The sequence below is a fragment of the Leishmania martiniquensis genome, chromosome 17 (genome assembly GCF_017916325.1).
Source record: "Leishmania martiniquensis isolate LSCM1 chromosome 17, whole genome shotgun sequence".
Classification (NCBI taxonomy): domain Eukaryota; phylum Euglenozoa; class Kinetoplastea; order Trypanosomatida; family Trypanosomatidae; genus Leishmania; species Leishmania martiniquensis.
Window position 1 is genome coordinate 336,073 of NC_090152.1, and position 270,092 is coordinate 606,164.

Below are 270,092 nucleotides of genomic sequence, written 5' to 3' on the forward strand. Positions count from 1 at the left end.
AATTTTAGCTCATCTCCTGTGCCTCGAGGTGTGGGAAGAATTCCTTTCTTGCTCGGCGTCCTCAAGGATAGCAAAACGGGGACGGCTTCGCAGACCGTTCAGCGGTAGCTGCTGAACCCACCTATGCAGCACCCAAGGTCGAAATTCAATGACTGTTTTGACGTTAGTCACCGCCCGACAGAATTTTTGCAGCAAGCCCAGGGAAAACCCTAAGTGCCGCTAAAAAGCCGAGCCGCTAGTACGCTTCACAAAACCTTTTCCCTTAAGTCCATCCAACGAGGCGCGCCCTGGCCACCACCACCATGACCATTTCTTCCCCCCGGAGGCCCTTTGCCTGACCAAGAGGCCTCATACCAACTCTCTGGCCGCAAGTCACTTGTCACCTTTTCAGTCTGTCCACCCACGGTGGCAAGCGTTCCTACTTTACCAAACACACGCACACACCAGACCAACCACAGTCCGGCAGCTTTGCGGGTGTCACACGGCGCTGTGGCCCGTCATCCGATGGCACCAAATAGTATAACGCCGCATCCTACTACCACTTGCACATTGACCTTGTCAGCGTGTCTTTCCTGTACGAATGCCGAGAGCCGATGAGAGGGCGGCGCTTCCCAGGGCGCTACCTGGCACAGAAAAAGTGCCGGCACTATCTGTGTAAGGCGCGGCGTTTCAACACGGCTCCAAGCCCCCAAGCCCCCCCCGCCGGCTTCTTTTGAGCCGTTGTAAGTCTCCCAGGTGGAGATGCACACCCTCTTCGCAAGCACAAACAAAGCATCTGCCTGTCGGCTTGGGAAACTCGCTAAAGCACAAAGTAACAGACGGAAGGCCTTTGCATATGTACAGAGGAACCTGGGGGGTAGTTATCTTTTGGAAACCGCTGGTTTGCATATTGGCGAGGGACGGGAGAAAACAAAAGGAGCAAAACCAACACAATGAACTTCAGGAATTGCCCGCGCCCTCATTTTCCTCACCGAGTCGGTAAAAATCAGCATGGCTTCTGGTTTGCTGACGTTGTTCTGCATAAAGGTCCAATGCACCAAGCCTCGCGGCAATTCCGTAGCCATGCCTCCCCCCTCATGAAATCAACGCCCCCGCCCTAAATAGCCAATGGGCTAAAGGAATTGAGGGCCGTTCTCTCCTCTTCTTTCTTCGAGATGGAGTAGCCACCGTCTTTTTTTTCGACACCGCATCCCGCAAGCGCATATCCACAGCTTCTTCCTGGAAACCCACTTTAAAGGCCCTGCAATCACATCGAAATGGGCTCAGCAATTGCCAGGGTGAATTTTCCACGGCGCCAAAGATGCGCCAAGATATAACCCGGCACCCCGCCCCCCATTTCAAAAGCATAACCAAACCCTTTCCAGGGCACTAAGCCATATCAAAGGAGCAAAAACGCTTAACAGGTTGGCGAAAGAGATTTTACAGGCTGTTTACCTGTAATTGAAAATATTTGTAACACGCTTACTGGTGTTTGAAGGCGAAAGAAGCCCCCCACTTCCTTTTTGGCATGCGGCGCACTGTGCCGGGAGATCCGTCGCAAAGCTAGTAAACCCAAAGCCTTCCAAAGCAATTTTTCGCGGTCGAGCCAAGCACTTATGGTAAAAAGAACCCCATTACCAGTGCACATAAAGCATGCCTCTTTCACTGTGAATTCTTTTTCCAAAATATTTACCCTCAACCACCGCGTTCTTTTCCACGGGTTTGTGGCTGCCGTTCTCCCGCGGGGCTTTTCGCACCTGAGCGTGGGTACGGGTGTTTGCGGTAACGCACTATTATTTAAAAGCACAGTTTTGCACCCACAGCCCGGCATACTATAAACATTCTGGGTTTGTTATCAGGTTTTTTCTGGGGGGCGTTTTTATACGGCGGCGGTGAAAGAAACCAGGTGGCAGCGCAGCTCGGCATGGAAAACTGGAAAGCGGGGAAATTTTAGTCCAACCACAAAGAACGCAACCGGCTCACAAAACAGGTGGAGCTACGGGAAGGAGGCTAGCTCACTGAGGGGATTCCCTCTAAGAATATTCGTATCCCCTACATTTCGGATGATCCGTCTGTTTTCTTCGGCGATAGCCTGCGGCGGATCCCGCACCCGGCCCGGCATAAAAAGCGCGCTTGGCGCGAAAGCCCAACGGCTTTATCAGAGCAATTGGGGGCTAGCAACAAGAACGGTGGGCCAAAGGCCTTCCGCACCAATTCAATGATTTAAGAGAACCCGAAAAAAGTTTCTTTAGCTCCTAAAAATGCCGATATCAGCCACATTTAAAGACGGCTGCGGAGGCGGGGGGTCCCCCCTGCGTATGTAAGTAAGGCTTTTACAAAAATCGAAAATAATGTTTCTTGGAAACAATTCCTCTGAAAAAATTGAAAGCGCATCGGCGGTTTAGTGGAAGAAACCAAAAAGACCCGGGCGCTTTTATTTGCCCGTAAAAGTGTTTTCCCTTCTTACGTAAGCAAACCAAATGGGTGCCCGAAGCCGCCACCGTATGGAAAGCGATTTTTCACCTCCCGCCTTAAGGTGGCTATAGGCCGGCCCCTAAACTTAGCTGGGCGTCACAAAAGCATGGGTTTCGCACACAGGGGCCCCAGCACTGATACTGGTGAACGCTGGCAAACTAGAAGGTTTTGGTGTAAAGCATTTTTTCGCGACCATGCGCGCATAGAAGGGGTTTGGCGCCAGCCGAGTTCCCCCCCTGCCTCACATATGTGCTGCTGCCAAATAATTCCCTTTGGAACTACTCAGGTTCTGCCGTTTCCGCCCCATCGGCTGGACAGCTGGAGAAGCCCATTGAAAAGATAGGCCGCCTTCGTGTGCTTTTCACGTTCCGCCATGGTTGCGGCGGCGGCTTTGCGGCCAAGGGGGGCTGTGGCCGCTTCTTCTTCGTCGGGGCTGCTGGGGGCCTGGGGGGCCAAAAGCGCACGGCCCCCCAGGCCGGCGGCACCTTTAAGGAAGCAGCCCGCCCGCGAGCCCCTGGAGTGAAATAAAAAAAAGATCTTTTCCTTAAAATTTTATAGGGCGGCCTGCGCAGAACGTTTGGGGAATGTGGGGCAAATTGGGGGTGTTTGGGGGCGGCCGCGCTTTCTCGCGGCGGAGGCCCCGCCGGTCTGTTTGTTCTGGCCGCGGGTCCCCAAATGCGCCGGGGGCCGGGGGCGGGGCGCGCCCTTGGCGCGGGCGGTGCGGCGCGGTCTTTTTTGGCCCGCGCAGGGCGCGCCCCCCCCCAGCCGCCCCTTCCCGGCAGAAGAAAGTTTGGAGAAACCCAAAAAGGGGAAAGGCAAGGGGCGCAAGGCCAACACCAGCATCAACGGAGGCGCGCCCAGAGTCGTTTGGTGAGACGGGGTGATATTAGTGGTGGCCGCTTTTTTGGTCACTATACTCTTTTTGGCGATGGCTAGGGGCATGGTTTTGGCGGCGCTTTGGAAATGGCTGGTGGTGGCTGGCGTGGGGGGCCTCGCTTCCTTTTGTGGCCCCCATCCACGCTATCCAGACGTATGGGCAGCATCCACCCTGGCTATCAATGGGGGCTTTGTCGGTATACTTACGGGCCTGCGAAAAAAGGTGACGGGGCGCGGGACGCCTTGAGACAGCTGAAAACACGACTGAAAAGCTTTGCTTTCAACAGCGGACGAAAGAAGTGTTTTTGTGATGCGCGTGGGCTTTTTTCCAGCATCCTCTCTGGTGTCCCGCAGCACTTGGGGTGCTTGGTGCCTGTAAAAAGTGCGCCGCGGGCGGTTTTGTGTGGTTTGTGGCGGTAAAATGTCGCCCTGCTAGTAACGAGGTGTGGGGGTGCGCGTCTTTTTGGTAACGCCGAGTGGCGGCTGGCTCCCACCAAAAAGGGGCCGTGTATACCCCTTGCGAAAGCAGTGTCTTCCCTTTTTATTTTTTTCCATTGTAGTGGCGCACCACGACGCTTTGTATGGATGGAATTTAAAGAAAGAGTGCGCTGTGAAATTTCGCACGGGGTGCTTGTTTGCCCGGCTTTCTGCTCGGGGCCATTCTCCTGCTCGGTAAATATATGGGGTTCTGGTGGGAAAGTAATTTTCAAAGTGTATATGTTTGTATGTGTGTGTGCGGACAGGAAGCGTGAAGCTGAAACCTCTTCGTCCTTGAAGACAAAAAGAAACGGTAAACGCCTTCAACTTGCGAGGGGCACCGTCTTCTGCAGATCGTTTTGTCGGATGTTTCCGTGGACGGCGGAGAAAATCTCACGTCTCTTTTCCCTCTTTAGTCGCTGATGCCCTGTCAGAACGTGATCCTCCGTCGAAGCACCATTCATCCGTTGGCTCTACTTCACGAGACGGCTGAAAAGAGGCAGAGAGGCGAAGGTGGGAGAAAGGAACCTGCTCTCGAGTGCCCCTGGAAAGGGGGGGCTTGCATCCATGCGGCGCTGGCTGGCGGGCGTTGGGGTGTGAGAAAAAGCTTCCCGGCCGGGAATTGAACCCGGGTCACCCGCGTGACAGGCGGGTATACTAACCACTATACTACCGAGAACTCGATAGGTAGAAGACAGGGATTGCCATATACATGATGAGGTAAATGCTCGTTCACACATGAGCTGCTTCTCCAGCAAGCAAATGTGGCCGAGTGGTTAAGGCGCCTGCCTGCTAAGCAGGTGTGATCTCACGCGAAGGTTCGAACCCTTCCGTTTGCGACCTTTTCAGAGGTACACACGCTGAGCCCTCATTAGCGTATTAACGGCGAGGAGCGCGGGGATGTAGCTCAGATGGTAGAGCGACCGCTTAGCATGCGGTAGGTATTGGGATCGATACCCAACTTCTCCACTTTTTACTAGCGGAGTCAATCGCCTACGGAGAAGCGTGAGGGGGGTGAAGAGTGTCAGCCAAGTGAGAGCAGGGATATTGCACTCTGGTGCATGTGGACGAGAATTCATGTCTGCGGTTCCCCCTCGCCGGCATGCTCGCGCACGCCCACTTGCAGGGGTGTGCTGTCCTTTCCTCTTTCCCCACGTGCGTTCGCGTCATTGCGTAGGCGGTGCGGTAGATTCTCTGAGCGCGTATCCAAACAGAAGTCAGCTCGTAATGACATCCTTTTTTTTCGTCCATCTACGCGCTCACACTCTGCAAATAAAAGCATCACACACGAGATGTGCGCGCCACTCGGCGCAGGCCCCGTCCACGTGCGCGTCGCCTGGCGCGACGCAGCCGTAGACACGCGGTCCCGCCGTGTGCCGGACGCGGCCATCGAAGCACAACCGCTGTCTCGAGCGATACCCATCCACCCTCGCTTTGGAGGTCGCCCTCATCACGCCCATGCCGCAACGTGGCGCATCCTTCGAGGTCGCCTGGGCTCCCCTGCGCAGAGTGGTGAATGGGCCCCCGGAGATGGCACGTACGGGGGTGCCCCCCCGTCATTAGGGGTCTAAAGCAATCTATAAAAGAAGCGGCGAGGAGGGCGTGGGTAATGCAGCCACTCGCAAAACACACGAGCACGCGAGTGTTGTCGTACTCTACAGGCAATGGTCGCGGATGACTTGGTACAGCACGCTCTTTGTGCTGCGCAGTCGCTCTGCTGCCTCCTCCCACTCCGTTGCCACCGTGCTCAGTGGCAGCGTGCGGCGGCGGCCCGACGGTGTTGTGTAGGTGACCACGCGCCACTCCGAGCTGAGGATGATCTCAGCGCCGTCCTCGAAGCACACCTGTACTGTCTTGTTCGACAGACGGAACACAAGCGCGCCGTCCACGCGCAGCCAGCGCTTCACGTACACAAAGTCGCTGGAAGCGTGCGGGTCGGTGGAGCGTGGCGGTGCCGCCGGCAGGAATGGCGAGCACGCCACCACCGCTACCCTATCCGGAGAGCTCTGCACGCGGCCGAGGTACGTCTTGAAGTACTTGGTCAGCGTCACCTTCTTCTCCAGCTCCGGTGGGTAGTTGTGCATGCTGAACACCTGCCGCTCGTCTTTCGCGAAGAGTCCAGTGCCGCCGTCGCGCGCCGGCATTTCGATCTTGACGCGCGCGTAATACTCCACACGATCCGTGATAGGCTCCCACACGATCTTAGTGGAGTCGTTGAAGTGGGCGCCGGTCTGGCCGGTGCTGAGGCGGTACGCCATGCCGTACTTCGACGAGAAGTCGGCGCACTGCGTCACCCACACCGGCGGCGGCGGCGCCTCGCTGTCAGCGACCTCGTTGCCGGCCGCGTCCCCGCACAGGGTCTGGTGCAGGCGGTCGTGCAGCGCCGTCAGCTGCTGCTTCTCCTCCTCGTCTGCGTTGGCGTCCTCGCGGCGCCGCTGCGGCGATGGCGCTGGGCAGCGCCCCGAGGCCGGTACCACTGCCGCCGCAGGTGCACAGCGTGGCGTCTCGCTGCGCGCGTGCGCGCCGACGCCGGGGAGCATCGCCGCCTGCATCCCCTGTTGCTGCTTGAGGTTCGCGAGGTGGCGCGGCGACGTCGGTGAGCCATGCGGCGGCGGCACGTTGGCGTTGATGGGCCGCAGCACCTCCCGCTGTGCGGGGGCACCCAACAGGTCCTTGCCGTACGGTGCCGGTAGCGCGTGGTGCATGTCCACCGCCAACCCGCGGCGCGCGCTGCGCGTGGCGGTGGCTGCTGCGGCCGTTGTCGGCACGGGCGCCACCGCGCCCGGGACCGGCAGGCCAAAGGATGCAAAGGACACTGGCGGCGTCAGCGGCGGCGGCGGCGATGATGAGAAGAAAGAGTGTTGGCGGATGTCCATTAGGGTGGGGCGGTGAGCCGGGCTGCTCTGCAGGATCTGTGTGATGAGGTCGCGCGCATTGTCTGGCACGCTAGCAGGGAAATCGTAGCGGCACTGGCGGATGCGCTTGTACGTGGACTCCACGTCTTCCATCTGGAACGGCGGCTGGCCCACCAGTAGCGTGTACAGGATGACTCCGAGCGACCACGTGTCCACCTCGTAGCTGTGGCCGTGGCTTTTGTGGTCGATGATCTCAGGGGCGATGTAGTTTGGTGTGCCGCAGATGGTGCGTTTGCGCTCACCGTCGTATTGCAGCTCTGCGGCGAGACCGAAGTCGCCGATCTTGACATTGAGCTCTCTGTCCAGCATGATGTTGCCAGGCTTCAGGTCGCGGTGGATGACGCACTCGCTGTGCATGTACTGCATCGCCGAGAGGCACTGCAGCATCACATACTGTGTCTCCGCCACGCTGAAGCGGCGCACCTTGAGCAGGTCCATCAGGGTGCCGTGGTCACACTTCTCCAACAGCATGTACACATAGTAGCGGTCGCGGAACGTGCGCAGGAACTCGACGATGTGCTTGTGCTTCATGCGGCGGTGGATACTGATCTCGCTGTGCAGCTTCTGCAGTGTCTTGGGCTTCTCCAGCGACGCCCGGTTGACGGCCTTGAGGGCGTAGGTGCCGGTCTCGTCTGTCACCTCGTAGCACTTGGCGAAGCCGCCGCGGCCGAGCACGCGGCCACACTGGAAGCGGTGCAGCCGGCCGCTAGCGTCGATCTCGTAGATGCTGCTGCCGGGCTGGAATGTTGGTTTTGGAAGCTCCGACGTGGAAGCGGGTGCATCGATGGCCAGGGTGGGGCCGGTGCGGGCACCAACACGCTGCAGGCGTTCCATGGCGGCGACGTGCGGATGCGTTTGGGGGGGGTATGGGATGCAGGTGAGAAGCGGTGGAGTCTAGAGGGGGAGGGTATGTGTGTCTGCGTGCGCCGGTCTATAAGTGGCAGTTGCGGTGTGCAAGTGCGCTTCTGTTCAGGGGTGGATGGGTGAGAGAGGGACTCTGTGCAGGCGCGCGGGGGTCTTCGTCGTAACACGCGCGGAGGGTTGCGCTTGTCAGATGATCACAGGCTGAATAAGGAAGAGGGGACCAGAGCGCGCGCGCGCGCGACAGACGGGTATATGCGTATGAGCCTCGCGCACGGAGAATGGAGGGGCGGAGGAGGAGGTGTGTGTGTGTGGGGGGCGGGGGACGGGGAGCCTGATACAGTCAGTGTGGTGTAAACGGGAGTGCTCGTCTGCCTCCCTGTATGCTTCTGAATCTAGGTTGTCTGCAGCTCGTGCCTTTGGCGGGTGAGAGGGAGGGAGGGTGGGTTGTGTGCGGTCTATGGGGTGCAAGCGAAACGTGTGTGAAGGGGGGAAAGCGAAGATGTGGGGGGGGGCAGAGAGGGAGAGAGAGAGACCAAAAAGGGGGCGGCGGTATCCAACAGAAGCGAAGACGACACTGCATATATGAGCCTTTGTCACGGCGGAGGTGCTCATGTGGACGGCAGGAGGGAGAGAGGGATCGTGGTGGTGGTGGAGGGGAGGGGAGGGAAGAGCAGAGAGGGGGAGGGGGGCGACGGTGAAGGAGGTACATGATGTCAGGGCGGAGAAGCGCACGCCGGCAGAGAGCGAGGCAGAAGGGCCGAGGGAGGGGGGGTGAAGAGGCCCTATGTGACAGCGAAGGAGAACACCGGTGTGTGCGTGCGTGCGTGTGGTGGGAAAGGCAAAGAAGGTGCACTCGCGCTGCTACTTGACACCACACAGGCACACATACTCGAAGACGCGCGTGGCGTCACATCGATTTCTCGCCCGCTGCTGCCGCCCACTCTCGTTCTTCTTCGATAGACGGAAGCGCTGACATACGGTAGCGCCCTCGATCACACACACACACTCACGCAGATCTCCTTTCTTTACCCATCGAGAGGGGGGGGGAGGGAGAGGACGAGCGCGCCGAACTCCAAAGCCATGCGCGAGTAAGCGTCTTCGCCTCCGTCGATCTGCCCTCTGATGCGTCTGTGTGCGTGCGCGATGGCGCTGCTTACGCCGAGGCCGTGCCGGCAGGAATAAACTGTACCCTTCCTGCAAGGGCGTAGATACGTCTATATTCTGTGGTTGCGCACTGACGAGAGGGCGGCGCCGCATGACCACCCTCCCACCTTACTGCCTCGACGGCTGGGGGCACGAAGGGGGGAGGGGAGGCCCGGGAGGAGGCGAGGCTAATTCTGAAGGCGCGGACAGTGGCTATGACGAGAGAGTAGGGACCATAAGGTCGTTGGGATCCTCTCTCACAGACTCGATCGACCCCCCGACCGCGTCGCGCCGTTCATGTCCCGCGGCGACGCGTGCAACGCGAGAGACGGGTACGCGGGGGGGGGGAGGGAGAGCGGGGGCGCTCATCATCGGCATTCTCTTTGTCTATGGCACGGCCTCGACATGGTGCACCCGTGAACCGCTTTGGTGTACGTGTCCGTGGAGGGGAACAGATGCGAGCCTCGAGCGAGGGCAGCACAGTGCAGCGCGAGAGAGAAAGAGGGGGTGGGGGAGGTAGGGAGGGGAGGCCAATCCTTTCTGCGTACGTGCATTCAAGTACAGTGCCGCAGTCGCCTCCAACCCTACTTGGCACCCCACGTCCACGTCCTGCTCACCTCCCTCTTCGCTTCATGCACGGGTACGACTCCGACGCCATTTCCAGTAAGGAAGCCAACGTTCGAGGCACGGTTCGCAGAGGTCGATAGCACGGTCTGCCCCACCCTCACGGCGGAGTTCACCACCGCGCGCCCGCTCTGCTGTGACGACACGATGGCGCGTAGCGACCACGTCAGGAGATAGTCTGCGCAGCTGGCGGTCACGCACAGCTCCTTGGTGCCGGGAAAGCGATCGAACTTCGCGCTTTGGAAGCGCACGGCGCTTGCCCCACCCATGCGCAGTGTCTGCTCCGGTGACGGCTGCAGGATGACTGGCTGCGGCTTTTTCTCGCCCATCCGACTCTGAAACCCCGTCGACTCCTTGTCGTGGCTGTCCACAAACTTCGTCTCAATGAACAGCAGAAAGGAGGCGGTGGCCGCGACGATGTACTGGCCGTCGGCTGTGACGTCGAGGTCGAGGATCGGGACCTTGGTATCCAGCAGCGTCTTGGCAGTTTTCGGGAAGTACCCACCAGATGGCCTGCGCGCACCGGGTGGGCCGGTGTAGAGCCGGATGTTCCCACACCCGTCACCAATGACGAGGTAGCCGTTCTGCGAGGTAGCATGGCATGTGAAGTCCTTCCGGAGCGACGACAAGGCGTAGTCTGTCGGCTGCTTCCCATCTTCCACGACGACGCAGCTGCGGGGGTCCATGCGGACGTCGATATTGAAGGCGACGTTTCGACCGAGGCACGTGTAGACGGGACCCGAGCTCGCTGCTGTGTGATTGGCGTAGGCCACACTCTGCACCGGCATGTCTGCCGGTTTGTATTCCTGCACAACGGTGCCGCGCGCGAGGTCCACCTGCTGCACGGCAGCGTTGCGCCCGCCAAAGAGCAGCATAGTGACATCGCCCTTTTCGAGAAGACTTCCGGTGGAGGTTCCATCGACGCCGCGCACGACGAGCTTCTCCATGGCGTCCCGGTCAAAGCCTCGCTCCGTCTGCGGAAGCGCCTGCATCTCCAGACTGGCCTCCTCGTTGCACTTCTTGAGGACGAGGACGCGGTTGAACTGCAGCGACTCTGCGGAGCAAATATTGCCAGCACCGGTACTCGCCTTTGTTAAATGACCTGCGTCGAACTCGAACACTGGCTCGCTGGCGTCTTCGTTAACGACCTCGCACGTGGTGGCGCCGCCAAGGTACTGGTACCACTCGTCCTCCGGGTCCACCTCGTCGTAGCCGGTGAGGAGGCTGTAGGTGCAGCGGTTGTATAGCTCCACAAACTGCTGCATACGCATCGGCGCCGTCACCTGCGCAGCGCGCCCCGCTGGAGCGGCGAAGCGAAAGGCAACAGTCTCCAGCTCTTCATCGATGATCGCTGGCCAGTGCACTGACGCCGCTGGTGCGGAGTAGGAGAGCTGAAGGTCCACTCCGATGGGTTGCTCGAAGACCTTCTCCTCGCCCTCGGCCACGGCGATGATGTACTCCACACCGCTGTCGTTATTGCTGGCGGCGACTGACGTCTTCTTGCGCTTCAGGAGAGAGATGGTGAAACTGTCGACGTCGCCGAGAGGCTCGTAGTAGGGGCGCTCGCCCTCCTTCCCAGCGTACTGATAGAGGGTGCCCTGGCTGGTGAACAGCTCCATGGTGGACGCCGACATTGCTACCTACCCACCTACTTACCGAGAGGGAGAGACTGATGGGAGGGGGAGGAGAGCGGCTTATCGGTAGGAAGGAATCGTAGAGCGATGGCAATGAGGCAGAGGGCGATGGCGTGCAAAGGCCAGGTAGAATATAAGGGAAACAGCAGTGAAGGGATGAAGCTGAATAAGATGCGACAGCCGGGCGCGGTGGACACTTAGCACCTGTGCATGCGTGCGTATGGGAAAGTGGATGGGATGAGGGGGGAGGGAAGGCGGACAGGCTGTCGGGTGTCGCCACCATCGCCGCCGCCGCCGCCGTCGCCCGCCCGCGCGCAGAGGAAACGGGGGCGTAGAGAGCGAGTGAAGGAGAGGGAGGGACAAGGGTGTGCCTGATGCGGTGAAAAGCTGAGTCGAAGCATGACGGCAAAGGTGGACCGCCGAGATGCAGAGAGGCGTTTGCGTGTGTACGTGTCTGCGCGTGTGTGGGAGGGGCAGCGAATCGACAAAGCGGCGGCCGCACGTGACGACGCACGCGGCCATCGCATTTTTGGTGCGCTTCACACGCCCTCCCTTTTCGGTTGCTTTATCCTCCCCTCCCCTCCTTAGGGAGGGCTTAAGAAGGGACACTCCACACATGCGGCACCTACGCACACGTACCAGAAGACAAGAGATGAGCTGCCACACACGCAGACGACGGCCTGTCCACAACCTCACACATTTGCAGCTCAAGACGGACCGGAGACGTGCACACACACACACACACACAGGCAGGCAGGCAGGCAGAGAGAGAGACGGGGCGATTCCGCCGCCCTCGCCTTCTGCCCCTCTCCCCCCGCTAGCGCATGTCTCTGTTGGGCTCACATCCTGTCACCACTGCTCCGTATGAGTGTCACGTCTGTCATGCGGACTGGCGTTGCCGTGACGCAGCTTAGTGCCATCTCTTTCACGATTGCTTGCAGCGTGCCCCACGGCCCTTCGCTGTCGAGCTGCGATGATGACGCACTGCTTTGGCGCTGCGTACCGCTCACACTACCTCTTGCGGTCTGGAGGTGACGCCAGAGAACTACTGCTTGCCGCAGGGTTCTAGGCAGCGCCTCAACGTGGTCAAGTCGGCGACCAGTCGCACCGGCACTGCGCAGTATCTGGCCGTGTTTTTGCTTGTGTTGCCGCTGTAGTGGCGATGACGGGTGTGCAGACACATCAACGCTCCCGTCTGCGCCAACTGTGGCAACGAGGAGTCTCCATATTTCCTCCAGCTCGGCGCGCGACGTCTCCTCGCTCGACACGGGTGGCCACTCACCGCGCTGTTCGAGCCTGTCCGCGGAAGTTGACGCGTGACCCTCTCTAATGCACGCGGGTGAAGCGAGAGTGATGGGGAGCCACAGGTGCGTGAGGTGGTCTATCGGCGCCACCACCTCCGCCTCTGAGATGACGGCGAACAGCACCGGACCAGAGGCAGCGGTAGGGCAACTGTCGCCGTTTCGGACCCTCGTCGCACTATTTGCTGCCACCCACGCAGCCGCTGCCTTGCCACACGCGATCACCACGTCAGCCTCGTCCTGCAAGGCACCCAACTGGGTGGTCGCCTCGTCGCAAAAGAGGAGGAGAAGACCGCCACGCTGATGCCACAGAACCGGTGCCGGGCAGCTGACGGCCGCAGAAGAGGCCGGGGAGGTGATCTCGTGCACCGCCCACGGCGAAAAGAAGGCGCGGAGCGTTCGTAGGTACTGCTCTGTGCCGAGGTTGGGGTGGTGGGTTGGGTTCCCGCGTGGGAGCACTAGCGCAATGCGGGGAAGGGAGCCGAAGAGCGTGCCAACACAGCAGCAGGGAGCTTTGCGGGGGGTGGGCGTTGCCGGTGGGCGCCCATGCGCTGCCGCCGGCCCCGTCGCCTCGGCGTCTTGTTCGGGTGGCGGGGTAGATTCCAGTGGCCCGGTTGCGAGTTGCTGCGGCCCATCGTCTCGAATGCCGGCGCCCCGCCCTCTACTGCTGCGCGCCCTGCCGGCTCGGAAGCGACCCGCACTGGCGAAGACGTCCGCCACCAGTGCGTACACCGCCGCAAACACCGGGAACGCCTCGCCAAACCGCGATGGGTCGACGCACCACTTTACGTAAAGGTCTTCGATGCTGCTCAGCACCTCTGCGGCGCCCCATCGATCGCCGCTGCCGCGGTGCGCATCGCCCACTGTGGTGGGCACATCTGCCAGGGGGGTGTCAGGCGCCTTCACAACAACCGCCGTGGCGTCCGCAAAGATGTCGAAAAGCGTCGCTGCCGCAGCGTCTGTGAAGCTGCCAAGGGCGATCCGCTCAAGCAGAGCTGGGGTCAGCGCTTGCGTTCTTGCGGCAGCCGTTTCGGATGCGGTGCCGGCCGTCTCCGCCACTCGCGGACGCTTTCGGGCAGCCTTCGTGGCGGGGGAGCTGTTGCGCGTCGCCGCCGCTTCACCGTCTCGCTGAGCGACGACGCCGTCGCCCGTCCCCTTGCAGAGTGGTGGAGGGGTGCTCGCCCACACGGTAGACAATAGGGTTAATTGCTCAGGGCTGCACGGGACGAGAACCTTGTTGTCGCCAAAGACGGCACCGGACACCTTGACAACAGTCGTTGCGGCTGCCGTGGGTGCCGTGGATGGCTGCTGCTGCTGCTGCTTTGTCCCTGTGGAGGAGACATCCAGGGTGCCAGCAGCCGACGTTGGCCGTGGTGGCGACGGTGCTGGGACGTCCTGCAACAGGCACACTAGGCGGTCTTCCACGAGGTGCGGCATGAGGCGCTGGAGCACTGCTTCTGCTGTGATGTGCTGATGCGGTACGACCAACTCATGGTGCTCCGCTACTTGCTGCTGCTGCTGCTGCTGCGTGACGTGCTCCTTGAAGCTGACTAGCGAGTCCACCGGTGGGGCGGCTGCGAGCAAACGGCGCAGCTGTGCTTCCATGAAGGCCACTACCTCCGCGCTCGCCTCCTCACCGCCGGCCCTTGTCATTGAGGCACCATTCCCCCTCTTGGCCTCTTCCTCTGCACATTCTTCTCCAGTGTCGTCACGCAGCATGCAAAGCCAGACCTTGCACTGTGCCCCGAAGGCGTGCGAGGTTGACGGCGACGGCAGAGCGCGGCCTACGTGGGTGCCGTCGAGCAGCTGCACGACGTGGCCACGCAGCGTCATGAAGGCGTGAAAGCGACGCAGCGTGGCGTAGCTGTCGAAGATGACAAGGACAAGCGGTGGCACGGACGCTGCGTGGGCGGCAAGGACGCTTCCACGAAGTTGCCGAGCAGGAGGGGAGGGCTCCGCCGCGGGGTCGGTGAGCGAGCGGCGGCGGCGGCTGCAGCGCTGCTCCATGTACGCGTTGACCTGCTGGAAGATGCCAGAGAAAAAAACGTGTACACTCGTCGGGGCAACGTAGCGGGCCAGCATGGTGGGGAGTGACGTAGCAAGAGCCGTCACCCCAGCGCTGCTGGCCGGAAAAGCTGCCTTGTCAGCCGTAGTGGCCGAAGGAGATCGCCGGGCCGCCGGGGAGGGGGTGGCAGTCGTGGCGGTGGGATTCAGCGCGGCAGGTATCGCCGCCGTGTCTTGTTCTGATGCCCCTTGTGCCACACCTTTGCAGTTGCGCGCCATCTTCGCGTGCGTCGGCTCGTCGTCGTCATCGCTGAGGCAGTAGAGTCGACGGAGTCGTGCCACGCAACGCTCCTGCTGCCGCTGCCGCTGCGCCGACAACGGTGATGACTCCGGTGCGAAGGCAAGCGTGGAGGGGGCCGCGTGGAGAGCGCGGTAGACGTCATTCACCGGGAGTGGCCCGTCCTGCGGGGTGACCTGCAACACACGCTCCAGCAAAGAGCAGCGGGGTGGAGCAACACTGTTCTCCTCGCGTAGCCACCGTGAGAGACACGCTGGTGGGCATGGCACGCATTCGTACATCGACACGGCCTCGTCATCGATGCCTGGATCCGTGAAGAGGAAAGACACTGTGACTGTACCAGCCATCACCTGAATACCGGTCACCTCGGCGAGCGCGTAATGCAAGTGATAGGTAGGAGGCGGCGGCGACATTGGCTGGGGCGTCACCGCGGCGGTCGAAGATCCAGTGGAAATGCCGCCGCTTGCACACGCCGACGGGCCACCGCGCACTTGACGCTCCGCGCGGACGCGATAGGGCGCAAAGACGACCGAGCCGATGGATAGGGCGCCGAGAGGCTGGTCGGAGTCGTGAGTCGGCACAGCCTGTGCGGACAGTGGTGAAGCAGAGGAAGGCGACTGTGCCCCTTCTGCTTCCTCTGCTTGTTTGACGTTTGTGAGCGCGACAGCGTGTCGAGACGACGGCACCGCGGAAGGCCGCCACAGTGCGAGAAGGCCCAACGCGGACACCGAAGAAATGACGTCTTGGCGACGAGATGCCTTCTGCAGATGCTGACCGCGTTCGTCTTCCGTGCATGGCTCAGCTTTCAACGCATCGCCGAGCCGCGAGCACACGCATCCGTCAGCTGCAGACGCGGTACTCATCTCTGCGCGCGTGTGTGTATGTGTATGTGTGTGGGGGTGGGTGGGCTGGTGAAGGAGGAGGGCTGGACACTGCTCACCGATCCAACAGACCAGGCGTGAGAGTGGTGCAGCTGTGTTGGCCTGGAAGCGATCCCCAAGACGATTCAGATCACGTGAAGAGAGGGGGCCTGTGTGTATGTGTGTGCGTGTATCTGCGCATTCTATGAAAGAACCGATGACACGCAGGAGGGAGAGAGGGGTCTATGCTGAAGAAGCTGTTTCGCACCACGTCTATGTGGCGGTGTGTACGTATGCGGACACGTTACACGTCCCCGCCGTGTCTTTCCCCCCTCCCTCTCACGCTTACGCTTTTCTGCTCGTATGCGTGTGCGCGTGCCATCTCGTGGAGTGCGCCGCAAAAGAAAAGACCGGCCATGTATAGAGAGAGGACATAGAGAGGGAGACGAGTACGTGGGCATGGGGCGTGGGTGGCGCCGAGTAACCGTCGACCCCTGAAATCACTCGAATTGGACACGTGCATGTCCGGCATTGAGCTGCAACGCCATGCACATCCACCACTACCGCCGCCCGTCCCCATCTATCGTCTTCGTGCCCGAATCGATCTCTGTTTCAGGACCCCCCGTCGCAAGGGGAGGTGAGGAGGTGACGTGGGCAGAAGGGGTGGGGGCGACGGTGAAGCAGTTCTGGCGCGCTGATTCGACGGCCCTTTTTTCCGTTTCGCTGAGGTGCTAGCGCTTTGGCTGACGGAGCAGACATGAGAGCAGAGGTGGCAGTCCGACAGACAGAGAGAGAGAAGGGCGCGCGGGGGAGCTCGGCGTTCGCCTCCCTTGCTATTTTGCGGGGGTGAGGTGGGTGAAGGAGGGGCGGCCGTGCGAGCACACGTAGTACTGTTCGACGCAGTCTAGCGCGGCCACCATAGAGCGCGCTGAGGCGGGGCGAAGAAGGTCGCCAAACATGACGGCTCCACGACACGAGCGCGAGATGAGGAAGTCGAGGAACACGGAGGGGACGGGCAGCGAAGACGGCGCCGAGGAGCGCGGTGCCTGCGATGGTCCAGGGCAGCGGCGACACGAAGAGGCGGGGTCAGTGCCAGTGGTCTGCAGTGGCATGAAAGCGACGTCGAGCCCCACTTTCGCTGCGGCACTCACCGCCTCGAGCTCCTCCACCGTTTGCTGCAGGGCCTGCGTGGAGGTGACGTGGCACACGACCCCCTCCACCTCCAAACGCGGCCATGCAACAACAGCCGTGGCTAGTGAGTGTCGAGCGCGCAAACGTGTAGACTGGTCGGCACGTACGTCGTCGGCCCACGCAGCCGCACTGCCACTCAGCATTTCTCCTTGCTGTACGCCTGCCACACCCTCGTGACGGAACCGCCATCCCCACTGACGCAGATGTGCCTCCACGGCTGTCACACGCAGGCGCCACTCAGCAGGCAGGAACAGAGGAAATGACGCCGCCGCCAACGACGCACTCGGCGAAGACGCGTGAGCTGTGCCTGCGAGAGAACACATCAGCTGTGCAACGCGATGGCGGCGCGCCAGTGCTGTACGTGCGTGGGGGCTAAGCGACAAGGAGGCAAGCAGAGCGGATTGCGGGAGAGCACCAGACCCTGCGAGTATGCACTCACTCGCGGCACACTCCGACAAGGGGGGCAGCTCAGGATGACACACGTAGGTGTCCGCGAAGCAGAGAAAGAACTCCAGCCGCAGCCGCTCGTGAACCGCGTGCTGATCGGCGACCCACCACTGCAGTGCGTGTGGCTTAGGGTGGCATACTGGACCCGGGGGGAGAGCTGCTTCTGGGCCGCAGGTCGACCTGAATGCATGCTGCGGGGTGGTGGGGGAGGTGATGATCAGAAACTTGCGCGCCCACTGGAGAACCGACACATCCGCTGAGAAGATGGTGGTGATTGGTGGCGTGCCCTCGGCCGAGACCGCTGGTGTGGCGCCGTCGGCGGCATCAGTGCCGCTGTTTTCGAAGCCTGTGCCGGCTCCCCTCTGTGGGAGCCATCGACATGGCGCCGCAAAGGCGCGGGGCAATCGGCGTAGGGCACTCCCTCGCCCCGTATCCAGCAGGTGCCGCATTCGCGTCAGCCCTTCCTCTGTGTTTAAGGCCTGCCGAGGAAGTGGGGACTGCGTAGTGCCGTGCAACTCGAGACAGGGGCGCGCTGCTGCCAAAGGGGGGCGCGTATGCCGTGCTGCTTGCTCCCCTTTTTCTTCTCTGATGACACGGTGCAGGCTGAGATTGAGGGTGACGGGGGTGCGACGCGGAGCAGCTGCCGAGGAGCTCACTTCGCGTCCAGTGGCGCTCGACCACAGCAGCGAGGCGGGGCGGAGTCGAACGTGATGCAGAGTGCCTGTACGACCAGCAGCATCCTCTAAACTCGCAGTCAAGCAGCTGCGCCTCGTGGGGGGCGGCGCCGGCACGTATGACTGCGTCCCGGTTACCGCGGCGGCTTCCAGCACTCGCTGGCAGAGGTACCGCACGCGTAACTGCACTTCCGCAGCGTTCTGCTCTACAGGCACGTGGTGCGGGCTGAGAGAGGGCCGCTGCTGATTTGTCGTGGCCGCGTGCAGAGGGGTTCTCTGGGCCGGCAGAACGCTCTTGTCCCGCTTAAGAGGGCTACCGTCACTATCACACCCTCGCCAGCCGCCGGTGAGGTGCTGCAGCGCTTCGCCGTAGAGTTGTGCAAAAGTCTGCTGTGCGGAATCTCCGTGTCGGGCTCGCTGCCGAGCCTCAGAGATAGAAGCGGGGACATACACACTCTTGACGAACACAAATACCGGGACTCCTGCTGTTGCTGCCACGGAGCCTGACACCCCAGAGAGCGGGGGTGCGCCGTGGCGACGCCGACGTGCGCTGGTGGCCACAATGTCGTAGGCCCAGTGCGTAGGCTCCAGCACACGGCAATGGGTCGGTCGCCACGCCGGTGGTGGAGCTGTTTGACTGCGAACGCCATCGCCGTCTTGAGGGTGCGCTCGATCATCTCGCACGAGTATCATGGGGAAGGTCACATGACGCTCAGTGAAGGTGGCAGCGCCCGAGGTAGGATGGGTGGTGAAGAGGACCGCGAAGTGACCAGGCCGCACCACCACCTCTGTGAACGCACCCTTTGCCGCCATCTCCTCCGGGGACCATACACCGTCTTCTCGACTGGGGGCGGCCACAGTTGGTGACGATCGTCCTGCACGCAGCTCTGCAAGGATGGCGGCCGATGATGGGGCAGGTGAAGGCCCCGGCAGCAAGATGCCGAACGCGTCACACAGAAGGCGTGCCGTCGCCTCGCCGCGTGCGCTTCGGCACCCCGTCCCTCCGCCAACGTCTGCCCCTCGTGATGCCTGACACACCCAGAGGGCGCCGCTGTATAGGCCGTGGCGGTCTACGCGCAGTCCCGCTGCCGCCATGGAGTCAGGGTGCATGCCACCGCCACGACGACCTGTGCGCGGGGCAGAGGTGCAGCGAAGCGGTGTGGAGAGCGCGAGAGGGCGCAGAGGGCGTGTTTCAGGTGGCGCACGCCGGCCAGCACTCACATCACCGTAGCAGTCGTACTGCGTGATCATCGTGGCGGAGAACACAGAGGCGCATTGAGCCCGCAAAGAGTCCTGGGCGAGCGACACGTCTCGCATTCCACTCGCACCGAGAGGTGTGTCGGTCAGATAGAGCGGCGCCAACAGCGTGCACACCGCCGTCTGGAACACGACCGCCACGAGGCGCTGCTGCTCCTCCCGCCGTGCACGCATGGCAGAAGCCGACTTGGAGGCCCACCGGGCGCGGTGGAGAAGCAGCTCCTCACGATCGCCCTCACTTAGAGTCGTGTTAGCACCGGCAGAAACAGCACTGCTGCCGCTGAGAGCACCGTAGCCGCAGGGGCCGAGAAGTGCTACAAAAGGTGCCTGGCGCACTGGCAGGTTGTAGAATAGCCCGCGCACTCGGCACACGGTGATGAGGCGCACTGACACGCTGCATCGTTGTCTCGCTTTACCACAAACGTCTTGGGGACGGCCGTGGGGAGAAGCGCCACCGACACCATCATGGCATGAAAGGTTGAGGGTAGCCTGTCGATTTCTGCGCACGTGCTTGTCGGCGAGGGGCAGCTGTTGGCCGCAGTGCCACCGCGTTTCCGGGAGAAGAGGGCGCACAACAAGGCAGGATGGCGACGGGTGCGATAGGCGCGCTGCTACACCATCGGCTTTCCCACCATCAACAGCTTCCCTGCTGCTGGCGAACTCCTCAGCTGGGCAAGCATCCCCGTCTGCCTCGGCGCTCTCCACTACCTCCAGCCAGACACTTACGGACACATCAATGCAAATGGCTGCCAGGCGTCCCAATAGCTCAAGTCCACTAGCTTGTGCCTCCGCTTGTCCTTGTTGATCTGTATATGCCACTGCTCTTGAGCGCAAGACATCACTGCCTGCCGCTACCGGCGCTCTTCTTCGCAGCTCGACCGTCTTTGGCAGAACGTGCGTTCGTGTGATATCCCATGCAAGCGCTGGGAGGCAGAGTGACACTGCCACGTCGTGCGCGGCGGCGCCACCATTGCCCGAAAGCAGTGTCTCGCCGACTTGCGCCTCGAGCTCTGGCAATGCAGCCTGTGCGACGCGCGCCAACGCGTCCGTGAAGGTTGGAAACTCGCAGCCGGCACGCAGTACCGCGGCATCGTCTGAGCTGAGTCGCTGGATGTGCGCTCGATGCATGATGGTGTCTCTCTCTCTCTCTCTGTGTGTGTGTGTAAGTGTTTGTGTGTGTGCGATACAACGCCACAGACGCTGAGTCAACAAAAGCCAAACATGGCGAGGGTGCGGTAGCGGTCACAGCGTGTGCCCTATCGGGGGTGAGGATGGCCGACGGGTATTGGAGGTGGAGCGCATGGCAGACGGAAGAGAGGGAATAGTTTGGGGTGGGGGGGGCACGGCCGCACAGAATACTCGACGGCGGGGGCGTCTAGAAGAGAGGCGAGAGCGCAACAGCTACGCAGGAGTGCTACACACATTTGCCGCTCCTCTTTCCCTCTCCTGAGCCTCTCCGAGTGCTGTACATGAAGAGGGAAAGGAAGCAAACACTGGAAGATGGTGTGCGTGTGCGCGCGTGTGTGGGCAGGGAGACCGACAGACACACTCACAAACCATGACCAAAGAGAAATGCTGAGCGACAGGGGAAGGGGCTGAGGCGGCAGTCACCGATGCACGCCCTCCCGCCTACCAGCTCCGCATTACCCGTCGTATGGTGTCGTTGCTTGGGAACGTTGTGGCGGTGCGCTTGTGGGCTTTGTGTGCATGCCGAAAGGGAAAAGGTAATGGGGGAGGCAGAGAGCCCGGCACCTATCCACCCCCCTCAAGCCGACAGCGACGGCGACATGTCACGTGACCGTTTTGAAACCGAGCAAACATCATCGGCAAACAACGAAGATGGCGTGCGAGCGAAGTCCACACGTACAACAGAGACGACGACGACGTTCATCGCACACTCCGCACGTACATCACACCATCTTCTTTCAGGCACATTGCTCGCATACAATGACGATGACGATGACCAGTCGAACGTATACAGAGACCACCCAGAGGGTGTGCCTGAAGGGGGAGGGAGGGGGAGGGAGGTGAGAGAGGGATGCAACAATGACACGCGCCTTCGTGCTGAATATCGTACATGAGGCTTCCAACATATTAGACACACACATATATATATATATGTATATATCTGTGTCTGTGTGCGTGGACGGGAGGGACAGCGAACGAGAGGCGGCCCCCCTCTTTGGTCGGCGCTGTTTCGGTCGTGAGGGCCCGTCTCAGCTTAGAGGCAACACCATCACTTCTGACGGATGAACGTCACTGCGTGGCTTGTGCGTGCTCCCGGTGTTTGCGCGCACAGATGACTCGGTTGAGACTACGACGGCGCTCTCCGTGCCGTGGTCGCTTTCGGAAAAGACGACGTGGAACGGGTAGCTCTCCGCGTCGTCGAAGGAGTTCCGGGGGTAGTGGCTATGGTGACGCGGCGATCGAGTCCGTCGCTCGGCCGGGGTCTGTAACATGGAGTGGATGTCGGGGGCCGAGTCATAGCAGAGCGACAGCTGCTGGGAATGAATGGCCTTCTGTTCTTGCTGCTGAAAGGGATGCTGATGCTCCTCCCACAGGCGCGCCGACGGCGCCGTGCGGTTGCTAGAGGGGAGCTCGAACGGTACAATGGCGGAGGGGCTCATCAGAAGCGGCTTCAAGAGCAATGCGGCATCTTCGCTGGCGGTGGAGCAGTTGCTGTTCGGACTGCCGGGCCGACTGGTTGTCCCTGCGGCTAACTGGAGAAGACGAGACGTCAGAGGGTGGCGACGGAGGTAATAGAGGCCCGAGCAGTGCGTGGAGCGTATGACAGAGGCCGCTGCCCTTCCCGGACGCCTGTCACTAGAGTCGGCAGGGGGGCCGGAGGCGCTCGCCGCTGCGTCACCAACGGCGGCGATTCGCTCCATCGTCGCTGCTTTGCCGGTGATCTTGGCGGCGACGGGGGCTGCGACTGTCAGATCAGGAGCAAAGTTGATCGCGAGATACGGGTGGGTCTGCGCCTCCGTCGCCGTGAGCCGCTCCCCGGCGTTCCAGTAGAGGCACCCCAGCAGGAAGTCTACCCATGCGTACTGGTGCCAGTCGCACTCACTAGGCAAAGAGAAGCACTGCTCGAACTCGTGGACTTTTCCGCTGGGAAACATTACCTGCAACAGCGCCAGCTGCTCTGCCGTTTCCCACGTCGTCGTGCCGCTGCCGCCGTTTGTAAGGGGCGAGCGTGACCCCCTCGGACTTTGCGGGAAGCTTGCCATGACTGGTGAGGTGGCCAATGGTTCTTGGGATTTGAGACGTCGTTCGTGCTCTCGCTGGCGCTCCGCGGCATTGTTCAGCACATGAATGAACTCGCGCCAGCACCGCTCCACAATGATGGACTCTTCGTCTTGCTCTGTGTTCTCACCGTCTACGGCTGCACGAGGCTCTTGCGGTCGAGGCTGACACAAGGGCAGCTGCAGCCTTTGTGGGCTAGTGTCGTGTGAGGCCGCATCGCCCTGCGCGCGCGCGGATGCCTCGGGTGTGCTCGCTTTTTGCTGCTTGTACTTCCTCCAGCAGACTTTCACAGTAGTGAGAAAGGCTGCGTCTGGCATACCAAGTGTCTGCACCGCCGACTGCAGCATCGTGGCATCGTCGCAAGCGTCGGGGAACAGGGCGCGGCCCGTGTGAAGCTCATAGAGGACGCAGCCGACCGACCACATGTCGATGGCGGTGGTGTATGGCAGCCGAAGAGCCATCTCAGGGCAGCGGTAGGACGGCGACTGAAGAGGGAAGGTGGTGCCAGTGGTGCCGGGAAGGATGGGCTGGGCGTGACCAAGGTCGATGAGAGCAATCCGAGACGAGGTTCCTGTAGCTGTTGATGCAGCCATTGCATGCAGCAAAGCGTAAGGCAGCCGAGGATATGCCGAGGATGTCACAATGCTGCTTGCCTCATCGCCACCGCGACTGTCATGGCCTGAGCCGCGTGCGAATCTAGCACTCGCAGCTTGGCTGCTGCCGCTGCTGCGGTTCGGTGGCTCGCCGAGGCTGAGGCCCATGCCCGCTGCCCCCCCCCTCCCCCCCTCCCCAAGGAATCCTAGCCCCGTTGACGTGGAGAGCGGGGAGGAGGTTAGGACACCAGTGCGGCTGTCTGTCATATCGACCGACCGGCTTGCTAAGGAAACTGGTGGGCCGCTGGTGATACACTGATGCACATCTGCGCCGGAGGCATGCCACGGGGCGCTGCTCGCCCCTTCGCCATCAAGCTGCTGTAGGCTGTGACTGCGGCTCATCGTCGCGACGCCCCTGTCAGGACCACCGGCGACTTCGGTGGCCCGTGGAGGCGGGTGCGGGGCTGTCAGCCACGCCAGAGATGAAGAGCATGCTGACATGCTGCTGCTGACACTTTCGTGCTGGTCGACTTCCGCGTGGGGGCGCCTCTCCACGTACTCCGTCGTAAGGGGGCGCCGGGGCACTGGGCCACTGTGTGTGAGGGGAGGCGGGGGCGCCGCCGTGCTCAAAAGCGACGACGACGGGAAACCGAAGCTCAGCTTACGGAAGGGGTGGATGCTGGGCGGAGAGGAGAGGGCACCTGAATCACCGCTGCGCGGGAGAGGCGCCTGAAGCAACTGGTGCTGCTGCTGCTGCTGCTGCGAAGGCAGGCTCGGCGGGGGCTGTAGACTTGCAGAGCTGCCCGGAACAAGATGGCTGCTGACGCTCCTCTTGGCCTCGCTCGCAGAGCGATCCACAAATACAATGTTCTCTGGCTTGACGTCTCCGTGGAGGATGTGCGCGCCGTGGTGCAGGAAGCAAAGGGCACGCACGAGCTGCGCAAGAACACTCTTGACCACCTCGGTTGGTAAAGTCGCCGCCGCTGGGCCGTCGGCCTGCGCGAGCGGCTCGTCAGCGGGCAGCGGGGAAGAGGACGCGCTAGCGGCGTGGCTGGCCTTCGCTTCTTGTGACTCGCGCTGCAGTTCCACGACGTCGCGCACGCTGAAGCCAAGAAGAGGGAGGGCGATGACGTGGTAGCCACGGTATTCGAAGCGGCTGCGTGGGGTGAGCACCGAGGCAAGGCGCAGCGTGCACTGGTCTACTGTGGACAGCCACATCGACGCTGATTGAAACGACGCAGAGGGCTTGCAGTGATGCCCAGACACCTTGGAGCGATGGCCGGTGGTGGCCCTGGCCGCATCCTCCCCAAACCTGCTTTCACTCCACGGACGCATGGACGCGCAGCACTCCTTCAGTTTCTCGCAGACGGCCCACTCCGACTGTGCCGCCTTCTGGTAGAGCGACTCGCGACGAATCAGCTTCAGCGCACAATGCCGCTCAGGCGAGAGAGGTGAGGCTGCGTGATCAACGGCATGCACGACGATGCTGAACGTGCCGAACCCCAGCACCTCCAGCACCTCATACCGAAAGCGTATGTGCATGCCAAGGGTGATTGGGAAGTACGAGGAGGAGGGGTCCGTTGGGGAGGCCATTTCCTCCCCACTTTTTGGAAGGTTGCCGATGCTTCCAGTCTCCCCCGCCATGTGGTGTGTAAGGGGCGGAGGTGCCGTGCGATTCGCTACGCCGAGCGTCGTGTGCAGCTGCACAGGAGGCCCGTAGTAGTATACCGCGTCGCACGACAGCATGTCCTCTTTTTCCTGCGGCGTGAGTTGATTACCAATCCAGTGCAGCGCATCTTCAGTCGACCACGGCAGCGGTGGTGGTACCGTGCGTGCGTTCAACGATGTGGTCGAATCGACATTGGTGCGCGCGGGCGCCGGTGGCGCCGAGCAGTAGCTGCACCGCCTGCTCCCGTTCCGGCTGCCACTGACGGCGAAGATGGAGCTTTTGGCTACCGACCTGCAGCGCCGACTGCGGAGGTTGACTTCGTGGCCGATGGGGCCTCGCTCCGGCGTACTAGCGGTTCTGCGTTTCGTCCGGTGGCCCGTCAAAAGCGCTCGTTGCCGTTGCTGCTGCTGCTGCTCCCAAATGAGGAGCGAAGGGGTGCAGCAGCGAGAGTCAGCCAGCATATCTGCACTTTCGCGCCGTACCGGCAGTGTGAGAGAAGAGCATGCCACGTGGTCATCCATGCCGCTTGCTGTGAGGGATCGGGCCCGCAGCGGCATGGAGGCGGTGAGCGAAGGACGCGATGGCTGGGACTGCTGACGTGACCGAAGAAGGTCGGGGAGACTCTGCAAACTCTCGTCACCTAAGCGGCGAACCACCTCATCACATGGCATTATTCCCATCACGCCTGGGGGCGGCATAGAGAAGGCTGACCAGCCGCCCTGGTCTGCCGTGTAGCCGCTGTTGCTACGGCTCACACCCCGGGGGGCTGTGCTCACCAGGGAGTGACTGCCGAAACGCTTGCCTGTCGTGTCGGAGGACCAGAGCTGCAGTAGCCCGTGAAGGGGCTGCAGTGGACGCCGCTGATCTGCTGACGCGGTCGAGGGGTCGCGGGTGGGATTAACATCATACACGGGGCTTGGGCTGACACTGTAACGGTGGTGGCTGCACCGCTCCGACGTCCGCATGAAGTGCGCCGACGATACGGCGGCTTCACTGGCGGCACGGACGGTGTCCTGATCGAGGGTCAACAGCTCCTGGCGCACTGACGCGCTCTCCGCAGAGCTGGTGAAGTGACGCGTGCCACTTGGCTCAAGAGACGTTGGGCTGCGGCCAGCGCAGAGCGGCACGCTCCTCCTCTTTGGCAACCATAGTTTAACAGGGGAGGTGGTGTGCCTGTGAGGCCAGCCCTCCGAACTACTGGGTAAAGCTCTCGGCACCGGTGAGGAGAGCTCGCCGAAGTTTCGAAGAGGCGTGGCGGTGCCCGACACGGGCGGGGGGTGCACCACGGCGCGTGTGCGGCCGTTGCGATAGCAGCTGGTGGGTCTACTGACGGCGCGGCCAGAGGCGACCCCAGTGGAATCTCCTGGAGAGGTGGCACCCTGGTGCTGCATTGGAGCCGGGGAGAGGGATGCGATGGGGATCGAGTAAGGGCCACCGGGGTGCAGCTGCCAGTGGGAAGGGATGAGGCGATTGGTGGTGGGTGACGGCATCCCGTCATCCTGACGCCTGTGCACATTCCACGCTTGCTTCTCGTTGGCCACGCTCGACGGCTTCACCGGGTTGAAGGCGCGTGGAGGCGGTGAGGTATGCGGGGCTGGCGGCGTCCACGAATCGTGGGGCTCCTTTAGCGCGCACACCTGCAGACGGCGCGCCACGGGCGTAGGGGACGAAGATAATGGGGTTGAGGCCTCCGGGACAACTGCGGGAGAGCTCTCGCTACACCGCGTCCTTGTTCCGAGAAGCATCGAAAGGTTTGGATAGACGGCATGAGCCCGATTACTTCTGTCCAACATCGAAAGCTGAGCGGTGGCCCCCTCTTCCACCTCGACAAAGCGAGCTCCCTTCTTGCGCTGAGCGCGGAAAGGGAGCTCGCGCGCTGGGAACTGACTCCAGAGTCGCCGCGACAATGGGGGAAGGGCTGGGCTCAGCTGCTGCTCCGGCGACAATGAGGGAGTGGTTCGACGCGGCAGACGCTGCGTTGCCGATGTGTTTGGGGTAAGCAAAGGAGAAACAGCACCTGGCGACGGAGGGCGCTGCGCACGGGAGGCCTCTGATTCGCCCCAGTACGCCTCTTTGCTGCCAACGCTGCAGCTGAGCGAGCTTGGCGACGCCGCACCCTCGTGCATTGAGGGGGCAATGGGAGTAGGAGCGTATGATCTGCGGAACACCACTCCCGCGGTGCGTGGGAGAGATGGAATCAGGCCCGATGGGGCTGCTGTGTGCAATGTGGGTCTCCGTCAGCGATCTTTGTGCGTGCGGCAAGTCAGCCGAGGGCGGGGCGCAATCGAATACGCACGAGGGCGGAAGACACACCGGCGGCCACAGAAAGCAGAAGAGCTCAGCAAGCGCTGTGAAAATACGCACACCCAGCGAGAAAGAGAGAGAGAAAGGCGAAGTACGATGACGAGATAGAGGGCAAAGGGACGGAGGGGCAACTTGGCGCGCGCGCGTGCGTGTGTGTGTGTGTGCGCCAGCGACTGGCCCTTGAGAGCACCGGGGTGGGTGGGTGGGTGGGGGATGTCAGTGACACGAGCCCACTTGCTTACAAACACGCGTACGCACGAACAGACGCAATTTAACACGACAAACCAACATGAGAAGCGAAAACGGGAAAACTGAGTGGGGAGGCTTCGCTGTGTATGCTGCGAGGCGATGCCTCTCGCCGCTCGTGTGTCTCTGAGAGCGCGAAAAAGTTCAGCCGACTCGAGACACCGGCTGACCCAGCAATCACGCAACTCAAAGAGAGATGAAGAGAGAGAAGAGGGGGGCGGGAGGGGAAGTAATCGGCAGGGAAGATAAAACGTCCACAAGGGTGAGAGGTAGTTGCGCTTGCGTGGTAACGGCAGCGGCAACGGCCGGGCCGGGCGTTGGGGTGGGTGGTGGTGGTGGTGGCGGCGATATAAGAAGTAATTTTGGGGTGAGGGAAAGACGACGGTAGCCATAGGCCGCCGGGAAGGAATACGGGGAAGGGGGAGGGGGAGGGAGGGAGACGCATCCAAAGAGGTGCTGACACACAAGCATACACATACTTAGATACATACGCACCTGGCACACTTACACTGACTCACTCGCTCGAACAAAAAAAGGGCGCGTTCGTCTTTGGTGTGATTCTGCCGTTTGCCTTCGTCACGCATGCACACCCGCAGGCATACGCTCACAAGTTACAGAGGTTTGTATATATAACTATATCGCGGGGCGCGTACGCCTTCCTCGTTGTCAAGACAGAGGACGAAAGAAGCTGAAGAAGTGCGGGAGGAAGGATGGGGGGGTAAAATCGGGTAAGGATATGGAGCGAGCAGAACGCGCACACAAGCGGGAGACGTCTGAGCTGATGACTGTCCTTTGGTGTCCTTTCGCTTTCAGCTCGCGATCCCCCTCGCCAGCGGAGAAAAACTCTTTATATATATATGTGTGTGTATGCCACTTACCCACGACGCTGCCAGAGGCACAGGCACAGGGACACGCACACACACAGCAGTCGAGTGCACCACTGTATGCTATTGTGCCCAACATCTAAGCCTAATGATGTGCCCCCACCAAAGAATCAGTTCAGAGAGGCGCGCCACAGCCCATGCGGTGTGGGTCAGTGTGTGTGCGTGTGTGTGTGTGTGCAAAGAAGTGACCGTCGCCGAAAGGATGAAGGAAAGAGAGGAGAGGGAGAGTGAGGTGTGTTTGTGTGTGGTGGCGGTGTTGTCGGCCCCCTTTTTTTTACGACGCTGCCGTCCATGTCGCGCAAAAGGCTGCATGTGCTGCACGCTGCAGCCGATGTGCCGCAACGAAAGAGAGGGCAGACGAACGCGGCTTGCGGGCGCAGCGTCAGTGCGATCTGTCAGCTGCCTCCCTCCCCTCCCTCCCCCTCTACGCTTCAAAGGGCAGAGAAACACGCACGCGGCACGGCCAAAGAAGGGCCTCCATGAGGTTTCTAAGATGTCTATCTATAGCTGCCCCTCTTCCCTCTCTCTGTGTGCATGTGTGTGTGTGTGTGCCTAAACGTGTGGCGGACCGGGCAGAAGGCGGCTCACAGCCGAGTCGAGACGAAGGCAGCAGAAAATAACCCTATCGGCACTCCCTCTTTCCCCCTTCCAAGAAGCGCACGCACTCCTCTCTGACGTTCGCTTCCCCACATCATCGAAACAAGCAGGCCGAAGTAACCATCGGTCGGCACTGCAGCGCTAATGACGCTGCTTCCACGCGGCCTCACGTGCTGCTTGGCGGGCTTGCCGGTCTCGTAGTTCCTCCAACTGCACGCGCTCCACCTGCTCCAATGCCTTCTCGACAGAGGAGGCGCTGCTGTCCTCATCCACCTCCTCGGCTTCTCCACTGTTTCCTCGCATCGCGTGACGGCGCATGGCGGCTTGGGTCATGGCAGGCGCATCCTTGTTCGCCACGGTGCAGGCGAGATGCCGCTGACGCGCAACTGCGCGTTTGTGCTTGAGCTTGTTAGCCTCATACTCAAGCTCGTCGACATCACTGAAGAGCCCCATCCACTTTAGAAATCGATGTAGACGGACATCGCACTCGTAATCAAGAATGCGCTTCTGTGTCCGCCACACGCTGCGTGTTTCCTCCACGTCCACACCTGTAAAGGCGAGCCGGTACTCGTGCCCCGCTGCCGTGCTCTCTCCGCCGTATGTGCCGTGCTGTGGTGGGTACGAGGGGAGTCGGAACATGGCCTGGCCAGGTGCAGTGCCGTTGACGAGAAACGTTTTCACTGCGGTAAAGGCGCTCATGCCGAGCCACACAGGCGCAAGGTACGGGGGAAAGAAGTGAAAGGTAGGCAGCGCTAGCGCATATGCGAGCGGGTCAGTCAGTACCGAGCTCGCCGCGACGAGACCGAGGCTAAGACACACCGCCTGCTTCGTGTTCTTGATCCACCCATCAAGACGGTCGTTGAAGCCGACTCGCTGGTTGAGGTGCCGAAGTATATTGAAGCAGGTCAGTTCTGCCGCTAAGGCAAGGGTTGGATCGACGGTGAAGAGGGCGGCGGCGGTCGCGTCGGCGCTCGCCAAGCTGAGCTGTCCGTCTTCCATCCACGACACCGCAAGGGGGCTCACGAGTGCCATGCCGGCATCTTGAAAGAGCCCGCCAATCTGCTGCGCCGGCACACAGAGGCAGTACAACGACAGCGCCGAGCCGACCACATAGGGCGCCGTCATCTTCACGTTATTGGTGCGAAAAATGCGAAAGATCCTATCACGGTCGTTCTTCAGCTTCTGCGCCGCGACACGCTTCTCCCACACGATAGCGCGCGGGTGTTCGACGATCTCGAGGTACTCCTTGTGCGCATCCTGCAGCTCTGGGAGGGCACAGGCTACCCGGTGCAGGCACTGGTCACCGTAAATCGTAAAGGGCATTGTGAGACAGCGGAAGATGCAGCCGGAGAGGATTAAGACCCCCGCAGAGGTCTGCATGGAGGCGAAGTGCGCTACATAGAGAGCGCTGTTCGCAATGAAGGTGGAGAGGACGCCGGCGCGATGCACAGTTGTCCGCGACAACATGGTTACGTGGCACGCTTTCCCTATCGCCCCTGGGCAGGCCAGCAAGAGGAGGGTAGTTCACTTCCCCCCTCCCCCCCACACACACCTTCGCCCCCGCTTAATCACACTCACTGAACACTTTGACCACAGGTCTTACCCAGCGGCGCACTGATAGGACGTGGAGAGTCCCACCGAAAAGGAGGAGGGTGGCAGGAGGAGGCAGAGAGAGAAAGAGAGAGGGAGAGGGAGGGATGGGCAGCCGGAAGCGAGCGAAGAGGGTGCATGAAGAGAACGGAGTATGAGGGGTGGGGAAAGAGGGGGAGAAAATTCGCTCACAGCACTGCCAGCGGGGCCAGAACACTTCCCCTCCTTCTTACACCAGCGAAGCGGAAGAATAAGTGGGGGCATTCGGCGAGATCTCGAAGGTCGAGAGGGAGTGGGAGGGTGAGCGGTCCATGTGGAGCTCCTCTTCCGATGCGTGTGTGCGCGTGCTGGGAAAGGGGGGATGCAAGTGGTTGCTCTATTCCGCAGAGTACAGCCAAAACCAACGAAATCGAAGAGGAGCCGTGATAGCGCCCGCCGAGCGCGAATACTCACCCACACGCGGACGGTGTGGTGGTGGGTGCGTGGAGTGCGGAGAGAGATCGAGGCGCCGTGGTGCCGTCCGCCTACTTCACCTCTATCGACTCTCCCAACTCCGCTGGTAGGCTGGTATACTGCTGCATACGGCGCTAGAAGCGGGCCTTCCGGCGTCATCAGTGGCTTCCACACTGCCGCGCGCTCTTGATGGCGGTGTCGAGGACGCGGTGGTGACGTTCTGCAGGAGCTGATTAAGGGACTCCTTCATCTCCTGCTCTCGGAGGTGCAGAGACTGCCGCCACACGCGTCGCTGAGCCTCCTCAGCTGCATCGAGCGCTGTTTCTGTCTCAGCAGAGGTGACCGGCGCCGTTACTTCGGCACGTCTCGGCACCGGTGAGGACTCTTGCTGCCGGCCCCTCGCCGACAGGGTAGCGTAGGCTGCTGTCGCGATGCCGGCGCGGTCAGTGATCCTCTCTGACATGTGCGCCGAGCTCTGCTGGGCACCAGTGGCAGCAGCGTCGCTGCTGCTGTTGCTTTTCGTGAAGTCTTGCATGCTGCGCAGCGGCGTCGCATCTGGCAGCGGTGGGAGACCCGAGATGGTGATGCCGGTGTCCGTTGCTTCACGGCCGAACGCGTGGTGGCTTGTCGGCGGTGAGCGTGAAGAGGAGGAGGAAGATAGAGACGCTGCCGCGGCGTGCAGTAGCCGCTGCCGCAGGGCACCGTTGATGTTGTGTAGCGCATGCTGCAGAAGCACCACCTCGGCGTCGGGGAGATGGAGTGGGTCACAGGCCGCCGCGGACGCGTCAGCCTCTAGGGATGGGGGAAGGGATGCATTCTGCTGTAGTTGCCCTAGGGACGCATCCGGCGCGGATGTGCACGGCGCATTGCGTGCCGCAGCCTTGGAGGCATGCCAAAGCTCCGAGGAGCAGCTACGCGATGGAGGCGGCGGCTCATGCGTAGGCGTTTGTATGATCCCTGCGGCAGCTGCGCCCGGTGCTGCCGTAGACGGTGCCGCACGTTGAGCGTCATCTTTCTTCCCCCCGATGCTGTCTGCGGCATAGCTGAGGCTACCGCTCGCGTTGCTGCCCCACGGCACCTCGCTTAGTAGGCGATGCCATGCCTCCAATCGCTGCACCGACGCGAACTCTTCCTCTTGTAGCTGCGCGAGTTGCATCTGCAGCACTTGGCAAACTTGACTGAGTTCCTTCTGGGCCAAGTGCGGCTTCTGCGACCATGGCGTGCGCGATGTCGTCGCACCTTGCGATCTCTCGCCATCCACGTTCGCTGTACCATCACCCACTGGAGAAGGGGATGCCGGCGCTAAGCAGGCGGACAGCGCCGTGGCTCCGCGGTGCAGCTTCTCCATCTTGCGGTGCAATCCGCGAAGTTGGTGCCGCCAGTTAGCCACGTCGAGCGCCTTGGCCTCCGTGACGCGCAGGAGCCGGTCATCCACTTGCCGGAGCTCCGCGAGAATCTGCGCCACCGCGGCCACCTTGCTGCGGCGCAGCTCGAGCAAGTGAAGGAGGGTGCCCTCGCGCTGCTGATCTTGCACTCTCCACGGCTTGGTGAAGTTCTCCTCTGCTTCTTGCACAACCTCTCTCGCCTCCCGCAGCAGGGCAGCGGGCAGATACAGCAGTGCGTCAGAGAGAGGCAGGTAGTCGTGGCTTGTGTGCGACCCCACCAACAGCGCCAGTCCACTGCACCGCACGTTGCAGCAGAGACAGAAATACGCTTCTGACTCGGTGGCGAAGAGGTCGCAGGGACTCGGTGTGGAGGGCAGAGGGGCGCCTGCTGAGGCCGCAGGAGTGGCGGCCGCCATGTCGGTGAAGACCGCTCCCCCTTCCGCCTCTGCACGACGCGCTGTTGGGAGACAGGGCAGCGGCACGAGAAATACGCGGCGGGAGGCAGCGCTCTACCGCACTCTCTTGCCGCGGACTCGATAGTACTTCTGCGTATGTATCACTGCGCACACGCGTCTATTTATGTGACATGAGAGGAGAGGTAAGCGGGGAGACGACGTTGGGCTTGCGCATGCTTGTATGGATGCGTCTTAGGCTCCAGCAGGCCCCCCTCCCGCGATGAGAGCGAGGGGCGCTGCAGCGGCTGCGCTTCCGAAGGATGGCGGGGGGCGAATGGCGTGAGCCTCGCGCACCTGCGTATACGTTTAGGAAAGGTGAGCTGGTTAAGCAGCAGCTAAGCCACACAATCACAGCCACGGGTCTCGAGCCGCACGCATATGGGGAATGGGCGGGGGCAGGAGATTAAGAGTGCCACTTAAGGAAGGGGGAGGGGGAAGCGGCTGCTACGCGCGGGAGGCAGGATGGAGGTGGTGGTAGTGTTGATGGGTGTAGGAGGAGCGTGCGCCGACGCAATACAATACCGGCACCTTCACGAGGGTACACGGGCAAGTAGATGGCGGAAGGGGTGAGGGGAAGCCGCCACCACTGCGCGCGTGCACCGCCTGGTGCTTCGCAGGCTTCTCCGTCACTGTGGGCGTCCACCAAGACGAGGAAAGAGGGGACGGGGCTGGTGTGGCAGCGGCCGACGGTGTGCGCATGAGGATTATGGTGGTGACCTGCATTGCCTGCAGGAGCACGCGCCCACAGAGAGACAGGGACGTGCACGGCCCATGGGCAGAGCGCTCTGCACCATCGCAGAGAGCCGTGCAGGATCGGCGGTGGTGGTGAGATGGATAGGGGTGATCATGCGTTGTGTAAGCCGAGCCCATCCTTTTTCGGCTCCAGGGATGCAATGGGCAGAGGGACAGACACATACAGAAAGGGAACCGCCGCCGCCGCTGCCACAGTCGCACGTCAGGCAGATGAGTCAGGCCGCGTCAAATCAGCGCTTATGGGCGCTGCCTTCGGAACGATTTCTTTTCCTGTTGTCGGCAGCAGGGGCAGAGTTGTCTTCCTCCATGTCATGATCGCGAGGTTGACGGCGTGGTCGTTCGGGCACGCCGAACTTGGAAATCGACGCTGTCACGCGGTGGCCGATGCCACCCTTGTGGCGCGGCGCCGCCTCTTCTCCTTCAACGACCCTCGCACGCGTCCATCGAATGCGCGTGACACGTATGACCATGTTCAGCTCGCTCTGAGAGTCTTGCAGCACCTTCGTCGTGTATGCCCACCGGTACGCACCGCGGCGTTGTACGCGGGCGTAGCACAGCAGCGAGCTCGCTGCCGCCTCACGCTGCTTGTACTGGCCCGCTTCTGACGTCGGCGGCGATTCCGAGCACCGGGTGGCGCTGTCAACGACGTTAGTCCACAAGGCATCGCCATCACGCTGTCTGCTTTCCATCGACACGAATGTTTGCGCATTTTCTGCGTCCAACAGCGACAGAAAAGTCCCCTCCACGTCATCCACGCGCTGCTCGCAGAAGTTTATGACCTCGCACTCGTCTGGGTTCGTCGCGATCAGCTCCGTCAACGTGTAGAGCAACGCTGGCCAATCCTTTGGGTTCCCGTAGAGCGCATCGCAGAGTATGACGTAGTGCAACGGTGTCTTCAGCGACGCGGCGGTGGGTGACGACCCCGCTGCGAGTGATCGTAGTGCTCCCTTGCACTCTGTCAGGCACGCCGATGGTGCCAAGAGCGACGACACCATGGAGGACACGACGCGATGCACAACGTTAGAGAACTCAGAGGACGTCGATGACGCGGTATTGTCGCATGGCGAGCGCTGCTGATGCCGCTCGTCTGCCGCACGAGACACCTTCAGCTTCTCTCTCTGCAGCTGTTTGTGCACCGCGGTGCTAACAGTGGGGCCCCACTTCCATTGGAGAGCCACGCAGAGGCCGACGCCGCCGCTGCGAGTCTGCACTCGCTTCTCGTTCAGGCGCACATTGTACTCCATCAGCGGTAGCAGCTCCTTCAAGTCGGTGATGACAACGCGTGCGCCTCCCATGGCAAGGGCGATGCCGAGGCAGCCCACACCGGCACCGAGCTCCACGATGTTCTTTCCGGCTAGCGGAGCTGCTGGGGACGCCTGAGGAGCGGGCGACAAGGATGTTAGGGGCAGCTTGAAGATGTGTTCGTGAAGGTGGCGCAGGGCCGCGGTGTTGCTGTTCCATAGAACAGCCCCGAGCTGGTCCTCTGCACTCTCCAGTTCCACCTTCAAAGCGGTGGAGTTGAGCCCATCAAGGTCGGCGCCGTCGTCCGCGTCAGGCACAGCCCAGTGCAGCGTTGCGACGTCACCATAAGGGCTCTCCACCTCCTTCACAAGCCAGGCAAGCATAGCTCGTCTGTCACCAAGGGTGCAGCGACGCTGAGCGTGCGCGAATCGCTTTGCGGAGCTCTCCTCTTCCGTGTAAAGATCAAGCACATCCGCAGAGCTCAGGCCGGGGGAAGGGGGCGATAGTGTGTGTACGTGCGTGGGTGGGTGGGTGGGGGGAGAGAAGGTAGTAGAGCGAGCAAGAGAGAGGGAGGAGGCCGCATAACCACATATTCGCACATGTCTACGCACACCATACGGTGAATCGCACGGGGGTGCGCTGAGGCCGGAGCGCAACAACGAGGATAGGAGAAGAAGCAGACCACTACGGGAGCAGATGTGATAGGCGGCAGCAGGAGAGGGGCGTTTCATGGCTTCACATCGAAGATGCCTCCCCTCCCTCTCCCTCCCTATTCTGCGTAGCTTGACCAGAGGGGATGGGAGGGGTGGGTGGGGAGGTGCGTAGGATACGACTCATGCCGACTTCAATGAGGGGCAGAGAAGAAGCAACGCCTCCCATCCTTTGACGACTTCAATCTTCTCTAAGCGCGCTGGGCGCACGGTAGAGGGGAAGGCGGCGGCTGTGTGTGTGTGTGTGAGGTGGGGAGTGCTTAGTGGAGGTAAAGGCGTGCGCACGCAGAGAGGACATTGGAAAAAGAAAGTGCCGCACCTCGAAGCGCCTCTCACTTGCTTGACAAGGCCCGCGCCCCGCCCGCTATCACGGCTGCTGCGCACGCTTGTGACGGTACATGTCCTGCAGTGTACGTTCGCGAGCCTGCAGCTGCTGCAGGTTGTACTCCACCTCATCCAGGTCGCGGCGCATCTTCAAGACCTCGCGCTCCCGCAATTCCTTAGTGAAGCGCGACGCTAGCCGCGCACGCTGCAACTGACCGACGATGCGCTCGCATACGTAAGCGGCGACGGAAGGTGGGGCCAGACCTTCCGACTCGAGATCCTCTGCACCGTCACCCACAGCCAGCGAGCCCTTCAACTGTCCGTCGTCACGGATATAACCGTAAAATGTGTGCGTGTCCTGCGGGCTGAGCATCGCCGTTGCCATCACCTTCTCCCATTCCTGCCTAAGTGGCCGCAGGATCGCATTGGCCTTCCCCACTTGCGCAGCCACTCGTTGACTCAGCTGGTGCAGCGCGTGCTGCACGTTCACTTGAGCACCATACCCCTGAGGACCGTCGACGGACGTATAGGCACGCACGGCTGCTGCTATCGGTGACGAGAGCTGGAGCGGTGTTGGCTTTTTCGCGTCTCCTCCGTTGGCCATGCTAGCACCATCACATGATGTGTGACCAGCCAAGGACAGCTCCCCCTCGACAAGGCGCTGAGCGGCGCGGATCTCAGCCGGAGTGGGCTGCTCCTCCTCAGGCGTCGCATGTGTCGCCGCGGCGGCTGTGGCTCGTTCGCACTCGATGGCCACCCACCGACGCGCATCTTGGATGGACAAGTCAGCCTCGTCCTTTGTGAAGGCGATCCCGCACGGCGCGTCGGGAGTGCTGGAGCTGGCGGGCACGACATCTGAGGAGGCTGCATCTGCATGGATGTGCGCACGGGTCTCGTCGCTTAGGGTTGCCTCGTCACTGCTTTCAGCTGCTGCGGTCGCCGCGATGTCCTTCTTATGTGCCTTCTGAGGTGCGGGGAGGTCCAGCGTCTTGAAAAGGTCTGCCGATATGCTGTTATCACTGCCCTTCGCTTCAACGCCGCCGCTGGCTGCGTACCGAGAAAGCAACTCAGGCACTCGCCGCTGCGCGATACCGCTAGGGTAGTTGGCGTCTCCGTCTTCGCCATTCGCCGGCACTGGCATCAAGGCCTCACGAGGACGCTTCAGCGGTGGCAGGGGCAGCGGTGACGGCATGTCCGCGCTGGGAGTCGTCGAGACGGGCTGGGGTGCCGTCCTGGCAGCAGGGGGTAGTGTGGCAAAGAGGCTGGCCAGGGAGCTCTTTAGTTCTTCCTTCGCCTCCGCTGCTGCAGCCGCAGCGATCGAGTTGGCGCCGGTTAAAGGTGTGCGAGCCGTGCTGATGGAGGGAGTACCGGGCACTTTACGTTCCAGGAGCGCTGGTGATGCCGCTGTCGGCGCCGATGTGAGTTGCTTCAGCAGATCTTGGTTCACTCCTGTCAGTGCCGCACGGGCGCGGCTTCGATCGCTGGAAGATGCTGTCATTTCCTCGTCGCGGTCCCCGTCGGTGGCGCTGGCCAGGTGCCGCTGCTGGATGAGTCGTTGCTGCTCCGTCAGATCCTTCATGAGCACCCGCTGTTTCTTCACGAGGCCGGCCTGCTGCTGGTCCTCGTACATGTCGATCGCCTCGAATGGCTCGTCGCCTTCGCCAGAGCCGCGCGCCTCGTCGCTCGCGTCGTCACCGTCGCCTGCCTCTTCGATCTCGTCAACAAGGCCCGATGTCTGCCGGTCCTCATCCAAAGCCTTCTTCATCTTGCGAGCTTGACGCAGCGACAGAGTGCCGGACTCGATGCCCTCGCGGTTGCTTTCCAGCTTGGCGAGGAAGGCGGCCTCTGCCAGCTGCTGCTGACGCTCCTTGCGGAGTCCTTTCTTCTGGTCCTGATTTGCCAGGCGGCTTGTGGCCATGTCGATCATCTCTCTCTCGCAGCGCTCTCCGCTGACCGTGTCAGCCCTTGAGGCACGCTCCTCGTGCGTCTTGCGCGCGATGCGCCGTCGCCGCCGCTCCGCCATGAAGGACTCTAAGCTCTGCTTTTCCCCAGCGGCGCCACCAGGCACGTCTTTCAGCAGCTGCTGCTGCTCCTTCTGGTAGTACTCCTGTTCGTCCTTGAGCTCCAGGTAGCGCTGCTCGCACAGCCACGCTGGCCGGATGTAGTGGTTCGGCGTTCGCCGCGTCAGCTGCTCCGCGATGAGACGCCACTTGTGTGGGAAGAGCGCCTGAAACTCCACCAGCTTCTCCTCCTCCTCGAGGCTCCACGCCTCGTGAATGTTCAACCGTGGGTCCAGATAGTTTTCCCACCGCTCCCGGCATTGCGTGGCGGTCTTCTTGGTCAGCATAGAGGCCACCCGCTCCCAGTCCCTAAGGCCGTACTGAGCCAGCGCTGCTTTCATCACCTCATCCTCGGCGTTCGTCCAGGCACCGCCTTTGAAATGCAGCCGAGACATCGCTGGAGAAAGAGAGAGAAGTGTGCGTGTGATTGTGTTGGTGTGCGTGAGGCGAGGAGCACGCGACGAGCTCCGCAAGAGGCGGCCGGCCGCGGATGGCACAGAGTGTATGAAGGCGAAAACAAAGCGTCTGGTGTACGGCGTGCTCGCGTCCTGTGAGCATCTCTGCGGTAATGGGGCAGCGAGCAAGCGAGCCGCCATCGCCATGGGCCCGGTGGCACGACGGATCCAGTGGGAGAGAGAAAGTATGGGGTGGTGGGTGAAGGTGAAGCAGCAGAGTGGAGCAAAGAGGGGGAGGGAGGGAGGGAGGGGGGGCTGGCGGCGGCACGTCTGAAGCAAGCGTCAATTCACGTGTGTGCGGGGGGCTGCTTCAGTGCTAATTGCGTTCGCAGCACGAGGTCTTGTATACGCCCTCGCCCCCCCTTCCCTCCATCGCTTCTCTCGCGTCGTTGCACACAAAGAAGTGTATGAAGTCGTCTACGAGAACACACGTACTTAATGATGCCGCCAGACACGCACACACACAGATATATAAATATATACGTGTGCGGGTGTGTGTGCACCTCTCAAGATGCAGCTGGCGAGGTGGGCGGAGATGCCGACGGGCGAGGGAAAGACAGCAGACATGCTCGTCCCTGCTATGTGAGCGGCAACAACGATGATGTCCGATGGAGGAAGGGGCGGGGGACTACAGTCAGCTCTCATCGCTTGTTTCATCACGTCAGATCGCTCCAGCAACGGCTTCTACTAGAGAGACCATGTCGGAAGGCAACTGCAGGCTTCGGTCCCGCACGAGGCCTACCATGCGCTGCACATCTTCCTCAGCCAAGCCTGACGGGACTGCTACGTGAGCGAGATCGGACGCTCCGCGAGTCTGCCGCTGCTGCCGGCGGCGGTGCAGTTCACGACGCCACTCGTGCAGGATGCGCTCGTGGTAGTGATACAGCACCGCCTGCTGCCCAACCCCAAGACGCATGCACAGCTCGTACAGCTCGTAGTCTACTGGCGGCAGCTCCGGCATATGGGAGTGCGTGCGGGGGTAGCGGGCAAGCTTGTCAGCGCTCAGTACGATAGAGCTACTCTGCAGGGCGGGCGCCTCGTGGCGGCCCACAAACGATGGAGCGAGATACGAAGGACGACCCTCTTCCTCATCGCGCAGGATGGGCGACTGCAGACTGATGCTGCGAGCCGCACGAACCGCATTCGGCTGAGCTGGCTGTGCCTTCACCGCGCGCGCGGCAGCGAGAGACGCGCCGGCGTTTGCTCGAGGCTCGACCGACGCGGAAAGGGCGGGCTGCGTCGCCTCCGCAACTGCGCCAACAACCGCGACGCCCCCATCTTCCACTGGCGACGTCGCAGATGCCTCTTCCCCAGATTCCGGAAAGGCACCCTCTTGGTCTGCGCGCGCCTGTTGCTCTTTCACCGAGCCAGCCCCAGACATCTTCTCCAGCTCCCCTGGCGACATCCAACGGAACTCATGCTCAGAGAGCCACACCTTCTTACTCCTCCCACGCCCAGCGCCGGCATCAGTGTGATGAGAGGACCCTTCGTCCAGAGGCACCTCTGCAGAGGCCGCAGTACCCGTGCTGAGCGTGCGCGCATAGTGGGCAATGGCCTCCTCCAGCAAAGAGACGTACTCCACGCAGAGCTGCGCCTTGGCGAAGAGGTCGGCGCGCAGCTGCTCCGACAGGTTCACGACAAGATCGATGGTGACGTCGTCGGACGCCTCTTCACTCGGTTGGGTGACCTCCCCGCCCCGACTGTGGGCCGCCCTCGCGGCTTTGCCAAGAGAAGCGCCTCGAGCAACGCAGGCGCGCAAGTGCTCGCGATGAGCGCTGCGGCTCTCCTCCAGTGCCGCCGCAACCGCCGGTCGCAGCGTGTGGCGCGGCACCTCAAAGACGTACCGTGGTGCTTCCTCTGGAGTGTTGTACGGCGCGTCCGGTGACACGGTGAAGGAAAGACCACGGTATACCTCCTGCTGATCGTCGACGCCGAGTCTGGATGGGTGGAGGGACAGGGGCAATGGGTCCAAGTGCCCAAAGGAGTGAACGCGGAAGGTGACAGGTGAGGCAGACGTCGTAGTCGATGACGATGGGGATCGTATTTCTTGCAGCGGGAAGAAGCGATGGAGCACACCGCTGGAAATCTTGTTGTCCATCACCTGCGCCAAGCCGTCCTGCTGGCGAAGCTGCCGGAACGACGCGGAATCGCCGCCAATTGAGCTGGGCAGCGTTGGCCCGACAAAGAGGACGTCGATGGCTTGGCGGATCGCCCCACTCCAGAAGCCGATCCCGTAGGCTCTGGTAGAGCGCATGTCAGAGAGGAACAACATTGCAGGCGCGGGTGGTGTGATAGATATGGAGGAAGCCACTGCTGCTGCTGCTGCTGCTGCATTCGCTGTGGCGGCAGGACCAAGCGAAGTGCGAGTCAACGTCGCCGTCGCCGCCGCCGCACCCGCGCTGTTTCCCTCGGGGGAGGTGATAGATGGAGCGACCACCCCGTAGGGATCCTCTTCCTCCGTATCCCCGACTCCCTCTTGCTGCCTCTGCTGCGGCGGTCGTATTGGTCGGCCGGATGGTGTGGTTGCACCTGACTCGATGCCACACGACGACGAGACGCTCGGGGGCAGCCGCAGATCGCTGAAGGACAGCCCACGCTGCATCTCCCAGGGTAGCACCGCCGTCCAGACATGGAGAGGCACCACCTTGCGGTACACGTAGGGGGGGATTGCTGGCGCCGTGGACCAAGTAGCGCCGGCCGGCTTCTCATCGGAGGCAGAGCTGTGAGCGCCATTGTGACTCTCGCAGCTACCCCACAAAGCCCGCCAACGGCCTGCTCTTCGTGCTGCACGCGTCTTGCCGGCCGCGGCACGGCTGCTCTCAGTTTCACCTGGCGCTACGTTTCTCAGAGATGCGGGGGGCATGCGGGTAATAGTGATGACCAGCTCCGCTGCGAAGGTGGGCTTCTTCTCCAGCGGTGTGCCGGTGGTGTACGCGAGCCAATCGCGCAGCACACGCTTCAGGGCATTGTAGTCGCGGTTGATGGGGAGCTGTATGTGTGACTTTACGATATCGTAGACAGTGCGCGGTGTGGGCGCCAGCGGTGGCATACTTGCGCTTGTGGGCACCGTCTACTGCTGTGCTAAAGTCGCAGCGCAGTGCACTGCAGAGGAACAGTGGCTGATGAAAAGACGGTGGGAGAGGTGGCGATGGTGGAGAGAGGGCGGGAGAGGCGACAGGCGAGGTGCCGTGGCAGTGCGTGCACTCGTACACACACATATATATATGCGTGTGTGTGTGCCTTCAATAGCATTACATGTGCGTTGGTAAGACTGTGCGCGTGAAGAGCACAGAGAGAGGGAGAGAGGCCGTAGGAGGAGTTCGGGTGGGGGTCAAAGAAGCGGGGAGGCAGGCAGCAGCTTGCAAGACGCCTTTGCGGCAAGCCTGCCCAGCCGCGTGACCTGCATGCACACCAGAGAGAGAGGAAACACGCTACTGCATATATACCCCTCCCCCCGTATGCCCCATACCCGCAGACACGCAAGGTTTAGCGGCAGGTCGTCGCTCTTCTCCCTCTCTCGCCTCCTCTCTCGTCCTCCTAACAGTCCCCTCTAACGCCCTCTCCTCATTGACATCTTTTCCCTGTTTATGCGTATCACAGCCTCTGAGGCTTATCGATTTTCAGCTGTCGTGAGGCGACACATATATATATAAATGATGATCCTTGAGGAAGGGAAAAAGGAGACGAGGAGTGGCACTGTAGTGCGTCAACTGCAGGTGGCGCATTCCTCACACGCCCTTCCGCTCCCGCCCACATCCGATGGACGAGAGGGGAGTAGCCGATGGCAGAGCACGCCGTTGCTTGCTTACTGCGTTTAAGCGTCTGTCTCTGCCTTGAGACGTCTTAAATTTTTGAGATGTCGTGACTGCCGCTCTCGCGCAAACCGGCGCCGGACATGCGCACAAACCTCGCGCGCTGCTGCATCTCCGGAATGCTGTGCGAGCCGCAGTAGGATATGCCCGAGCGCAGTCCACCAACAAGCTGCTTTAGAATCGGCGCGAGAGGGCCTTTGCACGGCACGCTACCCTCCACACCTTCCGGCACGAGGTCGTTGAAGACGTCCTCGTCAAGGCGCTTCTCGCGTTCGGCCTTGCTGATGTTCGCACCAAAGCCGGCCATGCCCCGAATGATCTTCACCTTCTTCCCATCCTTCACCAGCACACGGCCTGGCGCTTCATCTGTGCCCGCCAGCATGTTGCCCAGCATTACCGTGTCAGCGCCCGCAGCGATCGCCTTGCAGATGTCTCCGGCTGTCTTCACACCGCCGTCGGCGATGCAGGGCACACCGTGCTTCTTTGCCACGCGAACACAGTCCATCACTGCAGACAGCTGCGGCACGCCAGAGCCGGCCACAAGGCGCGTAATGCATATACTGCCCGGCCCCACACCAATCTTCAAGCCATCCGCGCCCGCGTCGATTAGGTCTTGCGCGGCTTCCGCTGTGGCGATGTTGCCAGCGATAATGTCCACCTTGTTGGTGCGTGGGTTCCTCTTGAGCGCCTTCAGCATGTCGATGCAGAGGTCGCTGTGCCCGTGCGCGACATCCACGACGAGCACGTCCACACCCGCATCCACGAGAGCGGCGGCGCGGCCGTGATCTTCCTCCTTCACGCCAATGGCGGCGCCGACAATGAGGCGGCCGCGTGAGTCAAGGGTGGCGTTGGGGTTGCCCGTCAGCTTCAAAATATCTGACTGAGTGATGAGATAGAGCAGCTCGCCTTTGGGGCCCAGCAACGGAATGTTGCTGGTCCGCTTCACACGCATCTCTTCGCGCGCCTCCTCCAGTGTGATGGCGGTGTTCGTCGAGACAACCATGCGGCTCACCGGCGTCATGAGGGCTTCGACGAGGGCAGAGTCGCTGGCAAAGACAAGGTCGCTCTTGCCGAGCACACCACGGAGGCGACGGCTAGTGAAGTCGTCCACCACCATAAGGCAGCTGACGCCGCCTTTGCGCCCAGACCAGTTCAGCTCCTCGAGAGCCTCCGCCTTTGTTGCCGACGGGAGGATCATGCGTGGGTCTTCAATCAGGAAAGACTGCGCGCGCTTCACTTTTCGCACCATCGCGCACTGCTCCTCAACGGTGCAAAAGCGGTGCAAGATACCGATCCCGCCCTCGCGCGCCATCGCCACGGCCGTCTTGTCCTCGCACACGGTGTCCATGTTACTGGCGACGATCGGGATCTTCAGCTCGATGCTGCGGCTGAGGCGGGTGCTTGTGTTGACGGCCTTGCGAGAACGCACAGGACTGCGCTGCGGAATGAGCAGGACGTCATCGTACGTTAGACCCTGAGGGAGGATGGGCAGACTGCCGTGGGCTGCCATGACTGGCCGACAGGGGAGTGAGTAGAGGGGGAGGAGCTGGCGGGGGGGAGGAGGAGGAGGAGGAAATGGTGAGGAGGGCAGGGCAGTGGAGGCTTGACGTGGAGGAGTCGCTAATGTATATATGCATGTATGTGTATGTATGCAGAGAGAGGGAGAGAGGGGGAGAGAGACGTCGTTGGGGAGAGACACGGCGGCGGCCCTTTTCAGTCTTATTTTCGCGTTTTCCTTTTTAGGCGGCGGCCGGCAGCGCCTTTCGCGTGCCAACGGACGCACGCAGACGGACAGACAGACGGGCACTTAGGTTATACGCGCGTGCACACACCTCTTTTACACCCCTTAGCCATGAAGAGGCGACCACCACCAACAGGCGCGCATAGGCGAATGAGAGGGTTGCCCCCCACTCGAGGCGTGATCCAGAGCAGCTCGACACGCTGCTTTCGGCCCGCCCTCCGCTCGCCTCATCCTTTAGCAACGCAACTTCTGATCCCTTTCCCATTGGCTCCGCACGATGACGGCGCCCTCTGACAAGCGGTTGCCGGCGCCTTCCTCGGCAACTTACGGCCTGCTGGTCCAGGTCAGGGTGAAGGCAGGGCTCGGCGGAGGTACAAAAGACCGGAGCGCCTCCATAACCTCAACCGCCGACGGCTTTATCACCACGAAGTCGAAGACGCACTCCTCCAGGAAGCCTTCCGCGATGAGGTGCCTCAGCAGCGCGATGAACGGCTCGAAGAATCCGCAGACATTCACGATACCGATCTTGGGCCGATAGGCGTTCAGCTGGAACAGCGTAATGACCTCCAGCAGCTCATCAAAGGTGCCGACACCGCCTGGCAACGCAACCACCGTGTTGGCATGGGCGAACATGATGCTCTTCCGCTCCGACATGGTGGCTGTCATGTAGAGGCGGTCGCCGATCATCGATCCCGATATCTCGCGCTCCGACAGGGAGCTGGGGATGACGGAGATGACCCTGCCATGCAGCGCGTGCGCCTCCTTCGCCAACTCGCCCATCACACCAACCGTGCCGCCTCCGTAGACGAGCGGCTGCTTTGCCTCTTCGACGATGTACCTGGCAAGCGCCTTGGCCTCCTGCGTGTAGGCGGGCTTTCTGCCGCTACGCGCACCAGCGAAAACCAACACACCCTTTCGCAAGAGCGGGTCGGCACTGTCCGCGTCAGAGCACTCCGGGGGCCTGCTGAGCATTACCCGCTGCACGCCGGCGCTGCTGCCCACTGTCAACTTCTGTTCCTCCACAGCGATGCCCTCCACGACTTGGAAGAGGTTCTGCAGGTGTGCGCTCTTTAGGTGAACCTCTTCAAAGTCGTGAAGGCTGCTGTAGCGCTCCATGACGAGGTACTGGTGAGACACCGGCCGGCCGTTCTCGAACACCTGATGAAGTTCATAGGTCAGGGCGCCGGGCTCATTACGCACGACATGCTGCAGCAGCGGGGCGAAGGCGTTGAGGAACTGCTGCTCTGCCTCGTCGTCGCGAAGCTTCACAGTAAAGACAGCCGCCACGACCATTTTCCTTTGCACGTTTGCACGCCGAAATGTGCTGTCGGGGGACAGCAGACCTGAGGGGCGGGGAGGCGCGCTTCCGTTAAGGTCGGCTAGGATAGGTAATGCACCAGCTGAGTATGAGGAGAGCTTCGACGTGGAGGGGAAAGGGGCGGGCAGAGATGGGGGGGGAGGCGGCGTTGGAGTTGCCCAATACACACGCAGACACATACAATCAGGTGGAGGGGAAGGGGGGGCGAAAGACCCACCCCCCTTTCCTTGAGCGACAAGTTGTAAGCGCTGCCCTTTTTCATCACCAACAGTGAGCGTACAACGAAGGGTGAAAACGAAGTGCTGACGGAGGGGCAGAAAAAGAGCACAAGGGCGAGCTCGTGCTAAGGTCAGGGGCGCCATCAGCCGTTTTTGGATGTAGAGAGAGTCCATCAGCGACGTACCTTGTGCTGGCTCACCAACTGCCTCTCTGCACAGCTCCGACGCCATCGCGTCCCCTGCGAGACCGCGAGCACGGCCGCACTAGCCGTGTCATCCAACCATGCCTTCATATCCGGGTGGACGCGTTCCGTGCCGCTTCGCCTCCCTTTTGTTTTCGGCAAAGCTGCCGCGATACGCCACTTCATGACGCATTTGAAGAACAGACACACGCACAGGCAGACAGGCAGACAGAGAGAGGCGTATACACAGAGACAACAATGGGAGCGCATAGGTGTACCCATCGAGTTGGCATCACCTGGCAAGGAAGGAGGGGGAGATGACGAGAGTAGACAGCAACGCAAAGGAATTCAAGAACAGGAAAAGCAGTCGATGCACATCGGAGGCGTAAAGGCGGCGGCCAGTCGTGGTGCGACGAGAACCCGACACTCGTCTTCCCCCTTTCCTTCCCTCTCCACGCACCTCCACCGCTGTTTCTGCAGAAGAAAGGAGGGGGAGGAGGGGTGGTGGTGGTGGGGACAACGAAAACTATCGCAGATAGATCGCAGCAGCAACGGCAGCGGAGCACCAAATGAAATAGTGGCTTACATGTACATCCATCAATGAATAGAGGTATGTCTCACCGTGGGAAGAGCCACCGGCATGAGCAGGAGGAGGAGGGGGGCAACAGCCACACAATAGAAACGAAAACGCCACTGACATCGAGTTCCAAACGCAAGCGCACAAATCCCTATATATATATATATGCATGCGTAGGCGAGCAACGGTGAGGAAGAGAGGGAGAGCAATGCCATGTAGAAGTGAAAGACACATCCGCTCAGTGAAGAAGAGAAAAAAAAGCTGACCTCTCTCAACGGCAACACATAGGTGCCGAAGCCGTTGCACGACGGAGAAAGGGGAGGGGGGAGGGGGTGACGCATATAAATATAAATATAATCTGTAAGTATCTGGAGGAAGAAAGTGCAGAGATGGGGAGAGGAATAGATGAGGAACAGCGACGGCGAGGGTGCCCTGCGCAGCCTATTCGCATCATCCGCGGAAGGCAGATCCCGTGCTTGCCCCCCCCTCCTCCCTTCTCCGCTCCGCAGACTTGACCGTATCCTCCCCCCACCCCCTTCCGCAGAAATTTTTGTTACCCCCCTCCCCTTTTTGTTTCCCTCCCGGTGTCGGCAAACGAGCAAAAGGCGACACTGACGGTGCCAAACAGAGAGGGAGAGAAGTCCGCAACTCAGCCTGCGCGGCGGTACTCCGACCCCCCCTCTGTGATCTCACTTGTTTACATCGTTCACACCCTTTCCTCTTTGCACTTCCTTTACCCCCCCCCCCCGAAAGGCTACGCACATCCTTGAGATGGTGATTGAGGAGGGGAGGGAAGAGGGGGAGGGGCAGAGCCCTCTCTCTGAAGAGAACACATGAAGGGGAGCGACACGGTATAAAAGGGGCGTACGGGAGGAGGCAGAAGACGGGGCAGGAGGATTGACTATGACGTTTACGTATATATGTATTTATGTTTACTCACACAAACACACGCATACAAGCGAAAAAAAAACTAACGAGAAGCACGGGGTAGACGTGCCTTCCTTCGACAAAAAAAATGCCCATCGTCAAGAGGGCGAAGACGATGAAAGGGGGAAAGCCCACCCCTCCTCCCCTCTTCTTCAGACGAGAAGTGCAACGCAACAGAGAAAGTATATATATATATATGTATGTATATGTTGAAAAACTAACGACGACAACACCTTTGAGAGGGCGGAGATGAGAAGCAATGAGGAGGGAGGGGGCGGGAGGTGCGTGTGCGTGCGATGGAGGAGGCAGCAGAAAGACGTCCCGGCACAAAAAAGGGTGAGGGAGAAAGAGCAAAGGGGCCCCTCCGGTAGAGATACACCCGTCCTACACACATGGGCAGCTAATGGGGCGAGGCGAGAGACAGCGCCAAGGAAACACACGAAGCGACGGTCCATAGCGTAACACAGAGCACAGCGCAATAGAGCAATAAGAAGAGGGAAGGAGGAAGAAGGAGAGGGATCATAAAGCCGCGTGGCCGCTTCTCAGCCTCACACATTCACAGACAGACTTTAGCACGGGCCAGAAGTCGAGCACCACCGACGATGGTCGAGACACACACACACACATTTACACACACAGAGAGAAAGAGCGACACAAAGAAATAGAAGATGAAATGTCGGGAGGGGTAGGGGTAGGGGTGTGGTGTGGTGTGCGCATGTACGTTCCAGTCGTACAACCACTTCCCCCCTCCCCCATTCCCCTTCAATGGCAGTTCCATCTGCTGAAGAGGAGAGTCAAATGGACATCGACCAGCAAAGACGAGTTCCACCGAACGAGTGAGGGAAGAGGTAAAGGAGAGGTTCACTGTATATGTTTCGCTGCGTACAGATTCGCGTGGCGCGCTCACCTCGAGGTAGCTCAAGCCGTCCACACTGGTGTGGGCAGCGTGAGACGCATCGGGGTCGCACTGATACGTTCCACATCACATGCATGGTACCAACGTGTGAGCTGTCGCAGCTGACCATGACGCGGCGCCATGCACACCGACGTATTCCTCTGACCTCTCCACACTGCAGAAGCCTGACGCTGCGAGGTGACCACGAGAGACGGCGCAGCATGGGCAAGGGAAGGAGAGAGCACTGGACATACCCGCACGCAGACCGGAGTACTGGACCTCTGAGATGCTGCGCGCACTGAGAGGTGTGTGTGTGTGCCCCCGGCATGAGGGGATCAAAGGAAGCGTTAGCACAACAAAGAGGAACAAGATAGCGTCACGGGGGAGTACGGCAGCGAGAGGGACACCGCATAGCGTCACTTTTTCTTTCGGTAAGGGTGTACACGGCCTGAGGTGGGAGAGGAGGGTGGTGGACGTGAAGAAAGAGAGAGAGGGAGAGAGATGAAAAGGTAACACAAAGACGTAAAGCGAAGAAGAGGCTGAGCAGTAGAGAGGGAGGAGGGCTGGGGGGAGTCAGTTGAAGCGGAAGGGCCAAAGAACACACACACACACACTTATACACACACACCAATGGTCAGCACCATTTCAAGAGAAGGAAGGCGACGGCGGCGTATGAGTCTGCACATCACTTCTCTTACTACGAGTGCTCGGAGTCGTCTGAGGGATCTGCCGCGCCACGCCTCGCCACCGTCTTGGCGCTGCGCACCTCACCCATAGCGAAGAGGTCGTCCTTGCGACGCCGCTCCTGCTTTGCGCGCTCGAGGGCGTTTTGGATTTGCTCCTTCTGCTCCACTGCCTCCGCCTCGTCATCGGAGAGCTCCATGCGGCGCAGCATACGCAGCTGCTCCATCTTCTTCTCTTCCAACGCGTTGCGCAGGTCTTCGCACTCGCACACCTTCATGTCAAACCGTGCCTCCCAACCGTTCAGTTCCTCCTGCAGCCTGTGCATCTTCTTCTTCAGTTTCTTTTGGCGAAGAGCCATTTCGCTGAGCTCGACATTGCGCTGCTCCGAAAATTCGGTCACACGTTTGTTGATGAGCTGCTGCATCTGCGCATCTTTGCACTCTAGCTGTTCGCGAAACTGCTGCTCCAGCGCCACGAGGGCCTCGGTCTTGTCTCGCAGCGAGGTTTGGAAGTACTCCGCCTTCTCGTTGTTCTTGACGATGATTGCCTTCTGCTTCTCCAGCAAGGTGCGCAGCTGATCCAACTGGTCGGAGCGCTCGCGCAGGCGGGTCTCCAGCCGCGTCACATCGTCCTCATAACGGGAGGCGTCCGCCAGCTTCGCCTCGTACTCATGCTGCAGCTTGGCGAGCTGTCGGTCGTGCTGCGCCATGGTAGACTCCGCCTTGGCCAGCTCCGTGCGTTGGGCCTCCAGTTCCGCGTAAAGTGCCTCGCGAGAGGCAGTCACGTTCACCACCTTGGCCTTCGCTTCTTCAAGCTCCGCCTGCAGCCTGCTAATGGCGGCGGCGCTCTGGGCCGCCACGCTGGCGGACGGCTGCAGCTCCAGCGCCACGGCGGGGTCGGCCGCTGCCTTCGTCATGGGGGCGGAGTCCGAGTGCTGCCGGGGTGCAGCCACCGCGGCGGTCGAGCCCGACCCCGTGGACGCCACCGCCATCAGCTGACGCCGCAAATTCTCATTTTCCTCACGCAGAAGTTTCATCGCCGCTGCGCCGCTGTCGTCGATCTTCAGGGCCGCCAGCAGCTTCTCCTGTTGCTGCCTCAGGGCCGCCGCTACTGGAGCGTCGTCGCCACTACCGCCAAGCGCTTGTGAGGTGCCCTTCCACTCGGCCAGCTCTTCCTTCACTTCCGCCAGGTGCCGCTCCAGCTGCGCCTTACTGGACTTGAGCTCCTTCTTGGTTGCCTTGTGCTCCGCCTGCGACGCTTTGAGGTCCGCCGTCAGAGACTGGATCTTCTCGAGCAAGGCTGCCTCACCGCCCTCTTCGACCTTTTTCTTGACGCTTCGAAGCACCTCCTCGAGTGACTTCGTCGCCTGCAGCTGCTCCAGCGTCTGCGCCGCCTTCTCCTTTGGTGTCAGGAGGCAGTTGTAGCACTGCGACCAGACGTCCTTCAGCGCCGACTGCATTGCCGCCCCACTGCTTTCAGAGATCTGCAGCTGATTCTGCAGCTGGCTAATCTCGTCTTCCATGGAAAGGAGGCGGGCGCTAAAGGACTGCCGCTCTCCTGCGAGGGTGGCCTTCACTGTTTCGTAGTCGACCATATCGGCTTCGCGGCTCTTTGTGGCGTTGTCCAGTTGTACCTCCAGGTCGCCAACCCTCTCCTGAAGGTGCTCCACCTCCTTCTCCAGCCCGGCCGTGCCCTCGTTCTCGTACTTGGCCAGTTTATCGCGCAGCTCCTTCACCATTTCCGTCAACTCGGCAATCTTCTGATCCTTCGAGTCCATGTTCACGACCGGCTTGTTCTTGATCTGCTTGGCGCGATCGGCGAAGCGCAGTGTCGACACCGTCTCCGACATGTTGCGCTCGCTGGGATTGATGTTGGCAAACATGACGGTCTTGCTGTTTCCTCCAAGCGAGTCCTTCAGCAGCATCGTCAGAGGGCTGCTGCGGAACGGGACGTGGGCGCCGCCCTTGACGATGGTGTCGATGACGGTGCCGAGCGCGCTCAGCGAGAGGTTGATGTTGCACCCTTCCTTTAGGGTGTCACCCGAGGCGCCGGTCTTGCCCTGGCGCTCCGAGCCAGCCAGATCGACCAGGTTCAGCTTACTCGCCACGGCGCGGGTGCTACCGTCCTCAAGCGTCTCGGTGCACTCCAAGATGAGTGAGAAAACAGAGTGCGAGCGGCTGCTGTCCGCGTTCAGCTCCGTGGACCCGACGCGGCGACGGTCCGTGCCCTCCTCCAGGTGCCGGATGACATCTTCCGGGAACTTGACCTGCGCCACGACAGCGCCCTGGACAAAAAAGGTATGATCCTTATTCTCGCGGATATCGAGCGGCACCTGCTGCTTGGCCAGCAGGTCACGCACCTTGCCATTGTACAGCTCCATGAAGGAGACGTACATGCTGACGGTTGTACCGGGCACCTCCTGTTTCTTTTTCTTTGCCGAGTTGAAAATGTACTTGACGCAGCGGGGGATGACCCCCTCAAGCGCGTCGTCGCCCATCACTCCCGTCATGGTGTGTGTCTTTCCGGAGCCGGACTGGCCGTAGGCGAATACTGTCGCATTGAAGCCGCTGAGCACGGACTCCGTCAGAGGCATAATGAACTGTGTGAATATGTCCTGCTGGGAGAAGCTGTTGCTGATCACCGCGTCAAATGTCCAGCGGTCGGGCTCGCCGATGATGCTCTTCACCGCCACGGTGTTCTGCACCATGTCAAGGTCGACGCAGCTCTTGTGGCCCGCCGCCTTCTCCTTTTCGCTCAGGGGACGACATCGCACGAGCACCTTTATGTTCTCCGCCCCAGCGGCGTGATCCTTCTTGCCCATCGACGATGGCGCGGCGGGAGGAGGAGGAGAAGTTTTGCACGACACCGCCACGCGCTAGACCTGTAGGAGCGCGCCTGTACGCGTACAGGGGCAAGAAGAGAGAGAGGGAGATCTAGAGGACGTGGTGGTGAATGTATCTGTGTATGGGGTGGGAGGCAGAGAGGTGGGTTGGGGGCTCCTGCGATGAAGGGTGAAGGGGCGTTAGGGATGACGGAGTTCCCTCCGCTTTGCAAGACGCTAAGCGCAAATGTGCTTTTAATGTGTGCGTGTGTGCGTGTCTGCCGATACATCCACTGCTGCTTTCCTTCTTCCCGAATGGCTAAGGAGTGTTTGAGTCCATTGGCAACAGCGCACAGTCGATGAGTGTGCGCGTACGCGCATGATTCGTGTGGGGTGGTCGTGGGAACGACGGCCGTAAGGAAAAGGAAGGTGCGAATGGGGGCCGAGAGAGCAGAAAATGACTGAGAGGAGTGTGGAGGGGTGCTGGATCTGCTACCGCCCCCCCCCCCCGTGCACAGTTACACTGCTCTGCTTCCCTTCTTGCTCTCTTTCACACCGAGGCACGTACAAACGCCCGCGGGCACGCAAGGCGGCAGCTTTCACCTCTGATGTGCGCTTTCAGTCATGCGAGAACTCGGAGGAAGTCGTGTGTCGGGGCGGACGAGGGGGAGGAGGAGATGGGAGAGGGTGGGTGAGCAGGGGGAGCGCGACGATGGAGGGCATCGCACATCCGCACACACGCGCCGCTACCGCTGTGCTTCACAGGAAGCATTAGGCAACCGCCCAAACCAATCGAACAAACGAGATAAATGCGACGCAGCTGATTAAATGACCCCGCGAGGCTATCCTTCACTATCACTTGTTGGCCCCGGCCCGCGTACCATCGCCTCCGCAGGCGGCACGGAAGAGAAGGGAAGAGAGGGCAGTGCGTGTGTGTGTGTGGGGGGCTCTTCTTAGACTATGTAACGTTCTGCGTCGCGGCGGCGGCTTCGTCTTCCCATGCCTTCAGCGCCGCCAGTATATCCGCCGACACTACCGGCTCAACGACCAGGGGTAGAGGTCTTTCACGTGCTGTCGGACGCAGCTGCATCCCGTTCAGCACCTTCAAAGCCCGCACCGCGGTGGATGTCGAGGTGAACACGACCTCAACCGTCTTCGTGTTTGGGTGGATCACGGCCACCGCGTCACCGCGAGGAAGATTACCCATCTCGGTGACGTCTGCGGAGGCAAGGGGCGCCCAGGAGAGCTTGGATGTCGCCTCTTTCGACAAGTACCGAGTTGGCGCGGCTGCCGGCGAGGGTGCGCCTTGTCGCAGTGGGCGACGTTCATGGCCAGCCGCTGCCGTTGCCGCGGCGGCAGCAGGCATGTTGCCAGAGCTGCGGCGCACCATACAGCTCACCAGCTCATTGGCGTCCTTTCCCTTGCAGACGTGCTGAACGCACAGCTCTCGCACTTCCATGGCGCCCATGTTCAGAGGCACGTTGTGTACCCGAACGACGTGGCTCGAAAGGCGGGTCACACCCGCTGCATCGATGAAGGTGCTGAGCGCGCATCGACGCTGCAGGTGCTGCAGCAGACTCGCACGGCTCAATGGGTTTCCCGGAGAAAGAACGCTTCCTTCGACGCTCTCCATGTCGACTCCAGACGCCGCCATGCGATCGACGACGGCGCTAAGGCGATCCGCGGCGAAAATGTTGATGGCGAGCTGATCTAGCCGAGCTTCCAGCGTGGCTACCTGCTGCGCTAGCTGCGCGCTTGAGGGCGAAGTGGCGGGTGCGACTGTCGTGACCGTTTGTGGCGCAGGCATAGGGGAGACACCGCCGTTACAGCTTGCCGAGGGCGGGGCGCGTGCATCGAAGCGGGGCTCCGGCAGTGATGGAGCGTCCTCCTCCTCCTTACCGCTGCCCGTTGCTACTTGTCCCCCTGAAGAGTCGGCAAGCTGCCGTCGTTCCATTTGCTGCACGAGCAGGTCAGTGTTTCGCTGGCCTAAGACCACTTCTCCGATGGTGCGATGCACCTCGTTGAGCTTCCCCTGCAGGCTATCCGCAGTACTCTCTATCTGCGCCACGCGCCGCGTAAGGAGCAGGAGCTCTTGCTGTATCAACCGAACTGTTTCTTCCTGTGCGCACAGCGTGTGTTGGGTCCGACGTGTGAGCTCGCGTAGCTGATCGACAGCGCGCGTGAGGGCCGAGAGTGCTGATGAAGGTCCCGGAGAATCCGTTGCCGGAGAGGCAGACGGTGCCGCGCTTGTGCGAGTGCCCTCTGATGCTGGGAGAGACGCACTTGCTGCTTCTCGCGCCACGGAGGCACTGTCACAAGCATTTAGAATTCTTTCGTGTTCCCCAGTGGGACGGGAGGTTCCGCGAAGGCAAAGCGGCGTTCTCGCCAGCGAGAGCCGGCGCACCGTTATCCTCCACATGTGCGCGTGTGTGCTGGAGGAGCACAAACAAAAAGAAGGAGCAACAGAGACGCCAGAAGCCAACGCGACGTGTGGCCGACGACGAGGGAAAGAGAGAGAGATTGTGTGTGTGTGTATCGCTGGGATGGGGAGACAAAAATGACGCGCACCTGCTGAGAACCAGCGCTACTTTTGAAGAGTGCGTGATGCTCCTATTCTCAGAGCGAGAGAGAGAGTATGCAGATATCCCCCCTTTTTTGTACATGAGGAATGGGGACGAGGGATAACGTGTGCGCGGCGTGCTGGAAGCACAACGATGAGAGAAAGAGAGGGGGCAGAGCGATGATGATGAGGGGATGAGAGCGTCGCCTCATCGCCCTCACCCCCTCATCGCGGCCTCGCTCCTTTTCCTGCTTTCTCCAGCTGTTTCTTCTCTCCGTGACAAGGGCTCGACCTGCTGCAGCGCAAGAAGAGGATGGAGGACTGGAGCGGGATGTAAATGTGCGCTAGCGCACGCCGCTGCCGGGTCACCGCTCTCTCTCTCCCTCTCGCGTGCGCGCGCTCCCCTACCTCCCCGTCCCCTCCAACACATACGAGCACAGGCGACAAGCAGAGCTTCATTAGTCGTGCTGAAAAAAAAAGCCGATGGTTACGTGATGGGGCCCGTGCGCAGCGAAAGGAAGGCGGTCGTGCATACCCCCCCTTCGCTCACCCCATGATGGGCACATGTGACTGAGCCCAGCGGCCTCGGGCGGACGCGCAGCAGAGGTAGGTGCCACTGCCCTCTCGTCATCTCGCCTAGCTGGAGTCGTGTATGCGCTTTAGCTTTCCATCAAAGAAGCGATGGCGACCAGCACGGCCGAGGCGTACTCCGCCACAGCGCTGGAAGAGCTCCTTGTCGGACATGCGGGTCACATCGCTGACATGATCGTTCTTCGATCGCTTACTATCTGTACAATCGTCACTGTCGCTGCCGCTGTTCGAGGGGGAGGAGACTGCAGCACGGCGTTGCCGCTTCACTGCCGCGCGATCCGCAACTGTCAGCTTCTCTCTTTCCGACGTTATGACCGCGCTGCTGCTGTTGCTGTTGCTGGTGGTGGAACCCATATCACTCGATGCGCCTTCATCTGCTGGGTGGCCGTGCGCCGTGCTCGACCGCTGCTGCCGCTTCGTCGTCTCTTTGCGGAGCTCGCCGTAGATGGCGTCAAGCTCGATGGCGTGGGCCGAAGCCAAGCTGCCAGCCTGCGCGGGGTCCGCGGCATGGCCGAGGCCGGTGGCGGTGTGAGGGTCGCGGCGAGTGACCTTCACGTACGACTTGATGCCAGAGCGCTCCTTTCCAAGTCCCTCGCCCTCCTTCCACCCATACTTCTCCATCATCTTCTTTGCGACGGCGGACATGGTCACGGCCCTGGATGCAGTCGTATTGCCGGATACGCTCGCCCGCTTTCGTTTCCTCTTCGTTTGCACGCGCGATGGCGATGGAGACCGATGCCGGCAGAGACGTGCGATGCTCGCTGGAGACGCTGCCGCGTACACGCTCCGGTATGGTAGGCGCGTTGGACACACACACACACACACCTACACAAAAGGGAAAGAGAAAAGTCACTGCTCCGCAGCTACGCAGATGTGGGGAAGATCTCGAAGAAGAGATATATGGCGGTGAAGCTGTGCGTTGGTGTGGTGCGGGTGCACACAGCTGCTTGCCTACATGCGAGCAGTCTCTCCATAGAAGCCGTACCGAAGGTGTTGTGAAAGAGAAAGCAGAGAATAAAGAAAGGGCAAAGAGGGGGCCAGTGGAGTACCCAGAGGCGGGGAGGATAGAGAGAAATGGGTGCGAGTGCGTAGTCACTGAAGGTGTGGAGGAGGTATGAGAAGAGGGAGGCGTGGATGTATCCGGCCCTATTGCGCATACACCCTTCGCAGTGCAGGCTGCAGAGGCATGGAGCCGAAGTGCGCCTCGACTCTTGCTTGCATGCAGGTGCTACTGCTGCTGCTGTACCCTTCTCAGCTCCTCTTTCCTTCCTCTCATTTTCCATGGTGCGCGCTTCACAACAGCGCCCTCCCCCTCCCCCCTCCTCGACGGAACGCCCACAGCTGAGAAGGGCCACCACATCGCACCATTCCTCGGACCAGGGGTGGGGTGGGGGTGGGGAAAGGGCAGGAGAGACTGTGAGACGCCACGCAAAGTGCACCAGCTGTGCCCCTCAAGGCTGCACACACACACACACACTGCAGCGCAGCGGAGGAGACATCGAGTCGAGTTGTTGCTCATCAGGAAAGAAGTGAACACAGCATCAAAGGAAAAAAAGATAGCAAAGGAGAAGGGGACCCGCACCCACAGACAGACACAAACACACACAGGCACAACGACACTCGAGTAGGCCATCCACGCGCTCAACTACACGCAAGCAAAGAGAGAGAGAGAGGGGGAAGGGGAGGGGAGGGTGAAGGCAAACGCGCAGATAGACAAGAAAAAATGGCGCCGCGGCATCCATCATACACAACGCACCAGCCCACAAACACACACACACACACAGGCACGCACATAACGTAAGCCCCCCTCCACCCCCACCGCGCAGTCGCTCGTTACGACGTCATCGTTACACAGCCGGGGTGGCGTGAGAAGGGGCGGGTGGTGGTGAGGAGTTCATAAAGAGAGTCATCGCAAAGGAGAGCAAGAAGAAAAAAGCACCCATACACCCGCATAAAGAAGGCACTTGTGACAACTTGCTCGTGAACCGAATGAGTACCGCTGCTCACTGAAGACGAGCACACACACACACACACTTACAGAGAGACAGACAGACACGCACACAGATGAAAGAGAAGTGCGCGGAAGAAGCCCTCTCCCTCTCCCCCCCACCCCCACCCACCCCCACAGAAAGAGGGGATATGGGGGTGGGGGTGGGGAGAGGGAGAGGGAAAAGGAAAACAAACGAGCGCCGGAGAGAGTAGGGAGTATACATAATGTCCTCCTCCTCTTCCTCCTCTCTCTCTCTGCGCCCATGTCGACATAGTGGTGGAAGACTGCTAGAAGGACACGCGAGGGGGAAGCCGGGAGGAGAGGTGGGGAAGGCGGTGAGCCGGAAAACAGAACAGATCACACAGATATGAGACGGCGGTGACAAACAGCAACAACAACAAAAAAGAGGCGAAGACAGAAGCAATACAAAACACACAACCGCCGACTTCCGTGTGCGTAAGGAGAGGGGCATCACCCACCATCACACCGACGCGTTTACCGGCAAAGTCAAGTTGAAGGCACACACACATACACACCAATGCGGCCCCCATAGACGCCAGCGCAGACACGCATACGTGCGGAGAACCACGAGAAAAGAGGAAAGCCACCATCGACAGCAGCAACACGAGATGAGAGAGAGAGACAGAGAGAGAGAGGGAGACGCAGGAGCCGAATGGACATCAGGAGTGAGAAAAAAAGGGGGAGAGGGGTGGGGAGGAGAAGGGAGGAATGGGCGCGTTATCTGTAAAAACAGAGACGCACATCCAAACAGACGACCAAGAGGCGAGCGCTGCAAGCAGAAACGAAGCGCACACCACCCATCGTCACACACCTACACACACACACACACACACACAGAGTCCGTGACTGAAGCTTACGCGCAGAAAGATACGAGAGCAGAATACAAACCGCGACGGAAGAGGCGGGCCTTCCCCCTCCTCCCTCTTTTTTTTCGACGCGAATGAAAAGAAATACAGATAGGCGGCGCTTCATGAGCCCAAAGTGAGGGTGCGGATACGGTGGTGGCGGTGTATGTGTGTGTGTAGGGGATTAGGCTGGAGGAGGAGGGAGAGAGGGGGGACAGGGATGAAGGAACAACGAGAGATGAAGTTGATATATATATATATATCCAACCCGGAAAAAACAGAGGCAGATAAACAAGCGAGATGCTAAGAGGCGCGAAGATCACCTCGCTCCCCACGCTCCCTTCCACCCACTCCAACGACCGTGAAGAACGAAAGGGAGCGAAATCGAAGAGAAAGCGCGCACACACACACGGACACATGGGAGGGAGGAAAGTCAACAGAGAGAGAGACGGCAGCCGAAGCGACGCGCTCCTCTTCGCCTCCTTCCGCCCTTCCTTTCGGCTCTTTCTGCTTCGTTTCCTTCGCCTCGATAAAGGACCACATAATACCACGCATGCGCCACCTCCACCTCCTCCTTTCCGCGTACGTGTGCGCATGTGCAGGTACCATTTTCTTTAGCCTTCGGTGTCTCGCTTGCCGTCCCCTACTTGCGCCTGCCTCCCTCTTCCCCCCTCCCCCTCTCTCTGCGCGGGCATGCAGCAGCTCACCTATAGGCACCTCACATTCATAGATGTAGAAACATGCTCGTGATGACATAAATGCGCGTGCACACACACATACACATACGAGTGCATATACGCCCTCCTCTGTTGTCACCCGCGCACGCTCGGAACGCGTTGGCTGAGGGGGAGAGACGAGACTCACAACAGGAGGGATCGCACAGACATGTGCTCCATAGGGAGGCAGGCAAAGGGCAAGAGAGGGGGACAGAAGGGCGTTGATAGAGAGAGAGAAAAAGGAGGGGACGGAGGAGACGTCATGGCACACAGACACAACAAGAGGACATAGAGAAGAAGGAGAGGGAGGGGAGAAGGCGGTAGTGGTGATAATTGAAAGCAAAGGAAGATGGAGAAGGGAGGGAGGAGACTGAGACCGATGAACGGCGGACACCATTTCCGGAAGCAAACAAACACAAACACACACAGAGAGAGAGACAGAGAGGTGCAAAGCTCACCAAAGATACGGTGAGGGACCGCAGATGCACACCCTATCACACAGAAGGGCGCAGTTGCGCCATCGACGAGGCGAAACAATAACCACAGTCAGCATAGCGCGATTCAAATAGAGGCCTCAGAGAGGGGGAGAAGGGAGCGAGGGTGCCCCAGTTTCAGGCTGCCTCATCTCCGGCTCACCAACTATCAGCGAAACAAAGGCGACCATGTAGGAAAGGTAAGAGGAGAACATATGAAATATACAGCACAGGGGCACATACACATACACACACACACACAGGGCCGCGCTTCTCCCCTCTTTCGATTTCTGCGCCTGATCAGCTACGTGCACACAGACATACATGCAGAGAAAGTCAGAGAAAGGAGGGGGGGAGTGGAGGTAGCGATCGCCATACATTGCGATGGTGATGTGTGCGCGGGTGCTCGGCACTGCATGACTGTCTTCTTTTCTATGAACTCGTCTTCCTTTGGCTGCTACGAGGTCGCTTGGGAGCGTGTGCTAGGGTGCTGGTGGATGGTGAGGGCTGCGATACGCCTAACAAGTTCAACTCGGTTGTCCTCCTTGTCCCCGCTGCGCTCTTTCCACACTCCCCACTCTTTTCATGCTTTACCGGCACACTTTTTCATCACCAAAACGTACTTGTACATAAGAATACACACACGCACGGGAACAGAGACGGCGTGCTCGCAAGGAAAGAAAAAGCAAAGAGGAACATGACACCGTTCCCCCCTACGCGACGCAAACCTGAAATGGGGAGAAGGAAGAGGAGGAGAGGAAGCTGAGGCCGATGTGCACTGCCGTCTCTTTACCCCCCCTCCCCTTGAGCAATGGCCTGCCCCCTCTCTTTTCCTCTTCCTCACGGCAGCCGCTCACGCGATACAGTGTGCTGCGCCACCTTTTCCGCTCTCGTATCGTTCCTTATCCATCCGACAAGTGTCTCCCCCCCTCCCCTCTCCCCGCACCCACTGTGGTGTAGTGGATGACGTCCTTCATGGCTCTCTCTTCTTATCATCGAAGGTTTCCTATCCGGCGTCGTCCCTTCTCCCCTTGCACGAAAGTTGTCACGTCCTTTCTATTGCTGTCTCCTCCCGCATGGTTTGTTTGTATAAGGCGGTAGGGGGGGGCGCAGGGTGCGGTGGGGGGGAGTAGGAGGGCGAGATGGGAAGGTGGCACGTATGCTATTCCTTTTTTTTATGCATTGGAGGAGCGGCCGTTGCCACTGCTCATGGTCATCCCGTGGTCTACCTGGATCTGGTGAAAGACGCTGCTGGACAAGGACGTGTTGGTCGTTGCGTTTGCCGAGGAGGAGAGCACGCGGTGCGCGCCAGTGAGGGTGGAGCGGCAGCTGCGCGTTTCACCGCCGGAGCATTCGGAGAAGGCAGAGTGGTTGCTCGGTGCCACGTTCTTTCCTGTGCGACTGCGCGGACCACGGATGCGGCCGCCTTCGCTACTCACTTCTGGCTTTACCGCGCGCGGGTGCTTGACGGTGGCACTGGTGCTACGTGCCGCGCTGCCACTCGGCCGACGAGAGGCCTGGCCACTAAGGTTGGCAATGGCGGCACGGTCGAGGTGACCAGGATTGCTAAAACTTTCGTGCATCAGTGTCGTCCATGCCTGCTGATGCTGCTGCAGCTGCGAGATGCTCCGAACGCCTCCCCCTGTGGCGCCCGACAACGGCGGGGCGCCTTGACAGGGGTTCATCGGTCGGACGCCGTGCTCCATCATGTAAAGGTGGTAGCTCGAGCCGCCTCCGCCACCGGGATGAGAGATGCGGCACAGTGAGTCGCTCACTTCGGTATCGATCGTGGAGCGGCCGTCGTTGATGTTGCTGGTCTGGATGCCTGCCAGGTAGCTGGACGCGAGATGCGCCGCAGGTACACCACCAGCAGGAGAGCCACGTGAATGAGAACGGGCCGCCACACCGGTGCTCGTACCGAGCAGACTTGCTGGCATGGTCGCCGTTACCGCTGCTGGTGCTGCTGCTAGGGGTTGGGTACTGCAGCCACCATTGCGCGGTGAGGCTCGTAGCATGCCGTGTGGTGGTGAGACGTAGCCACCGTTGCTACTGCTGCTGGCATGATGGCTACTGCGGTATGCGAACTGAGGCTGCCACTGCGGGTTGTGGGCCATGTTTGCCTCCAGTATGATTCCAGTGAGAAGGCTCAGCTCCTCTTCAAAGATGTGCGGATCGAGTCCAGAAACAACAGATGCCGTGGTGGTCTGTTGTGCAGCTGGCGAGCTTGTCGCTCGCGGATCTCCGCCGGGGGAAGCTACAGACGTGGTGCTACCACCACCACTGTTGCTGTGTCCGTGCAGGTGCAACTCGCCGCGGCACGCGGACGCCATCTGATGAATGAGCCGAGCACATTGGTCTCTATCTTGGGTGATGGCAGATGCTTGACACGCACCTGCCACAGAGGGTAGCCGTCTCGCGGCACCCTGGAACAGGACGCTAGGACTGCAGCGCTGATTGCTTCCTGTACCACCAGTGTAGTGGGCAGCCGAGGCGACGAGACCGCCGCTGCCGGTGCTGGCTGCGTAGCCCCCGACACCCAAGGGTGGGGTGGCCCCAGATGGCGAGTGTGTACCGGTGTTGGATGGACTGCGGTTACGGAAAGGCCCTTGCGCATTACCACTGCTAGCGGCCGCGTCCTGCTGAAGAACAATATCGAACTGATCCAGCTCCCCTTCCTCTGGCGCAATACCTGGACTTAACGCGGCATGAGCGTTGACTGAGTCATGCAGTGCAGGCTCCTCAATGGCAGTCATCACAGATGCTGCTACATGAGATGCAGGCGGCCGCGGAGACGTCATGAGTCGCGACGCGTTGGCACTAAGATTGCTGTTGCCATTCATGTTTGCTCCTCCAGTAAGGTGACGCGCGTACACGCTGTCGGCGCTGAACTCGATTGGAGAGGAGGGTTGCGCAGCACTGCTGCGGTGCAGCGCCGCATCAATGCCGTCCATGACTGACGTTTCTCCAGTTTGTTCTCTTGTGTGCGGATCAACTCTTGTCTGTACAGCTTCTTCGTGCACACAGGCACACAGACAGGTGCGAGTACACACGGAGAGAGAGAGACTGGCAAGCAATGCGAGTGTGCCTGTATGTGCGTATGTACGTGTGCTCGTGTATAGGCGGCTGTGCGTGAGAGGCTTTGGCTGTGGAACTTTTTTTGTCGCTGGAAAAGACAAAATATTTTTTTTTCTTCCGTTGAAGGGGGTGGGGGTGGGTGGAAACACCAACGTGGATGAACGTGCTTAGCGTGCGAGCGGGCTTAGAAAGGCATAGAGTGGGGGGGGGTAACGGCGACACAGGAGAGAGGGAGACGAAGAAAAAAAAAGGAGGCCGCGAGCCCAGGGAGTGGGGCGGGTGATAGTGACGCGGCCTTCTTGAGAGCAAAGGAGCGAACGAGACGACGAGCAAAGGGAGGCAAATCCAACTACAGAGAAATGGAAGAGGTGAAGCACCCACAACGAGAAGAGCGCACAGTTCAGGTAAGATGAAGGGACACACATACAGACACACGCCCACAAAGGAAAAAGAGAGCGAGAGAGCGAGAGCAAAGCGCGGTGCGAGTAAAAAAGAAAAGCGTGTACGAGAAAAAAGGATGCAGTAGTAGTGGTAGTGGTAGTAATGGCAATTGTAAAGGAAGGGGGGAAGGGGGGCAAAGGCGCTGGCACACGCCAGTACCGACATACAAAGCAAACACGCTAACACAGTAGCAAAAAAAAGAGAGAGAGAGCACACACAGAGGGTGGGGTGGGGGAGAGAGAGTACAAGGTGTATATATATATATATACGTCTGTCTCTCTTTGTGTGTGGCGCGTAGGTGTGTATGAAGGCTGTCGTTGCGAGAGAGCAAAGAAACACGGTTGCAAGAGAAACACGGCACAGAGGCGACGCGACCCGCAGCTGAAAGGGGGGGGCGGGAGGGGAGGGGGGTTGGGATGAGGAGGCGTATAGGTGTGTGGGCGCACGCTTGCGAGGAAGAAAACAGATGGGTGGGGATGGGGAAGCTCTGCGACAGAAACACAAGCCAAGGACAGAATGAGCTGCAACGAGGTTGGAAGTTGACACGCCCGCGCGCACAAAGGCACCAAGACGTGTAGGACCGTTTGTATGTGTGTGTGTGCGTGTGTGGGTGGTCGGGCGCTGTCGACTGTTCGTACGCCACACAGAACAGGAAAGAAAATGGGGCGAGGATCGGAGGCTAAGCGTGTGCTTGGGTGAGCGGGATGATGCAGTGCAGCGACACTACACGGGGACTCGTCACCGAACTACACGGCTCCAGTTGCGAACGGAGAAGAGAGTGGGTGGTGATGGTGGGGTGTGCGGGGCTGGAGGAGGTGTATGTGTGTGAGAAGGGAAAAACAACAGGGAAAGAGAAAAGCCACACAGACAAGCACAAACCTCGAAGCGAACGCTTTCGTGAGAGATCCCTCAGCAACAACAGTACAGCCGCAATCGAGAAGGAAAGGAGAGCGATGATGCCTCGTCTTTGGCCTCGCTTTCCGCTTTGTTGCTGTCACACAGCTCCCTTCTTCCTCCTCCCCCCTTCTTCTCTCCTTTTCCTTTTTGTTCTTACTTTTTCGTACTATTCGGTTCGTCGCCGTCTATTCGCTTCTCTATTCCCCTCCGCCTCCTCTCTCTTGTTTTTTTTTATGTCTCCGAGGGAGAGGAGAGGAGAGGAGAGGGTCGGTGGGGGTGGGGTGGGGTAGGGGGCAGAGAGAGAGCGTATACCACCGCTTTTTTTAAAAAATTCTCTCGTCTTCCTTTTATTTCGGTTCCTTTGCTCTCCTTACTCTGCTCGACCCCTCTTTTGGTCCTCTTATGCAAATATATATATATGTGCGTGTGTATTTTCTTGTTCTGCTTGCACACTGCTGATCATCACCACCCCAACAACGTGTGTGTGTGTGCGTATGTGTGTGGTGTCCCGCGTGTATGTAATGCATGTGTGGGTGCATGAATATATATATATATATATATAATGGCGCATGAAGCGGTACAGAAAATAGAGAAGAGTGTGTGTGCATGCAGGGGAAGAAGGAGAGAGGCTAGGTGACGGAGGTGCGCTATTGTGGAGGGGACATCACGTGGCTGCCGGTTCCGCTCGACTCACACGCGTGCCGTGTGACGTAGAGGGCTGCTTTAGGAGATGAATGGGGAGGTTGGACGAAAAAATGAGAAGCGCTCCCCATTCCTCATCCCACCCCCTACACACGTTCATACGAATACGTGACACCTCTGTAGCAGCCGTGCGCGCGACGGCCACGTGCGCCCCCCACACGCTCTCTTCTCGCGTTTCGCGAGGTTCTGTCTTCTAGTGCTCCGCTTCTGTTCATGTGTGGCTGCCCATTTCATAGCCCCGCTTTGCGCCCACTGGCTGCGCTCGGGCGGTGTGAGTAGAGAGGTTGGCCACGGCGGCAGTGTACTGTCTGCAGCGTCCCTTCCAAGCATCTATCTCGATCGGTGAGGGGGAAAGAAGAGCAAAACCAATGACGACAATAAGCACACGTGCATTGCTCTGGTGGAAGGAAAGCGAAGGGCCGAGCACAGGTCAGGGTGCACCTCGTACGCCAACAGTGGCTCATACACACACGCACTACCCCACGTGTACACACACACACACACTTCTCGCCTATCGGCCTTCATGGTTGCTGCTGCTGCTGCTTTGTATCTTCGAACCAGGTCAGCGCTGTTGCCGCTGGTGCCTGCAGAAGTGCGCCAGCGTCGCCGCGGACGCAAGCAAGCGAAGTCGAGGCATGGCAAGCTCTCATACCAGGTGCCGAGGAGGGGTCTGAGACGTTGTTTGTTGGCTCTAAATCCTCGAAGAAGCTCGGCGGGTGCTGTGCGTGCCGTGTTTCCACAGTACACCGCGTCTGGGCGCTTGACACAGGTGCCGCGGTGGAGGCGGAGGACATTCTCATCGTCTCCGTCCGCGCTCGCGGGTGCTGCGGCTGAAGTTCGCTGCCTATACCTTCGGAGCTATTTCCCTCCTGCCAAGTGGTGCCGTCACGCCGCGTTGCCAACGGGGGGGCCCTTTCATCGGGCCTTCTCGAGGGATACTCAGAAGAGTTGGCGGCAGGTGCCTCCTGCTGAAGGGGGAGTGCCGGAGAAAGTCGTAGAGCCGAAAGCAGTGTGCCCGTCGTCGGTGCGAGAAGTGCGGCAGCAGCCGGCCCCGTGGCGCACCGAAAGCTTGTGACAATTTCTTTCACGGCCTCATCCACATTGAAACCGCCGCCGCCGCCAGGTCGTGCATCGGCGGTACGATTCGCAGCAACAAACGGATGAGAGACACGAAGCACCTCTAGCCATACCGGGTCCCGCCGGATACGCGACGCACCTAGGAGCGTATCTGGACTGTGTGGCTGGCTCTCCGACGGCGATGCGGCAAGGACACTGCCTGCCGATGCTGCCGACGTACCACAGCTGCCTTGACACACGCGCGGGATATCGATAAAGGTAAGAAACCCGTGGCCCTTCGCACATTTGTCTAGGGCTACAAACTTTGTGCACGCCGCATTCGCGCTTGGATGTGCGACGGTGGCTTCGAAGTGGCAGTGAAGGTGTGCGGCAAACCAATAGGGCGCTTTCGCCTCTTGTAGAAGGCGCATGGTGTACGGGTTGCCAAGGGCGCCACGGCGGACGTCGTCCCTGAAGTACGGCTTGAAGCGTAGCAGCTGCGCCTCGTCACCATAGCCGGTGATGCCAACGGGCCAGTCATGGGATAGAAAAAGGTCGATCGCCGGCGGTGACGCTGCGAGCGACGTGGATGGGGTTCCCTTGAGTGTATCACCGCTGCTGCTGCTGCGCAGTTTCTGGGTGGAGCGCAGGTATGTGTGCAGCTTTGCGACCTCAATCCGGCGCACGTGATAGGCAGACTTTTTGGCGATTGGATTGACAGCGTACGGCCGGGGTGGATACGGGCGGTCGTAGTCTGGTTCCTTGAAGATGCCGCTGAGCCCTGCGACAGTGAGACAGCCGTCGACGGTGATAACAGATGAATGCCCTAGATAGTACACGTTCGGCGCCACAAAACCGCCGTAGCTTTCCTGCGCCAGGAGGTCAGAGTTCTCGTGGTTGCCCCCCACAAAGATGGTCAAGTACGGCGCCACTGTGTGCGCCTTGTGCCGGGTAGACGCGTCCGAGACGTCAGCGTAGTATTTGTGGAAGTCGCCGAGTACTTTGTACTTGTCTGGCACTGCCATGCTGTCTAGGTCCCCGACCGTCCGGACGGCCTGGAAGTCACCGCAGCAGAGCAGCACGTCGATTCGCTTGCCGGTCTGCCGCTCGTGCTCGCCGCAGGAAGCGTAGATTTGGTCGAGCTCTCCGTGGCAGCATCCCTGCACTGCAATATGGTAGAAGCGTTCGCTCCACGAGCCGGACGGAGGCGACGACGTGGTGGCAGCCGTGCCCGACTGGCTTGAAGTCGGCGCTGCAGGACTGGTCAAGGTGCCGTCCCCGCTCGCCTTGAGCGTCGCAAAGATTTTGTGCGCTAGCGACATACTGGCCCCCAGCCCCTCTGAAACAACAACAGAACTTATACTAATGTTAGAGCGGTGTCGCTTTATCTGCGTACGTGCACAGCAGTTCTGTTCTCCACCACTGAACGGAAAGGGGACAACACATACGTGTAGAGTGTCGGGGAGGAGGTGGGGGAGAGTTGCAGTGATATGTGACCGACCCTAGTGGCATGCTACTGTCCTTTCGAACCCTCTTAAAGCCCTTCTTGCAAGCAGAGCAAGTGGCAGAAGGCGAATTCTGCCAATGAAAGCAGAATGCTGCAAGCCAATGCCAACTGCGGCGAGGCACAAAGTCAGGGGAGGGGGCAGAAAGAGGAAGCGCGATATCAACACTGACACACCCACTAGATGTACCATATTTCATACGCTCTTGTGCGCCAACATTCTTTTTCCCTCTACGCAATATCCCGTGCTTCTTCTTTCCCACTTTAAGGGGTTAGACTGGCCATGTGAACAACTGCTTAGAGTAACACAAAGAACACATACACACACACACACACTAGCGAAAAGAAAAGGGTAAAACTGGCAGAGAGATGCAACCTACTTGGATGCCTTGAGGTACTCTGATTCCAGCTGCCGTAGAAGCGCAGGGAGCACAGCTTTCTCGTCCGCGTCGGGGAGGCCACCGCTGAGCCACCGGACGACGCCTTCATGGTCTACCAGCATCACATGTGGCAGAAGATAATTTCGCAAGCCCAGCGTAGCGTAGAACGGCTCCAATAGCTGGTTGCCAACAAACGTGGAAGAGGCAATCAGGGCATTTTTACACTCCTCCACGGAGGGCTGCTCGCCGGATTCAGAAACTGCTGCTTGGCCAAGCGATTTGGCAAAACGACTCACATACAGACGCTGCACCCAGCGGTACATGTAGACGTCAGTACTACGCAGCGAAATCACGTCTATCGGCATCGACCGCCATGAAGTGGCAAGGACCCCGCTGTCTCCCTTTGCGACACCCGGCTCTTGGGCTGGAAGGGAAATATACTGCAGGAGTTCAGGGCAGGTCGTGGCGTAGGCAAGCTGACGCCAGTCCGTGTCGGCTTGAGAACCGAACTTCTGTCCTAGTTGAGAGAAAATCACTACCGCAGGCCGGCGAAACATGGAGGGTGCTATTGTAGTGAACAGTTCATGGTCTTTCACATTGTAGGGCTTACCGCTCCTACCCCTCGCCTCTTGCAGTGCCGCAGGTGAGAAATACGAGGAGAAAGACGATGAGCTGTGGCTGCCAGATAGAAGTGTGCCCAGCTTCGCCGTAACAGTTGCACTGAATGCACTGGGGGAGCAGAACTGACGCATATGTGCGCAGCGAACGTGCGGAAATACGGAGCTGATTTGGAACTGCGGGCCATGATGAGGCACCAATACCGAGCCCCCCTGCTTTGCACGATCGCCTAGCGTAGATGTGCCGACAGAGGGCGTAGGCTTGATGAAAGATGACATTGAGGACTTTTGCCGTGACGTGCCGCGTCGTTTGCGCGACAGAAACGGTGGGCCGCGCATCAGCTTGCTGTCTTGAATGATCTTGAGCTCGTTTGTGGCATGTTCGTTGAAGTAGCGCAACATTCGCTCGAGCTCATTGTCCACAGCGAAATCAATTCCGTAGCGGAAGTACTTGAGTACCAGAAAAACATCTCGAGACAGAATGGGCTTATCGAGATCCATCCCGACATCTCGGAAGACCAACATCTTGGCGCGTTCTTCTTTGATTTTGGTTTCAACCTTTTTTCGTCGCTCCTCCGCGGCCGCGTTGTAGGTTGGAAACGATGGCAGGCGCGAATCCCACTCCATCTTGGACAGCTTCTGAAGAAAAGGATTAGAAGCCGTCCTCTCCGCATTACTTTGGGCCTCAAACCCTGCTCGACCGGACCCATCGAGTTTCGAGTGTATCTTCGCTTCTTCAAGATAGCTAGTGCTCCCTACATCATCGCGCTGCTGTTCCGCGCTGTCACGCGAAGGCTTCGAATCTTCAAAGAAGTTGGTTTTGCCTGAGCGCCGCGGTGATGCTCGCGGAGCCTCCTTTGACTCCGCAGCAGCCCTCCTCCGCATCTCTTCCTGTAGCTGTCGTAGCACTGTAGCAGGATCCTCTTCCTCCATGCGTCCCCCGCTGCTGTTTGTGCACTGAGTACTTGCTGCACGCACTCCCAGCAGAGCGCTTGTGGCGCAGCACCCTCCACTTCGCTGCAGGCTAAACAAGAGCTGGAGGCGCCGCTGCATCTTTACTGATTCCTCGGTTTTCTGACGCAACTCTGTGTGTGTGCATGTGAAAGTAAGAGGCGTAGGAAGAAGGTAAAAGGGAAACGAGCGCTACCGACAGAACGTCTTCGACGCTCAGCTTTGAACATCAGCCCGACGTCCTGGAATGGGGTGGGGGCGGGAGAGCTGCCACGCCGTAAGCTCACAGAAGGTTAACTTCCTAGTTACTGTGCAGCCAATGCACATGATGATGACCTTTGTACAGCAATCCCTTTGCTCGGCTGAGCCAACAAGCGCTCTTCTTCTCAGGAGCCTTCTCTCGGAGAGAGGACATCACTTTCATCTGAGTTTATGCTGCTTACCCGCTATCTTTGTTAGGCGCAGGAGAAAGGGCGAGCATGAAGATCAGAAGTCACGGAACGCTTTTTAGCAGCGAATTGCTTTTTGGGGTTTCTACAAAAAGAGCCACGACCGACTCCGCTGAGTAGCTAGCCACTATAGAGTAGGTGAGCAAGGCTTACATTAGCAAGCCGTTGCGTTTAAAGTGCTATTTTTTAGTCTTTCGGCTGGCTTTATCAGCATGGCGTCGGCGAGCATCTTTCACGGCACCCATAATCTGCTTGCGGAGATGCTTGAGACCTTTTTCACGCTTATTGACTACGTGTGCGAACTGAATGGAGGCAATCTCCTGGGCAAGATTCTTAGGTGCGTGCTTCTCTGGCTTCGTTAGCCCTAACGACTCCTCCAGTTGCGTCTGCTCACTATGGCTCCTGAGGAACTTCTGGCGCTTGCGTTGACGGATGCTGCGGAGGCCTTTCGGTGTTTTCTTGCCAGCATTGCCAGCCTGGGCATGCGTGACGATGGCAACACTCTTGGCACCGCGTCCAAAACCTCGACCCATCACAGAGAAAGGGGAAAGCTTACAGAGTATTCTAAAAGGTCGCATTTAAACGAGACGGCAAGGAGGTAAATGACAAGATGGAAAGAGCGAGTTCACGATTTTCGAAAGGTCGATGGAAAGCGGAAGCGTTCCAGCATTCGAGGCAGCTCTTCAAAACAGTTGCCAGTGAGCTGAGACGCGCTTGAACACAAGCGCGGTTCTTCATTGGATGGGGGCGGAAGCGACTGGTGAGAGCGTATGGTGAGAGGGTCCACCTTTGTAAGTAGTACATCAGCGTTTCTTTTTGTTCAAGCAATATACACATGTGCTTTTGTCCCAAGCAAGAGGAAGTAGACCACGCAAGAAGGAAAGAGGAAGAGAGAAAATATATTCACGACAACCACAATCAGTCAGCTTTTGATAGTTGTCCGAACACTCCTCAGCAGTCCCAAGAATGTAGTGCTTCGCACTTGCATTGAATAACGTCCCACTTCTTTCGAGTCTGATCAGCGAGGTTACAGTAGGGCGCGTACTCGATCGTATGAGCTGCAAAGAATGAGCCAATAAGCTTCGTCTATGGCGCGACAAGGAACCATCAGGACGCAGAAAGAAATACAAAGAAGAAAAGGAGGCATTCAAGAAATAGAAAAAAATGCAGCTCCAACTTCACAGCATCTGCGCAGTAGGTTTCCACAACATGAATAAAGGTGAGGAAACAAAGAAAGGGACCAGGTGAATAGACAGAAAACGAACGACGAACAAAAATGAGACAAGTGACTGCACCACCTCAAACAGGCCCCGCAGAGCACAAACTATGAAAACAAAGCGCAAGCGCGCATTCTGCGCTGGCAGTGAGTTCCAAACACAGAAGCGCACGAGAAAGCAAAACGTAAAAAGAAATGTTGCGGAAAAAGCGTGAATGCCGCGTTTTCGTGAGCGCGTGCTGCCCGCCAGTAGATATCGCTACGCCCTTGACTCGAATACCCTTGATACTGCTGCTGGTGTACCTACTGCAGGCTCTACATGTACTGTTGATCGGACGGGTACTGCTGCACGCCTCTGTAGTTTTGCGCATACTGGTGCTGCTGCGTGCCACGGTAACCTGAGTTGATGCCCTCTATGCTCTGGTCTACGGCGCCCTCGGGCGGCGCTTCGCGCCCTTGGCGGAAGGACTTGGAGTAGTTTTCATTGCCATCCGAAGCTTGGAAATCGCGTTTGCTGGCTGCTGCTCGCATGCTACCGCGAATCGAGTGTATACTCTTCGGCCGGGCGGACTTAGGATTGGGGTTGTCGTAATACTCATGGGTGACGAGACGCTGCTTTTCTTTGTTGAAGAGCTTTTCTGTCTTGGTGGTGACACTTCCCCACCACATCGAGAACTTTGTACTGAACGACATCGCACAGTAGACTGCTTTGCTATGTAGTGTGAGCGGTGAGTGATGCTATCTTCCGAGGAAGGGAAGTGTGAGCAGAAGTTTGTGTGTGGGAAATAGTGATGGAGAACGGACTAGAGAGGCGCTCTTATAACGGGAGCGAAAATAAATACACTCAGGCGGCATTATCGAATGCCGGAGAGTAACACATTGTGCCATTTTACGCGGCATGGCCCCGCCATTTCCGTGGGCCATCACCATTTCTTCAGGCAAGAAGCTTCCAATAAAGAGCTCATATTAAAGCTCTTGCAGAGGTGCGATGGCTGTGGGACGATACTTCACAAAGCCGCGCTCGTAGCTTAAGTAGTCACGCATCTTGAGACACATGCCACACACTGCAAGGAACGCTTGAGAAAAAGTAGTTAGAGGCTTGCTTGTAGTACCAGTGGCACAACGGCTATGTGCTTGTTGCACGCGTGGGCGGCTTGCCTTACTTCGTCGAAAAGCAAGGCCCTTCTCGGGAAACCATGCGCTTGCTGCATGAAGTCTGCGTATCAGTGCTTGTACTTGAGAGCTCTGGCTGTGAAGATTGGTTGGGCCTTGGGGGGGGGACGCGCTGGTGAACGGAAACCAGATAAGCTTGCTGGGGGTGAGAGAGCCAGTGAGGCTTGGGATGAGCAGCTCTGCTTATCAGGCGGCTTGAGGGAGCGCTTGTCGACAAGTGGATGGTGTGGGGGGATAGCGCAGAGACCCTCGGAATCGACTTCATGCACAACTGCTGGAGGGAGAATGCTGCGAGAAGGCTTTTTGGCGAGCTGGGGGGGATCAAACTGGCGGGTAGCGGCGACGGGGGGTAAAGACCGGTGGCGAAAGACTCGCATAGCTGCTCGATCGTATTTTCCTGCGCTTCAACATAGAATATGAGAGATTAAGTATGCAGCAAACACCTTTCGCTCTCCCACTTTACAGACGGATGCACGCACCTGCGTGCCAGCAAGAGTCTTCTGTATGGGGGGGGGGGCAGGCCAGTGGCTGTCGTTGGATTGCTTGGTCAAGGGTGTGTGTGTAAGCGTGAAGACACTTCTCCTAAGCTTACATTTTTCTGTGGAAGTAGACGCATAAGCGCCTCTGTGACGGGCGTCAATTTTTTTTTCTGCTGTGCCCTCACCCTAGCAGTTGCCCTATGCAGGTCACAAGCTCATCGTGAAAAGTTGCTACGGTGCCACGAGCCCGATGAAAAATACCAGCTCCTATGCAAACCAGAGTGCTTTTTCCTTCTTTGAGCCACGAAGACTGCGTGACGACCTGTGGTCTACCCATTCACATCGACGTCTGTCGCCTCACCGCCACTTTCTTGTCTTTCTTCCGATTGGCGACTCGTACTCTCGCGCGCGAAAGCAAACTCTTCACTTGATTTTCGACTTCTTTGAATCCACTTTTCTCTCCCTCTCACCTGCTTGCAACTCGGATTTACCCCGCGTACAAACAATTACAGCAACCCCAACTTTATGTCACAAGTGCGGCCGTTGCTCGAAAGATTAGACATAAACACCCAGCGAAAAAAAAAGACCCCAACCAGCCATGGCCATCGCTGACGATATTTGTGGCACTTATACTCTTACCCACTTCGATGGGAAGGTGGCGCCGACAAAGGCGAACCTGACCATCCACCGCTGTGGTGAAGTGATTACAGCGCATGCGACTGTTGCAAATGATTTACGCGGAAACGTGCAGTATGAAAATTACCATATTGTTGGCTCTCTGCAGTCAACTGAGAACGAGACCACTCCCACGCAGGCGTCAATCGAGCAGTCGCTGGGCAACGGGTTCGCTGACGGATTCCACGTGGTGATCGACAACAATCAGGTTCTTTTCAAAAACGCAAGCAGCTCTTTTGTTTTTGCGCGCTTTTTGAAAATTTCAGATCTCGACGGTGAGCACGCTATCATCGCGATCAACAACCAGCCGCCAAACCAGGAGATGACAATGCGCTTCATTCCAGACGGCAATGGAGGAAGCTTTGTCATTGCCAACATTGCGAACTCCCTGCGTGGCAACTGCCGAATCGATGGTGGCCTTCTGCGCGGTGAGTTGGCAACCACGCAGGTTGAGACTGATGGCGCTCTGAAGAATGTGGAGAGGCTGATCAGCGAAGGATTCCACAATGGCTTCTATATTTGCAAGGCTGAGTCGGGGATTCAGCTACAGTCTGCCGACGCTACCATTCAGCTCTGCCGGATTGTTACCCTGAATGACCTCCAAGGCGAGTATTTGCTGAAGTCGTTCAGTGATCGCATTGCTTCCACGTGCAAACAGCCGTGTGTTGTTTTTACGCCCGGGAACGGAAATGGGGTGGAAATCTCCATTGTTGTGGCAAATCGCATTCGCGGTACCGCTACTCTAAACCAGAACATCTTATCTTCTGAAGAGCCCCTCATGTCGACTCGTATGATGGGCACTGAGGAGGAGTCGCAGCTGGAGAGTGCCTTCAATGTTGGTTTTCAGTACGGCCTTGAGGCGATCTCCCATGGCCATGAGCTGACACTCAAGAACCAGGATTGTAAGTTTGTTTTGGTAAAGGCAGCGACGCCAGAGACCCAACACGGCACTCCGACCTATAAGGGAACGTACTACAGCAAATGCTTCAAGAACGAAGGCAATGGTTTGCTATTTCGTATCGTCAACGAACATGAGAAGAAGTGGGCGTTTTATAACGATACGGAGGAATTTCGAATGCACGTGCGCGCAACCTTCGGCTCTCGCTCTCATATCGATGCTCTGGACAACGCCACAATGCATCAGGATGACGACGGCCGCTACGTCGTTGAGGTCACCGTGGATCCACAGACGACAGAGATGTTTATTCAAGGTGATGTGAACGGCTTCAAATTGGTGTACGACGCCCAGCCCAATTAGGAGCTGCTCTCAGGGCAGTCTTTTCCCCGTTTTTTTTGTCACATCCTATTCCTTATCTTTATCAAAAACAAAAAATAATGCATGATTCAGCTTTGAATTATACGCACCGATCTTTCTGTGCGCCTCTACATTCGTCCTAGTTATCAGGGTGAGACGATTAGCGCTCTCGTTTCTTTGACAATTTTCTCTCACAGCGAGGCCCATCTGATTTTCTGTTACCTATTTATCCCTGTACTTTCTTCCCATTATTTGTATGAGCTATGGGAATTGGGTAGGTGATACATATATCTCACATACATTGCCCACCAATTCATGCCCTTTTTTTCGTCCTTTCCTCTGGGCTTGTGGTTCTCAGTGGTCATTGGTAGATTTTATGTACAGAGAAGCTCTGTCTTTCCGTATTTTTTGTGGGCGCAAGCTACCTCAGAAAGACAATCTATATTTCTGAACTGATATGTGTGGGACTGCGACAAGTCAAGGCCTTGCTTTTCAACGAATTCGACTCACTTTGTCATAATGAAGTGAAAAGGAAACCTGGCCTGCAGAATCTTTTCTATGAATGTCTATTTCAGTTGTTTTCCAGGAATCTTCTGAAAAAGGAAAAGAACGCTAGTGCTGCTGTGACCGAGGGGCTGTTACAGCATTCTGCTCGAGTATGCCAACCTTGCCACGCGACTCAGCTGACGTGCATTATCATCTTGGACACCTAATCCTGGTGCGCATATGGTTATAACACACTGGTGCTGTATCACAAACAGTTGCACCGAATTCCTATACTTTCTCTCGTGTCTCCTATCCCTCGTTAGGCACTCTTACGCCTGACTATTCTGCTAAACAGTTCTCGGTGCGCTAGACTCAAGCAGTGAATTCCCTATTCGAACTTCATGAACACAATCCCACCCCCTTCTGCTGCCACAAACTAAGTGGCGCGGCTTTAATTGACACAATGCAGGGGGTACTTTTAATGCTTCATCGAAACAAGAGAATCGACTAAGAAACACAGCAACAGGTCTTAGCCTCGACAAAGGCATGACAAGCGTCAATTCACTAGTGATGGGTGACGGCGTGCATCTCAACGGCTACACAAACAGCAAGTCCACACAGTACTCATACAAATAGCCGGGCGGTCGACCTTTTGGCGGCTCTGCCTTCACATCACTCGCAGTAGAATTGCTTATTCAGTACCTCTACCCCCGAGAAGGCGGGGCTGACGACAAATATAGTTTTTGTTCTTCTGGAAGAGTTGTTTTTTCTCAAGGGAGGAATGTGGCACCCTCACTTTGCACGAAGCGAAGACCCCTGATGTACCCTAGACACTGTACAGTTGCCATTGACAGTTAGCTTATGCCCCTTGCACATGCTCAAACCTGTTGGACTGCTGCTTATCCGGTGCCAGAAACTCCGTCTGCTTTCGGGCTCGTGGCGCAAAACCTTTTCGTCCATATTATGGCCATTCAACATGTCTTGCCCACCTCCCTCATGATGTGGCTGGCTACCGAAGTGTGCGGTGTCAGGGCCGAGCACACACATATGCGTTGCGTGTCTGTATGTGGGGGAGAGGGAGGCGACATGCAGCCGCGCAGTTGGCTCTCTCAAGTACGGCTAGGGATCCTTTGGTGTCAGCGGGGTAGCCTGGGCAGGGGACCGTGCTGAAGGGGCGTGCGACCATGACGCGACGCGTGCACCGACTTAGTGCGAATCGTGTCGCTAATGCAGGGCATCAAGGGTGGCCATAAGCTCTCTTTGCCCAGGCGCACGCTTGCTCAGAGGGGCCCTCCACCTGCGACGCCCACGCCTACGAGAGCCGAGCAGATCCCATGGAGGGGGTGGAGGGCCCCCCGCCCCCTGCTACTACCGACTCACGGCAGCGGCTCATCTGTTGCAGCGGATGTGCGCCAACCACCCATCCGCTGCCCTCCCTCGGTGGTATCGACACAACGGGCAGCAGAGAGGGTGCCCCCCGCTGACCGCAGCGTTGCTCTGAGCGAGGCCTCAGGTGACAAGAATGCGAGCAGTGCGCGGACGTGGGGTCAGGAGAGGCTGGCGTACGGCATCGCATCGGGGGCTCAGGGGCGCGAGGGTAATCGTCGGAAGAGGCGCGAAGAAATATCCAGCAGCCGACCCCGAGGGGGAGAGGCACGAAGGGTGCGGCGCTCGCCGCATCCGATCCGGTGGGCTAATGGGACGCATGTATGATGGGGGCATGGCGGAGACGCCTCGAACGACGCCACCGAGTCCTCCCGGCCCCAGTGTGACGGACCTCCAGGTCATACTATGGCATGCCGCGGCACGGGGTGAGTCGAGGGGACGCATGACGTACAGGCAGGGCGCGAGGGCGCGAGGTCGCAGAGGGCCCTGGCCCGAAGGTGGCGCAGCGCCTCCTCTGTGGCGCCATCCGGCATGCACGCGGACGATCCCCTGTTACCCGCAGGACAGAGACCGCCGCTTACGCTCTCGAGCAGGGCGCTGGGCGCGATCCTCTTGGATCGACGCGTGCCGTCCACCCGAGTGCGTCTGGCGCCGACGGTGCAGCACGCACCCGAAGAAGGGACCACGAAGGTGGTGAGGAGGAGCCCGCTAGGCGCATGACCCCGATTCCGCGGCAGGGGCGGCTTGTCCTAGACGGACGGCGTGTGGCTGAGGTGGTGTGCGCAGCAGAGGCGCATGAGCTGTGCTGGCGCGCGTGTATTTGTGGCCTTGTACGTGTGTCTGTAGGGGAGACGTTGAATAAAGCAATAACAGAGGGCCTTTTTCAGCCTCTTCCCCATTTTTGCGACTAGCAGGTAATACCGTAGTGCGTGGCATCTCCGGGGAGGAGGAGGGGCCCAGCTCCCCACGCTTTGAGTGGGAGGAAGCTTGGCAGCCCCACCCCGCTTCTGTTCCCCTGCTTATGCCCAACTATTGCTTGCCGTGACACAGGGGCGGGCGCCTACAACATGGGTGGGGGTCAGAGCGGTGAGCCACTGCTGATGGCGGCGGTCAGGTGTGGGCGGGCTCTGTGGCGAAGCCAGCTGCGACAGTGGACGCGTGTGCACCATCTCTATTATGAGCGACCTGCCCCTGTGAATTGCGCGTTCCTCACCTGGGTTTCACAGTTCTCACTGGTGCGGAGAGCCTGGGCCACATCTCTGAGAGAGGTGCCATCAGGTTACCTGCGTAATGAATGCGGCTTTGAGGCAAGCTCTGAGGCGTGGGCGGGTGGGTATGACTCGAGGAACAGGCTGCGCTGAGATGACCGAGTCGGTGGGCTGCTGTGCTGCATGTCGATGGCTGCTTGCCCCTAAAGAATCGTGCGTGTGGCCGGGCCAGTGCGGAATGGGGTTCGATGCAGAGTGCTCTGTAAGGCAGAGCATGAGGCACCTTCTCCCCCGACAACAAAAGGGGCCCTCATCGCACTCCTTGTACGCTCTCCGCTCTTTCTCTCTTTCCTTCCCCCCCTTCCCCTCCCCCGTATTGTTTGCCTGGCGGGGGCGCCACACGCGCGCACGCACACTGGCGTGACGGCTACCAGCTGTGCCACAAGCCAAGTGAATTCACTCGACTAGAATACCAGCGAAAAACAAGCAACAACAACGAAAAGGCCCCACCCCACCCCAAACAATAAACAAACCATAGGGAGGCAGTGCCCCGCTTTTTCTTCACAAGGAACGGCGCCCAGTGTTTCTTGTGACTATATCTACAAGGCGAGCCTTTGCATTTCCCCCTCCCTCGCCTCTGCCTCTGCCTCTCTTCCTTACGTTTTTCGGCGTCCCTCTTCCACTCCGAAAAAGAAAAATGGAGGCCAGAAGCGTGCTTGGGAAGTACGTTGCCAAGACCATGGATGGAAAACCTGTACCGCAGGGTGTGATGATGGAGTTGAGGCCCGGCGAAAGCAGCGGCGCCGTCAAGCTTCACGCGCGAGTCGCGAACATCATGAACGGCCAGCTAAAGGTTGAGAACGGCAAGCTCTTTGGGCTCCTCATCTCGACGATGATGATGGGCAGCAATGAGCAGATGAGGGTAGAGGACGCCCTCAGCCAGGGATTCTCGGAAGGCATGAAGTTCACGTTGAAAGACGGCGGCAGGCTGAGGTTGCAGTCCGGCTCACACACAATCGAGTTCGTGTCTGTGTAGGTACACGGGCGCCGTCTTCATTTTTTTTTTTCACATTGCTTCGTTTTCTTCCACTCGTCAACGAGGCTCACATCGCTACTTTGCACTTCCATGGGCACCCACCATCCACGCATCCGAAGCAGTTTGCACACACACACACACACATCGCCATTATCCTTGCAACCGTTGTGGCGTGGCGCGATGGCGCTTTTGCTTTGCTCCGGTAGGCGGAGACCGGCCCTTTTCTATGTCGTCCTTCTCCTCCTCCTCCCTCCCCCTTTTTGCTCCCGCCCTTTTGTCTTTCTTTATAGACGGAGTTTCGGTATGCACGGTTGTAGTAATGGTGTATGTTTATGCGTGTGTATGTGTGTGGCTCGCTTCCCCCTCGTGTTCCACACATCTGCGGCATATCGAGGCGAATGATGATGGCAAGTGGTGCACTGTTTAGGGAGGGGAAGGAGGAGAGGGCTCTGAGGAAGGTGTGATGATGGCAATGCCATGTAGAGGATATTGTGTTCGTCTCGCGCGTTTAGCGTACACCTCTTCCCCGTCTTTTCCCCCCACCCGGTTCGATGGCGGGAAGTCTGCCTCCGCGCCCTGCGTGTTCTTTCTTTTTTTTGCTTCTGTTCTCTCCCCACCCTTCCTCTCACGCTCACGTGTTGCTCTATTGCCGTCCTCATGCCAAGGAGGGGCAAGAGCTTTGAAGAAGTCGTGCGCGTGTGTGAGAGGAGAGACGGTTGTGTGTTTGTGCGCGCGTGTGTACAAACAAAACGTGGGGCCGTGCGAACTGGAGGGGGAACCTGAAACGCGACCAGGTGATTGGGTGGTCCTCTCTTACACGCTTAGCTCCCCCCCTTCTCCTCTGTTCGGCTTCTCCGTTTGCAACCAGTCTCCCCCTCCCCCCTTCACTCACTTCCCGCCATCTGTTTACGTTCTTTCTCTTTGTTCCATTTTCATCGCTTGAACGGTCTCTCGAGGCTTGAAGCCGTCCCTTCTCCTCTTCCGTTACTTTCTGTGGAAGTCTGTCTGCCATATATGTATATATATATATGCATATGTGCATATATGTGCCCTATTCCTGAGCGTTTCGAATTTTTCTGTCGTCCGAGGGCTCTCACCCTCTCTTAGCTTTCCCTTCTTTCCTTTCCACTGCGCATTTATCTTTCCATCTTGTCGAGGTGCAACTCCGTGGCAATGCGCTCACACTCCGCCGGAAGGGACTCGTGAGAGGAGGGGAGCGCGCAGCGGCCACGGCGGATTCCGCCAACAACAACAAGAGTGCAACAACAGCAGCAGCATAGCCGCCCTCCCGCCTGCCCGTGTGCATCTGTCGATGTGCTCCACTGTGAGGAGCAAACCCCATCACGCACCGACAAGTCCATCGAAGCTCTTCGGTTGATGCCGTGGCACGGGCGCCTGGTGGCGGCTGCAGTACCCCACGCAGATGGCTGTTTTTCTCTTTTCCTATCTGGGATTCGGTTCTGCGGGTGCATGTTTGTTACTGTAGTGGTGGTGGTGGTACATGCTTCCTCACTCCGGGTGCTGCGCATCGATGCACTCTCCTTCTCCGCTGTAGAGGGTCGACGCCGCGCTCTCCGGCGGACAGGCCCTACCGGAACCCTTCCATGCGCCATTTCCTTCCCCTCCCCTCCGGTACACGCACACACTTCTTCACACGCGGCCACCGAGAGCAGAGCGACAGCGCCCAACACACCTCTCCCTTTCCCTCTGACAGCCGCCCTTCCTCTGGCGACCGTATCGTCGCCGCAAGAAGCTAGCGGAAGCACCACAGCTGCTGACCCTTGCCGATTCGCCGTGCTGTCTCCTTCGAACATCCCCCCCATTCCATGCTGGTTGACATGAACTAACGGCGAGTACTTCAGCGAGACCGCCCAAGAGGAGGCGACGACGCCATCCATGACGAGGTGGGGCTTAGGGCCGGTAAGGAGGATACCGCTCGAATTCGTCCGACAGCCATCAAAGCCTTCAAGGGAAGTGCCGAGATGGAACATCGAGAGGCTCCCTTCGCTCCTCATATTCACCATACTGACAGGGAGGTCTTTTCGAGAGCCGATAGTTCTCCCGCGTGTGGGTCCGTTGAAGGGCATGGCGTACACCGCAAGCAACGGACGCAAAGTTGCCCCTCCAGTTGTGGTCCTTTATCACTGCCGTGGCAGTGGCCTGGGCCTGCAAGTTGCCTGGCCCACACCGTTCTTTATGCAGACACGCGACGACTCAGGGTGGATGAAGCGCTTCTTTCTATTTTTTTTTCTGCTCCGCTCCCGTTTCCCTGACTTTCCTCCTTCACCCCGACAGAAGCAGTGTCATCTCGGCAACTTCGGCGTCGGTGCCACCGCGCACACATCACGTACTCGCCTTTTTTTTTATGACTATTCCTTCCGCACCACACGATCGTTCCCCCGCCATCTTTCTCTCTGATCCATTCCTGCGAGTCTTCTGCTTTCCTTCTCGTCGTGTCGTCGTTGGTGCTCCGCTGGTCTGCACACACACACACACACACACAGGCACAGACATAGACACGGACTTACCCCCGGCTGATGGCGCTCTTCGCGTTTCAGTTGTGTGGCGCTGCGCTTTGTTGCCGTATTCTCTTTTTTTTTGGCACCGTCATGGGTGCCTCACCTCGCACACCATCCCAACGGCTGTGCAAAGAGCAGTGCGGATGCATGCGCACGCATGGCAAACACACGAAAAAAGATTTAGAGGATGAGTTGCCCAGTGGGGTGGAATGAGCTGAGGGGGAAGAGGGGGGGGGGGACGGAGGAGACGGGGGGGCAGCAGGAAGATGAGGTTCTGGAGGAGCTGCGATTTTCATGTTCATGCTCACTCACCTCACTCTTGTGCGTATCGCTGACTCTCGACGAAGCGGGCCCCTTGCGCTTCTCAAGCGGCCATCCCTCTCCATCCTATCGCTTTTCATTCGCTTCTGCCTCCCATCCCATTCTGGCCTGCTGCTGCTGCTTCCATCTTACTCCGCCTTCCTCTCGCGCACTGCTCACATGCCCCTACCCTCTCCTCCTGCACAGCATCATACGATCTCGTCGGTTTTAAGACTGAGTGGAAACAACGTCAACCTTACCCGCTGACAATCTCCAACACACACACACGCAGACACGCATAGTTGCCAAAAATGCTGAACAGCACCCTGCGCGCCAGGCGCAACATTTCCGTAGCGCAGCCGCAGCCGCAGCTGCCGGCGGAGAATGAGTTTCACCAGATTCGCATGCAGGAGCAGCAGCGCGCCCACGCCATGAGGGATTTCGGTGCCACTGAGCAGCAATTAGCACCGTCCTACTTCGTCGCCTCCCTGCAGGAGCTGTGCGCGCAGCGCTTGGCGGACAACTTTGCTGAGTGTACGGAGGTGGACGCGCTGCGAGAGGAGCAGTCGGCTCTCTACGCGATGGTGCTGGAGCGGTTGCCTACGGAGCCAGAAAAAATGCTCCCGCTGCGTATTGCTGTCCCGCGGATCGTCGATGAGAGGTACTGGCAGCGCTGCTGCAAGGCCCGCTGGCCGCTGGGCCAGCTGTCGCGCATGACGAAGGGGCAGAGGCTGCGTGAGAAAGAGTACGGGTGGAAGCGCTTGTTCCTCGAGCAGGCTCTCAGCGACTTCCTTATGGCTCTTGGCAGCGACCGCACGACGCTGAACGGCGGCGGCAGCCTGCTGCCGCCTGGCGCCATGACGGCGGTAACCGGCGGAGCCCTCACCGTCTCTCAGAAGGGCGCCCCATCGCTGGTATCCTCTGCGGTAACGTGCACTCCACATGACGTCGACATTCACTGCTTCGACTTGAGCTTTGACAGCGAGGCCGTTGCCGCGCTGCGTGAGTTGTGCGCCATCTGCCGCGACTATATCCACACAGTCGATCTGCCCTGCCAGCTGGTGCACTTTCGCCCCTATGAGCACCTCTTTGCCCACGTGCCAGGCATCCTCTCCTTCCGCCTCACCTTCGGGGTGGCGAACCGCGGCGTTCATGTCAGTGTGACGGATATGATTGGCTTCCGCGACGAGGACGCGGAGCTGATACAGCAACTGCTACGGCACTACACTGCCTTACAGTCCCTGCGTCTCCCGCTGAACCGGCTAGTAAATCGCCATGTGCAGATGATTGCGGCAGGATTGGCGAACTCGACCACGCTGCGCGTTCTTGATTTCTCGCAGAACTCACTGACGGACGCTGCCGTTGTGGAGGCGGTGTCGCTGCTTCTCTGCCGGCCCGACTTCCCTCTGGAGGAGCTCTATCTCGCCGACAACCAACTCGCAGACGCGGCGGCAGCCGCCTTGGCCGAGGCCCTGCGGTACAACAAGACATTGCGCGTCCTGCATCTGCAGCAGAACTGCATTAGCGATGCCGCGGGTGGGGCTCCGCTGGTGCGCTCCCTGGCCGTGCACCCAACGATGGCGGACATAAACCTCGGCTGCAATCGTCTCGGGACAAGCACTGCGGAGGCCCTGTCGGAGGTGCTTCCTCAACTCACACAGCTGCGCGTCCTATGCCTCTCCGGAAACTCGCAGCTTTTTGGTGCCGTGGTGTCCCAGCCAGAGTCGTGCTCGCCTCTTGTCTCTCCCGGCAGCGGCGCAGCGGCGACGACCGTGGCTGCGGCCAGCACCACCACCTCTCCCCCTTTGGTGTACTCTGCCAGCCTGCGAACGGCATCTGCCAGGGACAGCGATACCGAGGCCGCGGAGGCGGGTGTGGCAGACAACTCAGAGGCAGAGAGGGAGGTGGAGGAGGACGAGGCGGATGTGGCCCTTGCCCCTGAAGAGGCGGCGGTGGGGAAGGAATACTTAGCGACTACCACGGCGCGGCCCTCGATGTCGACGGTCGCTGGCGAGGATGTGCAGGCGCTGGCGCTTGAGGGCTCTCGTGCGCCGAGGAAGCAGAGGAAAGCACCTCAACTTCTGCCCACTGCGTCGAAGCCGCCGCAGCCCATAGTGCAGACGGTCGGCGGCATGCTAATTGCTGCCGCTGTCAGCGCAAACTCATCGCTCGTGGAGATGGACGTGCGTTTCTGCGGCCTGACACCGTCAGAGGAGCAAGCAATCATGCTCGCGGTTCAAGGGCGTGTGTACCGGCACCATATGGACACGTCTGTGGCCGTCAGCGAGGCGACGCAGCGGCGTACTGTGCAGCGCCTTGCTCAGGAGCGGGTAGCGCGCATGACCGGTAGAAGCGCCTAAGAGAGGAATAGCGCAAAGAAACGGGAGGGAGAGAGCGAGGGTGATTGGTGGGAGGTGCTCCACGCTCTACCGCAGTATTTTAGGCTTCTGGGAGGGGGGAGGGAGAGCGGGCAGGCGGGCGGGGACAGCGTGATGCGTTGTAGCCCTGGCATACTCTCTCTCCCCCCTCACCCATCCCTCCCTCTCTCTTTGTGGTGTCTCTCGGGCCACTTTCGCATGTAAAGCTCTCGTGTTGCTGCACCCTTTTCGCCTACGATGTAACCCCTTGCCCCTCCCTCTTTCCTCTTCCTCCCCACTTCCCACATAGGACCTCTTCGCTCGTCTCTCTGTATATCTTAGTATCTCCGTAGCTCTGCACCGGCATCTCAGAGCTGAAGTGCTTTTGGAGTGATGCGTGTGTCTCTCTGCTGGAGTCGGGCGAGAAGTGCCGACATTCACTGTCTTTTTTTTTTTTGCATTTTCGCGGGCCGATGCCGCGGACACTCGCGCAGTTCTTGCGTAGTGATGCGACATCCGCCCACAACTTAGTGGACTGCGGGGAGGGAGGTGAGGTTGCCAAGGCGCAGTTAGAGGAGCGTCCACCTCGGCACAGTTCTGCAGACACTCTCCCCCCTCACTCTCCCCTCAGCGAGGCATATGCGCACGCACATGAATATGTTACTCTCGTGATGAAGCGCTTTTCTGTTCCCGCCGTGACTCCGTCACCCGTCTCTGCCCTTTCTTGCTCTCCCACTTGCGGATCGTGCCACTGTACCATTGGCAACACACACACACACACACACGAACGCTTCATCACTGAATGTGTTGTCTCGCGCGTCAGCCGGCGGGTAATTCCTGCCCACTCCGCTCTCTCTCTCAATCCTCTGGCCAGCCCAGTACTGTTGTCCCGCGGTTACACCCACGCTTCTTTTTTTTCTACACTGCTTCGAGATCCTGCCAAGTCTGCCGACAACTGTTTTGGTGGCGATCGAATTCGTTCTTGCGGCTGCACCTGTCTCTTTCTCACACACACAAAGGGGGAAAACGTCGGCGATCATCACGATCGCAAGCGCGCCTGCTCGCGAGCTGTACATCATCTGCTTTACGCTTGTGTGTGTGTGTGTGCTGGAGAGAGTTGGAAAGACAGGGAAGGTGTGCCAACACATGCGCCCAGGAAGAGGGCGGCAACGAGGGAGAAAAGGAGCTCAGTGAATTTCTTTTATTTCAAGCTTTAAAAGAAAAGCGAAGGCGTGGGAGGTGATCGCTCCCCTCACTCCCCCCTCTTTTTTCCCTCCCCCTCCCCTTCCATCTTCCCCACTGCCGGCTGTGTCGCTGTCGTTCGGATAAGTGCCCCATACGCTGAAGAAGGCCGGCACCTATCTATCTATATATATGTATGTGCATGTGTGTTTTTATATGCTTATATGCAAGCACCTGCATCCGGAGGAGGGGTGAACGAGCGGCGTCGGAATAGTCTGAGCGAAGGAGCGGATCAGTTGAAGAGCAGAGACCCAAGAGAGACGGATTGAGAGCACGAAGCGAGGCAATGAGGGTGACGCTGCGCGGCGGCATCGCCATCACCGGCGGCTTGCTCTTCGCGATGGTTCGATTCGCGTACTTAGAGGCGTGGCTTGTGCTTGCTCTGTACTTGGTGAAGCTCATCTTTGGCGACGATGTGCTGATGCCACTGTACCACATCAGCAAGCTGCACCACAACCTCTTGCAGCGCGCGTACCTGTGCTGGGTGGGTGGCTTGGTGGAGAACGTATTGGGCACCCGCGTTGCCTACACGGTTGTTGATAGCGACGGCCAGGAACACCTGGAGCAGCACTACACGACGGCCGTGCGCAGCGAAGAGGGCGCGGTGGAGAGGTACGTCGACTTGGACAAGGTGCTTCGACCGCCGTCGCAGACCGGCAAGGTCAAGATCATCATCATGAACCACCACTGCCGCGTAGATTGGATTTACACGTTTCTCTACTTGGCCCGCACCCGCAGTGTGATAAACCACATCCGCTACGTCCTGAAGGCCGATTTGAAGCACCTCCCGGTGTTGGGCTGGGCGATGGAGCTCTTTCGCTACCTCTTCCTGTCGCGCAACTGGGAAAGCGACAAGCTGTACATCAAGCGTATGATCGACTTCTACAACGCCACCAGTGACACCCCGGTCATCCTCATTTACCCGGAAGGCACTGACCTCTCACCCAGCAACATTCAGCGGTCGCAGGCGTACGCCGAAAAGGCCGGTCTTCCGAAGTTTTACCACGTGCTGAACCCGCGTACCACGGGCACCGTGGCCCTCATGAACATGCTGGGTGGTGCCGATAGGGTGGAGGAGGTGGTGGACCTGACAATCGCATACACGTACCACGCCCCAGGGGAGCGCCCCTGTGAGCCGTCACTTGTCAACGGCCATCACCCGAAGAAGGTCCATCTACTAATCCACAGCTACCCTGTTGCTGGCACGGCGGCCGCGGTGGCGCAGAAGAACCCAGCGCACGTTTGCCCTACGGAGGAGGCTGCCCTCAGCGCGTGGATCCATGAGCGCTTCGCAGAGAAGGAGCTCCTGCTATCACGGTTTCTCTTGTCGAACCCAATCGGCTTCGACGCCGCTGATGTGCGGGCGGTGATGGGCGAAGACGTCGGCGTCGCCAGCTACGACGGCGACGAGGAGAGCTTGCGCCATCCCAGAAGGCCGTGGTGGAGGCGATACTACCAAGAGGTCGGCTTCTTTGGCGCCGTCATCACTCCCATCTACTGGCTCGCCTTGCCAGTCTACTTGATTCTCTTCACGCGCTGGTGGGTGACGATCCTGTGGGTGCTCGCTGTGCTTTTACTCTTCCTGATGGTCACCAAGGTGGTCGGCGGGATACAGCAGGCACTATACCTGGAGGCGGTGACGCCGGAGGCGGCGTTGATGCGCCGATTGTGCCGAATGCTGCAGAAGGCGCAAAGAGTTAAGGACAAGAAGAGCGATTGAGCGCAGGCCTCCTCCCCCCTTCCCCCATTGCTCTCCCCTCTCCGCAAGTGGCATGTCAGGCCGCAGGACTGAGGATGGTGCTGCTGCCGATGCGCTACAAGACACACCACGCTCGTTTTCTTTCCTCTTTTCGTTTGCGTTTGTATTGGCGCCTCGTGTGTGTGTGTGGCCGATCGGGCGGGCGAGATGATGTGCGACTGCTTTGGTCATCTCTCCTTTCTCTCTCTATACTTTGCGGGTGCCGTGCGTCGATATGGGCGTACCCGTCTCCTTCGTGCGTATTGGCTTCCCTTCTCTATTCTCTCTTGCCATAGGTGCTAGCGCATGCATACTGATGGGTGCCTGAAGGGGTGGCGCTGTGGCTGCACAGCAACAGGGTGAAGCTAAGAGCGTGCCGCGATGCAACTTCAATAGAGGGGGAGCGAGGCTCGGACAAACAGCACTCAGCCACCTAGCCTCCCCCCAAGCGAGGATGATGATGCGAGGCTCAGAGAAGAGGCATGATGATGTACAGAATCGTATGGGCGCCACTGAACCGGACGGGCGAGCGTACTCTCTTCACTAACGCCCCCCTCCCCCCTCTTTTGCTGGTCTAGGCGTGCGGCCGTCGCGCAGACCGTCAGAAAGCGGTCGGCGTGGCATCGCCTTTTTGCCCTTCCAAAAGCGCCATAGACCCCTCCCCTCCCCCTCCCCCCTTTTGCAGCGACATGGCACGACAGGCGGAAACGGCCGAGGGCGTCACTCCTTTGCCGAGCCGAAAAAAAAGGACAGGGCAAAAGAGAGGCTTCGGCGCGACGTCGCGGCCCCCCCCCCCATACCACCAGTCGCAACGATGACGGTGGCCTGCGCCGTTTCTCTACGGACAGCGTCCACAAGTCTGCGTCCGCATTTACCGCCGTGACAGAGGGACGGGAGGGGTACTCCGGCATCCGAGCTCGCCCGCCCACGACAACTGCACATTGGCCAAGCACCGATATCTCGAGGACGCTGAAATGTGCGTCACAAGCGTCATGCGCATGGACTGCTCGATGTTGCCGCCAAGCGTACCTGAGCAAGCTCACTGCCCCGACTTTTCGGGGAGACCACACCGCACATGGCCAGCGGGGCGACCGACCGAGAGGAATAGCCTCTGGACGCCACGCGGAGAAGCATTTTGGAAGCAGGAGCGCGCTGATCCTGTTTAGGAGCGAGCTCACACTCGTTTACGAGGCAGACAGGCAGCGGGGGGGGGGCTGCGGCAGACGTATCCGTCTCCAAGCAGCAGGTGGCACAGCTCGGTGAGGCCATGGGAAAGGTTTTCGAGCGCGTGCCACGAGAGAGTCTGTGTGGCTGCGAACCGAGGAGATGCAGAGGGCCTACAAGGAGCTCTGCCGCACCCACCCGCGCGCCGCGCTCTTCCTGAAGCTGGCGTGGCACTGCGCCGCACGAGCGGGCGACCTGGGGACACTCCTGACAAGGGATGTGCACATCTCCGCACTCTCGGAGAGCTCGCCGACGGCCTCAGTGAGTATCACGATCCGCTATGGAAAGGGTGCGAGGTTCCGCGGGCCCTATGCGATAGGGACGCGATTGCAGCGAGAGGACGCGGCCCTGCTGCTGAAGCTGGTGAGGAGCCGAGGCCCAACGCAGCGCCTGTTTGCGGACGTGACGAGCCTCCGCGATCAGGTGCGAACAGTGCTGCGCCGCGTGAACCCTGCGGCGGCCCTCCCATCCATCCGGAAGGGCGCCGCAGGCTACCTGGCGGCAAGTACCCTGAGGAAGAAACCAGCTCCTGGCTGACGATCGCGGACAGGACCGCAGCCACCTACGAGGATGGCACGTACGACGCCATCTGCTTCACGGACGCGTCGGCCGACGGGTGGGGAGCGGTGGTGCGGTACGCGAACGGCACCACCGACGCCCTGCAGCAGAGGTGGGTCACGGGCTTGCACCCGAAAGGTCGCGTCGGCGAAGGCTCGCCACGCACGCGGGTGCCGGACCCGCTGCCGAACGATGAATACTTCACCGCCAAGCACTCGGCGCACGCGGAGCCACGGGCCGCGATGCTGTGCCTGCAGTACCTGATGGCGCACGGGCTGGTCGCGAGAAGGGGCCCGATCATGCGCATGGCGGTGGTCACGGACCACTTTGCGATTGTGCGGGCGCAGCGGAAGCACAACGGCTTCGGTGGCATCGGCAGAGGGTACTGCCTGAACCGCCTGTACGCGTACACGACGGCCCTCTACTTTAACGAGCGCGTGCAGGTGGTGTTCTTTTACATCGCCGGCCAGGTGAACCCCGCGGATGAGCTATCACGCAATTTCGCCGACGGCGGTACGACACGGGGGTGACGCGGAGCGCTGCCGACGACCTGGCGGTGCCTTTTCTGCGAAGCACGTACTCCCCGTTATGCGAGCAGGCGCGCGGATCGCCGCCCACGATTCTCGCAACGGGGCGGGTGGATGGGGGCGGCATGGCCCCCCCTCCCCACCCATGTTCGCCCACAACGGGGCCCCAGCACCCCTGATGGGGAGTTCTTTCCCCGGCCAGCGTTCCCTTACCGCGGCAAGGACAGCGGCTACCGGCGCGTCCACCAGGAAGGAGCGACTGCGGGGGTTGTGACAGAGAGCTGTGACGGGGCCGTTCTTCTCCGCAGCACGCACACGCCGCACTCAGCGGAGAGAACGCGGAACGGAGTACACTCCACACGATGGACAAGCACGACTACGGGGGACGAGGGCTGGTACTGGCCAGAAGTCTGCTTACAGGAGAAATGAGACCCGCGAGCGCAGCGAAGACGCGGCAACGTTTCTCCTCGTTGGCATCTCTTTGCACCTCGAGCCCGCTGATCTTCGTGAATGTCGGGGGAGAGCTGAACACGACGAAGAAAATGCGCCGACAGCGACGCCTGCGCCTACGCGCCTTGAAGCGCTCTCCACGAGTGGAAATGGTCACAACACGCGCTCTCATCACCTCTTTCCTGTTCTTCTCGTTCGCTTCATGGCCGCGTCTAAACACGCTGACGTGCGCACACAACAGCTGGCACTCTCAGTGAGCTGTTGAACACACTTGCACCCACCGTCGCACGTACGCACAGACACACACGCACACACTTTACCGGCGGCTCCACGCGTATTCAGGAGACAGAACGCGGTGGAGGCATGTCTTTGGCGAATCGCACGGGGCGGCCCTCGTTTGCACCGCATTACGTGCCGCACTCTGACCTGACGAAGTCATACTATGAGCGTCTCTTGCTTGATGTCCGCCGCTACCTTCCGCCAGGCGTGGAGGATGACGTGGAGGAGATTGCCGACCAGGTGCTGAACATTGTATGCTCGACCGCATCGGGCCCATCCTCCTCAGCGGCGATGCTGAGCGAGCAGCAGCAAAGTCTGGAGCGGCTGCTGGACACCCGCTTAAGTCGTGAGGCTCGCGATCGTTTTTTGCAGTATGGAAAGCTGATCACCGACTACGTGGCCAGCGATGAGGCGGCGGTGGCTGTGGCCAACGGCACTAGTGGTCTTTCGGCGTCGTCCACCGGTGCTCTGGGGGTGCAGGACTTGGACTTCGCGGGCCCAAGCAGCAGCGACAGTGACAGCAGCGATGATGTGCGCGGTTACGCAGAAGAGCGACGTACTGTGGAGCTGCTGGCGGGAGGCGCGTCTGCCTCGGCGGCGGAGAGAAGAGAACGGCTCAAGAAACGAAAGGCGCTCATGAAGGCCGACCAGAATCTCATGCAGTACGCCTTCGCTGAAGAAGGCGGTATAGCTGACACAGTCGAGGAGGCAGAGGCGTGGGGGGCGTCCGCGTCGCTTGGTGGCGGTGAGGCAGCCCCGGGGGAGTTGCATGATGTGGAGGATGGGGAGGACGGTGCGCTGGCGGCGGGGGCCGCGGAAGCGCCACGGATCTCGTTTGAAGAGGTCGCTTGCAACGCGCAGTTTCTCAAAGACGCCGTGCGACGTCTCTTCCCTGCACACAGCGCCGAAACCTGCCATGGACTAGCACAGCGGGTTCTGGGCTTTCTGAGCGAGAGGGAGGAGGATGACTTCACCCTTGAGACGCAGCTCACTACATGTCTGGGAGGCTACGAGGATGAGGCTGTGATGGACTGGATCGGCGACGTGGTGCAATCGCGCTGGAGTGTCGTGTACGGGCTGCGTTACGCCCAATGCACCGCGCAGAAGGAGCGCAACGCCGTCATGGATGACATGCAGCGACACGCCCTCGACGACCCGCGGGTGGAGTACCTGTATCAGAACATCACCGGCAAGGAGGTTGATCCCTTGAATTTAGAGCAACTACAGCAACGCCGCGAGTACGCTGCTGTGGACAGCAGCGAGGAGGCTGCCACGACGCTGGCGTCGACCGCACCGCGACAGCCCCTGCTGCGACGAGTGGATCTTCAGGCCTGTGCCTTTCACGACGAGCGAGCGCCGCACCTGCACGTGCGCGCCACGGTGCCGCAAGGCACGCAGCGGCTGACCTACGAAACCCATGATGAGGTCCTCCTTCCGCCCTCCTTGTCGGCGAACACGTCGACGGCCCCACTCATCCAGGTCGCCGCGTCTTTCCCTGGCTGGGCGGTTCCAGTGTTTGCAGGGGTGACAGAGCTTAACGCCATGCAGTCGAAAGTGTACGACTGCGCCTTCCATTCGGACGAGAACGTGCTGGTGAGCGCGCCGACCGGGGCAGGTAAAACGAACGTGGCGATGATGGCGATGCTGCGCGCCATCGCAGCAGCTCGAAACCCGATGACCCGTGTGATTGATGGCCACAGCCTGAAGATGGTGTACGTGGCCCCTATGAAGGCGCTCGTGCAGGAGGTGGTGCGCACCTTCTCGAAGCGACTGGAGCCGCTCGGCCTCACGGTGGCTGAGCTGTCCGGTGACGCGGGCATGACGCAGCACCAAATGGCCACGACGCAGCTGATCGTGACGACGCCGGAGAAGTGGGACATCGTCACGCGGAAGTCTGTCGAGCTTGGCGTGGCGTCGCTGCTGAAGTTGCTCATTATCGATGAGGTGCACCTCCTCCACAACGAACGCGGCCCGGTCTTGGAGGCGATTGTGGCGCGCACGATGCTGCAGCAGCAGCTCCGCGGCGAGGGTGGCATTCGATTGGTGGGGCTCAGCGCTACCCTTCCAAACTACGCGGACGTTGCAGCCTTCTTGCAGGTCAACCGGCAGCGTGGGCTCTTCGTCTTTGACAGCAGCTACCGCCCCATCCCGCTGGAGCAGACCTACTGCGCCGTCAAGAAGATGAAGGGAGTGGCGCAGAGTGCCGTCATGAACGTTGTGACCTACGACAAGGTGCTGCAGACGGTTCAGGCTGAGGAGCAGGCGATGATTTTTGTGCACTCACGGCAGGAGACCGAGCACACGGCGCGCTACCTGCAGAGGCGCGCTGCCGAGGAGCGCCGCGGCTACTACTTTGTGCGCCCCGACAGCGACAACCACAAGGCGCTCGTAGAGGCAAGCAGCGGGGCCGGAGGTGCCGTGCTGCGCCGCAGTCTGCAGCAGCTGTTACCGGACGGCTTCGGCATCCACCACGCCGGTCTCAGTCGGGACGAGCGCAGCACGGTAGAGCAGCTCTTTGCGGACCGCCACATTAAGGTGCTCGTGTGCACGTCGACACTCGCCTGGGGTGTGAACCTACCAGCAAACCGCGTCATCATCAAGGGCACCCGCGTCTTCAACGGCGCCAAGGGGCAGTCGGAGCTGCTGAGTGCGCTGGATGTGCTGCAGATGTTTGGGCGCGCCGGTCGCGTGGGTTACGGTGCGGCCTTGGGCAGGGCCACCATCATCACGTCTCCCGACGATCTCCACTACTACCTCAGCGTGCTAAACCAGCAACTCCCAATCGAGTCACAGATGATGCGGCGGGTCGTTGATATGCTCAACGCCGAGGTCACACTGGGACACGTGGAGACGGTCGAAGAGGGCGTGCAGTGGCTCCAGCGATCTTACCTATACGTGCGGATGCGGCAGGTACCCGAGGTGTACGGCATCCGCGCCAGCGCCAGTGATCCGCTGCTGCTGCACCACCTCGCCAACATAGTCCACACAGCATTTGAGGAGCTGAAGCAAGCGAAGATGGTCGAGTACGATGCTCGAACCAGGAAGGTAGCGGGCACCGCATATGGGCGTATCGCCTCCTACTGCTACATCACAGCGACATCCATGGCCACCTACCTGAGGCTGATGAGCAACGCCATGCAGGATGTGGAGCTGTTCCGCGTCTTTGCGTCCTCTAGCGAATTTGCCAACATCGGCGTGCGGGCGGAGGAGCAGGCGCAGCTCAAGGAGCTCCTGGAGTGCGCGCCGGTGGCGGTTCGGGAGTCGCGCTACACGCCGCTAGCCAAGATCAATATCCTTCTTCAGTGCTACATCAGTCAGAAAGGCCTGGAAGGGCTGCCGCTGATGAGCGAGATGGTGTATGTGAAAGACTCTGCGCAGCGTATCCTACGAGCGCTGTATGAGATCTGCCTCGTTCGCGAGTACGGTCGCACGGCGCGGCAGTTTCTAGAGCTGTACTTAATGACGGTGCACCGCCAGTGGACTGTGCAGTCACCGCTGCGGCAGGTGCGTGGCTGCTTGCCGGCAAAGCACTTCGACGCCATCCTGCCCGCGCTGGAGCGCGTGCGCGTGCCGTGGGAGGAGATGCGGCGCTGGAGCGTAGAGGACCTCGCCGAAAAGCTCAGTGACGACCGGCGCGCTCAGTCCGCGTACGAGGCGATTCATATTGTGCCGCACTACGCCGTCGACGCAGCCGTGCGACCGTTGACGCGCGGAATGCTGTACGTGGACATCGACATCCTGCCTGACTTCGACTACGTCGAATCTCTGCATGGCCTGTCGGTGTGTGAGGTGCTGCTGATGATAGAGCACACCAATGGCCGCCTGCTGCACCACGAGTCCATTCCGATACCCTTGGCAAATGTGCAGGAGAAGTCGACCTACGCTTGCCCGCCGGTGGTGGTGCCGATGGTGGAGCCAGCGCCAACGCACCTGTTCGTGCGTGTGACTTCCCCGCACTGGCTGGCCGCCACAGCTTCTACCTCGGTGTGCTTGCTGAACACGCTGCTGCCGCCAGTGGCGGCGCCGCTGCGCGAGGTGGATCAGCGGCCGCCGTCGCAGGACGCGAACATCACGTCTGTGGCCGAGCGCCTTTCACCTTTTCAGCTCCACACCGTGGGCGAGCTGCTCTTTCCATTCCAGGACTTCACGGCGCTGCAGTCAGACCTCATCGATCCCATCTTTCTCGACCACCCGCACAACCTTCTCGTCGGTGTCCCGCCGGGTGGCGGTAAGACAGTCATCGCGGAGCTCTTTGTGCTGCAGTTTTTGCTGGAGGAGTCACTGAAGGAGACGGAGCGGACAGCCGTGGCGCAGCAGCAAGAGGGAGAGGGGGAGTCGGGCACCCGCTCGCAGCAGCAGCTGCTGCCTGGCAAGCTTCTCTACCTCACCAGCAACCCTGACGTCGTGCACCGACGTGCGCTGGATTGGCGCTACAAGTTTGATGAGGTGCTGAAGCAGCGCGTCGTGGAGCTCACTGGTCGCAGCAACCGCAACGCGAACGCGGATGCCTACTGCACTGGTGCGGTACACAGTGCAGCCGAGTTGGGCTCCGCCACCATCTTGCTCGCCACCGGCGAGGACCTTCTTCGCCTTGTGCGTCGCGGTGACCCGGTGCTCGCCGGTGTAACGCATATTATCATCGATCATCTGCACCTCCTGCGGGCCCCTGAGGGGCAGGCGATGGAGGAATGCATGGCTCGGCTGAACAGTGAGCCGTTCCTTGTGAGGCGCGGTGCAGGACGCGCGCGTGTGCTTGGGCTGACGTACCCACTCATCAGCACGGCGGAGCTTGGCCGCTGGCTGAAGGTGTCGGTGAGTCACCAGTACAACTATGGCGCCTCCTACCGGCAGCTGCGAGTGCGCATGGTCGGCATGGAGTCGCCTGGCCCCCGAAGCCGCTACGAAAGCGGTGTTATCGCAGCGCTGAAGCTACTGCGCCGGAGCTCGTACGCCGCAGTTCCAACAGTGATCTTCGTCCCAACCGGGCGCCAGTCGCGAGAGGTGGCACAGCGCATACTTTTGCGGTGCCGGGACAGCTTTATTCCTGAAGCTACCGAGCACGCTACCGATGACGCACGGCTCGCTGTCTTCCTGGCGGCTGGTGTTGCCTACATGCACCAAGGTACCAGTGAACTGGACGCGCTAGCGATACAGGAGCTCGTTGAAGCGCCAGCCGTCTGTCCCAATACGCAGGCGTTGCTGCCGTTGCGTCTTGTCTGTGCCTTTGACTCAGCCTGGCGGTTGCCGGCGGCTCTCTTCACGAACGCCATCGTGTGCTGCGGGGAGCGGCTGACCGCCTTCGAGAACGAGGATGGCGTTCGTGGCATGCGTTATCAGGACTGCTCCGCTGTGGAGCTGATGCAGATGGCCTCGCGCGCCATTAACGAGGCGGTGCTCTGCGTTCGCACGCCGCGGGTGTGGGTTTGGGGTAAGCTACTAAACGAGCCGCTGCCGCTGGAGTCGAGCCTGCGATACGCAGATGACTTCCGCGACACGGTGAATACGGCGATTGCGGAGGGGCGGGCGCGCAACCGCGTTGACGTGCTGCGTGTGCTCTCCTCGCACTACTTCCTCTACCACGTGAAGTCTAACTTACACTTCTACGGCGTGCCGACTGCGGCGGATGTGTCCCTCTACGCCTCCAGCTTCGCCTCGCACGTGGTGACCTCGCTGAAAGAGCTGAGGTGCGTCGACGAGCTGCGAGCGTGGCGGTGTGGCGCGGACGGCGACGGTGGAGGCAACGGCAGCAACGCAGAGCTTGAGGGGGAAGAGGAGGATGAGGACCCGCACGCCCCTCTGCGACCTACGCCGCGCGGCATGGCGCTCGCTTACCATTGCATCTCGGTCAGCACCGCAGAGGATCTAATCCGCGTCCTTCCGGGCTCCCTCCAGGCCGAGAAAAAAGCTGCGCTCTACGACTCCACAGCGTACCTTTGGCGGATCCTAGCCCACCATTCTGTGGAGCTCACTCCCGCGCACCTCGGCGACGCCGCCCGGGTGATGGAGGCGACGGAGTACCGGGCGCTGCACGCCATTGCGCGCGCTTTGCCAGAGCCTCTTGGCGTGCGCTACATCGACTTGGACTTCGGCGCCACAGGGACGAAGGTCTACCTGCTTGTGCTCGCGTACTGCAGTCGACTCTTCCCTGCTACCTACTTCCAAGCTAACGCCGCCGCTTTGTCGGCTGAGGAGAACGCCGCAGCGGCGGCCGCCTTCGACGCACACTTTGGCCACAGCCTCTACCACGCCGCCGTGCCGGCCGCGACGCGCGACGCGCTTTGTGACGCCGTTCCAGATGACATAGCTCAGCGCCTCGTGCAAGATGCGCGCTTCGTTCTCCCAGAAGTGCGCCGCGTCGCGAGTGCGGTAGTGGAGCTGCTGGACGGCGACACGCAGGCGTGGGCGGTGACTCGTCTGATTCGGCTAGTTGCGTGCCTGCATCAGCAGGGGTGGGACGACGAGCCTCCGGTGGCGCTGCTGCCGTGCTGGCGCGCGTCGAGATGGGCGTCTGATGCCGCCCGGAAGGCTATTCGAAGCAGTTGCACGCTGCATGACTTGCAGACGAGACCGGCGGAAGCTTTGTCAAAGCTGGAGCCCGCTCTGTACAGTGTCGTGACCACTGACGACGCTGCGCTTGTAGTGCCGCGCGTGGTTGCCTCTGCGGAGCAGGAGGCTGCGGAAGTCCCGCAGGTGCTGACGATGAGCGCAAAGGGGCGCATCGAAGAGATGGATGGCGTGCTAGCCATGGTGGTACACGTCACTGCGCAGCTCCGTTGGGGCGCGCCGAAGACGCTGAAGTTACACGGCGGCAGTGACGACGTGGATCGCACACCACAGGGGGGCATCACCGGCCTTGCAGGGGATGCCGCGCCGGCGTCGCAGTGGTGGGTGCGGTGCCTCGTCTCGCATCGGTCGTCAGCTGCTGCAGCAGCTGAGGCGTCAGCGGGCACTCGGCAGCTGGCCCTGCGTGTTAGCGCGGCAGCGAGCGTCACGGGCGCAGAGGGGACGCCTCTTTTTGAGGTTTCCACAGAACTCTTCGTCTCCCTGGCGCGGTTGGAGGCGGAAGACCTGGACGCTGTGGAGATGCTCGCGGTCCTGACGAGCATGGCCTACAGCGGAGTCGAGGCTACAGCTATGGTGCAATTCGAAGCTGGCGAAGACGAGGATGGAGGGCACGCATGACGCGTGTGCGTGTGTGTGTGTGTGTTATGGTGGCGGCGGAAATTTGAAGAGGCAGCTGAGAGAGAGTCCGCATAATGTGGAGAAGAGGTAAGCTCCCGCTGACGGGAGAGAGATGCTCTTGCGGGTAAGCTGCTTTGACAAGTTGGAGACGCCGACAATGGTGACGATGGCTGTGATACTGCAGTGATGGTGGTGGTGGGTGTCTGCGTGTGGGGTGGTGGTGATGGCGGTGACGGCATCGGCTGACGTGGGTTAGGGGCTAAGTGCCCCATTCTGCACGTCCCTTCTCCACCGCCTTTGCCCTTCCCATCGCTGCCGCTGGACGCGTTTTCACTCCTTCGCCTACGCCTGTCTTCTTGGACTGGTTAACAGGCAACAGGCAAAAGGGACGGCAATGGCGACCCACTTCGATGCGCTGTGTAAGTTGCAGGGACAGCAGCACCCAGCAGTCATAGTAAAGCGTATGTGCGCGTGTGCGTATCTCTGTATTTTGCCTTCACACCCACGGACACGCACGTGCGCGTGCGCCGATGCCGGCTCTGGCCCTCTCTGTTCTCTCTCTGTATGCGTGTGCGGGAGCCACGACGCGGTGTCTGGCGCATCGTTCAGAGGTGCTCCCGTGAACGCGTACTCCGATCATCTATGTATGTGGGTGGCTGCGCTGCTCCTGCGCCTTTCCCCCCCCTGGCGTTGCTTGTCGCGCGTGCGCATGTGGGGCCACGGCCGGTGGACGTGAGCAGAGAAACTTGCTGGCGTTGGGAGGGACCACAGGAGAGCGGCAGGGTTCTGCCGGCCACCCTCGGCGGCACCTCTCTCTCTCATGCCCTGCATACATTCTGTATCACTCCCTGCTTCCCGCTCTACCGTACGTTTCATATCCCTCCCCCCTTTTTCCCCTCGCTCTCTGGCCTCTCTTGCGGTGCCACCGCCGGCTCACTTTTTGCGCGCGCTCTCTCGTGGCTTGTTAGTTTGCCCTGCGCGTGCGTCTGAGTGGCACAGCTGTGCGTGCGTATCTCCAGCGGTCCTCCAGCGGCGCAGAGCCCATCGTCGCTGCCGCTCATCTTCCCAGGCGGACTTACACACACACACAGACATACACAGACACACTTGAGCATACCCCCGCCTCACTCCGTCCCGTCCCGCATCTTTCTCTTATTCTCTTGAACGCTGATTATTTATTATGAGAGAGGCGTACATACCCTCTTCTCCTCTTCCCTTCCGACACACTCCCTCCCCCCCACTCACGCAGCCATCGGTGCCGTATTTCCCTGTCATGCAAGCGTGTGAGGATCACCGCTCTTTTCTCGCGCTTTTCCGTTTGCCGGTGTATTCACTGCCCCCTTCCTCCTCTCCATTTTGTGGCTTCTTATTTGTATCCCGTTGGCTCTCTCGCCCGCTCGCTCGTGCGACTCGGCGTGGCGCCATCGCCGCTTCGGTGAGCACCTCCCCGACACCGGCCCTCCCCTCCCCCGCTCTCCATTCCACGCAGCCGTACATTTCATCATTGGCGCATCTCCTCTCCTCTCCTCTCCTCTTCTCATCCTTTTCTACCTCTCTCTGCCCGTCTCCTGTGCATCTCTGCCAAGCGCCCTTCCCCTCCTCTTTCCCTCCCTCCTTTCTGGGCCATCGTAGCGTATCCGTATTATTTGCTCTACGCCTTACTAAGGTACGCACTCGCAGGCACGCCACGCTGGTACACCCCTCTCTCCTCCCTCCCTCTGTTTCCTCTCTCCCCTCCTCTGTCTTTTTTCCCTTCTCCGAGTGCGCGGATCTCAAGTGCGTGCGTGCGCGTGCCTTAGAGATTCTGCGCGTCTCTCTCTCCCTCTCCCCTCTTGCCGTGCTCCATCCGTTCATTTTGTTTGGTTGTCTGTCTGCCTGCGTGTACTCTCTTCCTCCCACTCTTCCTCCTCTCTGTGTACACATGTATATAACTACACACACACGCGCGCACACACACAGACAGACATTCACACACACACACAAGCGGGTGTATACATTTACATTAGCATAAAGGCGCGCTCGTCTTTGCTCCCTCCCCTTCCCCCTGGCCGAACTTTTCGCTCGTACGAGCGCTTAAGTCGCTCATCTTCGTGTCTGCCATCCCTTCCGCTCTTTCCCCCCTTCTCTCCTGCTCGCTGATCCTCTCATAGCAGCGCTCTCTGAGCGTGTTTCCCCGTTATCTTCTCCAGCGTGTTGTGCTGTGTGTGTGTGTGTACCTCGACACTGCCTTCCTCCGTCTTTCCCCACTCCGCTAACAGGCAGGCAAGCGGGCGTGTGCTTGGGCCGATTCCGAGAAGACACGGAGGCAACAACAGCGACTGCACACATCACAGGAAAGAGGCGATATATATATATAGAGAGAGAGGAGCTGCTCACCAGCTGGAAGGCGGCCTGAGCAAGACGAGGCACCGTTTGCCTCAGACGAGGCCGCGACCGACATTGTCTCACTTCTTCTTTTGTGTCTACGGTCGACATTTGTGTTCGTTTCCTGCGTTTTCTCCTCCTTTTTTTTCCTCTCGCTGCCCCTGCGCATGTGTCCACACTATCACCTGGACCACCTCTCTTCCTCGTCCCCGGTCTCCTTCCCCGCGCTTCCGAAGTGTGTGTGTGTGTGCTCTGCATTGTGTGGTACTGCCTGCTACCTTTCTTCTCTTCTCCACCCCATCCTTATCATTGGCTCGCTCTCTTCCCCGTCTCCCGCCTTCCCTGCGCAGGCCAGCGAATACTGGTGGCTGTGCGTGCATGTGACCATCCAAGCGACTCAGTCACTCGCACAACCGGTCAGAATCTGAAGCAGCTCGAAAGAAAAGCGGAGATAAGGCGAGGCGCGCTCACGGTGATACCCACGGCAGCAACGGAGAACGGTGAATCGCCACGGCGACACCGGCGCGTGCCTGGTCAGGGAAGTCTGCCGAAAAAAGTAAGAGCTACGGTAGAGCAACGTCGGCGCGCGCAAACATGTCCTTCCGCCGCCCGCACCCAATGCGGCGTTCGAGCACGTATGTCGAGTTCGCGCAGGCCGGCGAGGACGTTACCCCGGAGAGCAACTTCACCGTACCCGATGCGATGGACTGCGACAGCGTAACGGTCGACCCGGGGGGACCCGTCATGTCGCCGAGCGCCCCGGCTCGCGTGCGCTCTCCAGATAATCCCCTGCGTATTAGCATCGTACACATTAAGGACACGCCTGTGTCGCCGCAGAGCACCTCCACCTCCACCTCCTTGCCGCAACTCCGTCGTCCCTTGGTGAGTGAGCGTCGACGGCGCGGCTCGCTGTCGGCGAGCGGCACAAACACTTCTCTTCGCCGCTTCTCGCGCCCAAACACGGTGGAGGTGTCCAAGGACTATCTGCAGTCCGTGGCAGAGGCACACGGGGTCACTGTGGAGCACGTGCGCGACGTCATGATTGCCGCCCAAGGCGACACCGATCTCATGCTGGCCATTCTGCAGAGCGAGGTTGATGTGCAGCTCGCCTCGCCCACAAACATCGATGTGCTGCATTTCGGCACACAAGAGACGGTGCGCCGGCTTCTTCTCTTCCTCGATCTTCCGCGGGAGTGGGAGGGCGAGGTGGTGCGGACGCTGAACGTGACCAACGGCGACGCACAGGAGGCGGCCGCCATCCTCGCGCAGAAATCCGGTCAGCGGTCCACGCTGCTGCCGAATGATGTCACCGCGTCACGCCAGCAAGTGCTCACAGCCACAGAGGCCGAGGAGCTACCGCTGCTGCTGCAGCGCTTGGGTCAAAGCCCCAATGGTGAGGCGCATCAGTTGCAGGCCGAGTTCCCGGACCGCACGACGTACGAGGTCCGCACCGCGCTGCAGTTGACAGACGGCAACATAGAAAACGCGCGCGTCTTCCTGCGCGAGGACCACAAGGCGTCCAAGAATAGCAACAGGGACGCCATGAACAACATCTTTGCCCGTGTCGCTGCAACAGGAGGGTCGAGACCGCGACCAGACCACCGCAAAGAGATCGAGGCTGTGTACCATAAGCTCAACGGCGCCGTCGGCGTCCGCAACAGTGTGGTGGAGGTCCTCGACGCCGCCACGGGTGAGGATGTCGTGACGACGAGTCTATCGCCGCAGGAGTTTCAGCTGTACCGTAACGGTGATGGTGCAGGCAGCAGTGGCGGCATCGCTGGTGAGGGCACCGGTGGCACAAGCCCGCAGCAGCCCGTACTGCAAGGCAACGATTCGACTACAAGCGCGCTCGCATTGAACACACTGCCTGCGAAAACTGGTCCCTCGTCGTTGGCACCGGAGGCGGGCACGTCGTGTGCGTTGGACAAGGTGCCCGACCTGCGTCACCCACAGCCACCACTGCTCTCTCCTTCGACGTCCATGACGACGCCATCCTTCTCTGACCAGGCGACGAGCGGGGCACATCACCCATCGAGTGCAGCGCACCAGAGCTTTGGGCGAGCTTCTTTGCACGAGGTGCCACCCGCGGCAACGGTCACCGCGACAATTCAACGCGCAACACCGCCTGTGCAGCGCTCGCGTCGTCCATCGCTCTCGCGAGAGGCGACGAATGTGTCGACCCGCCTGGCAAGCCGCCTTGAACTGCCGTCGCTGCAGCCAGTGCGAACCGGCGGCGGCGCCACCGCAGCTGGGTGCTCGACCGACGCCCTCAATGAGTCTACCAACACTTCCGCCGGTAACAGCAGTGCCAGCGGGCACTCAAGGGGGCGATCGCCCCCACCACCGCACTCTGCCAGGGTAGTCGCTCCTCGACGTTCGAGTGTGGCGGCGGTGAACCTGAGTAACCATCGCGGCTCATGCGCTCCTGGGGAGGTGGGGAGGGCAGATCACCTGTGGGCCGGCGCTGGCGGCAGCGCGGTAGGCAGTAGCGGCATGTACTTCGCATCCGTAGCGCCCGGGTCGGCTCTCAGTGTGTCGCAGCATCACAGCTGCCAGCCGTTGCACTCGCCGCACACTGAATGCCTCCTGAACACAGTGCTTAGTCAGCTTGGCAAGAGGATGGAGAGCCAGCAGGATAAGGGGCTGCCGCCGCCGCCGCAGTTGCGGCAGCGACAACGCCGGCTGTCTTCGGAGGCTGTAGACGCGGGCTCTGCTCCGGCACTTTTGCCCAGCGGTCTCGCTGACGGCAACAGCTCGACCGCTTCCGCCTGCGGCGTCTCGACGCCAACGCCAACGGCACCACCGCCACCTCCTGGAAGCTCTGCCACGGCATCGACTGTTGGAGGCCCTGCTCCTCCTCCCGGCCTCCCTCCACCACCGCCACCGCCAGTGTGCAAGGTAGGTGACTCCGCTACCTCTGCTCCGCCGCCACCGCCACCACCAGCCGGAGGCTGTAGCGCTCCGAGCCCCCCGGCAGGCTTGCCTCCACCACCGCCGCCTGGTATCCCACCACCGACAGGCGGGCCCAAGTTACCCCCACCCCCGCCCCCTGCCGCCAACGGCATCCCTCCGCCGCCGCCGCCGCTGCCGAGAACGGGGAAGGGGCCGCCGCCACCGGCAGGGAAGGGCGCGTGCGCTGACGCCGCCCCGATACCGAATAGCAGCACCACACGCAATGTGCCTATCAACGGCGCCGTTGGCGACTCTGATGATGCCATCTTCAAGACGGCGCGACCAATCGGACTAACGGCCGGGGCGCGGGATAAGCTGCTCGCCCTCTTCCCGAAGGCGGCGCCGAAGCATGTGGCGGAGGAGGAGGACACGGCAGCGACGCGTGCGCAGCGCATACTTGACCCAAACCGTGACCGGAACGTCGGCATTGTCCTCAAGTTCATCCGGCTGCCGATTCAGCAGATTGAGGCGAGTGTGCGAACATTCGACACGCTGACGCTGGGCGAGGAGCGTATCTCCGGCCTTCTCAAGATTATTCCGACCTCGGAAGACTTCGAGGCGATCGCGCGGGCGCAGCGGGCGCACGGTGCCCCATGGAAGCGTGCAGAGGAGCAGCAGCTTCCCCCGACGGTGCGTTTCTTCCTCATGACGCAACACATTGACCACTACGCTGAGCGCATCCACGCCTGGAGTCTGCGGTACGAGCTTCACGGGCGGCTTGAGTACTTGGAGCAGAAGTTGACCAAGGCTGACAAGGCGATTGACGCCATCTTCACCTCCCCATCGTTGCCGGACATGCTGTACTTCCTGCTTGAGGTGAGCAACTTTCTGAACGCTGGCAGCCGCTTCCAAGGCGCCAAGGGGTTCCCCATCACACAGCTGCCGCAGATCATGAACTTCAAGACAACAGACGGCAAAGGCACGCTGTTGCAGTACGTTGCTGAAATATTAGATACCGTGAATCCGCACCTGCAGGGTATCTCGAGCGAGCTGATGCCGGCCGTCGACGAGGGTCGTGACATCGATGTGGCCAGCATTGAACAGGAGCTGAAGAAACTTCGGGGCCGCCTGCAGAAGTGCAAGCGCCTGATTGAACAGCTGAAGAACGATGTGCGGTGGACGAACGTGCTGGGCAAGTTCATCTATCGCTCGTTGCCGGAGCTGGAGCGTGTCGAGAAGCTCGCGGAGTCGATCAATCGCAAGGCGGAGCGCCTGCAGGAATTCCTCTGCGAAAGGAAGGAGACGTTTTCGCTGAATGAGGTGCTGAGGGTTCTGTCCAGCTTCTGCAAGCGGTACGAGCAGGAGCGCGATAAGCAGCGACTGCGGCAGGAGCGTCAGGACCGCATGGAGGGGAACCGACAGCGGCGGCAGAGCATTGCGTCCGTTTCCGTGGCGAGCGAAGGCGACGTGTCGTCGCAGACGCAGCCGGACCCGCTACCAAGTGAGCAACGGCTGAAGCTGCAGCCACGGCCGCACTCCTCGCAGAGACCGTCTCCGGGCCTATGCACAAGCGGACATGGCGTGAGCCGTGGTAGGGCCACCCCTGACGTTGCCTCACGTCCGCAGCACTCCCCGCAAGGGTGCAACGGTGATGCCGACGCCGAGTGCAGCCGCCGCCGCCTCAGTAGCGGCGCAAGCGGACAGCCTCCTGAGCCTTCCATCGCTAGCCGTCCCGGTGGCAGCACGGGAGCTGCCGAGCGTGCGAGGTCGCGCCCATCCGACAGCAATGGAAGCGGTGTCGCCAACGGGGCTGAAGACCGCGCATCGCTACACGTGGAGGGCGCCAGCAGCAGCAGCGCCCCTGCGAAGAGCAACGCGGGCGGCACTTACCGCCGACGCCCCAGCAATGACGAAATGAAGCGACTCGGCGACGGCGCCATCACCCTTTCAGCTGCCGGACCACCGCCGAGCTCAACCGCGCGTAGCGGCACGAGCGTGGTGGGAGAGGTGTTGCCGCCTGTCGGCCAGTCCCCTGTTTTCGCAGCCGTGCGCACCTCCAACGGCGCGCGAATCTCCGTGGCAGGCGACCGACGAGACGTGCGACAAACATAAGGAGGGGTGCCGTCTTCTACGGCTCTACCCTCCCCCCTGCCTGACTCTTTCTCTCTGTGCCATCTCTCCATCTTGTCTGCCGGGGGGCGCCGCTGTCCGCAGTGATGGCGCATGCATTGCGCGTTTTCGAGTGGAGGGCGGAGGAGGCCCATGACGAGAAACAGAGGCCAAGAGCGAGTGGACGCAAGAAAGAGAGATGGAGAGGGGCAGACTGACAGACGTGATTGGTGGTGCGCAGCTTTGTTGCGCACTCGACCCACCTTTTCGTTTCCCCCCTCTCTCCGCCTCTACTCTTCTGTAATCCTGTCGGTCGCATGTGTACGCTGCGCCTGCGTTTCTGCCGCTCAAGCGCATTTTTTTTTATAGTTAGGGTGACCTCCTCTCCTCGTCTCTCCCTTCAGTGACCATTTCCGCTTCTCCAAACGTTCTTTGTGCATCTGCCGATGTGTGCTCCCTCCCTCCTCGCCCCCCCCACCCCCTTTTCTGTCACCGTTTTATATGCCAAATTTTCCTATACCTCCTCTCCCCTCCCCCTTCCGCGGATTTCAGCCGCTTCCCTTCACCCTCTCACAAGGGACAGGGCCTCATTGTTCTTACCCCCCCCCCCCCACACACACACACACAGGAAAGAGGGTGTGTGCCATTGCTGTGCTTCTCATTATTTTTTTTCTATGTTAAGCAAAAATGTGCGTGTGTATATGTATGCTCTGTGCAGTACTGCGCTTCTGTCACAATGGCGCCCCCGCCCGTCGTCCTCGGTCGCTGCCGCTTGCGCTCTCCCCCTTTGTGCATGTGTCTCTCTCTCTCTTACTGCTCCCCTTCCCCCCTTCGCTTCTGCTGCCAGGCTTCTCCCTCTCTCTCCGTCTCTGTCTGTCGCTCGCTCTCTCGCTATGAGAGACGATGACATCAGTGAGGCTGTCGAATTGGTGGGGGAGAGAGGGGGGCAGAAACGGAGGTGCAAAAGAGCAAAGCTCTGCGTGGCGAATGGACGACGGTGACGTCCATCCATCCATCCAGCACGCCCACGCACGCGCCCTCGCGCACACACAACTGACTGCAAAAACACGCCCCCCTCCCGCATGAAAGAAAGCGCTCCAACAGAGGGTGCGGGCAGTGCCCTCTGTAACATCAGCTCAGAGACGACGTTGATGGAGTCGATACAAAGTTGCACGTACACACGCTCCTTTGCTCTGCAAAGGAGCGTTCTCTTTTGTCTGGTTGCACATGGGACGTGAGCGCATGCGTGCGATCAGTTTCACACGACACCCTGGCATCGCATCCAAGCCAGCACGCGTTGACACGTGTGCAGAGAAGGGGCGGAGGGGAAGGCATACGTGTGTGTGTGTGTGCGTATGTGTGGGTGGTGGTGGCCAGGGGAGGAGACGGAGGGTGGCACGTCTCCGGCTTGTGCGCTATCCTCTCCAGCCCCACTTTTTTCCCCCGTTCTCGGCAAGTAGCAGCACGTCAGCCTTGCGGCGGTGTCGAGGTGGGGGCGCATCGGAGGTGCGAGGCGGATCAGTATTGGGGCAGGGAAGGGAGGTACCGGGGTGGGTATGCAGCGCAATGCGGCCCTGCCAGAGGCGGCCCCTTGCCCGCTGCGGTCTCCCCTTCCTCCCCAACCACGCCTTCCCCTCTCGCTTTCTGCAAGCACTGCAGCTCTCTGCTCCTCTCGTAACCATTATCAGCTTTTTTGCCCTCTTTTTTCTCTCTCTGGGCACATACACAACGGTTGCCGTTTGCGCTGCTTCACGCCCACGATGTGGACAGCCGTCACATACGACCCCCCGTTCCATTCCGCATGAATGTGCGAGCCACGCGCGATGGGGTGGCGGAGGTGTTTGAGCGGGATCGAGTGACGCGGATCATGGAGCAGGGACTGTACCAGCGGTATACCCACCCGCTGCCGTCCCCGTGCTATGGTCGCGCGCGTGGCGGTGGCTTTGTGAAGGTTGAGAGCGACAGCGCCACTACGTCCGGCCTGGCCGCCAAGTCGCCCTCCTCGCCGCCTCGCCTGACATGCCCGCTGCACTACACGCTGCGCCCGTGCTCTCGCACGGCGTACTGTCTTCATGTCTCTCCTGTCTTTCGTGGCAACTCTGCAGACTCCACGTCGGCGAGCGGTGCGTGGGGCTCTGCATCGATTTCGGCGCTCTGGCAGTCGCAGGACGACGCAGCTAGCGTGGCGAAGGCCGTGGCCGCAGAGTGTTGGCGTCACGCTGCGTTCACGGCACTCACCCAGAGAGATCTGCGCCGATTATGTGGGCTTCCCGAGGAAACCGCGGCCGGCGCCAACGTACGCCTCCACTGTCGCACACCATCATCACCCCTTCTTGCCGCGACGCCATCGGCATCTCTTCTCCACCGATCCTCTCCGCCGCTCGTTACCCACCAAGAGTTCTCTGAGATGCCTTCCCGGTGGGTAATGCAGAGCCTCGGAGAGGTGGATCGGCACACGTTTCACACCTTCGCTGAGTGGAATTGCCGGCACCGCGTCACCCCGCTCGACTTAGGGGCTACCGTCGTGAAGCAGGCGACGCATGCTGAGTCAGCCGCCCTCCTGGCTACGGACTCCGCCCCTGAGGGCGGCCAGGCTGCATCCCAGGCGTCTTCGGCGGCACCGTTGTTTTTGCCGGTGCAGACGGCAAGCGAACGGGGCGGCGGTGCACCATCGCGCGCCTCATCTCTGAGTCGCACGTCTGCACCTTCGCCGCGGGCGGGTCATGTGCTGCGCCGTCAAGAGAGCTTCCGTGTGTGCGCGACCGCAGCCATGGGGCGCGGGGCGTACTGGGTGGACATCGTGCCTCTCGCCGCGGAGGAAGAGTGCCAGCGAAGGGAGGAAAGAGCGACGACAGCCCTGACGGCTGCGGTCCCTGTCCTTGCCGACACCGTGAACCACGGCATCCCTTGTGAGCGGGTCGACCGAGATATGTTGCTGCTGCACCCTCCAGCAGCGCTTTACGTGGACCCTCTGCTGCCGTGTGACGAGCTCTACAGCGAACGCGGAGTCAATACCAGTGTCTACACCTTCTTCCTACGCGCGCTCCAACAGCAGCGGCAGCGCGAGCTCGCAGGCGGTCGCATCTCGCGCGATACCGCCGCCTCTGCCCGCGACAGTGACAGTAGTGGTTGCGGCGCTGGCAAGGAAAGAGGTATGGTCGACTTGCCTGCAGCAGCTGCTGTGCTGGCCGTACAGCTTTCTTTGTGCGCACGACAGCGGCGCCTCGAGCTGGCGGAACGCATCCATCGTTCAGGTGCCGTAACCCATAGCGCATCTGGGTTGCGGAGCACATCCTCGACAGAAGCCGCCGGACCTGCCGAGGCAGGCACAGCTCTCAGCTCTGCTGAATATTGCGGGCTTCGCGCACCAGCGGTGTCGTTACAGGTGCGCGTGGACCATGCTCGCGGGTCTGTGCAGCTTCGCGCGCTGATGATGGAGGAAGCGGTAGACAGTACCAGCGAGGTTCCAGCAAGCGAGTTGGACGCAGGAGGACCTGCTGCAGCTCGCGCCTCACCGACGCTGGCCCGACCCCACCTGCACGACAAGGCAGCCTCTGCTGCCATCTACCGCAAGCGAAGAAGAGAGGACGCGGAGGAAGTCGATGAAACACTGAGAGGGAGCCACCTTGCTTCCACCACCACAGCGACTCAGTCGCCGACGGTGGAGGTGCTGCTGCGCTCTGCTTGGAAGTTGGCTGCTCTGTATGATATGACGCGCTCCGCGGCGCTGGCTCAGCGAGAGGCGGATCGAGGCGCCAACGAGGAAAGCAATCGGGCGAGGATGCAAAGCCGCGCAGAGGCACATCGGCGCACTCCTTCGCCGCCTTCATATTCGTCGCGGCTCGCGACGTCACTCTTGGCCCGTCTTACAAGCACTCCACAAGCGGTTTCAGGTTGGACGGCGCCAGAGGTCTCTGGCGCTCAGAGTCAGGCGTCCTGCAGCTCTCCCTGGAGCACTGTGGTGGTTCAGGAAGAGAGTGTACCCCCGCCGTGCACAGAACAGGCTGCCGGCGCAGAGGCCTATTCTCCAGCCTTCTCACCTCAACCGATCGACCACCACGTCGCCGCTTCTCCTCCTTCGCCGCTGCCTGTGGGTGGCTCAGCGGCGGATGCTCCCGCGAGCAGTGCTATCCCCCGCACCACTCTTAGTACGAGCACCACCATTACGACAGCAGCAGAGTCCGCCTTTCTCGCCCGACTTTTCACGCTTCTCCTTCGGTATGGTACGCTCTTCGGGGAGCGTGGGTATAACCAAGGCCCGCAAGCTGCTGTGCCACCGCCAGTGATGGAGCATCTCGCCGCCGCCTTCGAGATCAGCGCCGAGGCCTTCGCGTCACCGCTGAACGCGCAGCTGCCTCAGTTTGGCTCTCTGTTCCCAGACACAGACAGACACTTTGGAAGCTTGGGCTCATTTTTTGACCTCCAGTTCGGCGGTGCCAGTGGCCACCTTGACACCCAAGGAGCACCAGTTTCACCTGACGGCGCTGCGGCGCCGCCGCCCGGCTGCCACGTCGAAGTCAACCCGCCCTTCGACACGACCCTTCTTCGTCACATGGGGGCGCATCTGCTGTCGTGTCTGACGCGTGCGCAGGAGTCGGCGCAAAGCCTCCTCTTCTTAGTTGTACTGCCCAGTCATGACTTGACAGAAGAAGAGAAAGCAGCGGTAGCCGCTGTGGAAGGCACGCAAACGGCAACAGCACGGAGGCCAACGCAGACGGCAGCTGCGAAGTGTCTTGGCAGTGATTGGCAGCACCGGAGCGGAGCTCCCGCTTCTGTTTCGGCGCCGCCGAGTACTGACCGTACCCTCCGTGAGTCGCCCTACTGCCTCAGCCACGTCCTTTGCGCAGCGGCGGAGTCAGCCTACGTGGACGGTCACCAGCACCTCCTACAGAGCCCCTTCTTTCGTATCGAGACCCCAACGCGACTGATTCTTCTCGGCAACGCTGCGGCAAGAGCGCGCTTCCCATGCGCGGCCGCCCAGCTAGAGTCGGTGCGTGCGACTTGGAAGGAGTTGACGGAAAGCGCGCTGCGGCCGCCGCGTTGAAAAGGGTGCGATGCGAAAGTATTCTGCGCGTGTGTACGAGCGGCAACGTGTGGCTCTTCCACTGCTTGTGCTGCCTGCGACCAGCGGCTGGTCGCCCGGAGCGTATCGTTGATGACGCCGGGGGGCGGCGGAGCTGCTCACGCATCGCACAGCTACATGTCTACACATTCCCCATGAGCACGCAGGTCAGCACGAAGGCGATCGCGGTAGAGTGCCAACGTTTTCAGCGACTGCGTGTGGACGCTAGGGAGGGTGGGCCTTATAGGAAACACCGCACCACACGCGGCAGGGACGCCCGCACAGGCTAACGAGAGACGCCAATGAGGGGCAGTGGCGGTGGCAAGTTGATTTGAGGTGCGGAGGAGGGCCTTCGGGCGGAGCACAGGACAAGCGCGTGCTCTTGCACGAGCGGTTTTGCAGTGATTCGACAGCATCGCTTGTTGCCCACCGCGCTGTCGTCGGCGAAAGGCGTGCGCGCGTGCGTTTCAACATTTCTTGCCCACCTCCCTCATGATGTGGCTGGCTACCGAAGTGTGCGGTGTCAGGGCCGAGCACACACATATGCGTTGCGTGTCTGTATGTGGGGGAGAGGGAGGCGACATGCAGCCGCGCAGTTGGCTCTCTCAAGTACGGCTAGGGATCCTTTGGTGTCAGCGGGGTAGCCTGGGCAGGGGACCGTGCTGAAGGGGCGTGCGACCATGACGCGACGCGTGCACCGACTTAGTGCGAATCGTGTCGCTAATGCAGGGCATCAAGGGTGGCCATAAGCTCTCTTTGCCCAGGCGCACGCTTGCTCAGAGGGGCCCTCCACCTGCGACGCCCACGCCTACGAGAGCCGAGCAGATCCCATGGAGGGGGTGGAGGGCCCCCCGCCCCCTGCTACTACCGACTCACGGCAGCGGCTCATCTGTTGCAGCGGATGTGCGCCAACCACCCATCCGCTGCCCTCCCTCGGTGGTATCGACACAACGGGCAGCAGAGAGGGTGCCCCCCGCTGACCGCAGCGTTGCTCTGAGCGAGGCCTCAGGTGACAAGAATGCGAGCAGTGCGCGGACGTGGGGTCAGGAGAGGCTGGCGTACGGCATCGCATCGGGGGCTCAGGGGCGCGAGGGTAATCGTCGGAAGAGGCGCGAAGAAATATCCAGCAGCCGACCCCGAGGGGAGAGGCACGAAGGGTGCGGCGCTCGCCGCATCCGATCCGGTGGGCTAATGGGACGCATGTATGATGGGGGCATGGCGGAGACGCCTCGAACGACGCCACCGAGTCCTCCCGGCCCCAGTGTGACGGACCTCCAGGTCATACTATGGCATGCCGCGGCACGGGGTGAGTCGAGGGGACGCATGACGTACAGGCAGGGCGCGAGGGCGCGAGGTCGCAGAGGGCCCTGGCCCGAAGGTGGCGCAGCGCCTCCTCTGTGGCGCCATCCGGCATGCACGCGGACGATCCCCTGTTACCCGCAGGACAGAGACCGCCGCTTACGCTCTCGAGCAGGGCGCTGGGCGCGATCCTCTTGGATCGACGCGTGCCGTCCACCCGAGTGCGTCTGGCGCCGACGGTGCAGCACGCACCCGAAGAAGGGACCACGAAGGTGGTGAGGAGGAGCCCGCTAGGCGCATGGCCCCGATTCCGCGGCAGGGGCGGCTTGTCCTAGACGGACGGCGTGTGGCTGAGGTGGTGTGCGCAGCAGAGGCGCATGAGCTGTGCTGGCGCGCGTGTATTTGTGGCCTTGTACGTGTGTCTGTAGGGGAGACGTTGAATAAAGCAATAACAGAGGGCCCTTCAGCTTCGCTCGGCGTGTGGCGCCGGCCAGCTACTCCCTCACGATCTGCTTGTCCCTCACGGCTTATGAGCGTATGTGTGGGATCGCGTCTGCCGTTGAACATTCCGGGAGGGAGCATGAGCGCCTTGCTGAACGCAATGTATCCACCTAGCCGCTGCGACGCAACCAGTGACCCTTCCATCGCTCTTCCGCCGTCTTCCCTCCTCCTCTATTTCGGACAATACGATACATTCACCCCGTGGCACAAGCCTGCACAGACGGCGCTACGCGTTCCTCAAGGAGCAGTCCCCCCCCCATTCCTACCTCCCTACATACATACATATATATATATATATGTAGATATATCTATATATGTGTGTATGTGCATGTATATGTGTATGTATAGCATCCAGCGATTGATATCGGATCGAGCGGAACGACGAAGGCGAAGCAACGGAGGGAAAACTAAACTGCGCTCCCTCGCTTCCTCCCCTCTCCTCTCATGCGTGGTGATGTGCGCATAAGTTGGCGTAGACGCTACACACACACACACACCTCTCTCGTCCGTGTACCCCTGCGGTTTCACCCCGGCGCACGCTGCTCGTGGTTGCTCCTCTCTAGCCCTCTGTGCTCCTGTGGTCTTCTTGTGGGCTCCCTGCCATCATCGGCTCTCCTTTTTTGTCTGTTTTCTCCCCGTCTGCGCGTCTCTCTCTCTGTGTGCCTGACTGCCTGTCGATGACATTCTATCTCACCTCTCCTCTCTCTCGTATTCCCCTCGCCTTGGCGGTGTTTCGGTGACTCCGCCGTCTCCGTTCTGTGCCACGCTCGCTTTCTCGTCATTCTCGTTGATCCCCTTCGTCCGGTGACCCGTCCCCCCCCCTCCCCCTCTCATCCGCCTTTTCTTCCTTTCCGCCTCTCCCGCGCTTTCGCTGGTGTACGTGTCTCGTCCACGTCACTCCTTACTGCACCCCATCCCTCCCCCATTTTCTTCTTCATTTCAAGTTTGCTGTTGTCGCTCTCCCCTCCCTGCCACCCGCCCCGCGTCTTGGCGATTTCCCCTCTCTCATTGGAATCTCCCCTCTCTCCGCTCTCATTGCTCTTCACCTACACCGCTACGACGCGTGTGAATTGCCGCGCGGCATACCCCCCCCCCCCCACACGCACACGTCTGCTCCTCCCTCCACCGAGAGAGGTAAGCTGGCTGCCGCGTGCTCACGCGCGTGCCGGTGCGGGCTCTCTCATCTTTTTTCTTTGTTCAGCTCCTCCAGCTCGTTTGGTGCGCACCTTCAATGCTGCCAACCATCTCGAAGCGCGATCGTGCACCGAGGCCATTGCACAGGGAGCCTCCGACTGCTGTACCTGAGCGTCCAGCCGGTGTGGGTGGTGAGGCGGGAGGCGTAGCCCTCGCAGTCGATGTGCGAACGCCACTTGCGGCTGAAGGGGCGAATGCAGAGCGGTCTTCACGCAGGCGAGGTCACCCGGTACATTCGAGTGCCTCTACCAGCTCGGGCTTCCACGACACCGCTGCTACCCACACCCAGACTGCCCCCGGAAAAGCCGGAGAGGTGACCCATGAGGTTGGCGACAGAGGTCAATCGCAGTGCAACCTTCTAACCACTTTTGCCAAAACATCGGCCACGGGGCCGGCGGCCGTTGGCGCACCTCCTCTGCAAGATAATTTTGCTTCTTTCGGGGAAGCGGACTCGGTGGACGGCACGCCCCAGACCAGGCGCGCCCCCACACCTGTCCAGTCGGCCTCTGCTGCTGACGCGCCGTCCGTTCAGCTTCTTCAGCAGCTGCAGCAGCTGCTTCAGAGCGGTGCACCGACGGCGATGCTGCAGCAGTGGGTGTCCCGTCAGCTGCATCAATCCACGTTGCTCGCCATCCCTGCGCGACCTGCCGCAGGTGTCATCGTCGTTCCCCCGCCATCTGCGAGTCCACTCACCCCCGCAGCCCTCTCCGCGGCGGCGCTGCGACAGCCGACAAGTCCACGTATCACCGGCGGGACTCGACCACCGCGCCGGCCCGCGTCGGCCGTGTCCTTTTCTCTATCGACCTCCCCACATCCTCACATGCATCAGCAGCAGCAGCAGCAGCTCTCACCGCAACGGGGAAGTTCTCTGGAGGGTGCCAACGCTGCCTTCGAGCCATTTCGCACCCCTTCTGCCTCGGAATCGGCTTGCACTGCAAACAGCGGCAATGCCTTCACTGCGCTGCCGCCGACGCTCGATGGAGGTGCAGGTGTGCTCGAGCCGGCGATGAGCACTGCCACGCCAGTCGTTGTTGCGGTACCCTTGGAGGCTGACATACGAGCGCCTCTCTCTGGAAACTCGCTGCCGCCTTTGACAGGGTCGGCGGTGACAGCGTCACTGGAGAGAGGCCCCTGCAGCAATGGCGCTGATCCGCTTGCCGAGAGTAGTCGCAGCAACGTCGAGTTGGGGGCTCGTCAGCGTTGCACAGGCGGTAACTTACGGAAGGCATCGCGACCGCACCTGCAGCACTCCCAGTGGCGCTCGTTTCGCTGCCATAGCAGCAACCCCAGCCGCAGCTCTCCTGTCAGGCCATCTGGCGGGGCGTGGCCAGCGGCGGCCTCCGGTGCGGGCGCGGGCCTCGCCGCCTCTGCCATCATTTTCCACTCAACGCCGTCGAGTCCTGCAGGCACCCCGGAGTGTCGCCGCATCGCCTCTGCGTTGCACTCGGCTACCAAAGCAGCGCTTTATGCGACAACGTCGCAAGTGGTGGCAGAAAATCAGCAGAATATCTCGCTGATGCTCGGGGGGCGCTTCTCGCGTCACCTCGAGAATTTCGTCCGACGCGTGGCGACACCATTGACACTCGGCAGGAGCGGCTCGCCGGGAACGCCAGCGTTGGCTGGGACAGCGAGGGGATCGGCGTACTCACAGGGAGCGTTACGCGGTGACAGCGACGCCGGCTCAGACGGTGACGAGAGCTCCATCACCAGTGCGACCTCCGCGCTAGAGCGCCTTGACGCGCCGCATGTCTCGTCGATTGCGCAACAGACGCGTTCCCTCACAGCGGCGAGCGTTCCTCTGACGGTTGCGGAGAGGAGCGCCGTGGCGGCGGCTGAGTTTCCGACTGGCCGCGTACCTGCAGCGTGTGTGCCTGCGGTTGATTCCACCTGTGGTCCGGCACGCGAATTCATTGTCAAGAGCTCGCAGCCGGCCGCGGAGCCACCGAGGTTTTCCGGGGCGGGCGCCGAGGTCTTCGGAAGCAGCAGTGCTGGGGTGTCATGGCGACCAGCTCATGGTATCGTAAGCAGCGACGGCAGCTCCTTGCCCATGGTGCCGTGTGACAGCAGCACCACGTCTGCTGCTCCACCGCCGCCCCATGCCTCTGCAGGGCCTGCGTCGGTCCACTGCTTCAGCAATAGTACCCCTCCTGAGCCATCCACCAATTCGGATGCGGAGGCGCAGCTCAAGGTGTCGCTGCGCCAGCGGGAATCCAGCAGTAGACGGTCAGCTGTGAGGGCTGCGCGCACGCCGCTAGCGGCCACCGAGGCTGGTCCTGACGATACCGCGGCGCCAGTGGCAGCTGCGGACGTGCTCGACGTCGTCTCCCTCATCGAGGTGGACATGGAGGCCATGAGCGCGTCCTGTACCCCTGCCCAGGAATCTGCCTCGCACAACACCTCTTTCCTGCTCAGCGGCGGTGACGCGCACCAGTTGCCACGCTCGTGGGGTGGCGCTGCCGCCCATGCCGGCGAGCGCAACCACCATAACCCTCAACGGGGATGCATCTCAACCGTGTCTCCAGTGAACACCTCCGCCTCTCCGCTACTGTCGGCGCATGTGTCACTGATCCCGAGCTCACCGGCGGCTGCCTTGGCGACGTCGCTCTCGCAGTTTACCTCGACATCCGCGGCGACTCAATGCGCGCGCCGGGCGTCCGTGCCGCTGCGGCGGACGACCAGCTTCGTCTCGATCACCAGCAGTCACCTCGGTTGTGGCGGTGCGATCGGGGGGTATGGCGCTTCTTCGCTTCTCCACCTCGCTGGCCGTGACTCTGCTTCTTTGCAGGATGACATACCCAGTCTTGGCAGCGGCCACACCGCTGGCATGTCCCTCGGCGACGGCATGAGCGGCAATCGCCGGCATCCTTCCTCCGTGCTTCACCTAAGTCGCTCGTCCGTGAACGGCGGCGTGGACCCCATGAACGGCGTCATGGCGAGCTTCATCCTGGATGACATCAGCGGTGCACAGCGCCGCTCCGGCCCACGCTTCCTGCGCTCGTTCTGCCGTCACACGCCTGTGCGCGTCACGGAGAGCGTGACGCACGAGGCGCTGGAGGAGCTCGGGGTACCCTTCATTGAGGGCATCGACCAGGCCTCCGTCCCAACAAACGTCTTGACGCTGATGGACGTATACGGGTTCACGGACAGCTGCTCTTTCTACGTGGCGATGTGCCTCAATGTGTTCCTGCGCTACGCGTTCGTGCAGCGCTTTGGGTGGAGTGTGCAGAAGCTGAAGAGCTTCCTCGAGGTTGCTGCAACTTACTTCCGTGGTGGCAACCCGTTCCACAACCCGGTACACGCCGTCGACGTCGTCATGGCGGCTCACCAGTGGGCCAGCGAAGGGAGTACCAGCGCCGCCCTTTCCGATGACGAGGTGATGACATTTTTGTTCACCGCCATGGTGCAGCAGCTCGCTCACACCGGCGCCGACAACAGCCTGCTAGCGCGGCTGAAACACCCGTACGCGATGCTATGCAGCTACGCATCGCCTCAGCAGGGCGCTACTGTTGCGCTGGTGATGGCGTTACTGAGTCGACCGGAGCTGCATTTTCTTCCCGTCCCCTTCCTCGCTACAACTCGTACCACTGGTGCTGGCGGTGCTGCCGACCCTGCCGTTGTGCAGGAATGGACCACTAGCCGCGAGTCGCACATGTACGACATGCTGGCTGACCTCATCATGGCGACGGACGAGCGCAACCATGCGACGCTGAAGCAGGGCATCGTGCGCATGGGGGAGGAGAACGCGCGGCGGCACGGCTGCATGTGCGCCTCCGCCCACGCCGACCGCTCCCACTCTATTCTCTCGCGCCACCTATTCCGCACCGCTTCGCAGACTGACACCTCAGCGCAGTTGCAGTACCCCTCCCCCTTGGGCAGCTTCTGTCTGAACTGCTGCGCCTACATCACTGACACGCACGTACCCACCCTGCTCAAGGCGGTGCTGCACTTCATTGACTTTGCGTACCTGTTCCGACCCTACCCGGTGTACCTCTCCGGCAACATCGCCTACATGGCAGAAGTGTATCGGCAGATGGAGAGGGAGTATCTGCTGCTGCAACGCGTGCAGAGGCAGCAGCTTCTCAAGGCCTTGACGTGGAGGGCGGGTGGGGAGAGGCTGGGCGAGGAAGCGCCGTTACAGCCATCTAGCCCCCAACGCTTCGGCACTCCCTTCTCCGCGTCAGCCGCGGGCGCGTGCACGCCGGCGGTGACGTTGGCTACGGCGCTCCTGGCGGAGCAGCAGCCTTGGCGACAAGGCGTTGCTCACGCCTCCACCATGACCTCGCTGCAGCGCAACAATGATGAGGCCGTAATAGCTACCGACACCATGCCGCCTTCGTGCAGTGAGGCGGCCGCGGCTCTGCCGAGCGAGATGACAGCGAGCCGCCGCTGCGCGTCTCGGTCGCTGCAGGGACAAGAGAAGTCGATGCAGCTGACGAGTATGCCACCGGAGGAGGACGTCACCTCCGCGAATCCACGGAGAAGTACGACCCGCGCGCAGCCCCTCAAGGGGCTTGGCCGCGATATCGTGCTTATTAGCCTCGAGGACTTGTGCCTGCCGTTCCTCGAGCAGCTGGCCCCGTACATGCCGGAGGCGTGGGTGGCCGCGAGTTACCGCAACCACCAGACTCTGATGAGGTCTTTGCCGACTCCGGAAAAGTTTGATGAGATAGTGAATCGGTTGCTGGATATGGGCGAGGAAACAGAGGCGGAGAGGCTTGAGGAGGATCGCAAGAAAGAGGGCGAGCTCGATGATGAGTCAGATCCTCTTACGTCTGAGCGTCCTTTTACGCTGCCGTGGCGGCTGCTTCGACCGGTGCGCCCTGTTGCTGCTGAGTGGACGGTAAACAAGGACGGACTGGTGCGGCGTGTGTTGATGGAGATTATGAGGGGGCCCGAAGAACTGCTGAAGGAGCACGACGGGAGCTGAGGTGTGGAGTCGTAGTGGCTGTGGGGTGGCTGTCCTCCTCTCCGAACATGGTGTGATCTCCTCTCAAAAAGTATCTGTGAGCTACCCGTCAGCCCAAGCACACCCTCACACGCGCGCGCTATCAGGCGCACTCGCACCTCCAGGGGCTGAGGCGCACCTTCTTCCACCACGGATACACAGAATACATATACATATATATATATGTATACATATATATTTATGTATGTAAACTCGGCGGGCGTGAGGAACACGCGTGTGAACAGCTTTGCGTGCTACGTTTGTTATCTCCCTTTCCCTCGCTCTACTCGCGTATGTGTGTGTGTGTGTCCTTGCTCTTTCCGTCGTCGGCATATATATATCGAATAACATTGATTGGAACTCGGTGCGCCGCGTCTCCGCCTATTCTCTCTCTCTCTTGGCCTCCCTTTCCGTCCGTTACCCTCTCCTCTCTTCTGCTCCCTGCAACCGCGCCACCACGCTGCGCTCTGCATGACTGTCTCTTCTCTCTGCAACATCTCTTCGGATGCTTGATGAAAGGGTTGGCGGCGTGTCGTTCGCTATTCGTTCGCACTGGCGCCGACGTGTGCTGACCTCTGCGCTGCTGCTCAGTCGTTTCCTCGTCCGCGTCGTCTGGCGATTGCTGACCTCCTGTGCACTCTCATCATGGCCAGCGGGGAAAAGGGCCGAGGGTGTGCGTGTGTGTGTGTGTGGAGGACAGTGTCGCGTAGAAATACGCGTGCGCACAAAGCAAGCCCAGCTCCATGCGTGCGAACACACAGACACGCACACACGCGCGCGCACAAACACCTCCATGTACATACTCGTGCACATTGACCCTCCTCCCCCTCCCCCTCCCCTCTCTCATCTGTTTCAACCCTCTTTCACTCTCTTTCCTCGTTGGGCGGCAGAAGGGGGCGCCCAACCCCTCGGCGACGGCACAGCGTCTCTCCCCCTCCCCTCCCCTCTCTCTCTCTTCTATCTCCATCTCAGTGCACAGTCATCCCAAAGGATATATATATATGAGAGAGAGAGAAGAGAGAGGGAGGGGAGGGGAGGGGGAGAGACGCATGCGCAGCAGTCCGACGACAGTGGCACTCCGCGCTGAGGGGTATGTGACAATGCTTGCTGGGTGATGTGTGCAGCAGGGAAACAGGTATTCCTTCAACAACACGCTGCGCTTAGGGCTGCTCTCTTCTCGCTCCTCCCGGCCGATGCCAGTGAGAGGGAGAGAGAGAGAGCTGCCCAGTGCCTTCGAAGGCTTGTCACACGCCAGCGCCCGCCTGTCCCTCCCCATCCCTCGCCAATGCCCTCTCCTCGCAGAAGACTTCGCGCCGCGTAGCGCACATCCCCACTTCTAAGAGAGAGAGAAAGAGAGCCTTGGGGCGCCAAAAACAAATAGCCGCATAAAGCAGAGGGCAGAGAAACGCATGGGCCGCCACACATATACCACTCCACGTAAGCTCGCGTCTGACTTTGCCCTCCCCTCTTCGTGCGTGTATGGAGAGGGGAGGCCCCCCTTCTCCCCTCCCCCCGCACGTCTGTGCGCGTGAGTACCTGCCGCTGCACTTGCGCCCCATCTCTTCCTCACCACTCATGACACCTTCTCGCCACTTCTCTACCCCCCCTCTCCTCCTTTCTCTGTGTGTGCGCGCTCAGGAGACGAGGTCGCCTTTGTCCCCGCACCTCATGTGCCGCTCAGCGCAGCCCTCACACCTCGACTCGTTTTCCTTCGCAGACGCAGCGACCGCACAGCAACCGATGCACTTCTCCGCCTTCACGCCGCCACCGTCGCAGCCCTTGACCGCTTCTCATTCTCTGCATTCGCGGGGGCACACAACGGCGGCAACAATATCGAGCACCTCCTTACCCTCCACGACCGGCTCCACTGCCCCCTACGGCATACTCGCCGACGCTCACCACAGAGCTCCAGGCAGTATTCTCGGCGGCGTTGATGACATCAGCGCCAGTCGCTCCCCTTCTGCGGCGGGGGCTGCTGCGGATGCAGGTGCTGTGCCTCTGGACTCGAGTCCTCGCGCTGCAGCTGCGTCTAGAAAGACGCCGCGGCTACTGCAGAGCCACTCGATGGTATCGATGCTTCTCGCTTCTGGCGATCTCTTGCCGTGCGAGCAGCCAGTGCATCTGGCGGCGCCATCCTCGTCTGCTGAGACGGCAATGTCGACAGCATCGGCCACCAGTAGCTCTTCCGTATCCGATGACGAGGGCCCCACAATTTTCTTCCCCATTTTGCCACCGCCATCGCCCGGGCCACAACAGCGTGGGCTGCGGAAGCCGCGGTGCATACGGCTCAGCGGTGTGCCGTACATCGAGCAGACGCAGCAGCGCTGCCGCACCGCCACGGCACTCACGCAGCACCTCGTGACGCCGTCGCGCTCACCGCGTGTTTCAGGCGCCTCGGCCTCATCGCCATTACACCATGCAGCGGTTGTGTTGAGGCAACCGCGCAACTCACTCTTGGCGTCGCTGCCACCCGCTTCTTCTCCACGTGTAAGCCACTCAGAAGATCCGGTGCGGGCGCTGGGGCAGCACTTGCCTGTCGAGCCGCTGTCCTCAGAGACGCATCAGCTGCACTGGTCCATGCGAGGGAAGGCGCCTGTAGTGAACAGTGCCGGCAGCCACGCGGATGGCCGACGAAGCCCCGGGGCTAGCGGTGCGGCACTAATCCAGAACTTCAGCGGCGGGCAGCAGGAGGCAAGCAACCGCAGCGTCTCCACACTCTGGGCCGGTTTAGGAGAACTACCGGAGCACAGCATAGAGGACTACGGCAGTACCATGGACGCTGGCGATAGTGCGCTCCATTGCGTAGCTCTGTCAACTCGGCCTCGCTCCCCGGCTGCGCTTCCCCCTTCTGTGGACAACGAAACTTCCCCGTCGCTAGTGACGAGCGCAGGAATAGGAGTGCAAGCTGACGCCGCAAGCGAGCCGGCCCACCTCACGCGCAGCTCCTTCTTCGACGTAAGACCCTCGGGCGGTCTCCGCCGTTTCCAGGCGCCTCGAAGGCGGCGTTCTGACGTCGGGTCTTTTTACTGGGCGGAGCGTGTCTTCGTGGGCCACCCGCTGTCCCGCTCGTCGGCGATGACCGCAGGAGGCGTTGGCCGCCCACCGGGCGACGGAGGTGCTCCCGCCGCCGCCACCGCTGCACAGCATGCCCAAACGAGTAACTCTCTCACCATCCGCAGCCATGAGAGTGACGTGCCGAGTCCGTCGCTGTCACCGTGGCATTCGATGCCGCAAACGCACTCATACCTGTCACCGCCTTCTTCGGCAGCTGGGACAGGGGCCGCCCCATTGCTGCGCAGTGTAACGCCAGACTCCTCTCTAACTTTGTCGCAGCAGCAGCCACATACGTCTCTGCTCGCTATTTCCTTGACCGCGCCAGGGGCTTCTTCGCCGTCGAGCCCCTCAGGCGCGACTGCCGGGATACCCGCGGCTGGCGGAGGCGGCTCTTCTACCCTACCGCTAGTGTTCACCGTGATGGAGCCGACCAACGCGGACGTGCATACCACCAGCGGCGGCGGGCAACCTTCCCAGGAAGCTCAGCCGATATCCCTGCCGCCCTCTGCATCCAGCCCGTCCTCGCATCGATCGTACAATGACCACCGCGACGATAGCCTGGAGCGTGCGCTCATCTTTCAGCAGCACCCTTTCTCCACGCCTTTGGCAACCGCACCCGCGACTGTCACGCGGCTGCCACCATCCCGCACGGCCTCACTGCACGGAAGCAGAGGCGGCTCGCATGGCCGCATAGCGCACACTGACTTCGCTGCCGCGACACTTCGAGCCGCTGCGGACATCGCTGTGGTGGGTGAGAGAATGCACCACTGCGCTCGTCGTCCTCGTGGCCGTCCACCAGAGGGGTTGGTGGAGGCAGCGATATCGCCGCCTCGCTCCTCAGGTTTTCTACATCAGCCGCCGCCTGCGCTGCTCGTGGGGACGGCAGAGGTGGAGTGCCGACCGAATGTGCAGCCACTGCTGACTTCCCTCCCGGCAGCGTCTCCTGTCTGCGAGACGCCGCCGCACCGCCAGCAGCAGCCACCTGTAGGGAGGCACTGTGCCACTGAGGATGCGCCTGCCGGGCACCCAGCGCCGGGGGTAGGCGGAACGGTGAAGGCTGCCGCAGAGGCGATGCCGTTACCATCTGCAGACTCGGCTGTGCTGCTCGTGGTGCCGGGAGGCGTGTCTTCGGTACCGGCTGCTGCGATCGCTGCCATAACCAGCTTCGCTGCGAGCGCTCCAAGTTGGGGCAGTGGTGCCCCTGCCGATGCCGCCTTAGCCCTCATCGACGACGTCATAGAGGGGGGTCCTTGCGAGGAAGGGCGACTGGTGGCGACTGGCCGGCGGTTGAGCGGTGGTGGCGGCGGCTCAGGATCAGCCAAGTACGCCACCAAGAAGGTGATTACGTACTTCCCTGTCCATAAGGCAATCTTAGCGCAGCGCAGCGCCTACTTTGCTGCTCTTCTCGACCAAGGTGGCGGATGCGGCCCATATGTGCGCAGCACGCCGGACGAGTACGTGGATCTGGCAGAGCTGCCGGCATTGGCGTCAGCAGGTGCATCATCGCAGACGGACCTGCGCAGGTCTGGCGGCGTAGGCGCGTCATGCCCCATGACGACAAAGCCTCTCCACATATCTCGTTGTCTAGCTCACCTGAGCGGAGCCTCAGCCGCCGTCAGTGACACCTTCAACGCACTAAACGATACCGAGGGTATCCATTCCGCGACGACGAGTGGCGTCCAGCGCGTTCCTGTGTACAGCATTCCTACCCCGGCAACGGTGGGGCGCTTTGACGACGAGAGTGGCTGTGCCCGCCTTGGGGGCGATGAGGTGTACTCGCGCACCCGCGCTGGTGACTCTGCAGCGGCTGTTCCTCTGCCGACCTTCTCGCAAGCTTGTGTGAGTCAGCTGATTCACTACTTATACACTGGCGTGCTCCCAATCTTCTATCAGCTGCCGGAGAGGACAGAATTCAGAGGGCGGGAGCTGACTGAGGCGGCCGGCATCACTCCGCAGTCCGGCCCCCTGCGCGATCACGTCGCCAACGAATACGCGGCGCTGCTCTGGATGGGATTCTATACCGGCCTCTCCTCCCTCACCTCGTCGATGCTGAAGCTGCTCTGGCATCTGCTGGCTCTGTCGCGCAACGTATGGCCGTACTGGATGGCGGCAGTGCATTGGCACGTGCCGGAGATGCAGTTCATCTGTGAGGCGTGGATAGGGCAGCATCTGTGCACGATGCTGCGAGCACCCTCGACGCAGGGTCTGTGGCAAGGACTGCGCCTCGATCAGGTGCAGCTGTTAGTGCGACTTCGCAAGGAAGCACTCGAGACGGAGGGGCGGGCGGCGCAGACGAGCCCGACTGCAAGGGGGGCGCCACCGCGCTACTTGTCCGGGCGCACGACCACCAGCCGTGAAGCAGCAGCGGAATCCTCGGCGACGAGCCCTATCGCCACGATGCTGTCGCGTCTGTGGAAGCAGATAAGCAGCAGCGACACCGCCACCAGCGCCGGCGGCCACGGGGCGGCAAACGAGGGGCCGACGGAGCAGCTAGATGAGGGGCTGCCGCTGAGGCCATCAGCGCCTGCAGTGGCCACCATGCGGTGGCCAGCCGTGGTGCTGGGGTGCCAGCAGCTGCACCCTCTTCGCCTCCGCGGCGGCAGTAGCGGCAGCTGCGTTGGGGCTCACCGTGTTTCCTCTTCAGGCTCTAGTGCCGCTTACGCCTCTGCCGCGGACAATCATCGTGTGTCACCGGTCAGCGAGGGGACTGCCAATCTTAACCGAGCCGCTGCAGGATCTCTTCCTCCTCCTCTGGTGCCACAGCCCGCGCTCGCCTTTTCGACGCCTCCGCCGGCCCTCGACAGCGTCCCATTCCCGGCTGACACGCCTGCCCGTGCTAAAGCGGCGGCGCTGCGCACTGAACTGCGCCAATCCCAACTGACCACACGCGACCTCCACTACTTTTCTAGCGAGGTGCGCGCTGAGCCGCGCAGTCTGTCGCGGGGGCTGTACGCCATGCACTCGGCCAACGCATCCTCCACCACTACACTACACCGGCTGGTGACACAGCCCACGCTGCAGCTACTCGAAGACGGAGCATGGGAGGTTGGCGGCTGCGGCCGGCTTTATACAGCCGAGACACGCGAAGAGTTAGAGCAGCTGCAGGCCTACTGGTACAAGGCTGAGTGGGTGCAGCAGCAGCAGCAGCACTCGTCGGCGGTGCTCTTGACGGGGACTGAGGTTGTGGAGCGTCTCTGGACGTGGTGGAGGGCTCGCGCTGCAGACTCGCCGAATCAGCTGCCGGAGGCGGAGGTGCAGGTGGTGGCTGAGATGATGCGGGATGCTCTTCTCAGTAGTGCTTAAGGGGCGCTGCCATGCCCGTCCGCCCCCGATGACGCAGTGCGCCGCGGCGTCGAAGTGCTCTTGGACAAGGAGCGATATTTCTTTCACGCACGCGATGTGGGTCTGCGTGAGGCAACATGTGCTACGGTTTCATCCCCGCTCTAGGGGTGGGGGGTTGCGCCCCCGCCCCCGCTCCCGCTCACGAGCACAAGTCGCGCGTTTCCCTCCAAGGCCTGTCTGTCCAACATTGCCATCCGTCTCTATGGCTCGGCTCCAAAAGGGGCTTCACTGTGCGTCTATGCGTGTGCATCCCTCTCACCCTCTCATTACACAGATGTGTATGTGCTCGCTGCCAACACGCGCGATCGCTTCATCGCCCTCTTCCGGCATTTCCCTAAGCGCATCCTCTGCGGGCCTCTCTCTTGCTCGCTGATGTGGCCTTGAGGCCCACCGTATGGGGGACTGTGCCTTCATCCTCTCCACCCCCCACCTGTCACGCCTCTCCTACCCCACCCCTCTTCCGCACAAGCTGAGGCGCCGTGCAGCTCGCATTACGGAAGAACGACAAAAAAAGAGTGCCGCAGCGCCATCACCTCAGGCACACAAAGTAAGTTAATAGCGTACACAACCGCGTGGCAGTGTGAAGCCCTTATACGCCTGTCCTTTTCTTCTCCCCTCCCCTCCTCCTCACTCGTCCTTCTCCAGTGGGTCGCCATGCTACCCCCGCCGCTGCGCAGCCTCAATGACACGTGGGAGGATGTCCTGACAGCCTTCAAGGACTGCCTGAAGGGGGAGTCGAGGTGGAGCTGCCACTGCCTCGATGGCGTCGACAAGGAGGTCATCCTCTCCGCACCAGAGATTATGGATCCCAAGACGGATTCCGGCTTTGGCTGCGAGACGATCTACTCCCTCTCCCACCTTCTCAAGACGCAAGAGGTGCCCTCGGCGGCAACGGTGTCCACGGAAGCGGCGCTGCTGGATGTATTGGACTACATCCACGTCAAAGAGCTAACGTACCTGCAGGGGTATTCCCTCACGCAGAGCTACCTGGACTTCCCCTACTTCCTGCGTATGGACCTGCTCAAGGAGCAGCACTCCACCCTGCACGCCTACTGCCGTGGGGTGCTGCGCACCCTCGACTGCGTTCTGCGCGCCGTCTTCTCCACGACCAACCGCAGCGAGGAGGAGTTCATGCTGATTCCCCCGGAACTAGACCGTCAGCCCGACTGCAGCGTGGGCGAGATCCTGGCGGAGCTGGAGATGGCCGCGGCGAAGTCTTCAAGCCCCGCTGTAGCTGCCCGGCTGCGTTTCCGCAAGCACATCCTCGCGGCCTTTTCGATGCTGCTCGAGTCAAAGAAGCGGTCGGATGTCGAGGCGGCGTGCGACAGCTGCCAGGAGGCCCTCGCTTTACTGGAGAGCGACGTCTACACACGCTCCAGCGAGCCGGCACCGGACGCGAGGCTGCTGCGCACCAAGGAGATCGCCTTCTGGGTCAGCGTCATTACGCCGACCAAAGCGCTGACCGCGACACCCTTCGCCGATGCCATGTCCGCTTACAAGAGCCTGCTGCAGCAGCTGATGTCCTTCAAGACGCTTGTGAGGATCGAGTCACTTGACTGCATTTCGGACTTCATCGTGAACTTTGGCGCGCTGCAGCCACTCCTGCCGGTGCGCTCGCTGTGCGCCGTCGTCTTGTTCAGCCGTGACCCCAACGAATCGTTCCTCTACGGGGCCCCGCTGCACCGCCGCATGCTGGAGACGCTGACGAAGAAGTTCGGCGCCCCGCTGTATCAGAGGATCTTCGAGGGCGATGAGGTCATGATCGACGGTGTCGTTGAGTACCGCGTGAAGTGCACGATGAACCGCGTGAGGGTGACCCCCGAGCAGCGGGTGTTCCTGCGCCAGCAGACGGTGGACTCGGTGCGGCGCTGGACGACGGAGGCGTGCAAGCTGTATCTGATCTTCCTGGAGACGATGCTGTGCAACCGCGGGCTGGCGCACCGGCGCATGATGAATACGATGGCGGACCTCATCCGCTTCCAGGAGATGTCGTACACGACAGACCTTACCGTATTCCTCGCCAACATGCCGGGCGTGCCGAAGGAGCTGGAGACGGAGTGCATCCAGTGCAGCACGGTGCTGACGCTCATCTCCAACGACTACGTGCTGCGCGCGATGGAGATGATTATGGGCTTCGAGGTGGAACTGGACCTGCTCACGCAAGGGGAGCTGGTGCCGGCCATGTGGTACATCAACTTCGCTCAGCGTGCCCTGAAGGAGAACATGTCCGCCTTGTGCCTGCAGAGCACACACTTTATCCCAGCGACGCTGATCAACAAGCGCACCCACATCCCAGTGCACAACCTTGCCCTCACCACGCGCACCGCGGGACAGATGGACCTCGCCCGTGACGGTGTGCTTGATGCGTGCTGCTCCCTTTCCGATGCCACCTTCCTCTCCGCATGCCTTATGGAGAAGAAGAAACTCATCGACCTCGTCAGTGCACCGAAGGCCGCCCTCGTCAGTGTCGAGAACACCTTCAACCACCGCCTGCTCCTTTGCTACGGCCAGCTGCGCAACCCGCCTCTGCGGTCGTATGATGTGTGCATGAGCGCGAAGCTGCCCTTGGACGAGGTTAGCAGGATCCCGACCTACGCCAAGAAGGCGGCCGACGTGGCCAGCAGCGCCGCCGAGAAGCTGAAGGCCGTCATGTCGAGCAGCAGCATCGACGACGTGCGCAAGGCCGCCATTCGGCGGAATGCGGAGGGACTGGAGAAGACGGCGCACATCGTGGCTGCCTCCCTCCGTGCCTTCTCGGCTGTTTGTGGGAACGATGAGGAACTGAAGGACTACTGCGCCACGGTGGAGCGGCCCGGCCTCCCAAGCGCGCTCACCTTCACATTCCGCAAGAGGAAGGAGACCGCCACAGCGTAGCGGCGACGCGGAACGTTTCAGAATGCGTGCGTGCTTCAGTGCCTGCATGCCCGCGTTGTGGGGCGTCAAGCTCCCCCGGCCTCTCCTTTTCCTCCCTCTGTCCGCCTTTTGGAATCGCACTCTGCGCTGACGGGCGTGTGTGCGTGTGCGGCTGTCTGTGTCTGTGTGTGTGTGTGTGCATTTTTTCCTCGATAATTCATCACATCCATTTATATATATAAGGTCTCTGTTTCGCTGTGTGTATGTGTGTCAGTGTGTGTGTGTCCAAAGATGCCGTATGCTGCGATTAGCGCTATGCTGGGTGGAGCGGATGTTGGTTGTTCATCGCGCCGCATCAACCGTAACGAGAGGAACCGAATCTTCGTTGCTCTTTCGTGATGCGAGCGACCGTAAAAGCGTGAGTGCGTGAGAGGGTGCACACTCCTCGCCCATGCCATCCGTGGCTACGCCGACAAAGGCCTCCTTTTTATATATTATCTGTGCTCTCTCGGTCTCAACATTGGCGCTCAACAAAGGTGTGTGTGTGTGCCTGTGTGATGGCTCTCTGCCCCTCCCCCCTCCTCCACACACACTTGTTGAGCGCAGCGTTTAGTGGGAGGCCTTCGAAAACGCAGCATGCAGAGGCGCAGGCAAGTGAAACCATTAACTGCATGGGACACGCGCACAGGAAGGGGGTGAGAGAGGAGATGTGACACACCTGCGTGGGTGCGCGGAGGCGGGCAGGCAGGGTAGAAGAAGAAATAGTAGGTAAGGTGATGCTTTACGCATCCTTCTACACGCTGACGTGCGATCCCATTGGATCGAGTGACAGACGTGCATGTGTGCCCAGCCAGGCGTACATCGTCCTCTCAAGTAACCCCTCCACCCCTCCAAACACATTTTCACGCGCTCTCTCCGCATCCTCGCGTGAGGACTAAATGGCTGCGTGATGGCGACGGTGGAAAAGACACGTACCCGTGGCGAAGACACGCGTAATCGAGGAATGACCACGCATGCGTAGGCGCGCGCCTCTGATGTGTAGGCCGGTGCAACCCTCCGCCGCGCTTCTCCTCCCCTTCCTCTACCTCCTCCCTCCCTTTCCCTTCTCCAGTCGGCTGCCGTGACCAAAGAGCACAGCGGGCACACAGTGTCACGAGTGGGCGCGCTGCCATCTGCCGCAACTGGCGCAAGGATACCCAAGTGCATCACCGATCGTATGCGAACGGACGCGTATCCACAGACAAGGACAGGGCGCAAGCGCGCGGCAACATCTCTTTAGGGCGAGCCAGCAGAAAGTATGAGTGGTGCCCGAGTAGCTGCCTTTAGCAAGTACTTTGCCATCGGTGGGCTGTGCGCGGCGCTGGCATGTGCGCGGCACAGCGCCTTCCTCATCGCTGACGACTCGGTGCGGTTCCAGCAGGTCTGCGCGAGCGTGGCGCGCTACGCGAGTGAGGTGGCTGCGCTGGAGGAGTATTTGGGGCCAAAGGGCCTCCCCGTCGCCCAAATCCAGTCGAGCGCGAACCTTCCGTGGCCACCGACGGTCCAGTGAGGAGCGCTTCAGAGGGCGAGAGGGAAGGGAAAGGGGCATTGCTAGTCCAGCAGGTGTGGTTTTTAGGTGCCTCTTTCAACTCGAGCAGGCCGCCCCCGCTCCTTCTTTTCACCTTCCGCGCCGCCTTCATTGCACAATCACGCACGCACGAGGGAACGCATCCGCTGAACGCGGCGTCGCGCGCTCTCTCCCTCTCTCCCTCTCTCTATATAAATACGGTGTGTGCGTGCGCGTACGCGGGTGTGTGGCGGTGCGAAACAGCGAAGAAGGAAGCGGTCCCCCTGGGCGGAAGCTGGGCGCCTCTTATTGACTAAGTCGATGGCCGTCACACTTTGAAGAGCCTAGCAACACGGCCAATACTGAAGCGGCGGTGACTGCACCCCTTTCCCGCTCTTCTCCATTGCCCTCCCCATCCCCCTGACACATTGCTTCGGCGTATCATGGCGCTCCTCACTCCTGAGAGGGATTGCGGGACAAACAGAAAGAGGGAGGCCTTAATGGGATCGGAGGAGCTGAGCGCGGCTCTGCTGAAAAAAGGATGTGCGACGGCTGCTACTGCGATTGCCGCTCCTGTGCAAGCTTGCACGACCGCCATCCCTCGTCTTTCTTCCACCTCTGCTCCATTCTGGGCACAACGTTCCCCTAACGCGCACCCCCGGGGATCATCATGGCCCGCTTCACGCTGATGCGCGCGTGGCGAAGGCGCTCATTGCCTACACCATTTCCTTTTGTTCTCAGCAGCACCCCTCCCTCCGCTCGCCCCCTTTTCTCCCGCTTCGCCTCTCGTCGCATTGCAGTGTTTCGCCTTATCATCACGATCAGCATTGCTTTCTCTCGTCCCTTCCTCTACAGGCGTGGGTGGCCTAGAAGTGCTCGTGAGCGTCTTCGCCGGAGTCGGGCCGCTTTCATAGGGTCGCGCGCGCTCGTTCATGGAGGCAAAGAGAGGCGGAAGTATGCACTCGCGCCGCACCTACTAACCTCCTACAGCTTCCAAGAGGAATACTTCTCGAAGTTCGCCCACTGCACGCGCATCGCACGAAGCACACCCGTATCGAGAGATTGTCGTATGACCTTTACTGCTGCTGTGAGCCCTCCTTCTCTTCGTCCCCGACCGATTCCGCCTTACCGGTGCCGCTTGCGGCCAGCTGCCAGCCGCAGCTTCCGGTGCGTCTCGCGCGCACTCTCTCTCTCTTCGCTATCCTCTGTTGGCGCGGTGATTCTTCCTCCCCATTCACTTTCGCGTTTCGATTTCGCAGGTCTTTCCGCCTCTTCCGGCGGTGCGCCGCCGCACTCACGGGGGGGACCTCACAGCGCGCCCGCTTGTCGTGTGCGTACGGCGCTGCTTGGCCGTGGGTCGAACTTCGCTCTCTTTGTGTTCCCTTTTGTGCGCCATTTTCCCTTTTCGCGCGCTCCCATTTGGGCTAAGTGGCGGTCCCCTCTGATCCGTCGAAAACCTTAGTTATCCCGTCCTCCTCTCTGCCCTCGCGGTGACGGTGGACAACAAGCGTGGGCAACCTCTTCGCTCAGCCCCACGGATCTCTCAGGAGTCGCAGCACGACGCTGTCCTCAGCAGTGCTTTCGGCCAACTTGTCACCATCATGCCGTTGCGCCTTGCGCACATTACGACCCACTTCTTCAGCCTCCCATCCGTGCCGGATGACTCATACGCCGCTACGCGACCAGCGCAGGAGCTGACGAGCTCCACCGCGCTTGCCACGTGGGCCGCACCCGGCCTTCGCAGCACTGGAGGCCCACTGGACGGGTCCAGGCTGATGGTGGCGACGCGTCGCGGCGTTGGGGCTGGCGGAGGCAGTCACCTCCACGCTGTGGCTGCACCGGGGCGGCCCTCCTCTTCAGGCTCCTCCATCGTCCTGACTCCGCTTCTGCCGCCTGCCTCGCCTGGGTCACCGATGGCTTCGCGTTGGTCCGCCTTTTCAGTCTCGCCTAGCAGCAGCAGCGGTGGGCCGCGAGGTTTGGCTGCCTTTGCCAGGGCCAGGCGGGCTCAGGAAGACGGCAGCCTTGGGTCCCCGTCCTCACCGGTGCTGCCGGGTGGGGGGATCGGTGCAGATGCCTTTGGCACCGAGGCGACATTGCCGTCGCTGCCTACGTGGAGTGCCGAGGCACGCCCCTGGCTTGTGAGCGCGGCGGCTGGTGCGGCTGGGAGGGAGGCGGTAGCCGGGGGAGCGGCCATGGCCGGATCGCGTCACGCTTCCCCGCGTGCCAGAGCCGCTGGCCACCGCGGATCCCTGGCCTGCGCAGCTGGGCCTATGTCACCGACAGCGAGGCCCTCATCTTCCGCCCGCGGGCGCCCCGCTGGTAGTACTGTGGGCCACGATCACGGCAGCGACGGCATTTCACCTGTGGTGAGCGGGCGGGAGGGCAATGACATCGGCGGACGAGGAGGCTCGCACACTAGCTTTGCCGAACCCGTCACCACGCTGGTAACGGAGGCAGACACTGACCTTCTCGTGCCGCCGTTGATGCACTTCGTTGAGGATGAGGAGGCGCTGCGCTATGTTGCTGGTCTTCTGGACCGCTGCCGCCTTGACGAAGTGGCCTCCGCTGTGGAAGCCATCGCGCAGCCTTCGGCAGAGGACCCCTCGCTCCCCCCCAAGGGCCTGAGCCACGCGGTTGTTCTCCACCGCGACTACGTGCTCAGCGCTCAGCAAAGCAAGCTCCTCCGCCTACTTGTGAGGCCGACCAGCGGCGCGCGGAGGGCGACGGCCCACCACCGCGCACACGCTTCCACGTCTCTGTCTGCTGACCATGCAACGGGGGGCGCGATGGCTGGCGCGGCGGCCAGCGACGATGCTAGAGTGTCTGGAGAGGCCTGTGACCACTGCTGTGCCCCTCTTCGTGTTTTCCGTTCCCGTGCCAACGGCGGCAAGGAAGCGGCGGCAGCACCGATGAAGTCGGCGAACACGGGCAGCGCCGAGACAGGCTTGCCTACGCCCCCAACAGCTGCACCGGCTTCGTCGCTGTATCTGACGGCGCTGACGAGACCGCTGTGCGATGCCGGCGATGACGAAGTATACTTGAACTGCGCTGGCAGCGGCGATGCAGGGATGAGCCACCAGTCCACTGCACAGCAGCGTAACGACACATCGCGCAGGCGTCTTTCATCAAGGGGGCCAGGCGACGTTGCCTCGGCAGCAACTGCGACGTCGGCCGCTACTGCATTGTCGCAAGGGGCAGAGAGTGAACCAGGGGGGCGCACGGCAGCCGATGCTGCGATGTCATCCGCGCCGCCGCCGGTTGACGTGGAGGGGTTCCGTCTCGCCGTGCGTCATAACGTGTTCGCTAACTACCGCACACTGCCCTTGCAATGTGCGCAGCGGTCTTACGAGCAGCTGCCGGTGCGGTATCGTGCCGGGCTTGAGGCGATTTCGGCCGAGGTGCTTCAGCAGCAACAGCGCGACCGGCAGCAGGGCAGCACCGACGCGATCAGCACCGGCGATGGGACTACCAATGACACGGCGGCAACGTGTGTCTGCAGCGGGGGCACCACGAACATTTGTTCCACTTGCTGCCGCTGTGCGGAGGGGCCTTCGGCAGGTATGTCCGCCTCCGCGACAGGGGCTGCAGGGTACGTCGCAGAGACCTATCACGACCCCGCCAACTTCATCGGCACCGGAGGTGGCGGCGGTGGCTCATGGCCTGCCAACGTAAGCCTTCCTGGAGGCATCGCCGCAACATCCACGGCGGCAGCGACGGCTGCAAGCCCCAGCTGGCTGAGCCATGGCGGAAGCATGCGCCTCGGCACGCCGGTATTTCCTTCGCTTTCCTTGCGCGCCATGGAGGAACGATCGGCGGCGGCGATGCCGTTGCCTGCGTCAGCCGCCACCACCCCAACCACACGAGGCCCCGCTGAGGCTGCGTCTAGGCCGCCAGCCTCCCCAGTCCTGCCATCGGCACCAGCGTCTGCGATGCCCACCGCGCCGGCGACGATGTACGACCCAGCGGCAGGGACAGGGGTTTTCTCTCGGGGGACGCTGCTGCATCATGTCCAGCACACCGTCCAAGCCTTCATCGCGCGCGGCGAGCGGGAGGTCGCGCTGCACTTCATCATGGCCACCGCCCCCTATCGGTTCTCCGGCACGACAGACAGCGACCGCGTACTGTCCTTTTTCAATCAAATTCGCTTCTTCCTGCCCTCCCCGCGCTTCGGCATCGTCCTGCTGGCGATGGAGGCGTGGCGCTCCCTATATAGGCCCAGCGTCGGGGCCGGGGCGGCGGACTGCGCGCACATGACACAGGAGCTGCTAGCGCTCATAGAGACGTACCTGTGCCATGGGCGCACGTACGCCGAGTACGTATCAGGGCTGCTCATGCTGCGCGCAGTGTTGGCGCTCACTATGGAGAATAGCACTCTGTGCAGCCGCACGGCGGCGGTGCTGCTGCAGCACCGATCTCTTCTGCGTGGCCGCCTGCCCACCTTCCTGCTCGCAGTTTGGTTGATACTGATGGAGCTGTACACCATTGACGATACCGCGCTGCCTCCACGGCGAGTGTTGCGCGACCTCGCCGCCAACGCCATGCAGGACCTATTCACGGTTGCTCTGGAGCTGCACATGATTCTGCCGGTGCAGAATGTCGTGGCCAACGCCGTGAATGTCTTCTTCGCAGGCCCGCAGCCGCAGCCGCAACTCAGCCTCTCTCCACCCATCCCTGCCGCATCCATTGGTGCTGCAGTTTCGGCAGAGGCGGACCACCGTGGTGATGCCGGTGGGAGCAGTAGCAGCCTTCTGAATACGAGCACCACCGCGGCGGCAGCCGCAGCCACGCATTCTCCGCCCTCGAACTCTGCCAGCAATGCTGTTAAGAGTGTTAGCTGTGACCTGATGGCGTGTCCTTTCCGCGCTCTGGAGGTGCCTACTGGTGTTGCTGCTGCTGCTGTCGGTGTCAACGCGCAGGAGGATGGAGCACCAGCCGCAGGAGGCGCTCAAAGCCCGTCTAATCGGCCTCCGCGCAACGTCGGAAAGTCAGCTGTGACCGAGACGGCAAACAACGCGGCGCCGCCGCATCGCGCGCCTCGAGTCGCTGCGGCCTCCTCTGCGACGGAGCCTTTTTCTTCGGTCGACCCCACGGACAACAGCCCGTCCGCGTTGCGAGCAGCAGCTGCCACATCCGCTCCACCGGCGCCGCAAGCGCCAACGCGTTCCTACCGCGCTATTGCAAAGTCTATGTGGGTCTCGGTGAAGCGCGCTGCGCGGCGCTTCGTCCATTCAGCACCTGTACCGTCGCAGCCACAACCGCTAGCCACCGCTTCCATCGTTCGCCACCGCGGCGACCGGACTGGGGCCTCGAGCCCGACAGGCGACGCACTCAGTGGTGCGCCTGGGGGATCGTATTCGTCATCTGCCGCGGATTTCCCCGCGTGCGCTGTACCGGCGTGCCGCCTCGCTGCCAAGGGACCCTCGTCCCCGCCACTGCTCATTGAGGTTCTGGACGACCTTTTCCGTGAATCGATCGATGCTGACTCGTCCGAGCACGCGGAAGCGGCTGCACGGCGGCGGAACGTTGGGCTGCCGCAGGTGCCACCCTCCACAGCTTTTACAGCTGGCGGAGGTGGCTCACCGGCCCAAAGCCCTAGTCCGCCCTCTTCCCAGCTCACGCCACGGGTCGCTGCCACGACTGCTGCCGCAGGCGGAGGTCGCGGTAACGTGCCATCCCAGCTCCACTCACTTCGGAAGCCCGTCGAAACCTGCTCGCCACTCTTGCGTTCGGGCTCTTGGGCGCAGCGTCGTCACCAGCGACGAAGCTTCGGCTCCGCAGCTGCGGCGGCCGCAGGTCCGGGGGAGTCGTCGTCGGCATTCAGCGACGCGCTATGGGGCGACATTCCCTTCGATGGCGCGGCGCTAAGCCGGGAGGCTCTCTGGACATTACCGCTGGCGCGCGCTCTCCGTGGTGCTGGCCAGCCACAGACACTGGAGGCCACCGTGGCGGCGTCGACGCTCACACTGGGCGCGTTCTTGTGTGCGTGGCGCATCGCAGGCTTCTCGGACGAGACGAACCCGAACCACGTGCAGAGTCACGCGCCACGGCAACCGAGTGAGACGACCACGACAACTGCGACCTCCCTTGGAGCCGACCTCGCCGAGGCCTCCACCTTTCCATTCAGTGGGGCACCCCTACCGCGCCACCTCAACCCTATGTCGGGTGGGGCCGTGTGGGACGACGCTGAGTCTCTCACAGAGGGCGCCGTTCTTCCGCTCTTGACGCCGGAGAGCCTCGTTGCAGCGGCGGGCTCGGGCGCCCTGGCGGGCCGCCTCGAATTACCTAATGAGCCGGCCGCGATACTGTACCCGTCACCCACGACTGCTGGCTTGATGGCGATACCGCATGATGCTGGCACTACTCAAGGGATCGCTGGAGTCCCTACCGGCGAGCCCGGTAAGTCGGTGCCCATGCTGTCGACAACGATGACAGCGCTTGCCACCCGTGCTGAGGTGCCGCAGCGCCGAGCCAAGTTTCTCGTGTCCACCGCCAGTGAAACGGACCCGGAGTGGCAGAGTGTGGAGCGAGCTGCGACAAACGTCTTTATGCCTCCAGTCGCATGTGTTGCACCACCCATCGTGGCGGCCTTCGGCGCAACGGCAAGGACAGCAGGGGATAAAGTGTCGGCCGCCGCGCCGACTCTCGGCACGAACACGACAGCGCTGCTTCCAGTGGCGCCTCTGCTGTGGCCAAGAGCAGGGCTGCCGCTGAGTGCACCGCAGAGCGCAGTACCCAACGCCGCAATGGGCGTCAGTGGCGGTGCCGATACGAGGTCGGGCTGCGTGTCCCCGCCAAGAGCCTCACGAGCTACAGCCACCGCAGCGCCGACGCCGGATCGGACGTCTTCTCAGAGCATGAGCTTTGTAGCCGGGAGCGCGCATGGTACGGCCGGTCTCGCTGCGTCAGCAACGATGGCGGGGCGTCAGAGTGGGCTGTACGATACCACCTGGACGCCGGCGACAGACTCGTGCGGGGAGCGCGTCTCCACAACCGCGGCGGCAGACTTTAGTGCCGCTGACAACTTGCGCTCACGTGTGCGTGGGCGCGGCCATGTGGGCGCGACGCTGCTCACGATGGCGCCGCCGCCGCCGCCGCCTACCGTACCTGCTGGCGCTGCCGACGGCCGACTGAATGTGGCAGCCGGTGCAGCGCAGACACCGTGCTTAGCGTTCTTCCTACCCTCGTGGGCCGCGGCGCGGGTGGTGGAGCGCTGCGTGCATCCGTGTTGGGACGATGTCAGCCCTACCGCACTCTCCTCCCCAGCGGAGGGCGCGAGGGCGGCCACGCGTCACGCGAGTGCCGTGCCCGTGACCAGGGAAGCAGAGGTCCTTCTCACCAGCGTAGTGCCGCTCCTTTCGCAGTACTATGCGAATGCACTTTCTGCCAGCACCGTGACGGCGGCGACGCAGCTGCTCGTGAACCGCGCTATCCAAGCAGTAAGGTTCCTGTCGCATGGACTGCGTGATGGCAGCGACCACCTCGGCGTCAACGGTGGTCGCGGGGAACCGGCAGATGTGGCAGCACATCGGAGCCCAGGCACCCCTCTGCCCTCCTCGTCAGCGCCACACGAGTCTGACGTAGCTTCACATCACTCCTACATGGGGGACACCCCCAACGACGCTAAGCCACAGGCAGCGATGCCACCTGCGGCAGCGCCAATGGACACCGCTCCCACTGCCATCCCCTCGACACCGCCTGCCCGACCTTTGGCGAGTTGGCAGGCAGAAGACAGCGCCCTCGTGGACGGAACAGAGTTGCTGAACGCGGTTCTCTTCATGACGACCGTGGCGGAGCGCTATCCTGCTGTCTACGAGCTCGTCATACGCCAGAGGCTCTATCCGCTACTCCACCATACACTGCTGCTGCACACCTCCGCAGCCGAGAAGCCGCCGCTCTTGCTCTCCGCTCCCCTTTCCTCTGAAGCGGTGGCCACGCACTTCAGCGCCGATGCACGAGCGTCCGCGGCGCAGCTGCTGGTGCCACAGCATAAACAGCAGCAGTGCAGCACACTGCCTGTATCCCTTGCCACTGCAGAGGAGTGCGAGGCGGTTATGCAGCGGATGCGCTTGATCACCGCCCGGGCTATGTATCAGCGCCTTGCAATGCCGGCGCTGGTTCTCCTCTCGCACAACATGCCGGACGACGCTTGTGCGCGTCGGTGCTACCCACTAGTGGCGCGGCTCGCGCAGCTGGGACTTCGGCGGCCCTTCTCGATGGCATCCGTCACCACCGCATTGTGCATCTGTGCTGTCTACCCGCCCCTCTCTCGCGTGTGCCAGTCCGAGCTGGTGCGGGCGATGGCCGTCGTCCTTGCGACCCCAGACGACGGGCCCAGCGACGGAGGCGGCGATGAAGCCGTCAACGCCGCGGCGACGGCAGCATCGCGAGAGGCCGAGACGGTCGGTGTGAGGCTGGCGCACCACTCTCGTCGAGGACAGCCCCAAGCTTCTTCGGAGGAGGAGCAGCGGGGCGCTCGCGAAGAGGAGGCGGTTGGGAGCAAATCAGCTGCGCCGGCTCGGGGCGCCGCGGCCTCGCCCGCAGCGGCGGCAACGGCGACTCACGGTGTGCTACCGTGGCCGTCTTCGCGTCGTGTTACGCCAACTACATCTGCCGCAGCCCATCCGATGTGGAGGAGTCAGCTGAATCTCCAGCTTTTTTTCCCCTTCGTTTCGACGCACATGGGACAACTGCACCTCCCTGCAGCGTCAGTGGTGGCCGCGCAGCGCCGGCAGGCGGTGCAGACACGCCTCATGAAGCACCACTGCTTCCGTGCCATGAGTCTCTTCTATAGCAGCTGGGAGGGTACCACCCTTTTCTTCCTCGAGGTGTGCCTTCCATATTTGCGACACCCAGATGCGCAGCTGCGACTGGAGTGTGTGCAGTGTTGCATGCGCTGGCTGCTGTCGGACTGCTGGCACTCAACAGATCAGAAGTTGCTGCATCACCACGTCTCCATGCCGGCCATCGGCGCGAGTGGTACCGCTGCCGCCCCGCCGACGGCGCTGACGCTGGCCTGTGGCAGCGTGACGACCGCCGTCACCCGTGCTCCAGTCCGCGACCTACGCACGACTGCAAACAGCTGCAGCAGCACCGGTGGTGGCGTACGCCGGGCGACCGCGCTGCCGTGTCTGACAGCCCTTAGCGCACCAGCGGTGGCACAGGCGGGGAAGGTCTGTGTTCCCTCCCATGCACTGACCCGTCAGACAGCAGAGGGCCTTCGCGGTGGCGGCTCATCGAGGCTGGACAGGGGAGCGGCAGCGGCTGTTCCCATTGCCACCACACGAGCACCAGCGATGCGGGTCTGCACGGTGAAGCATCACGGTCGCACCCATGTTAACGCCCTGCGAGAGGTGGTGCACCATCTGGTGGAGCTGGCCGTCTGCGACCCGGAGCCGCTCATTCGAAAGTACGCGCTGGAGAGCCTATCGCCAGAGACCTACCCTCTACTCTACCCTCACGAGCCTTTTCTGCACCAGCTGTTCACGGTGCTGTGGGACAGCTACATGCCGAATCGAAGCAAGGCGGCGCAGCTCCTCTGCGCTCTGGCGCCGCTGAACCCTTCCTCGATCTTTCCCCGTCTGCGGCTGGTGCTGATCAAATACACGGATGACTTGACGAGTAGCATTGCACGGCTGGCAGCCCCCGCCACGGGTGCGAGCTGGGCTCGTGCGCCCCCGACCCTCGCCCCGCCCGAGCACATCCACGAGGACGCACTGCTCGTGCTTTCCCTCGTCGCATCTCGACTGAAGCTTTCGATGCATCTCTACCTGCCGCAGCTGCTGTCGATTGTGTCGTCGGTGCTGCGCAGCGCGTCCTCACCGCGTGGGTCGGTGCTGCGGGCCTTGCACCTCCTCGTCGCCCTACGCGAGGACAGCACCGAGGAGCATTCGGCGCTCTTCGCGCCGTTTTTCGACATCGTGGCGCAGCAGCTCGTGGACGGCGACGGAGATACGGCACGCTTGCTCGCGACGGTGGCAGCTCTGCAAAGTCTGCTGCAGCAGTTCACCGGGTGGGCGCGCGCTTCGTTGCAGAACCTCCCGGCGGTGGTGGAGTGTCTGCATTCACTGCTGTACCGAAAGCCGTCTGTCGTGACGGAGTTTGCCATGGCTGTGCTGCAGCTGTTGGGCACCATCAGCACCATCGAACCGTGGGACGCGGAGGCGGCGCCGCGCGCACCGGCACTGCTGCGACGACCGCAGAACCGCTACGCCTTGCCGCCGCTCTCCTCGTCGGCTGGCGTTCTGGGCCGCGGCAGGGCAGCGCGCTCACGGTGGATCGACCGAGACGAGAGGGCTGACAACGCCGCAGATGCACTGGCGCAGTTGCAGAAAGCTGACCGCTTCTCTCCCTTCACGGCGCGCGCATGGTGCGACACGGTCCTGCGCGCGCTAATGCGCACCGTGTCTGGGTACGTGAATGGGACGATGGGCCAGACGCAGGGAGGCCTGTGCACGTGTCTGGCCGCCATCATGGATATTCTAACCAACACCGTGGCGATTCACCATCTTGAGCTTTACATGCCGACGGTGCTGACGCTCGTCATCGACCTCCTCGAGAAGCGTCAGACGCGGTCGCGCGAGATGGAGGCGGCGCATGGGTCGTCGTCCACCGCGGCGCAAAGGCCGCACTCGAGCACCCGCAGCCCTGCCACGAGCCACGGGGGGGAAGGTGCGTCAGCGGTGGGCAGGGCCACGGAGGCCGCCAAGCGCAGCGACTCCTCGGAGGCGATAAGGCAGCTGTTCTTGCAGGGCCTCTTCGACCTGGTCCTCGTCGCCGGCCGCCGCATTGGCCCAATGTACCCTCTGCTCAACGTGTTCCTGCGCCGCAGCTGGAACTCGATGTCGCCGCGCGGGCTTGTGCAATGCTGCGAGGTGCTTGATGCCCTGTGCTGGGCGGTGCCAGACTTGCTGCGCAACGACTGCAACGTGTGGGTCTCTTCGCTGCTGGAGGCGCTCATGCAGTACGATACACTGGTGGTGACGCACCGTCGCGCACACGAGGGGAATCCAGGTAGTGCGCCTGCTGCTGCCAAGGCGTCCACTGGGGTTGCAGCGGACAGCACAACCGCCGGCGCCGCCGCTACGTCAGCAGTAGGCGGAGCGGAGGCCCCAGACGCGCCCACGAACACCTTACTGAACTTCTCAGCGCAGGGGAACCCAACAATACCTACGCGTTACGAGAGCATCACAGCTGATACAAGCGACCATCGGACGAACCCGCTAAAGAATTCGCACACCCCACCATCCTCGCCGCAGCATGCGGCAGCGGCTGACGGTGACGACGAGTCACCCTGGGAGCAGCAGTTGAAGCTTGTCTATCAAGCCCTGACCCTGTGCTTGACATCGTTGCAGCCGCTGGTGTCTCCGCTGGCAAAGCGGCTCGTGGCGCTGAGCCTGTCAGAGTGCCTCAAGTCCTCATACGTGCCGCGCGGCAAATCGATGCGACGCAGCGTTGCGCCGGCAGCGGCAGCTGCACCAATGGATAGCCGCGCGGAGCCGAGCGCTGGTCAAGATGTTGAGCAGAGCGCCATTCTCGGCGCCTCTACACTCTCATCGTCGCACAGCTTTCGCCCTGCCACTTGCGCCGCCGCGGCGGTGCCGGCCGTTTTCGATCTCATGGCGGACCCGCACGAGGAGCTCATCTCCTTCCTGAACGCGTGCGTCTGCACGCCGCTTCTGGAGTATATGCTGCATAGTAACCTCTCAACCGCCTCTATGAAGCTGGTGAAGAACCTGCTTTCACGTCTCGAGTCACTGAGTGCCGTGCACGAAGAGGCGCTGCAGCGGTTGTGGAGCGCCATGCGACGGCGCTCCACGTCACTGCTGCCGCAACCCGAAAGCAGCAGTGGCCTCTCTTGTCTGCCGGATTTGGCAAGCAGGACCGCCGCCTGGCCGGAGGGCGGCGCTTGTCCACTGGCCGCGCCGGCCCGTGCGCAGCTGGAGGTGAAATTGCGGGAGGTGCGAGAGCAGCTGCATATACAGCGAGCGCGAGCGTACGAGGAGGGCAGTGGCCCGACTCATGCCAGCGGCTGCGGCGCTAGCACGTGTCACTCGCTAGCCGCTTTCTACGCTGCGCCGCGGTCGGCGAGTGAGGCGTTGTGGTTCCAAAATGCTGCGCTCAGTCGCATGTGGGTTCAAAGCACTGATCGCGCCGTGACGGTGCGGCGCTACTTTCCATTCGACGCGGTGCACACCTCCTGGGAGACCGAGGGAGAAGTGCAGTTGCTCGGGTGTCTGCTTGTGTCCGTCGCATGGCACCACCCACCCTCGACGACCGCGTTCGCCACGACGCTGCACACGTACTTTGAGCAGCGCTTTGGCCCTGACAGCGTTGCCGTCGCGTACGTGCGCTGTATCTGCTCTAGCTATTACGACCTGTGCATGCCGCTTGCGCCCGTGCGTGACGAGGAGGCAGCGATGAAATGGGCGGTGCAGCAGCAGCAGCAGCGCCAGCAGCGAGATGCTGCAACGGGCTCTGGCACCGACGCCACCTCGGAGAGTGACACCTCGCTCCTAACTGCAACGCAGTCGGCTATGACGCGTGGGCCAGGCCTCTATGATGCCGCTGACCAGATCACGCGAGAGGGCAGCGCCGACGTCTTCCTCCGTCATCTGAGCTCTCCTCTCTCCCAAACCACTGCGGTAGCGACGCTTGGGGAGAAGGGCGCCGCCGCCCCGGGGAAAGGCGGCGCCGCACTGCCCAGATCATCTGGCGTGAGCAGTCGCGCCATCAGTTGGGAGGAAGACACCCCGGCGTTTGCCGCTGCGGGAGGAGAAGGCGCATCCGTGCCTTGCTCTGACACCGCCGCAACCTCTGCCAGCGAATCCTGGGCACGCGAGATGTCTCTGGGGGCCCAGAGGAGCACTGCAGCAGTCTCGCCGGGATCTGTTCTCACTACCACTACCACCGTATGCGGACTCCACGCCAACGATATGACGTTCGCGCATCCCACGACGGCGCACCCGAGTGTGGACCAACTCGGCAGCAGCAGCGATGGGCGGCGCTCAACTGAGATGAGCACCACGAGGCCTTTCTTGGACGATGACGAGGTTCAGGGAGGCTGTTGGCGCATGCGGACGGATTCGCGCGGCGCGCATCTTACGAGGGACAGCGGTGATGGTGCGGTTCCACACCGGCCGCAAATCAGCTACCAGCAGCCCAATCAGTACCAGCTGCAGCAGCAGAATTACCACGCGCCGACAGGTATGGCCGCCTCGACACCCTTCTACGGCCCCAACTCCCTCCCTCGCACCCTCATCGCACACAGCACCAATGGAGGAGAAGCGGTGCCGTCGATGACGCATAACCACAGCCCCACGACGTCTACGCTGCCCATCCCCGTTGAGGCAGGGGGCGGGGGTAGTGGGGTGCACGGTGTCGGCTCTTTCGACAACTACGTAACTGCCACGGTACCTGTGGGCTTGTCGGGCATTCGCAGCGGAAGTGGCAGTGGCTCCTCGCTCTATCCAGGTAGCCTCTTCGCAAGTGCCGCTGTCGCGGAGGGGCGGGCCGGTGCCGATGGCGGCAGACGCAGCGGCGCCATGAACAGCAGCCCTCACTATCATCACCCGCATACCTCGCTCGGCGCGGGCGGCGGAGGGTCACCAGCTGACGTGGAGTTCGTCTACGCGCGAGGCAGCAACGAGGCAGCGCCGCCCACGCCTGCGCGAGTACGCAGCGGCACTGGGGTGAACCACACCGCAGCAATATGCCGGCCTTTTCAGCTTCTTGATCCACAACCGTTCCCGGCTGGGCAGGCGCACTATGCCTATCATCCCATCAGCAGCGGCAACTTGTCGGGTGTGACCCTTGGCCAGCAGCCAGCAGCTTCACCGGCAGTCGGTGCGGGGATGCTTACCGTGGGCTCTTTCACGGCTGCCTCACTGGGCCACCGCCGGGGCCTGCTCGGGCTTCCTGCTTCGATCTTCAGCCCTGCCGGCGGCACTGGCGGGGTTGCATCTGGAGCGGCTGGTGGGCCCGGCGGGATGCCGCCACGGTGGCGCTTTGCGTCCATCGCAGCGTCTGTCAGTCCCGACGATGGGGCGTCTCCGAGCAGCTGTATGACGCCGCCGTCTGCTGGTGGCGGTTCCGCTGGCGCTTTTCTTCCTTCCGTTGCTGCCCCGCACGATGCCGCAGCGGGTCAGCAGCAAGCGCGTCGACGACTGTCGCCCCTCGTCGCGCATCCTTCTTGGCATCATTGCCCGTCGTTTGGAACGACTGCATCGGTCTCGGCAGCTGCCTTACACCACAGCGGCGCAGGCGATGACTTTGGCGGCTCTCAGCTCCAGTCGCCGCCGCCGCCAGCGCAGAAGCGGAGGACTCCCTCACCTCTATTTTCAGAGGTGGGCACCACATCGCCCGCGGCTGTCACAGCTGCAGCCAGCGCGATGCCTTCGACGACGACCGCGGTGACGCACCCAACACCGCTGAGAGCCGAAGTAGGCTTATCTACGGCACCTGTGCACTTCCCACCTGCGACTTCGCGCGCGGTCGACTACGGCCGCATGTCTCCCTCCGCGGAGGCGGCTGCTGATGGGGTATGCAAAGACGCGACGGTCGCAGCAGCGGTATCGCCGTGCGTGGTGAGGGAGATGTCAGAGGCTTGCGCCGCTGCCGCGGCGGCAGCGGCGCATGAGGCTGGTGAGGTGGTACACCACAACTCACTCATAGCATACTTTGAGCTTCATCGATCTCTTTCAGGGCACGGCTGGCGCTCGTGGTGGGTGCAGTTCTGTCTATATTTGCTGCAGAGTAGTCCAGACTACTGCATTCAAGCCTGCGAGCCTTTCGCGCGCCAGCACCACATTGCCTTCTCCTACTCGGAGCTGCTTCCTTTGGCTCTCCTGTCGACGCTTCCATCCTGCACCGTGGCGGAGCTCGTCGCATGGCTTCGGGCGCTGCGCGACTTTTACGCCTTCCACACCGACCCGCACGCCCCTGTGCCGCAGCAGGTCGCCTCTGGGGTGGCCCGCATGGCGCATGACCTCCGCCTTTACCGCCACACGTTCTTCCCACCAGAGGTGGTGTCGCGGGTCGTGGACGTCTGGCTTCCCGCCAGCGTCGTGGCCGAGCTCGCAAATCGCTCGCTCAACCCTCCCCTGCGCATCCTGTACCTGGAGCAGGACCTGACCCACTGCTTCTCGTGGGGTTGTACCGCACTGCTCATGGCGTCTGCCGATGACGTGGCGAGTGCGGTGGAGCGGACGCTCTTCGTACAGGACCCGCGCTTCCAGCAGTGGATCCGTTCCGGGGCGGCCGCGGAATCAGGGGTATGCAGCAGGGGCAGGGTGGCGGCAGAGGTCCCCAAATCGTCATGGTCGTCGTCGTCGCTCATGAACATCTCATCTCCGTCGGCGCTGGAGCTGCTCGGCTTCCACCGCGCAGCCGCACTCGCGTACGCGAGGGCCTACGTGGAGCAGCAGGGGAGCGAGATTCCTGACGGCCGCCGCGACGCGGCAGCGGAAGAGTACGAGGCTGCGCAGTGTAGGCCAGCATTCGCGTCGCGGGGCACGATGAGTCGCCACCGTCACCGCGCCGTTGCAGCTAGGTGGATTATCGGTGCGATGCGTTGCCACATTAGCCTGTGTGACTTCGAGGCGGTGCTGCAGCTCTGGGATGCTGTGAAGGGCCGGAGTAACGTCGAGGCGATCGCGTCGATGACAGGCCTGCCACCGTCGGTAGCTGCTTGCGGCGAGGCGTCCTACGCCAGCGGCAGCTCAGCCGTGGCGCTTGAAGGCGCCAAACGCGCGGATCCGTGTGCGCTGAGTCCCGAGACAACGCGGTATGTGGTGATGTCGGCCCAGGCCCTTTCTCGGTGGGACTACGTGCAGGAAGCTGCCTTCTACGCCTTTGGCTGGGGAGGCGACGGCGGATTGCCCAGGACCACCAGTGCTCCACACGCAGCGCAGGGGCACACGCACAAGTCGGGTAGATCCGCGGCAGAAGGTGCCGCGGCGCTACATGAACAGGGGCGCCCGCAGTCACCGGGCAACCCTCAGTGCTGGGCAGAGGACGTGGAGAGGGACGGGTTCTCTGAAGCATTCCTCCATGACGTCTTCGCGGCCGGGCCGGCCGCTGTCCAGGCAGCGGATGAAACCCGCGCGTCGCTCCTGCAGCGGCAGGTGGAGGTGTTTGTTGGCGCGGCGCTCGTGGCGGCGCATGATTACGACGGCGCGAGGCGGGCCTTGACCGCCGTTCGAAACGGTCTTCGTGACTCCTATGCCGTATTTCACACCGATAACGATCGCGTGAAACTCGAGTGGAGCAGCATCTTCCAACAGCTCTCCGACCTCGAGGAGGGCATGCGCGCTCTGGAAGAGATACCTGCAGCCCAGGTGGGCATGACCGTCATGCCGGCGGGCTCAGAGAGCTGCGTGACATGCCCAGCGTGGGCTGGCTCTGGATCGCTAGCTCTCGATCGCGAAATCAACGGCAAGCTCTTTCCCGAGGTGACGGTGCGGCGCCTGCGCAACATCGCGTGCCGACCTGTTTCAGCCACCACCACGATCCTGCAGCGCTTCATGATCATCGCAGTCCGCAGCGCCATCGCCCCTGTCACCTGGCAGCTGGACAACGTCCTCGCCTTGGGGGAGAGGCTCGAGAAGGTGGGCCGACCCATGCGCGCGGCGCAGGTGCTGCACCACTACGCGAATCTTCCCGTTGTTACCACGTCCTTCACAGCCGTGGCGGTGGAGTTCAAACAGCAGCTGAATCTTGAGATGCTGCGGCGTCTGATTCGTAACTTTTCGAGGGAGGAGGACTTGCGGGAGCTGTATGCCTGCGTGCAGGCAGTGCTGCGCCACGACCTGTGGCTGGCGCGCCACGCCGCCACGCGGCGGCTGACTTCGGTGTCACCAACCTCCTCCTTTATGGCGTCATCGTGCGCCGCGGCTGAGTTGTTGTCGCCACTGCGAAATCAACCCGAGGCGGATGACATCGCACCGTGTGGTACCATGCTCACCGCACCAGAGCTGGGCTCGTCTCTGTCGCCTTACCAGGTGGACCTATTGCTGCTAAGTGTGGCGTGCCGGCGTCGCCTGGCACGTGTGCTGCTGCACCGTGTGCCGCCATCACGGCGATCCTCCTCGGCCGCTGTCGCAGCGGCCATGTCGGATACGTCTGCGCCGCTCACCGCTGCATCAGCGTCCGACGCCGCACCGTCGTTGTCGCCGAAGGCGGTGCGATACCTCACAGACACGCTCACTCTCCCCATCGTCGCCGATAGGCCACCTCGGCTCAGCGAACCTGACGCCGCAGAGGACGTGAACGCCTCGGACGCGGAGCCCCGCTCGCCGGCCAGTTCGACCCAGACGTGCCCGTGCAGCGAAATTTCCGCTTCAGCTGCATCACCGTTGCCCGTCCGAAGGGGTGCCGCCTCAGCAACCGGAGCAGTGGCAGCGCGCCGAGCAGACCACATCGAAAGCTGCCAGAGCGACTCGGCAACGCGCCAATACGCACGCAGTGGCGGCACATCACCGGTGCGGGCGCGGTGCTGCAAGGGTGACGAGGCACCGACCACCACGGTGGAGGCGGCGGCGAACAAGGAGGATGACATTCTGTCGCTGGAGAATCTGACGGGGAAGACGGCGATGTTTGCCGAGTATTACCTCCTCGAGCACGTTGTCGCCGTCACTCATTACGTGCCGTCTGTGTGGAGGGAGTTCGGACTTGTCTTGTTCGACGTCTGCATGGCCATTCACGCGGAGTGGAAGCTGACAGAGGATGCAGAGACGAAGCAAAACTTTCTGACGCAGTCAGCCAAGGCGATTCACGGCTTACAACTTGCAGCGCAGCTCTGGCGCAGCAGGTCCGAGTCGGTCTTCAGTCGCGGTATTGGCCCCTTCCCCGCTACGACGCTGCGCCGTCACGGGCACGCACGAACGGCGTTGCCATCAGCCCACTTGCTTTTAAAGGCGCTGCACCTAGCGGTCACGTGCGAGGCCATTGTACAGGAGGACACACGGGCTGCAGCAGCAGCGATAACGGTTGCATCAGGGGCAGTGACGGGTGAGGCGGCCACCGGCACAGGGGGCGGGGGCGGCGCCGGCACCCCGACCTCGTTCACCACTGCCCAGTCCCTGTCTGTGAGTCAGCGCGCAGAGACACCTCATGCGCACATGTGTGACGCGGAGACGACAGAGGGGACCGAGACGGAGGCCAGTAGGGTCTCAAAGACCAACAAGAACGATGCTAGCACACCAGCACGTCCTTCCCAATCTTCGACCTCGAAGCCGCAGCCAACCGCTGCGGCTGCTGTTACGCAGCAACAACAGGGAGGCTTTGCCTGCTTGGACTTCTCTGCTGCTTCGTACGTGCAGTGGGCCGCCATCGCACCATTCCTGCTCGCCGTTGCGGCCCGCCACTGCAGTCTGTACACGGCGGTGCGGGACATGTGTGTGCAATCGCGTGACATGCTGCGCCAGCTGGTGTTCCCTCTCATTGCGACGTTTGAGCATGGATACGGGACCTTGTTTGCGCAGCAGGCTAGCCACCTGCGCTGCCATAGAGTTATCCCTACTGAGGAGGCGCCTGCCACAGCAGTGATGGCGGAGACGGTCTCGCGCCAGCTCACCAGCGCCTTTGCTGCCTTGACAAGTGAAAGGCAAGAGGGTGGGCAGCAGCAGCAGGGGAGAGGGCCAAGCGCCTCTACACCCGTGCCGGGGGGCGAGGACGGCGACGAGCGAGCTGACCGCCTTGGCAGCTCCACCTCCACGAAGGCGTCACCGCCGTCGGAGCAACAGGCGGCGGCAGGGGGAGACGCCGGCCTGATCGCGAAGCGTGCAGCATCAACGTCAGCCGTGGATGTGGTAGACAGGCGGTACACGGGGAGGCGAAGAGTGGCGGACACGGTGCTGGCAACTCCCTTGCTGCGCACGCGCTGCGGCATCTCTGAAGGTGAGGAGACACCGCTCGCTGGCGCCACAACGCCGTACACGACGCTGGCGCAGCACCACATATTGCCTCAGCCTGAGCGTCCGATCGAGGAGGCGGAGCGGGACGTGCGCTCGTCGCTGCTAGCCGACGTGGCAGCCGCCAGTTCCGGTCATCGGCGACTCCTCCAAGAGGCTGTGATGATCCGCCGCTTTGCACAGGGACTGTGGGGGGCGCCGACAGCTCCGCCAAAGCCCAAGCCGTTGGGGCCAGCAGCGAGGCTGGCCGGCACGGACGCTTCAGCGGCGCCGCTTGGCGTTGGTGAGGGAGCCCCACCTCCACAGCGCGCGCCTGAGGAGGCGGCTGGTATAGCTGCGCCGCATGGCGCCACCAGCGACAAAGGCGGTGCCTCCGTCTTCGTCGCCATCGATGACGCAGACGGCATGCATGGAGAGGTAGAGCTGCTCTTGGACGGCTGCTGCCCGTTGCCGGCGCCGCTGTGGCTGCTTCCCAGCGTGTTCGGGGTGGGGATGACGGCAGGGGACTCTGGCGGCAGCGGCGGGCTCTGCACACGCGACAGCACCGGCGGGGATGGGGGTGCGAGGGCTGGAAGCGTTCACTGTGGCAACATCGGAACCGGGCCAGATGCGGCTGCTCGAGGCCGCCCGCACGGCGTCCAATCGGCCGGGCCGGTCTCACCTGCTTCCGCTGCTCCCCCCTCACGGATAACCGGGCATCGCGGTGCAGGAGGGGACGATGGGAGCGGTGGAGGGGCAGGGCTGCCTCGGTCGTGCGGGACAGGTCTTCCGGTTTCAGCGGCAACTACCCACGGCCAGCGGGCCGCGCATAGCACTGCCACGTCCGCTGTGTGCTTTGCGCCCGCTGCGGTTCCAACGATCATGCATGCACGGCGGTACGCTGTCCTGCACCCGGCCCCGCACTACCAATGCGAGGAGGTCATCTTTGTGATGCTGTCGGACGGCCTCGTGTGCCGCTTCCGCCACGCCGTTCCAGTGACAAGTACTAAGACCGGAGAGGTCTTGGACGAGTGTGACGCGCCACATGGTGCGAAGGAGTGGCCCGGCATGCGGCTGGGCTCGGGGAGGAAAACCACTGCGGCTGCGGTCGACGCTGGCGCGAAGGATGCACTTCCGCCTGATGGACACAGCGGGGCAGGCCGGTATGTGCTTCCCTACGCCTTGATGGAGCAGACCGCCTCTCTCCTCCTCAGTCACCTTCCCTTGGCACATCTCCAGCGACCTTTCGTGCTACCGCTTGCGGTGCAGGACTACATGACGATGCTGCCAGAGCACGGAACGTCGCCGCTCATCCTCGGCGCAGCCACAGCTGCGGCAGTGCGGTCGGACAACCCGCAGGAATGGCGGTATGACATGGCACTGCTCGCTGGTGCGTCAAGCAGCAGCTCGGCGGCGGCGCTGCGCACGGTAACACAGTTGCTGGCGCGGTCATCTGACGCGGCTTGTACGCCGCCGTCTCTGTACCACCTTATGGACGACTACACGGTGCACCTTCGTGTGCGGGAGATGGCGCTTGCGGCGCAGGAGGCGGTGGACACCTACCCCGCTCTCGATCTCCACGCGATGCAGATTGCCGCAGAGACAGGGCGGCGCTGCGGCGTATCCTCGGACAACGCCTACCCGTTCAACTGGGCCTTTGGATATCCAGTGAGCGCCCCACCGAGTGACGAGGCAGCAGCCGCGCTGAGAGACTCGTACAAGTATCGAGACCTCGTGCAGAGGCGCCGCATGAACGAGGAGCGTTATAATCAGCTTGTCGCCGCCGCCTACGATGACGGCTGCGTGGGACCGCTCATCGCGTTCCTTCAAGGCTTGCTTGCCGCCCGACCGCCACCGCCGCCGTCTTGGTCGTCGTCGTCGTCGACGCCAATGCAGCCGTCAGCACAGGCGGCAGCATTCGGCATCTCGTCGACCGCCGCGGGGACGGCATCGTCGTCTCCCGCGTCGACGTCGGCGCCAGCCCCGCAGCCTTTCTGCCCACCAGAGGAGGCGTTCTCGCTTCAGCAGCGTATCTACGCGTATGCAGCCGTGCTGCCTCGGACAGAGGCCCACTTGCGCAGTGTCCTGGCAGCTGTCTCAGGGGCTGTCGCAGGTGGCGAGGAGAAGTGGGCGAAGGAATCATTGTCGCCGTCGTCGTCGTCACCGCAATCGCCTGCAGCGGCGCCTATCCTCAACATAAAGAGGCGACACCACAGGCACCGGCCTGCCTGCCCCCCAACCCGTCTCACCTCTGTGTCGGAGTGTGAGTTGCAGGCGTGCCGCCTTGCTCTCTTCCGCTTGGAAAGCGCTCGATGCAGGCTGGCATTGAATGACGCATTCAGCGCCGACAGCAGCAACGCCAGTCACTGGCTCGAGGCGCGCCGCACGTATGCGAGGGAGCTGTCCGAGTGGAGTGTGATCGAGTACCTCCTCGACGTTCAAGCACGCGAGTGCGGCACAGTACTCGTGAACACCTACAATGGCCACGTGGCGGTGCACGCCCTCGGGCGGTATTGTCTTCAACCGCCGCCACCGTCGAGTCACGCCGCGTCCGAGAAAAACGCCGCGGCGTACCCGGCTAACGTCGCCCTCCTTATCACGAGCCCGTTTCCGACGCATGACGCAACGCTGTTTCGCTTCACCCCGGTGATGGTGGCTGGCCTCCCCTTGCAGAGCCCCCACACGGCCTTCCAGTACCACGCGAGCTCCGTGCTCTACGAGATATTTCAGTATGTGCGAGATTTGACTGGCATCGCCACCTACGGCGTCGACTGTGTCACGGCGTTCGCCCACACCTCGGTAGCCCCTAATGCGGGGCATTCGCCGTCGTCGTGCACGTCCTCGACAGGAACTCCGCTCTCGACGTGGACATCTGCGGATTTCTCTGGGACCATGAGCGGCAGCTGTAGTGCGGCTCTGCCAGGTCGTCAAGTGACAACGAGACCGGGGAACGATCCTGCGTTGGCACGGGGATCGGCGGGCGCTGATGCCCCTGCGGAAGGGGCCGCGCCGCCGAGCTCTACAGCTTTGCCGCGGCACGTCGGCGCAAAGACCGCTGCTGCGCCCAGACGGAGGCAGCGAGAGATCCCACCACTGCTTGAGCCTCTGGTCGGTGCCCCTGCGACCACAGCCTTCACCTTTTCCTCTCCCGCTTTTGGTGCTTCCCCTGGATGTGGAGCGGCGCAGCTTCACACAGCCTCGCTGCTCAAGGAGTCTGCCGAGACTGCCACGCTGCCTCCACCGCCACGCTGCTTTGATGCTAACTCCATTCGATGGAAGCTGTCGCACGATGCACTTCTTGTCTTGCACGACGAGGCGGAGCGCAGCGGGCGAGCAGCCATACTGCTCTCGCTGCGCAGCCAGCAGGAGGCTACGCAGGCACAGTGGGCACGCATGGCACCATCGAGCCCATCTCAGAGTGGAGGCGAAGGCAATACCGTCAAGACAGAGGCGCCTGCTGCAGGTCGCAGCGCAGCGGAGGACTCGGCGGGCACGACGCTGGCGCCTACCGCATTCGACGAAGGCGATGCCGACAAGGACGACGATGACGGCGCACCGCGTTGGGCGTCGGCGATCGACCTCGTTGCCTCCATGATCACGGCAGCCACAGAGGAGGAACACCTACTCGGAGTAGACGGTGTATATCCCCACTCATGGCAGCGATGGGCACCGCACTGGTAGCGCATTGCACGTGCGCGGCGCTCGAGAGGGCGCCTTTAGAAGATGCACTAGCAAGCGCGTGGGCGCGGTTCTCTGGAGGGCTCTGCAGTCATTCCCCTTCCCTGTGTCCTCTCTTGCGCGTCAGCGTGCGACTCGCAAAGCTGAAGGAAAGGTAACACGGTGGAAGTGGCGGCGAGATCGACGTGAACCCGCCCATCCGGTCTTCCCTCTTCTACCCTCACCTCACCAAAGCGGATTCGACGCACACGGTGGGAACATTGGACCTAGCAGATGACTCAGCTGCCCATTTACATGCGCACTCACGCCTTCTCCCTCGTCCCTCGCTCTCTCCTACTCGCATAGCTTCCCCCCTCCTTCGGCCTCCGACTGTGGCGGAGTTGCACCTGCTTTTGTTTTCGCTGTGTTCCCCTGGCCCCGCGTCTCATCCACGTTGCGCGCATCCGCGCATCTTACCTCGAGCACGCGTGTGCCCCGCCTGTGCGCCGCCCCTCTCCGCTCTCCTCCCTCTAACCATCTGCGCGCATGCGGGCGCAAGAACGCCGCCGCCGCCCTCGCGGTCATTGCCGTTCCCGCACGCCCCAACGCCTCTCATGCTGAGGGCCTCTTCGCCCAACCACCGTCACTCGCCAGCAAAGCATCACCGCCTCTTTTTTTTTGTTCGGGTGGCAGAAAAGGAGAAAAACGGAGAACGACAACAAAAAAACGGAGGAGCACCAAAAAGAAGGCAAACGAGAAGCGGCTCGGACACACATTTCCAGCGCGCGCACGCATGTGCCTAACGGTACTCCTCCTCCTCCCCCTCCCCCCTCCCGGCATCATGAGCTCGACGACTTCATCCGTAGCTTTGCATCTCTCTCGCAGCAGCGCGCGTCGCAGGGTGCGCCAGTTGCACAACCACGCGGAGGAGCAGCGGCGGGTTGTCATGGAGTGCCGCAACCGTGCCGAGGCCATGTCCGCCAGCGGCAGCCTTCGCGACGGCCCTGCCGACAAGGCGGGACCGCCATCGCCCGTGTGCTTTGCCGAGGTGGCGTCGGAGAAGAGCGTGATGCAGAGCTTCATCTCGAACGGACTGCTGAGCGGCATCGCCGTCGCCGTCTCAGACGCACTGGACGTGCAGGGGCTCTTCAGCCGCTCCGGGCTTTGCACGCCAATGTTTCACCACGGCGCATGCAAGGAGTTCCCGCTACTTCCGTGGTTGCGTTGCCAGGGCGCGCAGTTCGTTGGCAAGCTGAAGTGCTGCACACCCTTTGCACTGAACGAGGGTACTGTTTTTGGCCCGGAGAAACCGGCCTCCGTCGCTGTTGCCGAGCACGCGTGCGACTATGCCATTGATTGCTCACTGACCGGGCCCCCGTCTGTCTTGTGTGCGGCGTATCGCGATGTGGTCGGCTTCAAGCCGACCTCGCAGATATTCGGCACCTTCACGGAGCGGTTTGAGCTCCCAATGCCGTCCATGACGGTGGGGCTGTCGGCGCGCCGTGTGGACGACTTGGCGTACCTATGGCAGACCTACACCTCCTCAGTCGATCCCGAGACGTATTTCGACTCAACGACGACGACACAGAAGCAGCCCGGCACCGCCTCTGCGACCGGGTGCACGAGCCCTTCTTTGCAGTCCTCTGTGCCCACGGGCAGTGGCGCATCGCCATCGGCGGCCACTGCAGGTGACTCGAAGGGTGACCGCAGCGCTGCAAGCGCCGCCGGGGATGCGGAGCCGCTCCCCACTATGAGCGCAGCCGAGGCTCCTCGTGGCGGTGGACCCAGCCACCAGCGGTCCTCCGACCCGGCAGCGCGTCTAGCGCGGTTTATCAGTAGCTGGTGGAGCGGCAACGCGGCGCCAGAGGTGAAGCATCCAGATGACATGCCGAAGTATGCTCTTCCCGACATCCTCGACCACAGCCCGTACAACTACACGGTGCGCGACCGCCGCGGCCACATCGCGGACATTGACGTTGGCTGGCGCGACTACAACGTCAAGGCAGCCATGACAGACGACTTCCACCAGCCATCGCGACCAGGCTTACTTCGACGGCTGCTCACCGGTGTGCAGGCGTACGAGACGCCGCGGGTGGAGCTCGCTGTCGGCTACCCGGCGGAGTGGATAGACCGTTACTGCACGGGCAAGTACACGTCGTCAGCGGAGTTCCGCCAGCGCATCACGGACGCCGTACACAGGCACAGCGCACTACACTACAACCAGAAGCTCGAGATTGTGCCGCTGGCGTTCGATTACTCCTTGGAGGAGGTGATGGAGGCGGCGGCGGTCATCTCCAACTACGAGATTGCTAAGGCGTTCGAGAGAGAGTTCGCACCGTCGGCGACGCCCGCGGCAGCCGTGTGCGCCAAGGCGACCACTCGATCCGGCGAGGACCCGAAAGGTAGCGAGGCGTGTGCGCAGAGCGGCCACCATGGCGACAGGAATAAGTTTTCGGCAGCGTCTTGCCCAGAAAAGGTACCGGAGCTCCCTGGCGTGCCGGGAGCGGAGTCCATTGAGCTTAGCGGCCGTGATGCTCCCGCGCCGAACCGGCCGAGCACCTTCCTAGGGCTCTCTGATGCGCAGGAAGGGTTGCCAGTGACGCTGCTAGATGCCATACAGGCTGGTCAGAACCTCTCTGTCCGCGACTATCATTGCGCCCTGCGCGTTCGAGATGACGTAGTGCGCTGTAACGAGGAGCAGTTCATGGACGTGGACTGCTTTGTCACGCCGCTGCTTTCCGATCCATACGTGAGTGGTGACGTACGCAGTGTGCGTCTCATGTTGCCGTTTCAGCTTGCCGGCAACCCTCTTCTTTCGGTGCAGATGGACCCGCAGACACCGGTGGCGCTGGTCGGCGAGCTCGGCCGCGATGCCGCGCTCATGGAGGACGCGCTCTGCTTCCTGCAGTTTGTACGCGGCGTATCTCCATCGTGGTGGCATCAGACGGTCTTTGGCAGGGGCACAGTGGCAGCGCCAGCTGCTCGCAAGGACTGCTCCCCTGAAGCAGGCGCGACCACTACCAGCTCGCCACCAGCTGACTCGACTGCGCTTGTCACGTAGAAGACTGCGCCACACCTGGACGCCCAGGTCGGCATCGAGACAGAGCTGATGCGTAACTTCACATGGAGCGAAGGAGAGGTAAAGTGTACGATGCAGAGGCAAAATGGATGAGGCCTGCTGCTGTTGTCTGCACCTGTGAGTAAGCGCGTTGGGATGCGCGAGTGAGGATTTTTGGCGGCGGGGGGAGGGGAAAGAGCGGCGGGCGGATGCCCTTCACTTTCGACTTGACGCTTCTCGGAGGCGTCACGCGACGATGGCGAGAGGTTGGAGGAACTGCTGCGCCGTCTCACCTCTCTTTGCGTGGTGTGATGCGGATTCCAGCGGTGGCATACTCTCGAAGCGTTCTCCACCCCCTCCCCCGACACACCCAAACGCACACACACACACACACATACACACGTGCACACACTTCTCACCAAACTATCAGCGCCTCTTTCTATGCCCACAGCTCTGTGCGCAGCATCAGAAAAGAGAGCCTGACGCATCGGCGCTGTGGAGGATATGTGGCTCGCAGACTTGGCTGACGCGTATGGTGATGAGGAGACACCATGGAAGCATGCGCGGGCACACTGCGACCTGCAGTCTTGGAGCCGAGCACGAGGTACAATGCGGTGAGGGAGGCGGAGGGACAGAGCCTGGTGTGTGCCGCTCGCACGTGCCCTTTAGTCAACCAACTCCGTTCCTGTGCGCACCATCGCGCTCTTTCTCGCTCTGACGGCGCGACTAACGGTTCTCCCTTCTCCACCCCCCTTTTTTCTGCATCATGTCCGCTTTCGCCATCCAACGGCTGCGCGTATGGCGCGAAGTGCCCACTCCCTTCCCCGTCTACCCTTCCGCGCTCCGTCTTCGCCACGGGCCCCACCCCCTTCCTCCTCCTATCTGCTCGCTGTGCAGAGTCTGCGTACCTCTTTCCTGCGGCTCTGGAAGGGGCTCGCGGGCCGACCCCACCCCGCGTTCTTCTCTCCCCTCCTCTCCTGCTGAAACGCACACGGCTCGCGCACGTCGGGGTGAGAGGCGCAGTTTTCCCTGTTTCCTGTACGTGTACGTGTGCGTTTGTGCGTGTGTGTGTGTGCTCCTCAGAGGGTTTCGCTGCGAGCGGCTTGTGTGCGCACAGGCAACGCGAAAGACGAAACTGGCCACGTCGCACTATTGTAATTTTCTTCGCGGAGGCGCCTCTTGCCAAGCCATCTACGATCGGAATCGTGGTGCCACTTGCATGCAGCACAGCACAGTCACTCGTGCTGTATCGTCACCCCTGTGGCCGCCTGCAATCGCTCGCATCACGAGCTGCGGTTTCTGCCGAAGCCCTCGTAGCGTTCCCTCCGCATTCACTGCGGTGCCAACTCCGGTCTCCTTGTCGCGCGCACACCGTCACGTTGGCTTCAGGAACGTGATCATGAGTGCCCCTGACGCCACCGCACCCGACGCGGCGGCGAATCTACCGCGCGGACTGCGCGGCCAATGCGTGCCGCTACCGTTCGACAAGTTTGTGAAGGTCGGGAAGTGTTCTAGCACGGGGGAGGATATCACACTCTGCTACAGCACCATGGGCAACCCCGCCGACCCATGCCTGCTGCTTGTCATGGGTCTCGGTGGCACCGTCCTTCACTGGAAGGAGGGCTTCTTGGAGGGGCTCGTCCAGAGCGGCTTCTACGTTGTCCGCTACGACCACCGCGACGTGGGCCTGTCAACCCACCTCGACGGCTACCCGACCCCGCTGATCTCGCGCATGCTACTTCCGTCGTGGGCCTCCATTGGCGAAGGCGTGCCGCCCTACACCCTCTACGACATGGCGAACGATGCCTGGGGCTTGCTGACGGCGCTTGGGATCGAGCGGGCGCACATACTGGGGACTTCCATGGGCGGCATGATTGCACAATGCATGGCCCTGCGAAGCCCTGAGCGGGTGAAGAGCCTTACGATTGTGTACTCCCACAGCGGCGGCCCAAAGGTCAAGCCGCAGACGTGGCGAATGACGCTGTCGATGCTGGAGAGGCCTGCTAGCCAGTCCCTCGAGGACCGCGTTGATTTCAAGGTTCGCATCAGTTCTCTCTTCTGTGGGGACTACCCACCAGACGAGCCGACGATGCGCGCGATTGCGTTGGCCAACTTTACTCGATGCCCTGAGGACAGGGACGGGTTTCTGCGGCACATATGGGCGGTGCGGCGTGCGGAGAGTCGTGTGAATGGTCTTCGCCAGCTGACGGGGATCCCGACGCTCATCCTACATGGCATGAGGGACACAATGGTGCCCTTCGAAAACGGGTTGCAGCTGACTCGCCTGATCGATGGATCAAAGCTCGTCGCCTTCGCACGCATGGGGCATTCTATCCCAAAAGAACTCTACGCGGAGGTCATGGCGGAGATGCAGCTGCAGAAGGCGCGCGGCGAGCGGGTGCCGGAAAAGGGGGCGGCCACTACCACGGGTGTGATGTCATCCTCGGACCCGGCCAGGGACGCGGACAGGAACTGACGCCAACGAGGACGAGAGGGCATGCGGAGGATATGATGTGTCTGCACCCCTTTGCCTGCGGTCCATAGGAACTTCACGTTTCTGAAGAGAGGCGACGTAGCGGTCGACGTGCGGGCGGATGACTGGCCCTGATGACGGCTTGCGCTCTGTTGGCCGGCGCAGCGCCCGCGGCGGACTGCCAAAGCCCATTAAGGGACGGGTGCTGGGGGAGGGGCGGGCTGCTGCTCACGCCACTCCTTTCTCTCTCGCTCCCTGCGTGTTTGCTCGTGGGCGCCGCCCAGCGGATCGCCAAGCGCCCCTCTGCGCGAGTGACGACTGCGGCTCTCAAGTACAGGGACACGTCGGAGAAGCCCTCTTTCCTCTCTCCTTAACCCGAGCCTCCCCCTCCCCGTCATCTCTCACCCGCCCTTTCCTGCCCTCATGCCTCTTGCACGCGCTCTTCCCCCTCCATGCGACTGCTTCCCTCCAACGTGCAAGACGACTCTTTTCGGTGCTGAGAGTGTTCCCACACCTCTTTCCCTTGGCCGACGCACTCCTCCCTCGCCGATATCGCTTTTCAACCGTCTCGGGACGCCGCATGCGCTCTCCATCTTCCGCCCTTTTCTCTGGGACCACTCCCTCTCTCTCTCTTATGCATGTACGGGACGTCTGTGGGCAGACGTCGGTGTGGACTCGCTGAGAGCCGAAGTGGGGCAGCCAACAGGCAAAAGAGCCACAGAGAGCCGGTGATGAGGAGGGTCGTCGCTCTCTATCCCTCCCTCCACCCTCTTCAAGAGGTGCTGTACACGTGCTGCCGCATGTGCCGTCGCGCTTTCACTTCCCCCCCGCCCCCCGCCCCGCTGCCTCTGTTTCACGCTCATACATGCTTCGCTTCACGGTGTCGTCACGCCTGGATGGCGCATTCATCTTCGCAGATGTGGGAACTGCGCCGGTGGCTGCACCCCACCTCGAGCCCCAACGCTAAGAAACGCGATAAGCCCGCTGCGCTTCCCTTGCGCCCCCCTTTCTCTCTCTCTCGCTGGCGGTGGCTTGCACAACTCGCGAGGTGCTTTGAGGAAACGCCTCTCCTACTGATGGGGGTGCGTCCTGCGCGCGCTTGGGGTGGGAACACTGTGTGGCACACACTCATAGCCCCCGCCTTCCCCTTTTTTTACCTTTGCTTGAACGCTGCCCCCCTTCTGGCCCGCGCTTCCTCTAATTTCCCTTATCCTCTCCCCGGCCCCGCCCCCCGGCCGCTCAATGCCGTGGCGTCCTCCTTTCTCCTCACCCCTCTCTTCGCCCGCCCGCATGCCCGCCTGCGCGCTCTCTCACTCGCTCTCTCTTTTCTGCCCATGTCGCTGACACAAAGGAAGTTCGAATGCGCGCCTCAGCAACAAAAAAGGCTTACGACCGCCACACAACAGGAAGCTCAGATAGACACGTGCGGGCTTGCACGCACGCACATACACACACACACGCACACCTCATCTTGAACGCACTTTTTTTTGCGCCTTATCAGCAGCCCCCGCAGTGACGCCCGCCTCTCTCGTCTCTCAGCCGTTTCTTTCTCCAGACGTATGCGGTGTGCGGCGCCGTCTTAAAGCTGTCTGCCTCTTACAGTGCACACGCGTACAACGTATAGGGTATCTCTATCACGGAGATAGGGAGAGAGCAAGTGGTTTCATCGAGGAAGCGAAGACGGAAGAGGAAAAAAAACATGCGAGACCCCGGCCAAATACCGAGCCTGCTCAAGCGGCCTCTGCGCATGCCGCGGCGCCGCCTGAGCGCGCGCCGTCGACAGGCTTTTCTCGTCGTCATGGCGATTATGTGTGTGTGCATGCTTTCGTTTATATATGTCTTACGCTTCTCGGCAGACGCGCCGGGCGTGGTTTTTGATACGCAAACTAAGCCATGGATCACTGCGGATGGGAATCTGACGCACTTCTCTCAGATCGTACGGGGCCACACCCCAGGGACGGCGTGGCGGGACCCTCTCTCTAACAGGATCGTTGCCCTCTCCAAGTTGGGCGACGTTGTGTACATGACTCCCACCAAGTTTATTCGCCACCAAAGTCCCATGGATGGCGGTCCTGGTACATTTCACAAGTGGGAATCACTTTACCAGCCTGACGAGAGGTACCACATCCCTGACTGGGCCACGCCGTCGGACCGCGACACGCTGCAGCACGCGTCCATTTTCACCTCCCTCGCCGCGTTTCGGGACCGAGAATGCGCGCTAACGCTGCGTAACCTGTTCGACATGGCTGTTGCTCCGCACCGCCTCTACGTTGGCGTGAGTGAAGAGCGCAACTCGTCGGACGCGAGCTGCCTCTCGAGCATTGGCATCGATGACCTGCTGAGCGGCGAGATGCGGCGTGTGCTATACGGCTCGGGAGCGCCGGCCGCGCTTGGCGTGGAGGTGCGTACACTCACATGGGAAGCCGTGCTCGCGCCGCGGTCGCTTCTCGACGCAGATGCTGCGGCGGGGCAGCCTGCCGGCACAGCTGAGGAACCAGATGGCATATTTTTGCACCCGGCGCACTCTTCAGAGCGGTTGTACTGCGTTGCTGGAGAGGCGGAGACGCTGCGGGACACGCTGCTTCTCGCCGAGGACGACGCGCAGCGCACAACATCCGGCGGGTCTGTGTTCCGGCGTGGGCGCGGGGGGCTTCAGCAGCAGCGGTCGCGTGCGCTGGCTGGGTGCCGTGTGACGACGCGCGTGACGGAGGCCGCATTCGCGCGTGGACCGACGTTTGGGCGGTACATCACGAGCCTCTTCTTCTTTGACCAGGACTTCTTCATGGTAGTGGACAGTCACACGCGGTTCTCAGTGGACTGGGACGCGAAGCTGATAACGCGTGTGTTCCAGCTGCCGACGCGTGGGTTGCTGTCAAACTATCCGAACGGGTACCGCGAGGGGCACGAGCGCGAGGAGTACGGAAAGCGCGATTTTATGCTGATGTGCACCGCTCAGATACTTGATAATGGCATGCCGAAGCTTGGCGCGCGGTGGATGCCCTTCACACGACACCCGGTTCTGCAGGGGTTCGCTGCCGCGGGCTTCATGTTTGGGGATGCGCAGTTCGTGCTGGATACCCCGTTTGACCCCTTCTTGCCCTACTTGTTCGATGGCGAGGAGGCGCTGTACTCTGCGCGGGTGTGGACTGCCGGGTGGGACCTGTACGGGCCCGGACAGCCGGACGTGTTCCACCACTATGTGCGACAGAATACGCCGAAGTACTTCGATATCGTTGTTGCGGAGAAGGCTGCGCGACGTGTGCTGTCGCAAAAGCGGGCGCTGTATCTAATGCGGCGCGCGCAACCGTGGATTGAGGAGCTGGTACGCCGCGGCTACGTGACCGCTGAAGGGCGGTCGACATTGAAGCCACTGCCGCAAGTGGAGCCGCCGGAGACGCGGTTGATTGTGACCGACGAAGTTGCCGCCGCGACGCCTGAGATCCGCGTATGGGCGAAATACTACGGGCTGGGGGCAGCGCGGTCCGTGTCCGCGTACTGGCAGCACACAGAGCTGGCGGACGAGTTCGTGAAGGCGCAGGACAACGAACACCGGTGGATGGGCGGCGTCGGGCTGTGCCGAAGGGCTGGCATCGACAACGCGTGAGGTGACTTTGCCAGACTGTTGCGCGGAGGCGTGAGGGGGGTACAGTTGGGGTGAGGGAGAGGAGAGCGGCAGAGAGGTGATGAGGAGGGGAGGGAAGGGCTGGCGAAGGACGACGGGATTTAGCCCATGCGCCTCCAGAGATGCGCCCGCTTTCATGCCATGCGGCTCGTCTTCGTGCATTTGTGTTCTCCCCCTCGCCCTGAGGGAGAGGGGGCAGAGGGAGGGTAGCGGCGGTGGCGGGGTAGAGGCGCCGACGGGCGCCGCTAGAGGATGGCAGAGATGGGGAGGGTGGCATGCACAATGCATAGCCAAACGCGCGCGCCTACGGCCGCTGACGCACCGATTCGTCTGTGGCGCATGCCAGCCTTCCTACTCTCCCTTTCCCGTACATCTCGCCCTTCTCGGCTTCCGCCGCGTGCAATGCGTACCCGTCGCGCATGGGGTTGCATATCTCAATCGCTCCCCCCATCACGCGCGGCACGATCGCTGTCGCGTACGTCTGGGTCTCGCATACGTGAAGCAGAAAGAAGGCTTTCCACGTGCTTTCCTTGCTCTGCCCTTCTTCCTCTTATCCCCTATTCCCGCCACCATCGACGGCCGTTTGCGCGTGCATGCCGACAGTGGTCGCGGGCGTGCCTAACGCGCCTGGCAGGGCGCCACCGATGAGCACGTGGCCGCCGCTTTGCTTTTGCGATCGTTTTTCCACTGAGTGGCAGCGAATGCGCCTTTGCTAACGAATGCCCTCCCCCCTCCTCCCCGTAAACACACACACACACGTCGTCACCGTCTCTTTGGCAGCTCCTCCCATTTTCTCTGTCGTATGGTTACCACCGCTGAACCACGCCCCCTTGTCGGCGCGCTCGCAGCTGAAGAGCGTGCTGAGGAAATGAAGCGGTCGAGGTCATTCGGCAAGCTCTTTGAGCCCTCTTACTTTCCGCGCTTTCATGCTGTCGTGGCTGCCACAGCATTGCTGTGCTCCCTCCCCACCCTCCCTCCCTCTTGCTCTCTGTAAGTGGCATAGGGAGCACTGAGGTGGGGGGGCGGGGGCGCCTTGAGCGGCAGCAAAGCAGCCTCTGCTCTTTGTGGCGCATACCCCGCTTGGCCATTTTCAAGCGTTCGGGGGGGGAACGCGGATTGGTGAGGGGTGGGGCCCAACGCGTTCCGCCTTCGAGGCTGAATTCACAGTGCCGTCAGCGTCAGGTCGAGGTGGAGGGAAAGAGCATTTTGTCTGTCTGCCTCGCTTTCGCCCTTTTCCGGCCGGCGCGCCGCACTGATTCATGACACTTACTACCGTCGTCGTCTCCGCACGCACCTCCCCTGCACACGTCGGCTACACAACTTACAGAGCGCGTGACACAAGGAAGGAGCTCATCCGCTTGGAAGGTCGGGTGAATTGGGCACCCCTACTTCCCCTCCCCTCCACCTCCGCTTGAACTCGAAGCGAAGCGTCACGTGAGAGGGCCAACAGAGGCATTAAAAAAAACAGCTAAAGGGCCGCAACGATACCGAAGGAAACACGAAGGGTACAGACACCCATCAGGCCGAATCTCTCTCTCTTTCTTTTTCTCTCTCGCTGCCAGTGTGTGCGTGGGTTGGGGTATGTGCGCACTACGCACATGTCGGTCTGCTTGATAGCACGGTAGCTCTCACGTCCCGCTCTTCCAACGCAGGCACGCTGACAGACGTCTTTGCTGGCGCCTCTCTCGCTGGGAGAGGGGTGTTGCTCTGGGACTCAATTTTTTCCGCTCTTTGGGGCGTGTTGGTGCTCGTAGCGCTCGTATCCGCGAGTACGTCTGTGGGCACCGTTGCTGCGTACGTGCTGCCATCACAGACTGCAGCTTGGCTTGAGGGCACCAACGCGCGCACACGCACAGAGGTCGTTTGCACACACCTGCAGGCGGATTCGTACCCTAGCCATGTACGGTGGCTATTATGGCATGGGCTCTGGCATGCCCCCGCGCGGCGACTTCGGGGTCGGCCCTCTGATGCACCAGCAGCAGTGCCAGCATCCACAGCAGCAACTATATGGCCAGCAAGAACCACCATCGCACATGCAGGTGTGCCTACGCAGTGCTGGCCGAGGTGTCTCACCAAGCCTCCCGTCTCCGGCAGTCGTTGGCGGCCGCGGCAGGTCGATAGCTGGTGGAGCCGGTCGGGGCCCGCTAAACCGTAGCCCGAGCTTCATGATGATGTACAACCAAAGCAACTTCGGTCCTCCAAATCCGCTGATGCAGCGCATGGGCTCCTTCCATTCGATGGGGTCGGTTGGTGGTGGGATGCCCCTCTTTGACAGCTTTGGTGCGCACGGCGGCGGAGGCCAGTACCCGCGCCATGGGAGCTTCTCTTCGGTCGGTTCAGGAGCTGGCAGCCTGCACCGCGCTCCCAGTGGTGTGAACTTCGACTACTCGACGGACCCGCAGGTCCACCGAGGCGGCCCACTCCTTCGCAACAACAGCTACGGAAGTATGCGCCAGGCCGGCGGAAGCTTCTTCGGCGGCGGTACCGCGCTGGGTTCTGGCGACCCGCCTCCTCAGCAGCTCAGTCGGCCGAGCAGCGCCCTGGGCTCCTACAGTTACGGGAGCTTCCGACAGCCGAGCTTCACACAGAGTAGCATACACAACGGTGCCGCCGGGGTCGGTCCGGGGATGTCGCTGAACAGCATGGGCGGCATGTTCAAGCACGCCGACTCCCGCGGCAGCAGCGCTTGTGGCCCACCAGCGACGGACGCGGCCCGGGGAGGCATCGAGGCGAAGGGTGCTGCAGGCGCTCCCCCCGAGCCGCCTGAGTGGGGACTTGCTCGCCAGGACAGTGCCAAGTCCCTCCAGCGCAGCTATTCTATTGCCGGCCAGTTCTACGACTACGGCAACGCCCACGGAGGCGGCAGCGGCGACCTGCCCGCCGCCTCGCCGCAGCCGCAGCATCGTCTCTCGCAGTTTATGCCGGGTGGCAGCTCGGGCTTTGGTGGCTGGACGATGGGCGGCGTGGTGTCGGTGAATGCGCTTACGGCGGCGGTAGGGCACGGCGGCGGTGTGGGCGCCATGACGCAGCAGCGGCAGCACCAACTGATGCTGCAACAACAGGCGCGCATGAGGATGGCCGGCAGCGCCACTGCCGGCCCGGACGCGCCGCCATCGATGCGGACATCGGAAAACGCGAGGTCGGCGGACAGCCGACCGCAGGCGTTGGGGCGTCGCAGTTCGCAGAACTTGACGCGCAAAAGCAGTGAGAAGCGGGTGGGGATGTACTTCAAGAACAAAGCTGTGGAACTGGAGGGTCTGCAGTACAAGAAGGATGGCGACCTCGGCACCTCTGGCAAGAACAACCTCTGCGGCCGCGACCCGTCGCTTATAACCACGATGAGGGCCTCCATCTTGCTGGACGTCTCCGGTGGCCGGAGTCCGGCGGTGGAGGTGGATGGCCGCACCATCCTCGCAGAGAAGCCGGGCGCTGAGGAGGTACAGAAGTACGACATGCACGACATCATGTACGTCAACCGCCGCACAGACATCCAACTCTCGAGCGACTCGCTGGAAGAGATGCGCGATCACTTTGTGTGCGGGTGCAACGTCGGCATGATCATGGCGGATGCTGGATGTCCCGCTGCGCGGCCGACGGAGTGGTTTACATGGCTGGCGTTGAAGTCCCTGGTGAAGGGCGCCTTTGGTAAACTGGCAGCGGTGCAGTTTGAGTTCAACGTATCGATGTGCCTTCTGCAGGATGATCAGGTGATGGATCTTTTGTGCGACCCGCCGCAGCGCTTTGTGACCTTGACCGTCGCGGAGAGCCCATTGTTCGGCAACGTAGCCAACGGCATGGTGTATGTCTGCGTCGAGGATGCCGGCGAGTTCAACGACGTGCTAGATGTGAGCCTGCAGCGCGCGCAGGAGCATTGCAGCCCCTCGGCTGAGGAGCAGGGCATTGTCCTCTGCACGTGCGTGCTGAAGCAGGTGCGAACCTCGCAGTCCACTGGCAAGGAGGATGTCATTGTTTCCTCCATCTTTGCGAGCGGCGTTGGCGACGGCGTCATCCACTACAACCGCATCATCGACAAGAACCCGGCCGAGCCCCGCGCGCTGTTCTACTCTGTCATGCACCGCTCCGTGCACTCGACGGCGCTGTTCTCGTGCGCGATGAACGATGAAGAAATTTTTAACTATCTTGCGACGCTGCAGCGTTTCTCTAAGATCGAGACGCGTCGCCCAAAGGTGGGCAGTGCGCGCGCGTTTGTCGCCTACGGCACTTGCACGATACCGAAGATCCGAGAAGACCTCGAGAAGGCCAAGGATGGCCGCCAGCGGACCTTGATGCAGCGGCAGCTGGAGAAGCTGGAGCTGATGGTGGCAGATGCAGAAGACATGCTTCGGTCACCAGTCGATTCTGTGCCGAAAACGTACATTTAAGCGAGCGAGTGAGGCGTGCGACCGCGGCGGTGGCGCATCAGTCGAAGCTCTGTGTCATGCCTTCACGAACCGATGCACACCTGGTGAAGCGCCTTGATCAAGGCGGTGCTACCCTCTTCCTTCCCGCTTCCATGCGCGGTTCCGGCCGTGCGAGTGCGGTTGCACGAGTACGTTGGTGTGCATGCTCTTGGGAGCTGAGTGCAGTTGCGAGCGCCTTCGTTTTATTATACCTTTTTCTCCCTGCTCATCAACAGAGAGGTGTGCGGGACCACCATAGTCATGCCTGTACATGTATATATATATATATGCATTCATCCCCCTCGAGCTGGTCTCTTCATCGTCTAGCCTATTCTCTCCCCCCTCTCCTTCACATTAAAGTGGGCGCGCCATTTTGTCTTTCTGCGTGCCCTCTCCCCCATCATCATCATCCTATGACCGCTTTTCTTTTCTGTCCCTCCGTGTATTCTGAGCAATGACGCTCTCATGTGCGTATACGTGTCTGCAGTAGTGATGATGTACGCGTCCGTCTTGCGGCGCCTTGGTTGTGTGCTCCTCTTTCTTTGCTCTCACCGCCTTTTTTTTTGGCAGCTTCCCTTTGCTGTTGGGCCGGTGTGGGCATGCACCGGTCCTCTCGGTGGGCCTCACAGTTCTTGGTGGGCACGTGCACCCCCCTCCTCGCCTTACAGTGGAAGTTTCCTGTGCATCCCCCACCTCATCTCCCGCAACAGAGAAGCGGGCGCAGAAGTGCCCTCATATACAGCCAGAAGAGCAGCTGTATTGCTTGGGCGTGTATCCATGGAGCCGATGCCCATGCGCGCGCCTGTATGCCTGCCTGGGCGTGGGTGGCTATGCGCGTTCCTCGTCTCTCCCCCTCCGCCACTTTTTGTTTCCGCTGATTTTGGTATGGGAGCGACACTCGCACATACGCACCGCGGCACAATGTGTGAGGCCGTGCGTGTCCATACTACCTGTGGCAGGCTCTCTCGCCCCCCTGCCTCCACGCTCTCGCATGTGTCTTCCTCTTCGGAGCCCCCCCCTTTCTCCCTCTTTGCTGGTACTTATTTAGGAGAAGCTTCGCCTGCCGTCCATACCACCTCTTGTACTGACCAATTCATCGTTCTCTTACCCTTCCCCCTCCTGCGCTGCGCTGCACCCCCATTGGCGCCACCACCACAGACGCAGTGCCCATGCTCATGTGCGCTCAGGACATACTCACTCCCATTACCTCCTCCTATTCCTCCCCTCTCCCCGCACTATTGATGCCGGTGCGTCGCCATGGACACCGCGGCGGAGGTCATCTCTTCAACCGTCGTTCCTCCTTCCCCCCTCCCCGCCCTCCCTCAATACGTTCTCATCGTGCGCCCGGCGTGTACTTCGCGTGTGTTGAATTACTTTTTTTTTCTCGCTCTCTCATGTCGCTCCCCGCCTTTCCGCTATGTGTTCGCCAGCCCCCTCTTCTCTCCTCTTTTTTTCCTTTTCTCTATTCAGCGTGTATGTGTTGGCGTGCGCGTGCGCGTGGACGGAAGTGAATATGTGTCTCGCCCTCCCTCTCACGAAGCGACGGATAGACACACATACACGGCACTGACCTGTGCACGAGCTGCTTTGGCGTTTTCTTTCGCACTCGCAGATGTTTTTTTCCTTTTTTGCTTATTAATTTATTTGGTACGGTAGCGGCTGTGGGCGTTCTCTTCAGTGCTTCGCTAATGCGCCAATGCTTCTCTTCTATCTCCTCTTTCTGTGTACGCATGTGCGCTTCCACGTGAGTTTGTATGGCGCTCCCCTTCCCCTCCCCCCTTCCTGTGCGCGTACGCACTTCCTTTGCCGATGTAGAGAACCGTTGTAGTCCTTTTTTTCTGACAAGGGAAGGCGTCCGTCCCTCTCTTCTGCCGATTCGTTGGTGCATATGTGCATTGGGTACATGTAGATGTGCGTGTGTCTCTCTGTCTGTGTGTGTAAGTGTGTGCAGTTGCTGTAGCGCGGTGGGCCTGTCAACTCAGAGGGCACCCGAGGGTGCATGCGTAGCCACCGCATAAGAAAATCCAGGCTGAGACCCTCCCTTTCTTATCCTCCTGTTAGTCCCGCTGAACACATCTCCTGCGCCTCGAGCACTTCCTCCGCATGCGGCGCAGTGAGTGCGGCGAGGTCTGACGTGCTCCTCCGGTCTCTTCTGCTGATGGCGCGATAGGCTAAGGTTAAAGGCCGACTCTCGAGTCGCCGAGCCGACTTACTTCCGCATAGTTATCTCCTGCAGAAGGCAGTGGAGGCACATGCCCACTCTGAAGGGGAGAGGGGCCGACCGCGCTGGAGAGTCTGTCCGCGCGGTCACGGCACGGGAACACGAGGCGGCAAGGCTGCGCATAGCTCTCCGACTCTCTCTCCGCATCCGAGGAAACAGAAGGTTTCCACCCCCACCTCTTTTCTGTCGCCCTCCCCCTGGCCCTCGCCTTTATGGCTCACAGTGCGTTGACCCTTCACCCCGCTCTCCTCCCGCCTCACTCTCCTCCTCTGCTCTTTCGCCGTTCCACTGGGACAAGTGGCTCCTCCCTCCATCCCCCTGCTCTGATATTTGCCGCGTATGGTGCCTTCTGCGATGCCCATGCGTCACCACATACACATCCTCGCTCACCGTCGCCACATTTCAATTTTTCTCCCCCCTCCCCCTCTCCCCTCAACCAACACTTATCCAACACAGGGTTCATTAATACTGTTTCATGACTCACCGATCCGCTTCGTTACCCTCCTACCCAGCGCAGCGGGCCGTCGCTCTGCGCCCAAGGGACCAGTTTGCCGAAGTTGGCCGCTGCCGCAGCACGGGGCGCGCGATTCGGCTCTGCTACAACACCTTTGGCGAGGCAAAGCAGCCTAGCGTACTACTTGTCATGGGCCTCGCCTCCCCAGGACTCTTTTGGGATGATCGCTTGTGCACAGCGCTCGCGCGATCTGGCCCGTACCACGTCATTCGATTTGACAACCGCGACGTTGGTTGCAGCACCCACCTCGACGACTGCGGGAGTGGCGAGGGCGCGACACAGACGGGGCCAAGCAGCTATCTGCGCTACGCATACGCGGTGATGCGCCCAGGTACGCGGGCCATCCCTGAGGTCTACACCCTTGATGACATGGCAGCCGACGCGTTTGGTCTGCTCGATGCTCTGCGCATTCGCTTCGCCCACCTCGTCGGCTTTTCCATGGGCGGCATGATTGTGCAGTGCATGGCGCTGACGCACCCGGAGCGCGTCCTCTCGCTCTCACTTATATCAACCCACTCAAGCTCTCGACGAGCGCAGTGGCCGGCGGCCCGTGACATGATGGGCTGCATCTCCCTCATGCCCAAGTCAACTTCGGCGAAGTACGCGGCCCGTATCGCGCAGGCCATGAGCCCAGAGGAGCGGCAGCGGTTGTGCGCTGAGAGGGATGCGGAGAGGGTGGACGTCTACGCATCCAGTTTCGCGAAGCTGCTTGAGAAAGTTGCGGGCGACCAGAGCAAATACCCCTTCGACCGCGCTGCAGCGAAAAGACAGATGGTGCGCATTTTTAAGCGCAGTCTCTACGTGAATGGCGGCCCACGACAGTTTCTCGCGCTCCTGAATGCGCCGAGCCGCGACGACGCGCTGCGGCAGCGCATCACGAGCGTGCCGATATTGCATGGCCAACCAGAAGGCGGCGGTGGCCAACGCCCGGAGACGACGACCTCTGCCGCCGTGAAACGATGTTACGTGCCCACCGTTATCATCCAGGGTGACAGCGACCCGCTCGTGCCTCCCTCCAACGCACGCCACCTCGCCTCGGTCCTACCTGGCAGTCGTCTGTACGTGGTGGAAGGCATGGGCCACGCCTTAGTTCCCTCCCTGAGAGAGACATACGTCCGCATCATTGGCGATAACGTGCGTGCGGGCGAAGCAGTGGCATTGTCACCAGAGCGAAGGTCTCGACTACCGACTGGTGCAGCTGAGGCAGCTGGCTCGTCTGTGAAGCAGCGAGTACCGGCCGCCTCCCGGCTGTAGCGCGAGGACGGCAAGGCAGTGAGTAAAGCAGCTGTCGCGCATATAATTAATGGCGCACCTCTCTCTCTTTCTTGCCGGAAACTAGCACGCTCCTTCGCTGGGCTCTATGATGACCGTCTTCCCTACTTGTCAAGTGGAACATACACGTCGAACGCGTACACCTGACCCCGCGTACACCTACGCAGAGGGAAATGCCCCTCGATCACCCCCTCGTCGTTGCTGTGCCCCCTCTCCCTCTCCCTCTCTGTCATCCACGCTTGCGTGCACCTCATTCCCAGCGATAGGGGGGGGGCGTGCTCGAGGCAGAGGATGATAAGGGCTGAGGGAGAACGCGGAAGCAGCTTGGCTGCCGGCGGCCATACACGGGTCTACCCCACTATGCTACATTGGCTCATCTATTCCCTCCAACCTCGCTAACTCGCACCCCCTCTCATTCGCCTCCCTCCCCTCGTGCACGATGGCGGCGCAGCCGCTCTGTCGTTTCCATCGCTTGCGTTTCCTGGGGCATCGGGCGGCAGCCTCCTGCGCGCAAGCGATTGTCTCGACCCGAATTCTTCTTCGCTCTTACGTGCCCATCCTTATGCGTCTCTTACGGTCACCCTGACGTCTGGCGGCAGCCTGGCATCGACTCCGGCGACTCGAGCGCGCATCCTTTCATAGGATGTGACTCAGTGAGCCGGCGGAGCCTCCAAAGGTGCTGCGAGAGGTGGAGGAGGGGCTGGAGCCTCTGCAACACGAGAGGGTTCGTGGGCGGTGGTGAGGCACTGCTGCGCGTCGAACGGGCCCGTTTCCAGCAACTGAAGCCCTTTTTGAGTGGCCAGGTGCCGAGGCTTCTCTCCCGGGACGTGATTCTGTCGAAGGGCGTCAGCGGCTTGCTTACGTTAGTAGTAGCCAGACGGCGTCGGTGGTGCCACAGGGGCTGAGTGGCATGACAGACACCTATTGCCGGTCGGAACCCGGAGACTGGGAAGGCGCTGACGGTCGAGCGTGCGCGTGACGAGGCGCTTTCGTCAGTGGAAGATCTCCCGCTGCACAGTCTGGTGCTCAGCGAAGGCCAGGGGGCCGGCAGCTCCCGAGTCGGCTCACCTCATCCTTGCGACGCCGCAAGGACTTGCTTTTCAGCTTCGCGATGCGGATATGCTGCAGTGGATGCATCTCCTCTTTGACTGACGTGCAGCGTCGCTGCTGCCGCATCACCCCCGCCGGATCTAGCGGCTAATCCCACGACGCCCCTTGAACGCTGTGTGGCAGGGCCGAGTAGGGCGGTGCGGTGCTGGCCGGAGAGGGTTTCGACTCGCGCGGCGTGTTGGATGTCGAAGGATTGGATACGATGGACTCAGGCGCTCCTTTGGTGAATTGGAAGAGCCATGTAGTGGCTTTGGCGGGCCCTCTCGGAGGTGGGGGGAGCCTGCCGGGAGGTGTGCCATATTAGCAACGAGGAGGCCTTCCGCGACCTCGCGTGCTAAGGGACAGGCAGTCCGGGACCATGCCAAGTAGGAGCTCTCCATTCCAAGTGGGTAGCGGCGATGTGTGGCTGGGCCGCCAAGGAGTGTGCGAGGATGGAGGTGGATGGTTCCGCACAAGGGTACAGCGCCTTGGGTCTCCCTTCCGAACTGTTTTACCGGTGTAGAGGTATCGCAAGAGTCGATCTACGCCAGCTCTTCTTTCACATCGCATGCGTTGTGGGAGGGACATGCACGTGCCGCACGTTATGAAGCCTTGTGAGTTCACTCTCAAGGAAGGAACTGGCCCTGGCCGATCCACTGCAGCATCCCATGCCCGCCAGTCCCCCTCCAGTCCTCCCTCCCCTCCTCCCCTCTGCTCGAGGCAAGCGCGCTGCTTCATCATGGATCTTCGATCTCTGCTACCCCTTCGCATGGATGCAAAGCTTCGCATCTCTACAGTTCGTCCACGCGCACCTACACAGGCAGCTGCAGGTGCAAGTATGAGTCTTCGCAAGCTGACTCGCACGTCCCCTCCCCTCAATGTCCACCCCTCACTCACCGCTGGCACCCACCCACAGACTCACCCGCGCACACATGTACACATACACACACACACACATACACGCAGATGAATGGATGGATGGACGAAGACATGCATGCGCACGTGTGTGCGAGGAAGGCCCCTCTCATCCTTGACGTGGGACTCGAGTGCTTTCACCCCTTCTCTCTCTATCTTCCCCCCTCTTCACTTTCTTCCGTGTCGGATGGCCCCGCGCTCGAGTAGGCGAACGTTTCCACAGACAAAAGCGCCCGCGCACGCCTCACTCGATCTATTCCGCCCTCCTCCCCTCCATCACCCCACGCCCACGCATACAAAACGCCAACCGCAAGGCTCAACAAGGACAAGTGTGTACCCTTCTGTGGAGCGCACCGAACTCCCGACCACCTCCTCCTACCCCCTCCCTTGACCACATCGCATCATCGGCACTGCAAGCGCATGGTGGAGAGCAACGGAGCGGGGTCTCCCATGGAGACGCCCTCGACCGCACAGCCTCCGCCAGCAAAGAAGCCGAAACCTACCAGGCCGGAGGACATGGACCTTCCACCAACCGTCCTTGACGAGCTTTGCCGCATCTACCCGCGCCCGCCAGATGATGCTCTGGTGGAGGTCGGGCGCTGCGCCAGCACTGGCAAGGACATTACCCTCTGCTACAGCGCCTTCGGCAAGCCATCGGACCCCTGCATTCTTCTCATCATGGGCATGAATGCGTCGTCGCTTATGTGGGACAGCCGGTTTTGCTACTACCTGGCCGAGGCCGGCTTCTACGTGATTCGCTACGACAACCGCGACGTTGGCCTCTCCACGCACCTCGACGAATATCCGTCGCCGTGCATTCTTCGACTGGCGCTGCCTGCCTGGGCGTCCATTGGTGAGAGCCCTGTAGCATACACGCTGGAGGACATGGCCGAGGACGCCGCCGGCCTGCTCAAAGCACTGAAGATCAGCCAAGCGCACGTTGTCGGCTGTTCGATGGGGGGGATGATAGCTCAGCTGCTGACGCTGCGGCACCCAGAAATGGTGGCAAGCCTCTGCCTGCACTCCACCTCTGCCAGGTTTGCCTGGCCGAGGCCATCGCTGCTGCTGAACATCCTCGACCGGCCGTCGAGTACGAGCGATGTGGATTCGGTGCTGGACTACCGCGTGCGCTTCTTCAAGGCTGTCGCTGGCGACATGACCTTTTACGAGCGCGAGTTCCGCCTCGGCATGTGGTATGACTTTGCGCGGGCATCGTACCAGGGAGGGGCACGCCGGCATCTCGCCGCCATTGCGCGCTCACAGGACCGCAGCGCGGCCCTCCGAGCGCACATCAACCGAGGGTGTGCCGCGGGGAAGGCCAGTGACGCCAGCGAGCGTCGCAGCGCATCATGTGCTTCGGGAGAGGCGCCGCCGCGGTACATCCCTGTCGTCGTGCTGCACGGTGGGAAGGACCCGCTTATTCTGCTCTCCAATGCGCAGCATCTCGCCAACTGCATCAGCGGTGCTCGACTGGTGGTCTTTCCGAAGATGGGCCACTACTTCTCTGCGGAGATGTATCGGCCCATTGCCGACGAGATCATCCTGAACGCACGCGCAGGTGTCTCGCCCGTGGCCGAGGGGGCTTTCTAATCCGCTCGCGCGCGGGGGCGTGCGGAGGCACACGCACATGCACGCACACACACACACACACACAGACACACACACGCATATATACAGACAACACATCCCAACGAAAATAAAGCCCTGTCGGGTCGCGGGGCGGAGGGGTGTGCCCCCACCTCTTTTGTGAGTGCTGCCACGACGGACCTATTTTCGCACGCACGCATGCCAAACGTGCGCTTGCTTTTTTTCCCCCTCTTTTTCTTCGCGAAAACGTCACCGCAGCACCCCCAGCGAACTCTATCGAGCCCACCGGACTCCAACTTGGCGAGTCTCCCGAGGGTATTATGAGGTGCACCACCTGTAAGCGCCGGTGGTGGTGGTGGTGGGTGGCGCTAAGGGGAGGAGGGGGGTTGCGGAACATGGCCGACAAGTAGCATACAGCGGAGCTTCCGAGGGCCTTGACGTGAGGCTGTCTGACTTCCTGCTTGTGTACATCTGGCACACTCCCTGAACACCTCCTGTTACCCACAAGACAGATACCACGGCCTCCGCCATGGGGGGGGGTGGACCCTGAGCGCGACCCTCTTGAATCGAAGCGTGCCGTCTATCCGAGTCCGTCTGACGCCCACGGCGCAGAAGGTTTATGAAAGAGGGACCAGAGAGCTGAAGAGGCCGCCAGGCGTGTGACTCCGATGCGGACGGCATGTGCGGCTCCTTCTTTGACGACCCGAGGGGCAGCTGCAGAGCGCACCGCAGAGGCGTGCGAACTGTCGGCTGTATGTGTCGGGCGCCTTTCGCATATGTTGGACAGCTTCGTGCGGCTGTGGAAGCGCACGTGCCGAACGGGCTGCGCTTTTTTTCTTTTTTTTCGTTGGGTATCTGACTCGGTGTTCTCTTGCAGAGAGAGAAAGAGCGGGGGTGGTGCGCACCCCCCTCTCTCTTCCTCCCTTTTTTTGACACACACACACATATATATATACGGTGTGTGCGACTGTGCGTGGATGTCTTCCCTCCGTACCTCCCCTCCCTTTCCTCCACTCTGATGCCCGCCCTGCCTTTTTCACCCCTCCGCTTTACACCCCGACCGAAAGCGAGTGACCGACGCGCCTGCCTCTGTGCGCTTCACGGATTGCAAACGACCCGAAGCAGCATAAGTGTGCGTGTGTGTGCAGAGGCAGAAAAAAGAAATAGGGGGAGCCAGGCGAAGCTCACGATGCATGCCAGCCTACGCAGGGTTGAGTCGTCCAGCGGCACATCTGTGCCCACCTCTTTCACTCGGTGCGGCATGGCCACTCGTTCCCCCTCGTCCACCAACGGGCACACCGCTGCGACAGTAGCCGAATACGCGCCAACGAACCCCCTCTTTACATATTCACTTGTACATTCATGGAGGCGACCCGCTTCCTCTTTGCTCGCTGAACAAGCCCCCCTCCCCTCCCCTCCCCCCGGCACACACATCACAATGCCTCTTCCTCCTACACCTGGATGTGTTGACTGGTGCGGCTGCACGCAACACGACGACGGACACCTCTCCCCCTCCCCCGAAACGCGTATTTCTCGTCCGCTCTTCTCTCTTCGAATCGCCTCCGTTGGGCTCTTCATGAAAATGCCTCCCGCTTTTTTTTTCTTCTGCCTATTGCCTCAAGCGAATCCTCGCCACACACCGCCTTCCACCTCTCCACTGCTGCAGGACCCTTGCGGTTATTTTCTGTTACGGCACCACACCGAACCTACCCACCTGGCCAGGTCACCCATGTACAGACGCGTCTGGAACTCTCGTGCTTCTTACGAAATCGCTTCGGCTGCTATTTCAGCCGTGTGAACTTCCCTGTCGACCTTCAGCACCTCCCCCTTCCCCCCATCCCGCCTCGCTTGCTTCAACTCCTCTGCTTCACCTTCGCTCCTCCTCCTCTGTTCTTTGGGGGCTCCTGTGCGTTAGGGCGGCTGCCTGGCTCCTCCTCTTCACGACCGTGACCGGGAACCGAAGCGCTGATACTTCAAGGTCAGCCCTTCCCACCCGATACACACACACACGAGATCTTTCGCCTTATTGGACATCTTTGCGTGTGGTGAGTTGTAGTGGCAGAGCTGCTGTCGGCTGAGCACCGCCTTGCTGTTGTGCGACCCTGCCGTTTCAGCCCACTTCCGCCCCTCTCTCTCTCCTCTTCGAGCTCGTGAATGCCGTCATTGCCGGCTGCATAGCGCTCGAGCTCCGTCTCCCGCCCGGCTGCACAGGCGCTCTTCTTCAAGGACGGTCCCCTTCACCTTCTCCCCTGCTCCCGAGAAAGATTTTTCGGCTTGGCAGGTGTGCATCAGCGGCAAGCCCCCCTCCCTCTTCCTGTCTCAGCAACCGCCACCAGCACGCCCCCCTTCGAATGCCCCATGCGGTCGAAATTGCTTTCCAAATCGCTCGCCTCGGCCCCCTTTTGGGGGCATCCCTTCTTGATGTAGCTTCTTTGACCCCCCTTCCCCCCTCCCACACAACCGACACCCGCACGCGCCCGCTGAGCGGAGGGTGAGCGCCGCACAAGTGGAGGGACACGCGGGTCGGTTTCTACAGAATGCTTGGGGCGCGAGAACGCGGACACAGCCTCGCCGTCTCTGGGCGGGGTTCCGGCAACCCGCAGGCGCGCACGATAGCCCGGTAAAGGGGAGCGCATGCCACTCCAGCCTGTGTGCAGCGTGAGCGCGTCGCGTCGGCGACTGTACACATATGCGTGGCATCTCATCCGTGTGTCTCGTGCCGCTCGTGGGCAATGGCTGATGAGGAGCTGAGAGCGGGGCGAATGGCGACAGCGGCACTCGCCGTACACCCCTTACGCTGCACGGCCTGCCACAAATGCGGCAGTTGATGTGCAGATGGGCCACATGCGCTTTGCAGGCGTGTGCCGAGCAGCGCCGCCGGAAATGGGGCCTTCGGAGGGGGGAGGCCGCAGGCTGGTCCGGCGTCCTTCTCCGCAAAGAAAAGGCCGAACTGTCCCCCTTCGCTGTGGTGTCCCGCTGCGGGGGCGAAACGCTTGTCAGGAAACGGTGCGCGGGAATCGGCTGGAAATGGGACGGCGCGCCGGCTCGAGCGTCTTCCGGGACCGCTGTGACGGGCGGCCCGAGTCGGGATGGCTTCGGTTCAGCGATGTTGGCGTTCTCTCGAAAGGGGCGCGGGCGGCAGCTGTCTGGGCGGTCGCGTTGTTTGCCGCGTGGCCGACCGCTGCCCGCGGGTGTCCGGCGCGAGGCGGGCAAATGGTACCGAGGGGCCGCACCGAGAGCGCACCACGGACGCATCGCGGCGGTGACCGCGACTGACGCAGTGTGTCGCCTCTTTATCGGCGCGGCACGAGTCGGGGGCGAAGGGGGTGCGCGTGAAGCGGACGACAGAGAGCGGGGCGCCATTGCAGAGAGGCGTAGGAGGTATGGCCCCTATTGCCACCATAAACTCAGTGAATCTCGGAGCGATGGCTCGCGCGTGCGAGGCCCATTTTTTCCCCTTTGCGTCTGTGTGCGGCCGCCGGAGCTGAGAGACTCAACACTCACATGAGCGGCACGTCCCCCCTCGCTACTGGCGCCAACCGGCAGCGCACAAAATGATGCAGCCAGCGCAGAACATTGCGACTCCGTGGGCGCACCTTCCCGACGTGGCCTCGTTGCTTGCGACAGCGAATGTGGCGGAAGGCTCGCCGAAGTGCTGAGAGGCGATGACGGGTACCAAGTCCAAAGGGCGATGGCTGGCGACACAGGGAGGCAAGACTGTAGGCCGGGAGGGGGACGGGTGGCGCCGTACCGTCTCACCAGCGCAGTCAACGTACATCTGCGCCTATCTATGCGTTCAAAAAAAAGCACGCGCTGCAAGCACACCAGTGCTTGGCCTTTGTGTCAGCAGATCGATGGCGACACATGTGCAGACCCGTTCATGACCCCGGAGCGTTTCCATCCACACTTCTCTCTCTGTCTCTCTCTCTCGCACCTCCTGCCGCCTCTGTGCCACACGCCGTTCGAAGATTAGAACGGATTCGCCCATCCTGTGGCTTTCATACGCTTCGCTTTTCACATTTCTGTGCACGTCTCTCTCTCTGCCTGCCTATCTGTCTGTCTCTTATTTACTCTGGTGCGTGCACACGCACATCACGCACATACGCTGGTCTTTTACCGTTTCGCCACATCTTTCATCTTTTTGGCCATCACTTCCTTGCAGGTTATCCTGCACGTTTGTCGTTGCCGTTCATCTCGTCGCCGCCACCCGACATTTAGTTCGACCACGTACACCGGCCAAACTTTACTTCTTAGTCGTACTCTTCAGGGTTCCACACGGCCGCTACCTTGTGCTACTCTCTGCCTTGCATTCCTCCTGTGTGTCTGCTACAGCCCACTTTTGTCTGGGCGATCCGCTGTGATGCGTTACCTTCCGGCCCTTTACTCCACGGCGCTATTCTCACCTCATTATTGCATCCGCGCGTTTCAGCTTGTCTGTGTGTCTGTGTGGCGTTGCGTAGCAGTATCGTTCCAGTTGACATGCCTGCCACGAACTCATCAACAGTGGTGCCTGCGCCCTCTGAATGCGCGGCCAATTCGTCGCCGTCCTCCTCTCCGCCCGCTCCGCGACGTGCTGTCACCGCTGTGGGCGATGCTGCTGCTGCCTCTTCCGTCACTATCAAGGTCGGTGCAGGTTGCCCAGGGGGAGAGCCATGGAAGCGGAAGCTGCCGCGTGTGCCGCGCACACCTGAGATGGTAGTGAACGTACGTGACTGCCCCACTTCCCATATGCCTATCGACATCTGCTATCAGTGCTTCGGCAACCCCGCCGACGGCCTGCCGGCGGTACTCCTCATCGGCGGCCTCAACATGCAGCTCTCCGCGTGGGATGAGGCCTTCTGCGAATCATTAGTGCGAGCCGGCTTCTACGTGATCCGCTACGATAACCGCGACATTGGGCACTCCACCAAGATGGAAAACTGTGGCAAGATTAAGGCGCCCATGTTGCTTCTGCCTCACCGAGCGGCAAAGTGGTTGGGCGAGGAGCTCCCATATAGGCTGGATGACATGGCTGACGATGCGTGGGCGCTTCTCGACGCGCTGAATATCCCATGTGCACACCTCTTCGGTATCAGTATGGGCGGCATGATTGCGCAGCGGGCGGCGTTACAGGCTCCCGAGCGGACGATGAGTCTCACGAGTGTCATGTCGTCGACAAACGCACCAGACCTGCCGCAGCCAGAGCTGTGGGTCAAGCTTTGGATGCTGCGCCGACCGCCGAGCAACTGCACTGTGGAGGAGTTGCTAGAATTTCGTGTCCATTCGCTGCGCCACCTCCTGCGCCATGCCTTACCCCCGGACGGCGAGTACTTGAAGAAGCGGTTCTTGATGTCGTTGAGGCGCAGCTCTTACGCTGCTGGGCTTGTGCGTCAGGCTGCTGCCATCCGCCGTGCTGCTGGGCGCGATGCGCTGCTGCAGCACTTGAATGTCCCAGCCCTCGTTGTGCATGGTGCACAGGATGTTGTGGTGCCGCCGATGAACGGCTATCGAACGGCGACGATGCTGCCGTATGCGCGGCTGCTCGTGCTGAAGAGTATGGGCCACTACTTCCATCCCGCCTTCTTCTCCACCATTATCGCGGCCTTTGTGGATATGGCCGCCTCCACTGATCCGGCAAAGCGCTGCTTGCGCTCGACCCTGCCTTCGGTAGGCTCAAGGGAGCTGCCGCCCACGAGCAACAATGGCGACGGTGACGAGAGCACGAGAGGAGACTCGCGCGCTTCCTCAGAGGTGGGCGCTGTCGATGGCGAGGATGAGCCCTCGGGTGAGCCAGGCGACAGCGTAGACCCGACGACGCGCATGATGGCTTCGCTAGGTGACTACATTGTGCCGGTCGTCGCAGATGCCGAGTCGCCCATAGGCAGGGCAGTCTGCCAGTCAGTCATGGCCGCTGTTCCGGGCGGCAGCAACAACCCGGCCGTGCCGGAGGCCGTCATAGTGGAGAACCTCTTCCGGCGCGCTCCATGCGCGACCCTGCGCGTGCCGACACCAGCTGTCGTGAAGCAATCAATGTCGCCGACTCGGCCGCAGTCGGCAACGCAGCGAACTGCGAGTCCTGTGCCAACTGGCGGCGGGCTGGCAATCTCGCCCCTGGAGGAGACCGAAAGGGAGATAGGGCGGACGGCACCGCCAACGAGTGAGGCCTTGCCAACCGCCAGTGCCCTGGCAGTGCCATCGTTGCCCTGTTCTGCTGAACAGCGCTCATCTCCGCCATCGAGCATAGAGGGCGCTGCGCCGTTTGTGTTGTGCAGCCTCTCACGCTGGCATGAGTTGGAGCCGTTCCCGCAGCGCTGGGTTGCTGCTGCAACCGCTGCGGGTGGTGCTGACGTTGCGGAGATGTGCAGACGCGAGCTCTCTTTCGGCGATAGGGCGGCCGTCGAAGGCCCAGGCTCTTCGCCGGCAAATTCCTCTTCAGCTACCTTGGCTGCGGGGACGTCCACGCACTCATCTCGTAAGGGTGTTGAGGCGGCGGTGGCGCCGCCGTGGAAGCGGCTGCCCCTCTTTCATCCAGTCGTGGCGGGGGTAACGGTGGAGGAGTACCTGCGCACACACCCGGCTGCGCAGAAGACCAGCGGCCTTATGCCAACCCCTGCCCAGGGTAGTAAGGTCACTGCTGGAGCTGAAAAGGGGAGCGAGGCGGCTGCAGCGCACAGGGCGAACCTCAACGCGACATCATCCGTCACCATATCGAATTTGACAGTCGCGCCGCTGGACGCGCGTGGTGCAGCCCTGCCCGTGATGTCTTCGGCCGCAGTCACCGACGGTAGTGCAGAAGCAGATTCTGCCTCCAGCGTGCCCAGCATCGCATCGAAGACTCGGAGCGCTGAGGACGATTTCTTGCACTCCGAGGCACCGCAAGATGTTGTCGAGGCATCCTCCTTTGCTGCCCTGTGAGCGCGAGGGGTACAGGGGTGAAGTGGGCAGGGCGGCCAGAAGGCGTTGTGACTTGGCTCGCACCGCTTTGTGGGCTCGTCGAATAGGACGCGCGCGAAAAACGTAAAAAAAAGATACCGGCGATAGGGGCGTGCGGCAGCTCCCTTCTCACCCGCGAGCGTCGAACACGAACGAAATCAGCGAAGGCGGGCCTCGCTACCGGCGCCCCCTCACCCCCCTCACCTCTCCTCTTCTCATGATGTGTGTGTGTGTGTGCCCTTTCCCCCTTTTTGCGCGCTCTTCACGTCTCTCCTTTATGTGCGCTGATCACGCGCCGACAAGCGCTGCACGTGCACAGCAGTGCAGCACAGAAAACTCTTCGCGTCAGAGCAACGGAAGCCAAGTGAGAGAGGCCCAACAGACCAACGCAGCAATGCCCGACCGCCATTTTTTCGAAGGGGCTCTGCTTAAAGTGTCGCGCCTCGCGGCAGCACACCCGCACCCACACGCCCATATACGAAAAAAAACAGAAAGCAGTTGGTAGGCGCGGAACCAGCGGTGCGTGCGCGTGCTTCTGCATGCTCTTGTCTGCAGACACGCTTCCTCGGAGCCCGCGCACGCTACCATGGCTCGTGCGTCTGTGTAGCGTCTCCACCATTTATCTCGCGTCTGCACCACGCTTTCGCCTTCGTCATCCTTCACGCCTACACTCGCCTGCTATGACGTGCATTGGCAGGAGGCGCCCTCGCGCCCATCGCTCGAGGGCGCATGGGCGAAGCCCCTGCATGCGCAGTGGTGGTGTGCCCCTTTCCTCGGGCTTACCTCCTCCCCTCCTCCTCCTCGAATGTTGCGCATATTACCGTTGTATACACTTCCCTTCTCCCCCCTTTAACTTTATCTTGCCGGTCACCTGGGCGCCCTTCGGCCTCCATTACCCCCCCCCCCCGCACTCCTCTCGTGCGTACAGTCCTGCCTAACACAGCACCGCGCGTCCCCCTCCCCCCTCTCTCCCTCTCGCGCGCGTGCAGTGGTTGGGCAGAAGCCGTCGGAGGGCAGAGAGAAGAGGTGTGAGGCGGCGACCTCTGAGACGCAGCAGCCTGCTGTAAAGTGAGGAACGAGATGAATGCGAACTATGCCGACGCTGCAGCGCCTGGCGAGGGCCCACGTCATGTTGGCGCGCAAAGCGCTCAGCTGAATACGACGTCGACTGCGGTAGGGAGGCCGCCGGCATCCGCGCTCCTGCCGAGGGCGGTGCCAGCGTCCCCACTGCTGCCGGCGACGAGGGCAACTGCTCATTCGCCGGGGATGAACAGGGAGCCGGGCCTTCTCCCCCAGTTCGGTCAGGGGGACTGTCATGATGGCCGGGAGAGAGAAGCGGACAGCGGTGGCAGTAGCAGCGGTGCCTTGAGTGCGGCGACGGCGCAGCAGATGCAGAGGAGCACGGGGGGCTCAGTCCTTAATCAGCATCTCCGCGGCGGCTTCTCGGACTCCTCGAAGCGCGCAGTGCAGACTTCGCCAGCGGACAGGACGCCACCGCAGGACTTCGTCAACTCGCCGGACGGCGGGCGCCACCCATACAGGAGCCCCGACCCTGATGCTGCCCTGAGTTTCAGAAGCGACCCGGCTTCGGCCAGCAGTGCTGCTGGCCCAGTCGCTGGGCCTCCAGTAGCTCCTTCGGCACAAACGTCGCTGGCAGAGCGAGGCGCTGCTTCAACCCCCGCTGCCACATTCAACGCGCTGCTGTCCAGGCTTTCCATACTGAGCACGCCCGCGACACACGCCACCTCTTCCACCGACACATGCACTCACCGCGACAGGGCCGGGGAGGACGCGTCGCCTGCAGCGCCGGCCGTTGACTTTCGCTGGCTGCCAGCGACACCGCCGCACAAGCAGGAGAGGCCGCGACAACAGCCGTGCGCAAGCGGCCAGCAGAGTCCGGCTCAGAATGCGTGTGCGGGGGCACAGGCGGCGTTGGCCACACCGAGTCAACGGCAGCTGTCGAAAACGCTTTTCCATGCTCTGCAGCAAGAACAGCGCACCGATCACCTCCTCACGCTGAGTGAGGGTGTTAACCCCGCCGTGCTGCGGATGACGGATCACAGAGTCATCGAAGATGCGCGACTGGCCACCGTGCCACGCCTGCAGGAGCGACGGGCCGAACCGCCGAGCCGCGGCGCGGAAGCCAGTGGCGGTGACGGCAGAGGCAGCGCCGATACGCACCCACCGCTGCAGGAGGAGAACACCAACGCGGAGTCAGCGGAAGGCCCAGGCCCGCACGGCGTCGCTCATGGCACCCCCGACTCTACCGCCATTTCACCAGCCAGAGACGTATCATCGACTGATCTAGCAGTCCTGCGGCGGGCCCGCATCGCCACCGTGGAGGAGCGTCGCGTGCGTCTTCTTTTCCACAGTCGGCCGCGCCTGCGGCTGACAACGCGTCCTCTTGTTGTAGCGAACGCGGTACTGGACCGGCCAGGGTGGGAGCAGCCGCTGTGCTACCCTCCTCTCTGCATTCCGTGCATGCGTAGCACCCTCTACTCGGTGCCGCTCAGCGCGGTGACGCGGACGTCATGGGAGCCGGACTTCTTCGAGTCATCGCAGCCAAGCGTCGCCTTCTCAGATTCCAGGCTGTCGGTGTTGCCTGTAGAGCATGCGCCACGTGGCCTCAGCGGGGCTGCTCGCTTCGGGTCGCGCGCATTGGCTGCCCTGCCGTCTACCCCTGCTTTTTATCACGTGCCCATCAGGTCATCCCCCCGAGGGCAGTCAGCTTCGCAGAATCTTCATAGTGACAGTGAGGTCCTTCACCGCGCGCCAGCCGCGTTAGCAAATCCGTTGAGCCGCCTCTCCGCCCGCTTCACGGCAAGCTTGCCAGCGGTGGTGCTCATCCCCGGCAGCGAAACGGCAGACTTGCCTTTGCGGCTCACCCAAAACTGCGGCCATCTTCTGTACCGCTGTTTCTGTGTACGGTGCGCCATCGCCTCTCAGGCGCAGGCGCTGCAGACAGACGCCGAAATGCGTGGCGCCAAGACGGCGCCGTTTCCGTGCTGCGCTTGGCTGGGGGTGGAATCGAGGTCGCGGTCTGACATCCTATGCATACTGTGCCTCCTAGACCTTCTGACGCTTGGCGCCCCGTTTGGTTGTTGCTGCTATCACGGCCTTGGCACGGCCTTGTTTGGGTGGCACCTGCGCTACATGCTGCGTGCCCGGTATCGCATCTTTGCGTGGACATCGATTGACCTGCTAATCATGTGCTGCATCCCTGGTCTTGCGGTGGATCAGCAAGGGGCAGAGCTGCTACTCAACGGCACCCCTGAATCCATTGTAGGGCTGCAGTTCATGACATAGTGTATGTGGAGGAGAGCAGACGTCATCGCACCCTTGCGGGCGCCCTCCTCTCATCCTCACCGTGGCGTGCACGCGCGCGCACATGCATTCATGATGGTCACGACTGAGCTGCTATTCTGCTACAGTGGACAGAACAGGAGACGCAGGGAATATGTGCGCAGCGGCCACTGCAAGTGTGATGGTGCGGGCAGACACATCTGCGTCTTCACCCTTCACCCCCCCCCCCACACACTCACACACCCACCCACACAGGTGCGCATATATATATATATGAATGCCCGCATGTACGTCTTCGACGCCTCATGAATGCATCTGCTGCCATGCAAAACGTGTCAAGGCACGTCTGACCATATTTTTATGTATCTTGAAAGCGAAAGAAGGGCAAACCAAAGCTGCGAGGAAGGGGCCTGTCGAAGAGAGAGGGAGAGGGGGGAGGGGGGCGTGCTCAGACTTACGTGTTACATGTGTACATCGCTGGCAGTTCGTCTATCGTATCTCTATCGCATCCCAGTCGCCTGCGCATCTGCCTCCCTGAGCAGCGTCCCTTTGTTGGAAGCACTCTGCATCTTCGCGGTGGGGACAGAGAGGAGGGAAGGACGTCTCACACCCCCCCTCTGTTGTGTGCATGGAGATGTGTCTGCGCGTATGTAAAGCATATCAATCCTTTCGACATCCCTATCTTGTGTTACGTGTGAGCTCTTGTCCCCCGCCTCCTCCCCCCTCCCTCTTGCCGCTGCTGTCCTCTGCCGGTGTGCTGGGCGTCAGGTAGACATATGCCTGGCGCACCCTTTCCTCACGAGCTGCCCCATCAGCTCGCCCCGTCTCGCACGTGCGACCGCGCCTTCTCTTCGGATCCTCCCATCGCTTATGCTATTTTCGTCCTGCCTTGCCAGGTGATGTATGCATGTGCTGTTGTCTCTCTGCCTGCCTGCTGAGCACCCGACAGGGCTGGCTTTGTTCCGTCTCTTGCCTCCCCCTCCCCCACTTTCTGCTAAGGGCGCTTCTCCTCCTTTGTACTCACCTTTCTGCGTCGGCGTTGCCTCACACCGCCTTCTTCTCCCCCCTCCCTCCCTCCCTCCGGCACGGGTGTGCTGTGCAGTGGCGCTCTCGATTGGTCGCCTTCGGTGTGCACCAGCACGCGCGTCGGCGTGTCAATGCTGCTCTTCTGCGTTTGGTCTTTTCACTGATTCCTGATGTGACCGTTGTTGCCTGCGCTGTACCCGCGACTTACTCTCCGCGACCACCATCTCGTTCTCCCTCACAGTCATCGATACGTACGCAACTTTTTTTCCCCGTGGCTGCATTTGGCCATACATAAATATATATGTGTGTGTGTGTGCTGCCATGAAGCTCTGACTTCACGCCTGTCTTCCATCCGTTTCGCGTTTTCTCTCCTCGCCATTGTTGGCCACTTTCCTCTTTGTCATCGTCATGTTCATCGTCCTCATCTCGCGTCTTGGACGGATCTATCCCCTCTTCCGTTATCAGCTCTGTCTGCACTGGCTCACATCCACATCGCAGAAATGGTGCACGCAAGAGCAACTGTCTTAGCTGTCTTTCTCCTCAACTCCTTCCCTATTGCGTTGCCAGTGCTTTAGGGCCGCCGCTCTCTCTCTCTCATACACACGCACATACACACAGACAAACTTTGGCGAGTGGAACTCGCCCGACTCCTGTGTGCCATCGCGGAGTCGCCCTCCCGTTCGCTGCTCTTTCCCGCACTGCCTCTGAACCCCTTTCTCGACGGCCAAGAGAGCCACCAGACGCTGTGGTGATTGCTACAGCCGGGAGGGCAGAGAGGCGAGGATGAAGATCGGGGGCTCAGCCGGAAAGAGAGAGGGAAGGGGTGAGTCTCTATCGAAGGAAGGTGGCGAGCACGCTGTGCGGAGTCGTATTGGCCTGCGTCCTGCTGAGGACGGATGTTCGCACCGATGCAACATCAGCGCCACGGCCCCCCTTCTTCCCTACACACACACACCTCAGCTTACATGGAAAGCTAAGAGAAAACGAAACTTTGGTTGCACACGGCATCTGGCAGCTGACCGTCGTTACGCCCTTCCCCTTCCCCCTGGCGCTTCCGAAGAAAAGAGGGCCTGTGGGAAGAGCGCCGCTGTGCGCCATGGAGCGAACTAGAGGGGCGGAGAACCGAAGAAGCGGTCGAGCCGCTGTAATGGGCTAGGCGAATCTGGTCGCGTGCGAGTGCAACAGAAAACGCTGCGCAGGCAGGAAGCATGTGTGGACGTCCGCTAAGGGTCGGCTCTCTTCTCATATGTCGTCTCGCATCTCGTCGCCTCTACACGTGCCACCTCCCACGCCTCCCTTCGTCCCTCTCTCTGCTTCCCTCACCGCTTTCTCACCACACTGAAGGACTGCAGGCCTCTCGGCAGAGAACAAAGACATCTATAAAAAAAAGAAGCGACGATCACGCGCCCGTACACATCGGGGCGAGGCGGGATGATCTCCTCGGCAACCCGCCAGCTGCGCGTCCTGCGCGCTACGCAGCACAGGACGCGGATGTCTGTGGAGGAGCGTATCGCGGCTTACGAGGCGGCCAGACATGCGTACGAAACGGCACAACGCCAGGAGGCGGAGCTGCGAGCGATGCTGCGCGCCGCGGAAGCGCGCACGGCCCAGCGGCTCTTAGAATGTGAGGATGCGGAGGCTGAGCTAAGTAACGCAGCGGCTAATCTCAGCCACACACAGTCTCTCTGCCACAGCCTTGAGAGTCGCATCGCAGAGCACGTCAGGTGCCAGCGTTCCGCCGTGCTATTGATGGTACCGCCACCTTCCTCACTGTCGCCATCGTCGGTACCACCAGTGCTGTGCCGCATGGATCCGTACAGTCTCTTGCACACGCCCACGGGTGAGGCCTTCACATACGACCTTGTCGAGCTCAGCGGCTGTACAGCCGGGGGGATGCACAGCGGTGAGGAGGGCGATGAATTCAGTGAGGAGGAGAGGGGCGACGTTTCGGGCGCGGCGGCTCAGCGGCACAACAATGAAGGTGGTGACGTTGACGTGGACGCAAACCAGCTCTTCACCACGCCAAGCATCAAGTCGCTCTTAACCGACGCCGTCCGCGACGTGCTCCATGGCTATCACCACACCTTCCTCAGCACGTCTGCGGATGGCAGCTGCCTCGGCTGCCAAGACGACATCTCGGCTAGCGGCATGCATGCAGAAGACACAGCACCTTCAGTCAGCGGCATTCCACCTGAGTCATGCGGTCACCCCTACAGACATCAATGGCCTGGTCAGCCAGCAACCTTATGTCTGCGCCTCCTTCAGCTCCTTCAGCGAGAGGCGGCACGCAGTGGCACTCGTGCTCTGAGTATCACTCTCGCTGCCGGCTGCGCAGGTGCGAGGGACGCGGCTCGTCTCTGTGGGACAGGGGCTGCGACATCGGTTGCTTCAGCCCCTGCAGCTGCGGCGTCTGTCTGGACAGACCTGCTACTTCCAGCAGCCGCGCGGCACCAGCAGCTGACGGTCACCATGGAGGCAACACCTTCCGAGGATTACGAGGAGACAGTGCTGCCATTGACGACGGCCGGCGTGAAGGGCTTCTATAGAGAGAGCGGCAGCAACGTTCCAGGTGATACTTGGCTCGAAGTGGGGCACATGCACCATGACAGCCGCGCCGTGCCTTCGTCGGCGCCCTCTTCGGCCACGGCGAACGAGCCTCAGCCGAGGACGCATGCACCCACCCTCGAGGGGGTGCCTGTAGGCTCCATCGAGGAGGCCGCTTTCTGGCTGCGGGAGGCTGACCTCCTCGCCACCTGCAGCACTTCGAAAGCCCACGAAGACGCGACAACGCTGATGTCCTCTTCGGCAGCTCCCGTCGGGCACCGCGATGCGCAGGCGGCGACAGTGGTTCTCCTGGTGGGCGTGGATAGCCAAGACGCAAGAGGTAAGCTGCACAAGAGCCTTCTGCGCATCGTCAGTGATCCTTGCTTCGATGCAGGCCGCCTTGGCCGCCCCAGGCCGGAACAGATGAGTGGTGGCAAGAGCAGGAATGGCCATATTCCCCTGTGCTGCTCTCCCTCAGCGTTCGCACTGTACATGTCCCACGCCTTGGAGAGCCTTGCCCGCACGGCTGCGGCAAAGACGCCGAATGCGTCGAATGCGGGGCTCTGCCCCGCATCCGCGAAGGGTGAGCAGAGTAGTGCTACGACGAACTGTCCCGCCCAGATGCTGCTGTTGCTGCTGCGAGGTGACGTGGCCCCACTCACCGCCGGCGAAATACGCAATGCCACGCACAGTTTTTCTTCACGCTGCCCAGCCGAGGTGTGCGCGATCGCAGCGGCCGACCACGGGCACGCCTCCCCGCCTCAACTCGATGCGGCTTGGTTGCTATGGGCGTCGCTGCTGCGACCTGTGTTCGGAGGCAACAGTAAGGCACTGTGGCTGCATTACACGACCAGTGCCAGCCGTGGCAGCGGCGCAGGCCCTCATGTCGCCCCAAAGGGCATCTCCTCGCCCGACGGCCTTCGCTGTCCACCCAGCCCGGATGACGATACAGCGGCGCTCCGGCTCAGCGCGCTGTTTTGCCGACTAGTGCGACATGACGCCGTCGCCTATGAGCTGTCGCCTGACCTCGCGCGTCTGGCTTGCCTCCGCCCGTGAGGCTACAGTGTTCACCACCCACGCCACCCGTGCACCACCGCTTCGCCTTTAGTCGGTGGCGGCGCGCCGCTCCATGCCTTGGCACACATTCGTCCCCGGCAGTCGCTGCCGTACGAAGCGTAAGGGGCGCTGCTCCTTGCTCGCTCTCGTTTCTCTGCTGGAGCGGACGTGCCTCCTCCGCTTCGCGTCAGTTAGTCGTCCTCTGATAGACTACACAACATTAGCCGCAACGTTCACACTTTGTCTCTCTTACCACGACGAATCTCAACGTGAGGGAGACGCCAACCGGGTCGTGTGGGAGGGGCGGATATCGGTTGAGTCGGTGAGGAGGGCATGGAGGCTCCTCCCCCCCTTCCTCTCTCTCTCTCGAATGCAGGGGTACGAGGGGTGGGGGGTGGGACACACACACCAAAAAATAAAAAGTATCTGCTTATTGCCTCTAATGCTCCTCTCCCACCATTGACATCTGCCACTGTTTTGACGGCCGTGGCATCGCAGTTGATGGCTGCGATGCCACGTCTCGCCGCTCCCCCCCTCCTCCATGCGCTGCCCCCTCTGCTTTCCCTCCGCCCCAATCCTTCGCTCACCCTGTCTCCTCCTCCTACCTGGCTTTCTCTTTGCTGCCATCCCCCTACCCCTGCGGATATCCCCAACGCCTCTACAATGGACGACGCCCACCGCTCCCTTTGTGAGGGCCTTCCCCGTTAGCTGCAGCCCCCCTCCCCTTCTTCCTCTCTTCTATTTCCCCCGCTTCACCTCCCGCTTTCAGCGCCTCCACCGCATCACCGCAGGCGTGCGCCGGTTTGCGGTCTCCATACGGTCGAGCACACGTACGTATACGAAAGAGCTGTCGCGTGCGCACGCGCTCATCGAACACGTTCAGCCAAGAACCTACTCCCTGACATCCTCTCCCCCCTTCCCCCCTCTTCCACTGGCCTGGCCCCTTCCGCGACGCCCATTCTTCTTCGCTTTCCACTGCTTGGCAGAGGGAAGAGGGGCGACTCTTCGCCATACGTGAGGGAAGAAAGGCATCCGCTGCTCTTCAGAGGCACCATCATAGACGACGAAGACGCGTGGCACAGTATACCGTAGGTGGCTCGTCTTCAAGTTGCGTGGCGTCTTTCGTCGGCTCCTCCTCTTCTTCCCTGCCCTGCTGCTATCACTGCCGCTGTCTCTGCGCAACGCATGCATTAGGGAGGGCCTCCTCTTTCGTCGCCCTTCTCTTCCTCTATCTGTGTTCTGTTGCCGCCTCCCTCCCGCGGCCAGACCTCTTTCACGCTCTCCTCTCTTCCACATCGCTGATCTCATAGACATCTAATAGCTGCTTCTCTCGCTCTTGCTTCTTCCCCCCTCCCCCCACCCGATAATCGACCGCGTGACTCTCATCGTGTAGTACCGGCGTGGGGGCCGCTCTTCTGTCATCAGTGGCATCGTTTATGTGAGTCGCCCTTAGTGCGCACGCGCTCTCTCGATCGCTCACTCGGTCAGGCACGCGTGGCGACACGCCGCTTCTCTTTTACTGTCGCTTTCGCTTCCTCTGACCTGTGCAACATTGCCTTATATATATATATATATTAGCACTGCTTTACAGCGTTGGCAGTGGCACGAACAGCTGCTCTCCCCCCTCCCCCTCCCCCGGAGTCGTATGAGCCATGGGCGACGCATGCTGGAGGCGCAGGCACAGAAGGAGCGCACGTCTGGCACCCGTGAAGACGGCCGGCTGGATGACGGGCACCTGCGCAACGGCAGCCGTGCTTTGAACGACGACGGGACGCCAGTGCGGCTCTCACGCAGCAGCTTACGCACAAGCGGTGGCGACCTCCTCAGGGACGACGAAGGCGACGCCGGCATCGTCTCCCCACTCCCTCGGCCAAGCGCGAGGCTTGCACTCGGTCGCGATGGCGGTGATGGTACGAGTATCGGCAAACGCACCGCCACCCCAGCGGGCAGTGAGGACGGGGGCTGCGGCGCTATCGGCACGCCCAACCGCCTGGTGGGAATCGGCGGCATCGGGCCTTCTCCCGCTGGCCCGTTCTCTTCCACTCCCGTGGCTGTCCCACGCCGGCCTCGGTCGTCGGACGTGGCACAGGGCGTGCGCGTCAGCGCCGCTCAGCACATCGATGTGGACGAGGAGGACAGGGAACCTGCGGACAACGGTAAGGGGACGCGTAGCGCTGTCGCCGGGGCAACGGCAGGAGGCTCGCCAATGCGGAGAGAAAAAGATGCCCGGGACGACTTTCTTCCACGTGCTAGCTTTGCAGAGCGCGGCGCATCTTCAGAGGCTCGCAGCCGCAGTCGGACGGGCGGCAGCGGCCACTCCAACGCGAGCGGCATCCGCTACCCAGCCTCTCGGGTGAATATTGCGGCCTCGACCTCGACTCCGTCCGCCTCCCCGCATGATCTACCGAGCCCTCTTGCCCAAAGCCGCACTCGAAGTCGCTCGCCACCGCGGACGACAGCCGCGCAGACAGCGTCGACTCCCCCTTCTCTATCTTATCAGCGTCGCGCAGCGCCTCTGCCGGCGCCAGTCACCGCCGCCCTTCTTTGCCCGAGTACCGATGAGCTTTGGACGGAACCTGCACCAGCAACGGGTACGGCAGCCACGGTAGCCCATGCTTCTCGTCGGCCGCCGTCAGTACGACCCGAGTCGTCGTTAAGCAATGCTGGCAGCACTGGCTTCACGATGGCGACGTTATCAAGGAAGACGTCCCCCTTGCCGGTGCTCGTGCCACCGGCGTCTCCTCCGTTGCGCGCTGGGGTGTCACCTCGCATGCTTCCGCTGCACCCTACCAGGGCGGATCCCAGCAACGCATCGCTGCGCATCTCCCGTGCAAATAGTGTAAGCACTGTCGCCACAACGGTGGCCACGACTCCTTCGTCCTCGCAGTTGCAGCCACCGCCGCGGGCCGGCTCGCAAGTGTCGCCCCACGAGCTGCAGCAGCCACAGCCGCACTCGATGCCGCCAACGCCATTGTCCCTGGGTGTTGCAGGTATACCGGCTCGTTCACATATCAAGAACGACATCAGCGACTTCCCTCGGGGCGTGGCCGAGGAGGACCACACCGCGACCGAGAGGGAGTTGCACAGTGTTCTCCGCTTTCCTCAACCTTCTCAGAAATGCGAGGCTGCAACGGTGACGGCTGGGCCTGAGTGGCGGTCAGCTCCCCCGTCTCCTCTGCCGGCAAGCTCTGAGCCGCTAGGCTGCCCAAGAGTGCCGCTGCTGCCCGAGGTGATGGTGCCGTACGCCGACGAGAGCATCAGCCCGCTGACGAGCCGCGTGAACTACCGAATGTACCCTTTCATGCGCGACTTCAGTGGCTTCCACAACGCCGGCAACGATTGCTATGGCTGCAGCTTGTTGACCATGCTGCTTCGCAGTCCCGTGTTCCGTCACGCGTTGCTAGGCTCTCCACTCGTGTGCGCGATGCGCCGCTATGAGGCGCTCCTGACAGGGAGGCCGGAGCGGCGTGTGCTGTGGACAAGCGGGTATGTGGACTCTGCAGCGGAGGTGAAGGCGAAGAAGGCGGCGCGAAAGCGCGCCCGAGTCGCTGGACCCTCTGTCGAGGACGATGACGTCGGTGCGCCGCCAGAGGAGGGCTCATCTGGCGGCGTCTGCCGCTCAGCCGGCACCATGCCAAGAGCGCCGGCGGAAGAGCGGGCAACCTCACAGTATGCGTGGCGCCAAACGAGGGCTGCTCAGCACACGCTCGACGTTCTCGACACCTTCTCCCTGGAGGAGCTGGAGGATGTTCTCGAAGTGGATCTGGAGACCCAGCGCGTCCCCGCCACGCTGCATGGCGCGCTCGCCGCCCTTGCACGAGCGCAGCGGTGGCGCGAGCACCTTACCACGCTCGTGAACACACCGCGGACGCAGTCAGCGGAGAGGCAGCGGCTTCTGGAGACAAAGATTTACCACGACAGTGATCGAGACTTTGACGGACAGGTTTACACCTATGGCATTCGGCTGACCGCCGTAGCCAACTTGTTTGATGGCGAATTCTTCCTCGGCGATCAGGAGGACGCGCACGAGCTCTTCGTGGCGATCATGGCGAAGCTCGAGACGGAGGCGGTGAGGCTTCAGCAGCGCTGCGACGAAGTGCTGGAGCGCCGCTCGCCTGCGAGCCCAAGAGAAGAAAGCATCTCGGAGGAAGCGTTGGACGAGGAGGTGGGGCCAGGCGACAAGGGGGCAGAGGACGGAAGGAACAAGTGCTTCGCAGAGGAGCGTTGGCCGCATGGCACTTGCGCACCCCCCGCCCTTTCCATGGGCCCGTCGGACCCTCTGGCAGTCGCTACAGCTGCTGGTGCTGCTCACGCTCCGACAGAGCGTCGCCTGTCTGTCTCGACGGTTGCGGCAGAGGTATGGATCAACACGCTTGTGCAGACGCGACTCCTCAATATAATTCGATGCCGCACCGACGACTGCCGCCATGAGATCGTCACAGATGAAGTTTGCGTGAACCTCTCCGTGTACATCGCGGAGGAGCCCTTCATATCGCGGCCATCGGCGCCGCCGCCGTCGTCCTTCCCGGCGGTGCCACCCCCGCTCCTGCCCGCGCCCATCTTCTCCTCATCCTCGATGGCAGTGGCGGACGTGGCATCCCCATTGATAGCTGTTGAGGGGAAAGGCAGCCGCTGCCGCTCCCTCGCGCACCTCTTGCACGACTCCATGGCGTACGAAGCCCTGAATGAGTACCGGTGCGACGGCTGCGGCTCACGAACCTCGCAGTTTCAAGGTGGCTGCTTCTACACACGCCCGCCGCCGCTGCTGGTGCTGCAGTTAAAGCGGTTCTCGACGCAGTTTGCGAACGGCGCTGTCATCATCCAGAAAAATAGTGGCCGGGTGGCTGTCGAGGACACACTGGTGGTTCACGCGTTGCCCAGCGCAGGGGAGCTGCGTGCGTGGCAGCGGCGACGGGAGCGGCAACACCACGGCAGCCCAGACCTTCTTGAGCGCGTAGCGGTGGCCGCGGTAGGGGAAGACGCGGAGGCGGGGCGAGGTCGTTCGCGAACGGCATCGACCGCATGGGCGAGCGGAGCGTGCAGCTCCTACTACAACCCCGAGAAAAAGTGCTTCGCCGCCGCCCTGCAGGAGGCTTACCACGCGAGCGGGGGCGCGGAGCCGGCAGGGCAGGACAGCTTGAAGGATGACAGGCGCCGTGACATGGGCACCAACTCGAGCGCGACCATCGCCGCCGCAGCCACTTCTTCCCTTATGTGGGCCATTCGGTGTGTTTACCACCTGCGGAGCTGCGTGTTGCACGTCGGCCAGAGCCTTCACTATGGCCATTACGTGTCAGACTTCGCCGTTGACGGCGAGGAGGATGACGAGGAGGATGTGGAGGAAGATGAGGAGGATGTAGGGGCCAACGCACAGACGCCGCGGAGTCCCTCTGGTCCCCCACTACGACGCTGGCGCCGCGCGAACGACGAGCGGGTAGAGGTGCTCAGCGAGGAGGTAGTGCGAGCACGCCGTGCCGGCTGCTCCGACACGTACCTTCTTCTGTACGAGAAAGTAGCAGAGGAATGGGTGCGGTGCCCTGCGGAGACGGTGCTCCCGGCACCTGTCTACCGCAGCGTTGAGGAGGACAGCACGCAGGAGGAGGCGGAAGGGCCGTCCCAGCCGTAGGAGGGGCAGTGGAGGTGGAAGGTTTCGTGCGCGGGCCGGGGGTACCGCCAGCCTCTCCTCCGCTGGCGGCTGGGTAATGCGTAGTGGAATGGCGTTCCTGTGCCTCTGCCGGCCTCCCCCTCCTCCCCGTCCCGTCACATGCCTCTTTGCGCGTGGGTTGGGGCTCTTGAAGTGGAAGACTATGGGCTGCCGCGCACACTCTTCTGCCGTCCCCTCCCGGCTTCCCGCCGCTGTTTAGTCACTGTCTTCCTCAGATGATCGTTGTGCGCACGGATGTGATGCCAAGCACTCCGCTAAAAAGTTCCAGGGAAGAAGACAGTGCGGCTTTCCACAGGCGACACCTCTCGCCTCACGCGCGCCCTCCCCCTCCTCTCTCTTCTTCGAGTCCTTTGGGTGTCCTGTGCTTCCGCTGTCGCTGCCGCATTCTCCCCACCACCCTCTGTCCACCCTACGCTCCTCTCACAATGTGCTCCGCACTGCGTCATACAAGGTCACCCCCTTCTTTCCCAGCCCTCACTCTTCCTGCCGCAGAGACGCGCGCGGGCAAGGACGCAGGAGCGTGAACTGCCTCGCTCACGCCTTGAGCTGAACGCGTACACAGGCAGAGGCGTACGGACCTTGTCGCACCTTCACTTGGCCGTTGTGTGATGCCTTCCCCCCCCGGGCACTGATAGAGCTGCGCGGAAGACATCTGTCGAGGCCGCACATCTCTTCCTCCCTGGACCCGTCTCCGTACTGTCGTTGCTATCTGCACGCCGCCTTATCTGTGCATGTACATACAAACAGGGCTTGCCTGGGCCGTCGTTATTTATTCTTTCTGTACCATATATGGGGGCGGTGCCTCGCCGAGCCATGACCGCTGTCGCGCGTACCTGGGTGATCGCCGTCGTGCACTTGGCGCTCACGTGGGTGCTGCTGGGCTACCTTGCCGAATCACTCATGCCCTACTACGTGCCCCACGAGGGTAGTTGCACCTCTGGTACGGCCAGCGGCGCCTCTGTTTTCACGGCGGCGGCGCACGATAGCGGCCGGCGGCCCCCTTTCCTCGCGTCAAGTCCAGAGGCACCCGCCGCAGAGCTCTCCAGGGATAGACGCGCCCTGTCACACTCCGACGCTGTCGCCCTCAACCATCGCGTGGTGTGGCGCAGCAGTGTGCTCCACCTTTTGTTCGCCTTCGTCACGCACGTGCTGCTGAGGTACGGTGTGACTGCTCCGTACGGCCGCCACGCGAAGTCCTTCGGCCTCCGACTCACCCTCCCCTCGCGTGTCAGCTGGATGCTGCAGGAGAGCCCAACCATCTTCCAGGTGCTCTACCACGTCTTGCTGGAGTACCCGCGTGCCATGGGGCACGGCCCTCCACTGCCGTCAGCGGGACCCTTTTTCTCCTCCGCCTCCGACTCGACGGCTGCTGAGGTGGCCGCCTGTCAGTTCTCAGCGCGCAGATGCGACTCCTACTGGGGCTGTGTGCGGGCGGCCTGCACGCAGCAGCATCTCGGGCTTCTCCTCTTTGTTATCCACTATGCCCACCGCAGTGGTCTCTATCCACTCTCTATCCCAGCCAGCGCACACGATGTGCCGCTCCTCGTCACGTGGATGGCGACTCTCTACTGTCTCTTCAATGGCCGTCTACAAGTGCTGGCGAGCGCAGGGGCTGCTGCTGCTGCTGCAACCTGCCCCGCCAACACAGCAGTGAGGCCTTTGGCGTGCGCTCCTGCGTACACGCCATCGATGAGCTTTGTGCGGTGCTGGCGCGAGCATCATGAGCGGCAGCCTCTTAGCGCTTCCTCCATGGAAGCTGCCGCTGTTCAAGTTGGTTGGTGGGTCCTTTTGTTTGTCTACGCAGTTGGCGTCTTGGGTGGCTCAGCGCTCTTCTTCTTTGGGCAGAGTATCAACATGCAGGCCGACTATTACCTGATGCGCCTGCGCCGAGGTCACGAGGGGGGCTTCAGCGATGGCAGAGGTGATTCGGCGAGGCGGAGTGTGCCGCGTCTGCACGGCGATGCATTAGCGTCACCATCGCCGGTGACTTCTCATGCCACACAGCTTTGCGACAGAAGCGGTGGCTATCAAATTCCCGTCGGCGGCTGGTTCGACTCCGTTAGCTGCGCAAACTTCTTCGGCGAACTCGTGGAATGGGTTGGCTACGTCCTCGTTGTGGCGGCGACGTCTGCTGTGAGCGATGGCAACTGCTGCTCTGTGACGACGGCCGTTGAGGAAGACCTCGTGCGGCCGCTCTCCTCGTTGCCTTGGTGGTCGGCCATGAACCCCATTATGTGGCTGCGCCTCATCGCGCGTGTGTTCTGCAGTGGGGCGGAGTCACGCCCGGCTGCGCTCGCGGCGTTCAGCTTCCTCGTATATGTGTTCAGTAACTTAGCCCCGCGGGCAGTGGCGCATCATGCCTGGTACGTCAGAACATTCGGCGATCGCTACACGCGACTTCATCGCAGGGCGCTCGTACCGGGTGTGTACTAAGCCAGTGAGACCTGTGCGGAGTGGCTTCAATAAAATGGTCGCTTCTCTCCCCCCACACCTTAAAATCGCAGATGCAAGGAAGACGCGCGATAGCACCTGGCCGCGAGCGCGCACACGCATGCTCATAGCTTGCGGCCAAGCCCGTGTGTGCCGGGCATTGCCAACCGAGCCACTACCCTTCCACTGGGAGGTGCTGCGGAGGTGGGCAACCGTCGTGGTGGGTCGAATGGTGCAGTCGCTCCGTGGACGTCTTGTTGCTCCTCCTGCAGGCAGTCCAGGCGGCTGGCGCTTTCACAGCCGGAGAGGCGGGCGCACTGCGCATATCTCTGCCTCTGTGGACAGTTGTGGTCGTGACGCCGGTGGCACTTTTTTTTAGTTTCGTTTGGTCTCGCCTCTGCCGTCGCCATCCTTCTCTCTCCCTCACCCTCTTACATCTCTGCATGCGTCTCACCGCCACCCCCACCCCCTTCCCCTCTCTTTCCCCTGCTGTTTCCTTAGTTCTCCGCGTGACGCATCACCGTAGCAGCGCTGTCACTCGACGAGTGCGCGGCGCAAACGGAGCCCGACAGACGCCCAGCGGCACACGCGGTCCACCTCTATATATATATATATATACATATACGCATATACACATATACGGCGCGCGCTTTCTTCTCGATACACGCACTCATCCTCTTCTCCCCACTCCTCGTCCTCCTCCTCGCCGGCGTATGTGTGTGCGCCGCCACTGCCGCAGTTCCGCCCCTTGCCTCACCCCACCTCGCCTCTCCCCTCAAACACAGCGTCCGCGCGTGCGCCTATCCTCTGTCCCTTGGGCTGTGCACGGGTACGCGGCTCACTACGGAAGACACGCCCGCACACGGGCGTTGCATGACTGAGGAGCAGTCCCGCACCGCAGCCAATCGTGTCGCTATGAGTAAGGCGGTTGTGTCGAGGCCACGCGTGTACGTGCGCATTCGCCCCCTAAACGACCGCGAGACGCGCGAGGGGAAGGGTGAGCTCGCCTGCCGCGGCGACACGCGTCAGCCGGATGTATTATTCCTCAAGAGGGATGAGACGCTGGAGCAGCAGGTGTGCTTTGACCAGGTCTTCGACCAGGGCGCGAGCCAGCAGCTCGTCTTCGATCAAATCGGCCCCGAGGTTCTGAGGACGCTGTTCAGTGGCTACAATGCCTCCGTCTTTGCCTACGGGCAGACCGGCAGCGGTAAGACGTACACGATGGAGGGCGACAAGGGTGGCGCCTTGAGCAGCGGGTCCTCCTTGGAGGGGCAGGAGGGCCTTATGCCACGCATCATCCGTGGCATTTTCGCCGCCTTCAAGTCGAACGCCGACATCACCGACGCGCTTGTTGAGATGAGCCTTGTGCAGATCTATCAGGAGCGCATTCAGGATTTGCTGAATCATCGCAAACAGGTGGAGATTCACATGGACCGCACGAGTCAGTACGTCGCCCGTGATGCGACCTGGCGAACGGTGCGCAGCTTCGAGGAGTGCATGAAGCTCTACGGCGAGGCCTCCAAGATGCGTGCTACCTCGGCGACAGAGATGAACTTGGTGTCCTCGCGTAGCCACATGATTCTCATGCTGCGCATGCAGTGGGACGAGCCGACGCTGCCGGGGTCGCACGCGCAGCTGAACATGATCGACTTGGCCGGCTCTGAGCGGCTCAACGAGTCCGGCGCCACCGGGGAGACGATGAAGGAGACGATAACGATTAACAAGTCACTCAGCGCACTTGGCAATGTCGTGGTGAAGCTGGTGGAGCAGGCAAAGAAGCCAAGCAAGCGCACACATATCCCGTACAAGGACAGCAAGCTGACGTACCTCTTGCAGTCTAGCTTGGGTGGCGCGAACCTGGTGCACTTTGTGCTTGCCGTGTCGGGCAGCGCCATGTGGCGCAGCGAAACGGCGTCGACAATAGAATTCGGTAAGCGCGCGCTGCAGCTCGTCCTGCGGCCGGTGCGTAACGCCATTGACTACACCCGCCTCGCCGAAATGGAGGCGATGATCGAGCGCATGCGCTCTCACATCGAGTCGCTGGAGGAGGAGCTGCAGTGCAAGCGCAACTGGGAAGCGGCCGGTTTTCTGCAGCTGCGGCAGATCGCCCAAAGCGACGACGACACGGCGCAGCGGCGGAGGTGGCGGGACAAGAGCACAAATCACAAGCACCTCAAGCGGCAGACGGAGCTCACCCGCATCATGGCGAACCTGCCGGAGACGTTCGACGACTTGACGTCGCACTGCATCCTCTTCCCCGAGTCGAAGATGACGTTCCGCGAGCTGGGCGGGCTTGAAAAGCTCGTCCACTTCGTGGAGAAGTCTGCCTCGAACTACTACCGTGCCAGCGCCGCGCAGACCATCGCCAGCGTCATCGACGAACCGGGGCGGCAGGTCTTCGCCGGTCTCGGCGGCCTCGACGCTTTGGCAATGCTTCTGCAAGTGCAGGAGGAGCGGTGTAAGGAGGCGGCGTGCGTCGCGCTGGAGGCCGTGTGCCGGTGCTGCACGGCAAACAAGAGCAGCCTCTCCACGGACGTGTATGCAGAGCTCGTCGAGCTGGTCTACGGGTACCCGAATCAGCAGGTGCAGGAGGCGGCGTGCGCGGCTATCGCCTCCATCGTTGACGGCTATGCGGAGGCGACGCGGCGCTTTGAGAAACTCGACGTGGTTCCCAAGCTCCTGGAGACGATCCGCACCTGCCCAGCTGAAGTCGTCAACCTCACGAAGGCGGCGACCAACTGCATTGGCCGCTTAGCGCATGGCGACAAGGAGATGCAGCAGACGATCGCCTCCCTCGGTGGCGTTGACTTGCTCATCGATGTGCTGTTCAGTTCCTCTGGCGACCGCGACCACCAGGTGCCGATCTTAGCCTCTTACGCGCTAGTGAACCTGTGCTGCAGCAGTGACGAGAACCTCAAGATGGCGATGGAGCATGTGCGCTATGGCGAGGTGAAGTTCCGCCTGCTCGAGGGCTTGGCGCGCGCCTTTGGCACGAACACGTCCCGCGAGGGCTTTGGCCGCGCCACGGCGCAGGAGACTGCTGGGCCGTTTCCGTACTACGGCGTCACCATCCAAGATGAGTGGACGTACGCCTCCTCCGGAGGGCGACCCATCTTCTCCACCTTCATGGACAACCCGCAGTTCTACCTATACGTGCGTGAGGAGACGGACATCGCCTTCATCATTCAGGACACGCTCTACGAGGCCCGCATGCGGAAGAAGCGGCGCAACAACTCCGTCTACATGGGCATGGCGATCTTCGAAGGCGACCCGACGCTGTCAAAGTTGGGCCTGAAGCAGCTCGACTTCCACGGCAAGATGATTGAGATTGGCCGATACACCTCCAATTGCGAGAATGTGCTGCACTGCACGCTACCGGCCTCCGACACCCCGTATACGGTTGTTCCCTTCACGAGCCAGAAGGGCCGGCACACGCGCTTTGCCCTCTCTGCCTTTGGAAACCGTCCGATCGAGCTAACATCGGTGCCGGATCAGGTGGGATGGGTGCACACAGTGCTGCAGGGCAAGTGGACAGAGTTCAGCGGCCACGGTGGCGAGTCCTTCGACTGGCGCTGCAACCCGCAGATCAAGCTGAAGGCGAAGGAGGCGTGCCGCGTCGTCTTTGTCCTCTCGTACCTCTCCCTGGATGAGCAGCGAGCGCAGCTGCTGCAGGAGGAGGAAGAGGGGGAGGGACAGAATACACGTCCTCGTCTGCACGGCCGTCTCTTCTCCAACGCCTTTGCGGCGGACAAGCGCTACCTCAAGGCGATTGTTCCCCTTCCACAAGGCTCGACCTTCGTCGCCAGCAACACGTTCGCCAGCAACAGCTACATCACCACCTCGGCCAACCTCGACAAGAACGCCGACTACGCCTATATCCCCTTCACCGAGACTCCCTTTCAGGACACGTACCGCGTCTCTGTATATTGCGACTCGGACGAGGTGGAGGTGAGGCCGATGCAAGGGCAGTCGAGCGAGTGGATGTGCGCGAGCCTTTCCGGCACGTGGCAGGGTAAGGGCATCTCCGTCGAGTTGGAGACGACGGGTAAGATGGTGGCGGTGATGTACAGCCCGGGCGCCTTCGTGCGACCGCGCCTGCTCAGCGGTGCGACGCAGAAGCGCATAGCCGGCATCGACTCTTACTGGAACACCGAGGCTGCGGTGGAGTGCGACAGTAAAGGACAACTCATGGTGCAGGTGGAGGCGATGATGCGTAGCGGCACGACGAGCGCCGCCACCCCAGCGAGCGGCGGCGCCCCCGCTGCCCCGAGCCAGGTGACGCAAGCGCCAGCGACAGATGTCAAGTTCGACCTGTTCATCTTCACAGAGCGAAAGTGCACCCTGACGCACGTCGGCTTCGACGCCTTGCCCAGCTCGTGGCCGTGCCCGACACAGTCTACCTCGGCGGACTTGCTGGCCTACCCGCTGCTCGTCGAAGACGTCGACGCCGCCGACGGGGTGGACGGCGACGACGACGAGAATAGCGACGAATTCCTCAGTGACGCCTCCCACAGCGACCGACACAGCGCCTTGGCAGCCACGCAAGAGGCTCGTGAGGCAGAGTTGCTGAAATCGTTGGAGAAGCAAGAGGTCGCGAACCGTCTGCTGCAGTTGAAGCTGGCTGAGCAGGCGCGTGAGCTGGAGGAGATGCGAAGCGGCGGCGTCAGCGCGGCTGCCCCAACAAATGGCAGCGGCAGGCGTGGCAGCAGCGCAAAGTCTTCCGGCTACAGAGCACCAAAGGGGACCCCGACCGCCACGGTCGATGGCTTCGCGGGCCTCTCTAACTCCAAGGGTCCATTGGTGACGCCACTTTCTACTGGGACGGCGCAGCGAGGCACCAATGCGAACGGTGCTGGCGCGTCGCGCCGGAGGTCGCTGTCCACGTCGGGGACGGTATCGTCGCCAAAAAAGTCGGTCTTGGCTGACAACGTCACTCCAGCTGCGCCTTCGCCGAAGCTAAAAGAGTCGATGGAGCACACACTGAGGAAGCTGAGCGAGATGAGCGAGCGCGCCGCTACCGGTGTTCGCTTAGTCGGCTACAGGGAGGAAACCGAGTGGAGAGCAATGCTGAAGGACATTGAGGAGGTGCAACAGCAGCTGTTCAGGGCCCTTCGCATGCTCTGATGCCTGTACAAGACGAGCGAGGCGGTTGGGCGAGCTGGATGGACGTGGCAGCGCCGCAGGTGCCGAAGCGGCTTTGCGTGCCTGATGAAGGGAATAGGAAAGGCGGAGGATGAGCTGAACTGCCGGGGCGTTGCTGTGTGAGCCCGCACGGGCATAGCTCCCTCTCTCTGTTTCCGGTCTTTTCCACCCTCCCATGAAGGTTTATGTGAGGCAGACGTATGGTTTTCGTGTGGATGTGTCTCTCTCTCTGTGCGTGTGTGTGCCTGTGTATGTATCTCTGCGTCAGTTTTCCATTTGTACTCATTTCGCTGTGCTGTGGTTGCCGTCGGTGCTGCCGAGCGTGGCCACTCGCCCTTGCCATTTCTTCTTGAGGAGACTGCACCTGATACCGCACGCACACAGCGCTATCGTCCCTCCCTCTCTCCCCCTCTGAGAAAGCACACCTACACGCATGCATACAGAGAGCGCGACGGCTGGGGAGAGCTATGGCTGTCCTCCTATCTGTGCCACCGGCCTCTTTCACTGCCTCCTCCCCTTTTCGTATGCGCTTTATGGTGCCTGTCTGCGTCTGTCCGGGCCTGTGCTTTTTTTCTTTTTCTTTTGACGACACCTGCGCTGATAAACGTTTGGTACGGTTACGTTCGCTCTTCCTTACGCTCCCCATCTGCCTGCCCCTCTTGCGCCTCGATATCGTCTCCACTCCCCGAGCACCATCTCCCGTCTCCTCCTCCCCATGCAGTTCGCCCTTCCAACCTCCTCCGTACACCTCGCTGGCCCGACTCTACACTCGCATCTCAGCGTCTGCGGCCCCTCTTTCCTCCTTCGCCGAATGGGGAGGAGGGGGAGAGCGGCGTACTGCTTCTCTGCTGTGTGACGCACACGCACACACTCTCTTCCCTCCCCTCCCCCTCTCTCCCTCCCACGCAGCGCCCTGCCACATCGCATGGCCGCCCTTCTCGATTTGCTTTTCACGGGAACTCTTTGGAGTGTGCGTGCTTGAGTGGCGAGCGGAGAGGGGGAAGGGGGAGGGGCAGACGGTCTATAGATGAGCCACCGAGGGGGAGAGGCGCGATATACACACGCTTATATACAACGCCAACAGCGAAGCACTGAGACACTGCCACGGTGGTCGTGAAGAGTTGAGGGCAGGCAGGAGAACCGACCATCGCTGCTGCACATTTGGGCCTGCTGGTTTATCTTCTCCCCTCCCCTCAAGCCCTGTCTTTTCAAGTGGCGCCGCACCCCACCCTTTTTCTGCTCCGATTCTTCCGCCCACGCACTCGCTAATCCTTTCCTTCCCCTCTCCCGATGTACGGCAATAAAGTCAGAGTAGAGTCGAATCCAAAACTGCACCCGCACACCTACGAGGGCCCTGCTAAGCGAGGAGCGCTGCAGATGCGCCCGACGGCATGAGAGGAGGAGTGAATGTGGAGACGTTCAACCCCCCTTCCCCTCCCCTCGCGCGCCCACTTCGACGCGAATCTCCAAATGCTCATCCTCCCTCCACCACCGCGGTGGCGCCCTTCCACTGCCCTCTCACTGCCCCGCGCCCTTTTTTTTCCCCGCAACATGCCCACGTTCTCCCCCCTTTAGTTTTCTCGCTCTTCGTACTCCCACCGGTCGCTGCTTACGGCGTCTGCCCCCCTCGCTCCTCCTCTCCTCCTTCACGCCCTGCTCTTCTGGCGCTGTCTCGCCTTTCATTCACACCAACACCGCCCGCACGTCCGTGTGGTTTCCACTCCATACCTCAGCTTCGCTGTAGGCCTCGACATCCCAATAGGCTCTCTCACACTCCCCTCTCTCTTTTCCCTTTATTGAGAAGAGGCACTTCTCCTCCGCCACTCCCCTGTTCTCCCCTCTCCTCGTGCCTCATTTGCCGGCGTCCCCGCACGAGGGCGACAAAGCCTGTCCGCCGCGGCTCTCCGTGCGCACCTGTCTGCGTGCGCGTTGGTGACTCTCATTTTCGGTTCCTCCTCTCGCCCACTGTGGCGGACGTGTAGCGCCATTGCTGCTCACAGCACAAACGTTCGGGCTCAAAAGTCGTTCGGTTAGCCCACGCGCAGCCGGATAGGTGCGCTTCTCGCTGCTGCTGCTGCTCTCTTTTTCTCCTGCTACGTTCGTATCCTGCGGCTTTTCTCTGTCAAAGTGGAAAGGCAATGCTTCGCTCAGTGTACCGCAGCGCGCCGTTGGCCGGGACGGCCGCCATGACCGCCTTTTCCACACCCGCTGTTCTAGTTGCCCTGCAGATGGCGCAGCGGACCAAGTACGTCCGGCAGCCCAGCGCTCAGTGGGACCCCGTCCACGAGGATATAAACGCCCACGTGAAGCGCCGCATCCCAGGCGAAACGCGTGTCGATCGCGTCAAGCGCTTCGCGCGCGAGTGGCGCAATGTTGAGCTGGAGCTGGGCGTGTACAAAGACTCCCGCGGCCGTGAGGTGAAGTACCGCAAGACGTTCGTGTACCGCTACACCTACCCGAACGCGTTTGATGAGTTTTGGTGGCCGTGCAAGTAGACCGAGCGAGTCGGGAGGGGGGCGGTGGCGTGACGGAGGCGGGCGGTTTCCTCCTCCTCCTCTTGGCCGCTCTCTCGAATCCCGCTCGCGCGGGCCACTGCGTTGGGTTTCACTCGTCGCCCCCCTCCCCTCCCTCTCTTTGACTGCATTCGGTCTCTCTCCGTCTTGCCGGAGGGTGCCATGCGCACGCGAGCGTGGGTGTGTCTGCCTCATGTACAACATCAGCAAAGCTGCTAAGCGAATAGAAATGGGGAAGGCAATGCGTTTGCGATGGGGGACCAACGTGCACGGACGCGCGTCTTGCACTTTTAAGTACGTGGAGGAAGGCAAGCACGTGCGCTGCCACCCTTTCTGCATCCTTCCCTCTCTCCCTCTCTCCCACACCCTCCACTGCCTGTACCCCTCCTCACCGGCGCACGTTACACGCACTGATCGGGCGCCCCCCTCTCCTCTGACCTTCTTCCCGACTCCCTTTGACTATCCGTCTCCCTAACGCCCTTGGCTCCCCTCCAATCGCTTCGCCACTGCATCAGCCACAGCTTTCCTGCACCAGCAGCCTCAGCCCTGATGCGTCCCACTCGACGTGGCCTTTTCGATTCGTTCCGGGCCGCCCGTGGCGACCTCGACCATCTCTTCTCCCCTATAAAATCGGAGCAGCACATGCGCCGGGCTGTGCGGGAATACATTGTTCCCTCCCTCTTTCGCGAGCGACGTCGCCCTGTCGGTGAGCGTCTGCGACGCTCGCAAGAGCGCAGTCTTTTTCGCACCAATGCCTCTCTACTTTTGCAGGAGGCGCGGCGACGCGGCAACTACCGCGTCGCGGCCGCTGCGCTGGACGTCGTTCTTACGGAGGCGCAGCTGTCGCGCTTCGCACAGCTGTTCGAGTCGACGTGGGTCAAGGACGCTGTGTCTTCCTGCCGGAGCACAGAGGAGCTGCGAGCCATGGAAGGCTTACTGCAGCGGCACGAGCAGAAGCTACTGGCCAGCGGGTCTGCCGCCGCCTCAGAGGGCTTTCTGCTGACCGCAGCCTTTGGCCGCTCGCGAGCAACGGAGCGCGCGCTGCGCCTAGGCGACGACGACGCGGGTGCCGTTGAGGATGCGCAGAGCGGTACTCGTGCTTGCACGACCTCCGCCTGCTTAGAAGTGGCAGCCGACGCACTGACCAGGAGCGACGCGGGCGCGAGCGGCGGTGATGGCGGGACGCTCTCTGGAGAAGCGCGCGTCGCGGCCGCGCTGGCGCAACCACCGTCGCTCGTTGACCTCGCTACAACGGGTGGCACTGGAGGCGATGCACTCTGGTCCTCACCAGAGGAGCGCGCCGCCGCCGGACTGCGACGACTGCAGCGTCAACAGCGCAATCTGACGACCAGTCCAAATGTTTCCTTCACCCGCTACTTCCTTCATCAGGGGCTCGTGCGCCACGAGGGTGAGCTCATGGAGCTCTATCGCGCCATGCGCGCTCGGCCGCTGGACGTGAGCTTCCGCGTCGTCGGTGGCGGCGATGTTCTCAGCGACGCCGCACAGCCTTTTGGGCTTCGACCGCCGCACACAATGGCGGTGCACAAACTGCTGCAGCGCCGCCGCGGTTTGCACAGCGTTTCATGGCTGCCACCAGCGATGGGCGCCTACACCCTCGACACCCGCGACAGCATTCCAGCCGACATGGTGCTGGCGAACCGGCAGCTGCTGCGGTCCCTCGCTCGCGAGCGTCTCCTCGTGTATCAGAGCTTGCCGAGTATGCTGCCCATCTACTTCCTCGATCCACAGCCAGGGGAGTGCGTGCTAGACATGTGCGCGTCGCCGGGCAACAAGACGGCACTGATTCTAGACTGCATGCACGCAGGCGGCAACAGCGATACGAATTCACCCCCCACTTCCACATCCAGAGGCGGCGCAGCCGCGCGGGAGAGTGGCCTGGGCGCACGCGTCAGTAGGGGCTGCGTCGTGGCCAACGAGGCACATGCCTCGCGCATTGGCGATCTGCAGGAGCGTCTGCGTGACATCTCACCAGAGGTGGTCGTCACTCGTGGACGCGGGCAGGTGCTAGGGCTGACCAACTCGCACGAAGGCAGCTGCAGCGGCGTTGGCGGTCGAGGCGATGCATCGTTACTTGGGCATGGCGCACCGCTTGGTGACGGTCTCTACGACCGCGTACTTGTTGACGCGCCGTGCTCCGGCGAGGGCCGTATGGGGCGCGACGCCCTCTCTTGGCGGCTGTGGCACCCTGGGCGCGGCATCGAGTTTTTTCCGTTGCAGTGTGCGCTGCTGCAGCGTGCGGTACACCTCTGCAGGCCGGGGGGCCGTGTGGTCTACGCCACGTGCACCCTCAATCCACTGGAAAACGAGGCGGTGGTGGCGGCAGTGCTGCGGGCGTGCGGCGGCGCCGTGGAGCTCATACCTCCTCCGCGCCCACTGGCACGCCGGACCGAGTCGCAAACCGCGGAGGACGGTGGTGGCGGTGCGCCGCCGCTACGCCTCACTCCTGGGCTGCGTAGTTGGGACGTCCCGTCCAGCGCCGGCGGATTCCTGCGGAGTGCGACGGAGGCTTACGCGCAAGGTGAGATGGCTACTCGTTTGCTGCCCGACATCTTTGCACCGGCGTCGGCAGGTGAGGAAGGCGACCGCAGCGACATCAGCGGAGCCCTGCAGCGCTGCTGCCGACGGGTCATGCCGCACCTAAATGGCAACGCAGACGGCTTCTTTGTCGCGGTTCTCGAGAAGCGAGCGGGGATACCGCACCTGCTTGGCGCTGGGGAGAGCCTTGCCTTCACGGCGCCGCCGTCAGCCACGGCTGCGCCGTTAGCCGCACCCTTTGCCGGCGGCAGCAATCTTTTGAATGACCGCGGCTTTGTGCGGTTGCCTCCGTCGCATCACCTCGTGCAGAAGCATCTGGGAGGCTTCTTCGCCGCGGCACCGTCGCCCCACAGGCCAGCATTAACCACATCCTCTGCTGTCACAGCTCCTCAGCCGCTGCAAGATGAGTGCGCCAGCGTTCAGGACTTCCTAGAGAAGCACGGCTGGACGGCCGTCTGGTGCGAAGGTGAGGGGCTGCGGCTCCTCACTCACTCTTCAGTGCAGCTGCTACGGCGTCATCCTACCGTTTCGCCGGAAGTAGTCAAGAGCACGCCGCATAGCTTTGGTCTTGGGTTTGCCCGCCGCCCTGAGGACGCGTGCGAGGCAGCCCTCGCACCGCTGTCCACCGGTACGGATCTGCTCGACGCCGGTGTACTTGTGGTAGATGCGCAGGGGGAGCTGACGGAGCGTGGGGCGGCGCTGATCCGCCCCAGCGCGAGGAGCCGCGTTGTTTCCCTGCCGCTCCCTTTCGCGCAGCTGTTGCTGGCGAACCGCACGCTCGACATCGGCGCCTCACTGCCGCTCATGCCCGTCTACATGCAGGAGGCCGAGAAAGCTCTGGGGCCACAGCAGGGCTTCTTGACTCCACCTTTGGGTGGCAAGCGGGACGTATGCGGCCCAGTATCGAGGGAAACACATGCGTCGACCTGGTACCGAGAAGCACTTCTGGCTCTTACCCCCGCACTCGGTGAGGGGGTAGGGGTGGCTGGTAGTGGAATCGTTGTGGTACGCTTGGCATCCTCCGGCTCCTCCGTCTCCCCGTCATGGGCGGCGCCTCTGACACAGTGGGCGTGGCCCGTGCGCGTTGAAGTGCTCCAGCCATGGTCGTCGCACGACATCGGCAACACGCCGCGTGGGCTAGCGCGGCTTCACCTGACGCTCCCTGCGGCAGGGCGTCACCGCGCGCAGGCCCTCATCGGCCGCCTGCAAGGCCACGCTGATCGCCAGCGTAGCATACAGGAGCGACTGCATGCCAGCTCGCAGTACAACCCATCGCTCATGATGGGCCGACAAGAATTGCATGGCACCGCCATGCATGCGAGCCAGCACCATCGAATACTGTTTGGCGGTGCTACTCAGGCGCCGCGATCTCTAGGACAGCCGACGGCCGCGTCGCACTCACAAGACGCATCGACAATCACTTCGAAGGCGCCGCTGTCGCGGCAGTCGGACGTCTTTGAGCTGTAACGCGTGCAACATTCCTGAGCGAAGTGTTTACCGTCACTCTCTCTCTCTTGCCGCACTTGGCTCGCGTGATGCATGGCGCTTCACCGCCTCGCACCCGGAGGCACTAATTCATCTGTGTAGTAAGTCGCATGGGCGGGCCGTAGTGAAAGGTGGGGAGGAGGGCACAGGGACGGGGAAAGCAATCGAGCAACGCATTCGCACCTCTTCCCTGACGCCGTAGGATGCCGCTGGAGATGTGCCTGCCTGCATCGCTTGTGCGCTGCTTTGCGGCATCTAATACTTCGTCGCCCACTGCCCTCCTCGGTCCCCATCTCTCCTGCTGCCCGTTTGTGGGCTGCCGAAATGTGGAGCTGACCTCTCCACACACTCTCCGCGCATGCGCGCCTTTGTCACAACGTGGACCGACGGCGTGGCACGTGCATGCAGACATACGCAATCCATTTCTACATGACGATATGGTGCCTGCATGGGAACAGTGAGCCGATGCCGCGTCGCCCTTCTCTCCTCCTCTGCTGCTGTCTGAGCGATGATCTCCGGCTCGTTGGTGAAGTGGCCTTCGGCCATCCCGCTGCGTCTCCAACAGCGACGAGTGCTGTCTCCACTCTCGCGTGAGGCCGCGGCGGCCTTGCTGGCACGTGCCGGACGGGCCCCGGTGCAGCGCCAGTACGAGGCATAACCGCCTCCCCGTGGCCTCGCCGTTCGGGGCAAAGGGAAACTTGCGCTCCATCGTTCGCCCGACTTCAGTGGGGGTGACGCACCCTCCCATCGGTGCGGCGCCACAGACGGCTCAAGATGCACCCGATGGGCGGGCCCGAGCAGCCCACTTCTCGTGTACCCCAAGGTGGCCATCACACATCGCTGGAGACGAAGGCGACTGGTCCGAGGCACGCGTGCACGATACACCTCACGTGAAGGACAAGCAGCTTGAGGAGGCAGCTGGGATTGGTCCCTCGTCGACTCCTGAGGTGTGCTGGGTGTGAAGCGAGGATAAGGCGCCCCATGCGTGTAGGTGACGGAGCGAAGGGGGTGGGCGAGGAGCCCCACTCCTGCATCCCCCACCGCAAGCCCGCGAGTAAGCTCTAAAAGGCGGCAGGGGGTCCGAGCCGCGGCTTCGCGAACGGAGTGAAGAAATACGGTCTGGCCCGTGGTAAAGGGCAAAGCTAGGTGGGGCATGGCGGTGGCTCAGGTGTGCCGGTGGCCTCCCTCCCCCCGGCACTCTCGTGTCGGAGTCGTCGGGAGACACCAATGACTAATCTGCAAGAGCGGAATGCGGTGGCCCCTCTTCCCACTGTCTGGTGCCGCTCAACATGTCCGGCGACGCCGCCTGCCACGGGAGCTGGACCGTGGGAAAGAAGCCCTTCCCGTCAACGAATCACTGCCGTTTCCCCTCTGCTCTGCGATGCTCTTCTCGGGTCTGACACTCTGCGAGGGCAGAGGAATACACACACACACACGGGGGCACACGCATATATGTGTGTGCGTGTGTGTGCACGTGCGTAGACCCCTCTCCCCCCTACACACACACGTACACTTACAGCTGAGGAAGAAAAGGGCCGTCGGCGTGGGCCTACAGAGATGAACGATATTCCGTCTGCGGGTGAGGTGTTCCGCGGCGATGACGGCACCATTTCCACCATCCTGCCCAGCAACTACGGACAGGACTACGAGGCCTCGGAAGGGGAGCTGGAGGAGTATGCCGAGTACATCGGCATCGACTCTGCCAAGGAGCCGGAGCTGATGTGGATAGCAAAAGAGGGGCTGCGCGCGGCACTGCCAGACGGGTGGCGCGCGTGCCAGACGGAAGACAATGAGGTGTACTACTTCAATTTTCGAACCGGCGAGAGCCTCTGGGACCACCCGATGGATGAGCACTACAAGCGTCAGGTCATCAACGCGCGCGCGAAGCGGGACCTGGGTGGTAGCGTGGGGGCCACCAGTGGCAGTGTACGCGGTACCGCCCGGACGGCCGCAGCGACCGGGTCCACCAAGGCCATCGCCGACTCTTTTTTCTTGAAGCCCCCTGCTGCTGCTGCTAGGCCGACGAGCCGGGCACTCGGCTCTCTCGCTGACATTGGCAGTGGCGTGACCGCGGCTACCATCGGGTCCGCACAGGCGAAGGACATCCGGACTCCCGGCAGCTCTACGAACGACGGCATCCGCGCGCCGCGAGCCCCGCCCGAGGTGTCGGACATCTTAGCGCTGTCCTCAGCCACTTCGCGCCCTCCCTCTATGAGCGCGGGCCGCAGCACCGCGAGCGCTGGACTCTCCCGCATGAAAGAGTGGGAGGCAGCTCTGCGAAAGCAGCTGGAGGAGAGGAATGGAGCGCAGCTTCGAGCGTTACGCATCGAGCTAGACAAGAAGGAGGACGCAGAGCGTCAGAGGTTGGCGGAGGCGCGGGCGAAGCTCCAGAAAGACCTCGACACCGCCTGGGAGCGGGAGAAGTCCGGCGCGGCCGGCGGTCCCGCAGCCGGATCGTCCTTTGCTAGTGCGGCCACCCAGCGCCGCCTGCAGGTTGCCCGCGACGTGAAGCAGATCGAGGAGAGCTGGAAGACCCGCCTGCACGACGTTGGCACACGCGTACGAGAGCTACAGCAGCAGGTGGAGGCGAAGCAGCAGGCGCTGACGAACACCCTGCACGAGTCTCCAGAAGAACTGAGGAAAAAGCTGGAGGCACGTAACGCTGCGGAAGTGGCACAGCTGCAGGCGGCCAAGAAGAAGGAGATGGATGCCGTTCTCGCCGACCTCCAAAGCAAGCAGGCACCAGAGCTGGCGGAGGCGCGGCTCCGCGCCAATAACGCCGTCGCCGCGGCCCAGAAGGCGACCGAGGCGGAGTTTGAGGATAAGTTGCAGCGTTACCAGGCGCAGGGCAAGGCGATGCTTGCCGCGATGCATGCGGCGGTGGATTCGAAGGAGGCGGCGGTGAAGGCGAAAGAGAAGGACGTTGCTGCATCGCCGCCGACGGCACCGACAACGAATACCGCTGTGACGGTCGCTAAAGCCGGTGCACCCTCAGACACTGGCGAGGCTCTGCTTGCCGCAGCGCAGGCCGCAGCCGACGGCGAGGTTGCGAAGGCGCGAGAGGCAAGCGCGGCAGCGGTGGTGCGGCTGCGCGAGGAGTACGCCGAGAAGAGGAGGGAGAAGGAGGCAGCGCTGCGAGCGGCCCAGCAGCTGCAGCAGCCGCTTAGTCGCTCATCACTCGCCTCTTCGGGTACCTCGAGCCCAACGGTGGATCTCTCCAGCCCTGGAGGTGTCTTTAGCGCGGCCGACCAAGAGAGGCTGGACGAGGAGGACCAGAAACTGAGGGACGAGGTGGAAAGGGCTGCAAGAATCTTCGCAGAGGAAACGTACATCATGGTTGAGAACAAGAAAGCGGGTCGGCCTCTCACTGCGGCTCCATCGGTGGACGTTGCTGCATCTGTTTCGGCGGAGGCAATGGCGGCGCTCGGCCGCACAGTCAGTCAGGAGCAGCGCGCCCGCGATGCGGAGAACACGCGCCACTTTATGGCCATGAAGCAGCTGGAAGCGCAGCACGACCGGGCTGTGCGGGCCATGAAGGCACAACTGGACAAGAACCTGGCATCGTCGATGCCGGCTTCCGCTCCGCGCGCTTTCAACCCTCGCCAGCAACCCTCCTTCGTCACGCAGCTCACGGCTCGAAAGCGGGCGTGGATGCGCGATCACCCGGCGCCCTCGGTGGAGATGCCAACACTCCCGCCCGTCCCAACGCTGCCGAATGCTATTTTGCAGGCCGACGTCGCGGCGTCGAGTACGTTAGGCGAAGAGGAGCAGGCCAGGCTCATAGAGGCGCGCCTTGCTGAGGTGCGCGAAGAGGCACAGCGGCGGTACGACCAAGAGGCGCAGGCGCTTCGAAAAGCGTGCGAGGAGGACCTCGATAAGTGGAGGGAGACACACAGGTCAGCGCGGCTGGAGGAAGTAGAGAAGGCCTTGGCGGCGCTGAAGGAGTCTGCCGTCGCCGAATCCGAGAAGACAGTAGAGCTTCGTGCGCTTACGGACGCTGCCGCCGCAGCAGAGGCTACCGCAGGGGAGGGGCGGCGGCTGGAGAGGCTGCAGTCAGAGTTGCAGGCGCTGGATGCCTCCATCGTCGCTGCAGACCGCGAGCATGAGCGCCAGGTGCGTGCGTTGGAGGAGAGCATTGCCGGTCTGGAGGCGTCGCTGACCAAGCTGCGCACACACAAGCGCCGCGAGGAAGAGGCGAAATCGCAGCAGCAGCAGCAGCAGCGACACCTGCAGCCAAATGGCGGAAGCAGCCGCCCGTGCAGCGCCCCTGCCGTCGCCGACTATGCTTCGCCATCGAGGGCAACCTCCTCAGCATTGAGTGCTCTGTACATACCTGATGAGGAGGCCGCCAATGAGGAGGCGGCGCTGCGTGCGCGGTGGACGGCGCTGCTGAAAGCACTGCGTGCCACTGTGCAACGCGAGATGGAGGTGTACGAGCGCGCGCTAGATGGCTCCAGTGCTCAGCAGCACTCCTCCAGCACTGCTGCAGCTGCGGGCACGCACCCGGCAGGCTCCTCAGCAGCAATTGTGGCTACACGTGGCGGCGCTCCAGTCCCCACCATCAGCACACCTCGTGATCGGGGCCTCGTGACGTGCACGACCTCCTCTTTACCGCCCCCTGCTCCTTCAGCCATGACGAGCAGCGGTGTGCCGTCAGGACCACCTGCTGCCCTACAAGAGCCGCTGCCGCCGCGCTCGGCATCGTCTTTGCTTCCTACTGGAGCTACTGCCACGAGCCTCTCCGGCTACTCGACACCACTTCAGCGTCCCCCGCATGATCAGGGCGACGGCGGTGCAGGGACGACAATGCTCGGCGGTGCTGTGGAACGGATGCCCGCCGTTTCTCCGGCGCCGCAGCTGTATCTGATGGACGCGCGTTCTGGCGGGACCGGCGCCCACGGTTTCCTCCCCATGCAGCGCCCGTCCTCCTCCTCCTCCTCGCAGCCACAGCCGCGCCAAGTGCCCGACATAAGCGCCTTGCCATCCTCAGACCTCCAGCCAGTGGCGCGCAGTGGATTCCTCGACTCGCAGCAGGGGGCAAGCGCATCCTCCGCAGCGGCGCCGTGGGCGGATGTCCGTGCGAGGGCAGCAAGGAGCGAACCTCTCGCCGGCGTGTCCGCTGCACCTGGGCAGCGGGTGATAGCGGCCCCGGCCGACCGCGCCATCTACTCCGGCTGGCCGGCAGGTGGCGGCCCCGGCGACGATGTCGATGGCGCGCGTGCGCGACATCATGCGGCACGCCTGGCTGCCTTGCAGCAGATGGTGCGGGCACGCCGGCAGGCCCTAAAGGCCCAGCGACGCGAGATGGAGTCCTTGCGTGACGAGTGGCGTACGGACATGCGAGACTGCAAGCGGCACGGCGATCGCGCACAGGCGCGCCGCCTGCGTGAAGTGAAGACAGAGCTAGAGTTGCTGGCCCGCGAGCTCAACGAGGAGGTTCTGCGACTGAAAGAGGTCCATGAGAGTCTACACGAGGAGGTGCACCAGTTCCGTCGGTGGATGAACCTCTGCCAGCAGCCAGAGGATCTAGTGGCGTGCGGGGGTGTCGCCTCCGTCACCTCATCACCTGCCTTGAGCTGCCCTGCTTTCATCGGGAACGATTCGGCGTATTTTGGCAAAGGGGAGGGCTACAGGGCACCCTCCTTGCCCTGGGAGAAGACCGTTGATGTCGCCAGGCTGCTACAGAGGATGGTTGATCGGACCGGGCGGCTGGAGGAGCTGTTGCTGAGTCGGCTGACAGCGTACTCGCCTTCCCCGCATTGCAGCGACACGCAGCAGAGCGATCGGTGACACGGCGTGCCGCCATCGGTTGCGAGCGACGGCACGCGTATGTTTCGAGCTCACTGATATGCTGAGTGAAAGAGGACGGAGGGGGGCGCAGAGGCGTGTGAGGAACGCTTGTCCTTTCGCCAACGCCTCTTCGTTCCTCTGTCTGCGCCGCTCTTGCCTCTCAGCAGCCTTCGGCGTGCCTGAGGCGAGGGGACAGTAAAGGAGGGGGTGGATGGGTGGGCGGGGTAGACGAGCAGGGCTGTTGCTGCTGCGGCGGTACGAGTGACTGGATGCCCTGCCGACCCCTCTGCCTCTCTTCTTGACTCCTCTGAGTGTTGCTGTTTCAGTTCTTCGCTTCGCTTCCCGCGTTCACTGGACGGGCCGGCGACGGCGGCGAGGATGGCAGTGCACAGATGATGCGTGAGGGTGCATCTGTCGGCCACATCAACGTGCGGGGGTGGCGATGGTGGTACTCACGGCGCCCCTCGAGTGCCTTATTCAACCTATGGTGATATTTGCCCTCCTGGGAGCTCACCTCTGCACGCTGACCTGTGCGTGTGATGCCAGGAAGGGCTGCAACGACGCTCTCCGGTGGGGTGGGGGTTGGGGAAAGGCAGAGGGAGCGACCGAGTCAACGGCGCGCGTGCGTCGTGGCAAGCGCCTTCCAGGTGAACACCGCTATGCAAGCGGGGCGCTCGTTGCCGCATGCAGCGCGCAAAGGGATGCGCAGGAGTGCCAATCTGCGACGTCTCATGGAGCGGTCTTCGTCTCTGTGGCATTCGACCCGTGCGTGAGCAGCCATGGCTGCCTTACAAGAACGGTCGCAGTGGTGCTGTGAGTGCACTGGGTAACCGCCAGCATCTCCCTTCCCCCCTCCCCCCACACAAATCTGTGAAAGTGCTTGGTATGGGGCGGGGGTAGGGAGAGGGACGTCTTCCTCCCTCTTTCTGCGTATGCCTCGGCGACGCTGTGCAGTGTGCGTTCAGCTCTCGCGCCCCTTCTCCCCCCTCTCTTCTGCACTCTTTTCTCCATCTGGACGCGTCCGGCCGATGACGTGCCGACTCGCGTACCGACACTCGGCCTGAGGAGGCGCACTGCCGCTCTTTCTCTGATGCAGAAACACGTTGCCGCCGTTCAGGCCACCCTCCCCGTGGCGCCCTCGCTGCACCCCTCCCGTCCGTTCACACACACTCTGAGACGGACTGTGCAACCCGAAATAGGAATATACACCCACGCGCACTTCGTCACCGACGCTTTCCGCGGTGCACGCTACCGCGCTGCCGATCCCCCCTTCTCGCCTTCCTCTCCCCCTCCCCCCTCAAGCCACTGAGCACCGCGGGGAGAGGGCTCGGCAGGTGCGATCAGCTTTCGCGCTGGTATTGAACTCGAACCACAGTAAGCGTGCCGGCGACAGTGCGGGACGTTGCAGCAATGGGTGTCCCCAAGTTCGCAGCGTGGCTGTCTAAGAAGTACCCGTCCATGGTGATGGACCGCTGCCCTGACGACGTGCACGGACTTTACATCGACCTGAACGGACTCATTCATCCCTGCTGCCACAGCGAGTTCGACCCGCGCGTCGCCCTGCGCACGCAGGAGGAGAAGCTGCGCAGCATCTGCCTCGCCATTGAAACGCTTGTGGGGACAGTGCGTCCACAGCATGTCCTCTACATTGCCATCGACGGCGTCGTGCCGCGAGCCAAGATGCATCAGCAGCGCGCGCGGCGGTACATGAACGCTGCGGTGCTGCTCACGGATGCGGACGAGACGATCCACAGCAGCTGCCACAAGACGAGTGCGGCGATGGTGGCGGCAGTCGAGAAAGAGTTCACGCAAGCGGAGTGCAACGAGGTGGAGCGTGAACTGCAGGATGTGAGCCAGGCACTCATGGGAGACGTGCTGTATGGCGGCAGCGCCGCGATAGCGGTGGAGGTCGAGGCGGCGGAGGATGCGATGGGCACGGCGCCGGTGGCGGCGCCAGCGATTACTGTGCCGACCTTGGAAAGCGGGAGCGAAAGCGACGCACGCAGCGCTGCCGCACCGGCTGAAAGTCGGCCGGCAGCGGCGGCACCTCCCGTAAAGTTCGACAGCAACTGCATCTCCCCCGGCACCGCCTTCATGGATGCCGTGGCGGCCGCGGTGCGAGATTACGTCCGTCGCAAACTGTCGCCAATGGCGAACGACGGCCGCGGCGATTCGGTGGTCGAGGGTGGAGTTGCACCGTCAACGCCGGCCAGCCCCACCGCAACCTGTGCAGACTGGGGCAGCCTCACCGTTGTGTTCTCGGACTCAAGCACTGTCGGCGAGGGTGAGCATAAGCTCATTGACTTCCTACGCGTTCAGTCGGCCTTTCCCGGCTTCAATGGCAATGGCTTCCACGTCATCGCCGGGCTGGACGCCGACCTCATTTTCCTCGCGCTTTCTCTGCACATCCCGCGAGTGGTCATCCTGCGCGACCACAGCCGGTCCAGCTACGAGCAGGCGCTGCTGCCCGCCACCGCTGGTGGAACACTCGCCACCAAGAAGATGCCCTCAGAGCCAAAAACGCGGTGGGTTCGAGGACCGCGCGTGGCGAGCTCATCCGTGTGGTCGATCAGCTCACCTGCAGTGCCGGCGGCCGCAGAGGAGGAGGACAGGATGCCACCAGTCAGTGGCACCGCGTCCCCGACCTCGACAAGCGACAACGAGAAGAACAGAGAGGACCCTTTCTGGCATTCTTCTGTGCCCTTGATTCCCGCGTCACCAGCGACGATGACTTCCAGGATGGCACCAGTGATGCACATTGCGGATATGCTGGTGAAGCCGTGCAGCAGCTATGAGTACTTCGACATGGACGTTGTCGGGGCGTCTCTGGTGTCTGAGGTGTATCAACTCTGCTTGATTACTGGCATGCAGCCGCGAGGCGACTCGCTCGAGTGCGCTGACAACTGCGTGGCTGCGAACGGGTTCCGCTTCCACCGCTGCAACAGTGCAAGCCATGGCGAGGAGAATGGCGGCACCGATATCGACGGTGATGACAGCGATGATATGAAGGCGGCAGATACAGCGGCGACAAAGGGCGGCCAAAGGCGCAAAGAGAGGCCCGACAGGCAGCCCACGACCCAACCACCGCCGTTCCACCCGTGCACCGCGGCGAGCAACTCGAAGATAATCGATGACCTCATTGTGCTCGGCATGCTGCTTGGCAACGACTTCCTGCCGCACCTGCCGAGCGTCTACTGCGGGGAAAGTGCCATGGACACGTTGATGGATGTGTATGTTCGGGCTGTGCTGCCGTACGGGTACCTGACCGGTGGCCACCACGAAATTCAGCTGCTTCAGTTGGAGAAGCTGCTCCGCGCGTACGCGGCGGTCGAGGCCGCACGCTTTCGCCAGTTCGTCGTCCGGTCGGGGGCCATGACGCCACACGATGCCGCAACACCGGAGTTGTGCTCGGCTGCGGATCGTCGCTGCTGGCGCGATGTGTACGTGCGTACTACCTCACTGCGCGACGAGGCAGGGGTGCAGGCCGCGTGCAAGTCGTATGTCGAGGGGCTTCGGTTTGTGTGGCGCTACTACAGCTCCATGTCGATGCACGTGAGCTGGACATGGCACTACCCGTTCCACCACGCTCCGCTGGCCCTCGATATCGCAGATTTCCTGCGTGCGCAAGGGCCGCAGGCCCAGAACAAGCTGGCGGCGCCCAGGCTAGATCGGCAACCGCCGTCGCCGTTTTGCCAGCTGCTGTGCATTCTGCCCCCGAGAAGTCGCCATCTCGTGCCCAGCGCTCTGCGTGCAACGATGGCGTCTCCTCCGGCGGAGCTGGCGGACACGTTCCCGCACCGCTGGGTAGTCGACAGAACCGGAGCCTACGGCAAGGACCACCTGGCAGCGGTCCTCTTGCCATTCGCAAACCTGCCGCGGCTGCAGGAACTCGTGACTGCTGCTAGTGGGACGTACACGGCAGCGGAGCAGCAGCGAAATGTGATACGCTCAGCGCACCTGGTCTTCGAGGGCCGGCCGGCACAGTTCACCAGGGACTTGGCAGCCGCGTCGAGGGATGCCTCGTTGACGGCTTCCGCGTCTGAAGACCTCTCCGACCCCGCCACACACGTGGCGGTTGGCCAGGCTCCGCCTTTGAGGCCGCCGCGGGCATTTTCCGCTCGCAGAGCGCCAACCGCCGATGCGAGCGACGCGGCGACGGCGCGTGGCTTCCGCATTAAGGGCAACGGCCTGATCGCGCTCTCCGCGGAGGAGGTGCCGGCTGACATGCGCGACTCCAACGCCATCACTTGCTCCTCTCTTGTCGACCTTGTCCCACCACTGTCGCGACCGCGTACCTATTCGTACACCGTGCCCATACCAAGCCTGACGCTGCTCCCAGACGGCAGCCGTCTAGCCGCGGAGGGGCGCCTGAAGCATCGCCAAGGCGGGCGCCGGCTGCGCTACGGAGGCGGCGTTGCTCAGACATGTGAGAAGAGGAGTCCCTGCGCGACTGCGAGAAAAGTGACCGACGCCCAGATCGCCACGTCTGCATGCCTCTTTGGCGAATTCGCTGCTTGCCTATCTGCTATGGGCGCGCTGGCGGCGGAGGCGACGCTCTGGCGCTCCTTGCCCATGTCCTTGCTGCGGAGCGGACCATTTCTACTGCAGCTATGCAGCATCGTCGCCGCTGTGATTTGGCTTGCCTTTGCGCTGGGCCTCGCCGTCGCTCCCATGGGCCGCACCGCAGGAAGCGGGCAGCACCGCCACACCATCTTTACAGCTTTCGCAGACTGGCAGTGCTCGGTGTGCCTCTCCCTGAACTTCTCGCGCAACCGGCGCTGCTTCATCTGCCGCGCACCGTACGACCCGCACCGGTGCGTGGCTCTCTTCAGCAGCCGCCATTCGCCAGAGTCGCCCCTTATGGACCCAAACCACTCCGCCTACGCCGCGTGCTACGGCATCACAGCGCGGTAGTCGCTGGCTGTTGTAGAGGGAGTCGGACCTGTATGTATGCCCAACAACAACAACAAACGATCTCTGCCGCAGCCAGTGTGGCTGCGCGTTCAGCGGAGTTCCGTGTAGGTCGTGCTGAGGATGTGGGTAGGGGGCGTCATTTCGGACGAGATGCCGAACATAAGTGAAGGAGAGGGACAGCACACGCACACATGCAGCGCCATTTGAGGAGAGGAGGGGTGGGGGTGGGGCTCATGGAGAGGTTGACTGGAGGCGCGAGAGCGGAGGATGGGGATGGGACGGGGAGCTGAAGAGGCGGAAGGAGACGTCACCTTCACCTGCGCTTGATGCGTTCAATAGAGGCGGACGCGGACGCGCGCGAACCTCTTCACATCTCAACGTCTCTACCTGTGCGCCTTTTTCCCTTTTCGCTCTCATTGCTCGCCTTTCCGCGAGGCCGCCTGCGTCCTGCGCGCCACGTCCTCGACGAGCGGCAGAGCCCTGGCCCTCAGCTCTGTGCGTGCTCCTCATGCTTCGCAGCGTTGCCGTGCCACTCCATCACTTCCACGGGCACTGCCGCTGTTCGCCTCGCCTGTTGGCTCACCCTCCCCGCCTTGCTTTTTCTTCTCCTTATTTGGGTGCCCCGCTGAGACGCTCGCCCGTCTTCGCAGCTTTGCCCCGCCTTTCCCCCTTTCTCATTCACATGAGTCTTCGTCATTCCGTGGGGCACGTGGCCCCTCTCCGAGGAGCGAGTGTGTAGTAGGTGGAAAAAAAGGGGGTGGGTGGGTGAGTGGGTGCGGCGGTGGCGGCGCGCAAGAGCCGAAGTAGCAATGCAGCGACGGCAGCGAACATCTTCGTGAGGGATGGAGACAGAATAATTCGGTGGTGGGGCCGACTGGCCGGGTTCCCTACGTTCTTGCTCCCCCTCATCTCGAGCCTTCCCTTTGCCTGCGCCCTTGCCACGCACCTATGCACACACGCACACACAGACGCTCCACACTAGTGCTCTCCTTCACGGACGTGACAGCCGACGCTTCTTGCTCACCGCCTCGCGCACATCCAAGACCTCTTCTTTGGTCGTCTTTGTCCTCGTCTCCGTCGCCGCTTCCGTCCCGCCGTCCTCTGCTGCGCTTCGCAACTCTTTTTCGCTCTACGGAGTCTCATGTCGAACCCGTCGAACTCAAACCTTCAGGCACTCCGTGAGGAGCTCTGCGCGCCTGACCTGGATCAGGGACATCTCTTCGAAGGATGGCCGGAGACCATGGACGACTGCAACGAGCGGCAGATCGCCTTTCTTACAGAGCTGTACAGGTTCGCCAACGTCTACCACGGTGGAATTACGCAGTACATCCGGAACGGCCGCCAGCTTCTGGCGCGCGAGAGTGACGAGGTAGACGTCGCGGCGCTGGAGATGCCGCCTCTAATCTTTGAGGCGCCTTCGCTGCACCGTCGCACTGCGGAGGTAACGGCGCTGGAGAAGGCCGGCACCGCCATGCTGTGCAAGACGGCGTTCGTCCTGGTCGCTGGCGGTCTGGGCGAGCGACTGGGCTACTCGAGCATCAAGGTGGGCCTGCCGGTCGAGACGGCGACGAACACGACGTATCTCGCCTACTATCTCCAGTGGGCACAGCGGGTGGGTGGTAAGGAGGCGCCGTTTGTCATCATGACCTCGGATGATACGCACGACCGCACACTGGAGCTTCTACGCCGGCTAGACTTGGAGATGCCCAACCTGCGCGTGCTCAAGCAGGGTCAGGTCTTCTGCTTCACCGACAGCGCCGCGCACCTCGCCGTGGACGAGGCGGGCAACCTGCTGCGTAAACCACACGGCCACGGCGACGTGCACTCGCTCATCTTCAACGCGACGGCGGAGAGCAGCACGACACACGACGCTGGCGACGGTGCCGCGACAGCGCAGCCACTCGTCAGCGCCTGGCTAGCGGCCGGCTACGAGTCTATTGTCTTCATGCAAGACACCAACGCCGGTGCAATGGTCACAATCCCCATCAGCCTCGCCCTCAGCGCCGAGCATTCACTCGACATAAACTTTACCTGCATCCCCCGTGTCCCGAAGGAGTCGATTGGGCTGCTTTGTCGAGTGAAGAAGAACAGCGGGGACCCGTGGCTGGTTGCGAACGTGGAGTACAACCTCTTTGCCGAGGTCTCGCGCACGCTTACAAAGGAGGGCGGAGACGAGGCGAGTGGGACCAGTGGATTCTCCCCGTTCCCGGGTAGCATCAACACGCTTGTGCTGAAGCTCTCCAGCTACGCGGACCGGCTGCAGGCGTCGCACGGCATTGTGCCGGAGTTCATCAACCCGAAGTATTCGGACGAGACGCGGCGTATCTTTAAGAAGCCGGCACGCATCGAGTCCCTCATGCAGGACATCGCGCTGCTCTTTTCCGAGGACGACTATCGCGTCGGCGGCACCGTTTTCGAGAGGTTTTCTTATCAACCTGTGAAGAATTCGCTGGAGGGGGCGGCGGCGCTGGTGGCGCAGGGCAACAGCGCCTACTGCGCGGCCACCGGCGAGGCGGACTTTTATGAACTGCAGCGGCGCCGTCTCAAAGCCATCGGGCTGCCGCTATTCTACAGCTCGGAGGCACAGGTGACGGTGGCGAACAACGCTGTGGGCGTACACATCTTTCCCATCATCGTGCTCGATGCGATATGCGCGTCGAGCGGCTCCCTCGACGACCTCGCAGGCGTCTTTCCTACGCCAGAGAAGGTGCGCATCGATCAGCACAGCACCTTGGTTGTGGAAGGCCGTGTCATTATCGAGAGCCTGGAGCTGCATGGCGCACTCACGATTCGCGGCCCAATAGATGCGGGAGTGCCTCCGTACATAGTCAGCGGGGCTGAGGTACGGAATGCTGGATGGTCGGTGCACGCAGTCACGTCGCTCTGCGCTGCGAGCGACGACAAGCTGTCCGAGGTGGACCGTATTCGCGGATTCGTGCTGGAGAAAGCGGCCATGATGTTCATGGGCTACGCGACTGGGGATAATTCGGCCGCGGGTGCGCCAGCTGGTGTCTCTGACTCGGCGAAGTTGTAAAGAAGCTCGTGGCGATGAGTTTTACATGCACGGATGTGCAGGCGGCGTTGAATAGGTGTTGGTGTTGCCGGGGGCATAGAGCAGTTTTGCCACTGACCGCGGTGCTGGGTGGTGGTGGGTTGCCGTAGAGTGGGCGCGCACGCGGACAAGTGCAGTGTTGTGTGCCCATCGACGCACCGTGCGGCACCGCTAGCCGTTTTCCCTGCCGCGGACTCTGACATGCCCTTCAGCTTTCCGCATGGTGGCATCCGTCAGCGAAGTCCGCGGTAGACCACAGCACCCTTGGGGAGCGTTCATCAAAGACGCGCGCGTGGAGAACGCGCAACGGGCGACCAGCTCCAACATGGCGCATTGCAATGACTCCGTGAAAGAATGAGGAAGAGGAGGAGAAGGGGGGAGTGAGGCCTCTCCCCTCACCCCCCTCCCCCTTCTCCGTCCCTGGACAAGCAAGCTGAAGACGCAGAGCCCCGTCGTGCACCTATGCCTGCTGGTGCCGCGCATCTGTGTGCATGCACGCATGGCCTCCTTCCACACAGCCGCGTTTCACCTACTGTCGCGGCACGTTCTCTCGAGCTGCCCCCTTCCCTCATCATGATGGCAGCCGCCTTTACTGCTCTGTCGCTGCGTGTGAAACGTGGGCTATAGGTAGCGCACCCCCCTCCTCCTTTCCCTATCGTCCTCTCTCGCACCGCCGCACTCGGGCACCCGTACGCACCCGCACCGACAAGCACTGCAGCTGCGCTTGCAGTGGCCTTCGATTGCAGCGTCACACAGCCAGCAAATTTCAGCGCGACACTGCTCGTCCGCCTGCCACGTCACTGGCGCGCGTCTTTGCTTCCTGCTCACACAGACACAGACCTCCTGCACCAACGCGGGTACCAATCTCCCCCCACTGAAACAAGAGGCCCGACTCTTCCCCACCACACATGCCAATCATTCTGCGCGTCTGTGTCGCCATCGAGTCGAACGACGCTCTGCTGCCGACAATGACCGCGGCTTCGCCCAAGGCTGCTGCCGCGGCGAAGGCTATGGCTGTCGTTGATGCCCCCGCCCCAAGCACCGGCAAGTTGGGGGCAATACCAGCGGCATCTGAGGTGTACGCCGCATCGAAGGCATCGGCGCCACCATCTAGTAGTAGTGACAGCTCTGGGCCAGGGTGCCACTCGCATTGCTCCAGTACGTTGAGTCCACTCTTCACGAAGTCGAAGCAGCCGATCAGGGCGGCCTCTGCTGATGCCGACGCACCAAATTGCGGTCGTGGAAAGGCGCGCCCCGCAGTCGCGTCGCCCGATCGTTGCCGACGTGCTTTGGTAACCGTCGCATCCGCTAGGGGTGACAACTGTTTCGACCCTCCCCAAAAGCCGTCGCCGCTGGCTCTTCGCGCGTCGACCTCGAGGTCTCGGTGGCCGCCAGGGCTGCCGCACGAGCTGTTTTCTCCACCGATGCGTCACCGGTCGTTGCTGTGGCTGTCGATGCAGGTGACCCTGACCACAACGGTAACGACGGTACTCAAGCAGGTGCAGGACACAGTTGAGCGGCTTATGTGCGCGCGTGTGTGCACCTACTATTATCACGACCACAATCACGACGCCGGCGAGGGCGACGGTGCCCGTTGCTCTCTTGCGCGCCGCACTTTGGCGTCAAGCAGCAGCCATGGCGGCGGTGCCAGCAAGGGTGGCAGTGGCGGTTCCGTTGTTGATGACGCGAACGCAGCGGAGCCGTCGACTTCATGCACCTCTGCTCCAGCGGCCCATTTTCACGAAGCCGAGCTCTGCCTCTGCTTACAAGACACGGCTGGTGAGTATCACTGGGTCGGCGGCACGCGCCACTTCCGCGAGGCAGTCGTGTTGCAAGCGCCGTTCATCACGGACGTGTGCCTCCGCTCGAACGCTATCTTTGAGGAAGAGCGACGCCGGCAGCGTCTAAAGGCGGGGCGACCGCACGGATCTCCATCAACGCAGTCACCGTCCTTCTCGACCTTGGCATCAGGCGCGTCCGGCAGAGCTGCGGCTCCTTCAGCTGCCTCAGAAGCAGTCGGCGAATGTGGTGTGACGGACACGCCGGCTGGCCGGCCCTTGACGAGAACGGTCGGTGAGCGAAAATTTGCTTTCGTGAGGGGGGTCGTGATGCCCATGGCTGCGCTGCGGCAGCACAACCGGCGGTACGCCATGACTAGCAGGGACCACGCGCGCGGCCGCATTCCTCGGCAGTATGGAGTAGTGCGGGTGCCGGCGGATATGCAGGAGGAGCCGCCCGCTGACTCACGGTGCTATACTGAGACTGCAGCGACCAGCAGCACAACACAGGCCAAAGTGAGGGAGGCCGTCACCCGTACCTTTCTTGCCGCGGAAGCGTTGCCGCCCCCACTGGTGACGAGACCAACTTTCGCTGACCCTGCCGACGCGGCAGCTCGGTTGCCCTCTTCCCCAAACAGCATTCGTACTCCGGTTCGTGAAGTCGTCTCAGCAGAGGCACCTTCCCCCGCTGCTGTGCTCACGTCGGCGTTCTCGACGCCCGCGCTGCCAGGCCGCTCCGCGCGGCTTGGCCGGCCCTGTGGGCCCGCTGAGGACACCGATGGGCCGCAGACACAGCTCTCGGTTTTCTACGCGAACCAGATCCACCCTCACCACTCGACAGCGGCAGTGGCGACAAACGCGCCCACCGCGGCCGGACCCGTCGGGTTGGCGGCACACTCCACGAGAGCGGATAGGACGAGTGACGTGAAGGGCTCGGCTGTCTCGACGGATGGGCTGCGTGGGCGAGGTATTGCTATCGGGCAGGCGTGCGAGGCTTTGGCAAAGGAGGAGGACTCAGCTCGCATCGCCTTGGCGGCAGCTGAGGACGAATACACCACCGCGCTGGCCGAGTACAACGCGGCCATCCCGCATTCAGCTGCCAACTCCACTGCGGCAGGCATCTGTGAGGCGCAGCCGCAGCATACAGCCCCGCTTGCTGATGCAGAGCTGTCGTCTCTCTTGCAGCGCAAGATTGAACTACAGAGGCGGCTAGAGGCGTGCTGCGAGGCGGAGCGTCAGTGTGAGCGGCTGACCATGCTAGCGGAGTGTTTGGAGGAGGCGGTTCAGGAGTGGAAGGAGCGACACATGCTGCTGACGCAGCAACTCCACTGCAGTGGCAACGCTGCATTGATTTTCAGCTGCTAAAAGACATACACGTTGAGAGGGGAGGGGGAGGGGGAGATGGCGGAGCCGTGCGCGTATGTGCTTTGTGGAACTCAGTGCCCCCCCTCCCTCCCTTCCTCCCCATCCGTGCGCCCTCTCGAGGCAATAGAAGAGGTACCACTGCAGAACGCGATCGTGTCTGTGCGAGAGTGAAGGATTCGCCAGCTTCTGCCCTTTCCTCTTCTCCCATCGCCTAAGCCCCATGCCTGGTCAGGTAGGACTGGGAGGAACAGCTCAGCCGCGCGCGTGCGCAGGCAACGATATCGGTGGAGGGCTCATGTGAGACTGCGCTGGTCGCTTTCTTGGATGGCGCCAGAGAGGAGCACACGCGTACACCTTGCGTGAGCTTCCTGGGCCGGAGCGCATGAGTGTGGGCGGGGTGTGCCCGCTAAGATGTGAGCGCCGTTGCGCGACCGGTGTGGGTGGTGGTTTGTGTGTGTGTGTGTGTGGGGGGCTGCGCACTGCTCGTCCTCTGCGCGCCGACTGGTCTTCCTTTCGGTACCGAAATGAGCGCCTCCGCGTCGCCACCGCTTTTGATTGTCTCTCTCTCACCCTGTCGGTCGTCCTCGCGCCGCCGAGACTCCTCGGCGGCGCATGCCCACGTCTGCGGCACGCAAGCGTCATCTTTTTTTTTTGGTGCGGTTCACCGTCCGTATACACTTGCGAAAGGGATCCATAGATCTGCACCGCGACCTCTTCACGTGAGGCGCAACTCTGCGCGTCTGCCTCCTCTGGTGCATGGCTGTCAAGTGGCGCGCATACACGGACTGGCACACCCATCGCAGACGTGGCCCTCTTCGACTATTACTTTTTTCGCTCTGACGTGGAGTGCTTCCCTCCGCAGAATGGGGCACAGCACGCCCCCTCATTACAGCTGACGCGCACTATCCCCCAGCCATCTCACCGCATATGCCGTCGCTTAGGGCACACCCTGACACGCAGGCGCTGGTGGTCGTCGTTGACGCGTTCGATCCTCTCGCGCAGGACACAATCTCTCTGCGGGCGAAGGCCTACGCGCTCGAGCGATTCGAGATGGACGTGGATGTCGTACCTGACTCCACAACGGTGGACATGCTGCTCGCCGATGTGGCGGCGGCTCTGCAGGAGATGAAGCTGGCCATGTGTGTTCCCCTACAGTCGGCCGCATTGGCATCGGGGAGCGTGCTGCCTCCGCTAGCGTTGATACAGCATGCCATGGGGGCCAACGGCAGCAGTGGTGCAGAGGGGCGGCACGGCTCGCTGATTCTGTCTCTCCAAGACAGCTACGCAGCCGCTGTGCAGTACACCCTGAGCCACAGAGGCACCCGCCAGCTGGCCACGGCAGCGCCGCCACCGCCTCCCTTACGGACGCTTCGCATCGGGAGCGACTATGCTGTGGAGGGTGAGTCAGGGCACCTTCTCCCTTCTACGGTCACCTGGTCAGTCGTGCCTCAGCTGATGGCGGCTGCGGGCAGCATTGCGAGCAGGGAAGCTGCGCTGCCCGCATCATCTATCACGTCCCCTCTTTGCGAGCCGATGCAAAACTTTGCTTCAGCGGGCGCTACTGCGGAGGCAGGCGGAACTGCACACATGCCTTTAGTGGCTCTGCCGCCGCTTCCACGAGACGGCGCGCCCACAGCGACGACCGCCTCCAGCCACGCTAGTAGTGGAGATCGTCTGCCTGACTCTGAAGCGACCACAGCGTCCTTTCCCGTCAACAGCGCCACCGCAGACGTCAGCCAAAATGAGTGCTCACCAAAGCCCTCCTTCACTGCTGACTCCACCGCACTGCCGCTCTCCCGACTGCCGCTTTTCCCTCGGCGGCCGCCATCGGCACCCGTCGTGGCCCTCGAAGAGGTGAACGTAGCCGCTTTCCGCCGTCTGCAGGCCTGCCAGGAGCGGCCGTTCACCTGTGGTGCTCAACGCCGCGACAGCTCACGACACACCAGCGACTTCGCTGCCGCCCCTGCGGTGGAGCAGAGGCAGCTGCAGCCAACGCTTTCCTGGGCCGCAGTGGAGGCTGCCGTCCAGACTGAGGTCGAGGGTCTGCCGGGAGAGCAAGGACTAGTGGGCGAGCAGATGGAGGTGGAGGCGGCGGTGGCGACAGGGATGGACTCTGGCGAGAGTCTCAGCGAGGCCGCTGGTGGTGATTTGCAAAGCGGGGCGGGGCGCGGCTCGCTGGGTGGTGGGGTGACCTCGGGCCGATCGTCTCAGCCCCAACTGCGAGCGCAGCGGCTTGCGGCAGTGAGAGAGAAAACCTGCGCCTATCGGCGCAAAGCAGCAGCGCTGCGCCGGGCAACAGAGAAGGCGCGCCAGTGGCGAGAGTCGGTGAAGAAGGAGTTGCGCGAGGAGATCGAAGCGCTAGAGGCGGAAGAGGCCCAGCGTAGCGCGGCTTTGGTAGAGCGTGACGTGTTGCGGCGCCGAGTTGTGCAGTTGGAGGCGCAGGTGGCTGCAGCGAAGGCGGCAGAGATGGCGCTGCTTGCGACGCGCGAGAGCGCCGCCGTGCTTCCTCCAGCTTCGGCGAAGGAGCAGCGCGCAAGCAGCGATCTTCGAGCGGCGGGCGGCTTTGCGGATGCGCAGCAGCCTTGCGTGACAGCGGCGGTCGCGAAGCCCGCCCTCTGGCCGCTCAGTGACACTTCTGCTTCGCGGCACGGGGGCTCCTTCGAGCACTCGCCGCCACTGCCACTGCCACTGCCACTGCCACAGGCTTGCCGATCAGCGCCTCCTGAGAGCGGAGACTACGTGAATGGCAGCGCCAGTGCACATCGCTGGTCCGGCAGACGTGTTCCACTCACCGCTCAAGACAGCACAGCCGCAACGCGTCCGAAAAGGATTGCGTTGGCGCAGCCTGAGGGGCGGCAGCGGCCCTCGCGCAGCCAATGCGGGCTCGCGGCAGAGCGCAGCTTCTTGTCACCGGCCATCCAGGCCGAGTTGCGGGCAGCACTGGCGAGCGATGAGGAGGCTGACTTGTCTATGACGGACAGCCACAGTGAGACTGCTGGGAGCGCAGAGGCAGGAGACAGTCATGCTAGCAACTTCGACGAGGCTGCGGAGGCGGAGCTACTGCCGCCTTCAGTGAGGATGAGGCGTCGAAGACCGCGAGCGACTGCGAGTCGCATTGCAGCCGATGCGTCACCGGAACTGTGCACCGCTTCACCGATGACTGCGAGTGCAGAAGCTCCCTCGGCTGCTGCCATCGAGGCAGCTGTGCTCCGCACGGCCGTAACAGCAGCTTCTTCACTGCACACCGCCGCTCCCTACACCACCTCTCCATTCTCTAACCAGCAGGTGCAGGAGAGTTCGCCGTCCTCGTTTTCTTCCACGCGCGGCGGCTCACGTAGTGGTGACACGTGCCAGGCGGCCTTGGCGTCTGCCGCACCTGCGGGTGCGGCAGTCGAAGAGCTGCGTCGCGTTGCGGCTGCGCTCCGTCGTCACATCCGAGATGCATCGCCAGACCCCTTGGAGGGGCAGCGGCTACTGGAGCGAGTGCGCACCTTGCGCCAGGAAATCGAGCGCGAGAGCGAGAGGTCCACGTGTAGGGGGACCAGCCCCCGTCCGCAGCCGAAGGGAGGAGCGGCGAGGATGGTGCCAGCCGTCAGTGAGTCTGGCCGTAGCACCACTGCCGGCAATGGCGGCCTAACGGACATGCGCTTCGCCTCTGCCGCGCTGGGCCATGGGGATGTGACGTCGTTGTCGGCGGACATGTCGAGTGGGCACGGCGGGAGCCTCCACGGCCCAAGTGGGAGCGGGTCGCCGTCGCGACGGTGGTTGCATAGTCAGCTGTCTCCATCGCATTGCGCCACCTCTCAGTCTTGGGAGGGGCGGTAATAGCGCTTCAGTGGGCTTACGCACCTCCTGTCACCGAGTCAATGGTGCAGCGGCTCGCTCTTTTCCCTTTGCCCGCGAACGCGCATAGGGTGCCCGAGTGCAACGTGGGGGAAATGAACGGCGCTTCTTCTTGGCACGCGCTCACTTCCGCCCGGTTGCGCAGCCAATTGTCTCATCTATCAGCTCACCCTGCGCACTCGCCGTGCTGCCTCGAGCATATCGGCACTGCCGGCGTGAGGGTGAAGGCGACGACAGGCTGGAGCACAAGCGTGCCAACGATCATCGTAACGGGCGTTAGAACGCGGATCACGGACATCGTGAGCCTTGCGCGGGGTCGTCACCTTCGTACTTCGGCGGTCTTTGTCGTATTGCCGCTTTTTTTTCCCGATTGCATGACAGAGGCAGTGCGCGCTCTGTAGCAGTTCCCTGACGTGGAAGCTGGCGCTGCGCAGCATAGAAAGCACTCACGCATGCCCGCACGTGTGGCAAGCTGTCGTCATCCCCCGACTCTCTCTCTCTCCGCCACCGCCCTCATCGAGCTCCTTTGCCTCTTTCCGGCGTCGCTGCTGCATACACTGCCATCAGCTGCTTTGCGCGGCCCACTCCCCCTCATCGCCGTTGCCCCTACCCTTTTCACAGGCAGGCCCTCGCGTGCACAGAGTCATTCGCTCTACACATACACAGCCATCTCCAGAAATATAAGCCTCCGGCCGCACCGTAAGGGTGTCCGGCTCCATAGTATTCCTCTCTCTCTCCTCTCTCTACAGTGGAGGGACACCTGCACTCATGGCACTGGCCCATCTGCGGGCTTCCGCCATTCTCACCTCAACCCACCCCCACCGTTTCAGCTAACAGGTGGGGCATGGCGGTGGCTCAGGTGTGCCGGTGGCCTCCCTCCCCCCGGCACTCTCGTGTCGGAGTCGTCGGGAGACACCAATGACTAATCTGCAAGAGCGGAATGCGGTGGCCCCTCTTCCCACTGTCTGGTGCCGCTCAACATGTCCGGCGACGCCGCCTGCCACGGGAGCTGGACCGTGGGAAAGAAGCCCTTCCCGTCAACGAATCACTGCCGTTTCCCCTCTGCTCTGCGATGCTCTTCTCGGGTCTGACACTCTGCGAGGGCAGAGGAATACACACACACGCACACACACGCACACATATATATACGCCCGTCTGCGCACTTTCATCAGCCTCTTTTGCTGAGTGTTTCTCCTCTCACTCTATGCTCTCTGCTTGTTCGGTGTGGTCACGTTTGGCTCTGTGTATCGCTTCTCTGCCGTTCTGCGTGTGTCCCCGCTACCATCCACATCGCTTTCCCTTCTCTCCAGAGCTGTTGCTCCCCCTCCTTTCCCCCTCCCCCTCTCCCTGTCCCTTCCCTCCCACGCCGCTGCAATACATACTCCCTTCCTCTCCTGCTTCCCTCTACAGCCAGCACACAGGCTTATCTTCCGGTGGTCCTCTTCTTCCTCTCTCTTTTCTGCGCTTCTGCCACCCTCGACCCGCTCTTCGTTCGCCAAGCAGCGCTGCCGTTGGCGCCTTCGCTTTGGCCACGCGCGTGCTTCGCCTGCACCGTTTCCGCTCCCGCTTTCTTTTGGCCTTCCCTCTCTTTCCACCCCTTTTCGCGCATCTTCCGCCGACCGCTGGTGCTCTGACAGTCATACGCAGCGTTTAGGCATCATCGGCTTTACGCACGGCTCTGAACCACCGCGCGCAGCGCTCCACAGTCACTGTTTCACTGAACTTCTGTTGGCGCCGCAGCGTCTCGACGGGGTGGGGGCGCGCTGGAAGAACCCCGAAGCCACGGCGCGCGCCACGAGAGATGTCGGACACTCACGATGCTGCAGCGACGATTCCGTCGAGCAGTCCGCTGCATCGTGAGGCGACGGCTGCAATGCCTGACGCGCCTGCCCCTATTGGGCTAAGCGTGGCCGCCCTTCCACACAGCATGAGCAGTTGGGAGTTCCTCGACGTGGAAGGGGACAGGAGCCCCGCAGATTTCTCGAGGTCTTTGCACAGAGACACAGGCAGCCCGCCCGCTTGCGTGCAGCGCGCTGCGGACCTGAAAACTGGCGGAGGCCGCATGTTTCGAGCCGCGACAGCAGCGAAAGAGGCGGGGAACGCCGCTCTGGAGCCGCCTGTTGCACTTGTGCAGCTCCTTGGCACAGAGAGCCATCACACCGCAGGTGATGCCACGCCGAAGCGACCGCTCAGCAGCGGTGGTGCTCCTTACGAGGGCCGCCACTCCCGCTACGGCCTCGCCAAGATCGTGGAGGAACACCACTCTCTGACCTGCAGCGCCTCCACGGCTTGGTCCATACTCTCCACCACCTCTCAGGCCTGCGTGCCTGCGGCTCACACCGGGCCGTGCGCGGGGCCGGCCACGACGATAGACAATACCCTCAGCAGCGATGACGTTCTCGCTACCACTCCAATGATGTCCACTTCTACTGGCGAAGCCGGCACCTGTCAGCATCGTGATGGCACCGTCAGCCCTTTGTACGCGGGCGCGGAGGCATTGGGGGCGTGGAGGACGGATTCGCGGCCATGTTCGTTGCCATTGGCGACCCATCACACGGCCATGCCGCACTCCTGCGAGTTGGTCACGGAGCAGGCGGGCCACGATATCGGATCGGCGACCTATGCAGCGGCAACGGCCCCCGCGATGAACACTCTACTCATCCCTCGTGTTATCAGTGTGGCCACCACACCACTGACGAGCGACGGCGAACAGTGCATGGGCGAGTCTCGGTTAGCGGGTGTATGGACGCCGACATTGACAGATTCCGCTACCCTTGGCGACCACGCCGCAGTTGCCTCGCTCGCGTCGACACTTCCGTCGCCGTCTCACGGCGCGCCCGTGCTGTTCGAGGACAGCATTCAACAGTTCGGTGAGGGGGGCTCAGTGATTGAGGCGCAGGGTGATGCTGCTGCGGCGGCATCGGCGGCAGCGGTGCTGGAAGGCCAGCTGGAGCTCGGTGGGCCGTTATCCATGCCGCCATCGCCGTGCCCGGATGCTGCTGCTGGCGCGGGCCCGAGACGCGGGAGCGAGCAGCCAGCAGTGCTGCTTGCGTGGCTGCCCAAGCCTTTGGTATCGCTGTGTGAGCGCCGGAGGCTCGGCTGTTTCCGCGAGGCGGACGACGAGGAGAGCCGAGCACCGCACACGATAGATATCGAGCCCGCTGGCAGCATATCCGAGCAGCAGAGGCAGCGTGAAGAGCGGAAGGCAGCGACCTGCCTCTTGCGGCGTATGTCATTCATCTCCTCCTCCTCCCTGGTCACAGTGCTCCTGCCCCCGGCTATGACCAACGCCCCCTTTCCTTCGACGGCCGCTGCTGCCGCTGCCGCCCCCGCGCCCGAAGCCGCTCCCGCTGCCTCGTCCACAATGTTCTCTCTGGAGCCCGCTTTGCTTTGGTCGCAGCTATGCGTTGTGTGTGCCGGCGGCTCACACCGCGCGCTCAAGGGGCTACACCGCCTGTGCGACTATGTGTGGCAGGACTTGAAGCATCATTGGTACCCGCAGCTGCGCCTCGTGCTCGGTGATCACTCTTCGGCACGCCAGATCCACTGCAGTCGCCACGCGCGTCGTCGTCTTAAGCCCAAGCGCAATTCAGGGATCGGCGAAAGTGCCTCGGCGACCGACGGCACCGCTACGGGTGCCGCCACCGTATTCTCACCTGCCGCCAGTGATGCCGCCTTATCTTCAGCCGCAGGGAGAGGGCAGTGGCGCAGTATGTCTTCGCCGTGCTTCTTCAACGGCGACGTTCGCCCCCCTCGCGACTCATCAGCGCACCAGTGCATCACGGGAAAAGAAGGGGCGGGCGCGGCAGCGATTCGCCCTTTTCACGCCACCAGCAGCGGCCCCAGCAGCCCACCTCCGACTTCGTCCACTAAGGATGGCATGCGGCTCTATGTCATAATGACAGCCGAGGCGGTCGCGTCGGCCGCGCAAGGACTGCTGGTGTTTCTGCTGTGAGAGTGGAGGGGTGTGTGTAGTGCATCTCTTTGACCTCTCCTTTCGTTTGTCCTCCCCCCTCAAGGTGCCATCGTCTTTGTATTTAAACGGCGGTGCTGGCGGTGGCGGGGAGCGGGGCGCTGGTGCGCGTATGTGGTCACGCGTGCGAGGCCTCCTCTATACCTGTGTGCCTCTTTGGCACACTCTCCCCCTCCCCCTCCCCCCTCTGCTCGTTTGTTTTTTGGCCCTCTCCAACTCATCTCTCTTCGTTGTGGTGCTGCTTCGCTACTGCTGCTGCTGCTGGTGCTGGTCGACTTGTCGTCACCGCGGGACGCTGATGCGGGGGAGGCGCCTACTGTCATACAAATGGGCTGCCTTTTACTTGCCGCCTTGTACGTCCTGCCGCTTTTTGCTGCCATGTTGGAAGGTGTCTCGGGTGAGGCCTCTCCTCTCCTCTTCCCCCCTCTTCTCTCTCTCCCTCCCCTCTCTTCGCTTTTTGTGGTAGTCGTCTTGTCTGCTCTCTTGTGTGTGCGTGTCCTCTCCCTCCCCCTCCCCGCCGCCCCCGCTGGGCGAGTTCGCCCGTCTCAGCAGAGAAAACGGATTCCCTGGTGCTCTCTCTCTCCCTCGCGTCCTACGCGGGAGATGAATGGCGCGACGAGATCGGGATGGGTGGGTGGAAGGCCTATCGAGCCTTCTTCGCTGAGGGAGGGCGTGAGGGTTGCACCTGCCTGTGCTCCTTCACACCCCCATCGCCTTCGAGGGAAAACCCCCAACGACCTTATGGTCCCTACTCTCTCGTCATGGCCACTGTGCGTGCCTTCAGGATTAGCCTCGCCTCCTTACCGGCCTCCCGACTCCCTTCGTTTCCCCACCCGTCGTGGCAGTGAGCTGAGAGGGCGAACGTGCGGCGCCGCCCTCTCGTCAGTGCGCAACCGCAGAATATGGACGTATCCACGCCCTTGTAGGAATGGCGCAGATCATTTCTGCAGGCACGGCCTCGGCGTAAGCGGCGGCGTCGCACGCACAGAGACGCATCAGAGGGAGGATCAACTGAAGCGAAGACGCGGGCTCAAGCATGGCCTCGGAGGGGGGAAGCTCTCACTCTCCTTTTTATCTTTCACCCCTTTTCCTTGTCGCTCTAAGGCTGGCAGATGATACGAAGTTTGTTCGCCTGTGCTGTTGTGTACGCGCACACGATGCGCCTACTCACATCCGGATGAGGAGAGACGTGCGACCCCTCTGCCCCCCCCTCCCGCCTCCTGTCGTGCCTCTGTCGGGCTCTTGTCGCTGCCGTGCGGCTGTTCGTGTACCTTTTCCATTGCTCGCCTCTCAGGCGTTTTCTGTGTTCGGCTGCTGCAGAGGCGCTGTGCGTGTGCGTGTGATGGTGTGTCCGAATGGCGACGAAGCTCTCCCCCTCTTCCTCCTCCTCTCTCTCTCGCTCTTTCCGTTTCCAACTTCCTTCATCGTCGCTGCTCACGCGCCCGCTACCGTGCTGAGGTGTCTCGGCGCTCTCCTTCATGGTGCACCCTCATAGAACTCGCTGGTATTCTTTGCGGCGGCGCCGTCATCTCTCTCTCACTCACTCACTCACTGACTCCTCCCTCCCCCCTCTGCTCCCATTTTGCTGCGTTAACTGTTTTCCTGCTCGATCTGAGTTCATTCATTGCTTTCGGAGCTGTATGTGCGCTGCTGTTGCTGTCTGTCTGTTCACGTGCATGTGCACACGCCCTCGTGTGCGTGCGATTCACCCGCCTCCTCCCCTCTCTCTCTTACCCCGCCTTTGCTCGCTTGGCTGTCTTCCTTTAGGTTGCAGTCCACTGTTCCTCGTGATACTCTCTGCTGCACGCCACGTGTTGTTGATGGGTGCTCAAGTGCACGTCTTTATCCCTCTCTCCACCGGCCCCCCTCTCCCCTTCAGACGTCTTCCTGCGGTCCTGTGCGACTGAAGCTGCGTGCGCGCACGCTGTTAGCCCTGATGTGCAGCGCAGCGTACGCCCCCTTTCTCACTTCGAGTGCTCTTCATTGTCTTGCATCGCTTCATGGACGCGCCCTCCACTATGGTCGGTGACCTCGCTGAGTTCTCTCGGTGATGCTGGAGCAGCGGTGTGTGTGTGTGTGGGGGAGAGGCAGGCAGGAGCTGGCGATGGGGAGGGAGGGAGGGGCTCCCACCAATATTTGGGCTGCCCGTGTATCTCTTCCCCTCCGTCTGTCCGTTCACTGACATTTTTTCATCGTCGCTTCACCCCTTCCCGTGCGCTCTTCTCTCTCCCACCCCGTCGTCGTTTGCCGTGGAGACTTCACTGCAGAGGCTCACGGCATTGGCTCCCCTTCTTCCTCACACGCGCACGGACGCACGCACGCACTAACCCCCCTCCCCCTCTTTCTTTCTTTTCCGCTGTCGGGGTGCGTGCGTTTCGACGGGCATAGCACAGCTCGTGCGATCAGCGTAACAGAGACAGAGGAAAAGAAGAAGCGAAAGGGCAGAGCAACGCCATACCACATGTGAACGAATGCATCTGTATGCGGAGGTGTTTGTCAGCTTCCACGCGTCTGTCCGTGCGATGCAGGTTGCACGTGGCGGACACGCTGAGAGGCCCCCCTCTTCCCCTTCTTTGGCAAGTCGCATGGATGGCTGTTGCGAGCGAGGAAAAAAAGGGCGATGAGCTGAAGAAAGGTAGGTCGCCCACGACACAAGGGCGTTTCCGTTCCCCCCCCTCCCCCCATCCATCGCGCGACTGCTTCAAAGTTCGTCAGTCTGTCTCTCTGGACCCTTCGAAGTTGGCTTCGCTTCTCGTTCCCCCCTACACGCGCTCGCTACGGGATGATGCAGGGAAACTGGAGGCATCAGCAGGCACCGGCTGCATGGTGAGCGAAGACGGTGGCCACCTCGTCCCCCCCATCCACCCCAGAGCTACCGGTGCCGATAGTGCGCCTCGTAGATTTGTGCACCGTTGAATGGACCTCATGCCCCATTTTTTTCTCTGCCTCGCCCCCCTCTCTTCCCGCGTGTGCGACTCACTCTTCGTGGGCGCTGTGCTCTCCAGCGCAGACGTCTCCGCCAGGGCCAAAAGTGATACACGGCGCCCACGTGCACACGCACTCGGACAGCTGTTCGGTATAGAACTCTTTCTCCACACACCGCCACCCCGTTGACGCTTGCGCGTAGGCGCACATTTCGCCATCTTTCCCTCTCTCCCCCTCCCCCCTCCCCTTCCCGGCGGTGCGACCGACTTGCACGCGCGTTTGCGTCACTGACCCCCTCTCCTCGCCGGAGGGCGACATCAGGGCTCCACCAAAAAATTTGAAGTGAAATCAGAGAGAGAGAGAGCTGAACTCGGAGGGAGACGGGCGTGGAGGAGGGTGCGGGTGACGGTGAGGAGCGCTATTACCCCATCGCGATACCCACGGGGGGGCGGAGGAGACGTTTGGAGAGGAGCCTTTCCCCCTCGCGCCACAGGGGTGTGACCTGCATAGGCACACCACACGCGGTGTGGCACCGCTTCCCCTTCTCTTCACTCGCACACTGCCGAAGGCACAAACGTTTCACCGCGTCAAGCGCGCATGTCTCGGCGTACGTTTCTGGAGAGTGTGCGACAGGAGGCCCGCGAACGCGGCGAGTACGACAGCGGCAGCAGCGTCGTGGACCCCGGCGATGCGGCGCGGGCTGCGGCTGCCGCAAGGCCGAGTCTGCACGACGGTCTTAGGGATATGTCTGATACTCTTGGGCATTACTCGGTCGCTATCGACACTGGTGCTAGGGGCACACCGCTCTCTCTCTCGTCGAACCTACCTACCACCGAGCCGCCCAACGGCGCAGTCGGCAGCGAGTACGGCGAGGCGTCACGTGCTTGCGAACGGGAGGCTCTGCAGCAGAATGGCCACGCGGCAGGGTTCTCGGACTCCTCTGGCGCGCCGCGAACTTTCTCGCCACCGCCCCACGCTCCTCTCGAACCTCCGCACAACCACACCCAGCCGGAGGAATACAAGTACCTGCAGGCCGGACAGGGGAACAGGGGTGATACCCACAGCAGCAGTGGCGGGAGCAGCAGCCGTCACCACGCCGAGCAATGTAACCGCGGCTCGGAGGACGATTTTCGCTACCGCCACTCGCACCCGTGCCCTTCACTCGATGCTGGGTTAAACTTTGGCCACGACAATGCGCTCTTGAGCGGCAACAGCTCGTTTGCCACGCACCCCGCTGTGTCTGCAGCTCGCCGCCACTCAGCCAGCCATTGCGCACGCCGCCCTCGCCGGTCCGCCGGCAACGCTGCTGACCCTCTTGAGCACGCAGAAAGCAGCACAAGTGGACTTCGACGCTTCTCGCAGAGGCGGCACAGCTCCACGCAGGCGCGTAGGTCTCTCGCTTCGACGTCGCCCTCACCAGCGCATCGGGCCGCGGCGCTGCAGGATCGGCGCGGCAGTATCGCCCGCATGGAAGCCTCGCTTGTAGCACTGCAGGTAGAGCTGGCGGCTGAGAAGCGCAGTAACATTGAGGCGGAACACCACATCACGACACTAAATCGAGAGGTTAAGCGTTTGCAGCAGGAGAACGAACGCATGTCGCGTGAGTTGGCGGCTGCCGCCACTGCTGCCGCTGCGTCGCCCGACTCGGTGGAACCCGGTGCCGGCACGTACCCTGCCGGGGCGGCTACCTCGTCTTCAATATCGCAGGGAAATGTAGATACAGTGGTGGCGGCGAGGCGAATCGAAGTACTGGAGGCGCGTCTCTGTGAGCTGTCGCGGAACATGGAGACGAAGCAGCATGAGCTCGACGTGAAGGACGAGCGCATTCGTCTGCTGGAGCACAAGCTCGCGGACCAGTTGCTGCTGTACTCGGGCCCAGCGTCCATGGGGATGATGCCTCCGGGTGCTTCTCAGACTCTGCAGCCAGGGGCCGTGGCGGGTCACGATGTAGCGACTGTGCCGCTTCAACCGCAGGGGCAGCGCCTGCCGAGCCGCACAAGACCAAAAGGCAGTCATGGGACGAGCGAGGCGGGAGGCCACGTGTCGCCTTCGCGGCTGCATTGGCAGGTGCAGGCACCGGATACCACCCCAGCGGGCCCAAAGATAAGCGCCATACGGTCCGCGAAAGCGCAGCGCGTATATATCAGCCAGAGCAGAAGCAGCGACAGCGCCGGCTCGCGCCCTGGATCTCCGGTGCGAAGTCGAAGCGCTTACAAGCACCTCAGTCGCAGCGACAGCGCCGGCGCGTACGAAGAGGGGATACTCATCGGGGCCAAGCCGAAACTGTCCTCCTCGCTCGCATGCGCGTCCAAGACGGATGCGACGGTGAACCGATCTCTGAGCATCACGAAAAGCCATCGCCAATCAGCCCCGCGCCGTCCCAGTCTGCGAGGTGATCCTGGCTGGCCAAGCACCCGAAAGGGTAGTGTCGACTTCGCCAAGAGCCACGAGACATCACCGAGTCGTCGCAGTAGCGGTCGCTTTGCGGGGGCGCGACCAGCCTCCGACACGCATAGCACGAGAAGACGGCGCGACACCCTTGATTCAGATGCCCTGGGCCACTCGACCGCGGGCGCTTCCTCCGGCAGAAAGGCCAGCGGCGCCAAGCAGCTGCGTCATCTCGACCGATCAGAGTCGACGAGCTGCTCCCGGCGTCCATCCCTGCAGCGGCGGACTTCCACCTCAGTGCTACGCTCGGTGACAACCACGGCCTGCGAAGACGCTCTGCGTGCCTCACCTCGCCGCAGCTCTGTAGCATCGCCGCCCTACCGCTCATTTAGAGACAGAGGTGCCGGTGGCCATCCAATGCGCCTCGACATCGGCGCCTCTGTCGGCAGAGACCCGAGTTCCTCTTCGAATACCGGCTCTACGTACGCGAGGGCGCAGTCTATCTTCACATCGCACGGTTCCACGGCGCGTCGCGGATCGGCGACTCGCTCTGTTGCGCAGCAGAGCGTGCGCTCCGCCACATCGACCCGCTCTCGCCCGCAGATAACGTACAGCGCCGACAGCGAGTCGGCAATGGTGAAAGGGACGACGACAACGGTGGTATTCCGAAGCAGCAAAAATGCATTCGCCGGGACTCACTCGTATGGGGGCAGCTCGTACGCTCGCGATGGGGCACCACTGCTTCCCACCCGCTTGGACACCTCTCGCGCGACGATGGAGACGGATGCTGATCTTCCCTAGAGCAGAGGCTCGGGCAGAAAGGGGGACGTGGGAAGATCGACTGAGTAGTCGTATACCGCTGTGCTGGGTGGCCGAGCGCGGCGACTTGTGCCTCGTGCCGCCCAATACTGCGTGCGGAGGAGAGGGAAGACGGAGTCTGAGGGCGAGTGACAGGTACGGAGGGGCGAGGTGACTGAAAGGGGCCCCGCTGAGGCGAAGCTGAATAGATGCCATGCGGGCGACTCCTTGGCAGATATTTACCTATGCTTTTCTTCACGAAGGTGGTGGCGGCGGTGGCCGAGCAGCACCGCACCGCATCCCAGCGCCCAGTGCCCCGCCCGGCGCGGGTGAGCCCAGGCAGCCCCCTCCCTCGCCCACCTCCCTGCCGATGCCGATGCCCTTCTGGCGCTATCGGGGTCCAGCGCCGACGGCGCGGGGGAGGTGGGAGCGACTGGTCGCCACCAATGTCCAGGGGCGAGACCCTGGACAGATTGGCGCGGGAGTGGCCTGCAGCCGTCCAGCTGATGGCCAGCGCGTGAGCGTGGCCCCAGCGCATCCCGCCCAGCCCCTCACGGTGCCTGCTGCTGGCGGTGAGGAGCGTGGGCCGCCCGCGAGGGGTGTAAGCCGCGCCTGCGGGCATGGCAGGATGGGGGTGGCTTTGGGGCGACCTGGGCTGCGCGCTGCGTCTGAGGCCGGGCTGGAAGACGTGTCTACGCGCTGCTGTCGGTACCCCACGAGGCGGATGGGGCGTGCGCCGGAGGCGAGGCAACAGCGGAGTTCGCCTCGTGTGGTGCGCACGGCAGAGACGGCGGACATACCCGAAGGAGGGCGGAAGCGTACGCGTGAGCGCGCGTGCCCGCCTTTCGCTTTCTCACTTTCTGTTGTGTGCGGTGTGGTCGGCAGGTCGCTGTGGCACCCGCGCCGCCAATATTTCCTCTGCGGCCCCCTTCCGCCCACCTGCGGAACGTGCCGCGTGCCGCGCTTCTGCGGAGTTGTTCGTCTCGCGTGAGGGTTGCGGCCTTCCGCTCTGCTTGGTGTGCGACGACCTGGGGTCGCCTGTGTGCGGTGTCGACCGCACCGGTGACTTCGGTGTGCATTGCGATGTCCTTTGGTGTTGCTGTATCCTCCGCGAGCGGGCTAAGTGAAGCGATGTACAACGAAGAACGACCTCCTCTGGGTGCTTCCTAAACTGTTTCGTCGTCTCCTGTTTTTCTACTCCCGCCTCACGCGCTCTCCGCGCCTATCGCGAGTCTTTCTCGTTTCCAGGGCGGCATGTAAGCGAGCACATGGGCGTGTGCGCCTTTCCGTTTTATCCCAAGCGATGCCCGTGGCGTGGTGGGCGGCCAAGGCCGCCACGTGCCATGTTGGGAGGCGCCCACGTTGGCGCCCCTGCCCTCGTCTTTGGTCTCCCCATCTGCCAACCTCGCTCCGTCTTACGTCTCCTGCCCCCTCCCCGCTTACTCGCTACGGGCTCTCTCGCTCTCCCCACTCTATGAGCACACCTTGCGGCACTCCCCGTCTTTCACATGCTCCTCATCGCTAATCTCCTTCGCCCGCACATATCTCCTGAGAGTGTCTGCTCGTCCTTCTTCGTCCGCTTTCTCCTTCACCCTTTCAGCAGCGTCCTCCGCGCCGGTGTCTGCTGCACCCCACGCAGCTTTCCTTACCCCCACCCCCTCCTACCCCTCTCTACACCTCTCGATCTCTTTGTACCGTCATCTCCTGCGACGCTCCCTCGTAGAACGTCCACGTGCTCCACCCACCTATTTCACAGCAGCGTGCTCCGTAAACACGCATGTGTGCACCACCGGTAGAGCAGGAGTAGCCCGCGCTCTGTTCGTCTCCCTTCGTCGTCTCAGAGAGGCACCGCTGCCGCGTCCCGGTGGCCCTCATTGTGAATCAGCAGCACGAGCTGTGGCTTCCCGCTCTCTCCTGCTGTCCTGTGCGGATCTCACCCGCCACGGGCCATTCCCTCCGCTTCCTGTTTCGCTGTCCCCGACGGGTGCGCGCGGTGAAGTGGCGCACGCTTCCGCGCTCGCACGAAGAAAAGGGCGCGGCCACTTCGTTAGTTCTGTCGATGGTTCGCTTGCGCGTCCGACATCTCTCCGTGTCTCTCCCCCTCTGTTCCCCCCCCCACCTGAACGCTTCTGCGCCATCGAGACATGGCGTCGCACCACTCGTTAGTGAACACGAGCGCCTCCGAGGGGGCTGCCAACAGCCCTCTGGTAGCGAGGCAGCACTCGGCGTCGCATCCGCAGCGGCACCGCTCCTCCAAGAAGCACGCGCAGATCAAGATTGAGCCGACCTGCCTCGTTTTCCCGCCGCCGCACTTTGGGCGCTGCATCCAGAACGCCATCTCCATCTACAACGTGTCGAAGCAGCCATGCGTCTTCAAGATGCGCAGCCAGAACCCAGAGCGGTATGTTGCGAAGCCGCACGTCGCCATTATGGCACCTGAGTCTGCCACGCGCAGCTTCGTGACGCTCCGCGACATGAACACAATGGGGATGAAGAATTTGCCAGAGAGCACACAGGACCGCTTCCGCTTCTCACTGAAGCTCTACGACCCCACGACGGTGGACCCGTCACTCTCCCCGAAGGACCTGTGGAACCTGCTGGCGGCTCGCGGTCAGAAGGTTGACCACGAGCAGGACCTCATTGCATACTTCACGAAGAGGGACACGCCTGTCGGCGGACTCGTCACTTTTTTCCCGCCAACGTACATCACTTCCATCCCGTCCGCTGTGGCCAACGCGGCGTTGCCCCCGACCTCGGCGACAGCAGCAACAGGGGCGCCAGGTGGCGATAGTGCCGGCAGGCTCACACCTGATGGCGCCAAGAACACTGTGGCTGAGAGGAGCAAGGCTGGCGGCGGTGCTGTAGCCAAATGTGCTGCCTATATCGGTGCGGCGAAGGGTACCGCTGCAAGGCGTGAGCTCTGGGTCGTTCTTGTTGTAGCGGCTGTCATGGTGCTCTCGGTATCGGTGGTGACGAGCCGCATCTGGGGCGCTGGCGACACCGTAGCCCGCCATGTCGAGGCCACGGCGTCTCCCGGAGGACCTTTCCCACAGCGTCCTGCTAAGCAAGCGCATAGGGTCGCTCCAAGAGTGTCGGCCGAGCTGCCGCGGCATCATGGGAGGTTGGCGCAGCACGATGGGCCGCCTGCGGCTGAACCCGTGCAAATGCAGCGGCCCCAGCAACCTTACGAGGGGCATCACAATAGCCGGCCAGACGTTGCGTCACCCGTAGTCGAGTCACCCGGTGGGCATCATGAGTCACCACCCACGCATAAGGAGGCGCATCATCATCACGAGCATTGACAAGGGCCGAAGGCGCGAGTGGAAGCTGCAGTGGCGGAGTTGGCGCACGCCACGCACGCTGAACACCGCCTCTCGTCGAGAGCAGCTTTGGCGGAGCTGCAAGAAGCGCATCAGGGCACGAAGCATGCAGCGGCATCGACGCTCGCAGCGGAGGAGCAGCAAACATCTTTGGCTGAGCAGCACCGTTACCACGAAGAGCCTTTTTACGCCGCTCAGAGAGAACCATGGGCAGCGATCGGAGGCAGCGCCAGTGGGGCAGGGGGTGGAGTCTCTGCACGCAGCGTCTTGATGAAAGGCGGGCGCAGCACCACGAATCTCAGCACCTCCTCGTAAGTGGAGCTGCACTCCCTGATGTGCAGGCCGACACGGCTGCTCACGTGCGTTTGTCGGGGCGGACTCCTTCGGTGTTGTTGCGCGCGGGTTCGTTCTCACTTTGCTCTTTTGGCTGTCGCGTCTTTACCCTCTTCAGTACACACACACACAACGGACGGGCACTTCTCTCTCTCTTTCACCCTCTCCCGTACGCGCGTGCGTGCCACGTCTATGTTTCGTTACCGACGTTGCTTAGGATGAACATTGTGCCGTATGGCTGCTGGGAGCTGCTGTGGTGCCCTTCTCCATCTCTCTATTTCGTGACAGGCTGCATTGGCCGGCGGTGCTTCGCTGCTGCAGCTGCTCAGCTGCCGCGTTGCTAGAGAGGGTGCTCCCCGTGTGCGGCGCGCCTGTGCTCGCGATGTGGGCGCTATTGCAAGACACGCGTTGACGCAGTGATGCGCCATAGCCGATAGGAACACACCTCAGCGGAGGGGCAGGCGACGAGGCGGGGATTGTGAGGTCGGTGCGCGGGATGGGGGCGGAGGGCATAGCTCCCGTCTCACCTCTCGTGGTGCCCGCGTCTCTCTTCGTCCCCTCGTTCCTCTGATTTTCTTTGCCTTTCTTTCGCTGTCACCGCGCGCGCGCGCTCTTCAGGCGCCCCTCAGTGCTGCATGAGTCATCACGTCCGCATCTTTTTTTGTTTTGTTATTCCTCTTTCCTGTTGGTGCTCTCTTCCCGCTGCTTTCGCCACTTGCCCAATTCCTGAGGTGCCTCCCCCTCCCCCTCCCTACCCACTCACGCACCGACTGCCAGAAACACCGAATCGCGGCTCGACTGGGAGTTGCCCTCTTTTACTGCACCCTTCTTGTCTAGGTGGAGTGCCGCTGCTGCACAGCGGGCCACGCAGCCACCGAGCCAAGAAGGTCTGCTCGGTCGTCCGCTGAAACAGCGCTTCGCAGAAACGCAGCAGCGTCCTCTCACCCCCACGCTGCCTGCTCCACCCCTCACATCATGGAGGCGAAGGGTAGGCTCTTCCATTCGAGCAGAATGACCCCGAAAGCGGCTCCATGGCACTGCCGAAGGTGCTCGTGCCTTTGGTCGCCCTCATGGCGCGGCTCGGCGTGGCCACAAATCCTCTGGAGGCGCGTATGCGTACGCGTATGTGTCGGGATGGGGTGTGGGTGTTCGACTAAGAAGTCGCTGCCCGCCGCGGAGCCGCATCTCCTCCCCTGTTTCGCCTTGCCGAAAACATCGCCTCCTCAGCGATGTCGCTAACGACATGCAACGGGGTCGGTGGGGCCAGGCTGCCGCAGCACACCCGCGTCTTTGGCTCCTCGACCCCATCGTCTCTTTCACCTTGCGGGTGCGAGTGGTGTGATCTCAGTGACTGCAGGCACTGCTCCATCACCAGCAGTGGCAGCAGCAGCGAGTCCAGTAGGGCAGCTCCTCTCCCCTTACGCGCGACGCGCGGATACGACCTGCGATGAGGTCGGCCTCGCGCCACGCGAGAGCCCCTCTAGGCGGTGGTCCGCTGTGCTCCCCCCGAGGCCGGCCTCCGGTTTACCTCTCTCTCTCTCTGGCGTTCTCTGGTGAAGAAGATCCACGCATGCTCTCCCACCGTCTTTGCGGCGGCCGCGACGGTGTCGACGCGGGGTTCGACGTGGGGAGCACTGCCGATATGCCTCCCATCTTCGCTCTACATCGCGGTGCTGGTGCGTCCTCTCCACCCTACATGTCCATCTCGCGGTGAGGAAGCACCGGCAAGACACGAGGGATCTGCGGAGCGCCCTCATCCCTCGTAGCTGCAGGAACGATATGACCTGGCCCCATGCCGTGACGTACAACGCGGCGTGCCGTACACAGCACGGCACCACTGCATGCGCGACGGAGGTTGCTCAGACATTCCCGCGCGCCGGCGAGGAGGCCGCGGCAGTGGGTGTGAGTGGCCGCCCGAGCGGGGGCGCAGGCGACGACACGGCCGGCGAGTCTCCCCTCTCCACGCAGCAGTGAGTAGCTGAAAGCAAAGCCCAAAGCGGCTTGAGGAGCGACGCCCGCAGTCCGCACGCATCACACGGGCTGGCGACCTTCCTCCTGTCCTCCGCCGTTTGCCGCCGAGGCTGAGCCGAGGGTGCGCTTAACCCTTCCCCCTTCCCCGTCACCGGAGCCCACTTCTCACCATCGCCGCTGGCTCTGCAGTGTCCTCACCCTTGCTATCTTGCACGTCAACGGTCTCTCACAGCGCCTCCTCCCCCGCTTTTCTTCTGGACGCTGTGCTTCAACTTTCCAGCTCTTCTTCACACGCATCTGCGCTGCCTGGCGCCCACTTCAAATCCCTCACGCGTTCGGTGATGAGGGTGTGTGTATTCGGCCTGTTTCTCGCGACTCTCACCATACAATCGTAGACGTGCGAGCAGGCGTGGGTGCTCAGCCCGCACAGCACTGTGTCTCTCGAGGTCTTGTGCCACACTGGCGTCCCCTGGCGACGCACCGAGGTGAGGCAGGCGTATCGCATCGACGTCGATGAGCACGCGTGAATACCCCCGGACCGTCTACCCCTCCCCGCCTTGCCACCTCTCTCTCTTCGACTTTCGTGCTGAACACCCCCCTTCTTTCGAACAGAGGGAGCGACCACAAGGCTGAGTGGGCTCAGGCGGCTCATTCCTTCGCTGCAGCTCGACTGCCGCTGCTTTTTTGCACACGGAGCTTACTTGAAGGGTGGTGGTGGGCCTGCTCTGCTGGCGCGCATGGGGAGTGCTTCTAATCGTGAGGAGACCACGCGACGCACGCTGGTTGGGGGCCGGGTGGTAGAGTACGACGGCGCGCGCGGCAGCGCACCTTTACACTTATATAACGAAGAGGCAATCACACACGCACACACCACCCCATACGCTCGAATACAGTCGTGAGTCATGAGGGGCCATGGCATCACCGTGGAGACCCTCGGCAGCGACGGTGCCGGCGAAGCATCTGGCTCCGCGGTGCAGGTGCCGACCCTGCCGCACCACAACGGTGAGGCTACGGTCTCTAAGGCTGCGCACTTGCCCATGTGCTCCCCCGCCAGCGGCGCACCCCTCCGGCCGCTGGCCTCAGCTGGCGTGGCACAGGCCAATGCCGACACCCCGAGCAGCGCCTACGAGGCAGCCATCTGTGGGGAGCTGCAGCGGCTGCTGGAGAACTGTGAGCAGGCGTGGACGCGCTCGATGCACATCTCTCGTGTTCTCTTGCGCAGCGTTTCTCTCGATCAGTACTGCGCGGTGGCGGTGACGTGCGCGATGCTCATTGCCTCTTGCATGCTGTACCCAATGCCGCAAACGATTCTGTGCACGACGTTGTTCTTCGTCCTCTACGGCCTCTGCGTGCTGCTGCAGACGTATCACTTCTACGCTCGTGTGACGGAGATGAAGTACCGCACCGCCTCGGTGACTGCAGAGGTGCTGGCACGATGGTGGCGCCGCGTGCAGGAAATGCCGCTGCGTCCGAGCCAGACCTCTGAGGAGCGGCGACGCGTGTTCGTTGAGTCGTTTTCGCAGCTGCCCGCGAGCGCGTTTCGGATGGTGGCCGTTGTTGAAGAGAGCACGAGCAGGTTGAAACTCATTCATAAGAGCTTGATGGTGAAGAGGTCGAAGCGGCTAGACGAGGCGATGCTAAAGGTGCGCACCTACCTGGAGCCGATGAGTATCTGCAAGCTCGTCGACGTCATGCGCATCACCCTCGAGTGTGATGCGATTGTGCTGAAGCCGCTGACAGACCGCGCCCGACCACCGCGGCTGCCGAACCTGCTCCTCTCCAACAAGCCCTTCGTTGAAGACGAGGATACAACAGACAACAGCGACCATGAGCGCGAGTCACGCACGGTGCTGGGCGGTGGTAACACCATATCCGTATCGCAGCACATGGAGTACTTTGTCCACCGTGTCTTCTTGCTCCTCTGGGCGACCGTGATGGTGCTGACCATCGCCACTGGCATCCTCTACTACAAGCTTGCCCGGGTCCCTTTCGGTGAGGGCGTGTTTCTGGACTCGGCCGTCGCGGCGCTGGGTCTGCTGCCCCTCAACGCCATTGTGCTCAACCGCGTGCTCATCTTCTACGCTAACGTGTACCTCGATAAGCTGTTCCACTATATGGCGTCGCGCCGCTCCTACGCGCTGGAGGACCGGCTGCCGCGCTTCTCGTTTTGGTCGACGCTGGTGACGATGGCGCGTGTGGTGTGCCGCATGCCGCCGCCAAACGGGGGCCGTAACCCACTTGTCTTCTCCAACTCTCTGGTCGACGTCTTCGGCATGGCAACGGTGGTGGCAATGCTGGATCAGACAGGGATCGTGACGGACATGGTGCTCGTCCCTAAGCAAGTGTTCCTGCTGAAGTCTGACCCACAGCAGCAGCAGCAGCAGCTGAGCTCTTCCAGTGGGGAAAGCGGTGATGACGACGATGCGGCTGCCGCTGTGAACGGATTCGTCTCGCAGCGCAGCGAGCGCGATGCACGAGAGCGCCGCCGCGACATGCACAAGCAGATCAGGCGGACGAAGTACCAGGAGCGCCGATTCCTAGAGCTGCGGCTGATGCAGTCGACAAAGCAAGACTTGGCGGTCGAGTTCGCCGACGAGAAGGCCCGCCAGCAGAACAGCAGCCACCTCAAGCCTCTTTGTCTGGCGATTTTGGTGCACGCGCTGGCGCGGGAGCCGATGCAGTTGGCGACGTGGACGGAGCCCTTCCGCTTTTGCGACCGCTCCCTTCTGTGGGCACGCGCCATGCACTGGATCCCACGGGCGTGCGGCTTCCACGACAGAGTGGCGCATCATTTTCTCATCATCGCGCGCATACTCGTGATCAGCACGTGCACGGGTAGCGGGTATCGCGACACCTACCCAGAACAGGCATGCTCGTACCTTGTCGAGGGCAGCGATGGCGCCCTGCACCTCTTCACTATAGGTACGCCGTACCTCGTGTGCCGCCACTCGACAACACACTGGACAGGGGTGAGGGTGGAGGAGTTCGGCGCCCACGACAAGGCGGAGGTGCTGTACATGGGCAAGCACCAGTGGGAAGAAGGGGCGACGCTCGAGACGGTGGCACTATCTCACCGCATCTTACCAGAGCGTTATCGCCATTACGTAGCGACGCTGCCGCGCAACGCGCACCGTTACTGTGAGTTTTTCTTTCGAGACGGTGTCGAGGTGAGCAGTGCGACAGCGAAGAAAGCGCAGATGGAGCGGCGACGACGTCGTCAGGAGCGCGCCGTGGCAAAGGCGGCTCGTGATGGGACCGCTGCGGCGCAGACCCACACCGCGCTGCGACCCGCCCTTTCAAGACTAGAGCGGCGCGACGGTGGCGGTACCCATACCGACGGCGGCGCCTACACACCTTTCGTGGCCACGAAGCGCGAGCCCCTCCAGGCAGCTCTGCGCCCAAGCGACCGGGAGTTTCCGGTGCAGAAAGAAGAGGCGGAATCAGGCTTCATGGGTAGCGGTGAGAGCGGCGGTGAAGACACCGCCGTGAGTGAGCAAGGCGACGATGGTGGCGGGAACGCAAGGGATGGCGATGCCGCGGGGCAGGAGCCTCGCCCTCACGGCTGCGACGAGTGTCGGCCACGTCACGCTCGCGGTACCCCGCAACGTCGGTGCCAGTCTGCACCGCCGTTGCGCAGCACGCGACCGACGAACGTAAAGCTGCCGCTCAGTCGCTCCTTTGGTGCCGTTCCCAGCGACTTGGTTGGCGACATCGAGGAGGATGACTGCCTCACTGCCAGTACCTTCATCTGGCTCATGGCGACCACCTCCCACACCTTTCTTGGTCTGGTTGGCGTCCAGGACTCGGTGCGCCCCAACGTGCAGAGCACCATGAGCTTACTGGATGAGTCGGGTGTGCGCTGCATGTACTTCTGCGCTGACACCGAGCGTCAAACAAAGAGCTTCGGTAGCCGGGTTGGCTTGGATACAGACTGGAACTGCTGCATCTCGCTCAAGGAGGACGCCGTGGCGCTCGACCCGCACAGCATTCGCGCGCAGCTGCCATTTGGCATCAAATCCATTCGCAAGCACATCCTGCATGTCGATCCGATCCCGCTGCAGGTAAGCCTCTTCTCACACGCCCTCGGCGTGTCAAAGCGGGCGATGCTGTCGGTGCTGCAGGATAACCACGAGGTCGTCGTTGCGGTCGGCTCGGTGCTCAATCACAGCAACGTGCGTAGCTTTGTGCAGGCAGACTTGTCGATCGGTGTATTACCCACTAGGCGGGGCACCAACGCGGACAAGGATGCGATGCTAAAGCACAGCCGCGTCATCGAGCCATCTGACTTTGCTGCGACGAACAGCCTCAACCGAGATATTCCGCTCTACCGGAATGTGGCGGAGCTGATCGGATGCAGCTGCTCTCTCCGGGCGCCGCCGACAACGTCCATCTTACCGATTGTCGCCATGATGATCCGTCAGGCACGCCTGCGGCTCAGCGGCATCGGCAACGGCGCCGAGTTTGTCATGCATGCAAACTTCTTCCTTGTTATGCTGAACGCCATTTCGCTGATGGTCGGGGCGCCGCTGCTCCTGACGCCCTCTGTGACTGTTTTCGAGCTGTACGTGCTCATCCCGATTTTGGCGCTGTGCTGTACGTACACGGCGTACGCCGGCATGGATGCTATGCGGGTGATGCCGTCGCGCCACAATCACTTCGTTCGGCGCGCCATCTTCCGGCATAGCGCGGTGGTGTGGTGCCTACGCTACGCCATCTCCGTCGTGGCGCTGCTAACACTCGGCATCACTGCCTCCACGAATTTATGCAAGACAGGAATGCTGAAGCTGATCACCATGAAGGAAGAGAGATGCATGTCGGCGGGTCAGGGCTACGTCGCGCTCACGTTCAACTATTGGCTTATGGTGCACGGCTGGACGCACATCAGCCGCCACCACCCCATCTCGCTGACCTTCTCGCTTAAGCTGGAGCACGGTCGCCGCTCCACCTACCTCTTCCGCTCGTTCCGCTGGCTCACCGCAAGCTTTCTTGTAACGGCGCTGAGCATCTTCGTGGTAGTCCTGGACACACCGTCCAGTGCCCTCCGTGACGCCTTCTTTCCCTCTCTTGCGCACTTCACGGCAGCGCTGCTGTTCCCAGTGCTGATCCTCGCGCTGGACTGGCCTGTGAAGCGCTGGCGGGGACAGCGGTTCACGAATATGCAAAAGTTTCGCAAGCTCTCGTATGGTACGCGGCTTGGCATGCACTCGCCTCGTGGCGACTACGAGCCGGAGGGCATCACGTATATCCACAGCAGTACCAGCGGAGGAGGTGGTGGACTGAGCGGTGGCGGTGCTGGGAGAGACGAGGAAGCAGCGCCGGTGGAGCGTGTTAGACTGCTCAAGCATCTGAGCGAGTGGTTCTACCGTTTTAGCAGCATGCGCGGCGGAAAGCTGGAGCTGAACTGCGTGTGCTGCGATCACATCGGCGGCAACTACGCCACCTACCACACCACAGCTAGCGTATAGCGTTCCAGTCGGCGCGCGGACATGATCTTCCCCTCTCTGCACTGCGTGTGCGCGCTTGTGTCTGCTCAGGTGTGTATCGGTGAGCGCAGACGAAGTCAGTTATCTGCCTAGAGGAACAGCGCTTATTAGCAGGTGCGGCTCGTCTTGCTGCACCAGGGAGGATGGACTCGTCTCTCTGTGCCCAATTTGCCCTCTTTCTTTGAGGGCCTCCGTCCTCCACTCCCCGCCCTAATTCCGCGGAGACACCGTCGCACGCACACGCGCGCCCCTTTCCGTTGCTCGCCGTGAAGGCTGTCACCGCCCGTGTCGCTATTCCCCTCTTCTCTTTCGTTCCGGGTAAGCGTGTGTGCGTACATCTGTCCGCTGGAGTTCCGATGCGCAACCCGAGCCTTTGACGCAGACTCACCTCCGAGAGGCCGACAGAGACAGGAACCGTGTACGTGCTTGGCTGCGTCTGTGTGCGCTCTCAGGTAGAAGCACACCGGCTTCTGTGTCTTAGGTTGACGCTTCTCACTTACTGAGACTATCACGCTTGGTGGCCGCGCCGGCAAACTTCTGCGCATCACGCTCCCCTGCACGGTGCTGACACGCGCTCGCGGGCCCATGCTCCGTTGACCGATGCTATCCGCAACTTGTCGCCACCGCGGCTGTCGCCCCCCCTCTTCCTCTCCCTCTGCCTCCCTGCAGCACTTTGAAGCCGTTTGGCGCCGCTTCTCTTCGGTCATTTCTCTGTTCTTCTATGCTCCCTCTTATTGTGCGTCGCTGCTGCGCACGACCCACGCACACGCATCGCTGGCACCACGGCGGAGATCGACCACGCCACGCCCGCCACTCGCCCCCCAGCGAGATTTTGTTTGTCTCTCCAGGCACAAAACTGAAGAGGAGCGTGGCATGCAGTGGGCTGCGCACTCTCCTCCCCTACGCATACCATTAACTTCATCGTAAGTGTCATAGGCATACACTGTAAGCTCTTAACCGGTGTCCTGGTGGATTGCCGGGGCGGGCATGGAGCGGCTGCTGACTCTGCCGTCGCCCTTGGAGGGGGTCGAGAAGTACATTGTGCATGACACGCTCCAGCTGACGCTGGAGGAGGCCAGCGAGCTCGCCAGCCGCTATTATGAGGCGGTGGAGCTGCACCTTCGCAACAGTAGCGATTCACCGGCGAGTGACGAGGGGGCAGAGGGCGACATTGTGTCTGCTCTCGCATTCGCACTGCGCCTCTTCAACGCCGAAAACTTCTCCGGCGAGCTCACCCCAGCGGAGCGGTCGCGCTACGGTGCTGTGGTAAGCCACTTTGGCGGTGTCGTTCCGAAAGGTTGTGGGGGCCCAGGGGATGACACGGGCGGCAGCAACGAAGAGGAGGAGGCAGCGGCGGCTGGTGCCGCGCCCCCTGCCTCTCCGTCCTCGCCAGCTGCCCTAACCGCCGCTCAACGCGAACGGCTACAAGACCTGTTCCTCCAGCGGCTGCTGACGACGGACGGCGAAACGGCGGTGCCGGCGATGCGGCTTCCCGGGCTTCTTCTTTGCATTGTTGGTATCGCCAAGGCGGAGCTCGAGCCGGGTGCGCCGCTGCTGCCGCTGACATCGCCGTGGAGGCTGCGTGCCTTCTTCCGCCACCAGCTGTGCCTCTCTCACCGTTCCAATACGCTTTTTCTGGCCCTGGCGGACTGCGTCGACGCAGTGCTGCGGCTGCCAAGCGAGGAGCAGACGGTCGAGATGCTGCTGGAGGTGAGCCAGGTGCAGAACCACTACCACCGCCGCGATCTGGCGAAGTATACAGTGGATGCGGCAATGCACCGTAGCGGGCTGCGCGTGGAGGAGACGTGCATGATGGGGGTGCGCACCCGCTGGCAGCAGCACCAGCTCGTCCAGATGGTGCTGAACGCGACGAGTAGCCGGCCTGTTCCCCCGCAGTCTATGATGGAGGAGCTGCCAAAGACGGTTATGGCGGAAAGGGACGGCCACGACCTACTCGACCGGCCCCGCGAGACGCCCGAGGCGGCTCTCGAGCCCCTCACCCCGCTCCACCCAGAGGACAAGGCAATCCTCCTCGCCCTGTGCATGGACATTCGCAACAACAACCCCGACCACGGGCTCACGCAGCACCACATGATGACCTACATTGAACGACTGCTCGCCGACCCGGCCCCGTCGCCGTTCATGGTGCGAAGCCAGACGCTGCTGATGCGTGCGCGCCTCGAAGCACGGCGCAATCGCGTGCAGGAGCGCGCCTTCATGCAGCTCACCGAGCTCGTGGATCAGTACTCGGCCCGCCGAGACCCCTCGCACGAAGTGTTTGGGCGGACAGAGAGCGACTACTTCTACAGCGTCGCCTTCCCGCCGATATGGACACTGAAGCGTGAATACGCTGACTTTTGCTTCGATGAGACGCTCTACAAGACAGCGCTGGATGTCTACGAGCAGATCTTAGACTGGGAACGCATTATCGAGTGCTGCAAGAGGCTGGACAAGCGGCGCCGCGCTGAGAGCCTCGCGCGCGAGCTGTTGAAGGACGATCCGCTGAATCCGATGCTGTGGGTCGCGCTCGGCGAGGCGACACGTGAGGACGCTCACCTGTGGAAGGCCTGGGAGCTGTGCGGGCACAAGATGGCCGCCCCGATGCGGGCGCTGGCTCGCCTAGCGTTGGACCGAGAGCACTACGACAAGGTGGTCGAGTACTTTGACGAGGCCGTACGTATCAACCCCGTGTTTGGCGGGGACTGGTTCGCCCTCGGCTACGCCTCACTCCGGCTGAAGAAGCTCGAGCGCAGCGGCGAGGCCTTCACGCGTGTGTGCCAGATCGACCCGAGCGACGCCTACGGGTGGAATAACTTGGCCTCGATCATGCTGCGCGAGCGCAAGCTTCGGCCAGCCTTCAACGCGATGAGTCAGGCTATCCGCAACAACCGCCGTGACTGGCGCATGTGGCAGAACTACTTCCGCATCGGATGCGAGCTTAAGGACGTGACGGAGACGACCAACGCGCTTGGCATCGCGCTCGAGATTGCGCAGCGCCAGATCCACCTGGATCGCAGCACCCTGGAGCTGTTTGTGGACAACACGATCGCCTACTTGAAGGGCGAGCTTCACGACAGCTCCGTCAACGCCGCAGAGGTGGACGGCGCCAAGGCGAACGCGCTTGTCTACCGCAGCCTCGGCGTGCTGCCGGACGAGAACGATATTCAGCATGCCACAGTGACGGAGACGCCGGACGCAGCGGGGGCGGAGGAGGAGATGATGGGTTTGGTGCCGTTGGGAGTGGATGTCGAAGGGCCCGAGTCAGCAGCGACGCAGACCTCAGCGCAGGCGGTGGCAGCGCATGAGGTCGTTCTTGAAGGAATTCGGAGCCGCCACGCCGATCGCGTCCGTGCGCTCTTCGCACGTATCCTTGACCTTTTTGTTAGCGACCCCGACATCTACACGTGCGCTGCGACGCTCATGCGCTTCCTGGACGGTCCCATCGTGTCTTTCCGCTGCCGTCAGAAGGAGTTACGGGCGTGCCAACAGAAAGATCAGTGGTGCCGCGAAGAGACGCTGTTCTGCCGTACAGTGGAGTGCCTGGAGTCCATGGCGTCCGACGTCTTCGAGGCCTTTGATGCAGCACAGGAGGACGGGGCTGCGGAGGCGACGGCGCCGTATGCGCAGACGGCGTCTGTAAGTGCTGAGGGGCTGTCACACGAGCAAGTAGCCGCGGCAGCGGTTCCGACATCACCTACTGGCGAGGGGCTGCGGCATGCCGTTGTGGATGCCTTCGAGGAGATGCAGAGAAATATCAGAGGCACACTCGATGCGGCCGAGGAGCACATGAAGGAGCACGCGGCGTATGCGCGGCTGCGCGAGCTCTCGGCGCGCGTTCGCCACGGCATGCAGGCGTCGAAGGCAGTGTTTAACTGAGGTGGCGGAGGAGAGGTGAGAGGGCATTGGGGTGCGCGCATCAGCTGCCGATCTGCGTGACCGCTCGTTTTGGGTGTTGATGTCGCGCTCGCTACACGCGTGCGCCGCACTCCCTCAGCCTTTTGCGTCGCACACACACACACAGCACCCCCTGCCCCTCCTTTCACCTCGTCAGGCATGCGGAGAGCATTGACGGCGCGCTGCTCTTGGCCGCCGGCGCCATTGCGCTCTGCCCCCCTTTTTCTATTATTTGACCAGAGTTTCACACACGTAACGTAATCTTTGCCTCGGGCACTCACCCGCTCCACAAATTCCCTTTCGCTTCCTCTCTCGGGTCCCCTCGTTTGCCGAAGCGCGCTGGCACACCAACGTGCGTGACAATGCTGAGGAGGATGTGACACCCGCACCTCCCTTTCCCCCCTCCCCCGAAGAGCTGAAGAGCGTCAGCACGATCGAGCATCCAATGAGCAGCTCGTAAAGGAATGCCGGGCGGCTCGCGAGGTTCATCCCCAACAGGCCCCCTTGAAATGATGCACCTCTCACTCTCTCCCTCTTCTGTCGACGTGCGCTCCCTCCTGTGCACACACACACACACACACACACACGCACTATGCGGTGCAGTCCACCTCGCTTTCAGGCGTATTGCCCCTTCCCTCCCTCTTCGCTCCCATACCACCCTTTAACCCCTCCCCCCTCTCTCCTACCTCAGCCCGCACCGCCTCCACAGTATGTCATCGTCGGCGTCTGTGGCAGGCTCCGCCCATTGTGCCGGCGGCGGCTCGTCGATAGGGAAGCGCAAAGTGGATGATCGCATAAAGGCGCTGATCGACGACGTCGCTCACCACAAGCATCGCGGCCTCATCCTGCTCGTTGGTGATCGGGCCAAGGATCAGGTGGTGAACCTGCACCTCATGATCTCTCGCGCGAACCACAATGCGAAGGTGAGCGTCCTGTGGTGCATGCGTGAGGAGCCGGACTTCGGGTCGACTGGCAAGAAGCAGCAGGAGCGGCGGGCTCGGCTGGAGGTGAAGGGCGGCCTGTCCACGGAAGCCTCGAAGGAGGCGTTCAAGACCTTTTTGGCCCAGACGAACATTCGATTCGCCAAGTACAAGGAGACGCACAGGATCCTCGGCCAGACCTTTGGCATGGCTGTGCTGCAAGACTTCGAGGCGATCAGCCCTAACACGCTCGCTCGCACGGTGGAAACGGTGAAGGGGGGCGGTCTCGTCGTCATCCTTTTCCGCGCAATGCGGTCGCTTCGGCAGCTGTACACGATCGCCATGGATGTGCATGCGCGCTACCGCACCGAGGCACAAGGAGACCCGGTCCCCCGCTTCAACGAGCGCTTTCTCCTCTCCCTGGCAGACTGCGGCACGGCCATGTGCGTGGACGACGACTTGAATGTGCTCCCGATCACACAGGCGATGAAGTCATACGGGAAAAACCGGAAGAGCGACGCCTACGACGCTGATCTCGCCGTGCAGGGCCGTTTACAACACGAGGTGGATTTGGCGAACATTAAGGAGAAGCTGAGGCCGAGTGGAGATGTGGGGCCACTGGTGCAGCTGTGCCAGACAATGGACCAGGCCAAGACGGTGCTGTCCCTCATGCAAACGGTCATGGAGAAGCGCCTCGACTCAACGTGCGTCGTGACGGCAGGGCGCGGTCGTGGCAAGTCTGCCGCACTCGGCATGATGGTCGCGGGGGCGATTGCGCAGGGGTACAGCAATATCATGTGCACCGCCCCGACGCCAGAGAACGTGCAGACGCTCTTCGAGTTCGCTATTCGCGGGCTCAAAGAATTGGGGTACGGAGAGCGGACAGACTTCGAAGCACTGCAGGGTGTCAGCGAGGAGTTCGCCAAGTGCTTCATCCGCATTAATGTCTTTCGAGAGCACCGCCAGACGGTGCAGTTTGTCTCCGCGACAGACACGGCAAAGTTTGCGCAGGCGGAGGTGTGCGTGATCGATGAGGCAGCCGCGCTGCCGCTGACGCTAGTGAAGCGCCTCTTGGGCCCCTATCTGGTCATCCTGAGCTCAACCGTCTCTGGCTACGAGGGTACTGGCCGCAGCCTGTCGATGAAGCTAGTGGCAGACATGCGTCGCGGCAGCAGCAGCGGTGGCGCCGCTGACGCGCGCCACCTCAAGGAGCTGTCGATGAGTGATCCCATCCGTTATGGCCCAGGCGACCCGGTGGAGAGGTGGCTGAACAAACTGCTATGCCTTGATGCAACGATGGAGAACACGCAGCTGACCACGTCTCCTCACCCGAGAGCGTGCGAGCTGTTCCACGTACATCGAGACGCTCTCTTTTCCTATCACCCGCTGGCGGAGGAGCTGCTGCAGCGCATCCAGTCGCTGCTCGTTGCGGCTCACTACAAGAACCAACCTAACGACCTCCAGCTGCTGTCCGACGCGCCGGGGCACCATTTGTTTGTCCTCTGCGCCGAGAGCATCGAGTCGTCTGCGGCTACGGCGCCGGTGTCATTGTCCGCGGCGGCCGCGCGTCAGCAAGTGCCGGATATCTTCTGTGTCATCCACGCCTGTGAAGAGGGACAAGTCAGCGCGCAGAGCGTCAGGAATCACCTCAGTCATGGTCTCCGCCCATCTGGTGACTTGATCCCCTACACCCTCTCCCAGTGCTACCTGGAGGAGGGCTTCGCAAAGCTGGCGGGGCTGCGCATTGTTCGCATCGCCGCGAATCCAGCGCTGCCTCGGGCCGGCTATGGCTCCCGCGCCCTCTCCTTGCTGCACCAGTATTACAGCGGGTCCATCTCTCTGACAGCGGCCGAGCCCAGGGCGGCGGCAGTGAAGCCCAGGAAGGAGGACGCGGAGGCTCGCGCGGGTGGGCAGGTTGGTGGGATGCTCGACGGTAACAATGCCGCGTCAGCTGCAGCAACCGAGATTCTGGCCCCGCGCTCGCATATCGCGAATCTTCTGACGCCTCTCATTGAGCGCCCGTACGAGGTGATAGACTACCTCGGCGTCAGCTTCGGTCTCACGACGGAGCTGCTCAACTTTTGGAAGAAGGCGTCGTTCGTCCCCCTCTACGTGCGCCAGGCCGCGAATGAGCTGACGGGCGAGCACAGCTGTGTCATGGTGCGGCCGATGGGCGTCGACCTGCGCCCGCTACAGCGCGAGTTCCAGCACCGCCTGCTCTCCCTTCTGGCGATGCCGTTCCGCCACCTGCCGACGGAACTCGCGCTGAGCCTCGCGATCGACTTGGAGGCGCATGACTCACAGAAGCTAAATGCGGCAACGGACCTGTCCGAGGTCGATCACCACATTGTGCGCGTCGACGGCGTCGTGCAGGCGACTGGCGATGATGTTGAGGCCACCTTCTCCGCGAGCGATGTGCAGCGCCTGCGTCTTGTGTCGACCACGTTCATCGAGAGCGGTAACGTGCTCGACCTGGTCCCGTCGCTGGCAAAGATGTACTTTGGGAAACGACTCTTCCGGTGCCCGGATGGCACGGACGGCGTGGTGCTCTCGCACGCGCAGGCGGCGGTGCTACTGGGGGTGGGGCTGCAGTGCCAAACAATAGAGGAGCTCGGCGCTCAACCGTCATTCTCTGGGGTGTCGACGCTGCAGCTACGCGCGCTCTTCCTGAAGGCCCTGTCCCGGCTCTCGGAGCACCTCGCCACCCTGCTGAAGATTGCCGCGAAGAAGAAGGACAGTAGCCGCACCGGGGTCGGAGCGGGCAAGCGCGCGCGTGCGCTGTCGGATGGGGCGGCCGGTGAGTGCGCCGGCCACGACGGCGACGATGAAGGCGTCGAGGATGCAGAGGAGATCTACGATAGTCACGGCAACTTGAAGGGGCTGAAAGTGGCACGGAAGGTGACCGCACACGTGTCCGTGGACACGACGCTGCTGCGAGACACGTCGTCGAGTGTTTCAGGCAACGCGTCGCACGGCCGCGATAGTCTTCAGGATGTCTTCTACCGCCCAAAGAAGAAAGCGTCTAAGCACCGTTGAGAGCGAGTGCTGCATGTCGCCGCTTTGGCCTCTTGCTGATGCGGTGCATCTCCCCACACCACCAGCTGGCACTGCGGGCGCTTGTGGGGTCGAGGAGATGGGGACGGTTAGGATGACGGAGTCCCACATGTGCATCCGCGGAGGTCGCTGCCAAGCACACAACAGCGGTACCGCGCGAGCAGGAGGCGAAGAAGGAGGTGTGCGTGCGTGTGTGTGTGTGGGGGGGGCGAAGGACGCATCGTTGCCGTCAGCTGTGATCGCGGCGTCAAAGGCAACGCGCTCCTCGCCTCCCGCTGCGCCTTCCACACCGCATTCTCCTCTCTCTTCTCTTGTGTTTTCCACCAGCGGCCACAGCGGCGGTGCCGACACCCACTCTCGCTGCTGGTACCCTTTTTTTTCCTGATTGGGGCTCGCAAAGCACCGTCTCACTGGCCTTGCCGCTGGTGTGTGTGTGTGCGTGTGCGCGTTTCTATGTCTCGCATGTTTTTCTCTCTTCTTTGGCTTCTCTCCCCAAGTCGAGGGAGTCGGAGCCGACCCCCTCCCCTCCCCTCGTTGCGACCACATACCGAAAGACATACGGGCACACGCACAGCGGGACCGACGCTGAATGCTCTGGCGTGCCTCTCTCCACCTATGTGCAAGTGTGCGTCTGTGTGTCTACTCAAGCGCGTGTAAGCGCATAAGCGATCTTGCGGGCCGCAAGCGGCCTTCTTAAGCGAAGAGCGCTTGTTTGAAATGCCCCTAAGCCGTTAAAGAGCTCAAAGCTGTGGCAACGCGCGCTTAAGCACGCCATTTTTGTTCCCCCCTCTCTCTCGTGTTGTGGCCTCGCTTCTGTCTGTGTGCGTTACGAGGCGAGTTGCACATGTGACGCGCGCCTGTAGCGGGCGCCACGTGTGCTGAAGCGTATCCGAAGTGTGAAGTGGGTCGAGAGAGAGGCGAGCAGAGGGCAAATCTTCGGGGGCCGTCTATGAACTCATCCTCCTGCAGCAATTCAGTGTACCTCCGTGCGCTGGAAAGGACATGCCATGCGACTGCATGCCTGTGACGCGGCTGTGTAGTGGCCTGCGCTTCTCCTTTCCGCTCTTCTCTGGAAGATGCCCAGTAGCGAACATGTATTCCTCCCATTATTTCCTTCGTTGAAGTGCGGGCCGCGCTACAGAGCACGGCAGCTTACCCGCTTGAGCGCGCCATTGCCTCACCAGTCTGTGCACCTCTTCCCCGATACACACGCACACATTTTCGGAGCCTACAGAAAGGCTGATACGCATCATGAGCCTGCATGAAATGCCATTCCTGATCCTCAACCTCGGGGTTGAGATGCTGTTCGTGCTGAATTCGCGCTTGCACGCGCAGGCGGTGCCGCCAGAGAAGGCGGTTGATGTACTGAGCGACGTCGGCGCCAACATATTTGACACTGCCTTCGTGAATGAGCTTTTCACGCCACAGCCGATGTACTCGTCTGCGTCGGTGCTGCAAGTCTTCACAGCGCTCTCAAGCAGCACCATCATGCGTCTCAGCGAGAATTCGATGCGAAAGTTGTATGACCTCATCTACATGACGGTGAAGTACCAAATCTTTACGTTGCGCCACCCTTTGGAGCTGCTGGAGCTCACGCTGAATCACCTTGACGCCGCGCAGATGATGCTGCCAGCTGAGATGCGATCCCTCGCCAGAGCAGCGGAGGAGCGCGTGCTGCGGTTCGCCAGGACGCTCGACGTTGGCGACTGGGCTTGTATGAGGCAAGCGCTGCTCAGCTTCTTCAGTGGCCGTCACGTGCGGGTGTCTGTCTTCTTGGACAGCAAGGTGCAGGACAGCGAGAGTGGCGCATTTTATATACCTCGTGATAACTTTCTGTCGCCCTCGCCAGCCTGCAAACCACCGGGGCTCGTCCACGTGGCGGGCTCGCCCCGGCCTGGGGCCTTCTACCACCCTGACGCGCACCTCCTCCATCCTCCCCACATACCTTTGGGGTCGTGGAGGCCGCAAAAGGGTGCGGCGCGGATGACGAGCAACGGCTTCGACATCTACGCTGCTGCAGTGGCCGCTGCGTCGCTTACATCGGACACCGCGGCTGCCAGTGCAGGAGCTGCATCGAAGGCTGCCGCTGACCCACTGGCGCGGCAGACGCGCGAGAAGCCCATGTCGGCAAAGCTGACTGCAGACACCGCCGCCGCTGCACCGCTTTTTCCGGCTATCACAGACGAAGAGCAGAGCGCCTACGATGCCGAGGTGAACTTTCTCGCTCAGCTGATCGGGTCGTCCAACAGAGCGCAGGGCGTGCGGCAGGTCGTGCTCGACTTGTTCCACGACGGCACCGGCAGCGCTGTGGAGGTGGCCGCAGGCGTATCAGCATCGCCTGCGGCCACGATGTCATCGTCGAACGCGACCAGCCGCGGAGGTACCACCGCCGGCGCTGCGGTGGCGGTGACTCGAATGACAGCCGCAGCCGTGAAAGAGCAAAACAGCAGGCTTCTGGGCATCATGGGCGACTTCCAATCTCCCAAGGGGGCCGACAGCACCGCGCCAGCCACCGGCGGCGCGACCATGAACGACTTGCTCGACATCATGGACGAGCTGTAAGATGCCTGCAGGCACTCGAGGGGGCTGCTGATTAGGGGGGCCTGAAGTAGAGTCTGCTGTAGGGGCGCGCAGCGCTCTTCCAGTGAAGCGGGTGCCATGATCGCAAACCTTGTTACTGTTTACTTGCCTGCTTGCTGCTGCTCGGCTTGCGGGCCTCATTCGCCTCATTTCTACTCGGCCGCTGTGCCATCCCGGCTTCCTCCCTCCCTTCGCCCCCTCCCTTTTACCTTTCCTCTCTGCTCTCAGGCCACTGTACCTATTTAGACGCCCCTACTCCGTCTTCCGCCCTCTGTGTTACTCGCGTACGTGCATCTATGATGGGCCTGTACTTCCCTACCTCCTTACCCCCGCGCCCCTTCCCAGCGACGCGGCGGCCACTGACCCTGCTCTTCCCCTCCCGATTAGCTGAGTGCACCACCACCTCCACCTTTCCCCCTTCTTGTCTCACGTCAGGGGACCACTGCGCAGTAGAGAGAGGCGCATGGGCAAGCTAGGGCACCCACATGCGTGTGAGTGTGCGTGTGCCTACCTCAGGGAGGGGAGAGGCTTTCTGACCCCGCAGAGTGAAATGGGATTGCCCTTCTTCGCCAGTGCGCTTCTAGGTCTTCCACATGACGGCTCTCAGCCCGCTGTCTGTCCACGACTGCACGCCTCACCCTCATCAGTCCCCTTCCCCCCTCCCCTCTCCCCTCTCTACTGGGAGCCCCGCCCCCCGGCGAACGGGCAGCACTGCAACGACTCATCTCGTGCCATTCACGCGCATCCTCACTACAACCTCAGCGCTCTCCCCCACCCCTCCCTGCTCCCCTGCCCCCGCCCGCTATGCGTTGCCTTGCGTAGGTACGTTGTAGCCACTGCAAATACGGTAGCCCTTCTTCCGTCGTCTATCGCCTGCCCGTAGGCAAAGGTGCAGCCAATTTAGTTTCTTCCTGCATCTCGCTGCTCTTTCTTCACTCGCATCCTTTCGCGCACGCGCGCTCTCTCGCCTGTCGCGGCTTCTTCCGTGAGTCTCCACACGTGTCTGGTCGCTTCCAGGCAAGCGAGGATCCGCTCTTCCTCCCCTCCCTCCTACCCTCTTGCCGTCTACTCTGGGGCACCGTCACGGGAGGCCGACAGCCATGCTTCGACTGCCAGCCTTCCGAACGTATGCCGCTTCAGCCCTCGCCACGTGCGTCAACATTGCCGCGCTGTCCGTCTCCGGCCGCCAGTACCGCATCATTCCACATCTCTACAACGAAATCGAAGAGCTGGCGGAGACACAGCGGCAAGGTCGGTGGTCGATCTCCCACCGCAACTGCCTGCAGCAGCCGCTGAAGAAGGCCGAAATCATGTGCGACAAGCTGAACCTGCGCGAGGGTCGCCGCAGCGGCTTGCTGCCGGAGAAGTCCATCGCACGCCGGCTGAGCCAGCAGTACGCCGTGGACGGCACCGTGTGGGAGAGCAAGTCGAAGACAAAGCTCATCAGCATCACCGTCGTAAACTTCGATGGCCACCCGTTCCACTTTCGGACCTACCCAATGCCGGACGTCACACTCAACACGCTTATCGACGGCTCTGGCATGTGCCACGGCCACGCCACGCACTGGGGCAAGTGCAACAACCCCGACTGCTCCGACTGGAACCACGGCGATGGTTGCATGGTGAACGTGGACATCGAGACCTTAGACCGACTTCTCCCTCCAAACCGGTGGGAGTACACGTCGCTCACAGCATGGCGCGCAACGGACCGGCCAGACATTACCTTCAACACTCGTTTCAGCTGCCAGATTCCCATCACAGAGGAGCTCGACGGCGCTTTGTTCGCGCTGAAGCAGCTCTGGACGCGTTCTCTGCGTGAGTCTGTCTCTGATTGGGGCTTGGTGGACGACCAAGCGACGATCCACAGTGCTCGCAGCAAAAAGATTGAGCCGTGGGCGCCGATCATCGAGGAGCCAACGAAGGTTGACTTCCCCATCACATGGGACATGCTGTGGGCGACCGGTTACCAGGATATCATGAAGGAGAAGTACTCAAACTTCCGCCGCAAGGACGGCTTCCATACGAAGCCAGAGATGTGGGCGGCATACGTGTAGAGCTTCTCGCTGTATATACACTGCGGCGCCATGCATGCCAGTGCCGCCTCCCCTCCTCCTCCTTTTTTTCGCGCGTCTCCGTGCAGTTTGGGTGCGTCTGCAGCTGCTTTTGTTTTTCTTTGGCTGGGCGGAGTGAGTTTTTTGGGGAGTATAGGGAAAACGAGAGTGTGCGTTTGTGTGGTGGGGGACGTGTGTGTGTGTGTGCTCGAGGTGGTACTCCTTCTGAATTACTGCTCACAGCCGGCGGTACACGGGGGCGGCGGGCGGCCCGAGTGCCTTCACGCTCACCCGCCGTTCTGCACTCCCAGTCGATCTGCAGGGCGCAGCCCCTCTGCGTATGCACACCCCTGTCCTCCTCCTCCTCTCTCTCTCTCTGGCGTGCTCGCTATTTTCGTAGTTCACGCAACAATAGCCACCAGTGCAACAAGAGATCAGCTTTGCTGCTGCAGGGCGACCATCGATGAGGGCAACAGCGGTTGCGTTTCATAGTAAGGGAGGCTGGAAGGAAGGGGCGACGTCGGCTGGGCGCTGATGCAAGTCTCTATCGAACCCGCCCAGCCAGTCCCCGCGCTAGGGGCGCATTGCGTATGAGCGGCACACATATTTTAGCACCACTCCTTTGCTGCACCATCTCCCATCGACCCAGATGTCAACGCTGCCTTTTACTGCAGATGCGCGACGGTGTTCATCTTCATCTTGCCATCCCTCTTTTTCTCCATCGTTGCCATGCTGAATGCTGCCCCGACCAGCACTTACACGGACACACACACACACACGCCAGATCATACGCGCACAGCGCCCCTCCCCTTTTTTCGTAAGTGCCGCCATTAGCGCAGCCGCCTCACTTTGTCTTCTTCCCTTTTCCATCTTGGCAGTTTCACCATTCTCCTCGAGCAAGCGATCGTTTCCTGTGGCGTTGGCCCTCCCCCTTCCCACCTCTCATCACCGGTCCCACTCGCTTCCCCTCTCTTCCTCCCACTTGCCTTTCCCGCGGCCCCCACTGGCGTCAGCAGCATGGCTCCCTTTTGGACAAACGTGTTGAACTACACGTACGCCCGCGGCTTCATCCGCATTCCAATTGTTCTGGCGCTGCCTATCGTCTTCAACAAGTTCGTGTTGTACCAGTACGAGGGCGCATTCAAGCGCTGGAACGCCGGCCATAACCAGGTAGACATCTGGAACCGCCTCCAGGCAAAGGTGGCCGCAGAGGCTGAGTAACGGGCGACCCGACGAATACTGTGCTGCCTTTGTCCGTCTCTCTCTCTCTTTCTATGTCAACCGCAGTCAATGCGGTTGGCGGTGGGCAGCGAGTCGGCGAGGCACGTCTTCATCTTTTCCCTTTGCTCACCACATGACGTCCACCGACACGTGCTGAACGAAGGGCGGACATCTGTGTGTACTGCGCCTCGCGCCGGGCAACGCAGCCGATGAGGCTGCCTCACCCTTATTCCTCTTTGGTCCTCCTCAGGTGATTGGCTTTGCGTATGTGTGCGTGTGTGTGTAGCTCTCTCTGTGCTAGGCAGACTTCTCTCAATAGGAACGTAGCTCCCTTCTTAGTGGATCAAAGATTTAAACGTGCCGAAAACAAAAAACAACGACTGCAAAGCACGCACGATGCGCTTGGCAGCTCTTTCGAAGGACGTGTGCCGTTAGATGTTGATGGGCCGCACCACAACCGGGAAACCGCTTCTCCCCTCCCCACCTGGCCAGATCAGCATGGGTGGCCACAGGTGTCTGCCTGTGTGTGTGTGTGTGTGTCCTTCCCGACATTTTGTCGGTGAGGCTCTCTGGCGGCCGCATTCCTTCGGCTGCCTGAGCGCCTATGGGCGCACTCTGAGCTTTGTCTACATTTGCTGCCTGCCCCTCCCCCTCCACGTGCCTGTGCCCGTCTTACGCGCTTCGTGCACCGGTCACCGACGCACATGCGTCCACAAGTCGAAAGATAAGCCTAAGAGTACCGACCATTCACACCAGCCACTCTTCACCCAGCCCCTTTCTTGTCTGTGTGTCTGTGTGTGTGTAAGCTTCCCGCGCCGTTGGCCCTTCTCCCCATCAGCCCATCTGAAGACGCTCGCCCTTTATTGCCTCTTTTTTCCCTAAACCAGCGATCGTCGCAGGCGCAACAGCAACCATGACGGACGTCGGCTTCAGCCGCCACATCCTCATCGATGGCCTACCCAACAACGTCACTCCTGACAAGCGGGAGCTCTTCCAGCGCCACTTCTCTCGGCGCATTGGCGAATTGCTTGGTGGTGAGAGGTTCAGTCTGCACCTGCTCACGGATCCGGAGACGGCTCTGATATCGGGGGCTATTCTCAGCTGTCTGACGGAAGCCCAGGCAGAGGCAGCGCTGGCGAAGCTGAACCGCTTTCCTTTTACGAAGTCTGCCGTGCTTACGACCTACCGCTGGAGCTCGCTGGAGGAAGCGCGTGTGGACGAGGGCCCATATGTGCCGCCGCCAATGGCGAGCGTCGATGACGAGGAGGAGGCGGAGCTGGTGCACAACATGGCTGAGGACCCCGAGGCGCGCCCTCAGTTCCTGATCAAGTCCGGCATGTCCTTCGACTGTGACTGGTACTGGTTCAACTGGGAGAGGAACGAGCCGGAACTGTACCGCCGCCGCAAGATTAGCCAGGACGACCCCCTCTGCCGCTGGTCCGAGGTGGACCGTGACAACAAGAAGCTGAGCTCCGGTATGGTGTGCAGCGCACTTCCGGTAGCGCGCCCATTGCCGGTGTGGTCGACGTTCGGCTCCATGGTCATCTCGCAGCACGAGAAGGGACTGCGCGTGTGGGCCGGCCGCAGCATGCGCCTCCACTTCGAGATCACGATGGACATCAACGCCTTCATGGTGTCTCCGTGCGAGAAGTACATCATCATCCAGACGCCGAAGGACATCAGCATCATCAACCTGCGCACGGCGAAGAAGATCCGCACCATTGGGAACCTCGACCTGCACAGCGACGACCTTTGGCCCATCATGCGCTTCAGCGCGGACGATTCGCTGGTGGTCGTGTGCAAGACGGGCTACCGCCCCATGGACTCGACCGAAGTGCCGGACGGCCACCTGAACATCTACGTCTCCGATACAATGAAGCTGCTCAAGGGCATCGGCAGCTCTGGGCATAGCTTCGCCATACCCGGGCTGTACAAGGCGGAGTGGAACCCGGTGGTGGGCACGCAGATGGCGTATATCTGCGAGTTGGGCCCGAGCCAGGGCTGGAAAGCTGTCTTGGCTGACATGGTGGTGAACGAGGACGGCGAGGTGGAACAGCGCGTGCTGAACGAGCGAAACTTTCTCGTGGCGACGCGGCTGGACATGCTCTGGCACCCGGCGGGGACCTTCCTGTGCGTCAGGGTAGCGTCGAAGGGACCGACGGAGTACTTCCTCTTCCACGTAGCGGAGCGCAACGTGCCCATCACTCGCCTTTCCATCAAGCGCGGCTACATCCCGACCCGCTTCTCGTGGCAGACGGGAGGCGACAAGTTCGCTGTACTCCTGAAACGCGATGGCGTCGGTTCCGGCCTCGGTGAGACCGGCGTGCTGCAGATTTTCATGATCGGCAAGCAGGGCCCGAAGGTGCTGCACGAGGTGTCCACATCGGCGACGCATTTGTTCTGGGCACCCCGTGGTGGGCGACTGGCCGCTGCCAACTTCGACAAGTCATTGCTGCACTTCTTTGTGCTGCATGACAACAACACCATTACGGACAAGAACAAGCTGAGCGGTATCAGCGCGACGAACTGCGAATGGGATCCGACCGGCCGCTACTTCGCTGTGTGGGTGTCGTCGATCCATGAGCAGACGCTCGCCCCGCAGTACCGCATCTTTGACTACACCGGCAACGAGCTCTTCAAGAAGGCTATTAAGCCGCTGTCTCACTTTGCGTGGCGCCCGCTGCCGCCCACGCTGCTCACGCAGGGCGACGTGAAAAAGGCGCGCGACATGTTGAAGACGCTCATACGCGAGTACGAGACCACGGCGATAGCCCTCAAGGCTGAGGAGCAGGAACGCATCGACAGGGAGCGCAAGTCAAAAGAGGAAGACTATATTAAGCGCCTGAAGATCGCTGCCCGGTACGCCGAAGAGAAGGGCTTAGAGCAGACGCGGGAGGAGCAGCGCGCGAACTCAAAGTGGGTTCGCTACAACAACAACCGCCTCAAGGCGCTGCCCGAGGAGGAGCACATGATTCACGAGGACGTCACGGAGTACCACGTGGTGGCGCGCCGCCAGGTCGGCGGGAGCACTGTAAAGAAGTAGTGTGGGTTAGGAACAATGCGTGCTCGGCGACACACGTCCATTGCCTTGCACGCACGTGCACATATCCTTGCGTTGCACACGTTCTCACCAGCCGGTTTCTTTCCCCTCTTCGTGTGCACCTCCGCAGCGCTGCCCCTCCTCTGTCTTCTTTGCCTCCCGACGCCGTGTGTGTGTGTGTGCATGCGCACCTCCGAGTCGCGCACTTCGCCCTCGAAGTGGCCTCTCTTCGGCTGCGATATGCCTTTGCGCGTGTGTGTATTGGCTCGTGTTGACGTGTACGTAAATTCAGTTTAAGTCTGCCAGCCGAACGGATCAGCGCCCTCTCCTTTTTTGTGTGTCGCTTCATCACTGGTCTTAACTAAGCGACAGCGGCGTTTCTGTCATTGTCTGTGTGTCTGTCTGTGTTGTGCGGTAGTCTCTCTCTCTCTTCCCTCTCTCTGTCTCTCCATCGTGCCTTCCCCTCCCCCCTGCTCTTGCTCGCAGCATACGCGCACGGGAGCGGAGGTGGCGGTGGTGGTGTGGTGGGCGGGGGAGAGAGGTACGAGGAGGGGGGTAGTGAGGGCTGAAGGGACAGCGCGCAGGTCTGCGGTGGCCGCGTTGGCCGCTGAGCCTTTGGTGTTTTTGGTTTTTTCTCTTCTCTGGCGGCCCCTTTTTTTTGTCTCCATAAGGACAGAAAAGGCGATGACGGGTAGTGACGCATTCACACACATACACACCCTCTCCAATATAAGGAGCTCTGCATGACTTCAACATGTGTGCGTGTGTGAATGCGCCAGCAGCGACTCTGTTCATTCAACGTAAGTGCGCCGAATACGGGAAAAGGAAAGGCTGTCTGCGCGTGGGCATCGAAGGCTTTTCTCTCTCTCCATCGACGCACCTCTTAATGGAACGGGCAAGACAAACGGGAAGAACTACGCCGTGGCGCCGCCACAGGCTCCCTCGCCGTTCTGTTTCTCAGGCGTGCCTTGCGCAGGCATATGGCCCCACCACAGCTGCGTCTGCCCATGTGCCCACGCCGGTACTTGCAGGCGCTGCCGCTTTGCTGTCTTGCGTAGGGTGGCGATGCAGGGCAGCCCAGAGGGACAGCTTTGCGCTCGCTGCGCTTGGCGAGGCGGTTGTAGAGGAGAGAGGGGTGCTGAATCAGCAGCCCCTTTTCTGTCTGTGTCGCTCATGTTGGATTCCTCTATCCGGTGCCCGTCCAAAGCGGCGGTCGCCACTGACTGGTCCTCTTGTCGCCTCCCCCCCGCTCTCCGCGCCCTCTCTCTATCGTCAGCTCTCTTGTCGTCCATTTCCCTCTCCGTCTCTTCCCCTTCCCCACTACTCGCACATGCGTGGCAAAGGAAGTGCGGCATCATCGCCACGCTGCTATGGGAAGGGGAGGGCTGGCTGTGCACGCGCTGAGTGTCAGGGCGCTTAGCCGCCACCTCTCGCGCTCCACGGGCATTCACTTTCCGGCTGCAGGGCTGCCCTCGGCTGTGGGCGTTCGTGCAACAGGTCAGCGCTTTTACACCGTGAATGCCTCACAGCCACACAACGCTTTCGCAGCGGCATCTGGCGGAACGGTTACCGACACGCACAGCGAGGCGACGCTTCCGGAGGGCGCAAGTGACACACGCCTTCACCGCGCTGGGCAGCACACCGCATCCCCGCATCCATCAGGCGCTCCGTCCCCGTCTGCTTCGTCAGCGACAAGCGCTGGCGTTGGCACGCCGACCGCTTCACAGGGAACCTCTCCTGCCACTCCTCCGACAGGTGGCGGCGGCAGCAACGCTTTGACGACGCCCGATCCGGAGCCCGTGCGGTGGGTGCAGCGGGCTTACCAAGATCTTGACAACCCCCCTATGGTGGATGCGAAGGGCGAGTACATTGTGTCACGCGTGCAGTGGCCGACCGGCGAGGTCGCCTATCGCACCCCTGCCCCGGTGGACGACAAGCTCTCCCCGCGCTTCGGCTACAATGTGGTGCAAGTGCGCAAGCACGTCTCGTGGTGGACGTATAACCAGAAGCACCCCCGCCTCTCCGTCGCGTACATCAACATTCAGGTGCTGTTTCTCCTCGGCCTTGCCTGGCTTGTTGCCCTCCTCACGACGGAGTACCGCCAAACGGTGGATGCGATGCGGACGCCTGGGGCCATGGTCGGTGATTACCGCGGCCGAGGGCCTGTGACGAGTGGAACACAGAAGATCACCTTTGAAAAGGACGAGATGAGCGCGTTGCTGGACAGGGCTCAGAACAATTGGTACGACGGCACGGCTGAGGCGTCCTACGTGGGGTCAAAGGATTACAGAATGCGAAAGATTCCACGCCCGAAGGAGTTCTCCGCTGAGGACGTTCGCAAGCGATAGCGCGCGACTGATGACTGTGGCGATAAAAAGGACCACAGCCACCGCGGAAAGGGACTGGAGCGCTCACCCTGCGTGCGCGGGCGCGCTGCGTCTGAGGCCGGGCTGGAAGACGTGTCTACGCGCTGCTGTCGGTACCCCACGAGGCGGATGGGGCGTGCGCCGGAGGCGGGGCAACAGCGGAGTTCGCCTCGTGTGGTGCGCACGGCAGAGACGGCGGACATACCCGAAGGAGGAGAACGTCGAACTCCTTGAGAAGATCGGGGCGTATGGCAGTTGACCTGAGGTGAAGGCATCGGTGAGCAGTGATGACGCTGCATGCAGGTCGAGGGGGGCGATTCGAGTCCTGGCATGATTTCACCCTCTCCCGCCCACGTCTCCCTTTTTTGTATGCGGAAGTGGGACATCTCCGTCATGAGCCTACAGATACACCCACACCCACCCGCGTACTACACGTGTACGCAGAGAGGCACCCAGTCGCGCTTGCCCCAGAGCCCATCCTCAAACAGAGGTCGGCCACCCCTCATCAATGATAGCGCAGCGTGTGCGTTTTGTCGTGTGGCGATGAGCAGGAAAAGGTGTCGCCCGTGGAAGAAATGCACACATGAACGCATTGGGGTCATGAAGGCGCCGAGGGTGGCGTGAGAGGGAGCGGGTGAGGATGCGATGGGGATTTGAAGGCAGCGCGTGTCGCTTTCATGCAAAGCCGCAGAAGCACGAGCTTCTCACGGCGCCGCGGATTGGTGCTGCCAAGCCTCTTCTCCTGTCTCCCTTCTCCTCGCCGCCCCCCCTCTCCCTTCCCGGCTGCGTCAGCTTCACAGTCACGGCTGTCTCTCTGTCTGCCTTGCTGACCTCTTTGTTCCTCTCAACCTTCTTTTGCTACCCTCGCTGCCGCGTGTGTAAGCGGGCGTACAACTGCGCATCGCACGCGCGTTGGAGGCCCAGGCTCTCTCTCCTTTTACTCGAACACCTAAGCTCAAGGGACAGACACGTCTCCGCTCGCGATTATGGCGACGGGGCACTCACTGGCGTTGCCGCTTTCGGTACAGTACGCCCATAACACACGCGAAGGCTTTTCACTCTTTCGCAGTAGCGGCAGCGGCGCGCCCTCGCACGACAGCGACATGACCCTCGTGGACCGCTACCTGGACGATCTGTGCGCGTTCCTGCGCAGTGCCAGGCTCATACAGTCCCACCCGGACAACTACTTCCAGCTCATCCGCGGCGAGACGTGGGCGGGGTCGAGCGTGCTTTTTGACAACTCTCCTGTCGAGCCGGAGGAGCTCGCGCGCACGCGTGCGCTGTTGAGCTGCTTCCGGCCACTCTTGCAGGGTGAGGGGGCTATGTCCAAACTGCGTGAGCTGGTCCGCGACGGTCCGCCTAAAGGTGCAGAGAAGCACACTGCTGCATCGGGCGGAGAGGTAAGCGCTTCATTGGCGTCGCAGACGCTAGTGTCTCCGTCTCCGCTGCAGGAATTCTACATGGCCACGCGGCGGTTAATGCTAGGCCGTGCGCGCCGCCCCAAGAATGACGCGGCCAGTCTCACACTCCTGTCAGAGGCTGAGCGGCAGGCCATCGACCGCGACTCCTCCAGTGCACAGGCTCAGCGGCAGCACGAGAAGGACATACTGGACCTTGTTGTGTCTCGCGGCATGAACCCGAAGAAGCAGCACGAGGTGCGCATTATGCGGGAGACGATACGCGACCTCGTTCAGTGCTGTAATGCTGGTGTGGAGCACACACACGCAGCGCCGCTGCGGGCCGAAGAAACGGGTAATGCGAGTTGGGCGACTGAGAGGCACCCACGCGGCAACGTCGCTCGGGTCCGCACCGTGATTAACATCGGCGAGGGCAAGGGCTACGTCTCGCGTGCGGTGGCTCTGTGCGACGACCTCCAAGTAGTCGGCCTCGACTGCAACCCTGCCCATAAGGAGTGCGCTGTAGATCGCTTTGAATCGCTCTTGGAGGCCGGCCTCTCCTCGCGTGATGGGCGGCCACGCATCAACCTCCTGTACGAGCCGCACGGCCACATGGTTAGCATCGCCTGCCGTGTTGGGGAGAAGGCGGACTGGAAGTCGCTGTTGCATGGCCACCTTCGAACATGCGCGGACCCGTGCAGTGCAATCTCCCGGAGTTGCAGTGACGAGGGATGTGCGACTGCAGGATCTGCCGAGGAGGCGCAAGTCGCCATTGGCGAAGACAACGCTGTCGCCTTGACACGCGCCCGCGGTGACGAGACGGTGAAATTGGCCTGCCGAGTCTGTGGCAAGGTGGTTCGACGGGAGTCCACCAACGTGATCATGAAGCACATCTACGGTCATCTGCACGCCCACAGCGGGCGTGGACCAGTCTCGAGCGAGGTGCGCACAGTCGCTGGAGCAGCGGAACCGTCGGAACTGCCACAATCGCGCCTGTTGCGCATTCCCACATTGGCAGAGGCCCAGCAGTGGAATGTGACACTGCCCCAGCACGCCTATGTGGCGAAGCTGACAGAGCTCTTCTTCACTGTCTCGGACATCGAGTCACAGCACTTTTCTAATCGTAAAGACGTGGCGCTTCTCAAGCGAGTACGCGTTGGCGATGAAGGGGACGCTGCTCTGCAGGCCAGTACCAGTGAGGTAACAAGAGGGTATCTCACCTTGGCCCCTCAAGTTAGCAATGATGCGTGGAGCGGCACAAGCGGAGCCCAGCGGCAGCCACCAACGCCGGAGCGCTCGCATGTCACGCTTGAACCTGCTCACACCGCTCGCGGCTATCGCGCAGTGCTTCTGATGGCTGTGGTAGAGTCGCGCGCCTCCGGTGAGGTATCTGTGCACTCGCCATTAAGTCCACACAGCCCGGCTGCGGGAGAGGAGCAAAGAGTAGTCGTGACGCCGGCGGCGTACGAGAGGGACGCAGAGCCGTGCTCGACCTCTCCCACTCCGGTGCAGCGGCAGCATCTCTGGACATACACGCAAGTGATCGCCACCATTGTCGGCTACGACGGTGGCGCTGACAGTCACCACGTGTACCTCGATAACGAAAGTGAGAGGCGCACGCTCCGGCTGTATCGTCTGCCGGCGGACGCCACGGGAGCGGCACAGGGGGGTGCGCTTCAGCTGACAGGGCGCCACAGTGGCGACATCGACTGCATGGGACGCTGGCGACTGCCAGATGCAGAGACGTGGGGCCGTGAGCGCGTCGCGCTTGTCTTGTCGGTGCTAACGCCTACTCTTCCCTCTACCCCTAACGTGTATGTGCCTAGCGTAAGAAATACAGCCCTGATCGGCTTGCACTCGTGCGGCGACCTGGGCTCCAATGTGTGCCGCATCTTTCGAAACAGCTTGGCGCGTGGGCTGCTGCTCGTCAGCTGCTGTTGGCACGCCCTGACGCCTCACGGCTTCCCGCTCAGTCACTCACTGAAGCGTCGCGGCTTGACAACTACCAGCGTATCCTTCCTCCTCGCCACGCAGCCACTGGACGCCTGGTCCGCAGCATCTCCCGAGGGCCACCGCAGCTCCGCCAAGCTGCTGTTCTTTCGGAGCCTCTTCAAGCTCCTGTGGACGCAACTGGCGCGGGAGTGGGAGGCGGGGCAAAAAGATGGGTCTTTGCCACCACCTGCTGGCTGCACACACGCAGGCCACATGAGCGGCGGCGGCACGTGCGCATTCCCACAAGCGCCGCCACATCTCGGGCCTGCCTTTCTTCGGCGAGTCTCGCGTGACAAGGACACACTGACCTTCGCCCAGTTTGTGCACTCCGTCGCCTCCGAGTACGTCTACGCGGAGTCTGCGCGGGACGCCTCGAGCACGCCATGGGGGGGAGTGGGGCAGAGCTGCGCAGCGTGCCGAGCGGCGCAGGAGGCTTTC

The 270,092-nt window shown here is 61.7% G+C and overlaps 59 protein-coding genes across 59 annotated transcripts in view; 40 read left to right on the forward strand and 19 right to left on the reverse strand.

The window, feature by feature from the left end:
* Positions 1–5,462: 5,462 nt before the first annotated feature.
* On the reverse strand, positions 5,463–7,556 carry LSCM1_05548 (uncharacterized protein; the record flags this gene model as incomplete). The annotated part of the gene is made up of 1 exon (XM_067323001.1): positions 5,463–7,556. One exon carries the CDS (start codon positions 7,554–7,556, stop codon positions 5,463–5,465), a length of 2,094 nt encoding a protein of 697 aa, XP_067179636.1.
* Positions 7,557–9,313: 1,757 nt separating this feature from the next.
* On the reverse strand, positions 9,314–10,987 carry LSCM1_05549 (uncharacterized protein; the record flags this gene model as incomplete). Its single annotated transcript, XM_067323002.1, has 1 exon — positions 9,314–10,987. The coding sequence occupies one exon, from the start codon at positions 10,985–10,987 to the stop codon at positions 9,314–9,316; it is 1,674 nt and encodes a 557-aa protein (XP_067179637.1).
* An 839-nt stretch (positions 10,988–11,826) lies between these two features.
* Positions 11,827–15,453, reverse strand: LSCM1_05550 (uncharacterized protein; the record flags this gene model as incomplete). Its single annotated transcript, XM_067323003.1, has 1 exon — positions 11,827–15,453. The coding sequence occupies one exon, from the start codon at positions 15,451–15,453 to the stop codon at positions 11,827–11,829; it is 3,627 nt and encodes a 1,208-aa protein (XP_067179638.1).
* Positions 15,454–16,283: 830 nt separating this feature from the next.
* Positions 16,284–19,193, reverse strand: LSCM1_05551 (uncharacterized protein; the record flags this gene model as incomplete). The annotated part of the gene is made up of 1 exon (XM_067323004.1): positions 16,284–19,193. The coding sequence occupies one exon, from the start codon at positions 19,191–19,193 to the stop codon at positions 16,284–16,286; it is 2,910 nt and encodes a 969-aa protein (XP_067179639.1).
* A 2,042-nt stretch (positions 19,194–21,235) lies between these two features.
* On the reverse strand, positions 21,236–26,653 carry LSCM1_05552 (uncharacterized protein; the record flags this gene model as incomplete). Its single annotated transcript, XM_067323005.1, has 1 exon — positions 21,236–26,653. One exon carries the CDS (start codon positions 26,651–26,653, stop codon positions 21,236–21,238), a length of 5,418 nt encoding a protein of 1,805 aa, XP_067179640.1.
* A 2,046-nt stretch (positions 26,654–28,699) lies between these two features.
* On the reverse strand, positions 28,700–30,025 carry LSCM1_05553 (uncharacterized protein; the record flags this gene model as incomplete). The annotated part of the gene is made up of 1 exon (XM_067323006.1): positions 28,700–30,025. The coding sequence occupies one exon, from the start codon at positions 30,023–30,025 to the stop codon at positions 28,700–28,702; it is 1,326 nt and encodes a 441-aa protein (XP_067179641.1).
* Positions 30,026–30,683: 658 nt separating this feature from the next.
* On the reverse strand, positions 30,684–32,402 carry LSCM1_05554 (uncharacterized protein; the record flags this gene model as incomplete). Its single annotated transcript, XM_067323007.1, has 1 exon — positions 30,684–32,402. The coding sequence occupies one exon, from the start codon at positions 32,400–32,402 to the stop codon at positions 30,684–30,686; it is 1,719 nt and encodes a 572-aa protein (XP_067179642.1).
* A 1,022-nt stretch (positions 32,403–33,424) lies between these two features.
* LSCM1_05555 (uncharacterized protein) lies at positions 33,425–35,167 on the reverse strand (the record flags this gene model as incomplete). Its single annotated transcript, XM_067323008.1, has 1 exon — positions 33,425–35,167. One exon carries the CDS (start codon positions 35,165–35,167, stop codon positions 33,425–33,427), a length of 1,743 nt encoding a protein of 580 aa, XP_067179643.1.
* A 346-nt stretch (positions 35,168–35,513) lies between these two features.
* LSCM1_05556 (uncharacterized protein) lies at positions 35,514–37,925 on the reverse strand (the record flags this gene model as incomplete). The annotated part of the gene is made up of 1 exon (XM_067323009.1): positions 35,514–37,925. One exon carries the CDS (start codon positions 37,923–37,925, stop codon positions 35,514–35,516), a length of 2,412 nt encoding a protein of 803 aa, XP_067179644.1.
* Positions 37,926–38,646: 721 nt separating this feature from the next.
* On the reverse strand, positions 38,647–41,034 carry LSCM1_05557 (uncharacterized protein; the record flags this gene model as incomplete). The annotated part of the gene is made up of 1 exon (XM_067323010.1): positions 38,647–41,034. One exon carries the CDS (start codon positions 41,032–41,034, stop codon positions 38,647–38,649), a length of 2,388 nt encoding a protein of 795 aa, XP_067179645.1.
* A 794-nt stretch (positions 41,035–41,828) lies between these two features.
* On the reverse strand, positions 41,829–43,307 carry LSCM1_05558 (uncharacterized protein; the record flags this gene model as incomplete). The annotated part of the gene is made up of 1 exon (XM_067323011.1): positions 41,829–43,307. One exon carries the CDS (start codon positions 43,305–43,307, stop codon positions 41,829–41,831), a length of 1,479 nt encoding a protein of 492 aa, XP_067179646.1.
* Positions 43,308–43,862: 555 nt separating this feature from the next.
* On the reverse strand, positions 43,863–44,831 carry LSCM1_05559 (uncharacterized protein; the record flags this gene model as incomplete). The annotated part of the gene is made up of 1 exon (XM_067323012.1): positions 43,863–44,831. One exon carries the CDS (start codon positions 44,829–44,831, stop codon positions 43,863–43,865), a length of 969 nt encoding a protein of 322 aa, XP_067179647.1.
* Positions 44,832–48,352: 3,521 nt separating this feature from the next.
* LSCM1_05560 (uncharacterized protein) lies at positions 48,353–51,160 on the reverse strand (the record flags this gene model as incomplete). Its single annotated transcript, XM_067323013.1, has 1 exon — positions 48,353–51,160. The coding sequence occupies one exon, from the start codon at positions 51,158–51,160 to the stop codon at positions 48,353–48,355; it is 2,808 nt and encodes a 935-aa protein (XP_067179648.1).
* Positions 51,161–52,118: 958 nt separating this feature from the next.
* On the reverse strand, positions 52,119–53,579 carry LSCM1_05561 (uncharacterized protein; the record flags this gene model as incomplete). Its single annotated transcript, XM_067323014.1, has 1 exon — positions 52,119–53,579. One exon carries the CDS (start codon positions 53,577–53,579, stop codon positions 52,119–52,121), a length of 1,461 nt encoding a protein of 486 aa, XP_067179649.1.
* Positions 53,580–54,356: 777 nt separating this feature from the next.
* LSCM1_05562 (uncharacterized protein) lies at positions 54,357–54,956 on the reverse strand (the record flags this gene model as incomplete). Its single annotated transcript, XM_067323015.1, has 1 exon — positions 54,357–54,956. One exon carries the CDS (start codon positions 54,954–54,956, stop codon positions 54,357–54,359), a length of 600 nt encoding a protein of 199 aa, XP_067179650.1.
* A 4,575-nt stretch (positions 54,957–59,531) lies between these two features.
* LSCM1_05563 (uncharacterized protein) lies at positions 59,532–61,307 on the reverse strand (the record flags this gene model as incomplete). The annotated part of the gene is made up of 1 exon (XM_067323016.1): positions 59,532–61,307. One exon carries the CDS (start codon positions 61,305–61,307, stop codon positions 59,532–59,534), a length of 1,776 nt encoding a protein of 591 aa, XP_067179651.1.
* A 2,685-nt stretch (positions 61,308–63,992) lies between these two features.
* Positions 63,993–65,849, reverse strand: LSCM1_05564 (uncharacterized protein; the record flags this gene model as incomplete). The annotated part of the gene is made up of 1 exon (XM_067323017.1): positions 63,993–65,849. One exon carries the CDS (start codon positions 65,847–65,849, stop codon positions 63,993–63,995), a length of 1,857 nt encoding a protein of 618 aa, XP_067179652.1.
* Positions 65,850–66,407: 558 nt separating this feature from the next.
* On the reverse strand, positions 66,408–68,081 carry LSCM1_05565 (uncharacterized protein; the record flags this gene model as incomplete). Its single annotated transcript, XM_067323018.1, has 1 exon — positions 66,408–68,081. The coding sequence occupies one exon, from the start codon at positions 68,079–68,081 to the stop codon at positions 66,408–66,410; it is 1,674 nt and encodes a 557-aa protein (XP_067179653.1).
* A 526-nt stretch (positions 68,082–68,607) lies between these two features.
* On the reverse strand, positions 68,608–68,961 carry LSCM1_05566 (uncharacterized protein; the record flags this gene model as incomplete). Its single annotated transcript, XM_067323019.1, has 1 exon — positions 68,608–68,961. One exon carries the CDS (start codon positions 68,959–68,961, stop codon positions 68,608–68,610), a length of 354 nt encoding a protein of 117 aa, XP_067179654.1.
* Positions 68,962–71,894: 2,933 nt separating this feature from the next.
* On the forward strand, positions 71,895–73,229 carry LSCM1_05568 (uncharacterized protein; the record flags this gene model as incomplete). The annotated part of the gene is made up of 1 exon (XM_067323020.1): positions 71,895–73,229. The coding sequence occupies one exon, from the start codon at positions 71,895–71,897 to the stop codon at positions 73,227–73,229; it is 1,335 nt and encodes a 444-aa protein (XP_067179655.1).
* A 3,774-nt stretch (positions 73,230–77,003) lies between these two features.
* LSCM1_05569 (uncharacterized protein) lies at positions 77,004–77,342 on the forward strand (the record flags this gene model as incomplete). The annotated part of the gene is made up of 1 exon (XM_067323021.1): positions 77,004–77,342. One exon carries the CDS (start codon positions 77,004–77,006, stop codon positions 77,340–77,342), a length of 339 nt encoding a protein of 112 aa, XP_067179656.1.
* A 3,130-nt stretch (positions 77,343–80,472) lies between these two features.
* LSCM1_05570 (uncharacterized protein) lies at positions 80,473–82,521 on the forward strand (the record flags this gene model as incomplete). Its single annotated transcript, XM_067323022.1, has 1 exon — positions 80,473–82,521. One exon carries the CDS (start codon positions 80,473–80,475, stop codon positions 82,519–82,521), a length of 2,049 nt encoding a protein of 682 aa, XP_067179657.1.
* A 1,525-nt stretch (positions 82,522–84,046) lies between these two features.
* LSCM1_05571 (uncharacterized protein) lies at positions 84,047–85,480 on the forward strand (the record flags this gene model as incomplete). Its single annotated transcript, XM_067323023.1, has 1 exon — positions 84,047–85,480. One exon carries the CDS (start codon positions 84,047–84,049, stop codon positions 85,478–85,480), a length of 1,434 nt encoding a protein of 477 aa, XP_067179658.1.
* A 3,140-nt stretch (positions 85,481–88,620) lies between these two features.
* Positions 88,621–95,718, forward strand: LSCM1_05573 (uncharacterized protein; the record flags this gene model as incomplete). The annotated part of the gene is made up of 1 exon (XM_067323024.1): positions 88,621–95,718. One exon carries the CDS (start codon positions 88,621–88,623, stop codon positions 95,716–95,718), a length of 7,098 nt encoding a protein of 2,365 aa, XP_067179659.1.
* A 2,958-nt stretch (positions 95,719–98,676) lies between these two features.
* On the forward strand, positions 98,677–103,086 carry LSCM1_05574 (uncharacterized protein; the record flags this gene model as incomplete). The annotated part of the gene is made up of 1 exon (XM_067323025.1): positions 98,677–103,086. The coding sequence occupies one exon, from the start codon at positions 98,677–98,679 to the stop codon at positions 103,084–103,086; it is 4,410 nt and encodes a 1,469-aa protein (XP_067179660.1).
* Positions 103,087–111,176: 8,090 nt separating this feature from the next.
* Positions 111,177–116,066, forward strand: LSCM1_05576 (uncharacterized protein; the record flags this gene model as incomplete). Its single annotated transcript, XM_067323026.1, has 1 exon — positions 111,177–116,066. One exon carries the CDS (start codon positions 111,177–111,179, stop codon positions 116,064–116,066), a length of 4,890 nt encoding a protein of 1,629 aa, XP_067179661.1.
* Positions 116,067–117,824: 1,758 nt separating this feature from the next.
* On the forward strand, positions 117,825–122,441 carry LSCM1_05577 (uncharacterized protein; the record flags this gene model as incomplete). Its single annotated transcript, XM_067323027.1, has 1 exon — positions 117,825–122,441. The coding sequence occupies one exon, from the start codon at positions 117,825–117,827 to the stop codon at positions 122,439–122,441; it is 4,617 nt and encodes a 1,538-aa protein (XP_067179662.1).
* A 693-nt stretch (positions 122,442–123,134) lies between these two features.
* LSCM1_05578 (uncharacterized protein) lies at positions 123,135–125,354 on the forward strand (the record flags this gene model as incomplete). The annotated part of the gene is made up of 1 exon (XM_067323028.1): positions 123,135–125,354. The coding sequence occupies one exon, from the start codon at positions 123,135–123,137 to the stop codon at positions 125,352–125,354; it is 2,220 nt and encodes a 739-aa protein (XP_067179663.1).
* A 1,276-nt stretch (positions 125,355–126,630) lies between these two features.
* LSCM1_05579 (uncharacterized protein) lies at positions 126,631–126,882 on the forward strand (the record flags this gene model as incomplete). Its single annotated transcript, XM_067323029.1, has 1 exon — positions 126,631–126,882. One exon carries the CDS (start codon positions 126,631–126,633, stop codon positions 126,880–126,882), a length of 252 nt encoding a protein of 83 aa, XP_067179664.1.
* Positions 126,883–150,264: 23,382 nt separating this feature from the next.
* Positions 150,265–152,484, forward strand: LSCM1_05581 (uncharacterized protein; the record flags this gene model as incomplete). The annotated part of the gene is made up of 1 exon (XM_067323030.1): positions 150,265–152,484. The coding sequence occupies one exon, from the start codon at positions 150,265–150,267 to the stop codon at positions 152,482–152,484; it is 2,220 nt and encodes a 739-aa protein (XP_067179665.1).
* Positions 152,485–153,880: 1,396 nt separating this feature from the next.
* Positions 153,881–154,957, forward strand: LSCM1_05582 (uncharacterized protein; the record flags this gene model as incomplete). The annotated part of the gene is made up of 1 exon (XM_067323031.1): positions 153,881–154,957. One exon carries the CDS (start codon positions 153,881–153,883, stop codon positions 154,955–154,957), a length of 1,077 nt encoding a protein of 358 aa, XP_067179666.1.
* A 1,696-nt stretch (positions 154,958–156,653) lies between these two features.
* LSCM1_05583 (uncharacterized protein) lies at positions 156,654–158,558 on the forward strand (the record flags this gene model as incomplete). Its single annotated transcript, XM_067323032.1, has 1 exon — positions 156,654–158,558. The coding sequence occupies one exon, from the start codon at positions 156,654–156,656 to the stop codon at positions 158,556–158,558; it is 1,905 nt and encodes a 634-aa protein (XP_067179667.1).
* Positions 158,559–160,474: 1,916 nt separating this feature from the next.
* LSCM1_05584 (uncharacterized protein) lies at positions 160,475–162,958 on the forward strand (the record flags this gene model as incomplete). The annotated part of the gene is made up of 1 exon (XM_067323033.1): positions 160,475–162,958. One exon carries the CDS (start codon positions 160,475–160,477, stop codon positions 162,956–162,958), a length of 2,484 nt encoding a protein of 827 aa, XP_067179668.1.
* Positions 162,959–165,672: 2,714 nt separating this feature from the next.
* LSCM1_05585 (uncharacterized protein) lies at positions 165,673–166,965 on the forward strand (the record flags this gene model as incomplete). The annotated part of the gene is made up of 1 exon (XM_067323034.1): positions 165,673–166,965. The coding sequence occupies one exon, from the start codon at positions 165,673–165,675 to the stop codon at positions 166,963–166,965; it is 1,293 nt and encodes a 430-aa protein (XP_067179669.1).
* Positions 166,966–169,407: 2,442 nt separating this feature from the next.
* Positions 169,408–170,577, forward strand: LSCM1_05586 (uncharacterized protein; the record flags this gene model as incomplete). Its single annotated transcript, XM_067323035.1, has 1 exon — positions 169,408–170,577. One exon carries the CDS (start codon positions 169,408–169,410, stop codon positions 170,575–170,577), a length of 1,170 nt encoding a protein of 389 aa, XP_067179670.1.
* Positions 170,578–178,566: 7,989 nt separating this feature from the next.
* On the forward strand, positions 178,567–180,792 carry LSCM1_05588 (uncharacterized protein; the record flags this gene model as incomplete). Its single annotated transcript, XM_067323036.1, has 1 exon — positions 178,567–180,792. One exon carries the CDS (start codon positions 178,567–178,569, stop codon positions 180,790–180,792), a length of 2,226 nt encoding a protein of 741 aa, XP_067179671.1.
* A 2,454-nt stretch (positions 180,793–183,246) lies between these two features.
* Positions 183,247–185,415, forward strand: LSCM1_05589 (uncharacterized protein; the record flags this gene model as incomplete). The annotated part of the gene is made up of 1 exon (XM_067323037.1): positions 183,247–185,415. The coding sequence occupies one exon, from the start codon at positions 183,247–183,249 to the stop codon at positions 185,413–185,415; it is 2,169 nt and encodes a 722-aa protein (XP_067179672.1).
* A 1,645-nt stretch (positions 185,416–187,060) lies between these two features.
* LSCM1_05590 (uncharacterized protein) lies at positions 187,061–191,041 on the forward strand (the record flags this gene model as incomplete). The annotated part of the gene is made up of 1 exon (XM_067323038.1): positions 187,061–191,041. One exon carries the CDS (start codon positions 187,061–187,063, stop codon positions 191,039–191,041), a length of 3,981 nt encoding a protein of 1,326 aa, XP_067179673.1.
* An 852-nt stretch (positions 191,042–191,893) lies between these two features.
* Positions 191,894–193,513, forward strand: LSCM1_05591 (uncharacterized protein; the record flags this gene model as incomplete). The annotated part of the gene is made up of 1 exon (XM_067323039.1): positions 191,894–193,513. The coding sequence occupies one exon, from the start codon at positions 191,894–191,896 to the stop codon at positions 193,511–193,513; it is 1,620 nt and encodes a 539-aa protein (XP_067179674.1).
* An 870-nt stretch (positions 193,514–194,383) lies between these two features.
* LSCM1_05592 (uncharacterized protein) lies at positions 194,384–198,634 on the forward strand (the record flags this gene model as incomplete). The annotated part of the gene is made up of 1 exon (XM_067323040.1): positions 194,384–198,634. One exon carries the CDS (start codon positions 194,384–194,386, stop codon positions 198,632–198,634), a length of 4,251 nt encoding a protein of 1,416 aa, XP_067179675.1.
* A 2,156-nt stretch (positions 198,635–200,790) lies between these two features.
* On the forward strand, positions 200,791–201,147 carry LSCM1_05593 (uncharacterized protein; the record flags this gene model as incomplete). Its single annotated transcript, XM_067323041.1, has 1 exon — positions 200,791–201,147. One exon carries the CDS (start codon positions 200,791–200,793, stop codon positions 201,145–201,147), a length of 357 nt encoding a protein of 118 aa, XP_067179676.1.
* Positions 201,148–201,714: 567 nt separating this feature from the next.
* Positions 201,715–205,188, forward strand: LSCM1_05594 (uncharacterized protein; the record flags this gene model as incomplete). The annotated part of the gene is made up of 1 exon (XM_067323042.1): positions 201,715–205,188. The coding sequence occupies one exon, from the start codon at positions 201,715–201,717 to the stop codon at positions 205,186–205,188; it is 3,474 nt and encodes a 1,157-aa protein (XP_067179677.1).
* A 1,575-nt stretch (positions 205,189–206,763) lies between these two features.
* On the forward strand, positions 206,764–210,996 carry LSCM1_05595 (uncharacterized protein; the record flags this gene model as incomplete). The annotated part of the gene is made up of 1 exon (XM_067323043.1): positions 206,764–210,996. One exon carries the CDS (start codon positions 206,764–206,766, stop codon positions 210,994–210,996), a length of 4,233 nt encoding a protein of 1,410 aa, XP_067179678.1.
* Positions 210,997–212,406: 1,410 nt separating this feature from the next.
* On the forward strand, positions 212,407–215,910 carry LSCM1_05596 (uncharacterized protein; the record flags this gene model as incomplete). Its single annotated transcript, XM_067323044.1, has 1 exon — positions 212,407–215,910. The coding sequence occupies one exon, from the start codon at positions 212,407–212,409 to the stop codon at positions 215,908–215,910; it is 3,504 nt and encodes a 1,167-aa protein (XP_067179679.1).
* A 1,141-nt stretch (positions 215,911–217,051) lies between these two features.
* On the forward strand, positions 217,052–218,944 carry LSCM1_05597 (uncharacterized protein; the record flags this gene model as incomplete). The annotated part of the gene is made up of 1 exon (XM_067323045.1): positions 217,052–218,944. The coding sequence occupies one exon, from the start codon at positions 217,052–217,054 to the stop codon at positions 218,942–218,944; it is 1,893 nt and encodes a 630-aa protein (XP_067179680.1).
* Positions 218,945–219,870: 926 nt separating this feature from the next.
* On the forward strand, positions 219,871–222,105 carry LSCM1_05598 (uncharacterized protein; the record flags this gene model as incomplete). Its single annotated transcript, XM_067323046.1, has 1 exon — positions 219,871–222,105. One exon carries the CDS (start codon positions 219,871–219,873, stop codon positions 222,103–222,105), a length of 2,235 nt encoding a protein of 744 aa, XP_067179681.1.
* A 927-nt stretch (positions 222,106–223,032) lies between these two features.
* Positions 223,033–225,930, forward strand: LSCM1_05599 (uncharacterized protein; the record flags this gene model as incomplete). Its single annotated transcript, XM_067323047.1, has 1 exon — positions 223,033–225,930. The coding sequence occupies one exon, from the start codon at positions 223,033–223,035 to the stop codon at positions 225,928–225,930; it is 2,898 nt and encodes a 965-aa protein (XP_067179682.1).
* A 1,819-nt stretch (positions 225,931–227,749) lies between these two features.
* LSCM1_05600 (uncharacterized protein) lies at positions 227,750–229,903 on the forward strand (the record flags this gene model as incomplete). The annotated part of the gene is made up of 1 exon (XM_067323048.1): positions 227,750–229,903. The coding sequence occupies one exon, from the start codon at positions 227,750–227,752 to the stop codon at positions 229,901–229,903; it is 2,154 nt and encodes a 717-aa protein (XP_067179683.1).
* A 3,540-nt stretch (positions 229,904–233,443) lies between these two features.
* On the forward strand, positions 233,444–236,035 carry LSCM1_05601 (uncharacterized protein; the record flags this gene model as incomplete). The annotated part of the gene is made up of 1 exon (XM_067323049.1): positions 233,444–236,035. One exon carries the CDS (start codon positions 233,444–233,446, stop codon positions 236,033–236,035), a length of 2,592 nt encoding a protein of 863 aa, XP_067179684.1.
* A 2,141-nt stretch (positions 236,036–238,176) lies between these two features.
* On the forward strand, positions 238,177–239,334 carry LSCM1_05602 (uncharacterized protein; the record flags this gene model as incomplete). The annotated part of the gene is made up of 1 exon (XM_067323050.1): positions 238,177–239,334. One exon carries the CDS (start codon positions 238,177–238,179, stop codon positions 239,332–239,334), a length of 1,158 nt encoding a protein of 385 aa, XP_067179685.1.
* Positions 239,335–242,558: 3,224 nt separating this feature from the next.
* LSCM1_05603 (uncharacterized protein) lies at positions 242,559–247,121 on the forward strand (the record flags this gene model as incomplete). The annotated part of the gene is made up of 1 exon (XM_067323051.1): positions 242,559–247,121. The coding sequence occupies one exon, from the start codon at positions 242,559–242,561 to the stop codon at positions 247,119–247,121; it is 4,563 nt and encodes a 1,520-aa protein (XP_067179686.1).
* A 1,005-nt stretch (positions 247,122–248,126) lies between these two features.
* LSCM1_05604 (uncharacterized protein) lies at positions 248,127–251,015 on the forward strand (the record flags this gene model as incomplete). The annotated part of the gene is made up of 1 exon (XM_067323052.1): positions 248,127–251,015. One exon carries the CDS (start codon positions 248,127–248,129, stop codon positions 251,013–251,015), a length of 2,889 nt encoding a protein of 962 aa, XP_067179687.1.
* A 728-nt stretch (positions 251,016–251,743) lies between these two features.
* LSCM1_05605 (uncharacterized protein) lies at positions 251,744–254,989 on the forward strand (the record flags this gene model as incomplete). The annotated part of the gene is made up of 1 exon (XM_067323053.1): positions 251,744–254,989. One exon carries the CDS (start codon positions 251,744–251,746, stop codon positions 254,987–254,989), a length of 3,246 nt encoding a protein of 1,081 aa, XP_067179688.1.
* A 1,269-nt stretch (positions 254,990–256,258) lies between these two features.
* Positions 256,259–257,569, forward strand: LSCM1_05606 (uncharacterized protein; the record flags this gene model as incomplete). Its single annotated transcript, XM_067323054.1, has 1 exon — positions 256,259–257,569. One exon carries the CDS (start codon positions 256,259–256,261, stop codon positions 257,567–257,569), a length of 1,311 nt encoding a protein of 436 aa, XP_067179689.1.
* A 1,118-nt stretch (positions 257,570–258,687) lies between these two features.
* LSCM1_05607 (uncharacterized protein) lies at positions 258,688–259,641 on the forward strand (the record flags this gene model as incomplete). Its single annotated transcript, XM_067323055.1, has 1 exon — positions 258,688–259,641. One exon carries the CDS (start codon positions 258,688–258,690, stop codon positions 259,639–259,641), a length of 954 nt encoding a protein of 317 aa, XP_067179690.1.
* Positions 259,642–260,655: 1,014 nt separating this feature from the next.
* Positions 260,656–260,859, forward strand: LSCM1_05608 (uncharacterized protein; the record flags this gene model as incomplete). Its single annotated transcript, XM_067323056.1, has 1 exon — positions 260,656–260,859. The coding sequence occupies one exon, from the start codon at positions 260,656–260,658 to the stop codon at positions 260,857–260,859; it is 204 nt and encodes a 67-aa protein (XP_067179691.1).
* A 913-nt stretch (positions 260,860–261,772) lies between these two features.
* Positions 261,773–263,902, forward strand: LSCM1_05609 (uncharacterized protein; the record flags this gene model as incomplete). The annotated part of the gene is made up of 1 exon (XM_067323057.1): positions 261,773–263,902. One exon carries the CDS (start codon positions 261,773–261,775, stop codon positions 263,900–263,902), a length of 2,130 nt encoding a protein of 709 aa, XP_067179692.1.
* Positions 263,903–265,269: 1,367 nt separating this feature from the next.
* LSCM1_05610 (uncharacterized protein) lies at positions 265,270–266,247 on the forward strand (the record flags this gene model as incomplete). The annotated part of the gene is made up of 1 exon (XM_067323058.1): positions 265,270–266,247. One exon carries the CDS (start codon positions 265,270–265,272, stop codon positions 266,245–266,247), a length of 978 nt encoding a protein of 325 aa, XP_067179693.1.
* A 1,004-nt stretch (positions 266,248–267,251) lies between these two features.
* LSCM1_05611 (uncharacterized protein) overlaps positions 267,252–270,092 on the forward strand; it is a gene marked incomplete at both ends in the record, with an annotated part of 3,153 nt that continues 312 nt past the window's right edge. Inside the window, one exon of the mRNA XM_067323059.1 lies at positions 267,252–270,092. This exon is cut by the window's right edge and continues 312 nt beyond it. Coding sequence (XP_067179694.1) covers positions 267,252–270,092 — 2,841 coding nt within the window.